General features: G+C 34.5%; 31 protein-coding genes, 1 long non-coding RNA gene, 3 other non-coding genes and 3 pseudogenes across 68 annotated transcripts; 22 read left to right on the top strand and 16 right to left on the bottom strand.

Annotated features, from left to right (window-relative positions):
* The first annotated feature begins 4,318 nt into the window (after positions 1 to 4,318).
* Positions 4,319 to 5,574, top strand: LOC105156473 (Adenine nucleotide alpha hydrolases-like superfamily protein). Of its 2 annotated transcripts, none has more exons than XM_020691336.2 (3): positions 4,319 to 4,819; positions 4,908 to 4,999; positions 5,080 to 5,574. In XM_020691336.2, the coding sequence occupies exons 1-3, from the start codon at positions 4,486 to 4,488 to the stop codon at positions 5,404 to 5,406; spliced, it is 753 nt and encodes a 250-aa protein (XP_020546995.1). In that variant the 5' UTR covers positions 4,319 to 4,485; the 3' UTR covers positions 5,407 to 5,574. The 2 variants fall into 2 exon arrangements, with proteins under 2 accessions (XP_020546995.1, XP_011070912.1); XM_011072610.3 differs by having other exon boundaries at positions 4,324 to 4,819; positions 5,119 to 5,574.
* A 760-nt stretch (positions 5,575 to 6,334) lies between these two features.
* On the top strand, positions 6,335 to 14,752 carry LOC105156472 (nucleolar-like protein). Its single transcript, XM_088877661.1, has 15 exons — positions 6,335 to 6,699; positions 7,772 to 7,906; positions 8,225 to 8,378; positions 8,891 to 8,970; positions 9,809 to 9,868; positions 9,957 to 10,169; positions 10,526 to 10,654; positions 10,968 to 11,648; positions 11,797 to 11,989; positions 12,121 to 12,314; positions 12,639 to 12,740; positions 12,883 to 13,022; positions 13,369 to 13,641; positions 13,861 to 14,192; positions 14,373 to 14,752. The coding sequence occupies exons 1-14, from the start codon at positions 6,469 to 6,471 to the stop codon at positions 14,123 to 14,125; spliced, it is 2,850 nt and encodes a 949-aa protein (XP_088733787.1). The 5' UTR covers positions 6,335 to 6,468; the 3' UTR covers positions 14,126 to 14,192; positions 14,373 to 14,752.
* Positions 14,753 to 16,722: 1,970 nt separating this feature from the next.
* LOC105156471 (cytochrome P450 CYP749A22) lies at positions 16,723 to 18,893 on the bottom strand. Its single transcript, XM_011072607.3, has 5 exons — positions 18,583 to 18,893; positions 18,231 to 18,454; positions 17,912 to 18,144; positions 17,473 to 17,833; positions 16,723 to 17,393 (listed from the first exon to the last, which is right to left on the bottom strand). The coding sequence occupies exons 1-5, from the start codon at positions 18,866 to 18,868 to the stop codon at positions 16,965 to 16,967; spliced, it is 1,533 nt and encodes a 510-aa protein (XP_011070909.1). The 5' UTR covers positions 18,869 to 18,893; the 3' UTR covers positions 16,723 to 16,964.
* A 1,085-nt stretch (positions 18,894 to 19,978) lies between these two features.
* On the bottom strand, positions 19,979 to 22,297 carry LOC105156470 (cytochrome P450 CYP749A22). The gene is made up of 5 exons (XM_011072606.3): positions 21,874 to 22,297; positions 21,561 to 21,784; positions 21,249 to 21,481; positions 20,796 to 21,174; positions 19,979 to 20,543 (listed from the first exon to the last, which is right to left on the bottom strand). Exons 1-5 carry the CDS (start codon positions 22,151 to 22,153, stop codon positions 20,115 to 20,117), a joined length of 1,545 nt encoding a protein of 514 aa, XP_011070908.1. The 5' UTR covers positions 22,154 to 22,297; the 3' UTR covers positions 19,979 to 20,114.
* A 2,150-nt stretch (positions 22,298 to 24,447) lies between these two features.
* LOC105156467 (cytochrome P450 CYP749A22) lies at positions 24,448 to 26,686 on the top strand. Its single transcript, XM_011072602.3, has 5 exons — positions 24,448 to 24,836; positions 24,932 to 25,155; positions 25,244 to 25,476; positions 25,635 to 26,013; positions 26,093 to 26,686. The coding sequence occupies exons 1-5, from the start codon at positions 24,566 to 24,568 to the stop codon at positions 26,519 to 26,521; spliced, it is 1,536 nt and encodes a 511-aa protein (XP_011070904.1). The 5' UTR covers positions 24,448 to 24,565; the 3' UTR covers positions 26,522 to 26,686.
* Positions 26,687 to 26,886: 200 nt separating this feature from the next.
* Positions 26,887 to 33,363, bottom strand: LOC105156468 (Chaperone DnaJ-domain superfamily protein). 7 transcript variants are annotated; one of them, XR_002288249.2, is made up of 7 exons: positions 33,168 to 33,363; positions 30,268 to 31,759; positions 29,368 to 29,490; positions 29,086 to 29,235; positions 27,954 to 28,100; positions 27,216 to 27,292; positions 26,887 to 27,138 (listed from the first exon to the last, which is right to left on the bottom strand). XR_002288249.2 is itself a non-coding variant. In XM_020698739.2 (6 exons), exons 2-5 carry the CDS (start codon positions 31,750 to 31,752, stop codon positions 27,960 to 27,962), a joined length of 1,899 nt encoding a protein of 632 aa, XP_020554398.1. In that variant the 5' UTR covers positions 31,753 to 31,759; positions 33,168 to 33,363; the 3' UTR covers positions 26,887 to 27,292; positions 27,954 to 27,959. The 7 variants fall into 7 exon arrangements, 6 of the variants coding, with proteins under 6 accessions (XP_020554398.1, XP_011070906.1, XP_088733620.1 ...); XM_020698739.2 differs by having other exon boundaries at positions 26,887 to 27,292; XM_011072604.3 differs by lacking the exons at positions 26,887 to 27,138; positions 27,216 to 27,292 and adding an exon at positions 32,406 to 32,458 and having other exon boundaries at positions 27,752 to 28,100.
* Positions 33,364 to 35,100: 1,737 nt separating this feature from the next.
* On the bottom strand, positions 35,101 to 36,875 carry LOC105156466 (cytosolic sulfotransferase 12). Its single transcript, XM_011072601.3, has one exon. It carries the CDS (start codon positions 36,348 to 36,350, stop codon positions 35,280 to 35,282), a length of 1,071 nt encoding a protein of 356 aa, XP_011070903.1. The 5' UTR covers positions 36,351 to 36,875; the 3' UTR covers positions 35,101 to 35,279.
* A 742-nt stretch (positions 36,876 to 37,617) lies between these two features.
* Positions 37,618 to 37,690, top strand: TRNAV-UAC (transfer RNA valine (anticodon UAC)). Its single transcript has one exon. It is a non-coding gene; the product is annotated as a tRNA-Val (tRNA).
* Positions 37,691 to 45,921: 8,231 nt separating this feature from the next.
* LOC105156465 (uncharacterized) lies at positions 45,922 to 51,433 on the top strand. Of its 5 annotated transcripts, none has more exons than XM_011072598.3 (6): positions 45,924 to 46,260; positions 46,540 to 46,586; positions 48,573 to 48,664; positions 49,048 to 50,101; positions 50,433 to 51,085; positions 51,191 to 51,433. In XM_011072598.3, exons 3-6 carry the CDS (start codon positions 48,600 to 48,602, stop codon positions 51,297 to 51,299), a joined length of 1,881 nt encoding a protein of 626 aa, XP_011070900.1. In that variant the 5' UTR covers positions 45,924 to 46,260; positions 46,540 to 46,586; positions 48,573 to 48,599; the 3' UTR covers positions 51,300 to 51,433. The 5 variants fall into 5 exon arrangements, with proteins under 5 accessions (XP_011070902.1, XP_020547818.1, XP_011070900.1 ...); XM_011072596.3 differs by having other exon boundaries at positions 46,540 to 46,596; XM_011072600.3 differs by lacking the exon at positions 46,540 to 46,586 and having other exon boundaries at positions 45,922 to 46,260; positions 50,436 to 51,085.
* Positions 51,434 to 51,922: 489 nt separating this feature from the next.
* LOC105156464 (uncharacterized) lies at positions 51,923 to 53,629 on the top strand. The gene is made up of 4 exons (XM_011072594.3): positions 51,923 to 52,416; positions 52,489 to 52,565; positions 52,690 to 52,756; positions 53,075 to 53,629. The coding sequence occupies exons 1-4, from the start codon at positions 52,302 to 52,304 to the stop codon at positions 53,254 to 53,256; spliced, it is 441 nt and encodes a 146-aa protein (XP_011070896.1). The 5' UTR covers positions 51,923 to 52,301; the 3' UTR covers positions 53,257 to 53,629.
* Positions 53,630 to 54,682: 1,053 nt separating this feature from the next.
* On the bottom strand, positions 54,683 to 58,818 carry BIM2 (BES1-interacting Myc-like protein 2). The gene is given in 9 exon segments (XM_088877531.1): positions 54,683 to 54,987; positions 55,092 to 55,221; positions 55,820 to 56,185; positions 56,187 to 56,241; positions 57,218 to 57,262; positions 57,265 to 57,313; positions 57,445 to 57,514; positions 58,126 to 58,210; positions 58,392 to 58,818. Coding segments are annotated over 9 exon segments (1,002 nt in total). The 5' UTR covers positions 58,489 to 58,818; the 3' UTR covers positions 54,683 to 54,882.
* Positions 58,819 to 69,772: 10,954 nt separating this feature from the next.
* On the top strand, positions 69,773 to 73,428 carry LOC105156461 (phosphatidylinositol 4-kinase gamma 5). The gene is made up of 2 exons (XM_011072592.3): positions 69,773 to 70,155; positions 70,852 to 73,428. Exon 2 carries the CDS (start codon positions 71,162 to 71,164, stop codon positions 73,079 to 73,081), a length of 1,920 nt encoding a protein of 639 aa, XP_011070894.1. The 5' UTR covers positions 69,773 to 70,155; positions 70,852 to 71,161; the 3' UTR covers positions 73,082 to 73,428.
* Positions 73,429 to 75,415: 1,987 nt separating this feature from the next.
* Positions 75,416 to 77,614, bottom strand: LOC105156460 (DNA glycosylase superfamily protein). Its single transcript, XM_088877789.1, has 5 exons — positions 77,180 to 77,614; positions 76,629 to 76,686; positions 76,451 to 76,534; positions 76,220 to 76,361; positions 75,416 to 75,909 (listed from the first exon to the last, which is right to left on the bottom strand). Exons 1-5 carry the CDS (start codon positions 77,544 to 77,546, stop codon positions 75,631 to 75,633), a joined length of 930 nt encoding a protein of 309 aa, XP_088733915.1. The 5' UTR covers positions 77,547 to 77,614; the 3' UTR covers positions 75,416 to 75,630.
* A 1,501-nt stretch (positions 77,615 to 79,115) lies between these two features.
* On the top strand, positions 79,116 to 83,338 carry LOC105156748 (Tetratricopeptide repeat (TPR)-like superfamily protein). Of its 5 annotated transcripts, XM_088875279.1 has the most exons (5): positions 79,116 to 79,671; positions 80,003 to 82,128; positions 82,357 to 82,519; positions 82,899 to 82,962; positions 83,061 to 83,214. In XM_088875279.1, exons 1-2 carry the CDS (start codon positions 79,251 to 79,253, stop codon positions 82,054 to 82,056), a joined length of 2,475 nt encoding a protein of 824 aa, XP_088731405.1. In that variant the 5' UTR covers positions 79,116 to 79,250; the 3' UTR covers positions 82,057 to 82,128; positions 82,357 to 82,519; positions 82,899 to 82,962; positions 83,061 to 83,214. The 5 variants fall into 5 exon arrangements, with proteins under 5 accessions (XP_088731405.1, XP_088731410.1, XP_088731408.1 ...); XM_088875284.1 differs by lacking the exons at positions 82,899 to 82,962; positions 83,061 to 83,214 and adding an exon at positions 83,257 to 83,338; XM_088875282.1 differs by lacking the exon at positions 82,899 to 82,962.
* LOC105156459 (UDP-glycosyltransferase 89A2) lies at positions 83,219 to 84,800 on the bottom strand. The gene has a single exon (XM_011072590.3). It carries the CDS (start codon positions 84,798 to 84,800, stop codon positions 83,370 to 83,372), a length of 1,431 nt encoding a protein of 476 aa, XP_011070892.1. The 3' UTR covers positions 83,219 to 83,369.
* Positions 84,801 to 86,355: 1,555 nt separating this feature from the next.
* Positions 86,356 to 89,158, bottom strand: LOC105156458 (amino acid transporter AVT6A). The gene is made up of 5 exons (XM_011072588.3): positions 88,551 to 89,158; positions 88,268 to 88,420; positions 87,891 to 88,094; positions 87,265 to 87,730; positions 86,356 to 86,933 (listed from the first exon to the last, which is right to left on the bottom strand). Exons 1-5 carry the CDS (start codon positions 88,999 to 89,001, stop codon positions 86,792 to 86,794), a joined length of 1,416 nt encoding a protein of 471 aa, XP_011070890.1. The 5' UTR covers positions 89,002 to 89,158; the 3' UTR covers positions 86,356 to 86,791.
* Positions 89,159 to 89,709: 551 nt separating this feature from the next.
* Positions 89,710 to 94,058, bottom strand: LOC105156457 (transcription factor bHLH49). Of its 5 annotated transcripts, none has more exons than XM_020691788.2 (9): positions 93,522 to 94,058; positions 92,041 to 92,983; positions 91,720 to 91,929; positions 91,513 to 91,578; positions 91,367 to 91,435; positions 90,938 to 91,009; positions 90,670 to 90,849; positions 90,441 to 90,528; positions 89,710 to 90,376 (listed from the first exon to the last, which is right to left on the bottom strand). In XM_020691788.2, the coding sequence occupies exons 2-9, from the start codon at positions 92,890 to 92,892 to the stop codon at positions 90,348 to 90,350; spliced, it is 1,566 nt and encodes a 521-aa protein (XP_020547447.1). In that variant the 5' UTR covers positions 92,893 to 92,983; positions 93,522 to 94,058; the 3' UTR covers positions 89,710 to 90,347. The 5 variants fall into 5 exon arrangements, with proteins under 5 accessions (XP_020547447.1, XP_011070889.1, XP_020547446.1 ...); XM_011072587.3 differs by having other exon boundaries at positions 89,809 to 90,362; positions 93,522 to 94,057; XM_020691787.2 differs by having other exon boundaries at positions 89,809 to 90,376; positions 90,441 to 90,537; positions 93,522 to 94,056.
* A 6,740-nt stretch (positions 94,059 to 100,798) lies between these two features.
* On the top strand, positions 100,799 to 105,080 carry LOC105156456 (WPP domain-interacting tail-anchored protein 2). Its single transcript, XM_088875754.1, has 5 exons — positions 100,799 to 100,955; positions 101,961 to 102,520; positions 102,603 to 103,735; positions 103,879 to 104,079; positions 104,576 to 105,080. The coding sequence occupies exons 2-5, from the start codon at positions 101,986 to 101,988 to the stop codon at positions 104,780 to 104,782; spliced, it is 2,076 nt and encodes a 691-aa protein (XP_088731880.1). The 5' UTR covers positions 100,799 to 100,955; positions 101,961 to 101,985; the 3' UTR covers positions 104,783 to 105,080.
* A 642-nt stretch (positions 105,081 to 105,722) lies between these two features.
* Positions 105,723 to 105,807, top strand: LOC148789270 (small nucleolar RNA R160). Its single transcript, XR_016064311.1, has one exon. It is a non-coding gene; the product is annotated as a small nucleolar RNA R160 (small nucleolar RNA).
* Positions 105,808 to 108,997: 3,190 nt separating this feature from the next.
* On the top strand, positions 108,998 to 110,058 carry LOC105156455 (uncharacterized). The gene is made up of 2 exons (XR_847355.2): positions 108,998 to 109,198; positions 109,746 to 110,058. It is a non-coding gene; the product is annotated as an uncharacterized LOC105156455 (long non-coding RNA).
* Positions 110,059 to 121,830: 11,772 nt separating this feature from the next.
* Positions 121,831 to 122,707, top strand: LOC148789269 (basic leucine zipper 43 pseudogene; annotated as a pseudogene).
* A 3,145-nt stretch (positions 122,708 to 125,852) lies between these two features.
* LOC105156451 (6-phosphogluconate dehydrogenase, decarboxylating 1-like) lies at positions 125,853 to 128,307 on the top strand (annotated as a pseudogene). The gene is made up of 3 exons (XR_016064079.1): positions 125,853 to 126,036; positions 126,550 to 126,835; positions 126,924 to 128,307. The product of XR_016064079.1 is annotated as a 6-phosphogluconate dehydrogenase, decarboxylating 1-like (transcript).
* Positions 128,308 to 130,361: 2,054 nt separating this feature from the next.
* On the bottom strand, positions 130,362 to 130,951 carry LOC105156452 (uncharacterized). The gene has a single exon (XM_011072581.3). It carries the CDS (start codon positions 130,929 to 130,931, stop codon positions 130,512 to 130,514), a length of 420 nt encoding a protein of 139 aa, XP_011070883.1. The 5' UTR covers positions 130,932 to 130,951; the 3' UTR covers positions 130,362 to 130,511.
* A 5,610-nt stretch (positions 130,952 to 136,561) lies between these two features.
* On the top strand, positions 136,562 to 142,677 carry LOC105156450 (ASC1-like protein). Its single transcript, XM_088877971.1, has 7 exons — positions 136,562 to 136,978; positions 138,444 to 138,673; positions 140,160 to 140,315; positions 140,554 to 140,739; positions 141,340 to 141,524; positions 142,083 to 142,165; positions 142,299 to 142,677. Exons 1-6 carry the CDS (start codon positions 136,841 to 136,843, stop codon positions 142,112 to 142,114), a joined length of 927 nt encoding a protein of 308 aa, XP_088734097.1. The 5' UTR covers positions 136,562 to 136,840; the 3' UTR covers positions 142,115 to 142,165; positions 142,299 to 142,677.
* Positions 142,678 to 146,884: 4,207 nt separating this feature from the next.
* On the top strand, positions 146,885 to 154,379 carry LOC105156449 (inorganic pyrophosphatase TTM2). Of its 6 annotated transcripts, none has more exons than XM_020691771.2 (12): positions 146,885 to 147,186; positions 148,439 to 148,794; positions 149,525 to 149,639; positions 150,114 to 150,309; positions 150,394 to 150,507; positions 150,745 to 150,918; positions 151,291 to 151,485; positions 152,325 to 152,447; positions 152,517 to 152,635; positions 153,363 to 153,465; positions 153,565 to 153,837; positions 153,935 to 154,379. In XM_020691771.2, exons 1-12 carry the CDS (start codon positions 147,110 to 147,112, stop codon positions 154,154 to 154,156), a joined length of 2,067 nt encoding a protein of 688 aa, XP_020547430.1. In that variant the 5' UTR covers positions 146,885 to 147,109; the 3' UTR covers positions 154,157 to 154,379. The 6 variants fall into 6 exon arrangements, with proteins under 6 accessions (XP_020547430.1, XP_011070877.1, XP_011070878.1 ...); XM_011072575.3 differs by having other exon boundaries at positions 148,436 to 148,794; XM_011072576.3 differs by having other exon boundaries at positions 146,886 to 147,191.
* Positions 154,380 to 154,688: 309 nt separating this feature from the next.
* On the bottom strand, positions 154,689 to 158,398 carry LOC105156448 (protein CLAVATA3 INSENSITIVE RECEPTOR KINASE 6). Its single transcript, XM_011072573.3, has 11 exons — positions 157,969 to 158,398; positions 157,711 to 157,840; positions 157,534 to 157,605; positions 157,305 to 157,448; positions 157,123 to 157,194; positions 156,968 to 157,027; positions 156,779 to 156,876; positions 156,436 to 156,585; positions 155,994 to 156,335; positions 155,526 to 155,905; positions 154,689 to 155,440 (listed from the first exon to the last, which is right to left on the bottom strand). The coding sequence occupies exons 1-11, from the start codon at positions 158,069 to 158,071 to the stop codon at positions 155,120 to 155,122; spliced, it is 1,872 nt and encodes a 623-aa protein (XP_011070875.1). The 5' UTR covers positions 158,072 to 158,398; the 3' UTR covers positions 154,689 to 155,119.
* Positions 158,399 to 167,122: 8,724 nt separating this feature from the next.
* Positions 167,123 to 170,078, bottom strand: LOC105156447 (S-adenosylmethionine decarboxylase proenzyme). 5 transcript variants are annotated; one of them, XM_088877962.1, is made up of 4 exons: positions 169,995 to 170,078; positions 169,688 to 169,751; positions 168,606 to 168,755; positions 167,123 to 168,521 (listed from the first exon to the last, which is right to left on the bottom strand). In XM_088877962.1, the coding sequence occupies exon 4, from the start codon at positions 168,344 to 168,346 to the stop codon at positions 167,270 to 167,272; it is 1,077 nt and encodes a 358-aa protein (XP_088734088.1). In that variant the 5' UTR covers positions 168,347 to 168,521; positions 168,606 to 168,755; positions 169,688 to 169,751; positions 169,995 to 170,078; the 3' UTR covers positions 167,123 to 167,269. The 5 variants fall into 5 exon arrangements, with proteins under 5 accessions (XP_088734088.1, XP_020547177.1, XP_088734087.1 ...); XM_020691518.2 differs by lacking the exon at positions 169,995 to 170,078 and adding an exon at positions 169,833 to 169,988; XM_088877961.1 differs by lacking the exon at positions 169,995 to 170,078 and adding an exon at positions 169,850 to 169,988.
* Positions 170,079 to 173,716: 3,638 nt separating this feature from the next.
* Positions 173,717 to 185,938, top strand: LOC105156445 (choline/ethanolaminephosphotransferase 1). 2 transcript variants are annotated; one of them, XM_011072569.3, is made up of 19 exons: positions 173,717 to 174,102; positions 175,192 to 175,201; positions 175,287 to 175,337; positions 175,779 to 175,856; positions 176,120 to 176,195; positions 176,307 to 176,329; positions 176,412 to 176,512; positions 176,967 to 177,061; positions 177,179 to 177,247; positions 177,562 to 177,631; positions 178,080 to 178,143; positions 178,229 to 178,269; positions 178,348 to 178,432; positions 178,798 to 178,860; positions 179,212 to 179,270; positions 179,402 to 179,454; positions 179,618 to 179,690; positions 185,364 to 185,412; positions 185,544 to 185,938. In XM_011072569.3, exons 1-18 carry the CDS (start codon positions 173,966 to 173,968, stop codon positions 185,383 to 185,385), a joined length of 1,170 nt encoding a protein of 389 aa, XP_011070871.1. In that variant the 5' UTR covers positions 173,717 to 173,965; the 3' UTR covers positions 185,386 to 185,412; positions 185,544 to 185,938. The 2 variants fall into 2 exon arrangements, with proteins under 2 accessions (XP_011070871.1, XP_011070873.2); XM_011072571.3 differs by lacking the exon at positions 173,717 to 174,102 and having other exon boundaries at positions 175,117 to 175,201; positions 185,364 to 185,424.
* A 1,174-nt stretch (positions 185,939 to 187,112) lies between these two features.
* On the bottom strand, positions 187,113 to 191,068 carry LOC105156747 (subtilisin-like protease SBT4.4). Its single transcript, XM_088877931.1, has 10 exons — positions 190,988 to 191,068; positions 190,376 to 190,467; positions 190,205 to 190,296; positions 189,785 to 190,031; positions 189,001 to 189,499; positions 188,605 to 188,702; positions 188,317 to 188,529; positions 188,129 to 188,240; positions 187,831 to 188,044; positions 187,113 to 187,657 (listed from the first exon to the last, which is right to left on the bottom strand). The coding sequence occupies exons 1-10, from the start codon at positions 191,066 to 191,068 to the stop codon at positions 187,113 to 187,115; spliced, it is 2,193 nt and encodes a 730-aa protein (XP_088734057.1).
* Positions 191,069 to 195,788: 4,720 nt separating this feature from the next.
* Positions 195,789 to 197,398, top strand: LOC105156444 (uncharacterized). The gene has a single exon (XM_011072568.3). It carries the CDS (start codon positions 196,215 to 196,217, stop codon positions 197,187 to 197,189), a length of 975 nt encoding a protein of 324 aa, XP_011070870.1. The 5' UTR covers positions 195,789 to 196,214; the 3' UTR covers positions 197,190 to 197,398.
* Positions 197,399 to 197,988: 590 nt separating this feature from the next.
* LOC105156443 (uncharacterized) lies at positions 197,989 to 199,866 on the top strand. The gene is made up of 2 exons (XM_011072567.3): positions 197,989 to 198,467; positions 198,835 to 199,866. The coding sequence occupies exons 1-2, from the start codon at positions 198,151 to 198,153 to the stop codon at positions 199,703 to 199,705; spliced, it is 1,188 nt and encodes a 395-aa protein (XP_011070869.1). The 5' UTR covers positions 197,989 to 198,150; the 3' UTR covers positions 199,706 to 199,866.
* Positions 199,867 to 200,007: 141 nt separating this feature from the next.
* Positions 200,008 to 202,364, top strand: LOC110011279 (uncharacterized; annotated as a pseudogene).
* An 889-nt stretch (positions 202,365 to 203,253) lies between these two features.
* Positions 203,254 to 203,685, bottom strand: LOC105156745 (E3 ubiquitin-protein ligase RHA2B). Its single transcript, XM_011072963.1, has one exon. It carries the CDS (start codon positions 203,683 to 203,685, stop codon positions 203,254 to 203,256), a length of 432 nt encoding a protein of 143 aa, XP_011071265.1.
* A 4,567-nt stretch (positions 203,686 to 208,252) lies between these two features.
* On the top strand, positions 208,253 to 213,069 carry LOC105156442 (5'-deoxynucleotidase hdd1). 3 transcript variants are annotated; one of them, XM_011072565.3, is made up of 8 exons: positions 208,255 to 208,657; positions 209,839 to 209,963; positions 210,189 to 210,226; positions 211,371 to 211,481; positions 211,567 to 211,646; positions 212,280 to 212,316; positions 212,660 to 212,701; positions 212,791 to 213,069. In XM_011072565.3, the coding sequence occupies exons 1-8, from the start codon at positions 208,373 to 208,375 to the stop codon at positions 212,874 to 212,876; spliced, it is 804 nt and encodes a 267-aa protein (XP_011070867.1). In that variant the 5' UTR covers positions 208,255 to 208,372; the 3' UTR covers positions 212,877 to 213,069. The 3 variants fall into 3 exon arrangements, with proteins under 3 accessions (XP_020547807.1, XP_088734109.1, XP_011070867.1); XM_020692148.2 differs by lacking the exon at positions 212,660 to 212,701 and having other exon boundaries at positions 208,253 to 208,657; XM_088877983.1 differs by lacking the exon at positions 212,660 to 212,701 and having other exon boundaries at positions 208,253 to 208,657; positions 212,702 to 212,814.
* TRNAR-UCU (transfer RNA arginine (anticodon UCU)) lies at positions 211,012 to 211,084 on the bottom strand. The gene has a single exon. It is a non-coding gene; the product is annotated as a tRNA-Arg (tRNA).
* A 1,958-nt stretch (positions 213,070 to 215,027) lies between the features above and the next one.
* On the top strand, positions 215,028 to 221,340 carry PERK9 (Protein kinase superfamily protein). Of its 2 annotated transcripts, none has more exons than XM_011072564.3 (8): positions 215,028 to 216,978; positions 217,075 to 217,428; positions 217,576 to 217,662; positions 218,299 to 218,369; positions 218,439 to 218,515; positions 218,625 to 218,772; positions 220,194 to 220,355; positions 220,716 to 221,340. In XM_011072564.3, exons 1-8 carry the CDS (start codon positions 216,177 to 216,179, stop codon positions 220,935 to 220,937), a joined length of 1,923 nt encoding a protein of 640 aa, XP_011070866.1. In that variant the 5' UTR covers positions 215,028 to 216,176; the 3' UTR covers positions 220,938 to 221,340. The 2 variants fall into 2 exon arrangements, with proteins under 2 accessions (XP_011070866.1, XP_011070865.1); XM_011072563.3 differs by having other exon boundaries at positions 217,075 to 217,485.
* Positions 221,341 to 223,517: 2,177 nt separating this feature from the next.
* Positions 223,518 to 224,909, top strand: LOC105156440 (putative calcium-binding protein CML15). The gene is made up of 2 exons (XM_011072562.3): positions 223,518 to 224,349; positions 224,565 to 224,909. Exon 1 carries the CDS (start codon positions 223,844 to 223,846, stop codon positions 224,327 to 224,329), a length of 486 nt encoding a protein of 161 aa, XP_011070864.1. The 5' UTR covers positions 223,518 to 223,843; the 3' UTR covers positions 224,330 to 224,349; positions 224,565 to 224,909.
* A 533-nt stretch (positions 224,910 to 225,442) lies between these two features.
* On the bottom strand, positions 225,443 to 232,581 carry LOC105156439 (ATPase E1-E2 type family protein / haloacid dehalogenase-like hydrolase family protein). Its single transcript, XM_011072560.3, has 11 exons — positions 231,062 to 232,581; positions 229,081 to 230,423; positions 228,616 to 228,726; positions 228,227 to 228,503; positions 228,046 to 228,134; positions 227,852 to 227,960; positions 227,378 to 227,581; positions 227,147 to 227,272; positions 226,950 to 227,048; positions 226,561 to 226,752; positions 225,443 to 226,375 (listed from the first exon to the last, which is right to left on the bottom strand). The coding sequence occupies exons 1-11, from the start codon at positions 231,452 to 231,454 to the stop codon at positions 225,746 to 225,748; spliced, it is 3,573 nt and encodes a 1,190-aa protein (XP_011070862.1). The 5' UTR covers positions 231,455 to 232,581; the 3' UTR covers positions 225,443 to 225,745.
* Positions 232,582 to 237,052: the final 4,471 nt, after the last annotated feature.

Genomic DNA, 237,052 nt, shown 5'->3' with positions numbered 1-237,052 from the left:
CTATCATCAAAATAATAGTATTAACCAATTATATTTTCAAAACAAATTGATAATAATTACTTTAATTGATAAAAATTTATAAGTTATATTTTATTAGAGTTCTCAAAATGATACGCATCCATTATATTATGGAAAAACTTATAATTTAAAATAATTATCTTATATTAATATTCAGATAAAATCAGTTAGTCGGAAGCCACTTGATTTAAATTTTTCAACAATATTTTTAATTTATTAAAATTGATTATATTTATTCTATATTATATTTTTATTCTTTTATGTTTGGATTAGTATTTCTCTGTTTTAAATTTTACTGTGCCCTCTAGTATATTATGATGAAAATCAAAACTACGTGAATTACAGTACAATTTCAAAATAAATTTCTACTTTTCATATTAAATAAAATCAAGGAAAAATCATATTTTTGGTCCATATGTTAGAGACTTTTTCAATATAGTCTCATTTGTTAATGACCTTCTGGGAAAATTGCATCTCATAAATCGAAAAGTTTGTCAATGTTAGTTTTCATGTGCATTTTCCATCCAATAATAAACTAAAAATGGATAGAAAATGTACGAAAAATGCTAAGATGACATTGAGATAGTTTTCAATTTATGAGATGCAATGTGAAAATATCGCGATAAATGGAACTAAATTGAAAATGCCTAATAATTTATGAAAAATGCTAATGACTCCTTTAATAATTGGTTGAAAATGCATGTGAGGTCTAAAATAGAAAAACTTTTAACTTACGCAATGCAATATAAAAAAATCGTAACAAATAGACTAAATTACAAAAACACCCTAACATATCGGGCCAAAAATGTATTTTTTTATAAAATTGACTAATTAGAAGCAACCCATTTTAAAATTTTCAATAGTATTTCTAGTTTAATAAGATTGATCATTTTTCTTTAATATTTCGTGATATTTATTCTTTCATATATATATATATTTTAATTTTTGAAGTTTTAAGTTAGTATTTTATATATTATTCTACTGCTATTCATTTTAAATTTTACTGTGCTTATATTCCATTAATTTTTATTTTTTTTTATGATAGATAAATTTATGTAAACATAAATCACCATTTTCCATGATCTTAATGTGTATAATAGCAATTAATTTTCATAGGAGGACTCTATATTTTGAGCAAAGCCCATAAAAAACAACGTTGAATCATACTCGTGTGCGCCTTTGCATATATTTTGATAATTGTCTGAAGATCACAAACCTCCAACCTGGAAAATTAATGCTTATTTGGCCTCAAGAAAGAAGATTAATAAAATGGTCAACAAGTACATCAAGAATTTGAAGTCTACAGCAGTCCTGGACAACGACTGTGATCTTAAGGCTATTGCAACAATGTTGAAAGAAACAGAGATCCTTACTTTTTCAGTTTTAAAGTCTGTATTGATACTCATGGCTAGGGAAAGGAAAGATCAAAGCAAAGAAGTTGGTCACTGTTTTCCAAGTTCACTCAAACTAGCCGTGTACATTCTAAGGTCCAACAGAAAGCTGGTGCAAAAAACTTGTGTTCGAACAAATTGCATAAAACTCCTCTGTGTTTTAAAAAGTTTGCAAAATAAACCCTCTTATTATGAGAATAAGCTAAAAGCCCCATGTGTTTTGTAAAACTCGACTCAATCACCCACTCTTCGTTAAATCTAACTAACAGTGTTAATTTTTTAAAAAATAACCATTATACCCTTACTTATTATATATTATTTATTGTACTAATGACCGTTGGATCTTCTTTGATCAAATACTGATCGTTAGATCTAATCAATTAATCTCAACCGTTACATTTTAAAAAATTAAAAGGTCTAGATTCAACAAATTATTTAACTTATATTATATATAAATAATTTAAAATTTTAAAATATATTATTATTATATTTATAAAAAAAACTAACTACCCACGCTAACCTCATAGCCCCCCCCCCCCCACATCCTCGGCTTCCCCCACCGTTCTCGTCGGCGGCGGTTAATATTTATTAAAATTGTCGTATCTCCATAAATTCTTTACCAAATTGAGTAAGACTGGTCTCTTTAGAATCCTCTTGAAGAGACGAGTCTGTGGTGGTGGTTTGAGACCGAGATTCGACCGAACAGAGACGAATCAATGGAAAAATATGTTTGGAGGTCGTGACTTGAGCCCACTCTCTATGATTGACAAAAGCTCAAATTGAAGGTATGAAAATATTCGTCTTGAAGAGAGGATTCGAATGGTACCATTGGCCGTCTAAAATTCGTCCGGATGGCGCCGAAAATTTATTTCTAAGTTTCAGGCGAAAATCGCCGTTTTTCCTTTTTTTAAAAAATTAATTTTAATTATATTAATTAAAATATATTTTAGTTAATTAAGAATATTTTAAATAATTATAATAATTAGATATTTTGGCTAATTAATAATAATTATTGTAATTAAATATATATTTGAATTTTAGTAAAAATAATAGTTAGATTTAATAATTAACAATTATAAAATTATTTGAATTTAAATATAATTTAATTTAATATGAAAAAATTTAATTTATTTTTTAAGGTGACAAATGACAAAAGGAACACACAAAACAAGCTAAAAAGCCATTTGTATGTTATATAGACCCATAGAGGGGTACTTTAGTCTAAAGTGTCATTAAATATGAATCTAAACCATAGAAAATGACTACCAAACACAGTAGACGCGCGTCTCCTCCACTTACTGTTAGTTGCTAACAGAATGGGGGTTTTTTGCTGACTAAAACAAAATATGAGGGAGGTTTTAGCCTATTCTGAAAATAGGAGAGTGTTTTTTGCATACTTTCTAAAATGCAGAGGGAGTTTATGCATTTTGTCCTAATTTAATGTGTTGTTTATTTGTGATTTTATTACCCTATATAGTATTTTGATTTGCAAATATATGATCTTTTGTGAATGAGTAAGCCATTTTCAGTTCATAACAATTATTTATAATTTCTTTTTTATGTATATAGTATATGATCTGTTACATTATTTAATACATTCAAATTTATAATTAATTCAATACATCAATAATTTAAGTTAACGAATACATTTTGATTAGACAAAAAATAAAGAAAACAACAATAAACTAGTATCAAAATAAACATACACACATCTATGTTTATATAGAAATTCAAACTCACTGTCTTTTGATTGTAATGTCTCAATTTTACAGTAGAGGATAATATAAGAAACTCGCGATTCTTCTGAGTTTGATGTAATTAGAAAAATACAAGGGGTTTCATCATTTCATCCATATGCTAATCACTTTGGTCTTTTTACCTATATATATGTACTAAGCAATTAAAGCTCCAAATGTAATAAATTCTAGAAAGCATATGTGTCACACGTTGATATGTTCTCTTAACTAATTAGCGGTCTTATTCTTTGATTGATGATTTATAATCATTATATTTTCTCTTATCATTACATATCACCTTCTTGCATCATTGTAATCTTTTGTTTTTGTTTCTCCATTCTTAACTAACCTCCCCATCAATTCCAAGTAACTTTGTCCCCTATGATTTGTGCTAAAGTCTATTCATCTTTCCAACTACTGTGACTTATTAAATGTACCTCACTACCACAAAAATGAGGTTTTTTTAAGAAAATCAATAAGGTTATTTAGGATTTCAAATTTATAATAATTGAATAAGTCGACATAAATCTTTTCACATTGCAACTATATATTTCTGCACAATAATTTTAGTGTAAGTTCAAAAAAAATTTAAACAAAAATGCGTTTTTAGAAAGGGCTTAAAAAATAAATGAAATAAATTTATAGAATCAAGTTATAACTCTGATTATAACTATATCCATACAAAAATATCTTCAAAATTAAAAAAAAGAAAATATAATCAAATATTTATTCCGTAATTAAATTCCAATATCTAAGTACCATACCCTAAAGCATATATAGTCGATGAAATCAAATAAAATTCCTCAAGAATACCATGCATGGCCCTACTGTTTTCATGACAAGCACGTTCAAAACAAACCCCACAACCTAAAGAATTAAAAGCACCAAAGGCGAAATGATTATTTTTACAAAAGAAGAAAAAAGAGAAACAAAGCATGTCCCACACCATCATTTCCATTTTTTTTTCTCTTGGTACAAAAAGAAATTGTATACTTTCGACTCTAATCACTAATCGACAAGATAAACCTCAAGATCACAACCTACTCATAAAAATATTCATAAATTATTTAAATAGATGAAGAATTCTGAGATAAAAAACAAAAAAGAAAAAAGAAAAACTCGTTCTTGTAATTAGTTGAGGCAACATGCGATTGACAGATTACAGTCATAAGGGATAGTTGACGTGGGCCAAAATCCCACAGGAAATGCCCAAATTTGCTGTCTTTTTCCTCACAAACTTTCTTCTTACATAAATAACAACCAACTCTAGCTATCCCCTCCTACTTGTACAGCAGCTTTGCCTATTTGTTCATAGGAGTTAGAATTCAGGTCCCAACCAAATGGGCAAAATTGCCACCAAAATGCCTAACTTTTGCCTGAACAGGATTAGACCCCTTGTTAGGGTTCGATCGCAACCACCTCTCCAGGCCCAAAACCAAGAACACTCAGCCAGCATTATTGATGAACAGAAGCAAGACGGTTTTGTCAGTGTTGATAAGAAGGATGACTCCGGCGGCGGTGCAGAGAAACCGGCTGCGGCGAGTGGCCGGAAAATCATGATCGTGGTTGATTCGAGCGTGGAAGCCAAGAACGCCGTGCAGTGGGCACTTAGTCACACAGTTCAGAATCAAGACACTGTTGTTCTTCTCTGGGTCACTAAGCCTTCCAAACAAGGTTGGTTTCTAGGTGTCTGCATTTCATATATACATATACATATACATATATATATATATTGATAACAGAAGATCTGAATTATTGATAGGTGATGAATCGTCGAGCAATAAGGATGTGAATCATAGAGTGCCTGAATTCCTGACATGTATGAAGAATTCTTGCCAGCTTAAAAGGCCTGAGGTCTGTACATTTTTTCGAATTAGAATGGAAGTATTTCTATTCCCATTTTAACTATAGGTGTGATATATTGTGATCCTAAGTGTGAAATGGTGAACATGTGTGGAATTTATGCAAGAAAGGTGCGTTTTGAGGTGGCGGTGGTGGAAGGAAAAGACAAAGGGTCGTCTATAGTGGAGGCGGCGAAGGTGGAAGGGGTGGCGCTGCTGGTGTTGGGCCAGAAGAAACGCTCAGTCACGTGGCGGCTTATGTTGATGTGGGCGGGGAACCGGGCACCGGCCGGCGGAGTGGCGGAGTACTGTGTCCAGAACGCTAGCTGTATGGCGATTGCAGTGAGGAGAAAGAGCAAGAAGCTTGGTGGATATCTCATCACTACTAAAAGACAGAAAGATTTCTGGCTCCTGGCTTGATGACATACATTTCAATTTAGTTATATTAATAGATAAGTTTGTTTTTTTGATTTGTGGTGGAGATGATATATATGAGTTGGATTTGTACACAAATTACTTAAACTTTTAACCTTCAATTAGTTGTAAATGAAACGATTACAGCAAATGACAGTACTCCCCGCCCTCTCACCACTTGAGTTGTTTGATTGAGCTTTTCTTGATTTTGTGTGGTGGCTGAAGTATGTAAGATGTATAGTTTGGCAGTTTGGCTGAATGAAATTGGACTACTTCCCAGAAAACTTAATGAGGGCCTCATGAACTCTACACTATGAAAGTGAAGAGAAGTTCTCTTGGGATGGCCTCATGCTTCGGACACAAAATTTGGAGATCTCGTGTGAGTGTCTTGCAACTATGACAGTGAAGAGAAATTACAAAATTAAAAAAAAAAAAAGAGGTGGAATTATCATGAAAATTGAAAATTCACTTTTGGATGGTCTCCTTCATGGACTATATTTTTTGTGGATATTTGATGGTATAATATAAAATTAACTTTGGTTTTTAGGAAAATAACATGTGGCATGAACTTATGAGATAAAACTTAATTTTCATAGTTCAAGAATTAAGTTGAACAATTTAAATTATTTTTTTATAGATCTAAAATTTGATATAATTATAAGTATTCCTTAATTATAGGATATTTGATAGACACTCATTAATTTTAAGAGTTATTTATAATTTTTTAAATGATAAAAAAATATTTATAATTATATCAAAATTTTTAAGAGTCATTTGTAATTTATGTATATAATTAATTATTTTCTTTTTAGATTTCGACGTTTGTGTCAAAATCTTTTATGGTCAAACCCATTAGTAAAGCCCATTAATTTCGAGATCCGTTTCCGATATCAAATCCATTAAATGAGCCCATAACTGTGCCCCAGCAAACTCCGCTTGCTCCGAACATCGTAAACCCTAATTAAATTTACCTAAAACCCTGGTCGAAAGCTCTCTTCTTCTTCTTCTTCTTCAGTATTCAGTTTCCCTCGAATTCGAAAAAATATTAGGTGCAGAGAATCTACGTTAATGGCGAAGAAGTCAAGCACAGAAAGTTCGAAGACGAAGAAAAATAAAAGTAAGAACAAGATAAAGAATAAGTTAAGCATTCTGAATTCAGAAGCAAAGAAAACCAAAGCACCCAAAGAAAATCCATTTGAGAGCATATGGTCGAGGCGGAAATTTGATATATTGGGCAAGAAACGCAAGGAAGATGAGCGACGCCGCATTGGCCTATCTCGCTCACTTGCCATCCAAAAGGTCCCGTTTTCCTGTCATCTATCTGACTCTTTTTAACTAACATATGTGCGTAAACGGTGGTTTCTGATGCTGTTGCTATCTCTTTGCTTTCTGGGTTCATGTCTTCTTTTGGTATGAAAAAGATGCCTTTTTGTTGAGTTGTTATACGTATCTAATTCTGTTTACAGCTATCAGTTTACGGTAGTTTAACTTCTATGGTCCCTGTTGACCTAGCATGTTCTCGGAGAAATCATTTTGTACATTTCCTGACAAAACGTTAATTCACCTACCATCAAAGTTCTGGACTTTTATTCTAAATTGTCAGTTGATTGCACGAATGTATCCTATAATTGAGTTTAGGTGCACCACACTGTATGCCATATAATTACTCAGTTTTTTGGCATTGGAAAGAACTCTTTTAGTGCCCATTGCGTACTTGTTACCTTGTGTGTGTGTGAGTTCTGGTACTGTAAGACATAGTATTAATGTATTATGCTAGTTACTTGGTTAGTTCATCTATGAATTGGTGCACAGAGAGAGGTGAATGCATATGCGTTTGTGTTATCTTAATTCTTGTTTGATTATCTTTTATTAAGAGGAACCTCTTATACATTGCATTGTGTAATGTCATCATGTGCATGAAAATTGCTGAATTTTGTATTCGGCCTCTGACTACTGACAATGTCATGCGCAGTATGTGTGTGTTTTTCTTACCTGTTGTATATTCATATAGATGCAACTGTGCAAGTACTCCATGGGGCCTGTGGGTAGTGTCTGGAAGATCTTTTTCCTAAAACTTGTAGCTCCTTTCCTTTCCTTTCCTTTCTCTCTCTCTCTCTCTCTATATATATATATATATTTGTTTTTTGGGATTGGGAAATCGGTATCAGTTTGTGCTAAGAACACATTATTTTACTTTGCTCACCCTCAGATTTGTATCACACTTTTTCTGAAAACATTAGGAGGAACATTCTTATATGCATTGCATGTACCATGAGTTTGTCATACATGGGTCTGACATGCCCATTTTTCTAAATTGGGGAACTGGTATTGGTTGGATTTGAATTGTGTGGATTTTTGGGTTGAAATGCAGAGGCAAAAGACACTGCTAAAGGAATATGAGCAGAGTACAAAGTCTTCTGTCTTTGTGGATAAGCGAATTGGAGAGCAGAATGAAGGACTTGGGGAGTTTGATAAGGCAATTTTAAGATCTCAGCGTGAACGACAGGTGAGGATTTTTTAAATTGACTGTTTTTTCAAGTACATTGACAGATTGACTGGAACCACTTGTAATTTTGAGAACATGTAGTTCTGAGTGATGTACCAGTTGGATGAATTAGAAGACATCAGCAAAATTTTTTGGTGGCTTTTTTAGAAGTATAGCAAATCCAGAAATCGAAGATACTCATAAAGAAGCTGGGGCAGCAAAAAAAATGACAGAAACTAATCATTGAAGCATCATTGCCTTTCTTTTTTTTGTCCCTGGTTATGTGGGTGTGAGAAATCTTTATTTAAATATCTTCTATTACTGTTGGCGCGTGATTAGTTAAAATTGAAGAAGAAAAGCAAGTACAATCTGTCTGATGGGGAGGAAGATGAATTTGAGATTCAAGACAGTGGTTACTTTCCGGAAAGAGATGATTTTGACGATGAGGAACCATTGGACGAGGACGAAGCTGACCAATCAGTTGGGAGTGACAGTAAGTGTTTATGTTGCAATGTGGTTGTTCTGCTTTCCTTTCACAACAAATGCTGTATTTCTGACATGGGTTGTGCGTGTATAGGTGTGGAAACAGAATATAATCTTACAATGGGATAATGATTCATGTTGCTTACATTTTATTGCTTGTTGTGAACTGAAAGTTTATAAAAATCCTCTTCCACTCATGTTTTTTCCTCATCACTTCAACTGTTGTACTTGTTCTATTCCTTGGTTTCCTGGTATCTCAAACAAATTGGTTTATATTTGGTGCTGGTTTTGTTTCACGTATTTGACTTGGACTGTCTTAAGTTGATTATGATTTTTAATATGATATTTCTTAGCTGGACCTGGATATAGATAAATGAACTTCTATGTTCAAGCTAGACCTTGCAGAGCAGTTATGCTTCAGATGTTTTTTATCTAATGGCTTGATAAGGAGCAATAAAACACATTGTTTGACTGATTTGGTTCCTCTATATCATTTTTATTGGCCTGTATATTGCTGTGCAGAAAAGTTGACGCTGGGACGAGTTAATCACCATGAGGCAGAACCTGATTTGGAGTTCAGATCAGCAGAAGGAAGGGAAAATGTGAGATTAATTTTATGCCACATGACAATTCCACCACCCTCCCCCAAATTCTCCAGACCCTTTTTCTTTTCTCTGACATCCAGTCATTATAATAGTCTCTGTTGGATCTTGCATTGTCTCTTGGCTAAAAGAATTGTCACTTACATTAGAGAGTTATTTTGGTCCATCCAAATACCTAAGCTATTCAACCATGAAATTCCTGCAAAATTTGATGGATAATTAGCCAGCTTCATCTACTCGTTTGATATTTTTAACCTGGTTTTATAGGTTCAAGTATTTTGTGGTATGATTATTTTTGAGTGTTATCATGTCAAAATGAGGATGCTGGACTCAATTGTTTACATGAACAAGGCAGTTCCTCCATTGTTCTTTTCATTCATTTGGTCCTGTGGAAGGGCTGTGGAATAACTAACTATGGTAAATTTCCCCATATCATCACTCAATATTCATGATATATGAAAGTAATGTTTTAATTATTTTCCCCTGACTTCTGGCACTTGCCTCAAATATCTAGCCTTGTTGAACATTCTTTTCTTTATTAGGTGTATAATTTTTCTCCTTTTTATTAGGGGAAACCAATTGCTCGTTTTTTGGATTTATCTTCTGGGAGTAGGTAGGACTATAGCCATCGTCCTTAAGTTTCCAAATTGGCTGGGTTTCTCTAGAATCCTTTTGGTTGTTCTGGGGTTTTGCTGAATTCATTCCCCTTATTTGAAATATCACCACAAGTCCTGCTAAAGTATGAAACTACAATATATCTAAGAAACTAACTTTATTTTCCTCAAAACAAGACCAGTCTAATTCAGCTTCTAATTGGGTTGCATCTTTCTTATTTCAGAGGCAGAAGAGCAAGAAAGAAGTGATGGAGGATATTATATTTAAAAGCAAGTTCTTCAAGGTTGTGAATTCTTTGTGATTTATAAAATATCATTTGCCTGTGATACTATCTGTATTTGTTCATGTCTTACCTGCTGGCATCCTGTCAGGCTCAAAAAGCAAAGGATAAGGAAGAAAATGAACAGTTTATCGAACAATTGGACAAAGATTTTGCATCATTAGTTCAGTCTGAGGCCCTCTTGTCACTGACACAACCAAACAAAATGAGAGCTCTCAAAGCTCTTGTAAACAACAGTATCTCAAATGACAATGCCAAGAAAGAGGAGACAAACATTGAACAGAACAAAGTTCCCCCTCAGCAGGTACATTTCTACTTTACAAAATTTTTCTCATACTGTGTTGAGTAGTATTCTTTGATAATGGCCTCAATAACTAATCCTCGCCGATTTTCCAGAAAAAGAAAAATGGGAATCTTTTCCTATTCACTTTGCTTCTTTCTTTCGTACTCTTTTATTTATGGTTGTACTAACTAGTTCTGGCTGGTTTTCCAGAAAGATAAAAATTTAGAACCCCATCCTCTACATTTTTCTTCTTCATTTGATAAGATTTCCAGCCGCTCGACTTAATGAGTTCATGCATGTAAATGCAATTGCTTTTTATGGTTCTTCTATTATTTTGACAGTTATTGATAATATCTGGGGTCAATTGGTCTTTACAGGAAAAACCTGATCATTATGACAAACTGGTTGGTGAAATGGCACTTGATATGCGGGCTCGGCCGTCTGACAGGACAAAGACACCGGAAGAGTTAGCTCAAGAGGAGAAAGAACGTCTAGAGCAATTGGAGGTATAATTCGGTTTGGACACCCAGATTTATCTTTATCTTAGTCACCTTGTATTTATCTTTATCTTAGTCACCTTGTATTTATCTTTATCAATTGGATAAGGTGGAAGTTATTGATTTTTTTACATATCCCAGATTTCACATGTCGACTTTCTTCCTCTATATACATATTCCCGAGACTTTGGTTTATATTGTAAATTTGTAATTATCATTAAATAATACTAATAAAGCTTAAACCTGGAAAAAAGGTAGATATTCAGTGGAAGAAATAATATAATAGCAGTAAAAGTAACATGCATACGTACCTATGGTTCAGGAAGAGCGTCAGAAGAGGATGGTTGCTGCTGATGATTCCAGCAATGAAGATGCCAATAGTTCTGGAGAAGATGATGATGAATCTTCTAAGCAGATTAGACATATATCTGGGGATGATCTTGGTGATTCCTTCTCTCATGAGGACAAACCAAGAACTAAAGTTGGTTGGATTGATGAGATCCTTAGAAGAAAGAATGATAGTGAGCTGGAGAGTGATGATGCTGCGAGTTCTGGGGAATCAGAAGATGATGAGGAGGATGCGGAAGAATCTGATGGGGACCATGATGAAGATGACAAGGCTCAATCTCTCAAGGACTGGGAACAGAGTGATGATGACAATATTGAAACTAATTTGGAGGACGAATATGATGATGAAGATGACGATGAAGGAGAGGGTGATGATGGTATTGAGAAACGGGTGGATATGGTAGACCAGAAGAAGATATCAGAAAGTAGGGGCAAACAAAAAGGCAATGCAGGTTTTTCCAAAGTAAAAGCAAATGTTGAAGAGGATTTGGATAAAAAAGGGGAGCTTCCCTATACAATTGAAGCTCCAAAAAGTTTCGAAGAATTTAGTGCATTGTTGGAGAATCGCTCCGATGATCAAATTCTGGAAGCTATAAGGCGAATTAGGGCATATAATGCAATCACTATCGCAGCAGAGAACAGGAAAAAAATGCAAGTATGTTCATTTCGGTTTTATGCCCCCCACCCCCCAACCCAAATTTGAATGTATAAGCATTTATCATTGATCTATGCATTGAATTTATCCCCCCTCAGGTTGAATGTATAAGCATCATCATTAATCTATGCATTGAATTTATTTGCAGCTATTTTATGGCATCTTATTGCAATACTTTGCTGTTTTGGCAAACAAAAGACCATTGAACTTCAAGTTGCTCAATATGCTTGTCAAGCCCTTGATGGAGATGAGTACAGAGATCCCATACTTTGCGGCCATATGCGCTCGTCAGCGATTGCTACGTACCCGTACTCATTTTTGTGAAGATGTCAGGCACACAGGTTAGCTGTAGACTGTATGGATCAAAATATTCCGTTTTTTAAAACTTTAAAGAGCCAGGGATCTTCAGCCAACACATGGGTCTCTCATTTCATTCTTTTTTATCTGCTCCCGAACTCTTCTCCCATGACAGGGAAAAGTTGTTGGCCTTCTCTGAAGACACTCTTTCTGTTGAGGCTGTGGTCCATGATCTTCCCCTGTTCTGATTTCCGGCATGCTGTCATGACTCCTGCTATCTTGTTGATGTCCGAATACCTCATGCGCTGTCCTATAACTTCTGGTCGAGATATTGCAATTGGTTCCTTCTTGTGTTCTATGGTGCTCTCTGTGAGTATTAATTTGCTTGACTCTTTCATCCTTTGGATTACAAAATATACTTAGCAGGAGACTAACTTTATGTTGCATAATGGTCAATAATCACAGTACACTGCAAAATATTTCCAAAAATCATTGTTATTAGCATTTTAGGTGCCTATCTAGCATAAATTTTGGGATAATGGCTACCAATTGAAAAATTCTGGCAGTCTCTGCATAATTATTTTTTAAGTGCACACATTCCTTTCCTCATGCCTGCCACGCCTGTGTTGACTGCAATTATATATACTTGAACAACTCTTCTTGATCTGCTACTGACTAGGGGAACTGTTGCAGGTCAGTAGACAATCCCAAAAGTTCTGCCCTGAAGCAATTACATTCATACAAACCATGCTAATGGCAGCTCTAAATAATAAGAAAAGATGCGAAGCTTCTCAGGTTTTCTTTACTAATTGTCAACTCATTTATTGCAGAAGCAGTACCTTCGTATAAAATCAACTTAATGAGTGGCTTGCTTACATTGAAGGCGGCTCTCATGCTTTTGGATAAAGAAATGACTCATTGATTGTTATTATGACAGTTATATCATCTCATGGAATTGAAAACATTAAGACCATTACTCTCTATTCAAGGACACGTTGAGAAGATCAATTCTTTAAACTTTCTAATGTTAATGGACTTGCCGGATGACTCTCCTTATTTTGCCTCCAACATGTTCAGGTTAGTAGGATTTCTTTTTAGAATTCATAAACTTCTGTTGTTAGTCCAATATATGTTCGCATGGATATAGGTTGATCTTAGGTATTACGTACTTGATTTACTAAACTTGATGTTTCTTCTCATTGTCCTCATGGTGTATATGAGAAGCTGGTTATAATTGTCAGTGCAGTGTTGCAATATGTTTAATGATTCTTTTAACTATATGATTGTAACTAGCATTTTGAACTCTGCTCGTGGGATTTTTAAATCGATAATAGTTGTATTATAATTTAGGTGTAATACTTTAAGAAAGAATCGCATCAAAACTCTCCATCTGGATGATAAGCTAACGCTTTTTTACCTGCAGGTCCAGCATACTCTTTTCAATCATTGGAAATCTTAAAGGATTTGTCAGCATTTATGAGGGATTAAAATCTTTCCCTGAGATATTTTTGCCAATTTCTGAAATATTACATGGACTGGTAGAAGAAGATCAGATACCAGATGCATTGAAGGTCGAAATCAGAGATGTAGCCGGACGTATTGAGAGTAAATCTCAGGAACACAACTTGCTGCGTCAACCACTACGACTCCGTAAGCAAAAGATTATCAAGACAGCAGTTCCAAAGTTTGAAGAGAAGTATGTCTTTATTCAACTTCATTTTTTGTAGCATCTAAGGCCTACTCAGAATATAAGCCTGCTGATAGTGAGGAAGCCATAATCTATCTATGAGATTGCCTATTTGTCAACTGATATTCTCGTCCTACTGCTTATCTTTCATGGACTTAATGGCACACATGTTCTAGTTCGAAGATCTCTAGACATTATTACTTATTGATCTTTTTATTAATGTTGCAGCTTCGTCAAGGGAAGAGATTATGATCCAGATCGTGAGCGAGCTGAGATGAAAAAATTAAAGAAACGTCTGAAACAGGAAGCTAAAGGTGCTGTTCGCGAACTGCGGAAAGATAATCACTTCTTGTTGGAGGTAAAGGAAAGGGATAAGGCACGAATGGACGAAGAAAAGGCTGAGAAGTACGGGAAATATAGAGCTTTCCTCCAAGAACAGGAGCATGCATTCAAGTCTGGGCAACTGGGTAAAGGCAGGAAGAGAAGGAGATGAGGTTCTCTCTCTATTTTCACTTTCTTGGACACGTTTCTCCTGAAGAAATGCTTGCCCCTTGTTTCTGGTAAGTAATATATTTTTTTGTTTGATTGCCATTCAAGTCTTATGTTGCTAAGTAAAACAATGTACAAACTGTTTGATGACTAAATACCTTATTATTTACTTGCATATTCTTTGAAAATTTAATAAAAAGAAATCATGGATCAGTTTAATTCTCTTAGATTGATGATGGCTGTTTGTGCAGTGCTCCTATGGATGTGGAAACCCAATTATGTGTGTAGCACGAGGCAGAATGAATGATTATAGAGCTCAAGCCCACACCCAAGACCAAAGTCTTTCTTTTGAGCTAAGTAAAAATTACTATGTGAAAGTAGTGGAAAACAAAGGTGGTGGTGGGGCTATCGTTAAAGAGGAAGACCAACAGAGTCAAGCAAATGAAGGTGCCTTAAAGCAAACAAGATTCGTCCTACTTTGTCCCTTTCAGCTGTACGGATCCAATACATCATTTTTGTTGTACTATAGATATATCTTGTCCCAGTGTGAATGAAAAATCATATCAACCAACTTTTACCTTGCCTGCAAATGTACATTTCTTGATAAATGACGTAAGTTTTCACCAAGCAAGCCATGATCATCATCAACTGTTTTCCTCTTATTGCTCAATTTACTCAGTAGATCTAACATTAAAATTTGTTCGAGCTTGATTCTCTATTTGCATGTCGAAGGAAGGAAAATCTGACGAGCAGGGAAGCAGTAGTGATATGATAAACCAACTTTAAAACATTCATTAGGGCTCATTATATGAGCTCAGCTGCCGAAGCAGCATGACAGAAATCAACTTCATCAAGGAGAGTTGACGGCGAAGACCACACCGATAGGCACATACTGTTGCTGCAGACGATCATATGTAGTTATATAGAACTCTAACAATCTCATAGAAATTAATAATTAACACACAAAAGCATAGTAAATGCAACATCCTATAGTAGAAAGCCCGGCAAAGATCACACTTTTATTCGTCCTGCTAGTTTTCGTGCTTTTTACTTTTTGCCACGGAGATCGCGGAAGTAGCCTGAAGGATTCTCCACAAAATCCTTCCTGGGCATGTAGTAATCTCGCCCTGGAGCTTTCATCATCTTCTCCTGGCGTGGTGGTTCTGATTCGGGTTCGGAGCTTCCAAACCACTTGGATATGCCCCATGCCGCCAGGGCCGCCACTCCTGCCGCTGCACCAACCGCCACAGCGGTTGCAGTTGCTCCGGTATCCTTGTCTTTCTCCTCCATGTCTGGTGTGGACGAATGATTTCCTCCACCTGGGCGGGATCCCATTTTCAGTAGCTCAGTGCGATGAAGGTGGTTATCTTGTTTTGTGATATGAGAAGACATGGGGAATGAGAAGGATATTTATAGGGGTGATGAATTGCATTTTTAAGTTTTTAGTTATGAATCAAGTTGAGTAATTATGCTACTATTCGAATTTGTTCAACTTTAAGTATATATTTGAAATTAGTTCATTTGTCAACAGTAGCTAAATATCAAATTTTAATTAAATCAAATACAAATTAAACTTAATTTGTTCTAAACATATTTTATTATTTCTTGATAGATTTATTAAAATTAAACTTACATAAATTGAAATAAACATAGTACATTGGTAGAGATTCAGTTTTATTACCTTAACCATTAAGTTGGAACGTTATTGGTGAAATGGGTCTGGACTGGGAAAAGGTATTAAAGAAGTTGGATGCGGTTGATTTGTTTAAGGGTGTGGATTATTGGAGCTTGGACAATAATTGTGGTGGGTGGTGACTTTTGTTGACTACAATTTTCCACAAGAAAGACTCGTTGCTTTTTCCCAGGATTTGAACCATTAGTTGAGGAGATGAAATTTAGGACACAAATTCAATATATTATCATATTTTATATGAAAAGATTAAAGGATGAAATTTACTTGAAAGATCAAATATGAATCTTAAATTGTTATTGATGATATATGAACTATCAATTTATACAAATTAAAATCCAAAGATTCTTAACCAAGGGCAAAAATATCAATTTCTAATTAAAAATTAAAGAAAAAAGATAAACCAGTTGCCACAGGAGTTTGGACTTTTATCAATTTTGTTTTTTCACGGGCGTTTTCTCAAAATATTTTCCATATCATGGGTTAAATCACAATTAATCCTTGTATAGAACAATGGAAAATAAAATTGTATAAATAAAATAAATACCCACGCGTTTGATAGAATTAAACTCTATAAACTCATGTTTGAGGAATCCCAAGATTTTGGTTTTAAACGTTAGATAAAGACTTCATTGACACATTACACAAATTTAAGTCTTGATGTTATTTAAGTTTGTTAATTTCTGCTTACTTAAAGTTTTATGTAATTTGTATGAAACTTAGGGTCTTATTTGATAAATGATCTGTTGTCACTCAAGAAATTAAATATTCATTGTTTTTTGAACGGCAATTTAACAATTTGGGCTCACGATCTTTTATAAGAGGTCTTGAGTTCAAACTTGGTTGGGTGAGAGTATGTTGATCATTCGTAATTTTCTGAATAATCTTAATCTTCTAGGTGGAAAACAATATTGATTTAATCTTGGATTTAGGATACAACATGCAAATTACGAGCATAAGTTATTACATAACTGATGATTATACTTAATCGAAACTTGCTCTCAAATAGTAAGATTTAGGCCTCACAATTGTTAGTTCCCAGCCCGATTTCTTACATGAAAAGTAAGAAAGATTATGATAAAAAATTATTCTTATTGGATGTACAACATTATTCACACTCCCACAATACAATTCCAAGACGAATTAAGCCCCGTCAAATCTTCTGGAGAATGACCTGAACTCCATGTTGTGGACGAACCATGAAAACCTGAACCGGAGAGTGAATATAAGTTGGTGAAAGGATCAACCTGTAGCGCTGCAGAATCATCGAAAGTGCTATTTTTGCTTCCGTCATTGCAAAGTTTAATCCGACACAAGTTCTTGGTCCGAACCCGAATGGCAAAAATGCGACAGGATTATTGTTAGTCGCCTTGACAATGCCTTGTTCGAACCTTTCCGGTCTGAAAAGATGAACATCTTCTCCCCATATATTGGGATCATGATGCAGCGCCAATTGCGAAATGTACAGCTCTGTTTGAGGTGGTAGAGTTAACTTTCCGAGTTTAACTTCCTTCTCGACCTTTCTTTTGATGGCTGGCACTGGACAGTAAAGTCTCAGAGATTCTTCGATGATCATGGTCAACTTCATGAACAACAGAACAATCCATCAATCAAGTTGTATTAACTAAGAAAGACGAGAGAATTTCATGTTTTTTTCTTACAATTTTTAGCCTTGCTATGCCATCAGGATTAGGTTTGGATTGGCCAAACAATTCAATCACCTCGTTCCTTGCTTTATCTTGCCATTCTTGATGCACAGATAGAAGAAGAATAGTCCATGCGAGCGATGATGTTGATGTTTCATGTCCCGCGAAGTAGAATGTTTTGCATTCATCGGTTATGTCTTCCACTGAAATCCTCTTTCTTTCATCTGTGTCCTGATTAGCTTCCAAGAGCTTTCCAAGAAAATCAGTTCTAAATGTTTCTCCCGTTTCCCTTTTCGTTATTATCTGCACGACACAATCCCGTATGCCTTGCCCGAGTTTCTCTGACTCGATTTCGTCTTTGCTCCTCAAGAATAGACTGCAAAGGAATCAGAACTACTATGTCAAGTTGAAAAACAAGAAAATATTACAAGCCCCTCCCAGTATACAACTGTACCTAATCCCAGGAAACTTAATTTTGTGAGCATTTCTGGATACTATCAACGTTAACTTCATCAACATATCAAATATGTTCTTCCCTTCCATGTAACTGCTGCCTAAAGCTGTCCTGGAAATGATTTCTGATGTCAGTATTCTGAACTCTTCAAATACCTCAATTTCTTTGTCTTCATATTCCTTCCACTTCTCTAGCATTGTCTCCACACTTGTGATCATTGCAGGAATCATATTCTGCATTTAATAAAATCTCAAGAAATTAGTGAAAAATGTGGTTCCAAGTTGTCTTAAGTTTGAGTTAGCAGATGCCTTTATCCTACTTTCAGGCTCTCTGCATGGAAAACACTGTTGGCGAGTTTTCTCATCCTTGCCCATTTCTGGCCTTTTGATGACGAGAGCCCGTCTCCCAGTAGCTTCTTTGCGTACCCTTCAAGGTCGATTTTTGGGTAATTTTCATCTTTATTATTTAGAATTTCTTTAACAAGTTCTGCTTCAGTGACAACCAGTTGAGCTTGAGGACCATACCAGTTGAGGAAATTTGCACCTACAAAGAAAGAAAAAAGAAAACAGGAGTCCCATTATTCATTTAATTTTAGGCATGTCAATCACAACAGAAACATTGATATGATGCGAAAATGTCTGGTCTAATGTGTGAAAAATTTTCAGAATTACCATATAACTTTGCCCATGAATGTACATGAGGCAGAACTCTTGGGAATATATCATGTGATATCTCATCCATGGCTTTTCCCATAGTCTCTCTCTTCATGCTGATGATCTCCTTTGTGTTTCCATGGAGAAACCTGTATGAAGGGCCATTGATTCCTTGTGACCTCATCAGGTGTTGTACTCGGATTGGATTCAACCATACTTTCTTAATCAATCCAATCAGAGTTAGCAGGATGTAAATGAACAAAGAGCTAGCAAGAAGGATCACTATGCTTACAAGAATAGTCATCTTACTTCAACTGATTACCTAGTATAGAACAAATCTTATATTCAGTCATCTAAGGATGTATTTTATCACTTTGTTATTGTCCGAAAGATACCTTCTTGTCATCAAATCTCCATTATCTATTAAATTTAAGGGTTAACAGAAAGAAATCAGCAATAATTGTACTTAAGGAACTACCGAGTCTTTTGGCCTCATCAATTGATCCAAAGCTCTCACAGTCTCAGACAATCAAATTTTTGTGGTCCATGAGCTCTTCGAAAGTCTGACATCACGTTGAAAGTGATAACGGGCAAACCATGCATGTAGATCATATTATAGGATTCTTGAGCTGATATGACATATAACCAGTTCAAATGATATATCATTGAGAAGGATGATGTATTCTATTAAGAAACATACGATGTAACTCTAATTATTTTCAATGTGTGGTGGTACAGTATGATAAGATAAAGAAAACTGGAACTTTGTTTTTATTTAACAAAAAAAAAGAAGATTATTTGTCTGAGAATGGACTTAGAGGGAATATCCTTTGTTTCTTGTCCTTCAGTTACTATCAGAATTCAATAAAAAAATTGTTGCTGATCATAATAACGTTGAAGGGTCACCTGCAACCAATCTGCTTGTCCTTCATAAACGGGATAAAACAAGAAACCTGAAATCAAACTATCATCACTATTGTCCTTAGCAAATTTTATTACTCCTCTGGCATGAAATAGGGGAAAACAGGATATGATATTCTGGTTAAAAGTGCCGATGTATGGACATGGAAAATGACTAAATAGGATTAGATCGATTTATATATTTATGCAGACCTTCATGAATTGCCACCTGAATTCTACACCATTGACCAAGCCACATGCAGCTGATGTACATGTAGTCTGTATCATTGGACCATCTTGGAAATATCATGCTTAGAAGTCAAATAAGGTAAGCAATTCATACAGACTAACTTTCTAGTCACCTATCTTGAGCTTTAGTTTTCTTTTACTGACTTCAGAGTTGGAGGGTTTTGCATTGGGAAACACTGTCAACCCTGAGGAGTTCCGGTCGTTAGTTTATGACCCCTATCATATCCCGGATGTACAATTCATCAAAAACGTTTATCATGCATAATTCCATGAACTGTTCATCAAACATTCATAAATCTTTGCACACGATTCAGCTTACATTTAAGAAAAACAACAGAAACAACTTATTTTGCAGCCATCTAGGAAAACATATTCATGAAGTGAACATCAACGTTTTGGTCTTAGATTGTTTCAAGGATCACTTGAACTCCATGTTTGGGAGTGAGGATAAAAACATCAGCTGGATGGTGCGCATAATTAGGTGACAGAACAAACTTGTACTTCTGCAGAATCATTGAAAGTGCAACCTTGGCTTCATTGGTGGTGAAATTTAAGCCTACACAAGTTCGAGGTCCCAAACCAAAGGGCAGAAATGCTGCAGTGTTGTTGTTGGTAGCTTTAGCAACTCCTTCCGCAAATCTTTCCGGTCTGAAAAGATGAACATCTTTGCCCCAGATTTCAGGGTTATGGTGCAGTGCTAAAATAGAGATGTAAATGTTGATCTTGGGAGGTATACGAAGCTCCCCTATTTTTGCTTCCTTGGCAACTTTCCTTGTCACCGTAAGGACAGGAGGATATAGCCTCAGACACTCATTGATTACCATGTTGATCTACATGAAAATTACAAAGATATACATGTTATAACAACAACCCTTTTTAAGCGCACACTACAGTCATGTTTTACATTACAAATTCTTGCAAATGAGTTTGTGTTCGGATGGGGAATATGCAACGGAAAACGTGATTGCAGCAGATGCAGTGTACTTATTTCAAAATTCAGATGTTTCGTTAAATGTACTTAAAATTTAGAGGGTGTCGCTGTAATTATCTTAACACGATTTCAGGAAAGATAGTCAGCTTACTATTTTTAATCTTGCAATTCCATCAGAATCAGGGCTTTTCCTGCCGAAAGTTCTGTTCACCTCCTCCCTTGCCCTGTCTTGCCACTCTGTGTTTGTAGCTAGAAGTAGTACACACCACCCGAGCAAGTTTGTCGTTGTGAGGTGTCCCGCGCCATACATTGCCTTGATCTCGTCAATCATTTGGTCTGTTGTAATCCGTTTTTTCACATCAGATTCATGAGTCATTTCCACAAGTTGTCCAAGATAATCACTTCCAAAACTCTGAAATTCTCCATCCTTCACATTAATCTCCCTCTTCTTTACAATCTCGAGAATGGAACTTTTGATTCTTTGTTGGAGTTTCTTTGCTTCAACCTCGTCGTCTGATTTTAGTACCATGCTGACAAACACACAGAGAGAATCAGAAGATAAACTATTGAAAAATGAACCGCAGTAGGGGTACTTAAAATAAACCTGATGCCAGGAAATCTGACTTTATAGATATTTCTAACAGTTAATGCTGTCAGTTTGGCGACCATCTCAAAGGTATGTTTCCCATCCACGTATCTATTTCCAAAGGCTGTCCTGGAAATCACTTCAGTTGTCAGCAGCCCGAATTCCTTAAACACATCAATCTCCTTCCCTTCATAGTTTTTCCACCTTCCCAGCATTTCCTCGATGCTTGAACTCATTTTTGGAACCATCCTCTGCAACATGAAAATGAAATTTTCTTTAAGGATGCTCCACCGTGGACGACAATTAAACAGCCTAATCTGTAACACTCACTTTGAGACTCTCTGCATGGAAAGTGTGATTAGCCAGTTTCCGTATTTTCGCCCATTTTTCGCCCTCGTTTGTGATGAGAGCTTCACCAAGCAGCTTCTTTGCATAGCCATCCATGTCCATTTTCGGAAACGCGCCATCTCTGTTCATCAGTATCTCTTTGATGAGCTCCGGTTCCGTGACAAATAACTGGCACTCTGAACCGTGCCAATTAAGAAAATTCTTCCCTGAAATCGGTAAAACACAAGAAACACACTCTATATCTGATCATGACTTATAAAAACGTAGATTGAAATAACCTTAAACTTGTACTTACCGTAAGCCTTGGTCCATGCATAGACATGGGGCTGTATTCTTGGAAATATGTCATGTGAAATAGCCATAGGTTTTTCCATGGATTGGGTTCTCATGTAAGAGATTTCTTTGGTGTTCCCATGGGGGAACCTGTATGGTGGACCTCTGATTCCCTGTGAACTCATTTTAGCTTGTAGTTGAACAGGTCCCCACCATACCTTATGCAAGAATTTGATGAGTGTTTGGAGCAAGTAGAGAAGCATAGTAGAAAAGAAAAGCAAGATCAGTCTGTCCACAGCCATGAACTTCCTTTGTGAGTTTTGTGTATGTCAATGGCCGGAACAGACAGCCTTTTTATTCGGAACCCAAGACAAGAATGTCCGATACCAGCTTTGTCTTTAGGTACGGTGCCGCTTTGTTGAAACGCATGATAAGTTATTGATTGAATAAAAGTATTGCTTCGATATAAATTAGTATAATTTATTTACCGATATTAGTAAACATGCCATACACCATTTGGTAACACTCAGTTCGCTCAACTTGGCAATAAATAACTTGATTGGATGTGTTTTTTAAAATGGTTGGAGTTGAAAATAGAGGAAGATTAGTTGATGATAAATGTTCTGTTTTATATTAAATTAAGTAAATCCAAAAGAGTGAGGAGAATGATGTCGATTGTATAGAAACTCACACACCAGGTACGTATGTTGATTGGCAAGTTCATTGGCTAATTGCAAATGTAAAACTCAATTTTGTGTTATTCATAATAATCGGTGTGGGATTGAATCGTGATGTGGATATAGGGGCCACACCTGATTTGTCCACCAAAGTTTTTCTCCATCTCTTTACTCCAATCTTATTTGTAGGACAAGATAGATCGAGAGCACTAAATGAAGATGTTTTGGTGTATTTGATTTTTAGTCTCAGCACCAAATTTCAGCCATGAAATTTACATTTCATTGTTTGTATGTAAATTTTTGGAGATTTAGAGTGAAATTGTGGATTTTTCTACGTTAGGGTTTTTCCATATTACCCTTTTGTGATACTCAAAATGTTCAAATAGATCCTTACAATGAAAAAAGTACCACATAACCCCCTATATTTTAGAAAGACACTGTCCCATGGTATATTTAAACATGAATTTGATGTTGCAATGACAAAAATACTCTTTTTAAATCAACGGACTATATTTAATCTGATCTAAATTTGTGGCTCAAATTTAATCATACTTACAAAAAAATAAAATATATTATTTTAATATATAGATAATTATATACTTTTTAATATATATATATATATAGATATGTATATATATTTTATCCATATATCCTAATTCTAGTTTTCTTCTCCTCCCATATCTCCACAGCCCAACCATCTCTCAACGCGAGCTTACCATCGTTGGAAATCCCGTTCAACAACAAGCATTTTGATGCCCCACTTGCCTTAGATATCCAATTTATTGGTAAGTTATCTCATTTTTTTGCTCAAAAAATCTTATTCCCCCCAATCTTCTATCCCTTTTTTCTCCACCGTCTGACCACCTCTTTATGCGAGTCTACCATCATTGAAAAACCCATCCAATAGCAAGCATTTTGACTCATCACTCACCACCAATCTCCCTTCCATCAGCGAGTTATCTTCATTTTTTTGTTTTACATTTTTTTAGATTTCCTTATATATACATATAACTTAAATTTTATTTTTTTTTACATTGAGTCAACTAAGGGCATTTGACCCGTTCCGTTAAATATTGACAAAAAATTTGAAAATGGGACCAACTTTACAACTATTTTTAATTTTTTTTGGGAGTAAAAATAAATTTCGGTAAATTATGGAATCGAAAAGGACACCAACCAATTTTTGTGGGACCAAGTATGCAATTTGGGTTGTACTATCAATTCATACAAATGGAATTAAAATTTGAAATTCCTTTTGTACAGATAAGACAAAAAATTATATCAAATATCACATCAAATTCATCTTCCTCTTTCTTTTAGACGTATAATTAAAATTTATTATATACATATAAATAAAATAATATAATTTATAAATACATAATCAAATATTTATATTATTATTATTTATATGTATTTTTAACAATTTTTCATCAATCAAAAATGATTTATCAACACCAAAAAAATTTGCCGCAATGATAATTTTTTTTCTATTTTTCCTACAAAAAAGAAAAGAAAAAAAAAACCCACAGAATTTTCATTATTGCCAAAACCTAATTGCATTACAGATTTATGACAGATAAATTACAACACCTTCTATAAGATATTTGGTATAATTACGAATATTTTTTTATTATTTGAAAATTATTAATGTAAAAATTTATGTAAACAGCCAATACTTAAAAAAAATTCAAAGAAATTAAAGAGTGTCTTGCAATTTCATAAAAGATGTGAAATCTTTAATAATTAAATTGAAGTATCGATATAAATTACATAGACGTAAATCCTACGTTTATTTGTAATTATATACGTATGCAACACGACCAGTACGTTCTAGATCATATTCTGGATGCGAGTGTGAGGTACCTTTCACCGACAACGTCAGTAGTTATAAAAGACGTGGGAACACAAAAGACAGTAGATGATAACTATTTCCTCATCCAGAGCTGCCATTTTCTGTGGTTTGGATCAATTCCAATCTTCTATATAAAACCAACTATAATGTGAGAGTCTCCTCAAGTTCTAATTCTGCTTGAAGCCATGATTGCTATCTGTGCAGTGTGCGTTTCCCTTCTACTATTGCTGCCTTTAACCATCGTTCTCTACAAGTTATGGTGGGCTCCGCTCCATTTTCAAAGCATAATGGAGTCTCAAGGAATCAAAGGCCCCTGTTACAACTTCTTCCATAACAACACAAAGGAAATCATCAAAATCAAGAACCAAACCAGCTATAATTCTCCCATAGATTTACCTGATCATGATATATTTCCAAGGTTTCAGCCTTACTGGTATTCCTGTATGAAGTTATACGGTAACTTCAACTTACTTCTGATTGATTATCACTGCATGAATCTACATATCTTTTGCTTTGACATATAATCCCAGTTTAATAATTCATTGATTCAGGCAATAATTTCCTTGTCTGGAATGGTACTCAGCCTCAAGTTGTAGTTACTGAACCCGAGTTGATTAAAGAAATACTTGTCAACAGAAATGGTGCATATCCAAAAACTAAGAGGGAAGGTTACTTGAAGAAATTGTTGGGAGATGGGATTACGGTAGCAGAAGGTGAGAAATGGTTGAAGCTTAGAAAATTGGCTAACCATGCTTTCCATGGCGAGTGCCTGAAGGTAGACACTGTTGGCAATTTGTTTCATCATTTATATATATATTCAAGAATCATGTATATGATTCTTAATTTGATATTCCTTTTGTCAGGATATGGTTCCAGCAATGGTTGCTAGTGTCCAAACAATGCTGGAGAAATGGAGACACTATGAAGGCAAAGAAATCGAGGTCTGTGGTGATTTTAGGATTCTTAGCTCAGAAGTGATTTCCAGGACAGCTTTCGGAAGCAGCTATGTAGAAGGGATAAAGATATTCAATATGCTGGGGAAGCTGTCCGCTTTGATTTCCGAAAACGCAAATAAGATGAACTTTCTTGGCCTAGTGTATGTTGTTTCTATATTTTCTACATTTATGGTTTGCCTATCTGAATATTTCTCAGTTTCTCTAGAATTGTCATTTCAGAGCTTGTCTGAAAAAGTTATTATTAACTGTTAACGTAAAATCTGAAGTAGTTAATTAATAGCTCCCAACAACATTGCAGAAAATTTGTAAGAACAAAGGCTGACAGTGAAGCAGACAAGATTGAGCAATTACTCCATGAATCTATCATGGAAATAGTAAGGAAGAGACAAGATGAGGTGATTACGGTCCGAGCAGACAGTTTTGGGAGTGACTTTCTAGGATCGCTCCTGAAAGCACGCCATGAGGGAAGTGAGAAAAAACAAATATCAGCAGCTGAAATCATTGATGAGTGCAAGACCTTCTATTTTGCTGGACAGTTGACAACTCACAGCTTGTTGTCATGGAGTGTGCTTCTCCTTGCAATTCACCCGGACTGGCAAGAGAAAGCACGAAACGAGGTTTTTCAACTCTTTGGTCGAGAGAATCCAAACTCAGAAGGCATTGCAAGACTGAAAACCGTATGCAAAAATCAAGAAACCTTGCAAATCTTTTCTCTGTCAGATGTTTAAATAAATGTAATTGTCTCGTCGTGTGTAGGTGAACCTGATTATACATGAAACCCTCAGGCTGTACAGCCCTGTGACTCTAATTACAAGAAGAACACAAGGCCAAGTGAAGTTGGGAAAATTCAAGTTTCCAGCAAACGTTGAGCTGGCTATTCCACCTCTAGCCCTGCACAGGGATCCTGATATATGGGGACAAGATGCTCATCTCTTCAAACCAGAGAGGTTTGCTGAAGGATTGGCAAAGGCAACGAAAGGCAATCCTATGGCTTTTCTTGCATTTGGATTTGGACCTCGTATATGTCCAGGCTTGAACTTTGCAAGTCATGAAGCAAAGATAGCGCTTTCAATGATCCTCCAACGATATAAGTTCACGCTCTCGCCAAACTATGTTCACTCACCTTTTATAGCCCTCACGGTTCAGCCTCAGCATGGAGTTCAAATCTTGCTCCAGCCATTGTAGACAAGGACTATCTTGGAGGAAAGACACGGTTGAGTTGAGTAATAATTAGCAGCTTTGAGATCTCATTTCAGCCATCTTAACATCTCATGATCAACAGCCGCTATGATAGATGATGTAAACAATCCAATATAGTTATAATTATTTTTATAAACTGCTTTTGTGTAATTCGTTTGAGAGATTGAATAATCCTTATTACATGTAGGCAGACAGACCAAAAAGGATAAATTTGCAGGTCATGCTCCCCAATATTGACAAAGTTAAATCACGTGCCATAATCCTGGACCTTCTCATACACTAACTAATTGAAGTCCAAACTTGCAAACTCGAATTTGATATAGAAAATTAAAATTAAATTATCCTAAATATGATATGGAAAACGCAGCTTTCTGATGCACTTATTATTTTCTCCATCAAAATTGAGCTAATGGCCAAAAGCCACATGCAGCGCATTGTCCTTTCTCATCCAAAATTGATAACACTACCGGCTTATACATAAAACATGATTTATACAACATAAGCTGCATTTTCTGAGTAGCAGCCGACCCCTCCGACGCAGTCTAAACATAGAATACCGCAGCGGGACTGAGAATCTCCTTTCTTCTATCTTTTTACAGACACTGTTTACAGCCAACCTCCTCTTAAGAAAGTTAACCCCGAAAGCGAACACAAAAGAAAATAGATGAAGATTTCACACCTTCAAGGAGCCAGTTGATATACCAAGAGAGTAGAACAGAGAATCACCAAAGCAAAAATGAGTTCCATTTAATGCAGCTGTTTCAACAATTGATTTCAACAGTCAGTTTTCCCAGTATATACATTCGGATGCAATATGACCATCGCCCTGAGACTATATCAAGGTAGAACATGGATATATCCAGGCATAGAGAAAGATAACCCGATCCTGGTAAACTCAGATTATTATTGATGAATAACCAAGATGATGAATCCCACAACTTTGGCTGTTAGAACAACACAACCATCAATTCAGTTATGAAGTGGCTACGGAGAAGTTATATTAATTACATTCCCAATTAGCCAAGAAACTATCAAATGGCAAGCGAAATTTGCACATCCAGAATCTTTCCCTTCAAGCAATATTTCTTTCTATTTCCCCAAATTGTTCTAAAAGTGTCCAAGAAAGGAGCAACCATCTGTGTGCCCCAAATAAATGTATTATGTGATATAAACAAAATAATAAATTTGGGGGCACTTAAAACATAAGGCAAAATATGAGCAGAAAATCACTTCAGCCAGTCAGAAGTAGATCAACTTATTTTACAAACAATAACGAGTGCAACCAGAATAGAGAAGAATAGGCTTCTAAAATTGGAAAACCCCTACCCGTTGAAATATACCTTATCCATTGAAGGCAGGTAGATGTTTACAGCTTGGAGCATAAGAGTTATGGTGAAGAGTACATCGCAAAACTCACCAACTGTCATAAAGAAGGTGAAAATTTCTCCTTCAGGCGATTAATAAGCTTAAATTTCTCCTCAGCTTCAACTTGCTGACGGATATCAGATCGTGAGGCTCGATCTGGGTGAAAAGTCAGCAAGGCTCGTTTGTAAGCTGCCTGTACCTACAAACATCACCAATTTCAAGTAATTAATCTAAATGAAAACCATGAGCCTCCTTGACATAGAAAACCATCTCTATTATTCTATGGACATGAGAGAAAAACAACAATAACCAGCAGAATGCTATCTTAAGACAAAGTAAACTTCCATGAAAACAAACTGCCTCAACCATGGATTTGGGAAATACAATTAATACTATCAAGTGCAAAAAGGTGGCACCCTTTTCCTAAGAAGCACAATGAAACCAGCATACACGAATATCTTGAAGAGTTCGCTCGACTCCAAAGAATGCATACAGGTAGAAATGGATACCTTAACCTCTGGGAAAAGCCATCAGTGGACTTCTGCCACCACTTTGTCCAAAAGAGAAATTAAAAAGGGAAAGAAATAAAACAGAAAAGAAAAAAAATCTCCAAGGGACTTTTCTGAAAGATATTCCCTTGTCTCCTGAGTTAGTGCACTTATCTTTACAACACATGCCTCTACCTTCCCAATTCTGTGACATACCCTGCAGCTCTTTTTCAGGTCAATGCTTAGTGCTTTGTTCTAGCTATAAGCCTAAAAGCTCTGCAGTGAGCAAGTGATTAAACTTTTCAAGCCCCTCAAGGGAAACCCTAATAACTTCACTAAGATTGTTACCTACATGATTTGTCAAACTGCAACTTCCAAGTCCAATTTTACTTGCCCCTATCACCAACTGTAGTAAATGCATTCAGTTATCCTATGCAGAACACCCCGAGTTCCTGCTTGATGAGCTAGATTTAGTGAGTAGATGACAGAAAGCACCAATGAGATGTTTGGTATGCCAGATCATGAGCAGCTAGCAGCCTATCAGAAGATTCAGAACATCCCACAAAGTGCTTCAATTTAGTTTGGAAGCTAAAAGCACAACTTAGGATTTGAAAACATGACATATTGCTCTATAATGCAAACAAAGAAGCAGTAAATCAAGAAATTCAAGAGCTTGGAGTGGTCAGCGCAACCAACCTCTTGTGGCAAGGGATGAGGCCAACCGCCCACACGAATTCCCAATAAATGCAAGAGAGAAGCCATACTGTGGCACGCAATTTCCAGTTGCTTGAGCTCCTTCCTAACTTCAGCACGAATTACCTCCTTCAAGTTCATATTTTCCTCATCCTGAAATAAATTAATCGATCATCCTCTTTACCAAAAGTAAATCTGTACGTAATGTGAATTGAACTCCTGAACTATCTTCAGCAGTTAAAAAGAGAATAATAGTAATGTCGAAAAGAATCAAATCCAACAGACCTTCTTTTGAGTAATCCTTATTTCCTCTACACGCTGTTTCTGTCTTCTTTCCATATCCAACAAACGCATGCTCTCAGCTTTTCTTCTCTTCCGCAACCGCCGGAGTCGTTGTGCTTCTTCAGCCTACAAGAGAAAGCCAGCAACTTATAAGCAAACGATCATTAGAAAAGAAACCATTCTCTTCAACAACTCCGATCAATTAGTTGAAAAGATAACATAAACAAAACCAAATTAAATAGTAGGAGATGGGATTTTAGAGAATAGCAACGCATTAAATGGGAGTTACTAGAAAAGATACCAAACATGATAATGTGCCTAGCAAAGGAAACTCCCTCTTTTGGTTTACCCAGGGAAGCAAGTAATTTTCTGATGAGTGATAAAAGTTACAAAGAAGGGAAGTATAAAGAGTTCAAGGGTGAAGTAAAGTGCATGACGCAACCAGCAAAGACAGAACTGTGCTTTTATTTGATATTCGAAATAAAGGCCGAGTAATTTCAAACTAAACCACTGACTCAAATTCCAGTACCAGAGTCTCCTGCACTTCCACCTCTTACTAGTGCTAGGAACACCAAGAACATACATTATAGCTTCTAACTTAGTTCTCATGTGAACCAGAAATGAGATTTTCAGTCAACAACAGGAACCTTCTACACACTATTAGCTGAAAGAGCCAAGTAAGATGAGAATAAGTCTCATCAAGAGGTGCCTGCTCATACCTAGCAAAGATGTAATCGCTGAAAAGAACAACAAACTCGTCCAAAGAGTTGTTTAAGTTGAAACATCACAAATCTAAATCCCCTAAACTTACAGCACTATTTTCCTCTTTTTCAGGAAAAACCTTATCCAACCTAACCAATGAATGCACACTAAATGGAGTAAGAAATAGTGAATATTGTAAACCTGGATTCGCAGCGCTTCTTGCCGTGAAGCCCATTCTTCCTCTATTGCTCTTTTATACTCATCTGTTTCCTTAAGCTTTTCTCGTTCACCAATTATACTGGTCACTGCTGAAGGCAAAATGTCTCCAACTTCGATAAGCAGTTGACCATCTTTATCCTCCTCCAATCGACAATTTGACAAAGAATTGTCCTCTTGAAGTCTGGCTTCATTAGGAGAGAGATTCCTAAATGATGGTATCTCAGTGACCGGATGCATGTTGTCCTGACGGTAAACTTGTTCGGTGTCATCTCCTGAGTCCTTTGGAGAAGATCTGCCTGGGATGACCCCATTTTCCAATGGACTTTTAGAATTTCTTCCATGACAGTAATCCTTATCAACACATGATCTAAACTTTGATGGACAAGGTTCTACTTTAGGAGCTTCCTCACCCTCGAAAGCAGGTGTTGGATCATTGGATTCCTTGGTTGACTGTTTCCTGAATCCAGAATTAGATGAAGCTGGATGCTCCCCTCTTCCCCCAATGTGATCGTTCAAACCTGATGGCTCACAATCCGGGTGATCAACCTGCTCAGCAGGAGAACCTTTGGCTTCAGAATTGGTTCTGCCACATGTACCAGACTGATGATAATGATGTGTTCTCGGCGCTGACTGCGAGATATCATGAACAGTAGGACAATCAAAAACAGAGGTGCAACCAAAATTAGTATCCTCTTTCGGTGTACAAGGAGATGAGGCATCATTTTTATTATTGGAATTTACTGTAGTAAAACAAAATGAGGCATCCTTATGCTGCCAAGTTGCATCTTTTGTTTCAGCATATTGGTGGTGTTGGCGATCCCCATTAACAACTTGCGAGGCCCTATCATAAACCCTCGTACCTTTAGGACCACTACGAATATCTTTCCTTCTCCTGGAGAAAGCTCTCTCCCACAGCTCTTGAACCTCTCCAGAAGAATCTTCCAATACCTCACAATCAGGACAATCACTATCAGATGAATCACTTTCGGAGTCGGAACTCAAACCATAGCGGTTTCTTGCCAAAGCTTTCCCAGAATAGGTACGCTTGCATTTCGACAATCTCACTGGAGTTGCATTATCTTGAACAAATTGACATTCTTCAGCAGTAGCATCTGAAGAATCCGCAAAGTTCTTAGAACCACGGCAGGATGCTCTATTAGAAGAGGTACCAGCAGAGGAACTGACATTGTTGACACCAATAGAATGGTTACTATCAGGGGTTTCATCATCATCAATGTATATTACATTCCTGAATGACCACTTCTTGTCTTTCCTGAGCATGTGCAAACCTTGCCTTTTCTTTGGTAAAGATTCAGGAATATCAATGATAATTACATTGTCGAATTTTTCTGAATCAGCATCTATCAGAATAACATTATCAGCTTCCTCATTATTCCTGCACCTTCTCAATGTTTTTTCCCCAGAACACGGTCTGGGATGGGAGTGACCTACGGATATTCCACTCATTTTGCTACTGCATGAAGAACAAAGTCAGCTCGCTCTTGATAAGATCGCCAAGAAACACAACATTAAAGAGTTAGGACATCAGTCGAAATAAATTCCAGGCAGCACTGATGCCAAAATTAGTAAATAATTTGTAATAGATGAAACTACTAGCATATTTACTCCCTCTACAAAATATTACTGTCAAGAATAGATCAAAATACGGCAAGAGCACATAAGATAAACTTATCACGGAAACTCAATACCACAATTACATGGGATGAAACCTAGTCAGATTTTGCTTAACATCAAATGAAAAGCCAAATCAAAACTTCCATTTCCACACAATTACATAGGAAGGCTAAACATATTCTCAAGATGGAGAAAATGACATGCATAAGTGCAATCGACAATTTACCAATCTATCTTCAATTAAAATTATTAAAAGAAAAGGGAATGACGCAAATAAATCAGAATACAACAACATAAAGCTCTGAGAAGAATAAATAGATAAAGCTCTGAAACATAAATAAAATTATAAAGGGGAATGAATTTTACTTAAGCAATTCGCAAATCCATTTCATAGCTCATAGACAAATCAATTAATAAAGCCCAATTAGCACATAAAAAAAACTATATAAGAAATTCATAACTTCATAAATATTTTAAACATTAACCTGCCAAAAGTAGCAATCCATCTGGAGACTAAAGACTCTGGGACATCAGGAATCTACAGAAACACAGAGAAGACAGGAAATGGAAGGAAAATTCAAGAAGAACAGTCCATCAGAAGAAGTAAATGAACGGCAATTGCTACATTAGTAACACAAATTGGTTGGTAGGTGGGTTCACGAAGCAATTAGCTCCCGGAATGACTACAAAAGGGCCAAGACTCAGTAAGATTCTCACGTGTAAATGCATCATGGCATTCATGAGGACTTGACTTTCTCTTTAAGCACCGCCAGATTTATATTTGCATTAAATTGGTTTAAATTAAGTTGATTAGCTATAAACTGATACTAAATTATTAAAAGAACAAAACCCCATTCAGCAACTAATAGTCCAAATGGGATTAACCCTAATCAGACACAGTTTAAGGGCAAAGAAACATCAAACATTAAGCATGTTCACAGAATACACAAGAGTGAGATATAAACTAAGAAGAATTGGGTTTCTACTCTAGCTTCGCACTAAATTTATCGTAAAATAAACAAAACCATACAACCAGATCACTAAATATCACACTATAAAGCTTTCGACCAAGATAAAACAAACAAAATTTCAAACCCTAGTCAGACCCACAAAGAAACCCGCATAGCCCGACTATATTCATGCAAATATCAAAAGGATCATGAACCCTAATCAAAAAATAGGACATCAACAAGAAAAGAGAATAAAAAAACACTATTTCATTCAAGAATTCAATTTGAAACTTTTACCTGAGAAAGAAGGCGGCCCTTGGAGGCTAAAGGAAAAGGGACATGGCAAAACTACACACAGATGTATGAGAGAGAAGAGAAAAGAGCTGCTCAACGGAAATTGTTCGCAGTACTAAAAATGGGAACTCGTATATAGGGATTTTGAATTTGGGAGAGAATTGCAAGAGTTGTGTGCGTGAGAATGTGACGGTATAGTGGGTGCGTGGACATTTTGCCTGGGTCCGGGAGTGGAGATAGTAAAAGACAGCGTCTGGCGATAGCTATTTTCCTTCCGCGCAACTCACGGCCCTTTTTCTTTTCTTTCTTTCTTTGGATAAATCTATCTCTTAATAAAGCACCAAAAGTCTTTTGGTGTGTTATAATAACTTTTACTAAAATATTAGTTTTAATATTTATTTATATTAATATAAAAAAATTATTTGTACTCACTACTCATAAATAGCTATTCATGACACTATTATACTGTTTTTTTTATTACATCAATAATACTTTAAGTTGATTTTATTTTAATTTTTTGATAAAAAAGCGTGATGTACTGGTATATACATTTTATTTTTGTACTCACTACTCATGACATTATTACACTATTTTTTTTATTTCATCAATAATATTTTAAATTTTTAAGAAAAAAACGTGATGTTTTGGTTTATATATTTTATTTTAATCAATTACAAAAATATTAATCTTGTTTTGTATTTCGCTCAAACATCGAATGTGATCACTACTACCAGTAATAATAATTTCAAATTAATCATTTGATTATACAAATTAAATTAATTCAATTCAATTAAATATATTTCTCATCCATAAATCTAAATGCCAAACACAAGTACATTATTTGTTTTGAATGTATTCTCTAATTATGTAAAGGAATTGGGTAATTATCCATGACTTTGAGGTCGTGTTGAGTGTAGAAGAAATGTAAGAAAGAAAGAGAGAAAAAGCAAAAAAGAAAATATACAACTTTAAATTTTTGATGATATCATATATAGAAACTTGTGGTGTTGGGTGTTTGATCAGATTCTTGTACGAGAAAAGACAGGTAAAGTAAAAAATACATATGATGACGAGGAAGATGCTATAAATATGAAAAACGATCCTCCATTGTTGGTGACGTGAACAACATGGGACTTCTTTATTTCAAGCTTTAAAAGAGTAAAAGATATTATAAATGTCAACTTGAATTGCAAATGAGGTATATTGTTGTCTTTTGATGTTTCTATAAAACTTTGAACCCATTAAAATTATGTGAACTTATTTTGGTATCAATTGTTATCATTATTTTAATAAATCATATTTATTAATTTTAATTTATATTATGTGAAAAATTTCTCTATTTTCTAAGAACGTATTAGAATAAAAAAAAATCTCTTTACCCAATTTACATTATAAAAATAAATAATATGATTTGATATTTTGAAACTTGACGTTCTATTTATTTACCTTTATTCAGTAAGTCGCATTGATATATATTTTATTTTTATCTAATATTAGAGACCGACAATCTTACTTTGTTAATGTAGTAATAAGTAATCTAGAATTTCTAGAACAAATGATACATTATAATTTTTACGGGTGTTTACTTTTGTAGGTAAGATAAATGGTTGATAAAGTTCAATGAAATAAAATATGTGATAAAATAAATTAATAATTTTTGTTGGTGCTTACCTAGTTGGATAAAATACGGAATAAAATTGAATTATACTCTCACACTCTCAATTTCGGTCAAATTATCAAGTCTTATTCAAAATTTAATGAATTATTACCGTGTCTATTTTTTACAGTAAACCATGGATTAATATGGATAATTAGGCCTCGAATCTTGTACCCACACCCTAATGAGATAAAGTTGATTGTAAATGTTTTTGTCAAATGAAACCTGTCTGCTAACAATTTTTCTTGAAATTTCGAGAAATTAATTTGGTAAGGAAAATGGAGTAAAAGTTAAATCTTGAATTCAAACATTAAAAAGATGAGAATGCATGTAATAAACAAGACATGTCCTTCCCCTTGTACACACAACAAGCCATAAAAATTAAAAATCATAACTAAAAAGCAAAGAACCACAGATAATCATGGCTTTGAATTCGTTATTATCCACGTGGATGAATATTACATCACTAATCCTGATCCCCTGAACTTCTCTTCAGTAATTCGATCAAGTTTTTCAATCATAACAGCGTCCAGGTAATTCTTCCAGTCCCCGATTTCACCCCGACGAAAGAACGCATTATTCTCCTCTCCGGACGACAATTTCCCTGTCTTGTTAACTTCCAGGCCGCTCAGATTATCAAAGCTGCACAACTTCAAGATTTCCTCCACCAGCCCAGATTCCTCTTCGTATCCCTCAAAAGGGCAGCCCAAAAACTCCGCGAGGCGCCGCAAATGAACGGCAGGTCGCTCTTTCATATCCTCAAACTTCAGGAACAGAATCCTGTCAGGATTTTCCAGGCTTTGTTTCCAGTACTCCTGGACATGATCCCAAAAGGGCCCGAACAGGCTGACTCCCTTAGAGTAGAGCTCAAAGACCTCTCCCATGGAGTTTGATCCCATTTCTTGGAGCCTTAACTTGTTTGTGAAGTGCCAAAGGGACACAAAAGTGTCCTTTGGGTTTCTGCAGAGGTAAACAAGCTTGCTCTTAGAGCTATTTTTAGCAGATTCTGGTAGAGAAACGTAAGGCAGATGAGTGGAGAAAAGCCTCGGAGACGGAGAGGAAACTATATCGGGGATTTGGTTATCAGCATAGAGCTTGATCTCCAAGAACGGGACAAGATCATGAGGATTGTGGCTGATCAGAGGGTGATTCTTGACAACAGGATATCGTTTCCGGTTCACTAAGGTGAATATGATTGCTTTCAACCAAGTGGTGCCTGATTTGGGAATGGTAACGAGGAATATGTCAGAATCTTGAGCCTGGAAGTGTTTTTGACATGAAATTACACCTTGGAGATGTCTGGCTGCATACCAGAAACCTTGATACTGGTACAGGTGAGATGCTAGCCATCCCTTTTCTTTGGGTAGAGTGGAGATCAGGTTCTTGCATTCTTCGGCTAGTGTTTCTTCCTGTTGCAAATATTTTGGAGGAAACACAGTGGTGCGATCAGATGGCATGTTTTGGCGAGAATGGCAGTCCTGAGTTTGTATTTGTACTTGCATGCACTCTTGCATGGAGTATCCATTCATGTGTGTATGTGTGTGTGTATTTATAGAAAACAGAGATGGGGTTAGGGGTAGTTTAAACTACTACTACCGAAGAGTCTTAAAACTTACAAAAACACCTCTAACCTTTAAAAGACATAAAACTGTAAAGGATTTTGAAATTTCGGACGTGCACATGTCCTGACAAAAGCTGTTAATTGGCATGTGCTTGCTAGCACTAGAATCAATCCCTTTTGTATCTTTCAGGTTACAATTATTCATCTAATTGCCAAGAACCGCATACTGACAGGTGAACGGGGCCGAAAAGGGCAGTGTAAAATCTCATCAATTTTCCATTGCTGAAAACCTTAGTCCCACATGATTTTCATGACCAACGAGACCTTTCTCAAGCAACAAAGTTAGGTCCTCGCAATTAAAATATTGTTGGGTTCAAGTTCTACGACCATAGATATATGATTTGAAAACTGACCATGCATGAATTATACAGAGTACCATGAGATAACTAATGAGTGCAGCAATGATGTGATTTGCATATAATATTCATGAGTTGGCACTGTCATAATCTACATAAATTTGTATCTCTAGATCTGCTCATCTCATGGTAGATGGTACAATCCAAAAGCCTAATTATATAGTATTTGTGTATCATTCAGCCACCAAATTCACAGTGCAATATTGACCACCAACAGGCATATATATCGGTCAGGTCATTGACTGCACGTATTTCACGCGAAACTCTTAGAAGCAGTCATATGCTATGGGGTTGGGTCGCAATCCGGAAATCGCCGGAGGATCTTGACAAATGTGACGGGTCAACTGGCATAAACCAGAAACCGGGACTTTAGTCTTTTGGGTGGGGAACTCCGGGCGATCCCATGAAGGAAACGGGCATAGAGGCGAGGGACCATACCTTGTCAGATCTACTCGTGCGGTCAGCCTATGACACATACTTTAGGACGAATTCTTGGTCATTCCTACCATTTGTTGTCATCATGCCATTTTTACCACCTTGCAAGGAGAATCTGCTTTCTATAAATAGCCCAGAGAGGCGCTTGTTCAATGCTACCTATCCAATCCCATTGTTGTAATTCACAAACACTTCACTCTTGTCCGCTGATATGCCAAAAATGGCGTCATATTCATTCAACTTCTTTTCTCCTTCGGAATATCGCGAAATTGGCAATATTTGTCTGATAAGTTTCATCGTAATAGAATTACCCCAATATTGGCACATAATGCTGGGTCACTGGAATTATTTGAATAAACTTATAAACGATTTTAGCGTTAAGTAGTTGCTGTGGTGTAGTGGTTATCACGTCAGTCTTACACACTGAAGGTCCCCAGTTCGATCCTGGGCAGCAACATATTTTCGGTAATGTTTTTATATATATATTTTCCCCCATAATTGATCTATTTATTTTATTTATTAAGATAAGATGTTAGAGTAATGGGCCCAGCCTATGTACTATTTCAGGAGACTATAAGTTGAATAAAATACTGTGTTGAAGTCTATTATAAGAGCCCAACCCATGCACACCCTTCCCAATCTGGGCCGTTAAAAGTTGACAAATTTTCATCTACTTTTCTTTTATTCCTCGTGTCAGAAAAAATAAATTATAATTGTGTGTTTGTATATAGAAGTTTATTTGAACAAGAAACGTAAAGAACTAAAGTGAGAGAAAAATACGAAGTAGTGGACGTGAGAAAAAAAAAATTATAATCGTGATATTATTAAAAAGAATACTGAAAATTATTGTTCTGATTATATATATATCATGCATGCATCAATTGGACATGCAGGCCATGAGAAATAAATAAACACACAAAAAAATAATCCTTGAGAATTAACGGACATTTTCGTATCTCAATGTTAAAATTTGAGTTCTCCTTCATTTATCCATAAATAAATATAATGTAATTGAACTAGAAATTAACAAACCTTGCAATTTATAACTTCATCCGATTTTAAGAATTGGTATGAATTTTTTAAGTTTATTTAGTCAACATTACCCTCAACTCACCCTATGTTGCCCATATGTTGATATGCAGAGTTTAAAGAATACATCTTTTACATTCTATTATTTTTTACTTCATAGATTTCATTAATTTATTTTCTCAAAATAAATAAAAAAATATGAATTGGCTACTAATGTGATATTAATAGTTAAACTCGGGTACTAATTAAATTCTTTATAATTACTAATATACGAAAGTGACATTAATAACCAAAACTCGAATACTAATTGAGTCATTGATAATTACCCATATCCCATAATAATATTAATGACAAAGTCAAGTACCAAAATCAATTTTGATCATTTTTTAATCTATTTATTAAAGTTAGTTCAACCACTGCCATTGAATCAAAACCTTGTCAGTGTTTAATCTCAAATCCTGCTGCATTCACCTCCTTTTGTAGCTAAATGATGTGCACAAAGATTGATACTACAAAAGGTAAGTTACAAATAAGTATTTGTTAAACGGTCATTAATTTGAGTATTAGTAATAATAACAAATTTTAGAGGAATCCATTAAAATTTATGATTCTGTGGATGAAGAAAATTTGGGATAATGGAGCAAGAAGCCAAACTGAAATTCAAACAACCTAATAATATTCAACCCAACCTAACACGTCTACCCTAACTTTATATTATCTCATTCACATTCCATAATATTGAATTCTTGCAAACTCACACATAAATACAAGAAATCATGTTGGGCACCACCTCTTCGCATTCGCATGCGATGCAACCATCACAAACAATGTCCAAAAACAATCGCACAACAATGATTAAGAACCTTCCTCGGAGGCGGATATATATATATATAATTATTGTCAGGCAAAATTATAAAATTGGGTCCAGTATATATGGGAGTGGCAAAATCAGTACATAACTATGAAACTTGCAATTTTTAGTCCTTATATATTAAATTTATAGTAATTTGGTCGTTTCGGTCGAAAGTGGCCGAAAATTACAAAATCAAATTGGGACTTAGGATTTCGACGTTCTACGTGAATGTTGATGTGGCAAAATCAAATTAAAATAATTTTTATCTAATAAATATTTAAGAAATTATAACTTAGTAATAAATTCTAATTTATTATTTTAAATTAACTAAATTTTATTATTAATTAAAAATAGAAAACCATAAAAATTCTAAGAAAGAAAAAATAAAAAAAACCACCCTCGCCACTGCCGCCTAGTTCCGTCTCTCTCTCGCCTCCCATTGCCGCTAGCTCTCAACCTCATCCTCGCCTCCACTAGCCCAGCCCCCTCCCTCGCCTACGGCCAATTCCCTATCTTCTCCGCCTTCCACTGCCACCAACCCTCAATCTAGAATTGTTTTCTTTCTCTTCTCGATTTGTTGCCATCCAATCTATCCACCATTTGAGACCAACACAAATCGTAGCCTATCCATTTTCGTCCATTATCTGGCCAGTTTTCTTTGTTTTTATTTTCTTCTCTTTTTCTCCACCGCCCACTATTTTTCTGCATATCTCCGCTGCCAGCGATCATCTCTCCGTCGGACCACCACTCATGTGTTCGCCTCCGCATGGTGCACACTTCACTCCATTTTCCTTCAGCGACACCATCTACATCATGGCCTCCTCATTGATCGATTTCCCCCATTTCTTCTTTATATGTGAACTATATGTGACTCAATTTTTGCCTACTAGGCCAACTAAACATCCATGTTGAGTGCCATGTATTTAGGTTGAGTCCAATTGGCAATTAGATACCTAAGTCCCAATTTGATTTTATAATTTCGATCACTTTTGAGTTTTGACCAAAAGAATCAAAATCACTATAAGTTTAATATATAAAGAACTAAAATTATGAGTGTAATACTTAAACAACTAATTTTGTCATTCTTATATATAGGACCAATTTTGTAATTTTGCTTGATCCTTAAAATTAGTTAATGTCATGAAGGGTTAATTTGGTTGCTCGCAAGAATTTCAGGCAAAATGGGAACCATTGGCCGACAATGTCACTTTCGTTGTATTCATTTAGGAATTCCATTTGTCCAAGATTTGTTCAATTGTGTGGCACAGAGAGACGACGAAACTGAGGGACAAAAGAATTATGTGTTGGAAAACTGTCGCCATTGTTGTCTATTAAGTAGCGCAAAACCAGTTGGCCCCAAACTCCAGTCAATCCGTTACAAACAAAGGTTTATATATTTCCATACTAGTTGTTACGTCAAGCCGTCTGGACGTGCATATCAAAAATAATATTTTATATTTTAAAATATATATATATATATATTTATATAAATCAATATATTATATTTTTAAAAGAAAAAATACATGTCACCCTCCTGCGATATACGAATGTGCAAAATATCCCCTATGTTAAAAAAAAAAATCAAATTAACCCTTGTATTTTTAAAAATAAAGTAATTTATCCTCTAGTCTTGAAAGTAATCTACATGCACGTTAAGTGTGATATTAATTGATTTTAAGAATAAAATATTTTATTATATTTAATATTATTTATAATATTTATAATGATATATATTTTTATTTAAAAAAACAAACAAACTCCCTCCCCCACCCTTTCTTCCTCATCGCCCCCTCCCCCCTCTCCAATCAACCATCCCCGTCACCTGACCCCCACCTTCCCCCTACCAATCGGCCGCCCCTGGTTATTGCTCCTCCCCCAACTTCCCCCCTTGCCCGTCACCCCCCTTCCCCCAAATCCACCATTCCCATCACATGACCCTCAACTTCCCCCACCAATTGCCTGCCCTAGCCCGCCCCCCGTTTCCCACCAACACATGAAAGTAGTAACTTTGAAGTTTGAGAAAAAAATAGAGGACGCCTATATATAAAATGATAAATATTTCATCCAATATTTTTAAAACAACAAAACATATTGTAAAAGACATCATGTCCTAATTATGTATAATTAAATTAATTAAAGAAGAAGGAGAAATTTTAGTGACTAAATGGTTGATATGGTCCATTCTGCTTTCCTTGTAACAAATGGTTTCCACACAGCCTATTCTGTGGTTCTAATCTAGTGAAAGCTCTGGCATAGGTATGAGGAATGACCATGTGCCACACATCTATACCTTGATGGATGAGTATAGCTCATCAGCATTGCCCAATCTATCAATTAATACCTCAAATATGATTACTTACTGAATTCTCTGCTCAACATCTGTGTTGTACTGTTGAAGTTGAGATCATATGACTATAAATATTGTCAATAACCTTTTTTTTTAAGTAGTTTTGGAGTTTTATCATCCTCAATATATATGTTTTTAATAATAAAGTATATAATACATACTATAAGTTGCATTTAGACCAAGAGATCGGACCCCAACACAAGCATGATGATTTTTATTTGGACAGTTTGGATCGATAGATTTGAATTTGAATGAAGAATTTGGGGAATAGATTTTAAATTATAAAAGAATATAATTATTAATATATTTAACAAAATATAGTTCAAAATTAAAGTTGAAAATTTTGAACTCCCTTCAAATTTAGAATTATCCAAATAAATATAAAGCATTTATATTACAAATTTGAAGCCAATTAATCCAAAAGTAGTTTAGAACAAACTCGAACGGAAATATGTATCTATGTACATATATATGTGTGTTGGATTTCATAGAGTAGTAAAAAAATTGAGAGAAAATTTCAATTTTAAACTCAAATTTAAATGAAATTATAAGAATCCAAACTCTCATCGATAACCTATGATGTTTTAGTTAAATGATTAAGGTTGAATTTTTATGAACAAATTTCACGTCATGGTGTTGAGTCCATCAAATGCATGAGTAATTATCATACGTTGTATAAATTATTATAATTTATTTATTATTTTAAATTATATTGATGTCTATATTTGAATTGATATATTATTACGTTTATTGAAGGTTTTGATATGTCTCAACGGTGGCATCTAGTTGGTGGTGCTGGTGCAGCGTAGCACAAAGTGTCGCCTCCACCCTAGCACCGCACACGTTTAATTAACACGTGCGGGACCAGTCAAAGCAAGGATCATGTGTACAAACACGGTCGGGTGGGGTCCTCGGACTCTGGCTGGCTATGATTCTCTGCACAATGATTTAAACCCATATGGTGGGGACCTGCACTCGATTAGGGTGTTTTTGGAGTTCTGATCATCATGATTAAATGATAATAATACCCCTGGGAGTTCAGTTAGGGATCCTAGCAGTTCACAACCTTCCATAAATAATTTAGGGTAAATTATATTTTGTAATTTGAATTATATTTTATTATTTATTTATTTTTTATTAATTTATCGGTAAAATTATAAAATTTATATTTTATCATATATCACTATACAAAAACCGTTTCAACATAAACTTATACCAACAAACAACAAAAATATTCTCATTAGCAATCAATTTCAAAATTTAGAACTTCAAAACATCATTAAAAAGAGAATAAAAACATCTAAAACTATTGGTAACATAAAACTATCCAAACAATTACAAAACAGCAATTATTATTACAAATGTAATTAAAATTCTCCACTTCGACACATTGTCCACTAAATGGAGTAGTACCACATGGATCTATGGTGGTTGATGGGTCGTGATGTTCTCACATCCGTGGTCCTTTTATTACCTACCAAAGAAACCATAGACCACTTATAATTATACATAAATTTATGATTGCTCATCTTTAGATAACTCGAAATGAAAGAATCCAAGAACTGTATATATAAATATATATTCAATTTGAAACCCATAAATTTTGAGATGGGGGGTTGGTAGCAAATATGTGTACAAATCAACCTACTTTCTATAGATGGAAATGTTATGTTCACCTCAATTATGGTGTTGAACCGGTGCACTGAGGACACATTAACTGGATTTATTATTAAATTTGTAGTTGGTGTGGCAATTTATTTGATGTCGGGAATATATATATATATTTAGTATGATGATTTTTAGGACAAAGATTCATGCTCTAATATATTACATTTTTATGGAAATTTTTGTTGGTCTCATTAGATTTTGAGGTACTAGACTCCTTCATAACGACAACTTTAACGTTGAGTAGGTTGTTTTTATGTGAAAAAAAGTGGTGTTTAATTTTTATAATATTTGATAAATTTGAAAAACATATGGGTATGTCTATTTTTGGTTAATCAATTAAAAATCAATTGAATTGAAATTCTTTCTTTCATCAAATACCGAACTGAAAATTCAGTTTGGTATTTAATTCTTTATTTTTTTTAAAATATTTCGGCATTAGATTCGATTTTGATTTTTTCTGCCAATTAATCAAATCAAACTTTAAAATATATATATATATTTAGTGACAACTTTAAAATTTTTATTTGCTAATTTGTCACTAAATCATATTGTTTTGGAGTGAAACAAATAGTTTATAACTAATAAATTAACATCACATTATAATTTATTTTTTTAATTTTTGATTAGTCCATACAAAATCGGATCGAACCGAAATAAGATCGATTTTTACGAACCAAATCGAACATTTCGCTTCGATGTTTAATACGTCATTTTGACATATCAAAGTTTTTAACTGAAGTTTCTGTTCGATTAAGCTAAATGAAGACTCCTAATTTAATAGGACGAAAAGAAAATCTATGATTAACACGTATTTTTATTAAATGAAAAATGATATTATATCTCATATTGTATTTGATATATATTGCATAGTTCATTTTTTTATAAGGCAAAAAATTTAGAATAATAATAATTATTATTATTATTTTAATGTATATATAGACATTTGCACATGCAACAAAATGAATGAAGTCATAATGAAGAGCGAGAGAATAAATAATAGCATGAAGTAATTTTCATTGACAAATTAATAAATCGTATATTTGAATGGTTTCTTAAATGGGGTTTATTGGGTGGTGGATCCATTCAAAAGTGTTTGCCAAGTTGAGTAACAAATAATTGCATAAAAATTTGCAATTTACTAATTAAAGAATGTGACCAATTGATGAAGTTTGTGGGTACTAACTTACCATTTAAGACAACCACACATTTGAACCGACAACAATTGAATTCATAGAATAACAACATCAACAACCAAGAACATGCAAAGCATGTTTAATATTAATATATTAGTGGTCCCAAATTCCCCAATTCTCAATTAAATCTTACCACATTGTATTATTATAATAAGTTTATTTTAATTCAGACAAGTATCTATAAATTTAGTGAAGTTCCAACATATTATTTTACACTTATTCATAAAATTTCAATTTTAATCATTAGATTAAAATATTATTGATATTTTATGATTAAACTTTGATAAATATTATTGATACTTTGATACGACTATTTACATTTAATGGCTAATGTTATATTTCCTCTAATGAAACCAACCCCACCAACTTCATTCGAGTAAAATGATTTATTTTCAAATCGAATTGCAATAGGATGTTTTACATAATAATTCATCAAATTGCAACTTCCAAAATGAAATTGAAAGGGCGATTTTACACAATTTTTTAGAAGATTTTGTAGTTTCAACACTTATAACAAAAAATAAGACATCGAAACTAACAAATAATAAGAATATTTATTATTAAAAAACTCTTTAATTGACAAAAAATAATAATCTATCAAAATAGATAAAATTAAATACATAATAGCTAAGAACATACATAAGTAAAAATCTTTAAGTGAAAAGAGTAATAATTTTAAAAAAAAATTAAAATCAAATACACAATAATTCAAGACATACTATGACTAAAAATCTTTAAAAATATTTTAGATCCAACTTCCAACTAACAAATATAGGATACACCAAATCAATATGCAAGTAACAAAAAAAAGTTTAACGTTAGTAAAATCAAAATAATAAAAAGAATATTTAATCACTAAAAATTTCTAAACAACTAGTTAATATTAAATTATTTAATATACATAATTTAAAAAATTAAATAATATATAGTTAACAACTCCGTTTTTTGTAATTTTTTTCTAAATCAAAATCAAACGAATAAATGTCGTGCTATTTTATTTTAAATTTAAAATTGTAATTCATTTGACAACTTATAAAAATAATTTGAGTCGAACAGTTTGAATTATTTCACTTTAAAAATTTGAATCATTTTAACATATTAATGCATGTAAAAAGATATATTTTTATGATCGTTAAACGACAAATGAAAAAGAAAAAAAAGAGGAAGAAAATGAAAGTCATTGCATTCTCTTCATATTTTAATATTCCGTTAACCGAATCCATTGTCAGAGTTTTCCCACATCCCATAGACCATCTTACTATATTATTATTATTGTGGGAGATGTAGGTGCAACAACTCATTATTTTAAGGCCCAAAACGGCACCGTGCTGAATGGTTGGCCATTGCTTTCCGGCGAACGGAATACGTTTACCTCTCCCAAACGGAAAACAGTTTCCCTCTGACACACCACCACTTATTAATGCCTCTCAACTATCTCTACCTCTTTCATTTATGACGGCCGTTTGTGGCAGTAATGTTCGAAATTCTTTTAATTATTGAATTAAATAAAATTGTTTCGAAATCATATGTTATTTATATATAGAGATACAAATATTCTGTGTATATGCTGAGAGAGAGAGAGAGAGTATGATATATTAGGAGAGAGAAAGGGAGAGTTGACTAATACATATATATATATATATAAATGTAAGTGGTGATAGGGGTGGCACTTTGCCTTCTCATACTTATATTCTGGCAACGCACACACACAAGACGTACGCTAAACTCTGTTTCTCTCTCTAGAAATCTCTCTTCTGAAGGGAGAGAGGGAGGCTGTATCTATCTGTATGTATAGTTCTCTGCCTATATGTTAAGTCAAACGGCGGTGTTTCCTCTGTCATTTTGCCGGCTGAGACCCCAAGTTCTCTCTTTTTTAAGAACATTTGAAATCTTTCCGATACTGTATCGTTTCTCAACACAACTGGAGCAGAACTAAGGTCTCTGTTCGCTCTCTCTCTCTCTCTCACACACACACACATACATGGTGTATGCTTAAGTATACTGTATTTGGTTGTTTACGAATGAAGCATTTACGTGCGTATTCGTTTTTTGTTTGGATCGTTGGTTGATCTTTTTTTGATGGGCGTATCACGTGATATGCTTTCTCTATTCGCCATGGATTGCGCTGTTATGATTCAATTTCGTTTTGCCAACTTTTGGATTTCTTTATTGGGCTTTGTTTGTTAAAGTTGTTTCATCCCTCTGGAATGTTGCAGTGGGGAGGAAAATTTTGCAGTCTTTTGTGGATTAATAAACGGAAGAGGTACGAATAGGTAATCAGGGTGATTTACGTTGCTGATATCTGGTATTAGGGATGATATATTGTGTTTTTCTTGTTCTTATTTTCAGGGGGTTTGATTTTTTTAGGAATCAGATGAAAATCAAATTTGTCAGTCAGGATTTCTGGAATTTTTTACACATAATTTACCCAATTCTCTGTGTAAGTGAGATTATGAAGAGATTACAAGTATTATATTAGTAAAGATGAAGGGGGTTGCTTCAGATCTGTGTGAGAGAGAGAGAGTTTTCGCGTGCGTGTCTGTGTGATAGAAAGATAGAGGACAAATGATTTTTGGGTTTTTGACTTTGAAGTGAGATATATAGGTTGAAAAAGTGAGTACATTTTAGCTGTTAAAGTTTTGTTGGGATGTTTGAAAAGTGGTGACCGTTCTTGTCTGCTTCTTTGCCTTTTCTTTTTCTTTGATAATTGTCTTCTTCTTTGCCTTTAGACAAAGGGAAGATTCTGAATCCCAAAGTCTGCTCTTTATGCTTATAGTAGTAATTAAACATATTTTCTCGTCCCTGGAAAAGTAATCAATTTACAGAGTACATTCCCCTGATTGCTTTTTAGATTCGCGAGCAAGCTTGATAATCCTTTTTCTTTGTTCGTCTGTGTTTGATACCATTGTAGTCAGGACCAACATGTAGCCAGTGGGGCACGGCGCACAATGGCGCCAAGGGCTCCTGGAGCCACGCCGCATGGTGCACGTTCGAAGGATGGCGCAGTATTAGTAATTATATATATTTTATTTATACTAAACTAAACAATACATATGGCCTTATAGTTGAATTACTGAAAGTCTGAAATTGAAATTTCATAGCATACTTATATAATTAAAACATATGAAAAACTGATAATTTTAATTTATATTTATACTTAATTAAAGAAGTAAATAACAGAGTCATAGACTACAAGTCTACAAACAATTACAAAATTTCAGAAATTAAAATTTAAATAAATCAAAACAGTAACAGTCTAAAGTTCTATAACAGAGAGAAAAAAAACACCAGAGTCCCACAAAGAATCACGCAGCAGCTGCTCAACAGTGGAAGTTGAACAGCAGCGGCAGCCAGCAGGAAGAGAAGAAGAAGAGGCAGGAAGATGAACAGTAGATGTGTTACTTGTGTAATATCATGCATGCAGATTATTTATTCTGCTGGACTTCCCTTAATTATTAGGGGTTTTTTTTTATTTGATGGGCCCGCCCAACCGCCCAGGCTCTTTTTCACAAAGGCGCACACGCCTGGGCAACAGCCCGAATGGCGCCCGCCATGGCCTCGCCATTGTGAAGGCGAGCGCCATAGGCCGCGAATGGCCCGAGGGCTGCGCCTCTTGCGCCTCGCGCCATGGCCCACGCCTTTGCGCACCATTGACTACAGGACCATGTTAGGCTGGCAGAGCAGATGACAGAGGATTATTATTTACTTACACATGCATGTAATCTTTTCTTGATTTGACTATCTTCTTATACAGTGCAGCTTTTATTGAATGTTCATATTTATGGTTGAAAAATGCTTATAGTTTAATTTACAGTTTTATATCCTGGGAGCGTGGGAGCATTTGTAGTTGGCATTTCAGCAATATGAGGGTGTGCTTTGATGCAACTGGACTTAGCTATATGAGATGGATAATTCAAAGAATCATCTAGCCCTTAGTATAATGATGATCATGACACGTAAAGAGGGGCACTAACTGCTTTTGATTTGAGAAAAAGTTTCCTTTGCTGAATTTATTATACAATTTATTGTTCTTTTCCCTCTCTACAGAGTTTGAGATTTCTATTGGTTCTAGGGCTAATGATTAATCATTTGTGTTAAGTAACTGGAACTATTTTATGACCTCTGGTTAGGGTATTTTGTTACTTTGGTGTGCTAGGAGTGCTTCGCTTTGTTTACTTTATCTGAAGCTATTTTGCATGGATTTGGGGGGACATGACCCAATTTAACCTTTCCTTTATCCTGATGACAGATTCTTCAGTTTGTGCCCGCCTAGTTAATGTTCGCTTCACAATTACTAAGAATTCTCCAGACCATCCCGAGTGATGTGAAGCATGAGACCAGGTAATATTCCTCTCTTTTAAGTTGATTTAAAAACACCATTAGCATGTCAGCCACTGCAGTTGTCTCAATCTTGCAAATTAAGAATACCCTGGCAAAACATCCTATCTGGAATTTTTTCAAAAACCTACAATATGCTGATAATAATTATCTGACAAACATCTTGAGGAATAACTTCAGCTATAAACACTTCCATGTCATTAATCCTTTGATTTCTTACTCTTAAATCCGTTCATCTATCTCTGAACTCTATCTTCCCCCGATTGGAATTTGTAAGTTTTCCAACCATGCATTGAGAAGTTAATTTGACAGCAGATTGCAACTGTTTAATCTTTTCTGATACTTGTTTCCAAGTATGATTTTGAACCATCTGAATGTAATGACAGTGTCTATGACCCAGCTGAACAAGACATGACCATGAAGGAAAATCTGGATGCAACATGTTACAATTCTAAAAGGTTTGGAAGAGACGCTGATCCCCTGGTTGTTGGAAGTAAAGAAACATACCATTTAAATGGTTCCACAGACACCCATCCTTTAGAGTTTGAGGTAAAAGGTAAGGATGAGTGTTGGGACCCTAAATTTTTGGATGACTTTTCCATGGATAATGAACATGGAACTAAGGCTTCTCCAGAGAGAGACGATCAAAATGCACTATTGGATCATTTGACTCTGGACGAGGATGCTGATTCATCATCTTCTGATGGAAATGATAAAGACAAAGTACATAGTAGTCCAGAGCATGACTATTCAATGACAGTTGAAGAGATTGCGCATACCAGTGAATATGAATCTACAGATTATAGGTCTCCATATATTGGTGCTTCAGATTTGTTCACGACAGATACTAACTGGAATGCTGATAAGAATGCATCAAAATGTGAACGGACAGAGGTAACCGTTTGCTACAAAGAGATTAGTTATCATGTTGTGAAGGAAATATGCATAGATGAGCGGATGCCCGTGAAAGGAAATCTTTTGATTGAAAGTAATATGGATGATAAGCCTGGACATTCTTTTCGCCAACCTCTTAATGATGATGCCCATTGCGATACCATGGAAGGGGATGTTGATATGGAAAGTTTTGTATCAGATGAATTGGCAGCTTCATCATTGGAAAGTGCTGAGGATGTTACCACTAATGAGCATGGCAACAAAGAAGAGAGCAATGGACAATTACTTGCTCAAGAAAGGCCAAACTCACGATTCGAAAGCTCTTCTGACAAGGATACTGCTGAGCATTGTGGTCTGGAGGATTCACAGTGGAAAGGTGAAACAAACACTGATGCAACTGGCGAGACTGTGACTGATGCTTCAGAAGAGGACTCTTTCATAGATAGTAAACTTCCAATTCAAGAATTTGGCACACGGAGTTTTCTCAGATCTTTTCTCAACTCTTTAGATGGTGAAAGCAATAAAGTTGCACAACTGCCAGATGAGGTTTGTGTAGCTTGCTTCCAATTGGTTCATTTACATAGCAGCAGTTGGTGTTATTCTCTGAGTTTTCTTTACTTGGTCTACTGCTTGAGTGATTATGTAAGACAGTTCCACAAAGTCATTGTTGAGACTTGTGATGATCTTTGTGTAATCTTATCGTTTAGGGAAAAAGAGCAAATGCTTACCTTTGCTACTGATCCTAGTATTTTGACACCGCCCCACAATTTAGTTTCCATGCCAATTTTTCCTTATCTCCACAGTAATATAGATAAACAATAGTAACTGGTTCCTGTCTTATTCTTGGAATTGATTTTGATTGCAATTCTGTTCTCAGAAGATTTCTTCCTCAAAAGCAGTTGGCGAGGCTGCACCACCAGCAGCAGGGCCAAAGGAAGATTTGCAAGCAAGCATATTGTACTACAATAGTGAAGTGGAAAATGGAAGCATTACTTTCAATTTCAACTCCCTGGCACCGGTGGTAGCTGGTGTTACAAATGGGAGAACTGACGTCTTCAAGGAACAATCTTTTGATTCTGGAGACTGTCTCAAGGACGCGAATTTGGACACAAGCATGGGGAAGGTCCATGAACTATCCCCTGCCATCAAGCACGGGTTTCCCAATGATATTTCTGCCACTAGCCACGCTCACTCTGCTAGCAGCAAGGACATCAGCAACAAAGATGTTCACGATCATTCCCCTGACCACAGGGAAAAAGATTTGGACGGACTGTCTACTGATAGTCAACTTCCGTTTGCCATAAATTCCAGCAAAAGTGATGGTCAAGCAGTTGAGTCGCATGTTTTGGAACACGAGCATAAGGACTTTGGTAATAGTTCAGTTGTCGGCCATGGGAAATATGAACAAGAAGAGTCGAGTTTCTCTGCAGCTGGTCTTATAACTTTCTCAGGGCCAATAGTGTATTCTGGAAGCCTCTCTGTCCGCTCTGATGGTAGTGCAGCTAGCGGCAGATCTTTTGCCTTTCCAATGTAAGTTCTGTCTCTCAATTGCTCATTCTTTTGTTTTCTCCCTTTGTTAGGACGAGGAGATTTCAAAACCTTCCTTTATTAATTTAAAACGCATTTCTCCCGCAGATTACAATCTGAATGGAATAGCAGTCCGGTGAGAATGGGAAAAGCAGATGGGACACATTTTCGGAAACACAAGGGTTGGAGATCAAGCATTCTTTGCTGTAGATTCTGAAGGCTTTCACTTCATACTAGGTTGTTAGTGCGCATATACAAGGTCGAAGTATAAGTTTAAAGATTGAGTATTGTAATTATACAAGTTGATGTTTCACAGGCTTGTTCTGCTATCACTTCTTAGAGTGATACTCAGCTCTGATCTCAACTCATGCACCTCTAGGTTACAACATATAATTATTCGCTAACCGAACTGCGGATTTAGATACATTAACATTTCCCTTATTGGAGAACACTAAGGACTTTAATAACTTACTAATGTTGTTCATGTGCAAGGAAAAAAAAAACAAACTTTTTGAAGTTCCCCCAAATGGGATTCAAACAGTGCGGTGGTTGTACCTACTCTCGAAACATCTTGCTAACTATCCATGAAGATTTACTTATTATCTTTGCAATTTATGTCACAAAAATCAGTCTCTACATATCCTCAACTTTCGTACGTTTAAATACGTCGGCCTATTACATTCTATCATATATATCCATTTTTCCTGCAAAAATGTCACATTCAGATTCTCTGACAATCATGTCTGATTCAGATCATGTACAAGAATATGTTCCAGGATCTCCCCAATGTCAGCTTCAAGAAATACTATATATTCTCATAGCTCACCCTACAACATACATAGGCTTTAAAAGGCGACTGACCCACTTAATTAAATTACTAATAAACGAAGTATTATAATAAGGGTAATTGATCATATTGACCAAAGCATGGGATTTCAGGCCAAAATATCATTAATCAAATATGAAGGAGAGTGGTTGTGGTCCCTACTATTGTAGCCGACAAAGAAATCAGCCCAAATGGTGTGAAGGTTCCTAAAAAGGTAAGTATATAAATAAGGGTTATCTGTCTACTTGTTTTGGAACTCTGAATTTTGTGCTTTGTGTATGTCTCAAAAACCCTTCTTTTTCTTCTCACTTCTGAGTGCTATAAATTTCAACTTTCCAGTAAGCAAAATCAGACATTAATTGAACATTACTAGTCTGTCTTTGTTAAGAATTAATGGAGTTGTTAAATCTGTTAGCTGCATTGGCTGTAGTTGTCTCGTTTCTGTTAGCACCCTGCAGCCGCACTGCTTCTGGTCAAGTAATTCGGCAGAAACCTCTCCAACAATATGGTAATAATATTACTGCTTTTCTCTGTGCAAATGTGTGATCACAAGTATATGTAATAATCTTCGTGTTTTCAGGTAATTCTGCAGTTCACCAAGAACATTTCACCCTCCCGTCACTGCCGAGGAAACTCAATCTCCAAGAAGAGGCAGCTGTAGGTTTTTGTTTTCTTTTATTTATCACACAACCATTACCTCAACGACGAATTATTGATTTCGTCTTTCTCCGACATTGTCTTTGTGCTAACATCATAGTATACATCTTCGTTCTGACCACAGGTGAAGAAGAGTTTTGCTGATGACGATGATCATCTGCTGCGCAAGAAGCTGATGGAAGCCTCATCAGGTACTTCAAGAAACTGATGGTCATACGGAATAAATTTGTAATCTCATAATAATTTACATGAGCCATAATATAAATAGTTGAAGACTGTTATCGTAATTCATCTAGTAAAAATAAATAGCAACCATATACGTTGAAGAATTTCCTAAACCACAAACTTTTTGTGTCTTGCATTTAATTTTTTTTAAAAATCTTTTGCTCGCGTTTAATAATAATCTATCAATCGTTCTTTTGAACAGCTCTGACTGATTCTTCCGTGTGCATATATATATACATTAATTCTTCTGATACAATATATATTTTATGTGACATGGTATCCAGGTAAGAAACGACACAACGAAAAGGAAGAAAACATGATGGTGCATGATGAGCAGGCAGCAGGAAGAGGGACTTGGAGAGAATGGGTTGAGAGCCCCAGAAGATCAGAATACTTCACTATGGATTACGCTTGGGTTCGACGGCGACGCCCCATACATAACAAGAAAATCCCATTTGTCCCATGAATCATGGCTTTCTGCTACCTAGCTGCCTTGTTATTACATCAAGTATACTAGTTTTCTAACACAAATTTTGGGGAAAGAAAACCAGGAAAAAAAAAAAAAGGGGTGGGTCTAAATATATGTATAATTAACTGATGTATGATTAAGTAGTGAAGTAGTAAAATGAGGAATGTGTCTGGTTTGATAGCTTTATGTGGCCGACACTTGGCCATCAAATGAAGAACCCTAACTTTTTGTAGCAAACTATGTTTTTTGATTTGGGAAATTTTCACTTTGTCCCATGGACTAATTTTGTTGTTTTACTTTGGTTTCCAATGCAGTCAAACCCAAATATCAAACTAATTCAAATGGGATATGTTGATATCACCATCACAAATTTATGTGCATTATTTACTCTCTTTATTTTTTATGGTAAATCACATTCATATATTTTTAGATTGGATCAAAAAATACACAATTTTTTTTTGTTTTTCGCAAAATTATAGCCATATTCTCTTAGGAGTGTTAGGTGTAATATTTTTTAGAAGGTTTGTTGGAAGCTTTTGCCTCTAAATATGAGGGTGTAGTTGGAGTTATAACTATAATCTCAATTGGTGTAATTGTAATTTTGTAAAATGCATGAAGTGGTTATATCTTGGCCTGACCTCAGGAGGTATTAATGTATTTTTTTTTATTTTCTAACATAAATATATTACTATTAATTTAAAAACTCCTATAAATTAAATTTCGAACTGCTAATGAAAATCAGTTTTTTCCTATGTTAATTAAGCACGTAGTTATGTTTAGTGGGTTAATTAATTATTAGTAAGCGATGGAATTAATTAAATTTTCATTAATTATTCCATTATTTTTTTTTCATAAAAACAATAATTGCATTAGTATTATTAAATCTATAAACATATCAATTGAAATGTAAACTCATTTTACAATAATTGAGATTATAATAATCTCATGTCAAACAAGGCAAATAACAAATATTCGTTACAGTAATAATAAACTTATATTAAGTGAGATAAATATCCATATATTTAATGAAATCTCGAACTCATGATCTCGGCAACATAGTAATTCTTACATGCCCTACATTTGGCGCATGAATGAACCAGTACCACATTGGTACAGCTGCTGCTGCTGCTGCCTCTTCGAGGTTTGAGTGAACATTTTGAACGATGAAATTTTGAGATATTGATGCATGCATAGGCAGAGCAGCCCGACCAAAAAGATTGCCTTAATTCACGCTAATTATAAATATTATATTGTATTAATCACCACCCCACCAGTCCTACCTATTATTATTGCAAAACAGTGTCTATCTGGACATTCAATCAAACACAAGACTTGGTTTATTGGAAAAAATTATATTTATTTATATTTAATTAATTAATAATGTCTGAAAAAGCAATCAGAAAATGAGAGAATATCATAAAAATATCAGCTAACAGAAACTCTGGTGCTAGATTTAACGAGCAGCCATCTGACGGACTGCGTATGTCCACCGAGCGGACTGTCAAAGGAGGATGTTATATATGTAAGAACATGAATTGACACTGGCGTACCAAGAACCGAATTTCTCAAGAAGTATAGCAATATACAAGCAATTATTAACTAGGTGCAAATGAACCTTATTTTTCAAGTCTTCAGCCTCTTCCGAGCTGGATCTAAGTCATCACTGTTGCTTGGATCTTGAAAGGGCCCGACATGTTGGTTTCTAGACGGCATGGGAATATCATGGTCCTAGGAGTTAATACAAAATGCTTGTAAGAGAAACAGGAATATAGTAGTTCATTGTATCTTAAGATAAGGAAATATCAAATTATTGTAGCAACAATACTACATACCTTGGCAATTGCTATGCCGGGAGTTGCTCCTCTATTTGCTCGTTTTCCAAGATTGATCTGGACGGAAATGGTGGCTTGAGACAGATCGACGCCAGTGCTTTGAAGAGCTTGTGTCAATGAATTCATTAACCTGATCGTAATTGAATATGTGTCATTAGCGAAATATATAATAATCATGAGTTCTTTGAAGATATTACGGAAGCAAGCATTACTTCAGCTACCAAAAGAGCTGGTGTAATAAAAGTCAGCAGGCAATCCAAGTTAAAACAGGGAATGAATTGTTAGGGAAACTAAGAAGACATAAAATGATCAAAGATTTCTGCTCTACTTTCTCTACCACTCTCTGACGTAACCAGAAAGTTAAACCTCATATCATATGGTTTCACTCAGTTTATACATCGAACTTACAGGAATCTTAAAACTTCAATCAACGGAAAGTTCATATGTGTTTTCTGCAGGTATTTATGCTCTTGAAGGACCAGAACAACTAAAGATGAAACGAACTTCTAGTCATATCCAGGGAGTAAATAATCGTTGCTTATCCCATACTAGTTTATCAATTTAAGAAGAACAAAGAAGAAACTAAACCACAGCTTGAAGAAAAGGAGAGTTGTAGGTTAAAATTATACGAGCACATCCCAAAACGTCAAAAAGAAATCCTGAAAGCAAGATATATACAAGAAACAGATGGTCAATGAGATATAATGTGATTATCAGTAATAACTCACCCTTCGGAGTAAACACTAGAGATGCTGATTGTTCCTCCCTCGATACTTAGCTCGTCCTGGCAGTTCAGGGCATGAGCAGTAGTAGGATATTCAGTCGACTGTGCATCTGAAGTGGATGGCCTGGGTAACGAGTGTGAAAATGCACCCTCATTGGCATTGGAAACTGGCAAGCTTGCTGGTAGAGGCATGGACAAGCCCATTGCTTTGTTTGGAAGCTCAGTTTGTGGATCAATTGATTGACAAGAAGTATCCCTAACAGGATCAGACTCGATAGGATTCTGTTGGCTCAGTTGTTGCATGGCTGCAGGGGTTGCAACATTATTTTCATTGAACCTGCCAGGAAATGTTGAACCAGGATCAGAACCATCCTTCGTGGTTTGCGGCTGACCAGCAAAGCTCTGAACACGCCAATGACTGTTTCTCTGCTATTCCAAAAAAGAAGAAACGAAAAGAGAGGAGATTAAAAGAACTTAAGCCACAAACTAAGAGAACTCTATAGTGCAGTACTATTATCCATATTTTCCTGTAAGATGAATCCCATTGTTAGGTAGTAAACATAATTTCTTTAATTTGCTTCCATGACTTGACAGATATTTCAAGAGTTTATATACACATTGTAGGGGACAGCATGGAGGCAAAGACCAATCTCAGTTATTTCAGGGGTTGAAATTAAAACAGGAGTCATTTACCAACAGTGAGAACCAACTCTACACAAGAAAATTAGAGAAAATGAAAGTTCGAACTGAGAATAGCTCCCCAGAGAAATATACATAATAAGATCAGATTACCAACAGAGTTTTGTTCAAATGAGTAATCAAAAAGTAACTTAGCAACCTCAACCAATCGAAAAGAGCAGCAAAATACAAGAACTCGGATAATGAGAAGCTGTTTCTGTTTATGGTTTTTGGGTAAAAGCTTTAAGCAGGACAAGTTTAGCACGGTACTTGAATCTTCTCACAGAAATACTTGTTCTACATGTATACATGCACCAGAGTAACACAGTCAAATGACATTGTTAAGTTAAAGTCAGAATGAAGTATTTAGCATTTGATATAGGACAAGTGATAACTTTAATATCCTCCATATGAATTTGAGGGGTGGTCTTCCCTTAACTAAAAAAACTGAAAAAGTTAATACAATGAAATCTAACTTGAGTATTACCAAAAGCAAAATCCACCAAATTTTTATCAACATAAACCAACCAATTAACGCACTCCAAAACTGAGATGAATTACCCTCCAGAAATGCCAAGGGGTCTCAAAGCAAATGGCTAAAATTTATCACTTTGGCTATCGTTTCATCCACAGTTCTATAGCACTATAGGTAAAACAACTATAAGCAATCAAGAATCAAGAACGCAAATTACATATGCCTTTTAGTTATGAATCAAGATTTTACCCATGGCATCAGTTTTGTGGGCTCTGAACTCCACGGTTGATATGACCCTTCATACTTTTGTACCTTTTCCTGTAGAAATTGTACATACTGAATAACCTGCACTGAGAAAAAATAATTAGCAAAGAAGGTTTAAAGCACAAACATCAAGTAACAACACATATTCTGTATTCTTCATACAATGGAATACCTCCAATAAAGATCATCAAAATAAAAACAGAAAACGATACCTCTAATAAAAATGATGCAGTATCTCGCTTCTGATCACTGCGGGGGATCAGTTCTCTTAATATTTGAAATCTGAATACAAAAGAAACTCCATAAGTTACAGAGAGGTGCTGCCATGGATGATAAACAATACCAACAAATAGAACTCGTAATCATAACCAATCTTGTATATTTCACAGCCATATTATGCAACAAGCATCCAGGATTCCATTTCACGTAAAATGCTTGTTGGTTTCCCTGTGCATAGTTAAAACAGCCCTCAAACTCCACAAGATTATCAAGCTTGCTCTATGCAACCCCAGTTCACAGTAAAACTGAAAACATAACGAGACTTCGTCTTTCAAATTGGCTTTGCTTCATCTAATCCTAACTGTTGAATAACTCAGCAATTTCCTTAACCAGGAAGTACTTGTTGAATTTCTTACTGCCAATCATGGCATACTTCCGTAACCAATTTAGGTAGTACTTCATAGATAGTATTAACTAAAAAACAGATACATTTCCCCTAAAAATAGGGATGACTACATCCATACATATCAATAAGTAGATGATCGTGTGTAAACAAATACTGTAGTAAAAAAGTGACTACATTTCACATACTCACACTTTTACATAATCAAATACTCCATAATATTAGCACCACCAAATGCTCATATCAACTCTTACTTAATTGAAATCTTCACCTTTCATTTATCTTGCTCCTTCGGCGCTGCTCCGTGACCGAATGCTTTGACCTCATAGCATTAGCTTTGTCACTGTTCTTCCCATCTTCTCCACAAAAATTCACACCAAACAGTTATAAGGATTTTAATAATTCCAATACATAGCACCCCACTGAAATGAGAAAAACCAAGAACCATTCATCCCCTCCCACCAGCACCACCCAAACAACAACAACAAAAATCGGAGCAGGGTATGAAATCAAGATTAGGACTGTGCAGGAGCGTACCTTTGGTATTATTATTGGACGGTGTGGCATGATTCTTGGTACCAAATTCTTCATCCTCCTCTTCTTCCTCTTCTTGATGGCTCTTTCCAGATTTCATTTTTCTTCTATTTTCAAGATTCAATATTTTTCACCGCAAAACAAATAACTGAACCGACCCACAAAATTTAACCCCAAGAACAAGCCTGAAATCGTTTCACCAAGAAGCGATCTACCTTAATAATTAAAAAAAAAAAAAAAAGAAGGATTGCAAGAAAGAAGGGAAAAATATCTTCAAAAGATTACAGCTTTCTTTTCTGGATGAGACTGGAATTCTTTTTGGGAACTTCAGATTATTGGGGTGGCAGCCAACAGCAAATCGCAGTACCTGCTGCTACACCAGCTTTATGGTTTGGTGATGGCCCTGACCTGATGATGATGATGAGCTGGTGTTTATTATTTTTCCCTCTTCATTAATTATTTAATTTATTAGTACACACTCAGTTAATATATTTTCTTTTTACTTTTTCATTTTACTGTTTTTTTTTTCACTTGCAAATATTAAATTGGTAAATTACTTTTTTTAAATAAATTAATTATAATTACATTATAAATTTTTAATCAATAATCAATATATATTAATTATCAAAATTAAATATATATATATATAATTAGTTAATAATTAATATTATAATAGATAAATAATTTATTATCATTAAAGTAAATTAATACTTAAATATTAATAGAATTCAATTCTCAATTATGAAACATCAACCTCGTTAATTAAATTAAGCTTGATTGATTTTATGGTACAAAATGTTGTTGTGAATCATGTGATGTAATTCATGTAAAAGTGAATGAACGAAAAGAGGGTGTCACGGGATGTACTTTCCTAGTCTCCTACACCTCTGTCTGATTTAGTTTTATTATGTCTATATTTTGTTTGTACAGTATATGTGAGATATTACTTTATTTTAGTACTAAATATTATTTTATTCTAATAATTAAATATAATTTATATAAAATGATTAGTATATACTTTTTATAATTGTAAATGGTCAATATTTAATAATTATAATTATAAACAAATAAAAAACAAACAAACAAACTTTTATTCGATGCGGTAAAGGAATTCATAAGGGAAGTAAAATGGAAATTCATAAAGTTGCTGACAGAGACAGAGTCCAAACCAACTAATGTACCATCTACCAAGGGTTGGGTACTATAATTGTAAGTTCACAGTCTAATCGATATTAAATATTTATAAATAATTAATAATTATTAGAAAATCAATAACAGCTTAATCATTATTAAAATAAAACGATACCAATATAAGGGTGAAATTTGAATAAATAATTTTATAATTATGAAATATCAATTTCGCTAACTATATATACGTATCTAACATTGTCGAGGCCCACTTAAGAGTAAATGTTAGAAGCCCTTTTGGGTTGGGGATTATTGGGCTCATACCCAAATCTATGTCCTGAAGAAGAGCATTGTAACATGCCACATTGAGCTTGTCTAAAATGGGCTTTTTAATAATGATTATATTTCCTTAAAAGTTTTTGCTTAGGTTGTTTTATTACATGGTCGTTCACACGATTTCATTTATTTTCCGCATATGCCTAATATATAAATTTTTCTGTATATATAAAATTACGTTTTACCATATATTAATATAGGTATCCGTCCCATATTAATTGTAATAGAGGAGTTTAGATAACTTATAAGTCTAAAGATCTCTAATCAGATGCCTCTCCACCAATACCGTGAAGTTTATATGAAATTAAAACGGAGAAATTTATCAATATACCGAACACCAATCAAGATACAATTTGTGTTGATCTGAATGTATGAAGCAAAGGCCAAGTAACAAGTGAAAATATGGCCATTGAAGAGCGCTATGGCCAGTTCAGAAATGACAAGGAAACGAAAAAGACTCTCTTTGGCCCCAAAGTGAGCTAGCAGACAACTGATCCTTAAGTATGATTTGCTTCCGGAAATGACACCACTGTCCTAACAAGCTTTACAGCAAATCCAATTTAGAAACACTTTAACACAAAAAGTGTTCGATCGCACCAAATATTATGTTATAATCATTATTATTTCTGTCACGTAATTAATTATTCTTGTTATTAAATTATATAATGCACTAATTACTGTAGAACTCATTTGAGTTTAATCAAAATTGCTTCGAACTAATTAATTTCTTTTACTTACATAATCATGTAATAATAAATATTTTTATGCTTTACTGTTTTATTCCTTCTATTGTCTAAACATGGTATCAGTTCTAGAGTGCTCATCCGTCTGCCTATGAACACTTAGTTTCAAAAAGAGTAAAACAACAATAACGTTTTTACTACGAAAAGTACAAAAATGAAAATATCAACAGCATTTATCATACCTAAAGTTCCATTTCTTAGAATATTTTGAAGGTATAAATCTATTTCACGTTATCATAATTTAGGAAATAAATAATTGAGTTTAGGGTGCAATTGATTTAGCAACTAATGTAAGCATGAGTTAGTTGAGCTCCCTTCAACCTAAAACACTAATAAGAGTTCAGCTTGTGAGCCAGCTTCTCACTTATTGGGCCGCACTGCAAGTTCAGACAATAATTGCTATTGGTCCATCTACTGCTACGACCAAAGTTTTTGTATTAGCCCTTGTAGCTTAGGCAGTCAGTGGTTTATGTCCGAGTTAGGACGGATGTATAATTTTAAGAAAATAATCAATTATATTTATAATATAATTGATTTAATATCATCACATATAATTTTTTAAAAAAACATTCCAACAAAATAAGAGGAATTGATCAATTGTGCCGCAATCTCTTCAATATGAAATCGAGTTTTTTTGCTTTTATGTCATTTTATTGTCGATGAGTTTCAAAAAGTGTTTATAAGTGTTGAAAATAAATTGAAATGGTGTTTTTATTTTTGTAGTTTGTGTTTTTGAACCGTTTAACTTAAATTAAATACATATATATATAAACAGCTATCTACCAACTTCTGCATCTTATTCGTAAATTATAAACAGTAAGTTGTTTTATTCGAATATTCAAACTCTAAATTTTTTTTTTCACTTTTAATATTTATTTTTGTATACTCTCCCAACTTTTACTACTACTTAACTAATAATTTTTATAACAATTTATTCTCATCATAAAAGTAGAAGCTATTGCAACACTTTATTCTAGTGAAAAATTTGAGGCATCAAGATTATACAATAATGTATACTTATTATTGATTAATTACAAATTACTGTTAGTTATTAAATATTAATTGACAAATGATATATAATCATCAATACTCTATATTAAATTATAATAATAATAAATTATAACAATTATAAATGGGTTCAAATCAAAATGTCCCCATTAGAGAAAATAAATGGTTTAGCTAGGGACATAATTAATCATAACAATTAAAATTTAAAAAAAAAAAGAAAAGGAAATAAAAAATCACACACACAGACATAGGTGTAGTTTGATTACGCCCATACCCTGTCCATGCCTACATCCTCAACTGCTACAACTTTTTCAGGCAGAACATGTAATGAGTTATACGCTTACTTTACTATTCAAAATTCATAATTAATTAGCATTGTGCTGTCACCAAATAAAAATAAATTTAAAATGAAATGAAGGTACTGGGAGCTCAAAATATCTCCATGCAGTAGCTAACCAGAATTCAGCACTTGGCCTCTACCCTAGACCACAGACCGTCATCACTATATTAATAAATAAAAGATTAATGATCCGTTTAAAATACAAAATTATATATATATATTTTTTATTAATTTAAATAATTTTCCATTCAAATTCTAACGTAAGAGGGTTAGATGTATATAATAAATTTTAAAAGAAATACAAATATAATTTTTAAATATTTTAAAAAATATATTTACATAATTTTATATTTTTAAAGAAGTCTAAAATATAATTAATCCTGTTCAAGATAATGGAAGGGAGGGGACAGACACGAAGGAATGATGGTATTGGTAAGTACTAAGAACAAACAAAATTCATTACTTCGAGAGAACTCAAACTCCATCAACTATATATACGTGCGTCCCTGAACCAGAACGACAACGACAAAACCCTAATTGTAGGCCGTTTATTATGCAACCATTATTTAATTCATCAATACATTAATTACTATTTTAATTAGATATAATTAACATTGACGTCGACTGCTCTTCTCTAATCTTGATTATCAGCGATGCTCATCTTATATTTATCTAATATATGGAAACTTTAATTGGAGTTCGGTACAATTATATAGCAAGTAAATTATTTATACTTTGTTTTTACCGAAGAGAGTTTTTATTGATGTCTATTTTTTTTATTTGATATTTTATTTTTCTTTTTATTTGATATCCAACTTCCCGCTCTTCCATTCTCTTTTGATAGTTATTTGTTTTTCTCTAAAATTATATCATTATTTTTTTTTTTTTGAGTAAAACATCGATTCAATCAACATATAATACAATTAATAACAATAACAATTACATTGATTTAATCAATATAAATGACTAAAAATAGTAACAAATTATAATAATTTACATAAAGTAAGACAAATACCTATACGTTCGATGAGATTCGAACCCCTAATTTCGAACTTGTTCATGGGACATCAATTATAATCGTAACCACGAGACTAAGATCATATAATTTTCTAATCTTTATCATCACTTCCTTGTAATTAAATTGTGCTTTCTTTTAATAGAAACAACCAATTAAATAGAATAATATTATCAGAATTTCAAATAATTGCATGGAGTATTGAAAAGACTTCAGCAAGAGTACTCTTTGGTAATCTTTAATTTAAAAGAATAAGTGTATTTAATATCCAACAACAGTTTGAATTGGGTTCTCTTTTCGTAGGATATATATATATAGGATTGGCAATTTAGCACACAGAAATTGGAAGGTTAACGTTAAAACGAGGGTTCAGAGCTGCAGCAAAATCCACGTGCTTGACCACCGCCCCCCGGAGAAAACATCTATCAAAAATATATATATATAATCACAATCATTGCGTTTCAAAAGTATATATTACCAAATATAGATATCATACAACGTTCTCGCCCACTGGAAACCTGGTGCAGGGGGATGGAATTCTTGCAGGGGAGACGAACCGGACGCTGGCGTGGCCGGACAGGATTGGACCACCTTTTGTCCTTTTCTTGCAGTCTTGTCTTAAGGTACAGTGAACCCGGTCCGACTGAATGGGTAGGTGTTGTAGAATGGTATGTGTCAGTGTAATGGGTGTGCCTGCACGTGTATTGGTGTTGCTCCGCACGTGCACTGTAGCATGGCCCCGGGCGGTTGATAAAGATAAAATAAAACCCTAGAATCATTGTCATGTGGAATATTTACGTGTAAAAGAGAAAAGGTAATAAAGTGTATGTATGTAATAGTAGGAGTACAAGAATGACGAGATCGGTAGTGATTTCTACCACGTTTTCATTCGCTCTTGAATTATTAGCCAGCGCTATGGAAATCTTCTGATCCTCATTATGATGCACATATGAGATTTGAATAACGTCTCTATCCTAATTCAACTCACTATATAATTCGTTCCGCATCAAGTTTTGTTCGTCTTAATTTCATAAAATATCATAATTTTATTCTGAAAATAAAAATTTTACGATTAATGAATTATATTTAGCCCATTATATAGCAATATATCATTCTCTTTGAAGAATCAAAATTTTATTCTCTCTCCGTATATATAGAGAGAAGAAGAAGGAGAAAAAAACATAAAAAAGGAAGAAGAAAAAGGGACCAAAATCGAGACCGTGCAACAATCAAGATAACATGGACAGACAAGATAAAAAATTTAAGGTGATATTTCTTTGAGTTATTATTAATAATATATAATTTTGTTTTGTGGACGTGGGGTTGCACTGGTCACCATCAGCTCATCATATTCCCACAATATATATTTGTCACCGGATAAATATTATCAAATTAATTAAGCAAACAGTATAATGATATATATTGGCCGGCACGTTAATTAATATATTATAATTATAACTCTTAAGAATCAACATTATATTATCAGAATATCATTATTAAGTAGCACAAAAGCACGACTCTGCTCAAACTAACGTTTCTATACCCACAGAATTTGCTATATACTCACCACCACATCATTAATATATATGATGCTTTCCTTACAAAAATAAAATCATAGGGAACAATGAGTGCAACTTGGTAGACAATCACTATAAGAAATATAGCATTTAATTACAATATATAATTATTCTTAAGTATAAAAATATTACCGTAGTAAATAGTTATTGACCACGGTCATTCAACGATTATTCATTGTATTTTTTTTTTTTATTGAAGTAGCTAAAACATTTGTAATGGCTTAAAGTCATGGTCAATGGTTTTGCCCGGGGTAAGAGCCAAGGCGAATATTTTTGCCATTATAAATAAAGTAAGTTTTTGTATCGATTTTATTTAACTATAATTAATAAAATCAATTACCACATCTTCTAGTCCGTATATATATATATAGCAATTGAAATGTAGGCAATAGTAACTTTTTGCTAGTGAAAAATGTATTTCGTGGAGGTAAGCTTACGAAAGTCGTTCCTAGACTTTACCACCCAGGCTCATCCATGATCTACAAACAAGCTCGGTAATTATATTATCTATTTAGGGTTTTTACAATCTAATCACTACCTCCACAATCTTAATATCTATGGAATCATCGTGATGGTCGGATCATATCGATGATCTCACTAATTAATTAAACTATGGGGATATCATTTTTTTATATAAACTTGCAATTTATTTATTTTTGATTAGATTTATGACAGCGACAAGCTTATCTGAAGAACATCATCAATTATGTAGGATTAGGCGAAAAAGTCAAGGTTAATTTGGAGGTGGAATCATGTACTACTGTACTTAGTCAAGAAGTGATGGTCGTGGTTCCCATAACAATATTTGACGAAACTCTCTCTCTTGATGAAACTTACAGTTGCAGCAGGTGGCATGCACCAATTAAACTGACTTGCTACGTCCATCGTGCTGGACTGGTAATAACGTGTGGGCGTATGTCTATGGCTATATCTATGGAAATTAATGTTCCTGTAAGAATAATTGAATTCTAAGAGCGGTGCGAAGGTTCCAACTTCCAAGTTTTGATTTGGAGCTAGGGTTATTCAACAGATTTTAAAGATATGTTTTACTAAAAAACAATATTATTATAATCAATTACTATAGTCGAAAAGTAAAAAATTATGATTGTACTAATTAATTTTGACTATACAACACCTATTGACCGTTATTTCGATAATTAAAGTGAAAATATTAGATATCACTAAAAATCATAACAAATATTGATTAATCGTCGTCACAACCTAGACTTTAGCATTGTTGTTTGTTTGTTTTTACTGTGGTAGAGTTTATTAATTTATCGTGATTTCTAAATCGTAGTATTTTATAATGTAAAAAAAATCAAATTTTTGGTAGTGTTTTTTAAACTTGTAAGATGTTAAATTTTATTGTAAGTTTTTTTTTTTTTTTTGAAGTGTTAAAATAAAATATGATTGTAGAGCTTGTAACGCGTTAATAACGATAATTTTGTAATTAATATGACTGGAACGAATGAGTTGCTAAGATATTAATAATAAGTTAAAAACTGCTTACTTTTCCTTAAGTAGCTTTTAGATTCATAATATATTATTTTTAAATTCTATAATGGTACATTTGCATTCATGAATTTAAAATTGGAATTTCATATCACTAATAATAAATCCTTTGCATGCATTTGGTTCATTTTAAATTAGAAGAATTTGAAATTCTTCAAATTATTTCAAACATATTATTGAACCACTTTTGTTAACTATGATGGACTTTAAATTATTTTCTGAAACCTTCCATCAAATCTAGATATAACCTCAGGTGAAAATAATCTTATCAAGGCGTTATAGGACACCCCTTGGTAATATTTTGGATTTCTAAAGAAGCTCTGGAAGTTAATGTTGAGTCAAGGTATTCATGATTAGACCTTTAAGGTCTAAAAAATTCTAATATGTAGGAATCTACTGTAACCATAAAATTATCTCGACGTCAATAACAAAATGAAGCATTTTTTTTATAAATATTGGATCTCCAGCTATCATGTATAAACTTTTTTATACCCATTTTATTTTATATACTCTTTAGTATGTTATTCCTAATTACATACTTTAACATCGAAGGGCCATTATTAAGACCATCCTCGATGGGTTGTTAATTGTGTCCATTTTGTTAGTATATGATTTGATTTTGAAAAACACTCATTTTGCTGTTGGAGTAGCAATTCCTATAAACTCACTAAAAAAGTACATTGTTCTATTTATTGGAACAACATATCCCATAAGATATTTTTTCAAAAAACTTATTAAACACTCTATAACATTTTATTAGATTGCAAATATTTTATAAAATATTTTATATAGTGTTTGGATTGAATCGGATCAGAGGATTTTCAAATCCATAATAACAAATTCATCAAATTTGTTTGGATAAATGTCCTAGAAAATTCTGAATTCTTGAACTATATTTTGTGGTAGTGTAATGGATTTTAAGTTCAGTTAATAAAAACTCATTTAAAATTTTTACTTCAAATATATCCTCCCATCAAATTCAAATCATTTCATCTAAATACAACCTCAGACTACATTTGGATTGACGGATTCGAAACACCATCTTAGATTATATTTGACCACTATTTTAAATTAGTCATAATAGGTTTCTCCAATTTGATAATCCAAACACTTTAAAATTTTATTTTTAAATAAAATTCTCACTTTATAAATTTGAAAAATAATTTGTAAAAATATCTTAATAAGTTCATCCCCCAAATATTCTCCACTCAATTACTACTTCACCAAGTGTACGTATTATTCATAATATATATATATATATATATGTATGTTCCATTAATTAAGATGCACAAGATCATGTTCCCTAAAGAATCCCTAAAATTATTGAACTTCCACTTCTACCATTGGACATCATATACTTTTGATCTGTTCTTCATATGTTTATCAATGTACTTTATTGGCATTGTAATTATCACACATAGACAAAGTCTTACAACCTAATTGTTTATTCTAGTTGTAATAAGTTGGTATGATCATCCAAACCTATCTTTGACCAATAAATTTAGGGGAAATGACTAGTTTATCCATGTTGTGTGTGTGATCAAAGCATAGTTCCCTTGAGGGATGTGCATGTCATTTTACCCTCACATTGCCAATAAAAGAATCACCTAACCCAAGAAAAATTAATCCACTGTCACTAAAGTTTAATTTAATAATTACATTGTCATGATAATGACATTTAAAGTAAGTTATGTGAGGATCTAATATTTTTATGTACCCACCATCAACACATATCCCCATGTCTATATTTAAATAGTAAAACAATAAATAGATATCTCAAGATTATGCTATTAAGAAAAGTTCTAATGTTGACATATCTGGTAATTGTATTATATTTTTTTTGTTTTACTTAATATATATACTTTATGTATATATAATGTTTCTAAATGTGTAAGGGTAGATTATATTTTTATTATCTAAATTAAATATAGTATTTTTTTTTTGAAATTTTTGTACTTTTTCATATAATTCTTTTTGTTTAACTTTATCATTTAAAATAGACGTACGAATCTAATACTTATCCATTTCAGGCCATTTTTTTCAGTGAAAAATTCAATAGGAATGGTGAATATCGTCTAAATGTTATATTTAAGGAAAAAGTATCACGTGCATGTCATGAAATGACGTTTTTTTTTTTATAAAAATGATATTTTTGTCCTTAAATTTAATATGTACATGATATGTGATTATTTTTAATAAATTTTTTCATCAAAAAGTGGTTTAAGATGGGTAAATTTTACATCTTTATACAAAATATTTTATAGTAAAAATTCAAGTTATTTTTTAGGGTCTACTAAACCTGTTGTATTGTCTGATTAACAATCGTGGGAACAAGTCATATCTCTTCTCCATTGTCAAGTCTTGATCAAGAACGCTTCGAGTCCAAAGTCCAAATGGCCCTTGACCAATAGAATTCATTTTTCACTTTCTTGAGATAATCAGACACTCCGGCCCCACCCCACCAAAAGTTTCATCCTATCCCATCATGCGGGTCCCACTACAACAATCCACAAGATCCACATATTCCTCCCTTGCACTCGCGACGCACCCTGTCAAAACCTCGTACATTAACCCATATTGTCATTATTCTTTTTACAAAATAAAATTTAAATGATTTTGGCTTCAGTTACCGTTATAAAAAGACAAACTCCAAAAATCATATATAACTTAAATTAATATTTATAAAAATTATTTATCCCTATAATTTTCACATTAACAGAGAAAATCCAGCATGCAAATTCTAATAGAAAAATAAAACCAAATCAAAATTGCGAGGTTTAACCTAATTTTTTTTTTTCACACATTGTTGTTTAATGTTTAGATTACAATGACTCATAAGTCCATTTGTGTTTTTCTTTCAATTATAAAATTGTAAAAAATAAAATTATTATCATAATTCTAATTAAAAAATTATATTTATAATTGTATTTAGTTTTTAATTTTTATACGAAATGCTCAAATACCAATTGATATATCTTGATACACGCACTTTTAGTACATTATATACTAAATTTCAAAATGTCGAATCTTATTATATCGAGTGTAGCATGAAATTAACCACGTGTACATCACCTTAACAACTATGAATTTGTTTGTTCCTTAGTACCAACAGTTTTCTAATTGTATCTCATGTCCCATAGATGTTACACGTAAATGCATAATACATTGAGTAGGTGAATAATTGATATATATATTAACTATTTTTTAAAAATAAAAAATATATCTTGAAATTAAGATAATTACATATATACAACTTCTAACATATGATCTGTTTATATAAACTACCACTGCTTTTAAAAATATTACATAATACCATTTACATAAACTATTTTTATTTTTAAAAAATTACATAAACTCTTAAAAATATTAATAATATTACAAAAATTATGGGAATATAATTTTTACAAAAAAATAAAAATAAGTTATATAAATCGACCGAGAATTATGTGTAGATATAATTATCCGACAAGGGCAAGGATGTACAATTGTACAATTCCTCGGTCAAATTGAGAACTGTGTGCACGGAAATTGTAAAAAAAGAAAAGCCCCCGGGATTCGCTGACCGTGACACGTCATTCCCCAATCCCTTATCTACACCTCACCAAACAGGGGGACGGTGAGGATCAATTCTACAATCCCCATCAGACGGCTGAGATCCCGAATTCTAGACACTTCCACATGAGGAGGCTATATAACTCGGGTTGGCTTAAACTAACCGCATCTCACGCGCAGCTTGGTCACTGCAGAGTTAAAGCAGAACATTCCAAGAAGAGGCAAAGGCAAAGGCACTGGCAAAAAAGGGAAATGAGCAAAATAAAAGAAATATAATTATACATGCATATGCATATATACATCCACATATAGATATAGAGAGAGAAAGGCAAAGCAGAGGAGCAAGAGAGAGAGAGAGAGTGAGCACAGAGCAAAGAGAGGGTTTTTGGGCGGAAAAGAGTACTTGGATCGAAACCTACCCGTTAACCTTCTGCTTGTGTGTTTTATTGAACCCTTGGGGTGTTGGACTTTGCCGACGTTGTTTATCTCAACGGTCTTGTAGCAGTGTACTGAAACAGGGGAAGGAAAGCGGGGATTCTTCAGATCTGGTTATCTGGTGAGTTGATTTTAACTTTATGTGGGTTTTGATTAATTTCATTTTCTTTTTCTTTTGGTTATTCTGTGTTTGAACAAATTTGATTTTTATCAACATGTTTTTTCCTTCTGAAAAGTCGCTATTTCGCGACCTTAAATTGACTTTTAGTAACAGGATAAAATTTCCAGTATTAAAATGCGGGAACGAGTGTATTGAATGTTAGTAATGTGAAGCATAGAATGTGGAATTGATTAATTTGCTGAGTCAGATCCGGTGAATTACGTGGGGTTTGCGTGTGTTAGCTGATTTACGTTTTCTTCAAAGAATTTATTGTTTCCTGACGTTTATTGTGAATGGTGTTGAAATAGTAGGTGGTCTCTACTTACTTGCTCAATACTTCATTCGGTGTAAATTGCTTTACTGTTTCTGATGTTCAGGCTTTTCTTTGCTGGTGGTAATTGAAGTAATCTATTAAATTAATCCGTGTAGTTCTCGTGGTTCTTGGTAGTGAGTGAGTTTGTTGTATGGGAATTGTCGAACGCCGTCTCCATTTTGAGCAAATCAGTTGTTTATATGTTTTGGCATGAGGAATCTGTACCTTTTTTTTTTTGTTTCCCTTTCTTTTGAGTTGTTTTTATTTCTTTTGGTGTTTTGAGTCTTTCAGAGGGAAATGATTTAGTAACATTTATTGTTTTACTTTGCCCCTTTACGATGCAGATTGTGGTCTGAGGCTTGATAAGAATCATCACATGGCTCTCTCGATGGACTGATCTCATAGTTTCTCTCTCTCTACTTGGGCTTCTTAGTTATCAGTGCTTGATTAGTTCGGGCTTTCAGTGGTTTTGGAGTTTAGGAGTTCAGCTATTGGTTTGCGAATTGATGATCCTTACTGGACTAAATATACTGGTTCAATCACAATCGGCATCTGAGTTTGGCATTCAACTGAGAGTGAGGGGAAATCTCTCTCCTGTTGCCATCTTGGTTGCTGGCTGTGACGAGAACCACCGTAGGTTATTGTCTTCTTTTTATGTCTCCTAAGTTGGACAGCCCAGTTCAGACAGAGATGGCTGTGGCAGTTTTCAAGAGTCCGCTTGGGGGTGGGGATTATCGTGGAACGAATAGGATGGAAAGCAAGCCAACCGGTAGGAGACGTGTTTTTGTACAGACCGAGACGGGTTGTGTGTTAGGGATGGAGCTGGACAGGAGCGACAGCGCGCATACTGTGAAGAGGAGGTTGCAGCTTGCTCTAAATTTTCCCATTGAGGAGAGTTCTTTGACATTTGGTGATATGGTTCTTAAGAATGACCTCACTGCCATTCGGAATGATTCCCCTCTCCTTTTGACAAGGAATTTCCTCCATAGAAGCTCTTCAACTCCCTGTTTGTCACCCACTGGTAGAGACATCCAACAGAGAGATCAGAGCGGGCCAATTGAGATTTTGGGACATTCAACTCGCTTCACCAAGTCAAAACAACTGGTTAAGGAAATTGTCAAGGCAGTTAAGAATGGGGTCGATCCAATACCTGTTCATAGCGGGCTTGGAGGAGCATATTATTTCAGGAATGTTAGAGGTGAAAGTGTTGCCATTGTGAAGCCCACGGATGAAGAACCATTTGCACCGAACAATCCGAAGGGCTTTGTTGGTAAAGCTCTTGGACAACCTGGCCTGAAACGATCTGTGAGGGTTGGGGAAACTGGGTTCAGAGAAGTGGCTGCTTATCTTCTTGACTATGATCATTTTGCAAATGTCCCACCTACTGCACTGGTGAAGATTACTCACTCAATCTTCAACGTTAATGATGGTGTGAGTGGAAACAAGCCCCAGACGAAGAAGCTCGTTAGCAAGATTGCCTCCTTTCAACAGTTCATCCCGCATGATTTTGATGCTAGTGACCACGGAACCTCGAGTTTCCCTGTTTCTGCTGTGCATCGCATTGGGATATTAGACATTAGGATCCTGAACACAGATAGGCATGCAGGTAATCTTTTAGTTAGGAAGCTTGATGGAGCTGGGCAATTTGGACAAGTGGAACTGATTCCCATTGATCATGGCCTCTGCTTGCCTGAGAGTTTGGAGGACCCATATTTTGAGTGGATTCATTGGCCGCAGGCTTCAATCCCATTCTCTGATGATGAACTTGAGTACATAGAAAATCTTGATCCTGTTCGTGACTCAGAGATGCTGCGGAGTGAGCTCCCCATGATTCGAGATGCTTGTCTGCGCGTGCTATCTCTTTGTACAATTTTCCTGAAGGAAGCAGCTTCATATGGGCTCTGTCTTGCTGAGATTGGGGAGATGATGAGTAGGGAGTTCCGCAGTGGTGAGGAGGAACCTAGTGAGCTTGAGGTTATATGCATTGAGGCAAGAAGACTTGTTGCTGAGGAAATGTTATCACCCAAGTCACAATCAGATTTTGATGAGTTCCAATTTGACATAGATTGCGAAGATGGTGGGTATGAGGTCACCCCAAAATTAACTTCTGAAGACTTTGGAATGGGAATGCCCTTCCATTTCGGATTTGGAAGTGTCAATGGCCGTGCTCCACTTTCCAAACTAGAGGAAAGTGTCGAGGAAGAGGGAAGTGAAGGAGAGGAAGAGAAGGGGTTAATTAGCATTCCGGCCCTAGCAAAGTGCCCATCTATCTCAAAGCTGTCAATGTCACTGAAAAATACTAGCTTAGGTGAGAAGAATCAGAAGTTCACAAAGTTTTCAGGAACAAAGCCTGATCATGGATATCTTGCTAGTTCATCATCTGGCCACAGGAGCGCGAATGAGCAGCTCCCTCCTAGTGCGAGCTTTGTGAAGCTAGCCGACATGAACGAGGTACAGTGGGGACTGTTTTTGGAGAAGTTCCAGGAGCTACTTAACCCTGCATTTGCCAAGCGAAAGTCGATAACCCTTGGTCAGAGGCAGAGACAGAGGCTTGGGACTTCTTGCAAGTTTTGAGAGTTGAGGTATGACTACCATATATGCTAAAAGAAAATAAGCTTGCAGGCTTGTTGAGCGAGCTATGTAGCGTAGATTTCTCTATGCTTTCTTCCAGAGCCACCTTAGATGTAAATATTCTTTGAAGGCAGCTGAATGAAAAGGCTGAGTAGAATTGGTTGAATTTTTTTTTCTTTCATTCGAAATTTTAATTTTTTCTTTAGGCCATCGATATTGTTGGATAAATAATTTGTAGAACGTCTTCTTGGAAAGGAGTATCTGTATTGTAAATAGTGAAATCCGTAGCTGTATGTGGTGTTTTGGTGTTTGAGGTAAAACTCAGAATGGTTTTCGTGTTTCTGTTTCCAGTTTCCAGTTTCCACACCTCTACCCGGCTTCCTTTTGTATTCTGCACTTATTCAAGTTCCCTAGATATTTAAAAGTAAACCAGATGTCCTGAGATTATAGATGCCAAAACGTGTTAATTTAACTGGCATTATTTTGTGGTTGATTCATTTACATGCATTGTTTACTTTTTGTGAGGCATGCGGTTCTTTGTGCCTTTCAACTTCACAAAATTCAGACACATACATAATACTAAGATTAGTTGCCACAAGGGATGAAATAATCTCGTCTGTAAAGGTTAAGGTCGCAAAGCTCACGAAGCTTCATCTTTTACTTTTTAGGTTGGACCCCATGCTCGCCGCTATCATCATGACATGATTCTTGATCAATACATCAATAATTAGGATTACTTGAGAACTCATGTAGGGACCTGAAAAAGTGCTAATTAGTGGGGAAAAGTTCATAAAGTTCCCAATTCGGTGGTAAATCCTTCTCTTTCAGTTGTTGTTTGTCGATCAAACAGGGCCGGAACTCAACGTAAAACTTAAAGCTGGCTAAGAAAAGGGGATAAGCATATGAAGTTTGGTGGAAGTCTCCATCCTCAGCTGTCAATTGTTTGGCAAACAGGACTTCTCCCATAGATTGAATGGCAATTCTGCAGAAAAAATTGACTGCAAATTGCGGGAAAAGGGAGTATAGAATGTTTAGTAGTGAAGTTGGGAGATGATATCAATGTAGTTTGGATGGGCTCAAACGTGGCAGCCTAATCAGTGGAGTGGCACTTGTTCTTGTATTCTAATGCAACTTGCTATTGATGTGGTGCTATCATGTGGGCATTTCTTGTATTTGTATGTATTGCAATTTAAGCTGTAATGATGTGGGGGGCAGAAAAGGTACCACCTGTAGGGCCAGAGAGTGTGTTGTGTGCTTGTTTTGTATATAAGTTATGACATGGAGTTGAGTCAAGGATTGGGTTTTATACCAATTTTCATTATTGTTGTGCTTTATTTGTATATTTTTTTGTTAAAATAAAATTAAGTGATTTCAATTTTGATCAACACCATGAGTAGTGTATGTCCCAGACTGCAAGTTACCCATAAAGGTATTTACAAGGGAAAATTGCATTTTTGGTTACAAACGATACGACGTGTGTATTTTTTATCTCATGGTTTGCGGGCTTAATACATTTAGTTTCATAAGATAAATATTATAGCAATTTTTGGTCCGACAGGATAAAAATTGTGGTACTTTAGTTCCATAGGATATAAAGTTGTTCATATCATGTGGGATCAAATGTAACGCAATTTTAATTTTATATTTATCCTAGAAACAAAAAATATATATATATATATCATATAAGAATAATATACTAAATTTATAAATTATGAAATCAAAAGTACAACATGCAACATCACGTGAGATTAAAAATATAATTTTTTTTATTTACAAATTATCCATGGACACAACTCTTACCTCCACATATCGAATTCATGCCTATTTGACTGGAAGTGATTAGTCTTTGTCAACTCAGCCAATCAATGCTGACAGTAATATCCCTTATCATCCATCATCTCGTATCAAGCAGGCGATCAAAATATTTATTTCAATGAATATGATTCAAAGTTCGAGATCAGTGTAATGGGCTTAGGTTTGAGTACGGGTACTCAGTATTATCTGCTGATTTACAAGTTTATGTAAACAAGAAATATAGGGCCCAACTGATCTGTTTGGTCCAATTCATCGCGCAAACACACATAGAAAAGAAAAAACAAATGAAAAGTTGGACTACTGAAAAGTTAATTGGAACAGGTAGGTTTTCAAGAAATCTTGGATAGGGTTGGGCCGAAACCTGCAACTTCTATATGGTTAGGGTCCTGTTCATGTTCATATTCACTTGTTGTTTCACTCCTCGTTGTTCTGTAAGAAGTCATCACAATACTATCAAATCACCTTGCCAAGTATGCCCTCTATTTGGGCCAACATAGGTTGCCAGACAGTTTGGTACAAAGATGGAGCAAAAGTGAGCCTAGTCCAATTTATTGCATAAACATTTCAGTAGATACATCACTTGAACAGTTGAACTTATATCTCATAAATTAAATATGTTACTATCTACCTAGGCAAATAACAGTTTCTTGCAATCCCCCACCACATAATCCTTAAAACACTTAAGTTAAAAGAATAATAATAATGATGTAACTTATATATAAGTTATATTGCCAGATTCAGACATGTCTCCATGGTCTTTCTGCAAGATTCACGCACTCATTATATCTGAAACAATCGACGAGATGATCGATCGTCATCCCAGCTGCTTGCATGAACGAGTACACGATAACGGGCCCCACGAACCGGAACCCTCGTCTCACCAGGTCCTTGCTTATGATCTCTGCCTTTGGACTCCTCAACGGAACGTTTCTTGGATATCGGAATTTGTTGATCACTGGTTTGTAGCTCACATATTCCCACATGTAGCTGCTGAATGATCCACATTCCCTTGCAACCTATACATTAGTACTTCCTTAGTTCTACAAAATTCCATGAACACCTCATAGGATTTGGACATATTACAAAACCCCCTCAATTTATAGTACAAATGTACAATAATATCCTTTTAGCCTATTTTTACATACATATTTTGATGCTCCTGTCTTTAGGGTGTTTTGTAATGTCATATCTGATTGTAAGAATTCAGTGTAATTTTTCAAAATTGAGGGACAACATCTGAGGCATTACTATAATTGTTTCTTAATTCTTTGTTGTAATAGCTTCCAATTCATCCAAATTATCAATGTGTTGCAGGCGAAAACTTGCCTTTATTATGCACTTTGCATTGTCCACAATGCATCTAACTCTGCTTTCTGCTAAGGTTAGTTCTTTGTTGGAGGCTATGTCAAGAATCTCTTTCTCACCCATTTTGCTAACGTTGTTGGGATCAAAACCAGCAAAAGCTTCTCTGTTTGATTGTCCGTAACGAAATCTCAGTAAGAAAAATCAGCTGATAAGTGTTCGGTTAGGAGAAAATCAAGAAACAGAAAAGCTAACCTCAGCAGTTCTCTTCTTTTCAGGATTTCAGTCCAGTTGAAATCCATAAGCATTCCACACATTGCTAGCAGCTCAAACAACTGACTGTTTGATGTAATTTGCAAAACTTCTTCTTATACATTTGTTATGAATTAGGACATGAATTTGAACTGTGTGCTGATAAGATAAGGCAACTTACTTGTCATCATAAACCGGAACTCCCCAGCACTCGTCGTGAAACTGTACATAAACCTTATCTGCAAACTAAATTCGATTAGCTTCCTAAAAGTAGCTCTGAACTTCATTAGAACAAGATTCTGGTTACTATGATTAGTCAAGTGTAGGCGCAGCGCCTTATATTATTGCAAGAATATAATCATTGATGCCGAGGTGACAACACTGTGGTTGTACCAGCTACATTAAAAAGGCAATGTCCAAAATAAAGGTTAGGACATAAAATGACCCCACTGAGGCATCTAATGAAAAGTTCAGCAATGATTTTCACCCCTTTAAGAATAAGCTTTCTTGTTATTTATATGATAAATTCCATTCACAACACTCTTCCTCAAACAACTTAGACGGGCTCGTTCTAAGTTGAACAAATTTGAACTTATGAAGTAATCTTGTAAATTTGACTTGAAAGCGGTACGAACATCATATATACAGGCCAAAAAAGCACAAAAAGTGTCGATACATGTGCAAAGAACCAAATTCAGACATTCTTGTGTGACAAATTTACCAAAAACTTACCACTATTTTTTGTAATCCAGTTGCACCTCCTTGTTCCTTCCTCACTAGGAACATTCGGACTAGGTTGCTGGACTATTTTCGGGAGAGGGGCCTCTCTTCGTTCAGCAGGAGCGATCAGGCGGAGGGCTAACGATATTTTCTGATCAATTGGGGTCGAAGAATCCGTTAACGAAGAATCAGTTGAATTCTGCGATAACGATAAAGATAAAGACGATAGCGAAAGAGCGGAGCAAGTTCTTTGCAGGCCTATGGGGTAAATTCTCTTCAGGTGCTTGGAAAATAAGTTAGTGTTGGACTTGTCTTTGTCCCTGGAAACTATGTTTCTGCTCTTCTCCAGGGCCTGTTTCTTGGCATATTGTTTGGACATACTGGAGAAGGCTCAGAAGTATCTGTACACTACTCTGCCTTAATCAGGACAGATGTGTGAAGTTTTATAGGATGAGATTCTCTTATGTCAAAGAGTTGGTAGGAGGAATGTGGATTTCTTAACTCATATTATAATAATGTTGGTACTTTGTTTTTTAAGCAAAAACTGATAAAAAGCATGTTGGACTTGTAAAATAGTTGTTTGGAAAGTGACACTTGAATTTCAACCATTATCAGCTCCACGAACAGCACAAAGATTCTTGTTCTCGTAACCACAATGTAATAAGCTTCTTGCTTCAGGTTGTATTAGAACCAATATATATATATTGATTCATCCAAACTCAAACACCTGCTGCACAGCAGTTGGTTAATAGTCCTTTTTTTTTTTGTGTGTGTGTGTGTGTTTAGGTCTGCTGCAACAATTGTTATATATTAGATCAGGTGATTAGCGAGGTTTAACAACTTATAATTAATAAATTTAGTCGTAGACTGTCCCCGTCGACCTAAATATATGTGGCTTGAAATAGTTGTCTAATTATCAATTTAATTGAAACACTATAATGACCGAAAACCGTTGTATAACCGTGGTCAATGACTATTTAGGTAATTTTATTTTTAATTATGATAATTAATCATGATTAAAATGTTGTATTTTTTGTATTGTAATAATATGAAGAATTTTTTACACATTTCATGTGAATAATAAATAATACTTATAGTAATAGTGTAATAAATGTAATATGATTAAAATTTGAAGAAATATTGTGGATGAGAAGTCTTAGTTGAAGTGTGCTGTCCGAATGAATAGGAAATTGGATCCAATGTTAAACTTAAGCCCCACTCATGTGGGATTGGGGGAATATGAGATGAGTGAGGCAAACCCATTGCCTGCAAAGACAAAGATATGTCATCTTTCTTTGACTGGAGTTTTTGTATAAATCAATAGTGATGGATTTATTACATATTAATAAACAACATCAAAACATGAATTAATATAGTACTATTCATATGTTAGAAGTTTTGTTTGTCAAGGAATATGTATATGTATTTCAAAAGGGTAGCTCAAATTACGATCAATTGGTTTTTAAAAAAATAAATGGGGATGGATTGTATTCAATCCGTACTAATTATTGTTTGACATTCCATAACTCTATATTACTTTACGTGGTTCAGATAAATGGATACATTTGACCCTATAAATATATTCAATTATTTCGTTTATTACTTTCATACCAACATTTAATATTTTTTTCTGACTTTGAACTGACTTAAATATTGAAAAATTTTTATTTGTGAACTACCTGACGAGATTAACGATTTATCCCTTTTCAGGCTCCCCAAATATTCAATCTAAATTGTCTAGGGGCGATTCGATCTCCGATCCAAATTAGTGTTGTATATTATAGTAAGGGTGTTTGAAAGAAATTTCTCAAAATAATAGAACAAAATAATATTTAAATATTGAATAATTTGTAATTAATGATTTATTTTCCTAAAGTGCGCAGCGTTTGAAAAATATATGATACAGAAATGAAAATGAAAAAGAAATGAGAAATAAATAAGCCGAGACAAGACGCCGTCGTACGGCTCTCCTCCGCAATGCACACGAAAACTGGCTCTCAAATCCTCCAGTCTAACGTCTATCTTAAACCCTAAACCCTAAACGCCTCACTGATTTCTCCTCTCTTCTCAGTCAGAATGCTCAATGTTCCGACCACCCACCGTACGACACCGTTTGGTTATCCCACTCTTCTTCGCCAAATCTTCCACTTTTGCCTCCACCAGCGTCTGCGCCGCCGCGGATTTCCCGCAAAGCGACACCGTCTCACGGATCCTTGGTCACTTCAACTCTTTCCCCCTTCCTTACAGTCTTAAACTCTTATTGAGTTCCCTAAGAAAGAATATTTGGTTCAAGAATGAAGTTTTGAAATTGGGGCATTCTGAAATAGACACCATTATCGAGAAACTCGACTCCGAGAATGCACTTGGATTCTTCTTTTTGTTGCAAAATCAATTCGGAGTCAAGCACTCACGTAATCTGCAGTTTGTTATTGCCCATATCTTGGCGGAAAAGAAGAGGTCCCGCGCACTGCGGTGTCATCTGCAACGGGTTCTGCAAGATGAAGGTAACTCATGTTTCTCTTAATGATTGCTATTTGTTTTATGTAACAAATATGGAAAGCATACGATATATATTTAGTTGTGAAACCATGACCTTTGTTGTGTGCACGAATGAATTGCAAGAGATGAACTGAGAGTTGGTGAAAAGGGTGGGGACTGCATGGAACGTCATCTGGTTGGAAAGACTAAATTATTTATCTAAGTCGAGTTACATTAGATGTTTTATCTTCTCCTATATGATATCTTACTCTTGTTGGGTCGGATGATAGAATCATCCTGGATTGCTTGGAGAATGCTAATTCTTCCTTTTATAGATGATTTTATGATTTCTACCAGGCTGTGGATCCGCACCCTCATTGTGTGAGCTGCTTTATAAGAGCTTCAGGGGCTGGGACTCAAACCATATGGTGTGGGATATGCTGGCATTTGTTTATTGTAGAGCTGGTATGGTCCATGATGCCCTTATTGTCCTGTCTAACATGAAGGACTTGTATATTCGGCCATCAATTATGACATACAATAGTTTGTTGCACAACCTGAGGCACACTGATATCATGTGGGATGTTTATACTGATATCGAAGCTAATGGGATTCGTCCGACTGAGTACACGAATTCAATTTTCCTTGATGGTCTATGTAGGCAGTCCTTGATTCATGAAGCAATTGCATTTTTGCGGGAAATAGAAGAAAAACAGGCTGAGCCTTGTGTTGTTTGGTTTAATACTCTGATGTCAGGATTCTGTAGAATGGGTTTTGTAGATATTGCAAAATCATTCTTTTGCATGATGTTTAAATATGGATTAATTCCAGATGCATATAGTTATAATACTCTCATTCATGGGCTCTGTATTAGTGGTTCGCTGGAAGAAGCATTAGACTTTACAAATGACATGGTAAAACAAGGATTAGAGCCTGATGAAGTTACTTATAACATTCTTGCGAAAGGATTTCGTCTACTTGGTATGATGAATGGAACTTGGGAGGTTACTGAGAGAATGCTACATAGAGAGCAAAACCCTGATCTTCTAACCTACACCATACTAATTTGTGGGCATTGCCAGGCAGGTAATGTTGAAGAGGGCTTTAGGCTGCGAGATGAGATGCTATCTAAAGGTTTTCAGTTAAATGTTATGTCATACCGTGTGCTGCTCAGCAGTTTGTGTAAAAGTGGACGGATAAATGAAGCTCTGAGTTTGCTTTCTGAGGTAGAAAATGTTGGTTTAAAACCAGATCGTTTTATGTATTCTATGATAATTCATGGGCTTTGCAAGCTGGGAGAAGTACCAAAAGCCATCCAACTTTTCAAGGAGATGTGTACAAAGAGAATCATCCACAATTCTTTTCCACACAGATCTGTTTTATTAGGATTATGTGAGAAAAGACCAATATCTGAAGCAAGAAGTTATTTTAATATGTTGACAAATAGTGACTGCATACAGGATGTTGTTTTGTACAATATTATGATCGATAGATATATTAAACATGGCAAGGTGGGAGAGGCTGAAGAATTGTACAAACAGTTACTGGAAAAAGGGATTGCCCCAACTATAATTACATTCAATTCCCTAATAAATGGTTCATGCAAAGCTGGTAAACTAGCTGATGCTAGAAAGTGGTTAGATGGCATCAAGGTGCATAATTTAGTGCCATCAGTTGTTACATATACTACCCTTATGAATGCATTCTGTGAAGCCGGAAATTTAGAGGCCACAGTTGAGCTGCTTGAAGAAATGGAAGCAAATGGTCTGGAGCCAAATCAATTAACCTACTCTGTGGTTATGAAAGGACTATGTAATCAAGGGAAGCTGGAAGAATCTGTTGCGGTTCTCAAGGGTATGTTAGCCAAGGGTCTCTCTCCAGATCAAGCTTCTTATAATGCTCTGATCCAATGTTTTTGTGAAGCTCGAGATCTCAACAGGGCATTTCAGTTACATGACGAGATGGTTAAACTGAACATTCGCCCGAATCGTGGCACTTATACCATTCTTATAAATGGTTTGTGTGTATATGGAGACCTTGATGATGCTGAACGATTATTTTCCTTTCTCCAGGACCAACATATCAGATTTTCAAAAGTTGTGTATACCACTCTCATCAAAGCAAATTGTGCAAAGGGAGATGTTCAGAAGGCTATGGTACTCTTTCGTCAGATGGCTGAAACTGGGTTTGAAATTTCGGTGAAAGATTATAGTGCTGTCGTTAATAGACTGTGCAAAAGATCTTTACTGAAGGATGCTATTGATTTTTTTCGAATGATGCTGGTTGGTGGTGTTGCTCCTGACAAGCAATTATGTTCTGTTATGCTTGACTCTATTAACCGAGGCAGTGATTTCACTTTGAAGTTTCAATTTTATGTTTTAATGATCAAATTTGGTTTTGGTCCTGGTTGAATCAATTGGGATGAGTTTTTTCGCTGTGCTTCTCATCGCCGTACATCCTCGACTGACAAATGCTATGATAAGGTATGGAGCACCATTATGTCAACATGCACATTTCAGTATCACCAAGGATTTTGCCTTATTGGCAATTCAATTTTTTTCCCATTTCTCTTTTACATTGCTAATGATATTAATTATATTATTAATTGGTTATCAATTTGAACTTTTTGCCAATTTTCTTTGAGGTGTAGTGCTTTTATCTCAATCTATGCCACTTGAGAAAGTGCTGACATCTTGTTTCATACTGTCCAGGATTTAAGAGAACCTTGTCAAATCAGTTCCTCTATATTGAATTTCATTGAGAAAGTCCTCGTCCGGAAACTTGATTGTACATAGGACAGTTCCCAGGTCTTTGTAGATATCAGGCAGACAGATTCCTTCTCATCACAGCTTTCTACCACTTATGCTGTATCAGGTATGATCTTTACTGATGTTTTCATTATTGGGGTGTAATAACAATTTTTTTTGGTGTAAAAAAGTAATATTATGAATATAAAAATGTGCACTGGCATTTTACTCCTTTTGACATAATATTTGCTTGAAATGGAGTAATAAAAAATTTGCAACGTTTTTCCTGGAAGTTCAATGACTTCTACAAATGCACACCTGTTGCAGCTGGACACAAATAGGTGACAGTTCTGAGCTTTACATTATCCATCTTAAGTTCTCTAGCGAGAGATGTGGACTATGTTCTCTAGGTTATAGACTATCTATGATGTTAACTAATATGAAAACTTTCTCTAGCCAGCTTATTTTCGCTTTACTTGTGTATATACATGTTCGCGATCTGCAAGTTCATGATATTGCTGCAGCACAAAGTTCAATTAGTGAGCCCCAGAGCTGCAATACCTCTAATGGGTACAACCACTGTGTGTCTTTGCTCATGTAGATTTCCTGCTGTTGTTCTTTTCAAGCATGAGAATGCTACTGGCATTTCACTTACTCTCTCTGTGCAGGAGGAAGAGTTTTTCAAGATGCAAGATTTTTTAGTTATTGTTGCACATGAAACTTACACCACACTTTGGCAGCCTTTCGCTTTCTCAGTGACGCTACCTAATGATAAAATGTCACCCTTAGTTTTTGTAAATATGATGTTTTCCTCTGTTTCAAGTGGTTGTTTACATCGGGTAATAGTTTATTTGCTCTGTGCAGAAACTTTTGATTTTAGGAATGGCGCAATACAATACCAACATGCTTAAATTTCACATGAATTGGTTCCCCATGAAGTGGGGTGTCTATTGCAGTCTTGCCTGGATTTGTTATGATCAAGCATTTGTCACTTGAAGTTTGGCTAGTTCTTGAACAAACCCATCCAAACCTCTGGTGGAACTCCCACCAACCTTAATTGCTTCCAAGGCCTTGTTTCTCAGTTCCTTTGCTCTGACTCTCTCTACTGTATCTCCATTCATTGATTCTGCGATCTTTCGAGCCAGCTCAGTTGTGTCGGGGACTGTATCCCTGCCCTCACACACTTGAACTGCAGCACCCTTGTAATCCACCAGCAGCTTAGCATTCAGAAATTGGTCTGCTTCCATAGGCCAACCCAATATCATTACACCGGCTGCTGTTGCTTCCAACACTGAGTTCCATCCACAGTGGCTCAGGAATCCACATACTGCTTGATGACTTAGTATCAATGTTTGTGGCGCCCATCCCTTTATAACAAAACCTCGGTCCATAACCCGACCCTCGAACCCATCGGGTACTGATCCATACCCATCCTCCACTTGTTGTGCCGTCAAAGGCTTCACGACCCAAATGAATCGGACACCACTCCTCTCAAGCCCAATAGCCAGGGCCTCCATTTGAGCCTTCTTGAGAAACTTTTGGCTCCCAAAACAGACATACAAAACAGACCCACCCGCGCATTGATCAAGCCAACGGAAAACACCATCATTAGAGTCGCACTTCTCATCACTTACCTGCAACTTCTCGGACCCATCCACCATATTGAGCGGGCCAACACTGTAAACACAGGGATGACCCGTTTTCCTTCTCAAGTATTCCATGAACTCATTCTCCAAGGCCTCAAAATTGTTGAACACAGAGGCCCAACTCAAACCATTGGCTATCATTGAAGTCTTGATCAAGTCAGCACTTGTTTTCTCATTCTGATATACTAATTCCATGTAGCGTCGGAACAGGGATGGAAGCTGGCCCCAAGCAAAACTCGGCGACCCCGGTAAATCTTGAAACTTCATCTCAGTCCCAGGTTTGATAGCCTCAGAGTTTGCCCAAAGATGTTCAAAAACAGCACATGCCAAGGCTCCATGAGAGTAAAAAGCAATCCTTGGAATTCCAAGCTGCTTAGCCAAGTGATGAGTCCATCCAAGAAACGAATCAGAGAGAAGGGCCACTGGAGGGTTGCTGTGTGACTTAAACCACTGAATTATAGGATCTTGAAGTCTGCTGAGGGCAGCTATGAAGGGCATATTTCCATGGTTGCCAAGATCCTTGAGATTCTCCACGTCTGGAGGGATTGAAGGGTCGGATGGAAAGGGGAAAACAAGTGTTTGGATGGAAGAATTGGCAGAGAGAAGTGGGTTCAAGATTGGGAGGTTTCGTGGAGTGACCAAGACTGTAATGGTCAAACCACGGAGAGAGAGCTGGTGAGCTAGATCTAGAAGGGCAAGCATGTGGCCTTGTGCTGGAAAAGGGAAAACTAGTACATGGACTCCATTGTTGTTGCTCGACATGGTTTCCAGTTCCAAGAAAGCAACCGCGGGGGGTGGGGGTGGGGGGGGAGGGATGGAACGAGAGTTGTAATGGAGAGGCAAATTTAAGGCTGTGGATTGTGGGAAAACACTTTTACCTAGATCAGCCTTGTTTGTATCCAACCAAATTTAAAGTACTGTTATATTTATGTGTAATAAATTTAGGTTTGATCGGATTTAATATGAACAGGAATTTCTTGTACATTGCACGTAAGAGAAGTTGCCTTAAGCAAAGTATAGAGAAGGGCTATTTTATTTTGTGGACAATTGTTAATTCTTGTTAAAGTTTAGAAAAAAAATTTAAAAAACAAAGATGATGAATGTTTCTAAAATTTGTCACTTCTCCTTGTTTTGTTTGGGTGGCTTGAAAAATATGGGATTTTTGTCAAGTAAAAACCTATATGAAATCAAGAAAACAAATCGTTGAATTGTTGGATGGAGAAATAGTATTTATTTATTTAACCATTTTTTTTAACAAAGATGAAATATATCTGCATTTATCTATACCTTTAATTGGTGTCTTCAATTTATAGGATTATCAATTTCTTTTAATATATTTTAATTTTTCTCTCTCTTCTTAACTTTTCATTTTCTTTCTTCTCAACTTCTACACCCCTTTTTCTTCTCTCATTTAATTCATTATTTTCTATATTTTTAAATATTTTATTAATCTAGTTAATATATTTTTTAAATAATAAATATTTTTTAAAATTTAAATTTATTATATACAAACATTTGAGTGTGCCACATATACTCCAACTATATATCAAGGAATAGCATCTTTTTGGTTTATTCCTTTTTTAATTTGATTTTTGTAATGTTAATTTAATTTTTTTATTTATTCATTTAACTTCTCACTGCCTTACTATAAGTAATATGATCTAATTAGTGAAAAGAAAAAAGAAAGGGAATTTCATTGGAGAAACTATTTGTAAACATCCATATATAAATTAGTAATAAATCAATTGGAGTCGAATAATTATGAATTTGCATTCAATATTTTGTTAGTTTCAGCAATATTTCGATAAATTTTGACTGACGGAGATATTTATTTATTATACCAAAATAAATATCAGGGGCACTAAATATAATTTTTCAAATTATAGGTGTTCAAGTAATTATGTCAAACTTTATGAAAGACCTGCATCATTATCCCTAATATTTTTTATGCTTTAACTAATGAACTACTCAAAAGATCTGATAATTCTACGAATGACTTTCATGGGAAAATTGCCCTGTTAGACTGGACACTTGCATCAGGGGTAAATTTTTAGTTCTCTTTTAATATCATTTTCTAACACAGATAGATTTTACTTTCTTGCAGCATCAGCATCTTCTTGCTAAAGAGAAACACACATCGCATGTCGCAGCGCAAGAAATTTCATTACATGCAAAATGTGGCAGTTTGCACCGATTGCCCAAATGCCCATATGACAAAAAGTTGCAGGGGATCGAAATTTGACCAAGTCTTTCCCTGATGTCAATTATCATAATAGATGTGGCAGAAAATTTAGCCAAAATGAGGGATGCGACAGACTTAGTAGCGGTTGTACGAGGATACAACTGGCGAAGGGAATTTTAATTCCTTAGTAATCTGCCCAGCATAGGACAGATTACAATCGACCAAGTACAATAAAAACCATGAACAGTAGCGGCCTTTCCTGTCAATCAGGGGCTGGACTGTTAGGAAGTAATCACACAATTCCTGAATGTAAATGGGGTCTTAAGAGATTGTTTATATCAGCTATCCAAGTTTAAGATAATATACTTACGTCCTGCAGAAACAACATTGAATATTGAAAACTAACTAAACCAGCACTTCAATGGTAGAGTGCACGCAGAGATCCTCAAAAGACACAGTGCAATAACATTTTCAGCCATTTTTCTCATACAACTCGCGTCCATGGGACAAGAGTTAGGCCTGAGCCTTTTACGGGAGCTGCTGCTGCTGCTGCTGGCAACACCCTGTGAAATCATTCACGCGAAGGGGATGCATTTTTCTTGAAGATGGCATAGGCATCACTGTATATAGCCACCAGACTCGCAAATACGGCTAGACCAACCATGAAAACAGCCAAAGTTTTGTCCTTCCAAGAAGTTATACCGTGTGCGTCCCTGAAGCAAGGAGAGCAGATGTCAGACGAGATCAAGATTACAATTAACCCAATAATTAGAACTGCAGATGTTTCCATGCTACCTGTATGGGAACCATTAGTTCATAATATGATTATGAGTAGAATGCTGATGCATTCATATATGATATGACGGTTTACACCTGATTTGATTAGTAGCTAATGTGGGTAGCATTTTAAATTCTTCAGAATAACGAACCATGTCGAACGTAATTGAAACTTGAAAGAGTTGTCTAGTTTGATGTTTCAGGCAAGAAAACAGAGAATCATCGGCAAAACTGCAGCGTGCATAGTAGTGATACAAAGGTATATACCTTAGAGCAATTGCAGCAGGAAAGATGAATCCAATGCAAACTGCTGTTGTTGCACCGGTGAACTGGAAGGCATCCCAAATGCTGGGAATGAAATTTGCACCTAAGAAGGCTACAGCAATGAGTCCAGCTGTGAGCAAGCTAAACCGAATGTTATCAGTGACCAGAGGAATGGAAGACGGAAACAGAAAGCCGTCCAAGTTCAGGCGAAGTGGATAGAATATGACTGGAAAAACAAGCATGAGATGAAGAGCGTAGCTGACACGAACGATATCATTAAGCTGGGAACTAAAAGGGATGCCAAGATCAGAGTCGAAGTTGGACAGCACATCATCAAGAGTCGAATCACCAAACAGGAGGAACCCAAAGAAGCTCGTCATGATGTATATGATTGAGCATAGTGCCAATGATGTTCGGACAACTGAATTTATCCGTGAACGATCTTCAAGCTCGTTTTCAATACTGTGAACTGCAGCAAATTGAAATACACAAGCTTAAATCTGACTATATGGGAATTCCTAAACAAGAATAAGCTTTCAACAGAAAGAATTAAAATTGCAGTAAAGATATCAAACCAAACATTATATACTTCTTCAGAGTATGTAAGACATCTTTCTTGGGAATTTTACCATTGAAATGGCAGACATATGCCGTCACGAGAACAGGAACAACAGTGAAAAGCGCCCAGACTGAATTAATGTCAGTGACATCAGGGAGAAATCTTGGAATTGTAGTGGTTCCTTGAAGCCATTTAACCACAGCAATGGTTGCCGTAATCAAAAGAAAAACAAATGCCAGAAAAACTGCCAATGCAGAGGTGTGTCTTAAAGAATCTGCAGGAACAAATTCCAGGGAATCAGTTTTGAACAATACTATCTGAAATCAGTAGAGATCCAAGAACAATAAGAAAATTGAATTCCAAAATCTACAATCTCTGGATCATATCTTCTCCTTTCCATCAGTTTATAAATTCTAGTTTGGTAACAACCAATTTTTAGTTACCTACCAATGCGCTTGAAACATGCCAATGGAGTAAACACACCAAGAGTGGTCACAACAAGAACAAAGAATCGCCCGTTCCACCAGTGCTCCCCAAACCAGCCCTCTAAAATGCCAGCGTGATGAACCCCACTTGAAGATGATCCAGATAGCACATCACCTTCAAAATTTCAAAATCAAAAACCAATCACAATTACACAAAGATCATTCAGTGGAGCAAACATTTCCATGATGATGCAGACATAAGGGAAAGAAAACGAAAAATTTATTTAGAATCATCCAACACTTACCAATAATGATCATGTACACAATTAGCACTCCGATATTATTGATTACCACACAAACTTGCAAAATTCTCCGGCCCACATCTCCAAATGCATCTCCCATAACTCCGGCATAAGAAGCCGACCCGCCGGCTTTACTAAACCGCAGCAACAAACCCACAGAAAACTCTGTGAGGACGGCAACAAACACAATGAGAGCAATACCAAGTCCAAGGCCGAGGACTTTCATGGTGGCTGGCAGAGCCATGATACCAGCACCAATTATGGTGGTTGACAAGTTAAAAACTGCTCCTGTAAATGAAGCCCCGTTGAAATCTTGATGACTAAAGCTACTGCTTTCTATCTTCTTGGGCATCAACAGAGGGGTTTCTTTTTCATCGTTGATGCTGACAGAAACTGCTTCTTTCTTGGGCTTCCGTGGTGAATTCTTGGATTTCTTGTGTGCTCTGATCGTCATGGTTCAAATTCTTAACTGCTGTTGCAACTGAAAATCTTTGCAATGATGTGTATCATCTGGGAGGAAAATTCTGAAACAAAAGCTACTATATCTCCACTTGTGTGTCGCGCGCCGGTTCTAGCAAGTACCTATAGGCTATAACAAGTTGGATGCAATAATCATGAACTAGAATGTTAGGTGGACAAAAGAGACACGTCTTTGGTAGTAAGCATTCTTATCAAAATGGTGATGTGATCGAAACCAAGAAAAACAACTGCTGGGTCCAAACATGTTTGTTACCTTGTTCCTTTTTCAACATAGCTTCAATAAATTATCGTGCATTGTTGGGGTATGTGGCGACTGGTATATGTCTTTCCTATCATGATGAGTAGGTACTCTTTTGGCAGCAGTCAAGAAAAGAAGATGCTGCTACAGCTGATGAAGTAGAGGTCTTGAAATGGGCTTTGACAACGATGTTTAGAGATTGGGGTGCTGCAGGTTTAAGGCCCATGTATTTCCCCCATAGCCTAACACTGACAGCTTCCATACGCATTTTGTTCAAGAAAATATCTATTTGGAAAAATCTATTAGTTTCTTGGATTTAGACCGCTCTAGACAATTACTATGAGAGGCTGGGATTAAAGTTATATAATTCATTTTAATGAAATTAGACAAATGACCCTGGTAGAACATTCAAATCCAGTTGAGTATTGTCGAAAGATCAGAACGTACAAACAAGTAAACACAACATTCCAGTAGTGTTAAGTATAAGGTGCGGAGGTGAGAAATGTCTAGTTTTGATGAGGTCCGACTGGAGTGAATCAGTAGTAAATAGAACTAGTGGACCTTCATATACCTTTGAATTCGGTAAGCCCAATTTGCTTTACATTGCCTTGGGTTAAAAAGATAAATTATTAACCAAGAATACTTCAAGAGTCCTAGAAGAAGCAGTTGATCAGATGGTTTAATCTTGTTCCTCTGCTTCTCCATGGTATAATTTGCATGAACCCTTCATTTCTTCCGTCAACTGCAGCTACTTATCTCTGATAAAGAACTATTAGCTTCAAATTCATTGAGCATGGCATGTGATTCCAGGGTGCATGTCATAGGATATGGCAAATTGTAGCAGTCATGGTTCATTACTACGCCTTGGCCCCTCCAAACTCCAACACCAGAATGGCAAATGGTGACTTCTCAGGAAGGGATAAGGCCCCGGATAAGGACTAGGTGTATTCCCGTCTTTGTCAGCCTCATAATAAAGGCAAATATTGAAGTGCATTGTTATCCCCATGAATATGATCTTCTGGCGAGGCGGAAGAACAAAGTTAAAACTACGACGAACATTTATGGTTCAGCTTTCGTGTGACCTAGTGGTAAGGAAACTGCAAAAGAAACACTACTGCAGTTTAGGTTATATGGCTAGAAAATGTGTTTTCATGAGAAGCTATCTACTAATATACCTGTTGTTTCTTGGCCATTAGGAGGAGGACTGGAGTTGAAACCACTGTGAACGACGTTATGAAGTTCGTCCTCCCACAGACGAGATGCCTGCATATGCTGATTCAGAATTATATCAATTCCAGTCAGTATAAGAATTTGTGGAAGAAGCTTATTTCCAAGAGAAGATCCTACTTTTGGAAATTAAACTACGCAAGTGATGTAAAAAGAAAGATGTTTCATGAAGCTTACTTGAGAGGTCGGATCTCTAAACCCCCCGCCGGCAGGAGTTGATTGGAGTGTGTCTGAAGAGTTTCCAGGAAGACCACCCTGGACTAGTCCAGGTTGCGGAGGGTGCAGTGGAGGAAAAGGCATAGGCATATCCGGTGGAAAAACCAGCGAAGATAAGAGACCAGCTCTAGGTTGTAGGACCTGTTGTCAATTAATATTACTTTAAATAGAGAAGCATGGAATTTTGATACCAAATGGCTACAGATGTGTGAGGCATAAATAGACTTACATCTTTAGCTAGTAATCCTTCCATATTTAAGTCCATCCGTGGATTCACGGTTGCAAGCTTCATTGATAGGAACTGAATGCAGTGGAAATGCACTTATATCAATGATCTTGTAAATTAATTGAAATTGCAGAAAGTTCAAATTCATAACTGAAGAAAATGAAACGGTTTTGAAAATTACAAAGACCTCAGTGATTTTCATGATGATTTCACATAGTAATGAAAATTCTCAGCAAGGAAAGCCCCTTCTCAGAAACTCATAACTATTTTCCTTTTCCATTTTAAATATTTTTCAAGACTGTCATTCCAACAGCCCAAGCTCCATATCAGAACTTTTCACTATTAAAGAGGTTGTCGTGGGCTAAAAAACATGTCATGCTACCATACAACTCTAATAAGAATGAACGAAACTATGGAATACTTATCACATACCTCGACCTGACGTTGTAGGGATTGCACATAATTGATGATCTCGTCCAACATAACAGCTTTACCAGTGACCTGCTAAAAAAAACATATGAGAGGAGTGACTACAAGAATATTATTAATGGTAACATGCATTAACTAACACTATTTACCTTGCTGCAACCAGGGACAAGATCCTGAAGGAATTTCATCCTTTCACTAATCTTCTCTCTCCTTACCTACATTATAAATGCACAATCAAAATTCATGACCAAACAAAACACTCCTCACCGTTGAGGTATATAGCCTATAAATAGATTTCGACAATATTCTAAGTGATATTTTTGCATCAAACAAAAACTCTTTCGCAATATCCTCACCCTTTCAGCAAGACTGTGGCTGTTAGTTGCCTGGCCTCTGCGTGCTCTAACGTGTATGTATTCTTCCTTGGGCGGGTCAGACCCTTGCGATGCCTGCTTACCATGCTTGGCCCCAGGGTTACTGGTTGACGCTGGGTTTTGATCACCCTTTTGTCTAATTTCAGCAGCTGTTTCAATAGATGGTTGTGGGGCTTCATTATTTTCAGTTTTCTGACACGCCAAAACAATTGAGATCAATAACAGAAAAATGACTATAGAAGAAAAGATAACTGGAAGGCTTTGGTTTCCATCAAATTAACAGAACAATAAACATTGTTCCACCTGTTCAGTTCTCTTCCTCTTTTTCAAGTCAAGCCCTTTACCAGAAGACTCCTGATCCAACTCCTCTTGAGCACCACCTCCACTAAATTCAGCCTCATCACACTGATTACCAAAGACATCAATGCCGTTTTTCGCTTCTTCATGAGACGCCATAAAACTTTCACTTTTCTTCTCATTCTTGAATGGACTCCCTTCAGTCTGACGCTCTCCAGATATCAAAGCCTCATTGGAAACTTCAGCCATGTGCAATTGATGACGCTGTGATTGCATCCCAAGCAGTGCCTTTGATCCATTACCTCCAAGAACCTCATCTGGCCCTCGCATTGGCCGCAATCCCCAAGAATGAGGATTGAGAGGGTGAGGAGCCGGAAAATGGTTCACAACTTCACTAAAATTCCCTCCATTGAAGCACGAAAATCTGGCTGCTCGCTCTATAAAAGCTGAATCAGCTGGAAAGTGAGGCAAGCTCTGAGGAACTCCCCCAGGAACAGTTGGTAGAATCATACCCTCACTTAACATGGCATTTGGCGTCCAACCCATACCAGCTTTTACAGCACCAAGGCTACTCGAAGTGCTAGCAACATTCTGAACATTCATATTACAATAGCCTGAATTCTGTCCATTAATAGGCTGGTCCCAAATGGGAGGGCCAAACGAATCTATCATAGGGGCAGAGGCACAGGCTGAGGGCTCCGCCATTGAATTGCACATTGTGACCAATCCAATGGATACAGTTGTTATCTTATTTCCATGTACATGCCAGTCTGAAGACATATTAGGTTCATGAAAGTTTACAGGATTCTCACTACCCTTAGCTGGCTCAACATTAGCATCATTTCCAGCCCTTTCCATCTTATATGTTTACAAAAGTTGAGGCAAAACACAAGCAGAGAACGAACTACTACACCTCCTTACAGTTTCTTCTACAAATCCAAGAAACACCCTGAAAATCAACTCCTCCAAAATCAGAGAGGAACAAAGTAAAAAATGAATGTTAAGAAATAAGGTTTACTGGGCATTTTCTTGCATATGTTGAGAAAATTAGTTCAACAGCCAGAAGTACCCTCTCAGAGAAAAACAAAAGAAAAATGGTGAATCAGTTCCATTTTATGAATCAAGAATTGAAGAGAAGCAGGATTCTGAGCCAAAAAAAAAACATGTATCAGGCAGCCACCAGAAACACTACTGCCACAACTATTCTCAAAGCTTTTCGCTGAAACTAAAGCTGCCCTTCAAAAGATTAAAGCACCAAAGGGCCATTAATGCCCAGAACACACAGTCCAGTCTATTAAAAGAGTTCAAGAAATTGGTCAGAAACGAGTCAATTGAAGCATAAAAACATTATTTCGTCGTCATAAATACAAGTATACATTCATTCAAAACCCTTGGTCAGAGAGGAAATGAAAAGAGGCATCCAAGTAAGCAAGTACTCTGAAGAAACAGAACTAAAAGTGGGTAAAGAAAAAAGAGAAGAAAGATACCATTTTCAGATTGTCTGCTGCCTTTAAGAACTCCTGTACTACTGTGAACAACCCTCCAAGAAAAAAGAGTTCTTTTTTCTTGAAATTTTTTTGAATTTTCAGTCCCCTTATTATCGTTCAAACTTGAGGGCAGTTGTAATAATGCACAGTTTCAGAGAGCATTCAAGAAAAACAATAAATATGGAGAGAGAAAGTGGGAAAACAAGATCAGGAGAGTAAATGCTTTGGAGAGAGAAGACAATGCGTTGTTTGAAAGAAGAAGTGAAAAGGAAATCTTATTAGGAAATATGCTGCACTTATACCCACTCCCCGCATAAAAAAAAGAGAGCTCTTGATGATTAAACCAGTAACCACCGCCACTGCCACTCATTAAAATTTGTGAAATATCTCACATTCTTGATCACACAGACGGAGAAAACTGCCTTGTTTACTATGGTAATGGTAATAAAAGAAGAAAACCTATACAAGTGCTTTCCTAGTTTGAATGAATGTCTGAGTTGAATTTCTTTTTCTTATGTGTTGGTCTTGATCTTCAAACAATCGAAATAATAATAAATCATAGGAGTTATAACTTGGGCATAGAGTGTGCTTAACCAATCATTTGCTCCCACTAAAGAATCTTGCAAGTGGCTATTCTCATCATTAAAACAGAATATTAGTGCTCCTTCCGGTTATATTTATGTGTTTAACTTCGTTATATCAAAATTTGGTTAAGAGTCTAAGAGAAAATTAATACCCCATCCAGCTCCCCTCATATTTAATGTATTTATAGATATGGATTACCCTAATTTTATTGTTTGACCAACAATTTACTTATTTCGTGATTTTATATTTAGATGATCTAAAATACTCTTTTAAACATGAATTGTAATTTTATATATTTTTAAATTTATTGTACTAAACTGCTATTTTTAAAATACGCAAAGGTATAAACACATGAGACCACATTGGGCATTTGTACAACATCAGATTTTTCAGTATTTTCTAGAGTAAATTACAACGAGCTCCCTTAAAGATTATTATCGTTACAAATATTCTCTCGTTGTTGAAAAAATTACTAATACTTTAACGAATTATGTAATTCTTGGAGGAGGTCTAAAACTGTCAACTTTGCTTTGACTGTATTTTTTTATGAAAAATTATAAAAAAGCCTGACAATGTGGATGAAAAAATTGCAAAAATATTTTTCACTTGGTCCATAAAAAATATTATTTTTTAAAAATTAAGTAAAATTTTAATTCATAGTCCAAGGGCAATTTGGCCAGTTCATTCAAAAAATGAATGAAAGCATAATGGAGAATTGGACTAGTTGTTGGATGACTGTTAAAATTGGGGAGATATTGATTAATTTTTAAGAAAATAAGGAAGAATTTGTAATTATATCAAATATCAAGAAAACTCATGATGATTTAAACTATTTTTTAATGTTAAAAGAAATATAATTTTTTTAAAGGTTGAAGTTAACATTTTCACCTTTTTCAGGGAGTACCTTTAATTTTCAAACAATAAATGGTATTTCTAATTGTATCAAGCCATATATACTACGAGAAAGTATGATATTGACAATGAAATATCAAGGATAATTTTAAAATTATCACTAAAAATATATATTAAGTGACAATAATTTTTTATCTTGTCATTATATAATTTTTAGTGACAAAAAAATTATGTATAAAATTGTCACTAAATACAATTTCTACAGCTTACTAGTAAAATCATAAGTATTAAATTATTTTTTCAAACACCCTAACTTCAACTTTTTTTCATTTTTAATTCTTGTTTTGAAACACTCTTAATTTTGATTAATTAAAAATAAAAAAAAAAGAAATTATTGCCAACACCCCCAGAAATGTAATTGAAGTCCATTATTATAGTTAGTTTTATTTATTTTAGTGTGCTTATGATTATGATTTGTAGGTGAAGGCTCAACCTATTTGCAGCTTTATGTATTTAACTTACCTTTTGTTTCTTTACTTTCTGCCTCAGTATTTTAGTGATAAAGATGAGAGTTTGAGCCACCATCTCACAATCCCAACTCTTTCCTATATTTCATTTACTATTTATATATATATATATATATATATTATATAAAAAAAATTCATTCACTCACAAATAATAATTAATTTACACGTAAATTATCAAAAATATCATTATGTATTTTCAACCACCTCTACTCGAATTCTTTTTTTAATCTATATATCTATACTAATATGAAAATATCACTTACAAATATTAGTTTGTAGAAATATAACGTGTTGGTTTCTATATTTTATTTTTATTTATAATATATTTTAAAATATAAATAATTACTTATTATGTAGACGTACGAATAATATGTTATAATGATTATTTTTTTTTTAAAAAAAAAGTTGAAGACATTGTCGTCTGCAACGTACTACTTTACTACCTGGGAAACAGAGCTTATAATCTTTTCTTTCTTAACGCCTTGTTTGGTCAAAACCCCTAGCTTATGCAGCTTGCTTTCACACACTTCATCATTATTCCTGCCCCTCTTGCCCTTGCTTCCCTCCCCTTCCCCTTCCCCTTCTCGCCCTATATTTTTTTCTTTTTTTCTGGGATATTTTAAATATTTTTTATAAAATATAAAATTTAATTAATTTTTACTTTTTTATTTAATTATAAATACTCTTTTATTATTTTAAAATTATAAATACACCAACAAATTAAATAACCCCTACAATAAATATTTATAATTTTTAAATAATAAAAAATAATTTATAATTATAAAAAATTACAAATTTCCCTAAATTTTAATATATTTGATTTACCTCAATTTGTAAATATATTTTTTTAAAAAAAAGTAAAATACACACACTGATATATATTTCTATATTTTATGTTTCTGATATGGCATGATTGGTTGGCGTTGGGAGTTGCAGCGTCAAGTGTCGTAGAATAGTGGAATCTGCTCTGCTCTGCTTTACAAATACCTAATACTAAAACGCAGACTCCCAGGCCTGTAGCCTTATATATTATTAGTCAAACATGTCATCTAGGGACCAATATATCTTTTTTATTCATCCACTGGGTTCCTTTTACCAGGACACCTTTTTTCTTTTAGACCAAATCAACACTTACCCCAAATATTCATTTCAAATAATTAGGCAGCCATTGCTTATCAATTTTTTTCAAAAAATTACGTGTTACATTAAGTATAATTTTGCATTTTCTTTAAATTTTATCTAATAGTATATTTTAAATATAACATCACGTCATATAAAGAAATAAAAAACATCGAAAGTAAACTGATCATTCCATCTTTTTTGGTTTTTTTTTTCTTTGAGATGAAATTACAAGCAATTGCAGTCTTACATATGCGTTTTTGTCAAAAAAAAAAAAAAACCTTAAATTGAATTTTGTCAAGAAAATATGTATAAATTAATCAGAATACAAGTGATTATACTTCATTCATTTGATTAGTTGGATCCAATCAAATTAGATTTCGACTATCTTTTTAGGTATTTAGATTATATGAAAAATAATATATATTATATGCAGAGGGAAATAAATAAGAAGAAAGGAAATCATGGGAAAAGATTCAAATTAAAGAAGATGGTAGGAAGAAGAAGACGAGGAGGAACAAAATCATACCTACCATCTTTTCATAAAAGAAAAATAAAGATTGATTAGATTCCTTAGGGCCCTTTGATATATATATGTCCAAATTCCAATTGCAATTATGTGTTCAATGTAAAGAAGTGAAGATCCTCGCTAATGGGGCGTCGCCACGTGGAAATTATGTCCTTTCTATTTGATTATTGTCGTTCTTGGTTGGCATTGCCACTTCCTTTCTCTTTGTCTCTCTCTCATCTTTACACAGTTGTGTGTGTGCTGTATGGAAATTGTAATAAAGTGAAGTTGGTCATGAGAGATTTAATCAATTATAGGAAGCACGTTTTTGGAGTTTGAATATATACACACACACACAGATACAGTGTGTGTGGGTGAAATCATAATAAAGGCGAAGTTGGTAATGAAGCTTAATCAATTAGATGGAAGCACGTTTCCGGAGTTTGAATCATGAAAAAGCAATTGTCTTACTGTTAATTAAAGGCTTAGAAATACACAAAATGATTTTTGGCATACTCATCAATCATTTCACACACTTTTGCTGCTTTCATTTCATCAAAAGATGGCGAGAGCTTCTTGAAAATGTGCGTTACCACAAACTTTATTGCATTCGGACCAATCGCAGAGGTTGATTGTGTTGGGTGCTGCCTAACATTGTAATATCTGTTCCCTCTCATGATCTAACTTTATTTTTTAGGATAATTACACTCTGAGTTTTTGTGTAATTACACATAAATTTTCTATAATTTGAGAATTTACATCTAGCACTTTTGAGATTTGCTTTCCATCTAACAAATAAGTCACACCATTAGAAAAAATTCATCGAATTTACTTATGTTAACAAAAAAATTGAAAAAAAATCTATATTTACCCTTAATTGACTTATTACTGACTTATCATATATCAAATCAATCTTTTTTACGACTAAATTACCCTCATATATCTTCACTAGTTAATACATGTGAGGAGGTATATTTCATTGTTATAAGAGTAGTTTAGTCTAAAACAAAATTATTTGACCTACAATAAATCAGTAATAAGTCAATCGATGGTAAATATATTTAGTGAACTTTGACTAACGGAGAAATTTATTTATTAGACGAAAACAAACTTCATAGAGTGTTAGATGTAATATCTCAAATTACAAAAAACAATCTTTGTATAATTACACCAAACCTCATGAGAGATGAGTATAATTATCCCTTATTTTTTTTTGTTAGTCGGCAAAAGATCTTTCCACACCCACATTTGTTAATACGTCAACATTCTGCGCAACTCTTAGTACTAAATTTATGACATGTCGCGTATTTCCAAATCCACATTTGTTAGGACGTCAACGTTTTACGCAAGTTTTATGGTAGGAGATACATTGAAGATTTGAATTGGAGACATTTTGTAAGAAAGTGTTGTAAAGACGAAGCAGTGGTCCGGAGGATGTTGTTGTAGGAAGTTTGGCAAGTTGGTGAGTGGAAATGTAGGTAGTTTAATGCAATATTGGGAGTTGTAGTTTTGCATGGTGTTAAATGTGCAAGTGTGTGTAAGGTCAAAATGCGTTGGGTCTTAGTAACATCAATGTGGTAGTCCTCAACAGTGGGTTTGAAAAATTGACAAGGACTATTTGTTTGTATTTGCCTTCCATCTTTTTTATTTTCGGACAAGAGGTGTCCTTGCTGTCTCTATTACAACATATATATTTCATCTGTAACATAATTTTTTATATATTAATATGTTTATTTAGGTATTAATGTAATAATATAATTATTATTTTTATAATATATATATATATATACACACGTTAGTTTGGATGTCGGATCAATCTTTTGAGTACGGTTTTCTGTGTGCATTGGTATGATAGCTGTCCTTGACTTTGCAATTTACGTAAATTTCAATTCTGAATATTTATATCATAAGATGATAATTAATTCCTAAAATAATTCATTATTTTCTCTAACGTTTATGTATCATGGGCCTTGTTTTGAGACGGCCCATGGAGTAACGAATTGTCTTGAATGCATGCGGGCTGATGAGGCCCATTTGAGATGAATCTACTTAAAGCCCACTAAGTTTATGAACTAGTGTTGGGCCATAGGAAGTAGGCCCAGTCAGCCTCAGGCCTCTCAAGTTGCATTTCCACCCCTACTATTTTAGCCTTATTATTTTAAATAGCTTTATTCATAACTAAGAATGTGAAAAATCACGTGAGCGCATTTACTACTTACATTTTGGTGATGTGTGCAAATATCCGAAATTGATCACTCCTATGTCGCAGTCGTATTTTATCCAGTCTGTATCTCCTCATAGATAGATCATTGATTTATAATTTTATTTTTATTTAAAATATAATTTGTTTTTATTACTTATACGCAAAATTAACATCTCATGATGGTTAGTAAATCTACACTAATATAAAAAGAAAAACCCCTCCACGCTCACAAGCAGCAGTTAACGACACAACCACATCAAATTTTTGGTGAGGTAAAAAACATTTTTTATGATTAAATAACTAACATATTAAATTTTTTAAAATTTACATTAATTGATAAATTATTATTATTTTTAATTAATGCAATGTATTAATTTATATTTTTTACTTTTATTTATAATATATTTTAAAATGTGAAAGATTTATTATATACGTATAGAAAGAACGTACTACAACAACTGATTTATAATATTTTTTAAATTATAAAAAATATTTATTATATACGCACACAAAAATAATATGCCGCAACGATTAATATATATAAAAAATGATGCATCACAAACCACTAATAATTTATTAAAGGGGTGTGGGAGAGGAGCGTGTGGTGCTGTGCATCCACTAACATTCGTTATTGGTACTTTGTTGTGAAGTTGTCGTTTAGTCTGAATAATAATTGGGCGCGCAGCCCACTAATCTCTAATTCCTTCTCACAAAATACATTATTTGTTTGGGGTTGCAGCAGAGTTTAAGGTAGGGACTCGTACACCTTTTTGCTGTCGGCTTTATTAAAGTATCTTTCTACCCTTGCCCCCCTTCTTCTCTACCACATCAAATTTCACAAACCTCTCACAAAATGTTATTAAATAAGAGGGTAAATTATCGGGTAATTTTTCAAAATTTATCATAATTATAAATATTTTTTTTTATTTTTAAAATTATAAATATTCTTTTGAAATTGAAAATCATTTAGCAAATACCTTTTATAATTGACTGTCATAAAGAAAGATTTATTAATATAAAAAAGTATTTAATTTTTTTTTAAATAATAATAAATATTTGTAATTATGATATATTTTAAAAAAATCCGTTACGTTTTGTGTTAAAGGATGTATTTCTTTAAGTGAATTGACATATATATAAATTATAATTTCTAATGAATTCACTCGTAGCAGAAAATTCATGATTTGATTATAACAAAATAGTTTTTGACTACTTTGACGAGTTTTTCTTTAAATAATAATTATTAATCAAATTGAACGTTTCATAGACGAAGACTATTGATGTAACAACTAAAGAATTCTAATAAATTGGTTTCCATATATGACTAAATTTCTAAAAAAGATGTACAAAATGTATATATATATTTAATATTTACCATAATAACTTAACTTTTTACTATAACCGATCAAGAAAATACAGTGAAAAATTAGTCTCAAACCCATCCGCCAACTCTCTGAAGTTGACCTGTTTTGTTGTGTAATATATACCAAGGCTCACGTTACCATTTCATCTCTCTTCTGTCGAAAATCTCAACTCTCGATAGTTCAAGAATGGCAGCACGTACCTCTAATCAACGGTAATGATGAGACCCATGATTTGGTAGGGGAATCCAAGAAGATCCGAAAAGTTCTTTTCCCCAGGTATGAAATTTAGCCTTCGTTTAAGTCTTGAATTCTGCTAAAGAAATGAGTCCAGGACGGAGAGTCTCTTCTGATGTGTACTGTTGTTTGAGCTGCTCCAAGATTTTCGCTTTGATTAGGAATGTTATTTCTTGCTCAATTTTGCTGGTAAGTAGGAAGAATTTCGAAACTTGAGGCAATTCTTGGATTAAACTCTTGATTTTGGCGCCTTTCCTTAATTACTTTTGTCGTTCTTCCTCGTTTGGGTCACAAGATTGCTGTTTTTAAGTATGGAGTTCCTTTGGTCCAATTTTCAGTATGTAGTTTCCTTCTTGCTGGAAGATAGAGGAGGAACAATGCCTGGTTTGCGTATTATGTATTTGTGCAACCACGAAGAATTTGTAACTACCATTAGAGCTAAAACTGTCTGATTCTTGTAGTATATTTGTGTCTTTTTTTGTGATTTAGAAACTGGGATGATTCTGGGCTTCTTTTCTTGGTTCTTAAGTAGGATCGTACATGGTGTTTTCTCACATTCCCAGGCTTTTTTGGTTTAACATTGTTCAAGATCTTTTCTTTTCTCTTGCTATCAGATTACATCTGTTAATTAAGACCAATGGTGCAACTTCGTTTCCTTTGTGATCGGACTTAAGTGCGCGAGTGCTTGGTTTTTATATTGTTATGGAAGGCAACCACGTTTGGATTTACACCCTAAACAGTAAACACAGAGTAGCTGCTTTGCTAAGAAACACAATCAGTTTTAGTTTGTCGTTGATGTAGGATCGCATATTCTTAGAGGCACAATTCTCCGATCTTGTCTATACTACTCTAGGTATCATTTGTAATATGGTAAGATAGATTATTGCTTAGAATGTATCAGATAGATGCATCTGCCTTTCCTATGTGATCTTGTTTTTCAGGTACTAAATCTTGTCTTGATAGCTGGTGGTATAACTAGTTGAGGAATTTCATTGGATGCCTGATTTTGAAATTTTTTTTTGATAATGCTTTTTCGTCTATTCGCAGCATCCAATCAAGACTATCAGTAGTAATGGGTGCAAATGACATGACTGCGATGCCATCTGATATTTTGGATTCAGACATGCAAAAACCTCTGAATGCAGATGCATACAACTCCAATGATGTTGGAGAGATACAGAATGCCTTGGAAGTGTCATCTGAAGCAAATATAGCTTTAGAGTGCTCTTCTGAGAAGTTGGCAAATTTAGAGAATCTCTTATTGCATATCTTGGCTGGCAAAATCGATATCGGAGCAATTGATGTTGAAAATAATGACATATCAGCAGAATTGATTGAAAAGGCTTTCACATTCGATCTACTCTATGCGCTGCTAAGTTTTGAGTTGAGAGAGCTGGACAATTTGATGGGTGATCTTCAAGAACTAATTGTTGATGCCCTTCGTAAGATATCTGCTTGTGATCATTCGACGGAACTGCTCATTGGGCCGGTAAGTAAATTGCATGACTCTGAAGAATTAGTAAAACAGTCACAAGAGCGTATTTTGGAGATGAAAATTCAATTAGCCAAGTTGCAGATGACCTCGTTTTCTTCTAAAAAATATGAATGTAAGTCTTCCCGTATAATCATCATAATGCACATATCTACTGATTTTTGTCATTTTTCGCTAATGGGGGCTCTTTTTAACAGGGGAAAATGGCTTGGTTGTGGGGGTAAATGAAGAACTTCATTTAGCAAGCACAGAATGGAAGCCTGCAACACGGACAATTGAACAAAGACGTACCCTCCGAATGTTGGAAAAATCTCTTGCACGAGAGCTGGAACTTGAAAAGAAGTTAACTGAGCTCAAACAGAATGAAGAAGATCTGAAGTTAAAGAAACGGTTAACTGAACAAGTTGCCATCTGCATGGAAGAGGCAGCGGAGGTTGCTTGGGGTAGGTTCTTAGAGGCCGATAATAGAGCAGAAGTACTGATGGGGATAACAAAAGAAATGGTGGGAAAGGTACAGATTGTTCACTTGAATTTTAGCAATTCAACCAAGAGGGAACACGAGTTAAACAGTAAATTGCAGGATTGCATAAATCAGTTAAATGTAAAAGAAACTTCAATCGAGAAACTCAACTGCAGAATTACAGAGCTTGTCGCTGATAATGCTGAAGTAACAGGTTTAAGAGAAAAGGTTCAGATGCTAGAAGAAAAGCTTAAAATAACTGAATCCAAGCTTGAGGAGGCAAATAGTTCGAACGAGATGAGTCAACATCAACTTAAAGAAATGGAAGCTGAAATCGAGTCTTTAAGGGAGAAGAGAGACACAGCAGAGAGTAGGGCTGAAAGTGCTGAGCAGAAAGCTACACAATTAACCGACTCAAACCTTGAACTGACAGAAGAGCTCGACTTTCTGAAAAATAGTAATGAAAGCCATACGAAAAAGGTCAGCGTACTTGAGAAGCAGTTGAGGGAGTTAGATATCCAACTCCAACATTCTAGGGCGTCCTCCGAGGCAAGCCAAGAGCAACAGAGTATGTTATATACTGCAATATGGGACATGGAAACATTAATTGATGAACTGAAACAAAAGGTAGCAATAGCTGAAAGTAAGACCGAAAGTGCGGAGGAGCAATGCATTATTTTGTCCGAGAAAAACTCAGAAATTAACAAAGAACTTGAGTTTCTAAGATCTAGAATGGAATTCATGGAGAAATCTTTGGATGAATCTACTCTTGAAAAACAATCATGCGCAAAAGACATCAGCATAAAAACAAGTTTGATTATGGATACAGTTATGCAACTAGCAATGGAGAGGGAACGTGTGCAGAAACAGGTGCATTATTTACGTTTTTGACTTATTGTTCCTTCCTAAAATATTGTTGCATTTCTCATTAAAAGTTGGTCTTCTCGAAATTTAAGAGTCTGAAGTTAATGCATTTGAAATTTGAAACACTGAGTGGACCTAATTTACTGCAGTTAATCTCCTTGACAAAGGAAAATAAAGTATTGATAGAGAAATTACGTAAAGAACGGCAGAATGCATCTGTAATTCTGCAAGACAGCAGGAGCTGTGATGGGAAAGAGGTGCTGTTATCTGCGCTCGATTCAGCTGATTTTGAGTCTGGAAAAACTTCACCAGTGAATAACACAGATATCTCCTATTCAGAAAGTTTCCAGGTAGGTCTCAATTTTCATCCCTTAAATCGCTATTTGATTATGCAAATCCTGATGACGTGGTGATAAACCCCAGTTCTGAAGTGAAGAATGACCTCTGGTAAAAAACAAAGGTTTGCCTCAGTTTCAAGATCTAAAAGTACAAAAAATGTAACATTGTTGAGTCCATACTTGAAAGTTGAAACCCTTCTTCAGCATAGTGTCTCTTGGGACAAACTTCAACTTTTTTGCATGATCATTTGCAAAATCATTTCTTCAAACATTTCTCGTCTTGGCATCTACGATTCTTGTCAATTTCTCTCTAATAACACTTGGATTTTCATAACGTACAAATGCTAGATTCTTGCCCATTTCTCCTAGACATATTTGACATTAAGTTGCTCTCCGTACCATATGTTCAACTTGAAAGGATCAAACCTCATCTCTTTCAAGAAAAGTAATGTTTAAGGGTAGGACATGATTCTGTGATCAGAATGTGACCTTGGTGTATGTGAATTAGGTCGATCAATCAACCAAGAATGCTCTCCCAGATGAGAATGAAACAGGGTCCTCCAGTTCCGAAAACGTCGAGGATGAGAGGCTGGATGAGACTAGGAACTACCGCAGAACATTTATATTCATGGCTGTTCTTGTTCTGTTGCTATCAGTATTAGCTGGACATTTGTTTCCGAAAAAATTCGCCATCCTTAAACCTGCTGAAAGTTGACTCTTTGTACAACATACCACAAGAATTCGTTCTTACGTTTTTTTTTTAATTTCTATGTACATAATTCTTGGAGGTGTTGTTTGTAGTCTGTAAAACTATTAGTCTTTGTTTGTTGGTGTTTGAATTCTTGAGTCCTGGAAGGGACTCTACATTCTTGTAAATTGTCTGTAGGATTTATCTGATTCCAAGTTTTGATTGAACGTTGGATCAGAGGGTAGAAAACGCTATAAACTTGTGTATGTATTGATCTAATGTTTGTCAACTTGTGGCAAGATAATTTTGGTTGAAATTCAGATAAGATCATGCGGCATACTTTCTTTTGTCTGGAAAATTCTAATTCGAACTGGGCTTGAATATTAGAATTGATTATATACGCTTCTCATATGATGGCTATAGGATTGATTTGGTTTCATGATACTTAATTTGGGCAAAGACCAAATTCATACGTCCCCTAACCCGACTTTTAGAAATCGTGGCTACTCTAAAGCGACTCATGCCACAGAACATGCGCTTCATACCTCGACGTCCTCCGACGTCGTATGTATCATACTAGAGCAACCATTCCAACTCTTTAAATCTCAATCCCGTTTCTTTAAAAGGGCAACCGACGGGACTCCCTCTCAAAAACCCTAGCCGTAATTTTCAGCCTTATACGAAATATTTCACTCTTAGATCTTCTTGGCGATCGGTTTCAGAATCTCGCCATGAAAATTCGTTTTTTCTTTTTATTGGTCGAAAGACACATGCACCAGATGGCCCTTCGCAGCTGTAAGCAAGAAGTTGCGAAGAAAAATCCGAGTTTAGGTACCTCCGGTGCTAAAAAAATCATATTTTGGTAGAACATTCTTGGTTGGAATTTTTTTGAAATTTAAATTCTACTTCGTTTTGCCAATACAAGAATTCGTTTTCTGATTCTGAATTTTAGTTCGTCGGAAGGCGCAGCAAAATGATGAGAATTTTCATAATCCGAATTCCCGTGTGGAATCTTCTTATCAGATTATGGTCTTCAAAGTTCTCTGATTGCTGTTGCTTGCTTGATTTCTTCCCATTTTGTTATCCTGATATAATTTGTTCTTCCTTTTCATAAACTTCTTTCTGTGATTTGATTCAAATCCGGGCTTTTAATTTGTATAATTTCCTGTCTATTTGGGTCCACATTCAAATCTTTCTCCTCTTTGAACTTGTGCATTTCCCACTTTCTTCTTCCGTCCCGTAATGCTTTGCTGTGGTTGTTTAGAAGAGCAAGGAAGTTTCTGCACCATAATACATAGTCTGTGATGAACTTGTGTGCAGACTATACGAGCATGGTGCCACATTGATTTCTTTCTTCGGTAATGGCCAGTTGATGTGTTTGTGAGGAGTGGCTGTTTTCTTATAACTATGAAGAAAGACATCTCCACATTAAAGTATTGTTTAGACATTTCTCTTGGTTATTTACATATAAAATAATCATCAAACCGGGTTGATGTCAATATGGTACCAAGAAGTGGATTTATTTATGGTTTAATCACATCCATAACCCTCTTGAGTTAGTTTTAATTACACAATACTCAAACCATTAAGCGATGTTAGTGTAATACATAGCAGGCGATATGTCTAAATTCTTTTTTTTTTTAATTGAAAATGGAATGTTATTGCAAGTAAAACTATAACTTTATAGTGTATTCATAATTTTCAAACAATAGGCAGTGTAAGTATAATTTAGACCTCTGTTTACTTAACTTCGTATTTATGGGTCAAGGTATGTTTGATTGTTGGCTGTAAAAGAGCAGCAAATGCGTCCATAGTATGGGCGGCTGCCATTTCGCCTTGCTTGGAATTTTGAGGCACTGAAAACTACCCTCATGAACTTAGATTCGGCTGATGAGGGGGATGACTATACAGAGCGCAGAGGAGAATAGGTTATGTCTTGTCTTTAATCATGTTGTTGATTTGAAGCTTATTATGGATTTGCGCCCTTGGACTTTCGATTAGAATCTTCTCATCCTTCGGCCCATGACCTTGGAGGACACACAGCTTGTTGATTTGAATTGGTGTCTGTTTGTTGTTTGTCGTCCATATTTGAGAAGTGTTGTTTGGACATTTTTCTCGGGTATTCGCATATGTGATAACCATCAAGCTGGGTCGATGTTGAGAGCCGAATCTGAAAGTGGTCGAAAGAAATTCACTAAAAACTGAGCATGGCGATGAAGAACTGGATTTCTTTACTCAATTTCCTGTTTGTTGGTCAAGAATTGTGATACGTATCGAAGGTAAGTGGTGCTACATAAGTCGAAGATTTTCTGCATATCTTAAAATAATCGCAAGACTAACTTATACTATAGGGCTTAACATTCTTTCATTGTTAAGTTAGTAATTTACTTAAAAGGAATAAAATAGGAAATTCTAAGTAAAAACATAAATGGTAAACCACATTTATATTTTCTGAAATAAAGTCAAAATATATAAACATAATTGTATTTTATAATATTACAACTACATTTTTTTTGAAGTTATAGTTGTAATTACAAATGTATTCTATATTTAGAGGCAAAGCATAAACAATTACAATAAAATCTCTTAGGAGTAGTTGTAATTTTATAAAAGATAAAAAAAGATTTGGGTCGTAAAATGCAATCTCTTTGGGGTAGATTTCAAGCTCGTAATACTCCTTGCACATGTCCAAATGGTCTATGGGAAAAAACACGAATGTAATGTAAGGCTAGTCGGGTGCGTCCTCGCATAAAAGTTAAGACTTGTTGATGCTCAAGTGAGTTTGAGTTTGAGTTCGAGATGAAAGGTAAGCGACCTCAAGCAATAAATGTCATACCATAAATATTATGAAAGGACGGTATTTACAGGTTCAAACGTACTTCACCATATTAGCCACGCGTCATTATCTTAAGATATTTGTTGTTAGAGATTGCACGGTGTGAAGACAAACACGTTAGTTGGGTTTGGATGTCGGGTTGTTGGAGAGAGTCGGATATTGTGATCCAGCCTGACTATATATGAGCAAATCTTATGACATTTTTTATATTTTTATTTAAAGAAGGATCCTTTCTTCTGATAAATGGGTTATATTCCCATAAAAAATGTTTGCATATTTCGACGTAGTATCATAAGTTGGATCATATTAGTCGACACATTTATATGATTCTTTTTATAATCTAAAATATTAAATTTTATTTTAGAAATAAGTTATTGATTGTTTTTGGATAAATACGTTTATGAATTTATAAGATATTCTTTATCATCAATTTAGAATTAATATGTAAAATATCTAAAATACTTTATTGACAATCCCATTAACAAGTTAGATTCTTGAGAAAAGCTTATAAATTCTGGCACTTTATTTAAATTTTATATTTTCCGTATCTTAAAAGGAATTATAAAATATTTTTCAGTGGCTTATTAATTTTTAAATATTTATATTTTTTTAAAACCATAATTGTGACTAATTCACATTTTTTTTCTTTTTTTGATAAGGACCGTACACCCTTTTAAATTCAGATGCTCGCCATTTAAATATGAAATAAACGTCCTTTATTTTTATCACATTTATATCATATATATATTAAGTGACAATAAATTTTTATATTTAATTCTAATAATGGTTATGCTTAATTGATTATATTGTATAATTGAGGACATACATCTCGTGGCCTCTATATATTTGTTACCAATCATGGTTTATTATACACAATCAATTCGTCAATAATTTAATGTATTGACCACTTGTAAGCAATTTTTAAATTTGTGCAATGATTGTTTTAAAAATTTTCCCCATTAAACATTCATATAATTAAAGATAATCACCATATATACATATTTGTATAATTAACATTGTTGACGTGCTACATGTAGCATGCATGACAGTCAGAAGCAAAATTGTTTTAATTAATTTCCATTGTATTTATGAACTTTCCTTTTCCAGTCTTCAGTCAAGAAATATGGAAGGTTCAAGGACTGATTAATCCTGTCAGCACAGCTTTCCAAACTTCAAGAAACAAAAAAGATACTTGCAAAATTCCCACCCAAATTAGATCTGACACAAATTAATCACACAATAAATATGATACATTTATAGTATGATTTGTCACTTGTTTTGAATTATATATAAATAAAATAATAAGTATATTACACTTACCATACAATTGGTTCAAATTTGACCAAACCCTATTTAAATTAGAATTTTCCTTGGTCCACAGTGTCACTATGACAAAATATGAAATCCACACTTTCTATATTCACAAATTAACGTAATTTCTTGATTTTGTTTGACTGATCAGAATCACTTTTCAAACCCTTTTTTTTTCTTATATATAACAAACATCCCAGGAAAGAATTTCCCAACAATTCAAGAGACTTAAACAGTAATGAAGAAAGTTCAGTTGCTGTTGCTTCTCTTAGTCGCTCTCATTGCTTCAATATCTGGTAATTTGTATTTTTGATACCCCTTTCCATCATATATATATATATATATATATCTTCTATCTATTTATTTTTAATTGTGATCATACTTTATATTTTTTTGATGGTCAATGAGGTCAATTTAATTGACAAAAATTTTAATATGTGGGTATTAAATTACTCTAACATTGTGTTTATTTGGATCAAACCACATTATAAATGATTTTAAATCCTTCAACTTTCATTTTGGACTATTCTTCTTTAATATTGATGAATTTCAAAAGGTCTTACCACAAATTCATTTCAAATTATATTTGTTTAATATTAATGGATTTCAAATTTTTTCGAATTCATTCGAACCCATTTCTCTAAATTTTTATTACAATTTAAATCATCCTGTCCAAGTACAGCATAATAGTAATTGTTTGTCTGTTTTAATATCAGTTATTACTTTATTTCACTCAAGAAACCGTTTTTTATTTTTTGGTTTCTTTTCGACAAGTCAACATTTGAAAACAATATATGGTATTACAAAAAAATATTAATTAGTGCATGATTGAATTGGGTGCAGGTCCGTGGATGGTGGGGGTAGAAGCACAACTGCCGCGCTGCAGACAGAATCCGGATTGCAAACCGCTATGCGGAGATCGGTGCGCGTTTTGTGCTTGTATTAGTGGAATCTGCTATCGGGGCTGTAGCCGCCCGCCCGCCGCTCATACACCTCTCTTCCAAAATAGCCCAATTAATGTATAAATATCGTATTGGATATTTGTCGGAAAAAAAATGTTACCAACAGAATAAATAAATATGTGAGTCAGTCTGTTTCTTTCAAATTTAATATTCAAAACAAAATAAATTTCTTCCCTATTAATTAGGGATGGTAATTAATTTGCCATTTTGTCCGTTCTTATGCTATATTCTCGAATGCTACTATGCTACATTTACAGTTTTTTTTTTGGTATAAAATTCGAGTATAAATAAAAAGAAAAGAAATAAAAAAATACAAATCATTAAAATAAAACAAAGTGCCGAATCCATATATATATATATGATATGTATGTACATTTAAACAAAGTATCGAGTTCAATATTTTTAGTGATGTTTATGATAAAATGCCACGTCAATATAAAACAATCAATAAAGTGAGAAATCCTAATTTGTAATTAATGCACGTGTTATTTCCCTGCCGATTTTAACATTTTTGGCCAAATTTGTTCTTAAATCAAGAAATATAAGAAGATATGGGACTATTTGCAATCCCAACAAAATAAAAGATTAAAAATGCCAAAAAGATGCAATTAGAGGACTTTTAGTCCTATTAGGGATTTTGAAAGATTTTCAAATAACAAAAGAAAATTTGGAATTGTATCAAGTATTAGGGAAACTTGATGTAATTTATTTTTAAAATAAAAAGAATAAGGAGAACCAATTTATAAAACACATACGAAACATAAATTAGCGAGCTCTCCTTTTCCAATGATGTCGATTAAAAATTCAAAAATATACATGTGAAAATATTCATATATGATCACGTTTGGATGAATGTGAATATTAATTATTAGCATGAAATATTTTCAGGTAATGCACTTAAATACAAATACCGTTTCTTGACCACAAAAAGGGTTTTGCAATCTTATTTCAAAGGAATTTGGCATTTACATATGAGCAACATAATTAGACAAGAACCAAAGTACTCATGATCATCACCCCTATATATAAATCGTACCTCATGTTCAATCCTGCAACACCATATTCCAACTATGTCGAATCCTTCATTTAAAATGGACATCCTCGTAATCTTCTTGTTCATCACCTTATGTTAGTTCCTTCTCCCTTTTCTTCATGCACACAAATTCATTATATATAATGATTGTGATTGAGTCTAACTATGTGAAGTTTTGCGCAGGTCCGTCTGAATATCAGAACGTGCCACGAGCTGAGGCAGCATGGCCGTACTGCCGTAGGGACGTTGAGTGCAAGGGGTGGTGTGGAGAAGCTGATCCGGCATATTGCGTTAATTTGAAATGCCGGTGTGTACCTCCCATAGAAACTAATAAAGATCGACTGCCTTGATTCTGCTTATGTTGAGCTTTGTGATTCATGCAACTAAGGATGCCTGAAATATTTACTAGTAAAATAGGGTTTTCTATAATAAATCAAGGTAAAAGATTTCTTACAATCAAAAAGTCATGATCTTGAACCACCCACGTACCACATACCGAAATAACTTCCCATCAACTCCATCATCATATGTCATATGAGAAAAAGCATGTGCCAAATACATAAACATCTTTTAATTGAAAATTTTGATTTTATTTAGGGAAATTCTACTTATTAATCAATGTAACAATGAATTTAATGTATAATAGTCAATAATTTACTAATAATAAATGTAATAACTCGATTGATACTAGAATTTTACTAGCTTGGACATGACTAGCTATTGAGCCCAAATATTAATAAAAGCTTCGTGTGAATGTACTTAATTATTATACCTTTATCAATTCTGATTGAAAATTAAAGTTGTTCCATCAATTATAATGAGTGATCATATATATATATTTAACTATTAATTCTAATACATTAAAAACTCAAATCAATAAATATATTTTACTTATAAGTTCTTCTCAGAGTTTATTATAAGATAGTAATATTTCATTGTCAATATTATATATGAAATTTATCTGGAAAAATAAAAATTATTGTCGCCCGTACTAATTTTCTTTTAATTATTCCCTTTTTCTTTACAATCTTATATAAAAACTTCTTAACTTTTTTTTATTACATAATTTACATCAATAAACTGATCAGAAATACATTGATCTACTTAAAAAGTTTATATTATAATAAATTTAATAAATTCGCATTACAATAAACTTATATCAAATGAGAAAAATCTCGTTACAATAAATTACTCATATTAAAGTGAGACAAATATTCACATATATCATGAAATCTCAACATTAATCACTGAACTAAAATATTATTGATAGATACTTGTTATTTTAAGAACTTAAACAATCACATCAGCTTTCTCTTATTAGATTATTGTAGTGCGACAATTATGATTAATTATGTTAATCAATCAAATTTCTCTAAAGTTGGGGTCCAATTATATTTGACCTTTTGGAAGGCCGAAGGAGTAGAAACAAATGGAGTAAATAATTGGTCTCGCAAGGGTCCAATAACCTTTTTAAGTTGCTATTTATATATTAGCAACTTCTCAACACATGATCATGTTGATTTCTTTTGTCTTGTTGAATCAATTTGTACCTGCCAATTAGTGATAGCGACTCTCAAATAACTTGCTGTAAATCGTCAATTGTCTTTTGCATAAGACACTTGTCGCGTTTGTATGAAAGCATTTTCACAACGAATTAAAGTATAATTCCATACCACCTATTTAATCTCTCTCTCTCTCTCTATATATATATATATATATATATATATATTCTATAATAAATAGTTTGTGATAATATCATAAAGTGAACGTCTGCTGATTAATGGATTGATAGGGCAAGATTGTAATAGCACCACCATTGCAAATATTGCCAACGAACTCTTAATCGAATGTGGCTTTAAAAATATATATAATCAATTTATTTTAAAATGTACATAATAATTTTTTTTTAATATTTCTAAAAAAAAATTTCAACAGGCATGTCCGTGGCGTGTCCAACATCTTAATTCATATATATTATGTAATGTAACATAAGCTTTACTTTTATATACAATTTCTATTATCAAATTGGCATGTCATAAAGGCGCAAACCCTATATTTCTTTAATTTGAATTATAAAAATTGTCTCCAAACCCACTAAATATATATATTTTAAAATTCAATTACAGTCAATTCTTCGACCAAAATTTGTAAAAATATATTTTATTTTATCAGTTCTTAATTCATATATATTATATAATGTAACATCACACAAATTATATTATTACTGAATGCTCAACTTCCATTATTCGCATAAATTGAAGGATCAATCGAAGATAAATAAATAAAAAAAAATACCAAAATGGAAGAGAAATCAAGAAAGTGGGATTATAAAGAGTTAGTGGTACATGGATAATATATATATGCACCAAGAGAAGGATGTGAAATTGACAAGTTTGTGCTAACCTTTTTCATGTTAGGTTCAAAGATGACTATAAGTATAGAGAGCACTAAGCACAAATTTGAGCATGTAGTATGTGTACTGTGTTTTTTTTTATCTTTTGCATACTTATATTTGTGATTAAAGAAGTTGCCAAAGTGCAGGTAGGTAGGAGGCATGTGGTTGTAAGCATCCAACTTGTCATTCTCTACCTGAATAATTGAATTTACATATAAATATATATGTATTATTATAACACTATTTACCCCCCTCTTTTGAGTTTAATATCTTGGCATTATTTATTATTACTTTTAATAGTTATATCTTATCACGGCAACATGAAGAGTGACTGCTAATTAATTAATGAAAATTTATATAAATTGATTATTAATTAATTAATTACGATAAAAATGGACATGCATAGGTCAGCAAACTTTCTGTTGAATTTTAACATCCCATTTTTACTACCTTAATTTATCCTTGTAATAAGTAATTCTTGGCGACGATTGGTGTCGACATTTCTAATTATGTCTATCTAGACATGGTTATTAGGATGTTGATGTGTTTTATAGTCAATGATGTTGAGAGAAATTGACTCTAAACTTACATTTTTACTTACAAAAGTTGTGTTGAATTTGTGATTGAGATAGACATTGAAAACTAATCATTTTAGTTGACGAAGCTTGATGTTCTTGAACGCGACTTTGTTGTGTGGTACTATTTCATCGTCAAAAGATTTTTTGAAGATCAACTCAAGTTTATGGTTCCATTTTTACCACGTTGATTTCATGTTAATATCGATATATAAGTCGCACAAGGCTATAGATAATACTTTTTAAGAAAAATGTCTAATTTTATATTTGCGTATCTCATATTCGTTTCCGACATTACAGATTAAATTAGGCAATTAAATACCTAAAAATAGATAAAAATAATAATAATAAATGATAACTAATTAATAAGACCTTGCTTGATTGGTAAAATTGAGGTTCAAAGTCAAAAAATTATGAGTTTGAGTCGGTTGTCCCAATGTGGGGGTGTATGCCTACTTTTTTAATAATTTGTTGTTTTTTTATCTCTTCTCAATCTATTCATTAATTTAAATTATTAATTTGAATTTGAATATATTGAATGACGTAATGAATTATATATTGTAAAAAAATAATTTGAAATTTTAACTCAAAAGTTTTAAACCCTCAACATGCGAAATCAGCATCGTACAATCACGAATATCTTAACGACACATTTCGATTAGTTTAAACGCACACGAACTACTTTATTATCCACATTGTAAGTGGATTAAGAAGACCTTAATTAGTGATCAAACATATATATAAGAACGGATAAAATATACGCTCAACTTACGTAAATTCCAATACACCATTATTACCAACCAATTATAAAGTAGTACAAACATTACTAAATAACAATATTCGATCCGACAAGAATATATTAATGTTGTAATAAGCCAATTAAGATTAATATTATATACTCATTCGAAGAAATTTATAAAGTAGCTGAATAGAGTAGTGCAAATTGATGAGCTTATCCTGTTTGAACCAATCAGATTATCAGAAGTTGATGACATCAAGTGAGGTAGAAGAGGCAGAACAAAAGCAATTGTATTCTTTGAGTGGGGGGAATACAAAGTAGAGACAAACTGATCGTGATGGTGAAATTTCATGACACTACTATTTTAGCGACATGAATGTCCAAGTTTTCCAAATTATATTTATATAATGTTTGGGATTAATTGTTAAAAAGGATATTTTTCTTTTACTAACTATTGAAGCGCACTCAATGTGTGTATATAATTTAAAATTTTCCCTTTTTCCAAAATAAAAAATCATATTTGAGCCCATAGTAATTTCAAAATATAATTCCCACCTGAGAGACTAAAAATTGTTTTGAGAGATCCATGCAAGCAGACACAATTGTCATTAATTTGACCTACCCTGGTACAGACAGTGAGAAGTTGAGTTACACAACGCTGCCTATATAAACATATACTGTTCATAGGAGCGTCACTTCACATCCCATTAGACAGCAAAGAAATAATAATAATAATATAGTATGAGGGTGGTGATGAAAAGTCATTATCTTTCCTACGTCTGTTTTGTTGTTTCCAGCGGCGTAGGACCTACGACCTTCCCTTCAAGAGGACCATGATCTACACTTTTCTATAATGTAAGAACTGCCAAGCAATTTGCTTGTAACGAGGACAGTGTGTTCTCTATTTTTAATTTTTTATTTTATAATATATTAAAATTGAGAAAATTCAATACATTTAATTTTATATTAATGGATTTATCAATTGTCATAGATTATTTATGAGGATATTAAAGTTATTTTGCATACAAGCCATATAATAAATATATACATCCTACCATACTGTAAAATTCTGAATACCACTATAAATACTCCATATATTATTTTTTTAAGGAGACCTGACTATTCATGATTTGACAAGACATCACATAAAAATTCTCTATCCATAACAAACTAAATTTAGGACGTCTTAGTATTGTCGAGGATATAAGGTGGAAATATTATTTGTATATATTTTGTTCTTTTTGAAATTTATAGTTACATCTCTATTGCTCTGAAATTAATAATTTTTCTCATTTCATATTGAGAATTGTTACATAATCAGAATTACTATCACTTAAATTATATTTGGGATAATTATATTTACATCCCTTATTTATTATCTTTTTACATAAATCATTCCTATCTTTTTAAAAGTTACATAAACCACAACCTTTAAAACCTCAAAAATGTTCCTGTTGACTAGCAGATTGGCTGGGTGGAAACGAAAATGTTTATCATTCGCAGCGAGAGTTACTCTCATTCAATCAGTCACTCGTTTAAGTTTTAATTTAATTTTTCAATAATAGAAATGCCCTTTGGGTGTTTTGTAATTACCAAAAGGTAGAGGAGGTGTCAAAGTAATATTTATGGGGATGAATAATATGACTCCATATATTTTTTCTATTATTTATGCTAATTTTTTAAATTCAAATTATTTATTAACTCTTTTGTATTGAATTTGTATATAAATTTACATCTCTTAATAAATTAAAATATTAAATTATTTAATTGATATATTAATAAAAATTAGTTACTAGCTTATAAATTCAAACTAAAAAATTATCATACTTGTATAAATATTTTAAATTCTTAAATTAAAAGATTTATTTTTATAACAAAGTTTTATTAAAATTAATAAATTATACATATTTGTGTGTATATTTATACAATATAAATATATAAATATGTATATAATTGGGCATATATATATATATTTATACATTTATACATACATATTTTGATGGTCAATGATGGCAGAGGATGAAGGGCTTGGCGCAAGTGAGGCCGCAAGCCGCAAGGGGCAATGGGAACGAGGGCACAGGCAGAAGTTGAGGATCATATGGGCATAGGATTGGAAAGAAGGAATAATTTAACAATTTAAAATATTTTTTTATCAACAAAGACATTTTTGGGTTTCAATAGCTACGAGAGGTGGTTTCTATAATTTTTGAAAATACATGGATAGTTTGTGTAAAAGGACAATAATGAGAGGATGTAAATATAATTATCCCGTTATATTTTTACTATCAATTTTGATGTGAGGATATATTTTATGAAAGTCCATCTCAAAGAGTATCTACGAGCTCAGAACTTATATTAATTTAAAATCTTCACGATTCGGCCTCGATACATTCAAAAAACTATAATATGTATGAACTCACCATAATCATCGAATCATTTTAGTGTCTGTAGTTCACATAAAATCATACAATTAGAAAAAAAAATATAAATAATCACCCTCCATGCAGCAAGTACAACTTTTACTATCTTAATATATTCGTAAAACCTTTCTTATTACTTTTCTTACGATCTACTGATTTAAAAATCAGAGGATTCTCACTCAAACAGACCTTGTCCCAATCGAATTTTCGATACAATAAATTTAATTTAAAACTATTTAATATATAATTTATTATAATAATAATATAATGTAGTGGTATAACTGTTGCATGGAACTTGTCCCAATTCTCATCCCAATGAACTTTTATATATGCAATAAGAAAATGTTTGATAGTGGGGAATCACCTAAACTGTTGCTACCGCTGCGATTTGCACATACTTTTTTGATACAGCTGCTGCTGCACCATTTCTTTTAATGCCCACCATAATCCCTAAAAGTGATCATTCAGAATATATAATTAAAAATCAGTTCATACATAATTAGCTGTTGATCTCTTAATATCCTTAAATCAGACACTATGTACTTTGTCAAATGTATCAAGAATTTTTTGTCGAATAATCATCATCCAAGATGTTTTAACTGAAAACCCTATTGGGATTGTATATATGAAAGCTTTAATTATTGTAATGATGAAATTTGAATTGGACTCGAAGGAAGGAATATGGAATACAAACATATATATTTTTTATAATATTTAGTATTTGTCGTCATGTAATTTATGTGATGGATTGAAAACATTGTTAATGTTGATGGATGCTCCATGAGTTGGTGAAATCACAAGACATCACTAACGGGGAATTTTCTTTAATTGGATTCCCACCCGATTCCATTTCCATGTTTGAAAAGACATGAACATAGACTTTGGCGGGTTTAGGATATTCCATTATCCACTCTCTATTACCACTTTAATCCTCTGACAAAACAATTAGAGCAAGAACAAATATGGGAATCAATTCACATGTGAGTATCAACTAAAACAAAAAATATATTTGAATTAGACGGGTGTAAATTCAAAACGTATTTATAATTTTTCACACAATGAAAAGTATTTGTAATTATGTCAGAATCTTAGCCCTATTTGTTAACATGTGGGGTGAATAGTTTTTTTACGATTAATAAATAAATTATTCTTCCCCGAAAGTCTTCCTAACCTCGTTATTCCCTGCAAACCTTTCTAATTTTATATTCTACAATAAATCCAACTTTTCTCTAAGAATTAATTATGATTTACCAGCTAAGAACACTTGGGTTTATAGAGCATGCATGTATTGATGAATTAATGCACAAGTACACACGTTGTAAGGAATATTATCCACATAATATATATAGTTTAATTATCTGGATATAGATACACACAGTTATTATGCACCAAATATATTCTGCATCATTTCTACTGGGAGTTTTCAAGAAAAGGGGAAATTCTATTGCCTGGTGGGAACTTCTGCCTACCGTCGCATCTAATCCTTCTGGAACCAAAAAGAAGACGAAAATCAATTTTGTGAATTTCCCGAATTTAAACAACTTTTATTTTGTATGTTAGTCTGATGCTAAAGGTTTAACATGTGATTATGAAAAAGAAACATCCTATGGAAGGACAGCCAATGTAATTTGGAAACAACATAAGAAAGTAGACATACACATTCCATAATGTCCCTTTGGCTGCCTAAAAGACCACACTGCATGCATTTACCTATATAGATATTATATCACTTTAATCAAATTCTATATTTCTTATATATTTTTCGTAAAAGAAAGATTGAGCCCTTATACATATAATAACACGAGCTGGTCCCAACAAATTTTGAAGGGAAAAAACAAAAAAACATTTCCACAGCCGCAAATTAGGAGTACTTACAAGAATTTCGACAACATTAGTTGTAATATTCCATTCCACATGAATTAAGAATTGATAAGATAATTAAATGCGTATCATATAAGCATTTGATTGAAGAATTCAGGTATATATATATATATTGGATATATTTTTTTTTCGGCGAGTTGTTCATAATTGAATTTTGTAATACACTTGATGTATTTGGAGGCAATTCTTTCATCCAACAGACTGGCTAGCCTAGGACATGACATTATTTATGTTCCATTTTTGCAAAATTCTGCCCGTCTCATCACCCCACTCTCAAATGCTCAATCACTATAAGAAACGGATTATTCCCTGTACTGTAAATCACTACGATTTAAAATTTATGGTAAATTAACAGTCAAAACAAAATCGGTGCAACAATTTAAATTTTAACCACTATTAGTGAACATACGTCATGGTATTAACTATATATGACTAAAACATTTGTCATATTTTTAGTTGTAGCTAATGTTTTTGTCTCGCTCATAGAAACAACAGTTAACAACTATTGCACAACTATTGTTAATTATTATTCACCATGATTTTTTTTACTTCTAATCATAATAATAACTATAATGAAAAGTGGTATTTCTTTTAGTGAATAAAGAACCACTACAAAAAAACTAATTTTCTCCTACATTATAATTAAATGACCACTACTCAAAAATCATAGTAAATTAATGACATTAACTATGGTCAAAGAAAATCAATGCAAAAATTTAAATTTTTACCACAATTAATTAATATTTATTATGATTTTTAGCTATGATTTATCATAGTTTTTGCTATAGCTAATGTTTTAACTCACTTGCAAAAATAATGATTAATAGTCGTTGCGGAACTGTGATTAATTTGTATCTATCATATTTTTTTTCTTTTTTTTTTTATTCATAATAATTAACTATAATAAAAAATTATATTTATTGCAATGAGTTGAATGCTATAATATTAAGCTAACGTGGGCTTAATTTCGGTATGAGACGCAAAAGATATGCAGCATAGGAATTTTAAATTTGAGGCCTCTTTTATCTGAAGTGAAGTGCCCTTTGAGTCATCAAATTATGATAATTAATTAAAATTGACATCTCACGTCTTTGAAAAATTGGTCGCCTTTTTAATTGATCTAGATTTCGTCATCAATCACAAATAGTGCCCCATCGGGCATTATATTTCGATAATTCTGGATTTCGCTGTCGTTTTATACAAACAGAGATCATGGCTATTTTATTTTTTTTATAAAATTTGATTTATTACTATAGTATATTTAAATTCAAAAATTAATTATTCAATACATCAACAACAACAACAACAAAAAATATTAATTACATTCCATCATTGCAAACTCTCGATCCGTCTGTAAAACATGCCATCCCTGTGGTTATCAAAACTCAATTAAAATTTTGTACTTTAATTTTTGAGGTAAGAGTAATGAACTATTATAGTAGACAACAAGTTCTACTATGCAGTAGACCAATTCCTGCTATACAACAGACAACATCCCACGCACTTGACGGAGTTTAAATCCAACCTTAGTTTTGCCGATTGAACTATGTTTCGTTGGTAAAAAAATTTTGTACTTTAATTATTTTTTTAAAATTAATTCAATTAATGTGCTTCTTTTAGCCCCTCTTTAGATTTAATAATATTAACTTTATATATGGAAAGCTAGAAATTAAGTCATGCAATTAAGTATTCTATATATATATATATATTTCATCTTATACTGTGGTACAAATATGTCACAACATTATTAATAAAAAGTTTATATAACTTCATTAAAAATTTCACATATGTATAATTATTAATTTGGGGAAAAAGAAAATTTTCGTCCTATAACTTTGGTTTGAATTCATTTTGATCCTTTATCTTTGGCAATATTATATTTAGTTTTTTATTTATCAATTTTGCGTAGATTTGGCCCTTTTGATCTAATTTATGTCACTTTTGGCCTTTTGATGATAAAGGCTAATAATAGTCCATTCTAATACTCTAAGTGTAATATAAATAAATATTTTTTCAATAAATCTAAACTCTTATGTCATTCTAAATGAGCATTAATTACTGGATACAAAATGAATGAATGTATATGGTTTAAAATTGCTCTTGAAAAGCTGTGTAATTAGATCAAATGATTAAAATTAAGCAATTTTAAAAGTTACTGAACTAAAATTAATAACAGACAACTTAAAGAGCTAAACAAATAATTTTCTCTATTAATTGTTATGGAGAAGAAAAATATACAAATACATATTTTCTTAAAAAATAATATGTAATATTTATGAGGACGAAGAGAGTAATATATATATATATTTAAGACAACAGAGAAACGCAACCTAAGAAATTTAGACAATAAGAAAGAAGAAGGATAGCACCAATCATTACATGCAGTGCATACCTCACCCCACTCTCCTGATGGAAGTTTCTATCAGGACTCCGACGTCGTCACTCTTTTTTTCTTGCGGACTTCTTTTTTTTCTTTCCTCTTACATAAAAAAAGGTATATATTTAACCTTCCTTTCCTCAAATTTAGTATAACATAAATAAATATTTAATTTTTATAATGCAATACAGACATGTGTCCCATATTGATTATAAACGAGAAGTTTGAACGAATTGAGTTTCTCAGATCTATATTAATTATATGACAAATGTATTACATTTGCCGTGTGATTGGTGAACAATTTAAAAAAAATAGTTAATTATATAATAAATATATCACACTTACTTTGTGATTAATTTGATTCAACCGAACCTGATTTGGATAAAAAAAATCATTAATTCCTAATGACATATTGTTTTTAGAATAAAATCATAAGACTCGTATAAACCTAAAATAAATTAATACATCATTTGATGGGACATCAATCCAATGGTAAGACATGTCAAAATATATAATTAATTAATGAAATCAGTCCGGCCAATAATACAAGTCATTCTCCTCCTATAAATTCTCCGGGAATTCCACGCAGAACGCTCCTACAACCTCAGTAACGTATTATTGAAATCATGATTCCGTCCGAGACACAGGCAATGAACATGAACAACTACTTCTCCCAAGACAACCCCTCCATCTTTCCAGCCAACTTCCGCTTCATCCACACCAACCTCCCACCTTTTCACTTCAGCACATTCTTCACCAACTTGCCTAATAATCTTCAGACATCTCTCTCAATCCCCGATCTCGCTCCAAACTCTTCATGCATCAGCAACAACTCAACCTCCGACGAAGCCGAGGAGCATCAGGTGAGCATCATCGACGAGCGAAAGCAGAGGCGAATGATTTCCAACAGGGAATCCGCACGGCGGTCGAGGATGCGGAAGCAGAGGCACCTGGACGAGCTCTGGTCCCAGCTTCTTCGTCTTAGGACGGAGAACCATAATCTCATCGACAGGTTGAACCACGTTTTGGAGAGCCACGATAAAGTTGTTCAGGAGAATGTGCGGCTCAAGGAAGAAGCTTCTGATCTTCGCCGGATGCTGACGGATCTCCAAGTTAACAGTTCTTACACAAGTATTTTGAGAGATCTTGAACAGCTTCCAGGCGACACAGCTCGTCTCCCGGCTGAATCCTCGGACCCGTCTGTTACTATATAGATAAACCTGCTTAACTGAGCATGACCGTTTTAGTTCTACCAACTAACTCTGGGGGGGTGTGAGAGAGAGAGTTATCGACTTACTTTTGTGTCATGAGTACTACTGTTCTCGAGTTGAGGCTAATTAATGTTTTTGACAGATTTTGATCAGCATGATCAAAACCAACGTAGGATGTACCTTTAATAAAGATGAATCTCCGATGTCATGAATGATCTGATCACTTCATCTCGCCGCATAAGTAATTGTCCGATGTTGGTAATGAAAATCTTATGTCCAAATCAAGGAATTTGTATAGATGATGCATATAATTAGTAATCAGGGCAGGCAATCACACAACGCCCTCATAAGATTTTTCAAAATTTGTTTAATTGGATAATTCTAAATATGAAAGATCTCAAATTCTTCACTTATAAAATTTAAATTATATTTTATTAAATATTTATAAATTTTAAATTCTTTTGCTACGTACCTATTTGAATTTTTTTTTTCAAATCCAAACAAAGCCTTAAGAAATTAATCATCATAACTCAAAAACCAAGATATATATATATATATAATAATACGACAAATTTATAAAGGAGTAATTCATCTCCGAGACACATAAAAACTTCTATATTAATTATTTAAGTTTCTTTCTAACATATTTGATAATTCATCCTTAAAAATGACAAGTTTGGAAGAACACATGAGCAGAGACAATGGGGCAAAGGGCAGTGGAGATAGTGGCTGGCTGATATTATCAATTATGACGAAGCTACCATAAGAAGCAAACACATTTTGGAAAAGTGAATCCACTATCCATCAATCCACTACTGTTTTTATCTTTTTTCTGAGGCTGAGGCGGGCGACGACATCTAAGTAGCTTCGACGTCACACAGACACACACGGACACTGTTTTTATTACAAAAGAAGCTACTATTCAGGTGTTCCCCATCAGTGCGTCTCACTATTGCTGCCCCACATTTCCTACCCCATTTTTATCAAATATCTCTTTCCAACTTTTTTTGCACAAACTTTGTGTTTGAAAAGACTGCAGCTAAGAACAACGGCCATTTGCACCGGATCAGCTGCTCTATAATCCAATTATTTTACCGATAATTATATTTATATTTTGTTGATCATAATTTATTTACATAAATTATTTTTATTTTATTTTTTATATAATTACAAAAATTGTATCCTTAACAGCCAAAAAGTACAGGTAGTTCTGCAGTGTTGTGGACGTTGTTGGGGTGTATATGTAATTTTCTAAAAAATAAAGACAATTTATGTAAATATTGAGAAGAATGATCAATTTAGCAACTTTAATTTAACGTGATTATATAATTCCCAACTACTGAAAAGATTATGTTAAATAATTGAGGAGTTGTAGTAGTCATGATCTGACTTGAAGAAACACACGTCTTCAGTTACCTTATCAAGAACCCAACGGCCACTTCGTGAATGACACACAATACAAAAATCAGTGTTAGCGACGTCGTCGGCTCACTAATTCAGACATGTTGGTCTTCAGTCTTGTTTCACTTTCACTCACCATTGAAAACTACATTTGAGAAAATGAACCATAAAACCCATTTATCGACCAATAGATATCAATCAAGCAACTGTTTATCTGAGTCTCGTTCATTGAATTTCATCTATTTGCATTGCAATCCAATCGCAAGGAACCCAACTTTAGTTTCTTTGGTCAAAAGCCAAAATAATTGTGTCGAAAAGTTCTTTTTTGAGTAATATTGGCTCGATAGTATTTTCTATTATGATTAATATATAAATTCATGTCTATAAAAATTAGGGTATTTATTTATTCACTCTGGCCAAAAATGCATCTCTTATAATGCTTTTAAAATTAGGTTAAATGCATTATTGGTATCGTATTTAATATTTTTTTGTCTTATAACTTTTTTATTCTACGCTTTTGCATTGGAGTTCACCTCCTTTCTAAGAAGGGTGAACTCCGATGAAAAACCGAACTGAAATTGTAAAAATTAAAAAAGATATAGGATCAAAATATTATTTTAAAAAAGTTAAAGGACAAAAATACTAATAAAAATGAGCTAATAGGAATAGTAGTCTTAATTTTAAAAATTCACACGAGAGGGGTATGCATTTTTTTAAAAATTAAAATTATATAAGACCAAAATACTATCATAAAAAATTAAAAATTAAATAATTTAAATTACGAACCAAAAATATAATTTAAGCTGTATACCGAAATTATCTCAACCTTATAATGAATTGGGCTCTGCTAATAACAGGCCTTGTTAAATAAAAAAGTCCATAGATTAGCTAAGGCCCAATTAGCTTAAATTATTTACCTATACTATGTGTATACTAAGATAAGGCATTTTTCTCTTACAAACGGCAGTTATGATATAATGACACCAATTTTATTGTTATGCCGTAATGCTCTTATTTTTTTTTTCTTTCTTTCTTTCTTTTATTTTATTTTTTTAAAATATGATGTGTTTATTTATATATATATTTTCTTATTCACAATATATTTTAAAATATGAAATATTATTTATTATATACAAGAGGGGAGGGCATGCCATGATCGCTATATATTAAAGGAGAACACTTTTTAGTGTCTTCATTTTTCTATCTGCATTCTCTCTTTGCTTTTTTTTTTTTCCACCCACTGACTTTCACATTTTTTCCACTTTTTACAAGTTGGTTTTTCAAATAGTTTAGTTAATATTTTCTTTCCTCTTTCTCCTATTTCAAATATTCTCTTTCAAAATTATTTAAATTAATTACATTTAGACCTCTTCTAAGAATACAAAATTACATATTTCTCAAAAAATTTTAAAATTATACTTACACTCCCTTCGAAAATTCATTGTTTACACCTAACCCCATTTCGTTAAAGGTTTGGATGAAAAATATTGACTTTAACAAGAAAATTATATAAAATTTTAATTTTACCATTTATTTAATATTATTATGTAATAATTTTGTACTTATAAAGAAAAATTATAATAATGTTAACTTCGCTCCACACACACACATATATATATATATATATTGCATTTAGCTATTTATAAGTATAAAAATATACATAACAGTATTAAATGAGCAGTAAAATTAAAATTTATTGTAATTCTTTTTTATTGATGTTACTATTTTTATTTAAATCCAAAAGAAAGACTGTATAAATATAATTTTACTACTTTTTTAAAGAAAAGTATAGTTTTACTTTTTCAGAAGAAGTTTAAGTATAATTAACTCTAATTATTCCTATACTATCATTTCTCCTAAAAATAATTAGAAAATAATATTAAATTATTTATACTTTTTATACTCATATATAAAATGTACCATGTACAATTAGTATTAACTAAAGGATTACCCGTTTTTTACACTCTACGTCATCACTCCCGAGGCAAGCATGCCCTGGCGGTGGTTGGTGCAGCAGACACTGACCGTAGCATATATATATATATATATATATATATGTACTCTTCATTCACAGCATGTAGTTGCAATCTTCCTGGCCTGCGTATTTGGAGCCTTTTCCATATAATCTGACTTCTTTGAGGTAAATTAGGATTTATTCCCCCTTTAACTTGTCTATCTCATCAAGAAAGATTTTTTACTGTTGAATCCTAGAATTTGATGCCTTTTTGTTGCATTTGAGAGAATAATTGAACAGCTGTTATATGTGTGTTGTCTTGATATGTTGGAAGGATGAATTTGATTTTATCAATAATTCAACATTGTCGTTTCAGTTAGGTTACAAAGCTTGATATTAGTTCTTGAATGGAATTCCTTCTATGCCTTTCTGGAGCTGCTGGACATGAGTTGACGTTAGATCAAGAAATGCAACTAAGCTTCTAGTAGATCACTTTCCAGCTTTATTTAGCGATTAGGATTATCAGGCCCTTTCTGGTTAGGAAGTGAAACATTGCCAATAAGAATTGATTTTTCTGTAATGGTTATTGTTAATAAGAATTAGGAGCTTACAAATTTCACATCTTCAAGTTTTAATCCAATTCAAATGTGATTTCTGAAGTTGAATTAAGCATTCTACATTTGACTTCGAACTGGATAGGAAATGGCTACCCCAACAAGAATCGGCCTTGCTGGTCTAGCTGTGATGGGCCGAAATCTTGCCCTTAACAATGCTGAAAAAGGATTTCCCATCTCTGTTTATAACAGAACTACTTCAAAATTTGATGAGACTATATAGAAAGAGCTAAACAGGAAGGAAACCTTCCGGTGTATGTTTTTCATGATCCTGAGTCCTTTGTGCATTCAGTCTAAAAACCTCATGTTGTTATTATGCTTGTCAAGCTGGTGCACCAGTTGATCAAACCATCAAAAAGCTTTCTGTCTACATGGAAAAAGGGAACTGCGGAACTGCATAATTGATGGTGGCAGTGAGTGGTATGAGAATACTGATGGGAGACAGAAAGAAATGGCTACATGGAAAAAGGGAACTGCATAATTGATGGTGGCAGTGAGTGGTATGAGAATACTGAGAGGAGACAGAAAGAAATGGCTAAATTGGGCTTGTTATATCTTCGGATGGGAGTGTCTGGTGGGGAAGAGGGTGCTCGCCGTGGTCCCTCTTTGATGTCTAGAGGTTCTTTTGAAGCAACACAAGTACATTGAAGATATTCTTCTTAAGGTGGCTGCTCAAGTTCCTGATAGTGGCCCCTGCGTTGCCTATATCGGTGAGTGAGGATCTGGGAACTTTGTAAAGATGGTACACAATGGGATTGAGTATGGTGATATGCAGCTGATTGCAGAAGCCTATGATGTCCTGAAATATGTCGGCAAGCTCTCCAATGATGAACTTCAACAAGTTTTCTCAGAGAGAAACAAAGGCGACCTCCTTAGCTTTTTAATTGAGATCACGGCTGATATATTTGGCATAAAGGACGATAAGGGAAGTGGGTATCTAGTAGACAAAGTTCTTGACAAAACGGGAATCAAGGGTACTGGAAAATGGACATTTCAGCAAGCTGCTGAGCTGTCCATTTCAGCTCCAACCATAGCTTCATCACTAGTTTCAAGATTCCTCAGTGGGTTAAAGGAAGAAAGGGTCCAAGCAGCCACAGTTTTCAAGTCGAATGGGATTGGTGATATCATCACTGAACAAGCAGTACATAAGCAAAAGTTGATTGATGATGTCAGACAAGCACTTGATGCATCCAAAATATGTAGTTATGCCCAAGGAATAATCTAATCCGAGCTAAGAGCATTGGAAAGGGATGGGATTTAAACTTGGAGAACTTGCTAGGATTTGGAAGGGTGGATGCATCATCTGGTGCTGTGATTTTAGATCGTATCAAGAAGGCTTATGATAGAAACCCAGATCTTCCAAATTTACTTGTGGATCCAGAGTTTGCAGAAGAGATAACTGATCGGCAGTTTGCTTGGCGATTAACTCCTGGTATGTCTTCAAGTCTTGCCTACTTTGACACATACAGGAGGGAAAGGTTGCCTGCTAATTTGGTTCAAGCTCAAGGGATTACTTTGGTGCTCACACTTATGAGAGAATTGATATGCTGGGTTCATTCCATACTGAATGGTTTAAGCCGGCCAAGCTGTCGAAGATGTGATTCCCTGGCTCTTTTAGGGGGTGAGGTTGGTGGAGAAGGGGAATCAAATAAATCTAGATTTGACCATTATGGCAACCCTTAATAATGGTTGTCTTGACAGGAACTAAGTATATAATTCTGCTGTAACATTGCCTGCCATATTGTGAAGCTAAATTCTATGTTGTATGTGGTAATTTGAGGTCTGTCTATTGATAGATATAACCTATCAATAGAGCTTAATTATTAACTATCGTTATTACAAACCTCTCTTCAATTTTGTGCTTGAACTAAGTAGGCCTGAGTCTTTGTGTTTATTGCTTTTTGGCTGCTTGTCTTCCCATTCTGTCACACCTTGGATCCCAGTGAAATTTGGTGCTGGAGCATTTGTGTTGTTTTGTATATCTTACTCTGACTATCCAGATGCAAGAGCCTCAGCAGGCACATCAGATTTGCATATGTTATCTTTGTGGTGCATTTATACTGTTCCCACCTACTTTCAAAATCTGATGTGGGGCTTCCTTTATACAATTCCTGTTTCTTTTATTTTTCTTTTGCTCTATTTGAACCTTTATACAAGTAATTTGTAGCAAAAACAACTTTCATCATCTTCACTCTGTTGATACACTCTAGGTTTGACAAGCACCCCCCCTCTGGCCCTCTCCCAAACAGTAAATTAATAGATAACATTAGTATTTACAATCCTTCCTCTGATGATATCATTAGGTCAATATGTACATTAACAGAAGAGACTGACCTTATATTCAGCCATCTTTTATGATTTTCGGCAAGTTGTTCTATTAAAGGATCATAGGGTCCACCGAGTTGGTTCCATGTTTGATGAAATGAAATAGGTATTTTGTGAAATTACATTTCTTTATTTCCTTTTTTCTTAAAGATATTTGCTTTCAACCTTTTATCAGCTAAATTCGGCTGACAAGACACCACAGGAAGGCAAGACAGAAAAACACATGAATCAAAATTTTGGAAGTTTTAGGCGAAGTTCTTTTCTAACTATACTAATACCTCTGAATAGTATGTTTCATTTGATTTTATTATTCCGCAATTCTCAGTCCACTCAATTTATCATTATTAGGCTATTTGTCGTCGTAAGGCCTTGTAATAGTGTCTTGCTCTCCAAATTACACACACATTCTTATTCCCAGACCTTGATACCTCACATGGACTTGTATATATATAGTGGAGGAAATGTCCATTATCTAGCTGTCTGTGGAGCCTGGTGTTGATTACTTGTTTCAAGTTGCAATAACTCCGTGCGTCTGGAGCATGCAGCAGTAACAAAGGCAAGTGAAAATTTACTCCAGTACTGATATGACATACGTTTTAACATAGTAAACAGCTCTGCATAATTGTCCAAGAATTTTTGCTTAGCAGTGTTCTTGTATTACGTTGTTCACTATGTCCGCTGTTTCCAAGTATGCCTTCTTCTATTGCGACAATTATTATAATGTATAGTTCTGTTTGCTCCATGGCTTTTTAGTGCCTGTCCAGTGTCCAGGAGGATGTATTTTCCTGATGTCCAGACATTCTTTCCATGATTAATTTTGAGAGGTTGGTGTGGTCATTCACATGTAGCTTTGAATGCTTTGACTGATACATACGTCATAGTAAATGGCTCCTTCAAATTCTACTAGGCACCAACTACCTCAAAGCTTGCTGAAATAGAGAAATCATAGTCACTAGTGCTGAAGTCTGTTGGCGTTCTCTCATTGCCTGGACTGAACTCTTACACTGCAAATAGTCTTAATTAAAGTGTGCGGTAATTTGTTTAGGGGTTAATATAACAATCTTTCTATAGGAGTTAGTGTAATTAATGATGATATTCCCCTTCCTTTTGAAATTACGAAACTTTAATTCTTAGTGTCTACATTGTGAGGGAGAAAAAGAACTTATAGTTAGCTTTATCTAATAATTAGATTCGGAACAGCTAAACCGCTAGGCTTTTGAGATAAAACATTGACATCCAAACAAATATCTGACTTACAACATTAACGCGTAAAAATAAAAGAAATATCTTGGTAATTTCGTAGAAAGATCAAGATGTAATCAATGATCATACGAACTTAACTGATAGGTTATTGTAAATTAATGTTATGTATCTAATGCACGTCAATCTGGGATGAAGTGAGATATTGAAAAGCTTTTCTGCAGTTCTTTTAAGACCTGAAAATTTTTAGATGCCCTGAAATCTGGTTGCTCTCTCTCTCAACCACGTTCATGTACTTGACAGGAATTTAAGTGAAATCATCTTATGAAATCCAAAAAACCACGGTGGTATTTTGGCAAGAAAAACTGAAGAAGCTGCTTAAATTGCGGACATTTTCCATATTTAAGATTTCATTATACATGGAAAAGAAGACCTACAAAATCTATATACCAGCTTTATGCCTTCCGGGGATAAACACACCTTACTTGGAAAGGTTCCGCATGTTGTCCTGAAAAGACATGTTCATGTTTTCTTGGACCTTCCAGCACTGTTTGCCCTGTTCCCGGACTTGTCTTTTTCTGCCTTTATCTGCTCATGATGTTTTTTCTTCTCTTCTTGTTGGTTATGTTTCTTGCCAACATACTTACTTTCAGCTCTGTTCCCTGCATGGCCGAAACCACAACTTCTGCCTAATAAATGCCCTTGATCACTCGGACCAGATGATGCATCAGAAGCCATTGAGTCATCGCTATCGACGTTGTCAACGTCTTCCTGGGCAACTTTCTTGTAGGCTTTTTCGCCTAAGCTGCCATTGTCATCGTCATCGTCGTCATCATAGTCAGTATGATCATGTTCGTCGACCGGTGAAGCTATATACGTCGTCCACCCGGATTCGGTGCTGCTACATTCTCCGGTACCCTCAAGGATCTTAGAAGAATCCATGGTAGAGAAACAGGAAGAAGTGGTGATGCTATATTTATGGAAGAAAAATAAGCAGTTGTGTGTGGAATAGTGATTGGCTATTGGGCAAGCTGCAATGCAATCTTCTTGACTGGAGGTAAATGGCCTTTATCTATTTGACTCTTTCATGCACAATAACAATAAAAAAACATGCATCATTGAAAGAGAAAGTACTGCTTAGCTGTCTCTGCACAATAACTTCTCTGGCCTTTATTACCAGGAGGCACCTTTACAGGTGAACTAAACTTAGTTATATAAGCAGAGTTTTAGGCCCTTTTAAGTTGTAAGAAAGATACTCTCATACAACAGATAACAACATCTCATGACTTGGAAACCTCCTAATTCCTTTTACTTACTCCCCTGTCTGCTTCATAAATGTAAAGCTGCTTTTGAAATGGGGTGGGGATACAGATGAGGCCCACTCTACAAATGGCAAAGAATGTATAAGACCAATGATTTCAAATGGCTAGAAGAGGCCCTTTTTTTTTTTAGTACCCCTTTTCTATTTATGAAGACCTTTAATTCTCTGTCTTGTCATCAACTAAGAGCAGCCTTTCATGTGAATTATGCAGTGAATCCAACTGTGTTTTTGGCTTCTTGTATGTAGGGTTAAATTGGATGAGAGAATCATGTTTATGCCTCAGATTATTGTTTTTGTTTTAAGCTTTAAAAATGGAAGAACAAACAGCATGGATGCTCATGATGCCATACTTGGCAGTTTGTTTGCTTATATATCATTAACAGATCATAGGGCACTAATCGTTAATTAATCAATGGATTAGCGACAACGCAGCGATGAGCTGCTATTATTAATCAGCTCTTATGTTCATTTTTTCGTATTAATTACAAGATTAATGGATTTTAGGAGAGAGTGTTTCTATGTTTTTTATGTAAAATGTTGCCTCCAAAAGGCTTATCTGGTGGCCTGATTGCGTTGCCATCCGCCCACCTTTCCCTACTAGAGTTTTCATCCCTTTGGCTTATTCTCTGTTTGGACCTTAGACAAACCAGCCCCCCTTGCATTCTTCTTGCCTGTTAAATAATATAAAAAGACGCAAGATTTTGCATGGCAAAGATTAGTTTACTAAAGATCCCTACGAGTTAAAACCCTTTATGCTTCTATTATAGAGACCTCGACTGCTGCATAAACTTAGGCCCAAGGGATCAACGCCTCGGTTCTTGGCAGGCTTATAGTGTAATACCTCAAAGTTTTACAACCTGTTTGACAGGAAGCCAAAATGTGACGCCTGCTTTTCCATTTTTTTACACAGAGTACATAACGAGTAGCTTTCAAGAAAAGGGCTCTTGATCTTGGACTTGGGAAATTTAAACATGTAATAACACAATCTCCCTCTTCTCATCTGAGTTCATGGGCTACATCTTAAGATGATTTCTTGGAACTCCTTCTTTCCCATTTAATCTGACAACATTCCCTTAGCTATGGATTTGACTCTAACATCATGTTGGGCTGCATACCTGCTTTATATATGGTCACTTAAATTATGGAAGCTTTAGGCATTTTTGGGAGGATGCCGACACTTTGGTGCTTCCTCTTCATCAACATCTTCACGTGGTGGACTGTACAATCCTCTGTCGCACTCCGCCAAAAATACCAAAGCTCTGAAGTTTTTGGTCCAACACAGACGGAGAGATGAGTTTTCAGACATTCATTTAGACCTCTTTTTCGTGTACAATAACTTCCAATCAATTATTTTCTTGCAATTAGACTAAGTTGTGATTGTCCATTTTCGTAAATTTAGAAAATTTTCCACTTTTTTGCATAAAATAATTGAAGTCATCTAAATAATTAAACAACTGCACACATGTTGCCAGTGTTTTATAGGTCAAAGTCTTTTGAAATTTTTAATAATTTGAAAAATCATATATAGTACTTCTGATATTTGTTTTCGTCTAATAAATAGATCTCTTCATTAGTTAAAATTCACTGAATATTTTTATGTTGGCAAAAAAATTGAATGAAAAATTATATTTACTCCCAATTGATTTATTATTGACTTATTAGCAAAAAACTGAATGAAAATTCATATATGATTAGAAAAATATTTATTTGACCTACAATAAGTCAATTATTGAGGCAAAATATGAATTTTTATTCAATTTTTTTTGTTAATTTGAGTAAATTTGATGAATTTTGACTGGCGAATAAATTTATTTATTAGAGAAAAATAAATATTAAAATTATTATATGTAATTTCTTAAATTATAAAAAAAATTATGTATAATTATGCATGGGAGGGTGTATTTGTCCCTTAACATAGAAACCACATGGAAATATCTTCTCTTAATTGCAGTGTTTTCAGGCATAGGAAGGCCTGCAACATTATTATATCTAAATAGGTGGTCTGTAGGTGTGATCATACAACTCCTAGTACTCTACAAATTGCACATCCATCTCCCTCCCTCAACAATATTTTACAATCTATCTCTGCTCTGCTCCTATCCTGTGTCCTAACCTATCATCAATTAATTACTTCCTGCCACAAACACTTCAGTCTATTTACTCCAAACCTGTTGTCAAAATTTATTTTATTTAAAAATATAATTAATTTGTTAGATATTTACATATATCTTGTCCAAGTTTGCACTACTTTAATTTTTCAGAACATCCCTTTCGGGTTTGTAGTAATGTTAGCGATCCTGAAAATTGATGTGTCATAGAATTGGGCTATTAGCAAAATTTGTCGGCCCACAAAATAAAACTTTCGATGATGGGTTCATTGTTAATGTTCTGTACATAAATTAATAAAAATATTAAATTTTATTATTAAATTAAAATAATTTATTATTAAAAATAATTATTTTTAATATCGTTGTTTCAAGTAAAACCACACAATATAATTGTTGTTATATTTTTGCACACAATATTAATAAACATGCAATAATAGTTTTTTTAATTGTTTGCACATAATATTAATAAAAATATTAAATTAAAATTATTTGGTGCCCGTTACTTCGAATAAATTTTTTTCACATGAGAAGAACGAGAATGAAGCGGAATATTAGAATATACATAAAAAACCATGATAAAATTTAATAAAACTTTACGTGCATAAAAAATTGTTCGTATGGTTGCCGCGGAAGAACCTGTTTCTCTCATTGTGGTTCCGACTTCTTGTCGGAACACTGCCTCAAGTCAGACCAAGCGGGTGCTTGGCCACTTTAATGTTTTTTTTCTTTCTAAAAGAAAAGGTAATAACCTGCCTAGATTTGTAAAAAATTTAAAATCACACCATTTTTTGACAACTTTTTATTTTTCTTGCATTATTAAAATAATTGTCCCCAAAATATGTGTGTGTGTGTGTGTGTGGTGTGGGGAGCACATTTTGATTCTAAAACATGTTGAAACTATGAAAGAAACCCTCCAATAATTGGCGCATTTTGTACTGGGACCATTAGATTCAAACTTGGCCTTCTCATTCAACAACTGTCCAATCATTCATCTTAAAGTTGTAAGACCCGAACGTGAAGTCAGAGTACCAAAATTTCAACCTCTAATCAATATGGTTTTTAATCAACTTAGCACAACATGGAGTACTATATTTCGGTTGTTCTAAAGTTATTCCTTCACTTGATACAATGCAAAGTCTAATTGCCTTAAACTAATTCATCAAATCATTATTTTCCCAGAAAATTTCAATATTGTCAAGGTTTCAAATCTCAAGAAATATTAGAATATCTATTCACACAAATTTTGGCTCTACAAAAAAGAATTAAGATACTAGAGAAATATAGATAAAATAAATTTTTCTAAGTTTAAATTGAAGGTGTTATGATATCTAAAATAAAAATTACTGTGTATTATTCTCTTTAAATGTCGATTTAATAACTGATACTTGTTCTTGAATTATACGTGCAATCTCCGCATAATTTTCTAAAGAGTATTTAAATATTATTAACCATAGAAATAGAGTATTTACAATTGGGAACTATCAACAATTATATAATTTTTTTGAGTAAATTGATTTCCCTCCATAAAGACTCAATCAATTAATTAGGATCAGTTATTTTGCGTTTGATTGTACAATCAATCAACATAATTGCTAAAAGATATTCGATTCTAATCAATAACTTTCACATGGTAAATTCGAATTTCAGTAAATATGTGTAAGTTTGTTATAATTTATTTTATCATTCTTCCTTATATTAATATATTAATCGAATTGATATATTGCTCAGTTTATTAAATATTGATATAATTATGTAACTATTGATTTTATTAGAAAAAAATATTTATAAAAGAGTTCAATAATAGAAAAACAAAAATTATGAGTTCTGATGGAGAAAAAAATATAAAATTTTTATATGCATCATCATGCCCATAATTAAAAATATATATATAATCTCTATACGCATCACCCATAAAATTTAATTGGTCCAAAAAGTTTCAAGTAACCCAAAAAGAATAAAGAAATTATGAGAATTTAAAGGAATATAAGGCCTCAAAAATCTTAAAAAGATTAAGAAGTCTAATTCAAACAACAACCTAGGTGGCACCAGGGAGTTAGGCAGGAGGTGCGTCCAAAAGTAAACTAGCTCAATGACGTCCAGAGTCAAGAAGAAGAACATGCACGGTGGGGGAAAGCCTAAGGGCTTGTGACCATCCCCAACCAATAGACGTCGAGACACAATTAAACCCATATGGAATACTAGGGGTCAAGAATCCCCCAATTAAAATAGGGCCGGGTACAACCAAGCCTACATTATAAGGCTCCCACGGATGACCCGAGTGGCACCCACATAGGACCCCTCCAACCATGTCAATAGTGCCCACAAGAATTAGATAACACTAGTCTGGGTGTGGTAGCATAGAAGAAAGCTTGAAAACATCTTCATTCCTAAGGTAACCTCCAACAAGATAAACTAACAGGAAGAGTATGTCCACTCAAACACCTCTCAAAATCCAAGAACCACATCCACATTAGACTCTTTTATCCTTCCTTCTAAAATCAAGGGATTTCAATCACCTAGAGATAACCCCCACACGAATCTGCAAGAGATTCAACCTTATTTAACTAACTGAAGAGTACCTATAAATTACAAGCTTCCAACTTCAACTTCAATCTCCCACATGTACAAAGAAAGAAAAAAAATTCAACTCATTTGTACTTTGTTATTTTTATCACTTTATATATTATTTTATACTCCAACTGAAATCAACATATCTTTTTTGCTCGTATCACATCAAATATGAAATATTAAAAGGTGATCATGTCATATTAATTGTTAAGTGTATTATATAAATGGGACGAGATTCACATTATTTGATACTTTTATATTTTGTTCATATGATAATATTCCAATAATCAACTCATTGAGTTTGGTCCCTATAATGTACCTATAAAAACATTCTTTTATGTGTTTATTAAGAATTGGGACCTTAATTTAATTGAAAGATGAGCCTATGTAATTAAATGAGATAATATTCGGTCCTTGATCACTAAAAAATTCCAAGATTGTGCCGACATGATTATGGGGTTGTACAATTTGACTCTATAGCTATTTCTATTTGTATTATACATAAAGATATAGCTGTAATACTACACGACCTTCGCTCCACTCCCAATGATGAACGACTCGTTGGAGAGTCCAAGTCACACGAGAGGATGGCACTGTAGTAATTAAATACAAAGGAGAGGTTGATTTTAGGCGTTTACAACCAATTCAAAATTATTATTGACTCATCGCAAAGATCCAATCTTTTTTCAGCCGAAGGAAAAAAATAGGTAAAAGGCAGCAGCTTCGGAAAGGCTTCATCTAACAGAGAAACAGAAACCAACGAATCTTTCATCCATCATCTATGATTCTATGCCTGTATGCATCATAATTTCACGGAAGTAGGGAAAGAAGCTCATATTTAAAAGTTATTGGAGATGGGTTTTCTTGAATTGATGAATTCCGAGGCCTGGGAGCAGGAATCCTACCCACACTATCAAGATTTGGTTGTACTTCCTTTTTTCGCTCTATTTTTCCCCACAGTTCGATTTTTGCTCGACAGATTCGTCTTCCAGGTATTTCTTCCCAAGCATATTGTGCTGTTTCTTGAATTTGATGGCTTTTCGTATCTCGTAATACATCGCCTGATGCGTTTTTCTTGAACTTCTTAAGTGGCCCCTTTTGGATTTCATGCTTTTCTGTGATGGGTTTGTGTTACTTTCATGACTTTGTGCATTGTATGTGTAATTGAAGCAAGTGAAAGTTTTCAGCTTTTATAAGAACGTGGGATATTGGATTTTAGTCTCTGCTGAATGTTCTTTGCTGGTCAACAAGCTTCAGCTAATTGTGGGATTAGGTGCCCGCGAGGCCCCCCACCCAAAAAAGAAAAAGAAAAAGGAACAAAGATTTTCAAAAGTGATGCTGGAAGTGTAGGTTCAGATGTTGGGTGTATCTTGATGTTAAGGTTTAGTGACTATGGAGTTTCCAAAGTTTAAAGTTTAGAGGTTCTAGAGCTTCCATGGTCGGAATTAGATTATTGGTTATACTAGAGAGTAAGGAGGAATGAAGGTAATATTATATGTGGTATAGAGGGAAGCCTCTGCCTCGAAAGTGGAGAGATAGGCGAAATTTGAAGTCTTCTATGATTCATTATGTTGAGATTCTTAAACATAGTAGAGATGAACTATTATCTGCATCAAGTTTCGTGATATAGCGTTATGGAAGCTTACTTAAGCAGTTTTGGTGCTTGAAATGTCTCATGAAGCTTGCTCTCTTCATTTCTTTATGAGAGGCTAAAGAGTCTTTACTTAGATTCTAATGATCCTCCTTACGCATCTACTTGTCTTCCGTGTCATTTTGCAGCATTCGATTTTTCTAACAAACTTGTCTATCTTCATTTGTTTTGTTAATTAGCAGTGTAAATGATCTCCTGTAGCCTCATGCGGTGTTCATTTCTTTGGCTTAGTTCTAGATTGCTGCATGCATGTCATAGGTGAAATGACATCATGCCTATGTGCCCACTGTTATTTGAAATTGTTGCTTACATCTCCAATCTTTTTAAACACTCTGGAGTAGCTTGAAGCAGACTTGCATAGAATCAAGGCACAACGCCACTTGTTGGACAAGTTTTAGTGAATGTTCAGTAAACTATTATGTCAGTCTACCAAGTTTAAGAAAACAAATGCATTTTCCCATTGATCCTCTGCTGTTTCTCATTTGTTAATGACACAACCCCACCCAGACCTTAAAAGTGACAATCTTCAATGAAATTTACATAGTATGTCCAGTTGAAATTTATTAAATTGGTAACCCTTTTTTAATAACTAAACACCAACAATTATGAGCATGTGTTTCTTATTTATCTGCCTGAGTAAAATCATTGACTAAACTTCTGTTTCCATTCTCAGAATTATTTCTCATGTTATCATACAACTGAAAAGTATTTCTGATCCTAAAATACTCTATAAGTTAAACTTTGGAATTTTTTCTCCCTTGTTTTCAAGAACTTCTGCTCAATTTAGATGGATTTATATTTTGCAGAGAGCTGGAAGGCGATTAATATTTGGAAAGGGAACGCATGTGGTGGCAAATGAGACTGAAGAGCAGAAAAAGAAGTTGGGCAAGTTCAAGGAGTCAGCATGGAAATGCATTTACTATCTTTCAGCTGAGGTATTGGCACTTGCTGTGACTTACAATGAGCCTTGGTTCACAAAAACAAAGTACTTTTGGGTGGGGCCTGGGGACCAGGTCTGGCCTGATCAAACATATAAGTAAGATTCCCTTCCTTTTACTTTTCAGTTTAGGTATCATCTCAGCTTTGTAGAAAGAGGAATGCTTTGAAGTCATGACCTGTAGGTGGTTGCATAACCCAGTACAGGGTAGGGGTGCAAGATGAGCCGAGCCGGCTCAACTCGAGCCAAGTGTTAGTGTTCGAAATCCCGTGAGCCGGCTCGCAAGCTTTTTTTTCTATTTTTTTATTTTTATATATTTAATTACATGTTCAATATTACATCAAGTTCATATGCAAAGTTCCTTGTATATTAGAATTATATTTAATCAATATCTCATATTTTTGTTTTAGATAATAATAAATAATTTATATTTATTTATATTATCTAATATCTATCTGAAAATAAGTTTAATCAACAATTGAGTATCTTTTGATTTTTTTCTGTAAATAATAATTTAATATAATGCATATAGATTCTATTGTATATTTCAAATCTATTTGTAATCTCTTGTACTTTTGTAAATTAACAAGTTCTAATAATTAACTTATAATTTTTTATATTTATTCATGAGTATATTTAATTATACCAAGATACATTATGTAATATTTCCATATTATTGCTTATAAGCCTATTTTGGAATTTTGTGATCCCCATGGATTAATGTAGAGATAATAATAACAGTAGTGGTTGAACAATTTTACTTACTATTTTCAATATTAATGCATTATGTATATGTCTAAAATGAGATCAATTACTGCTGGATTTAAGAAATTCTTCTTTTTATTTTTGTACAGTTGAAAGACATAAAATTTAAATGCCATCATCATATTTTAAAAATGTTTTTTCATGACCATTCTCATTTGACTTTTAGAAAATAATTTATGTTTTTCTATTTTATTAAAAATTAATATATTATATAATTCAATAAAAAAAATTATCTGGAGAAATATATTTCCAAAAAGGTGTACTATATGCATCATTGAATTCTTTTTATAATTTATTAAACTTTTTATTGGGTAAATATATAACTGTACAAAATTATGTGTAAATATTTAGATAATTTGATGTATTTTTTCTATACTTTTACTAATTAAGTGACTACTAAACTAATATTGGATATATACTAAAGATATCATGAAATCATGTATTCATAACATTAGATTAACTTATTTTAGCATATAGTTTTAAGACTTTTTATAATTATGTTTAATATTATTATTTATAATTATATATTTTTATTAAAAAATAAAAAGTTAAAAAAAAATGAGCAACGAGCTCCAGCGCGAGCTTGAAATAGTTGCTCGAGGCTGAAATTTTTGTCGAGCTCGGCTCGAGCTCGCCTTGTCTACACCTCTAGACTACAGGCCTATCTTTTGGTCTTGTTTGTAATATGTCATGCTAATGATTGTTTAATTCAGGCTATAACTTTTACATTTCCTGATAGAACTTGCTCAAGTTTTGATTGAAAATATTTGGTATTTTGTATATATTTTACATTAGTTCACAACTGTCCTTCCGTATCCAGGCTGAAACTGAAGGGCCTCTATATGTATACTGGCGGGTTCTATACATACTCAATATTTGCTCTGATATTCTGGGAAACAAGGCGCTCTGACTTTGGGGTTTCTATGGGTCATCATGTTGCAACCCTCATTCTCATTGTGTTGTCCTATGTATTAAGGTGTGTTTCTAAAGAGGTGAGGTTGTGATATTATTTTAAATACGGAAGCTCATGAATAAGCAGGTTAAGGAGAAGGAAATCAGTTATATCTTGAAAACTTATTTGAATTTTGTGTTGTTCAGGCATATTAGCAACAGACAGGACCAACTGCCACAATATAGCATCTAGAGGAACTATGCAAATATAGTATTCTGCTTCTAACAAACTTCATTTGCCCAAATTTCTGGTTTTGTTGCAGGTTTGCACGTGTTGGTTCAGTTGTTTTAGCTCTTCATGATGCTAGTGATGTATTTCTTGAAATTGGAAAGATGTCCAAGTACAGTGGCGGAGAAGCACTTGCTAGCTTCTCATTTGTCCTTTTTGTGTTATCTTGGGTCATACTTCGTCTGATATACTATCCATTCTGGATTTTATGGAGCACAAGGTCTGTTATGATGTTCTTCATTCTTCCCCTTATCCCATTTTTTGAAATTCTTTGGACACCCCCACAAAATTGTTCTGTATATAATTTACACATAAGTTGGGTTATCTGATGGCATCTTATGCTCTGTAATTCATGCTTTAAAATCTGTTGATATTAGTTATTTGTAGTCTTATGCTGATGTTGGTTAAGCTCTAATGCGTGTACTAAGCTAGACTACTGATCCTGGTAATCATATGTATTTTGCCTTGTGCTTATCTCCGAGTGCAACAATAAACCCATAAAATTGGTGTGTTTTATTTGCTCTCTTCCCTGAATGTCAAACCAACTTATGACTTACCCCTGCTTTTTTCGCCATAATTTCCATGGAATGCAAAATGCAAACATCTTTTTTGCAAGATGTATGTGCTCTGAGAATTCCTCAACTGCTGGATGTTGATACAGTTATCAGTAATGCTGCATTATTGTGATTTCATTAGCAAGTTTTCAGTTGTTACTTTGCTTTCATTTCTTCTTTATTTCGTTCCTAGTAAGGCTTGTTTCCATGAAAAAGAGATATATATGAGACTACCATGTGTAATATACTGCTCTTAACATGTGCAGTTATGAAGTTATCCAGACCTTGGATAAGGAGAAGCACAAAACCGATGGACCAATCTATTACTATGTTTTCAATTTCCTTCTTTTCTCCTTGCTTGTTCTTCATATTTATTGGTGGCTGTTGATGTTCCGAATGCTTGTCAAGCAAATCCAAGCAAGGGGCCGTGTCAGCGAAGATGTTAGGTCTGGTAAGTGAGAATTGAATACCATTTATCCATTTTTCAGGGCTCGAATGTTGCAGTTGACTCTACAACACTTAAGTTTCAGTTTTCCATGTTGATAGCTGTTAGGAGAATACTCATCTTTCAGCATTACATGCTGATAGAACATTTAAGCTGAACTGCCCAATCCCTTAACATGAGGCATAAGGGCCCTAAAACTGCAAATATCGAAGTTTATCTTGACAACTGCAAAACTAGTCGGGATATTACCTGTTCAAGTCTATTCTAGACATGTTATATTCGTCATTAGACTATCAACCTACGATCCTTCCGTTAAAAGATTAGAATTTCAGGGAAGTTTATCAGGCATCTTGACTTTGCTTCCACTACAACATAGACATGGGGCATGTTCTAGTGCTGTGGTGATGGTGAAATATAACTGGTAGTCTGCTAGTTATCTCCCACTGAAACTTTGATGTCTTCTTTTCCATTTTACTACCTCCAAGTAAAGAGATCTATTCACCGATATAACATCAAAGAATGTGAATGGGAATTGATAAACTATATGCCTTGTTCCTTGTGCAGATTCTGAAGATGAAAATGAGCACGAAGATTGATAGTGGAAATTTTCATCACCGCCTCAGTCGAATGAAGGTGCCTCATAAATTGTAAGAAAACATCGGAATGGCCAAAGCGGGAATGCTTGAAAACCCACATCCATTTAGATGGTTGTGTTCCTGTTATGATAATAATAGATATACTTTCTGAAACAATTTGGCTTTTTGGTGTTTCCCATTGCAGATTCAAAGAGCAGGTATATTTACACAACACGAATTTTAAGTCAGTTAGTAACGACGAGAAGATTTACTTTCAAGTCCAGAAACTTGTATAAACTGGAAATTAGTGCAAAGAGGCTGATCGAAGAGGGCAGAAGGAAAAGGATGGACAGACAGATGATTCTTCACTGAGAATTTACGTGATTCACTATGTTAGAACACATGTGTTTTGCTTTGAACTGTTTTCCCTTTATTAACTACGTTGATCCCATGAACTGTACCAGGATTTCTGACATTCTGAATACGTATGCCTTGAGACTATTACTCGAAGAGTGCAGCAAAGATTACTTTGTACAAACTTTTCCAACTTTGAGAAACTAATACTAAGTTACTTCCATAAGTAATTTCCATGTTCTTGGATTTGCTGGTGCATGAATTTGTGATGAAGATTACGCATGTCAAGTTCATCGATGAGGATAACTTCGTTCGTACATACATTCGTTCGTTCGCATTTCTATCATCTTTTTGCCTAACTTTATCTGTTGTGGATATGCATTTGCATTTTATGGAGGAAAAGAAGAATAATTAAAACGGAAAGTTCTTGTCGAGAGAATGTTTGACAAAGAAGTTGAGGCTTCAAGAACAAACAAGTCGCTTGTTGAATTTCTTTTCCAGAATATCTTACAACATGTCTCATTTTTTTCCCCTTTTCCTGGTAAACTCGGGGAAAAAAAACATATGATATGAATCGAAATTATTAGGTTCTTTCCACAATCACTTTTTATCGGAATTTGTTCTCAAATTATTATTATTTCACTTTTATTTCAAACATATAATCATCGAGACGAAATAACTAATAATGTTCAGATTTTCAAGTGTCATTTTTGGGCATTATATCGATTCAAGTGTTAACATATAATAATAACTCACACAAAATCAGATAAATATCCACACGTCCGATGGAACTTGAAACAATGACCTCAATCTTGTTCATGGAACTTCAACTTTAGCCTCAACTATTAGGTTAAGACATCAATGGTAGGTTTTCAAGTGTCGTTGAAATTATGAAATGTACGGACCCTTTACTTGAATCATTTTTTACCGACAGACATAATTACAACAAATCCCTATAATGATGTGATTTTAATTCAAAATTTTATACATATCTATAAAATCTTTCTTCTTTAAAAAAAAAAATAAAAACAAAAAGTATATATCCATATTTCAAAATCGACCAACATACTATTACAACATTCACTGAGTAATACATTATTATTTCTAAATGAATCAACAACTTAAAAATAAATAAATATTATTATTAAGAATAGATTAAATGGGACCTCACACCCTGTATCAACGTAGGTAGAAGCAATAAAAGTGGGAGAAAAAGAATAGGAATGAATGGTCCACATATAATTGAGAAAGCATAAAAAACTAAAGAAAGTAGACTGATCGATCCCATCACGCTGCATATATTCTGCCAATGTAGCAACAAACCTGTGGCTCATTGTGTTGGACCCTCCAAATACCATCTCTATTTAACACTTGTCTCTCAATCATGAAAACAACAATCACATGATTACATTAATCTTAATATATTAGATTTATGCACCAATATAATAAATAATAATTAAACTTATATAGAATCTTGACATAATTAGTAGGACCGAAATCGTGATTTCAAACTTGTTCTTCCCAAGGTTGGGACAGTTGGGGTAGCTGTGGGTTAGTGAATTTTTCGAGAAGGATAAGGTGTCAAGTGTCGGTAACTACACTTTGAATAATGATGGATGACAGGGTGATCGGATTGGAGAGAAAAGGAGAGGGTTCGTCCCATCAAATAACAGAGAGATGGTTGACTGTACTGATCCTTGTACATGATATTGGCAATGCATGCATTTGCCATGCTGAGTTGTCCCATGTTCATTCATTACAGGAAAAAAAGGAATAAAAATGTTGTTCCATGTTCCATCAACTGCTTTCTGATATAACATCATAAATTTGTCCTAAACTTGTCAATTGGCTTCACCATAGATCTCTCCAAGTTCATGACTTTGTCATCTAGGGAAATTTTGGAATATTATTCTCCTCGTATTTCTGTGAATATGTCCTAATTGCTAATGATGCTTATTTTAAATTGCAAAATATCATAATTTCACCTAACAAATGTTGAATACTCTTGATTTAGGCAAGAGATAAAAGATTATTATATTTGTTAATATCAATCTAAGTAAGAGATATTAAAACTTATTTTCTTTCCTTTCAAAAGTTTCTCTTAAATTGTCTCAAATGTTGGAAATTTTATTTGCCTCTCTGAATCTTTGTTAGTTGGACTCGAGTCTTATTACAATTAATTGAAATTTTATTTATTATTATGTGTTAATTCTGTTATTGCATTCTAGTCCTTCTTGACGCACATTGGGCCACAAGATCGCTCCTTCAAGCTAATCAGCAATTTTTGCTGACAAATGCAGGACTTCGCAGTCTTAGAGTTTTAGACAAAAGTGTTTGCTCATGTAAATTTTTATGTTTGCTAATGGAAAACTTTGTGCCTACTGAGATGCGATTTTCAACTTATCAGTATGTAGTGATTTTGTTAAAATGTATCTTTTTAAGACTATTATAGGAGGAGTGAGTAATTGAAATTTGGTATAGTGTAGTGTGCTAATGTCCCCTTCAAGGCGATCCTTTGTGTTAGCATCGTTATACAATGTCTATTGCTTCACTTATTAATACAATCTAAATTCTGAATTTGTTCAATTTACTGCTTCCGTGCTACTCCTTATTTGCTTGTGTTGCTATTCTTGTCGATACCATGTGTGGGTATCAGTGAGAATTCAATTAATATTGATATCATACAGAAATAATCATTTATAGTTGAATTATTGACTATGCGGTATTAAAATCGATCGAAATCGAACCGAAACCGAATTGAATTAAATTTTCGATTCGATTAATCGAATTGAACATCCTAAATTCAACTCATAATCTATGCACGTATTAATAGGATGTTGAGTTTTTAAGTGTGACTAATAACTTCATTACTAATTAATATATGACTTGACTTTTTCCGAGTAGAAAAATCATCGTAATTTCCTTTTGACTATTATGCTTAGACAGTTTCATGGGTTGACTTTCATTTTGATATCATTCATTAGTTTACCTTTCTTCTTATGACCACATTGTTCTGAATTGAATTAATCTCAAGTGGTTTTTCAAATTATATGTGAATTGGGTTTGAGATATATTGTAGAAAAATATGGTAGTTTAATGTATATTTCTCTATAAAAAATATTTAGGACAAATCTGATTTTAAAAATTTTAAAGATTTGAATGTGTCTTGATTAAACTTCTAGAAAAAATGACGTAATTGTCAAGTCTCTTTCATTCATTTTTCTACGATGATATCAATAAATTATGTCGGTAGAATTTGAGTATATCTGTTTCATATCAATAAACATTAAAAGTACGTACTAAAACAAACAGAATCACAACAAACTGAATGAATGAAATTATTATGAAATGAGTTAATCAAGATACACGTATTTGACGTTCACAAGGAATTGGCCACTATGGACCAACGGGACTTTATCTGAGTGGGTATATAATCTACTTTTATAGCAGTCGTTTGTCATTTATTTCATTTAAATATTTTTATTAATTTAAAAATATCAATGTATTGAATCTTTATGTATAAATATATATATATATATATATATATATTAAATGATTACACAAATCGAATTCTATGAATAAAAAAAAAGGAATTGGCAATTATGGATTCTCATCAATTTGGTCTCAATATTTCCAATCATTTGAGTTGCTGGTTTTCAAAATGTTCAATTTACTATAAAGTGAGAGAGAGAAAAAAGAAATTCATAATAGAAACAAACAATTTAAACGGAAAAAACGTTTGTATCAAATCCTTCAGTTCCCTCATTTTCGGCGCAAGTGGAGTGAGTCATCTGACTCGTGTCAATTTCCCAACAGTTCCCAATTACCATGAAAGATCCACCAACAGATATTTTCAGAGGTCGTGTTTGGTTTAGTACTTATGTTGTTACACGATCTTATGCTGAAAAGATTAATGATTGTCACATTTTTCTAACGTTGGGGAGTAGTTATTATTTGCTTAATCTTATCAATTTGGTTCAAATATCTATCAATTATTTGCGGCTACCAAAATGATTATCACATTTTTTCGATATTGAACTAACTAAATAGACGTTTCGGGCTCACATTTATTAATAAAACTTTGGCCTAACAGTAGAGATTGGAAATTTATGATTTGGTATCATTTACATAAAAAATAAATAAATAATAAGGTTTGTGCTTTTTTTTTCTTCCGGAAATTTTGACATTTAAATGTTTACTTTTAAATTTATAGAGTAGTGTTTTTTTGTGTAAGAGCACATAATTGTATGAACTCAGACTATTCATACAGAACAACATTTTTTTTTTTCCCAGAAAGAAACCTTAAATAAAACAAAGATAGATGATATTAGTATGTGTATTTTGAAAAATAAAAAATAAAAATTAATATATCATTAAAAGAAAAGAGGAAATGAGGCATGAGAATGAAAGTGAGAGTGCGGTGGTCTGGTCTAGTTTCAGCAGATTATATATAAATAATGGTGGAGATTTGTGAAGAATTCGCAGTTTCCCAAAATCAAAAATCCCAGAAAGAAAACAATTATTAAAATTAAGAAAAGAAAACACGCAAAACAAGAGAGAGAGAGAGAGAATAGCAGAAATCAAGAATGGAAAGCAAAATGCACACGTAGTGTGTATACAAACAAACGGATATCGCATTCGCACCTCCCCATTAAGGAGTTGATGCCCGAAAGCTTCTACGCTTTTCTTTTGCTGAACCACACTTGTAACAGAAAAACAGAGTATCAGCACGGGAAGAGGTCAGGTCAGTCTTATTTCAATATTTTTATATTTTTCTTGATTATATATATAGATATATATTTATCCAGACCCACTTTTCTTTTTTTTTTTTTAATTTAATTTTCTCCCGTCTCTGTTCTCTTGATTTTTTGCGTCTCTAAGTGAACTGGGACTTTCTTGTTTATTTTTATGTTGCAAGAAGGTTACCTTTGTTCTATAAGCTTTAGTTTCTAGATCCAAGAAAATATCAAGAACTTGATTCTTAGCCTGAATTTGTGACTTTTCTTGGCTCAGAGTTGATTTTCCGCTTATTTTTTCATCTGGGTATGTGTTTGTTTGCCCTTTTTGTATGTTCTTGTAATGCTGATCGTGTTTTGTTCTTCTTGTGTGCAATGGGTATTGATTTGATTGAATATTGGGTCAGTGAAATGGTGAGGGTTGTGTTAAAAGATGTGTTTCTTGATACTGTTTTGGTGCATATTTTGTATGAATTGATTTGTTCTTTGTGGAGAATGGGGTTACTTGTTGGAGGAGTTGGCAGTGTATTAGCATGTGGGTTGGTACTAAACATGTTAGGGGATGCCAAATGGTTGAATTGCTAAGCTGAAACGACATAACTTGGCATGGTGATTTGACGTGGTACCAATAGGATGTTGGGCACATCGTTTGAGATTTGGTTCTATAGTGTACCATTTTTCTATTTCTTCTGCTATTAGTTTACTCCTTTCATCTAAGCTTTTGTCGTAATTGTGGATTTTGGCTGCAACAAGCTACTTTTGTTGCTAATGATCCTGGTTGTTAGGGCGATTCTGCCCCGTCAAACACATCAGAAGCTCTTGTATGTATGTACTGTAGTGACATTATGACTGAGCTCCACCTTTCATGTTGATGGGATGAAGTTTTGCTGTGTCCTGACATGGAACTAACTGCAGCTTAGGATGTCAATATCTACAACGTATTATAGTATATGATCTTTTTAACTAAGTCGTAGAATCTTTCTGTACTTAGCCAATATTTGTTTGCGGCATTGGATTATGAGAATATTTGAGCATCTTTTGTTTGCATTTCAGCTTTATTGTTGTATGATTGAATAATGATGATGTTTTAGAACACACAGAATACATGCAAGTGATTTAGCTAGACTCTGCTAGTTTGAGTGAAGAAGTAGAGAATACCATAATTATCTGTCTCCGAACTAATTTCTTGCAGTTAACTTTTTCTCTACGTTTTCATATTATCAATGTCATAATACCGTCCTTTCCTTTTCAGCAGAAAATCAATTATAATATCAATGGCTAAAGATACTTCTAACGTTGATTTAGCTCATCGGAAACCTGGTCTCTTGAAAGATCAAGTTCGGTTGATTAAAAGGAAGGACTCTGACCGCTATGAGATCGCTCCTATTCCTGATAATTTGTCTTTTGAGAAAGGTTTCTTTGTTGTAGTCCGTGCATGCCAGTTATTGGCACAGAAGAACGATGGACTTATACTGATAGGTGTAGCTGGCCCCTCCGGGGCTGGTAAGACTGCGTTCACTGAGAAGATACTAAACTTTATGCCAAGCATAGCTGTCATTTCAATGGACAATTACAATGATGCAAGTCGGATTATCGATGGGAACTTTGATGGTACGATATGTTCATTGATATTTCTTTTCCTCAAAGACCTCTTTTTGCACTACTGACTTTTTTTAGGTTAAGATTTATATATGCTGATTTGGCGATCGGAGCTTTTCTCTTTCTTCTGGAAAGCTGTTTTCTGAAATGGAGATAGATGTACTGCTTTTTTGCTGAAGCATTCTTTTCTTTCCCTTTTCATCTTCAGGATCTTCATTTAGTTTGGATAATACAACAATTGATGATGAATTATTTGCATTTGTGTAGACAACAATGTAGAGGACTGACCTTTTCTCCAGAAAGTTTGTACCAGAATGTTTTCATAGCATAGTTATGTGTTTTGAGTGAAGTGGGAAGACAAAAAATTATGAAAATGGTGCAGTGTCGCGAGTAATTACCTGCATTAATAATTTGTAGGCATAATGATAATATGAAAATTGTGTCAAATACACAATTTTCATGAAAAAGAGCTGAATCTAATCCTGCAAATGGCCTTCTTTCAGACCCAAAATTTTCTTTATACGTGATTTTTAACTACTATTTTTCGACCATTTTTTCTTTTAGAACATGTTTTGAACTCATTGGAACTTGCTGAAGTTTGTATACACTTACATTTTACCCTAAACCTACCCAGATTGAGGCCCTGGAGTGATTAATAGTTCTTTGCCATGAACTGTTAACACCTTTTCTGATGCACCAAGTACAAATAGGTGATATGTCTCTTGTCTGTATCATGTAACAGATCCACGCTTGACAGACTATGACACTTTGCTGAAAAACATTCAAGATCTGAAGACAGGGAAGCCTGTTGATGTCCCAGTATATGATTTCAAATCTAGCTCTCGCACAGGATACAGGTCCCAAACATTACTGTTGTGTCACCTTAGCTCTTATAATTAAGTCAAGTTTATTTGGGAGCTGTTATGCCTGTTCTTAGATAGCTGTGATGTGGTTATCCTTTAGCCTGCGCCCTGTCCGGTTACCTATGGATGTTAGTAAGTGCCCGTCAATCTTGGTTTCAATATTGACGATAAAAAAAGTTTCTTGGATATAAGTGGCACCCTATTGGGTTGGTGGATTTTAAAACCTTGGCCATCTTAAACTAATATGTTGTTCATAATCATCATATAATTCTCATTCTTTTCAAGTTCTTCCCATGTTCTTGGCATTTCTAGTTGTAATGTTTTTTTGGTCATGTTTGTTTTATGTGAGTGAAAAAGCACTTTATCGGTGCTTGGAATACAGAGCTGATGTTATATGTATCTTGCTTCATTTCTCCCTCTAGAATCTATTTTTTCAGACCTCATGAATTTATATGCTGATAATGGCAGGACACTTGAAGTCCCAAGCTCCCGTATTGTGGTTATCGAGGGCATCTATGCTTTAAGTGAAAAGTTGCGTCCTTTTCTGGATCTTCGAGTTTCTGTGACAGGTGGTGTTCACTTTGATCTTGTTAAACGGGTTTTACGGGACATACAACGTGCTGGACAGGAACCAGAAGAAATAATACACCAAATATCTGAAACAGTTTGTACTCCTAATCTCTGCGCTACATATATAGTTAAATACCTAATGTCCCTTCTGCAAGTTCTGAGTTAGACTTCTCTGCAGGTGTATCCTATGTATAAGGCTTTTATTGAGCCTGACCTCCGCACTGCACATATAAAAATTATCAACAAATTTAACCCATTTACTGGATTCCAGTCTCCTACTTATATACTTAAGGTAACCTTCTGACCTATAAGTTTCAGCCTTAACCAATTATGTGAATGATGCTTCAGTCAAAATTATGCTGATTGATGCTTCAGTCAAAACTATGCTAATTGATGCTTCAGTCAAAACTATGCTAATTGATGCTTCAGTCAAAACTATGCTAATTGATGCTTCAGTCAAAAGGTTTTCTTGATAATAGCTGATAATTGTAATTACGGCAGATATAACTGTTTGATACATGTTCTTTAGTCTATGAGGGATGTAACTGTCGAGCAAGTCAAATCCGTCATGTCTGAAGAACATGCCGAAAGTACAGAACAAACTTATGACATATATCTTCTACCGCCTGGTGAAGATCCGGAGACCTGCCAATCTTATTTGCGGATGCGTAATAAAGATGGAAAGTACAATCTCATGTTTGAGGTCTGCTTCTAATATTTCAGTCCTTAGAAGTATATGTTTACACTTTTTGCCACTTATTTATGCCAAAACACACATAATCATGTCTGAATTCAACAAACATCATAGAACTGCTTTAACATTTGCAAGAAGCTTTACTTTTGTTTCTTCCCCTGCTCATTTATCTATTTTTTGTCTCTCTTTAACACACATACTCCAGCCTAACATGCACAAATTATGCTCTAAGGATCTCATCCTGATCTGCTGAAAGCTTTCTAGGAAAATCTGGAAGCCTCTCTTTATATCAATTTGATGACAGTATTCTTAAAAAAATATAACATCAAAAGCAATTGTTTTCTAATTTTTCTAAAGAATACATATGCTTCTGAATTTTAGGAATGGGTCACCGATCATCCATTTGTCATATCTCCAAGAATAACTTTTGAAGTTAGCGTGCGGCTTCTTGGTGGACTAATGGCCTTGGGATACACAATAGCAGCCATACTCAAAAGAAGCAGCCATGTCTTTTCTGATGAAAGGGTCTGCGTGAAAATTGATTGGCTGGAGCAGTTAAACCGTCATTATGTTCAGGTAGTGCATTAATTCTCTGTCTGTCACTCCTTCCTCCTAAAATTTACTTACCCTCTATTATGGCGATGTTTTTCTTCTCTTCTATACTTGTGCCTTCTATATATCACATCATCTGCTTCTTGTATTCACAAATTACGTGGTGTAGCTGCTGTAGCAAGTCTGAAGTCTTCAAGTTGTTGACTACTGCACATAGTATATGTTTTCTTATTCTTGATAAATTATGTACTGGCTGGAAAACTGACAGCTCTCCTCAAGTTATGCATCTCTTTTCGAGGCTTAAGAATTATTCATTCCCTAGTTTGATAATCAGATATGTAGTTACTGGTAAATGGATTCTTTGTTACTGTTTGATTAATAGTTTCAACTGACTGACCTAACTAGACAAATTATTGCTTTTAGGATGAATAATGTGCAATTTTTGCTTAATTCGTATTCTCAGCATACTTTCTTTGAAGCACTGCTGCATCCTTCTCTACATCGAGGTTATGTACAAAATTTTCTTGTTTGCAAGCATATTGTAGAACACATCAAGCTGGAGAACCTCTTGGAATATGATATTCTTTTCTTTTAGAAAAATAAAAGGCTTTATGGTATCTGATTATTAGGATCCATCAATCTCGTGGACAGACATCAACTCGTGACAGACGTTCCAATTCCTAGATTATTGTGACTTATCCTAAAGGTTGCAAGATTGCATGTTCTTAAAGAGGACGCGGTTAGCAATTATACATCTGTATAGTGACCCTTGGTCTTTTGTTTGTCGAGTGTATTATCTGCTGGCTTGTTTTGTTTCTGTGATTCATTAAAGAAAAAGGTTGATACCTTTTTGTTTGAGACAGGTACAAGGTAGAGATCGCATTGTCGTAAAATGTGTAGCAGAACAACTGGGATTGGAAGGTTCATATGTTCCAAGAACTTACATTGAACAAATACAGTTGGAGAAACTCGTCAATGAGGTTATGGTATGTTAACTAGTCTAGTCTCCGTTGTTGCCTTCTTCCAGTTGTAGCTCTAACCAGAGATTTTGACAGGCACTGCCAGATGATTTGAAAACCAAGCTTAGCATAGATGAGGACTCTGTTTCAAGCCCAAAGGAAGCACTTTCCCGAGCCTCAGCAGAGAGGGCGGCAAGAATCAAGAATCTTAGAAGGTACACTTGCTATCTTGTACATTTTAAGCCTTGGATTGTGCCATTAGATTAATTCATCTTTTATGGCTTATGAGAATTTACTTTCATAACCAATTTTTTAAAATTAATTGGTGTTGAGTGGGATGGGTTTCACATAAACTTGGTATGAGATATGGTACATACCGAATGTATATGAATTTGTAGGTGAATATATGTTACTCGTTTGAAACATCATATACTGTAATCATTAGTCCCCTGTTTTTAAATGTGTTGAAAAATACGGTCTATTTAAGTGCTGGTATTTCCTCTTTTGGTGGTTTCTCTGCAATTAGAAGAAAGGAGCATTTACCCCTCAGAAAGCACTTCAACAGGATGATTTAGGGGAAAAGAGTTTATATTATCCTACTGAAACTTATCCATGCAACTGTCTTAAAGCATATAGAGAACTACATATGCATGTAACTGTCTGAAAGCCAGAGTATCAAACTGAAAGAGCTTGATGATAGGACTGGATGTTTCTTTAATCTTTTTCTTTGCCTGCTTTTGTTTATACTTAGCATATGGAGTATGCCTGTATAAAGTATTTGGATCTTAACGAGAATTCCACAAAATTTCTGAGTCAGAGGTAGCCTCCATATCTGCTTCTTTTACAACAATGTGATATTTGTGCTATCATCTGTCTTTTCACTTAATCAATTGTTGGTCTTTCATATCCTTGAACTTGTATGTAATGATTTGTTTATGACAGTGGCATGTCACACTCATATTCAACAAACAGAGATAAGAACCTGTCCAAGAACAGGAGGTTTGAGGATAGGACTGCGGACTCTTCAGCAACATTAGCGAATCAGGTACAGTTTGACCAGTTACGGTGAAAACGTTGTCTATCCTCTCATACATACTTGAATATCTTGTTTAGTCTTTGATCTTTATGTGCATATATTTGACAGGGGGCTGTCACACATCTTTCGGAACAGATTTCTACCCTAAATGACAGGATGGATGATTTCACGTCTCGCATTGAAGAGCTAAATTCGAAGTTAACAAGCACAAAATCTTCTCCTAGCTCACAAAATATAGCATTGCAAGCTGAAACCTATAATGGGTCGGCTCCAACTTCTTACTTCATATCAGGTTTGGGGAATGGATCTTTAACTGGACCTATGATGCCAAATTCATCATCTTCTTCCCAGCTAGCAAAAGAGTCATCTTTGTTTGACGAGGTATCTTTTCTAGTCTCTTGCATTGATTGCTTTATACCTGGCTTTGCTGTCTGATTTATCCCCCTTGATAACCTGTCTTATTCTCTTCCTTTTATAGCTATCGAGTATAGCAAGAGGTCAGCGCCAAGTTATGCATCAGCTGGACAACCTTAGCAATCTTTTACGTGAAAAATTGGAGGAAAGATCAGAACGTGACAGAAGACATAATACAAATGTAACTCCTGAAAATGATTTAACAAGAATTTCCATAATCTTAGCATCATTGGCAGTCAGCAGTTTGGGAATCTTTTGGTTCAAGGGTCTTCTATCCCGAAACTGAGCTCACGCCAGAACAAGTATCAGCTGACATGTAAATTAAAGTTTCTCTTGTCTCTCATTATAGATGATCTTTTATTGGGTTCCCCACCCCTATTATTTTGCAGCACTGCCCTTCTTGTTCGGGAATATAGACTTTGCATGGATCAACTGATGTGTGCTTTTGAGGCAAATCACCTCTTTTTCTTGTTTAAAGAGTTGTGAAGTGAAGGGCGTAATTTAGCAAATTTTGTAGCTTTGTGGGGTTTTCCTTTGGATCTTTTGCATTTCCTGAAATTCATAGGAGATAACACATAAGAGACATCTTATGAAATTATACATTGAAGGCGAAAATTGTGACATTTAACCAGAAAATTGCTCTGTTGTGGTCTCTGTCCGTGCTCGTAGTGTATGATTAGTTATATAACCTGTATTTCATGTATGTCAGGTTGAAGTATCTTGAAACATGATTATAGCTGTGCATATACCTTAGCTTTTGTCACTAGGACTGCTGTCAAGGGGAACTAAAATTCATTGCCCTCCTCAATACACTGTAATAGTTGTAAATTTGCAAGGTGTTCATATTTCAAAGGCATAGTTACAGACACTCATTGAGGTCGGGATATATTACAACAAACAACCTCATTTTGTCACAAAATGAAGTTGTTGGATGTCGGGGTTGGTGGGATGGTGAAGAAGTGGAAAAGCTTGCTTCTATGCAGATGTATGTGTATAATCAACCTCAACTTATTTTCTAGGACATTATTGGTTTGTACTCAACCTGTATTCACCTCTGAAAATTCTCACTCAAAACAGAGCACAAAAAACTTTCTGCTACATGTCAGGTCCTCAATACTGATACTATACATGCAAGTCTAAGTTTTCACTCAGGTGTTTCCACATCAATCTATGCACAGACTGTTTTAGCCAACTTAAGCTATTAACTTTCTGTTCATCTTTCTTTTCTTCCCCCTTTCAAAATTTGTTATCACCTGGGACCTGAGAGTTCCATGGCCTGAACCAGCAAGGATGAGTCATCTGTAAGATCAGAATATCTCTCCGAAGAGGAGAATTCATTGGCCCGACATCGAGTAACCTCAGCTCTTTGAGAAGCTTCCCATTTTTCAGCAAGCCCGTCTCCTTCAAGCATTCTAACCACTTCAGACATTTTTGGTCTATGGTTGGGTAGATACTGAGTGCATAACAAAGCTACCTGCACCATTTCTTCGAGCTCAATCCGGTCGTAGTTGTTCCTAAGGTCCTTGTCCACCAGCATGTCAAGCTTCTTTTCTTGATGAATTTTCTTCACCTGAATCCACAATTCTATTCAGAGAACAAGAAACTTGAATCCACTGCTTTTAAAAAAAATACCAAGTGCGGTTCTTTGTGCTTACCCAGTCAAGCATAGCTCCTTTCTGGTTGGCAGCTTTGCCAAATTCGAGAGCCCTCTGACCAGTGATCAGTTCTAGCAGCAGAATTCCAAATCCAAAAACGTCGGTTTTCTCTGAGGACTGGCCCGTTGACAAATATTCAGGAGCTATATGCCCAACTGTGCCACGGACAGCTGTTGTAACATGTGAATCCCGGTGATCAAGAAGCTTTGCCAGCCCAAAATCTCCAACCACGGCCTCATAATACTCATCAAGCAGAATATTTGCTGCCTTTACATCCCGGTGAATGATCTTTGGATCACATTGCTCATGCAGGTATAACAAACCCCTTGCTGCTCCCAATGCTATTCTCTTCCTAGTACCCCAATCCAGGGGTGGTTTGGCTGCACAGAACAGGCACAGACACAATTGAAAATCTGTGCTTATAAGCACAAAAATGGACTGTTAGAACTATACAGATCGAACTTTTACCTTTGAGACGCGAAGCAACATTTCCATTGGCCATATAGGGATAAACGAGAAGCCTTTCAGTTGGAGTGATGCAGAATCCATATAGGCGAAGGAGGTTTCTGTGAACCGCAAGACTGATCATCTCAACTTCAGTCTGGAACTGAATCTCTCCACCGACGTTACTTCCATCTTTGAGCCTTTTTACAGCTACAACTGTTCCATCTCGGAGGTAACCTTTGTAGACATTACCAAAGCCTCCTTTCCCAATGATGTTCTTGCTGCTGAAGTTGTGGGTGGCAATCTGAAGTTCTCTGAACTGGAACCTTCTCAAGTTTCCAAGGCAGACTTCTTCACGATGTTGTTCTGGGATTCAAGAGAAGCAGAATATTTTTTGGGATACATGAGCAGGTGAATGACTGTTAGAATTGCCAAACATTAGGAAGGATTATAGCACGATGTTTACCATGGACATCGAAAAATATCTGCTTGTTGTGCTTATGTCTCCACCAGATTAGAAAACCGAATCCAAGAATCAGTATGCAAATGCAACCGAGGCTCGAACCAAACGCCAGAGCAAATTTGTGACTGTTTGTTCTTCCTGATGGCTGAGGATCTTCAAAAGTAAAAACACAACTGTAGCATTTTAGCCAACTCCTAATCTAATGGGAATAGAACATTTAGTTTTTTGCTGTTGAAAACGAAAATTGTGACCAAGATAATGTAAGTACACAGATAGTAGAGGTTCAGAAGCACATATTGACACATGATTCGAAATTCACAAGGCATGTATAACTAAAAGCTCTTACTTTGTGCATTATTCAGAGAGAAGGATAGAGGTAATGGTGCAGTTCCATTGCAGTCCGGCTCTTTGCCCGTTGCACATATCATAGGATTTCCCAAAACACTATCATCGGGTAGAATATGATATAACTTAGTACATATTAAAGGAAAAATGGAAAAGAAAAATAAAAGTGCAAAGTTCCAGAAAATATTACTTGAATGTTTTGGCAAGAAGCTTCGGAACCGGCCCGCTCAAATTATTATATGACAAATCCCTCAAACATGAGACAAAACAGTAAAAGTCCTTCAGACAAAGAATCTTGCACTAACAATACAGAGTAACAAGAGTAAAATGGGGTAAGAATGTTACAGAAAGGTAAGCTGAGTCAAGTTGCCCAAAGCCAAAGGGATAGCTCCAGTAAGACTATTATTGTTCAACCTCCTAAGAAAGAGGAAAAAGCCAAAACTCATTATGGGATTTTAACCAAAAACAGCTGGAAATTCTTACATTTTAAGCACTGTTTTTCTGCTACAGAACATGTTGTTACTTACAGGTACTGGAGACTTTTCAGTTGGGCTAAAGAAGAGGGTATTTCTCCTGTAAGCAAGTTTTCGGAAAGATCAAGTTCTTGAAGTTTTGGGAGCTTTCCTAATTCAGGAGGAATAGGCCCTGATATATTATTATCCTGCAAGAGCCTGTAAAACAAGATTTCCCAGTTAAACCAGTTAAAGATCTCTGATATTATGTACCTTTCCGCAGCTTGATTGTTCAGATACTTACACACTAGTGAGATGAGTCAAATTCCCAATACTTGGGGATATCGTGCCGGATAAACTTTGACTTGGAATTGCTCTGCAAGATTATCATTCAAACTCCATCAGACAAAAATCATGCAAGAATCTGATAGATATCTTCGGCTTTTCTCTGACAAAATTTGTAAGTTTTTGATCAGCTTACAGAGTCATGACTAGATTATCCTTGGAACAACCAACCATAGTCCAGCCACATGGATCAACAGCATTTTCATCCCAATTAAGCACTCCATGAGGATCATTCAGTGATTTCTTGATATCCATCAAAGCTAGCACTGGAAACATGTTCAAAGACAATCAATTTCAGAAATTCTTGGAAAGTTAAAAGTTCCTGATGAATATATGTATATATAGGTAGAAGTAGAACTACACAGATTATAATCAACTGCATTAATTAGCTTACCTTCAAAGTTGACACCATTAGGGGTAAGCATAGCAGCAGCATAAGCCCAGAAGCTGCAAAAAGCTACCCCCCAGAAAATAGCTTCTTCACTCATCATTTTCATTGATTCAGAAGCTGAGAAGGAGAAACTGAGCAGCCCAGAAAGCAAGAAAGATGAAAAAGAAAGAGTTTTGGGCAGTGGAAAGAAACTCTGATCAAAAAAGCTGTTAGGAGTTAAGTTGTAGTTTGAAGAATTCAACACAAGTCTTCAACCAAACAGGGAACACAAAGACATCACATGAGAATTAGTACAAGTGGTGATGCCCGCCGTACCAGAACAGCACTGGCTCACAGCTTCTGTCAGGTCTCAAGAAAAAACAGAAGGTTCTTGGTTTGGCAGTAAAAGTAAGAAAAAAACATGCCTGCCACTTGCCCAGCAAAGTTGTAAGAAAAAGAATATATAGAAAAAAAAAAAGTAAAAAATAAATTCAAAATTAACCCCTACAAGATAAATTCCAAAGGTGGTGGGGAAAGAAAATTCCTTCAATCATGCTCTGGTTTTGAGGGCTGTTATTGGCTTCTTTCCTTTTTATTCCTCATTCCACAACTTTAAATGTAAAGCAATTGGCTTGCTGGCTGTTAACCACTATCAATATTATGTCAAAAAATTCTTATACAAATTAAATTTAACTGAATCAAACTAATCATAAAATAAATGAGATACATTTATAATGTGATTTATCACTTTACAATAACTATACACCAATCACAATACAAGTATATTATACATATCATATAATTTATTCAGGCTCGACCAAATTCAATTTAAATTAAAATATCTCTATTATACTACTAATTAATAAATAACAAATCATGTCAAAAGTTTCTTCTTTTATAATTTTTCCCTCGAACATCAACTTTTCAGTATTCATACATCTTTATTGATATTAATTAATACAACCCTGTATCATAAATCGATATTATATCTCATATTTTATTTAATATACACGCATTACGGGTATATAACAAATTTTATTTAAGTTGCATGTAAATATTAAATTCGAGCTGTCAAAATTCTGATTTTATTCTTATTTATACCGGCAAAAGTATTTGATGTATTTCGGACGCATAAACTACTAAATTAAGATACAAAAGTTACATAAATAAATTTAAATATTACTCATATAAAACAGAAAAATGATTTTTTGTAAATATTTATCCAATTGAAAGAGAAATAGCAGTGGAATGAAATACATGCATGCACACACAAGTCAAGAAATATCACAACAGTAGTATGTTGGGGTTTGCTGCTCAAGTATGGACTTTGCGTATTGGGATTTGGCGAGTTTCAATTAAGATTTTCAGAATCAGAGACCAAACATTCCCTGTTTCTGTCATCTACGTACTTAAATTAAATTGGCTGTTGATAGTGCCAGAGCAGAATCCATAACGCCGGACCAACTGGGCTTCGATTCTCATATTTGCCCTTATAAACTTTCAATTCAAAAAAGAAAATCAGATTTGCTTTCATCCCATTGGACCAAGTTTTAGTAATAACAAAATTATCAGAAAAATTCTAATATAACATGGTAATTACGTAATGATTACATTATCATCTTAATAAATTGAGCAATATAACAATATGACAAAATAACAGTTTGATTTTATAATAGAATTTATAAATAAATAGAGTAATATTATTGGAACGGAGTGATTAGTACTGCTAATAAAATTTTAAAAAATTATAAAATTTATAGATATTTTAAAATTTAAATCCACTGGTGATATGTAATTATTTATCAAGTCTTCATTATTCATTTTTACTTTTTTTTTTTTTCAATTATTGTTGTTAGTCTAGACTCTTACTTCCATATTATTAGCCAATGAGGTGTCGAAATTTCGCAATTTTATATCCACAACCTTTTCATTACAATGTTAATATATAGGTGAATTGTAAGAGAAGTTGGTCAAGATTTCGACCTAATTAGTATTCCTAAAGAGTAGGGTTAGGATCCCTAGAAATAGGTAATGTATTGGTTCCTCATGATATTCTCAGTTCTTTCTTCACATTTCATAATTATGTCACTTGGTCTTCCTATATTACATGATCAATGGACAGTGGAAACAGCGCCCCCCCCCCCACCCCCACACCCCAAAAAAAAAATTAAAATTGATTAGAAGCATTTTAGTCACAAAAGATAGTAAAATATCACTTGAAATTATAACAAAATGCACTTCTATAAGTGCAAAAGTTAGAATTATACTATATATAACTAAAGAGTACTTTATGGATGTCTTCAATTTATTGATATGTTATTTTTTTATTTTTTAATTAAATAATTATTTTTTAACTTCTCCACTCATCATGATTTTCATAATTACCTTCTGGTGGTTTTTTTTCTATCATTCCTTTTTAGCTTTTATATATATGTTTTAGGTAATTTTAACTATATACAAAATAAATAATATAATTTTTTTTAAAAATATTTTATCTTACATATTATATGAAATTATACACATGCATAAAATGTGTCACACATACTAATTTACAATAACTCATACAGTGATGATGCCGATCGCTATGCATGGCACCAATTGTAGGAACATTAATCACTATAAGAAAAAATGTTTCTAACTATCAAAACATTTACTAAAAGAAGAAATCATAGTAAAAAGCAATTATTAGCTACAAAAATGAACATGTAGTAAAAAATTAACCAAAACAACATCGTTTAATGTTCTTGTTATGTGTAATTATTGTAACAAAAAGTATGTATTCGTTTTTTGTGAATTGTAAAAACCTAAAACAATGCCGTTTCTGACTTATTTGGAGCCTGATAATGTTGGTCACGTTCAAGCACCTTTTTTGAAAAATGATAATACTAATTACTTTCTATGTCTATTGCAAACAAGAAATTTATGTAACTTATAAATCATAATAATCCCTTTCTTATTTCGATCAACCCCTCGCTTCAAGGACTAATGATGATGGCACACCAGTCATGGAAGACTGACCAAGAATTTACATATGATACAATCATAAAACTTGAAAAATCAAACCAAAATCAAAAAGAAACACAAAGAAAGTACAGAAACAAAGCAATGATTAAAGTGATAGCTAGGAAGATGATGCAGGTGAGGTAGTGGAAGGATCCCAACAAACAGTGACTTATGTAATGATGCATGGGAGCCAAGTGCTTGTGATGAGAAGAGACAGATCGAAACAGCCATGACGCTCTTAAAATAGATTATTATGGGGGTGGGTGGTGTAGTCAGTACCCCCAAACTGCACGTGCACAGTGGACATCATCATCATGGGGTTGACCGTTCTTCGGATCCCACTGCCTATCATATATATATATATGCTGTTCATCGATCACCACTCACCACACTCGAGCAGCGTACGTGGGATCCCAACTTTTCCATGCATGATTCTTCATTTCTTAATTGTCCAATTATAACTTGTTAATGATTGATTAGCCATCTATTGCCAATTTAGCTTTGCATATATGGCAACCATTACCGTTGCACTACAGCACCACCAATCATTGTCATCATCCCTTTTTCATATTTTAAGTCGAGATTTAAATATTCTTGTACGTATCTTATCGACTTTTTCTAAAACAAAATATAAACGTACGTATTCAAGACACTAGCTTGTTTGGTTTTTGTTTTTACTTTTATTTTCAGTCTTTAGCATTTTTAATGAAACGAAAATACTATATTGGATTTTTGTGCGAGAAATAAAAATATTTAGATTTATAAATGTGAGAAATGAGAATCATTATATTTGTTTTACTTTTTCTTTATCTTCGAGATGAGTCGTAACATGCTCAATATTGGGACTCATCGCGAGACACTTATCTTGATGTTTTTAGCTCATTGGCCCGTTCCCAAATGCAAGCCAATCACTCATAATATATAAATAATTCAATCCACCTACAAATTATATACACAATATATATGTACATATATATAATTATATATAAATACAAAAGAAGCATAATTTAATAATAAACAGTGAATTTTGTCTCTCTAACAAATGTTTTAGCCATCCTCGCAGATACTACGATCAATAATCGTTGCATGATGGTGGTCAATGATTATTTGCTACGGCTATTTTATTATTAACCATGGCAATTAGCCATGATTAAATATTATATCTTTTGTAGTGACTTTTTGTACTGTTTAACTTACAAATTTTTTTATAATTTATTTTTAACACAAAAACAGAAATTATTGCAAACACCCCTTGAATTTGAAGTAGATTGTATAAATATTTGTTTTTTCACCCACACAGACCTACTTATACACGCTCTCAATAAATTTTGGACTCGATATCTCCGTAATAAATTATGGAGCGATTTATGAGGTATTGATGGGGTGAATGAGCATCAGGTCCTTCAATTTGTTGTTGACAAGTACATATGCTTCTATCATACCAATCACTTGTTGGCTTTTGGCTGTTGGAAGGAATTTGCTGTACGGGAATATAAATTTAATTCTTCTTTTTATTTTTCTATTTGGAATTAAATGAATTTCCTACTCTGATTGGTCGGATCATATATATTCAAAGCCTCTTGCAATTACTCAACTAATTATTTAAGTAATATTTTGTCCGGTAGTTATGACTTAAATGAGATACTCTACACCTATATCACAATTGTATAACCTTCAATAATAATAATAATAATATTCCAGTGGCTTTTATTATAAAATAGTGATAAAATTTGTATTTTATTTAAAAAAAATATGAAATATAAAATGTAACACAGTATGAATTCAATTTGCTTGCTTGCTAATATAGGTAAAAGTGTCGTGTTTTTCTTTTTACTCCAAGAAAGCTAAAAATTATCTACGATAGAGAGGATTCGCCTCTTTTTTTAGATGACTCAATTTGAGTCAACCCAAGCAACCTAACGGCCTACAATTTGGGCCCTCCATGGCCTAACACGTGGCACCATATGGGAGAATCCCCGTTGTCGTTCGTACATTGGATGAAAGTTATAAATAGTTTTTAAAATTGAATATCCAAATACAAAAAATAGTGATTTTAGCTTTTAGCTCCGACCGTTGTGACGATATCCAATTTGACCGTCGAAGTGTTTTCATTCAGAAGATCTCAACACCTTTAACATTTATTGTTGATCACATGTCCTTCTCCAACTTTAATTATCAAAAAGAAAAGGAAATAAATTTGTTAAAAGCCTCAAAGAAGTAAACGTGATCCAAGAATGTCCTCGTTTGGTGAAATTCCGGATAATTGAAGCACTATAGGCGTAGGAGTAGTCGCTATTCCTATATACCGTTCTTTCATCTTTGTGGAAGCATGCAAAGATAGTGGTTTCTTTTCTATCAATCTCCCCTTCCCTTTATCCCCCACCTACATCTCTTCTCCTCTTTCCTTACTACTCATGAAACTTACTTAGTAAAATTCTTTTTTTTTTTAATTAAAAAATATACTATGATTTGTATTTTTCAAGAATAATTACACGTGAATTCTCTAATATTTTGTGCATATTATAAACAAATTTCTTAATTCTAAAAAATTACGTCAAATTCGTTGGACTATGTTTTATAGTATAAACTCTCATTGACGTAGAATATAACTATATTTTTTTAAAATTGAGGAGCTTTTTATAATATACCTAAATTAAAAGGGTGTAAGTGAAATTATTCTCATTTTTATGCATGATATCCTTGAACGCACACATAAAACATGGGATTGGAGCCAAAAAGTAGTCAAACAAATGTGGTGGGACAAGTGACAATAAACCTAAACAAGATTTTGGTCTGAGTGGGTGGTGGCCGAATGAGTAGGATTATTGTTTTCTTCACACAACATGGGTTTGGTCTGAATAGAAACTAAGAGCTGCCCATTCCTTACAACATTTACTACTACCAACTCCAAATGATTTATGTTTTTTGGCTCCAAACTTTTGTCCATTTAGTAAAAACACATTGAAGAGCATCCAAAATGAATGCTACACATCTCAACCCCACCATGTCTCATAACCAGTCCAACTTTCTTGTCAAATAAACTGGTTCCTACATAAAGAAAATATAGTATGATTGCTCAGTCTCTAATTTTTCACTATCTTCTTTCCTTTTCATCTTCAACCTTTTACCCCACACTAGCTTGGAACCATCAAAGGTTTTGGATGTCTTAGAAATGCTTCAAAGGTTGTAAAATTGAGGTTGTTTGTTGTTATCCACTAACATCTTAGGCCCATTGAGGTAGCTCTGCAGTGGCAGTCACCCAACGCTAAAAGTAGATCATCAAGTCCTAAATTCTTGAATATGTTCAATTGATAGCTGCTCATTAGTTTTTCTTGAGAGTTCTTGAATTTGGGTCATTTTGATGAATTGGATATATCCCTTTAAATAGATTCAGATTCTTATCTTATTCGGACATTTTTTTACTTAAATAGTGTGAAATGCCGTGACAAGTCTGTAATTTAATCGAATAATATTGTAAAACTTGAGTTTCACTTTCCCAACTCTTGAGGAGTGGAAAAGACAAGACAAATGGAATCAATCTCAAGTATAAAAAGATTTGCTTTATTTGGGAGTTTTGGCATCTAATTGGGCACCTAATTGAAAGGGATGGCTGCCCACCTCCAAAATATTTCTTACAAACATAGAATTTATTCCCAATTTAACTTTTGGAGAGTTGCCCTTTTTAGGATGCCTTAATGCCATTCCCATGCTTCCCATTCCTTTTTGTAGTGCATTTATAACCTTTCCTACCAAAAATATTCCTAAAGTATGTAAGGAAAAGGATGTAAATGTGGAAGCCTTAGATACCCATACACAAATGTTTATACTTCTTTCCTTCATAAAATGTTGCCTTATGGAATACCAAATATAGTAACTTAGAGAGAATCAAAATTAAAATATTGCTGTTTGAAATCTTTTACTTGTAAATATATGGTAATAATTAATTTTGTAGTATAACATACATTCTTATATATATTTGTCATATGAATTTTCAAATACAACACTATTTCGTAATAAAAGATTCGAATTGCTGCATTTCAAAGCTGAATAGCCTTTTTCCTTTTATTCTACTTTATTTGGTTTCTTGAAGAGAATTTTTGCCCTACTGAGACCTACACATGACGCAAACTTTAATAAAGACCATTCAACGAATGTTGTTCATATAGAATTTTATTGAACGGGTCCAAATTGAATTGAGAAAGGATTAATGTATCTTGCTCTAATTTTTGGACAGTATTTTATAGATGGGTTCAAACTAAACATGAATCAACTCAATATCTAATAAGAAATATTTACATACAAACTAAGATAAATAAATAAAAATTGTTAGATTTATTACACAAAAGTACTGTTATTTTAACTGAAAGGTTCAAATAATGCAGAGCCATCAAATCACAAACTTATATAAAACTATATATAAAATGATTAGACCAAGCCATTAACTTGATTGAACATTTATGGAACCATTGCCAAGAAAAATGCGAGGTAGAGGAAAATAGTACATCTTTAGAGGAAAGAAACAAACAATCTTTTCCATGTTGGATCACAGTTCTTAGTACACATAGTAAATCAGTCTTGTCAGATTTTCATCATATTGGTATGGTTTGGCATCCGTGGACTGGCCAAATACCATGTAAACAAGACCCCCAAATTATGGCGAATGTTAGGGTTTCTTTAACTGCATGTAAATTATCATAATTGTCACAAAATAGGGGTCATGGCTAGAAAATTAGGTCTACAACTGCAAAATTCTCATTGATTTAGATATCGGGTGGAATTGAATTAAAGCTATATTAATTTTCTTTCTAAGATTGGTAGGCGCAGTGGAATTTTTTCATAGTCTTTCAACGAAAAGTAAAACGCTAATTAATTAGGAGAGAGAAGCTAAGAGGGACGACTCACTTTTAGCCCTCGTCTAAAACCTAGCAAAAAAATCATTGTTAATCAGATGAATCAGAGTGAACGAGAGATTTTTGTTATTTACGATCAAGATCTGAGTTGGGTGAGTTGGAGTGTGATTGATTTATAAGTGAGAGCTAAAAGTTTTTTTTTTTTTGGAACACAAGAGATAAAAGATTGACATAGTAAGGTTTGTCTGGTTTTCTATGCCTGGTGCATACTATCAGATAGTTTAATAATGGTATAATGATAATTTTCTTTTTACTATTTCTAAATATCTATTCAAGTTCATTACATGATAGTATATAAATACCCATTTAAACATTTTAACAATTTTTTTTTATCCCATATAAGTTTATTTTTTTATTTTATAAATACCTACTTAAAAATTTCGTCATTTTTAAGTGGATCTCAAAAATGATAAAAAAAATATACATTTTAAGTTCATTTCATTATGTTATAAAGACCCATTTAAAAAAATTTCTCATTTTTTAATTGGATATTAAAGAATTAAAAGGATAATATAGTTACAAAAATTGAAATGGGTTCTAAAAAATGATGAAATTTTTAATAGGTCATTATGAAATATTGAAATGAACTTAAATCGATATTTAAAATTGTACAAAAAAATTAAATTGGTCTTTATTGATTTATGTAATGAAATTGAATTGCTATTTAGAAATAGTAAAATAATTAGTTTTTATACCACTATTTCCCTACTTGGTACTATACACCAAGCCTAGGATGGAGATCGGTTTGTCCTTTCATTTATGAATATTCACACTCCAAGAAATAAAAATGAGAATAAATAAAATATGTACAATATGTTTGGTAATAAATAAAAGTGTTTTATTACGGTTTGAGAAGGAAATTTTTTAGAAAATTATTTTAAGAGATTTCTCATTACACCAACAAAAGAACAATATCTTTCGGGGGAAATTTAACACGTTCGGCTACGTCATCGACCCGGTGGCCCATTCAAGATTGGTTCTGCTTTGTGGTTATTTTCTAATGCACATATGAAGTTGGTTTCTCTTCTGTTGTTAGTTGCTTCTGACAAAATATAATCAAAATAAGAATATTCACAATGTTTAATTGCACTTAAAAGCAACATGGTCTGATCCTTGTTAACAAACTTAAACATTTTATTCAGTAGATCAGCAGAATAATCGCATAAGAAATCAATCCATGAGCGAATAGCAGGTAGATACTCACAAAGCGGAGAAAAAAAAATGCACAAAAAAGTACTCATATAACGCGAATAACTGTAGCACCATGATTTTACTTTTTTTTATTTATTTATTTGGAATTTCAAACCGTTACAAATTCTTGGGTTGGGCCTGATTTGCCAAATCCTTTTGATTTCTAGAACATAAAGTCCAGCACCATGATTTTACTTGAAGAAGATAATAAACTCTGAATGCTACTCCTTTTCTACTTCATCCTCTTCTCTGCAACATCTGAGAATGGAACTAGGTGACCCACAGGTTGTAGTTCTAACAAATTTCTGGTACATGATCGATCCACCCATTCCAAGCTCTTTACAGCTTTTTTCGTTTAGAGAATAACCTTTCATATCAAAGGCATGAATGTCGTCAAGTAACTTAGCACCAAAATCAGCATGCACAGCTAAACAGAACTCCATGGGTTGGAAACACGCCAAAACCCTCTCACTCAGCAGGCCTAGATTAACTACTTTGAAGTCATACCCAGCAGCTTCAAAGCTTGCATAACTAAAACCATCTTCTGGTGTAACATGAATAGTTGATAGTGCAGCTCCTTCAACGGAATTCATGGAATAACCACAAGGCTCAAACTCAAAGTCGCATATGCATGATTCTGGCAGAATGTTTCTTATACCAGATTTGTTGGTCATGAGAGAAGCAGAGCTTGATTCATTCTTGTAGAAAACAGAAGCCTTCTCCCTATCCAAACCAGTCATACACATTTCCAATGTGTAAACAGGATTGAAAGCTTCAACAGAAGCTGCAGATGCTGAATAAACATGCCATTTCTGTCGTTTATCAGAACCGCCCATTACATAAGCCTTCGTGCTGCCTGGCCCCAGATTCCCGAAATATTTATCAAGAACAGCCACTTCTTCAGAGAAGCTGCGATGAGGATATGACTGAGCCCCTGGGAAAATAAAGCTTCCACGGGTATATCTCACAGTTCCAACTGAAAGAGAAAGACACCCAGCCAACTTCAGTATGGAGGGGATAGATAGAAGTAATTTTGTTGTCCCACAAGTTTTGATGATAATCTTGTACGGATACACAAAGAGGCTCGATTCCGAGAGGACATATGAGTCAACATGTTCATTCGATAATGATCCAACTATGGTGCATTCAGCAGGTTCTAAGATTTCATCTAGCTTTGCTTTGGAGAGAGATCGAAGTCCCTTCCCTTCAGGATCAGAAAAAATGCTTGGCTGAAAAAAGGAGATTTCAAGCCTTTTCTCAAAACCTTCAAACACAATAGAAGAGATAGACAGAGCCATTTCAATGTAGAATCCTCACAACCATGAAGAGAGTAGAGGATAAGGCAGTTGGAAAATGAATAAGAGGAGTGCAGGTAGAAAACTAAAAACTAAATAACTAAACAGTTGGTTTCAGACACGTCAAAGACGTAATTAGGACACCAGCAAACGAGTGTCAGGATGGTCTGCGCACACACTGCACAAGGAAGAACGGGACTTAGTGCCAGCATTATACAATAGAAAGCAAGTATATCATCAAAACCAGGGATAGTAGTCTTACATTGGAGTATGCAGCTGATCTGAACTTCTTAATGTCTCCATTTGGTCGGATGTCCTCAATGCTGTATCCAAGGGGAGCTTCATAGAATAAGGAGTTACTACTAGACTTCTTTTTCCCGCCTTTGGACTCCATTAGAACATCAAATCTTGGCTGCACAAGTACCATACAAAGTTATAGGACCAGATCTGAAAATAAGATGATTGGCACTTGGCACCGTAGATCAATCACGATACAACAGAAAATATCCACCAAGGACAAATGTCTTAATAGCAGCATAGCAGGGATATACTGCCAAACAGATTCTCCCAAAATAGAGCAGACTGGATTCTCAATTTTCACAAAATAAAAGTGAAAGCATGAAGGAAAACAAGGATGCATATCAGACTAGCAAAGTGCACGAGAAGAAAGAGAACACACAATGTGTAGGAAAAGCAGAAGTAATTCTGAAAACTATTGAAGTCATCATAAAACTACATTCACTTCATCTAGGAGTCACCAAGAGAATATGTTGATGAAAATCATCAGCTTTTTATTATCACCAAAGATTTGCTCCAGCTAGAGCAAAAACCATTGAATTTGTGGATAATTTTTGGTCAACTAACACTGATTCTGCTAAAAGAACTATATACTGAAATTCATGACCAACTAAACTGTTTATGTGATCCAAAACCAAATCAGACAAAAAACATAATGTCATAAGGCACATCCAGATTCATAATTACTATATGTAAAAACAAAAGTTCATTAATCAATAAATACTTGAATAGTATTACCTTTTCAAAAAGTGAGATGGGGAACATCAAAACAACATTCGAAACTAAACATGCATGGGACTATATACATAGACGTACACAAAAACCCAACAAATATGAATCAATGCATGGAAACATACATGAAAGCCAGAGTATATATGCTGTGTATTTTACTTCTCGAGGTCGACCAAATATAAACTATATTAGTACAAAATCATTTCCAACATTGAAAACTCATTAACTTTCAATTCAAAGACACAAAAACGATATAAAAAAACCTACATTCCTGATCACACAAATCAAAAGCCAGAACGAAAAGATCATACTTACAACAAAATAAATTCGGTTTACAAATAAATCCAAGGAAATATATAGAATTGACGTCCAAAAATTCCTGCAAACAGAACAGACAACAAAATCAGAAACAACAGACTAAAAACAGACTAGCTCATCACACAATACCGAAAATAATTACAGAAAAACTATCACTACGGATGCTGAAGAATTCGATGGAACCCTAAAGTACGTAGAGCCCGTTCGAATCTGATGGAGAATTCGACGTGAAAGTTGGGATGAGGATGAGGGGCGACAGGGTTGTATTTATGTAGCTCTGTGCCGTTGAGTAGTTACTACTTACCTTGTTGCCGCGATACTCTCGGGATTTTCTTCCCTATTTTATTTGTTTGATTTAAAGTTTGACAAAGGCCGAATTACTTGCCAAATTTCGGGGAATTTGCGCTTTTAGTCCCTGTATAATTACTATTTATATTTTTGATCCATAAACTTGCTCTTTTTTTCTTTTAAATATTTTGATCATATTAATTGATTGGCTGTTAAATCAAATAAAAAAATCACGTGCCACGAACGTTAAAACTGGGAAGGAATCATGAAAAATTTTAAATAATATAGTCCCCCTCCCATCCTCCAAACCGTAGCCCACAAATACACGATTTTGTATGTGTATCTTTCTTAGGTACAATTGACAGCCCAAATGGCAGTAAGTAGTACGCATGTCATAAGATTGAACGAATAGATAGAGGAGCATTTGTGTCTGAGCTGTGCATTTTCTTGTTCGAATTATTCTCTTTAGAAAATCGTTCTTTTCATTACAACCTAACAAACCAAAGATTCCTTGATTCCCAAATGCAATATTTGTGTAGGTAATCAGTTTCTAACCTCAACTATAGTTGTCCAATTTCTGGCCACTCGTTTTCTGAATTTTTGAGGCTTTATTATGCCCTTCTTCTCTTTAGATTTTGACTTTAATTAATTTGATGGTTGATAAGAGCAAATGAAGGTATAAAGGGTGTTTGCAAGGGTTTGAATTAAACGATTATCAACTTATTATAAAAAAATATTTTTTAAAAAAAAACAGCTTTTTTTTAATTGTTTAAATTAAAAATAATTTAAATCAAAAGTTATAAACACCTTTCTATCGGTTTTTACAACTTATTAAAAAAATTATAAATATTAAGTTGTTTTTTTAAATAATTTAATTTTATATATTTTTATTCCAAAATTTTATTTTCAAATACTCCCAATCATTACCATTGTTTTAACTTATAATCTTTTTTACAATTTATTTCAAGAAAAAATAAATAAAAAACTATTGCAGACGCGCTGTTTTGATTTTGTGTGGTATGGATGTGTCCAAACTCCAAAGTGCTAATTCTGTCTTTGTTTGTTCAGACAAGAGGGGGTCTGATGGGCCAAGTTACCGACAGAATGGGCTGCACTAGTATCTACATGAGACGCCTCAATGATGGAGTCCATAAAACCCTTTTCTCCACAAGTTTGTAAGAAATGTCGACACTACTTTCAAATTGTTCTGACTCAGGACATCAATGTCTATTTGCATGTTTTTTCGTCCTCAAAAGCCCCTTTGACTGATTTAGTTTCATTTATTGTTACAATAATAATAAAAAAAGTGAAGAGAGAAAGAAGAAAACATTAACTGTGTGGGTTTATTCACATCACCTATATATTTATGAGATGAAAAATATTGATATTTCATAGACGCCCAAGTTATAATAACCTTATAAAGAGAAAGGATGAAATGTAATTTATCTCGTGATATATGAAATGAACAAATACTTCATATGAGAAAAGAAATTAACTAATTATTCTTTTGTGTTTTAAAAAATGAAGCAAATTACCTCCAATTTAAATCATTAATAAAAGAATAATTTATTTTATTTTTTAAAATATAGGGATAAGTTGCTAAAAATGTTGAGTTGGGGGAGACAAAGGGCCGAAGATAGATGCAGATTGTTGGGTGTGCATGCATGCCCACATGTAATGTAATCTATCTACACTATATATAATCATATAATAATATTGTGAGTAAACAACATATCGACATGCACGTCCGTACATAAACAAGTGGCAACATGCGACACCACTCGCCAGACACACATTTCTTGTAAAGAAACTGTATCAGTTCAGTATTATTGAGTATTGGTGTTTTGAATGTATTATCATTCATGCAAATTTACGAGAATTGAAGTTTCGATGATCCAATTTGAAAGATATAAGTGAGATACTCAACAATAACATAATAATAAATCAATAATTAACTCTTATATTTCTCAGTTATTACATTAACAACAAATAATTAAAAAAAAGTACAAGGACGTTAATCTAATTAAAAACATCCCTTTCATATTTATATCCGAGTGCGAAACGTGTAACAACATTAACTAATGATTTTATTGATGATGGTAAATCATGAATCAATATATATATATATAGAAAAATGTAAGCAACTTCATTATAATTTCACAAATAGGCAAATTACCTCCTTATAAAAAAATAAATAGCGATTTACATTCCTATATTTTTTAAAATACAACAATTTACCTTCCAATGATTTTTAAAATAAAACAATTTACCTTCTTGAATAAATTGCTAATTTTTTTTATACGAGAGTAATGTGCTCATTTTCAATATCATATAGGATGAATTATATACAGATAATCATCATCTTATTACAAAAGACACTTTCTTATAAAGTAAGAAAATACGTTAGAGTTGCTTAAGCATTAAGAAGAGCCTGCGCGCACTAAAACGTATAGTACAAAAGATAATATTCATTAACAAAACTCAGCAAAATTTCAGTGTTCATTGCACGCAACCCAATGTTTTTGGACCCAATCAAAAGAATGTTCATTTGCTGCTAAAGTTCCATATAATAAACCTATTTCATAATTAACTTATTTAATTTATATGATATGAAATATATATATATATGCCGACATAAATAAATTAAAAATCATTTTAATTTGGAGGGCATCCACTTGAGAAAAGAAAAAGAGATGCCAGAATCCCAGCATATATATATATATATGTGTGTGTGCCACTTAAAAGGTTAGTGGTCATCAAAAGTCAGCAAATTAAATAATTTTGACTAATGTGCGTTGGAGTTTCTTGTCAATTTTCATTAAGCCTAAAAGACAGGTGGCGGTCTAATAAAAGTTAGCTACTTGTGCACTTATCATTCAGTCTTAATTGCATTTGACCATTTTGGGTTTGATTCAGACTAATTTATGTTTCGTGACATGGCAACTATATCAGGTTTTCTTTCCTAAAACCAGCTTTAAAATTATATCTATATTTTTATGTATGAATATTAAGCTTTTTTCCGTACATATATATTGATACATTATCCAATTTGATTGCCACAATTTTTAATAAAATATCCGATCATTGTTTGAAAACTTACAAACACCTTCTAAAATTAATAGTTGTCTAATAAATGTCTCATTATGATAACCTATTGTTGGAGATATTTGTTAAACGACCTTTACTTTCAAATAAATATTTGTAATTTTTTAAATAATGAAAAAATATTTATAATTATGACAAATTAATTCAAGTATTATAGTCCATCTACTTTTATGTATAGTAAAATATGATACCAAGAATTGAATTTAAATTGCATGATTATTTACAATGAATTGATTATATCAAAATTAATTATTGAAACGTAATCCTTACATTTCTTGGATAAAAGAAAGAAAGAATTATTGCTTTCAAGTATTTCAATTTCGCTGCTGATCGGGCAACTAAACAAAAAGCGTGTGCACTTTCTTTAGTTATAAGAGCGCCTTTGATGAACCGAGCGGGAGCGGAGGAAAAGACCATTTTCTTTTGTTTTTCTCGTTAGGAAATATATATATTAATAAGAACTTAGGACTCTCTTTCCTCTCTCCACAGATCACTCTGCAATTCAACCGAAGGTGAAATTGCAGAATCTCTCTCCTTTTTGTCGTTATGGTTTCCCTTTTAAGCCAGAAAAATCGGACCCTCTTGAATTAATACACATAAATGTTTAATAGTATGTATTGTATGTATACATAATGAATTCCCATTCCTGTCTCTCTATGCGCTCCTTACAAGATTCGTTATTCGATCTACGGCTCCGTATTCTTGTTTTCTTGGTTTTGAAATTTCGTATTTAGGTTTTCCCAGAATATAATCTCGTTTTCTTGGTGCAGGATATTCAGATTACAGGATTTTCAAGAATTACGCTTTGAAGTGGAATCTTATACTACAGTTTATAGAGATTCTTGGGGGGGAAAGAGAGCGAAAGGGAGAGGGAGAGAGAGAATGGGATACATAGGGGCGCATGGGGTTGCGGCTCTGCATAGGTACAAGTACAGTGGAGTGGATCACTCTTATTTGGCCAAATATGTGCTGCAGCCCTTCTGGACTCGCTGTGTTAACTTCTTCCCACTATGGATGCCGTAAGTTTTCCTTTTTCATTCCGTTTTCCTAGTTTTGTTTTGATACTTCGGTTTTATGCTTTTGTTTTTCTGAATTTTTAATGGTTCTTGTTTGCGGTTCTTTTTTAGTGAAAGCCGTTTTTTTTTTCTTGTGTGTGTGTGTGTGTGTAAATGTATGTTGGCTGGTTTGCGTTTTACACGATATGGTTTCTTGAGTTGATTGGATGGATGGGGCGTGTTAGTGTTGTTATTGCCAATGTTATTTATGACTATTTATATACCCAAAAGAAAGGTGGTACAGTTTGCTGCTAAGTTCTGAGAAAATTGAAGTTAAAGTTGTGTAATTGGACCAGGACGTGATTTTTGCAGACAACTAATTTTGGTTTCCAAAGCTTCTTTGCTAGACTGCCATTGATTGAGAACAATCAAACCATTAAATGGTTAACAGTCATAAAATTTTAGGGATGAAACAGTCATAAAATTACCTGGTGTCTGGAAGCTGCAAGAGAGATGTTTAGCATCAATCATTTAATTGCTTTATAACATGATTATCAGAACATTAAATTTTTTAGAAAAGTCAGAAACTTGAGTTAGCATACTGTCCATCTTGTTTGAGAGTTTGTGATCAGCATCCTGCGGAATCTCCTGACGTCGGCAAATGATGCAAATAGTCGTTAACAAGATCAAAACCAAGCATATACAAAGGAAGCATATGTGTTGATTGGGTCTTGATGCAATTCTATACCAGTAGCCCATGGTCATTTTATGCCTATTAGTTGATTCCATCCTTAATGTAACAGATCTCTTCCTTGCAAGTTGCACCAAAATGAGAGGACTAAATTAATTCTATCCACTTCTCTTGATTCATTTTGAAGCAGTGCAGCAAAAACGTAGTAGTGACATTTTCTATTGATGCTGGATATAAGATGAGATTAGGAGGCTGCTACAGGGTTGTGTTGCATTTATTTAATAGTTGTTAAATCAAGAGAGAGTTTATGTACCGGCATGTGTGCCAGATTACTCTCTTGAATGCCTTTCCTATGTGATATTTTTGTTCCGTTGGCGGGCACTAATTATTTTTGTTTCGCTTTGTGCATGGACTGGATACAGGCCAAACATGGTAAGCTTTCTCTGAATAATTTTCTCTTTTATTTTTTTCAGCCTACTTGCATCATTGCTTATGCTGCATTTGTTTCCATTTTCAGATTACACTTATGGGATTTATGTTCTTGGTTATGTCTGCATTACTTGGATATGTGAGTGAACTGTCTATCTCTCTCTCTTGAGATATTGCTCCCACCCTCCCTCCCTTTCCGTTTCGTAACTTAGGTGTGGCAGGGTGCTTGCTAATATTGAAACTGCAAATGGGATTTAACCTACTGAGTTTTAAGTATAGGGTAACATAAAAGGAGCCCAAGACTGAATAAAGTATCTGTTCCATGATAACACCAATCAAAAGCTTGACTATAAACGTGTCCAATATTATCTTGTGTGCGAACTTATGCACTCAGTTAAGCTTGAAATGCTTCGTTACTTTGGCACATACATAAGCCTCTGAAGCCTTGAACAAATAAGTGTATGGAAGCTTATAAGAGTTTCTCTAGTCCGCTTGCCAACTTTGGAAATCTTCTCTTGATCGTCATCTGTTTTTAGATATTTATCTTCTTTATATCTGACTGTCTGGACTCCTGCTCCAGATATATTCACCTCACTTGGACTCGCCTCCGCCAAGATGGGTTAGCTTTGCCCATGGATTGTTGCTCTTCTTATATCAAGTATGCTCAAGTTTGCTTAATTCTGATTCAATATCTATTTAGGGTTCTAGCACTGGTATTCTTGAGATGCTTTCTGTTTTGGAATTAAAACATATAAAACAGGATAGGGCAATTTATGTTTTTCTTTTCTCCTCTAGGTTTTAAGTTGGGTTCTGTTTTAAACTCTTTGCTCTGCCAATTAAGAGTTCCTCTCAGAAATATTTGATCGTGAGTTTCCTGACTATTTTTCTTATTTCTGTTTTCCTTCTGAAAATTCACACTAGACATTTGATGCTGTTGATGGAAAACAAGCAAGAAGAACAAGTTCCTCCAGTCCATTGGGAGAACTTTTTGATCATGGTGAGGCTTATGCATTCTCTTTTCTCTTGTTTCTTCTATTAACACTCTTTTGCGCTTTTACTTATCCTGACCACAATCTTCTCAAATTTCATTGCCCCAACAAAATTACAGGATGTGATGCTCTTGCCTGTGCAGTAAGTTTTTGAATTTTTCGTTGTTTCTTTTTCTAGATTTTGTAATGGCAATGCTTGGAGTTTTATTCTGAACTGTTTCTAGTTCGAGGCGTTGGCCTTTGGGAGCACTGCTATGTGTGGTCGGCATACTTTTTGGTTCTGGTTTATATCAGCGGTTCCTTTCTACTTGGCCACATGGGAACAGTAAGTGGATTTGCTGCTTAGTGAAACTAGTATTTTGCATGAATTTAAGCATCTCATTTTTAAATTGATTACGGGGATGGCTTTGTTTTATATGTGGCTCTATGGGCCTTTGTTTTGCTAGGAAAATACTGCTGGTGGTGATATTCTTTTCTCTTTCTCCTTTGCCCTGAAAAAGCTTCCCCTGTTAAATTGCCATGGATGAAGTTCGTTTTCTTTGATGTTCCTTATTATTGTGCTATTGGATGATTAAATAGATTGGATATCCCTGATAGAGATCTCCTTGGCTCATGATATAACAGCAACTATATTTTTATTGTACTATTTTCTTTTTCTTTTTCTTTCTTTTGGTTTTTGTAATATTTCAGGGTGGGAGAGTTTTTCTCATCCTGTGAAGCCGCTCTCCAATTGCTATATTTTCTTGTCTTTCATATTTGCTTTTATGTTTCTTGTACAGCTACTTTACCAATACTCTCATTCTCCCGGTTATAAATGGACCGACAGAAGGGCTTTTGTTGATATATGTGATGCATTTCATCACAGCTCTTGTTGGTATCATTCTCTGACTTTTCTTCTCTATCTCAACTTTCTTCGTCATTTGAATGTTTGTATGTGTACAAATCTGCAGCTAGATGCAGTGAGGGTTGAACTGAATGGTTTTATTTTCAGGTCCTGAGTGGTGGGCTCAACCCTTTGGGAAATCTGTTCCATTCTTGAGTTGGATTCCATTTATAAATGGTAAGTATTGCAAAACGAAGAAATAGGAGGAAATTGATGGTTGGTAATATTTAACAGGCCAAAATAGGTTTATCATTGAAGTGTTGTCAGTTTCCAGGTTAATGTAACACGTTCTACCAAATGTGGTTGCCCTTGGCATATGACGATTGCAATTTTTCAACATCTGTAGCTTGGCTTCTGTTTTTGGTTTTTTAGCCTTTCTTAACTAGTTTACGAACATGATTCTCGTGGTTTAAATTATTGTTACCTCATCTATTCCTATATATCTGTTTGGTTTCTCATAAGCTTCTTATTGTTTCATCCCTTGCATACAGAAATCACGATGTACAAAGCTGTCTTGTTGATTATGGTAGTCTTTGCTGTCATACCAACAGTCTCAAGCAAGTGAGTACGCTTCTGTTCTGAATGGTTGAACTTTTTCCCTCTTTTCCTTTAAGAAATTAACAAGTTTCATGCTTAATATATCTTAAGGGTTCTACTTTTTGTGGAACTGTTAACATGACTCTAAGATTTCACACAAACAACGGCATGTGTGCTACCAGGAACTTATGAAATATTGTTTGAAAATTAGAAAGTTGACTCTGTCGTTGTTGCTGAAGTAATATTTTTTTATAGCAGAAACATGATATCTAGTGATTGAATCGTGTTCAGTTAAACATCTCTATGTCTAATGATTGAATCTTGTTCAGTTAAACAGCATTTGTTTTTTATCTGTAATAATTACTTAAGTATATCTTAGAAGGTTGTCCCTGCTCTAGATTGCAGCTGCTTCCACCTTAATCTTTTGATGTGAAATCGTATAGGAATTAAAATATTCATTGCTTGTGTGCAGTGTGCACAATGTTCTTAAAGTTGTTCGAGCAAGAAGAGGAAGCATGCTACTAGCTTTGGCAATGGTAACATGATTGATACATGATACTAGCTCTTGTATTGTTTTTCCCAATATTTTAAATTAATATATCTCTCTTATTTTTCTGGCAGCTTTTTCCTTTTGTTGTGCTAGTGGGTGGAGTTACCATCTGGTATATTTCAATTTGCCATAATTTAAATGTGTTGGTTCAAATTTTATTTATGGTCAATTACTTAGTATAAGTGCACAGGGCTTACTTATCTCCCGCCGATATAATTGGCAACTACCCACATCTGCTCGTAGTGGGTACCGGGCTTGCTTTCGGGTTTCTTGTGGTAAGATCTCTATGTTGTGTGATGTACGTTTTCAATATAACATAATTTAACTGCAGTTGTAGGTTTAGTTTCTGCAAAAATCTTACTCATAGTCCTAGTTAAACCTCCACTCCTTTTGAAAGATTCGTGTTGTCGAATTATCATATATGTAAAAATTGAAAGTTCTGTTACATATTCTGCACTTTGTGCAAGTGTTCAATTTCTCTTCCTTGCAAGAGCTGATTGTGGGCTTTTGTATTTGGTGAAATTCTATGGCTTAGACATGCTTCACCATGGTTCATGCTATAAACTACCTGTCTAGGTGATCTTGTTGTAGCTTATGCTGAAAGAGGTTAAATGTTTTTGACCTTGAATTTGTTTGGCAGGGAAGGATGATTCTCGCTCACCTATGTGATGAACCTAGGGGCTTGAAAACAAACATGTGCATGGTATGAACTTCGCTTTTATCAAATCATTCCTACTGAGCATTATGAAACTGAAGATCATATCACTATATTTGTTTGTAGAAAATTTGTTCCATTAATGATCAAAACATATTATGGTTTTGTTTGATGGACTTGGATTTCATACAATATAGCATTCCTTGTATATGCCTGAATTTGCATGTGTTTTGTATGGGTTGCTTCTTACATTCTATAATGATAGCTTCATCCTATATTTTGCAATTAATGGAAAAGTTTAGGTTCTGTTTGTTTTGGCCCCATGATGTTTATACAATGTAAATTGCCAAAGCCATCTAAAGTCAGAGCAAGTTATGATTTTATTGTTGGCAATTGCAGTCCTTGTTTTATCTGCCTTTTGCCATTGCAAATGCTCTCACAGCCCGGCTGAATGATGGGTACGTGGTGACTTTGATAAGTTGTTGGTCATTTACTTTACTGCTATACTTGCCCATAGAATGTGAATTATGGAAGTATCATTTTTCTAACGTCGAGCTTTAATACTTATGAGATCCTCGTATCATGGCAGAGTTCCTTTAGTTGATGAGTTTTGGGTTCTTCTTGGTTACTTTGCATATACAGGTATGCATTTTTATGTTTTATAATACAGTTCATGCATGCTGGTTTACTACTTGGTTCTAAATCAACTAATCACTGAGATTGTATTCTTTTATATTCATTGTCCATTTTCTGATGAATCTTATTTATAACGCATTGGGATTCACTTTTACTTTGGTGTATGCAGTGGTGCTCTATCTGCATTTTGCCACATCGGTCATTAATGAAATAACATCAGCCCTGGGAATCTACTGTTTCAGGTAAAGAAGTTAGCCACTTTGTACATGCCAATTTGTTATAGGGCTAATGTTGTGAAATTTGACAAGGTGTATGAGTTAGTAAAATTTGACACTGCTAACATCACATTGTTTTTTTTTTTTTTGGGTCAAATGTAAGTTTTCATTCATTCAAGAACATTTACAGTGTACTCTGGGCATACCCGGAGAGATACAAAAAACCCACGCTATGGATTAAGGTACATTAGAACCGTGTGGGAAAAGTGTCAAAAGAAACCTATACAATGTGATCTTGATTGAAATAATAAGCCCCCCGGGACAGGGCATTGAGCCCTAAAAAATGACTTCATTACGGTGCCTCGAAGGTTGTAGACCGTGCATGCCAAAGCGAGGTGCCGGTTGATGCCAAGTCATTGTCCGATATGAGACCAAACGAAGTCGCTGAAGGGATATTCAAAGAAAAGGTGCTTGGCTGATTCCTTGGTGTTGATTCACAAGGAGCACAAATCTTCCTCCTGGAGGAACACAAGTCGGTCACGTGTAGCCAGTCTGACATAAATGAGTACTTCGGCGGAATGAATGCCTTCCAGATAACCGCTTTTCAAGGCTGCCTTGTGAGTTTCAGCCTGAAGTACTCATAGACTTTCGATGTTAGGAGTCCCTTTGTGGTAGACTATCCTGCCATTTGTTGGATTGCTGCATGGGATGACCCAAATGCGGTGACCACTCTGTTGCGAATTTCAGCAAGCCGTTGAAGGAGTGGAGAATCCCCCTTCTTCGGTTGCCAGTCCCAAACTGAAGCGCCTTTAAGGTAGATATTGTTGACCTACTGTAGCCAGTATGTGTTTGCCTTGCGATGGATGTTCCATAAAACTCGGGCAAGGAGTGCAACGTTCCATGATTGATGTGTCGGATACCAAGATCGTCTTCTTCTTTAGGATGACAGATTTTCTCCCAAACAACTGGTGCTCTCCTAGAGTTCAAGAGAAAATTCTTGCAAAGTCGGTGAATTTTCTCGATGACCGCCGTTGGAAGTGGGAAAACTTGGAGCCAAAAATACTCCACCCCCTGAATAATTGAGCGAATAAGTTCCAGTCGGCCTACGAATGATAGGGATTTAGCCGTCCATTTGGATATACAGTTGCAATCTGGTTCACAAGTGGTGAGTAGTTGGTGATTGAAAGTCGTTGTGCCGCTAGGTGAATGCCAAGATACCGGACATGCATCTCTCTTCTTGCAAATTCTGTCCGAACAAGAATCCCGTCAAACTCCTCATTTTGGATGCCTGCTGTGAATATGCATGATTTGGAAGTATTGACGGTGAGGCCAGAGCCATCCCTGAACTCTTGGAGGCATCCTATCAAGATGTGAATAGATGGAAGGTCACCTCGGGATAAAGTATAAGATCATCGACAAAGAGGTGTGTAATCTTCAGCTTCTCGCACTTCGGGTGGAAGTTGAAGTCGGAAATGGACGTTTTCCTCTTGATCAGCCAAGAAAAGTACTCCATACTAAGAAGGAAGAGGGTCGGCGACATTGGGTCTCTTTGCCTTAGGCCTTTCTTCCTCGAAAAAAACCTATGGAGGGGAGCCATTCAAAGCCATTGGAAAAGATGAAATGCAGACGCATTTCTTTATCCATGATATTAAAAGTGGAGGAAAGTCATACCCGTGAAGCACTCGGGGGAGAAAAGTCTATGAGACCGAGTTAAATGCTTTGCATAGGTTGACGTTAATAGTACATCGAGGTGACATCTACTTCCTCAAGTACTACCCCTCCATTTATTGGGTCAAGAAATTATTGTGTTTGATGTTGCGGCTCCAAACAAAGGCAGTTTGGCAGCGGTCAATAAGGTGCTCCAACGTGGGGGTGAGCCGGTTTGAGATAATTTTAGTGATGGCTTTGTAGATGACGTTACAGCATGAAATCGGCCAGTAATCCGCTACAAAGGTGGAGTGATCTGATTTGGGCACAAGGGCTATAATAGTGTGGATGAGTTGTCGTAGCATTCGCTCACTCCTAAAGAAATCCATGAAGGCCTTGTAGACTTGATCTCCCACAACATTCCATGCTTTCTTGAAAAAGCATGATGGATATTTGTCTGGGCCCGGTGCCTTGTTGTCACGAATCTGGAAGATGGCTTCTTTGACCTTAAGTGGCGTGACTGCCCTACAGAGGTCCAAGGTATGCTTGGAAGAGAGTTTAGGGCCCCATTCTAACACACCATCATCGATCGAGAGGGTGTGAACCTCGGTACCTAAGAGTGATATGTAGTAAGCAACGAACTCTTGGGCAATATCCTTGGCAGCAGTGATAATAGACAGGTCCTCTTTAGTGACTTATTTAGTGACTGCCAAGATGGAGTTCCCAGCAACGTTCATCTTCACTATATCATGGAAGAATTTGGTGTTTTGGTCCACCTCTTTAAGAAAATAAATGTTTGCTTTCTGATAAAACAAGTGTCTTTCAGCCTCGGCAAGGAAGAATGCCTTCTTCCTGAGGTCCCTTAATGAGTCCCGAAGCGCTACATCCCTAAGGTTAGATTCAAGCTGACGCTGCGCATCTTGCAGAGCGAGATCCGCTTCTTTGGCCCTGATGGAGATGTGGCTGTAGTGTTGGTTGTTAAATGCTTTGAGTGTGCCCTTGAGTGCCTTCAGTTTCCTACAAAGACTGAATTGTGGCGTTCCCTCCACATTCACAGTCCATCCCTTCTCAACGGTTGCCAAGAAATCCAGGTGATCTACCCACATATTGAAAATCGAAAGGGTTTGGGCTTAGGGGGCGGAAGATCAAAGATAGAGACAATATCCAGAGAGTAGTCAAAGAGGGATCTTGGTGGGCTGAAATGGGCACCACAATGCAATTCGGCCTCAAACCATTCATTGTTGTAGAGAACTCAATCAAGCTTGCACCAAACGGGGTTGCTTTCATTGTTGGAATACCAGGTGTAATAACAGCCTGTTGTGGGAGCGTCAAGCAGTCTAAGTGTGAGGCAGCAATACACGAAGTCTTTAAGTTCATACCATGTTGGGCCAACACTAAGTTGCTTCTCCTCGGGAGATTTCACACAATTAAAATCGCCCATTATGAGCTATGGTATGCTCACGATTGCCCCAATTCAACGAGTTTCTCCCACATGCTCCTTCTATTCACAACAGAGTAAAACCCATAAGTAAACCAGATATAAAAGGAGAGTTGAGAAGACTTATTCGTGGCACGACAGTGGATTACTTGCGGCGAGGGTGTCAAAGTTGTTAGTTTGGTACCATTCTGGGAATGAGTTTTTGAGAATCTTAGGAATTGGCGATGCTGCAAGCTTTGTCTCCAAAATGCCAAAGAGGCAAAGCTGATTATTTTTGGTGAGGTGGGCCACCCCATTATATTTAAGAGGCCAGTTAGAGCCCCTCACGTTCCAAAAGCCGATCTTCATGGGGATTGAGGGAGGGTCTCCCCTCTTACTGGGTGCTTCACTTTTTGGCTTTTTGGAGTAATGACGGCTGTCTTAGGCCCCGACATAGCATGTTGAGTAGATGTTGGGGAATTCAAATCGGTAGATGAACCCAATGAGTCTGTCGGCAAGTGAGCCTCCTTTTCAGTCTATTGGTGTGGTATGGTTTGACCTTGCCCTTTTAGGCTTGGCTGCAGGGTCGATGTACCCAGCCGTCCCTTATTGTCCGTACCGACCATTGGAGAAGTCGACTGCTGCACGCCCATTGCCGGCTTAGGAAGACTGTCGGATGATGGTTGGTTCTTATGATCACCTTTATTCCATCGTTGGACCACCGTCTACCCAGTAGGTTGTACCTTCTTCATTGCAGTCGGTTTAACAGTTGCAGCAGGGGTGGCAAGAACGGCCAGCGGGTGGTTGCCTTGGCAGGATTTCTATAGGTGGCCGAAACGGTTGCAGTTGGTGCCGAATTTTGGTGTGAATTCATACACGATCGGCTGTTCGAGGCATTAATTTCAACCAAAATTCTGGCATACGATGGAAGGTTTAGCATAACAAACTCAACTTGGTCCACCAGCTTCTTCGAGGCATTAATTTCAACCAAAATTCTGGCATACGAGACCCTCTTCATCTTCATCGTCAATGAGTCCATGGCGATGGGTGTGCCTAGTCTCGAGCTAATCTTGCCTAGAGCGTTCGGGTGCCAACAATCAAGTGGCAGCGATGGAAGGGTGGCCCAAATCGGAGTAAAGTTGATGTTGTCCTCCTTGAATTCGAAACAGTTCCGGCATGTTCTTTAGTAGGAAGGGACGTTCGTAGATGAAATACGGTCCACCGGCCAAAATATGTTGCCTATCTTCCTCCCGAGTGAACCTGATAATAAGCTAGCCACTTTCATTTTGTTGGAAGCTGGTGCCCGATGATTGAGATAGTGCACGTATTGCTTTAAGCCCCGAGAACTTGCCGGCGATGTAGCCGACAAGGCAGTATCCAAGTTTACTTCGGACATCTATCAAGTGCTTGACCCTAGCATATGAGAGGGCCATCATTAAGCGCGAATTTTATGAGCTTGTTGTCCTCTGTGAGTTTGTGGTTGCTGCTGAATAAAGCCGCGAATGAAACCTTTTTCATGCCGGCAGTTTCAGGTTTAGCGTCCTTGGCCGACAACGTTTCCTCCGATTGGGGGCTGGTTGTGTTGGGGGAGGCTTCCAAATCAGAAATAAATCCATTAAAATCAGGTTGACCAACCTTGGTAGTGCCGGCGACGTTAGGCGGCTGGGTGGCTGGTTGTTGCAATCCCTTTGCCGGTAGTAGGTGCAGCAAGCTGCTGGCCGGCGGCCTTGGTGATCTGGTTAGCAACAGGTGCAGCTGCAGGCTTACTTTTCTTTGTCTTTGCCATGGCAGCTTGTAAGAAGCTTGCAGGTTGCTAGAGGGATTGGTGCAACAACAGGTCAAACAGGGCTACAGGCTGGCTATGCAGATTGTGCAGTAAAGACAGACTGTGTAGCTGATAATGCAGACTTTTGCTGACCCAAAAACGGAAATATCCCACCTACCTCCGGCAGCTGAAGGTGGCCGGAAAAAATAGAGGAAACACGCCACCAGTAGCAAGATGAGCATCCAGCAAGCTTCAGGCTGCGAACTGGACTCCTGCTTGCAGCAAAACGTCCACCAAACAGCAAGGAAATTGCTGCAGCAGGCTGAAAGAGGGAAAACTTGCAGAATGTGTTTCTCACCTTTGGTAGAGGTTTAACAGTTGGCAAATCACCCTCAAAACCACAAAAACAATCGGTAGAAACGTAGAGAAGCACTAGGAGACGCGTTTAATCGGACCAAAACTTGAAGGAAAATCATTAAAGAGCAAATCTATGTTGAGGCACTCTAGAGAGAAAGGGAGAGCATTCTTTCTAGAGAGAGAAATCTCTTGACCTCACTGAGAGCTCTTTCTTCTAACATCACATTGTTGTGCAGACAAATGGTGGTTTCTTGCTTGCCTTTAGTTCACTTGTGTTTTCAGTAGAACAATTTTCCACTATTTATTTCTATCTTATCTGTTTTTGAGATTTTGATCACTTCTGATTGCAATATGTGAATTCCATATAGTTTCTCTTTCGTCAGATTGAAGTTTTTCAAGCAAAGCATGAACATGGTTTTATCTTTCTGTATTGAAAGCTAACAATGTGATTTCCAGCAACTGTTTCTTAGTATTACATCTGTCGAAGAAGTGATTCCTGCTAACATTAATGCAGGATAACAAGGAAAGAAGCTTGAGCTATGACCAGTGTGTGTCTGCACCAGGTACCTTGAGAGGTCAACTTCCCCTACACAAAAGATGGGACAATTGTTATTTCTTTCAATTTCTTTGTACTCCATTATAATATCTTTTGTATTGTTTCATGTCTGTCGTCTGATCTTATTATTATTTCTAGATAGCTGATTCATCTTTGGCGAAACAATTCCTACCTGCCACTTTGCGAATACGCCCAATATCGGTGACCCCTAGCAACAATTTTTGGGACTGAACATTTATATAGGGTTTAGTTTTATAGCCTGCGACTAGGTCTAATTAATACTTATTCACTGTAATTATCTAAGTTGTATTCAGGAAACTTGTTGCCTTTCATTTTGTCCAAATTGCTGTGTGGGAGCTATTCAAATGCTAGAGACGACAGTGGCTCGTTTACAGTTTGCATACTGTAGCGTTTAATGGGATGCAATTGATTTGAGCAGCATCAGATTTTGTAGGCTGATGACAAATCCTACCCTTTGTTCCCTTGAACGTCAAACTGTGTTTTTGGCCTGATACATCAACTCTTTTGTTGCTGATTGCTGCTTTGATGTTGCTGGTGAGCAGATAGCATTCATCTTGAGTTGGCATCGATTAGTAGTTACAGGTGTCATTTACTAGGTCTGATGATATTATAGTGTGATAGGATGATGAATAATAATATAATGGGTTAGATAAACATAGTATCTATTTATTTGATTAGGTTAATTGTTGTGTTATTTTAGAATTGTTTTATGCAGTGGCAATTAGAAATTGTGATAAAATATGAAAATGGCCAAATGCCATGAATAAGGCAAAACTGATGCTGTTAGGCGTTAGCAATGGTCAAGTTGTGGCACGTGCATAAAGGAAATCATGTTGTCCGGCACACCTTTTCGTGGAAATATGAAGGCATTGCGGATCAAGACGTGGATTGGGCTTCTTGATATTAAAATATCATCCAAGATGTGGTACTGTAATCCACTCTACAATCATAGTTCGGGCTTCATCATTTTATTGAGGGCCCTCCAATTTAAAGTAAACGTTCGACCATTTCCTGTCCAATTTGACACCCAATCAACAAGGTCTTGCATTCCCTTATGAAAATCTTCCCCCAACAACTAGTTAAAATAAATCTTACATATACTGTCAATCCCTCCACCCTTTTCCTTTCCTTCTAATCATAATGTGCATCTCCTTATCTCAAGAGCCTTGTTTTCCCCCTAATGAAAAGCTTTGTTTTTATTTAATTTTCGTAACTGTTGTTTGACCAGACAGTACTGCCTAACTTTTTAAAACTTTAAAAACCACGGTACTTTCATAAATTTTTAGTTTTCTAACATTATTTAAATTCCATAAATGCTAATTTGTGTAGAGCAATTTGTTGTGAAACTTGGTGAGGTTTATGAGTTAGTAAGACTATTTCTGCCTTTTAACACTACTCCAGAATCAGATTTACATCTGTTGTTGCTAACATTTAAGTTCATGTTCAAATTTGGCTTGTCACTCGAGTTTTTAGAACAATTTGATGAGCCTTCGACCACTTCTGGTTGCATCAATTAAAATGGTTTTAGAATGCTGTATTGAAAGCTAAAGAATGTGGTTTTCATGGCTGTCACTGTTTCTACTTTTTTGCAAATACGGACAGCATGCATCTTCGTCATGTTTAGTTTTGAATGATATAGGGTGCTAAACTACATGCATGGAACCAATAACCAGGTACACAAGTGTTCTAACTTATCTTGGGTGACTTTGTATATATGACTATAGGACTTCTAACATTATGGTTGCCATCATTCCACTCCAATGAAGCTGATAACACCCTTACTGCCACTTTTCCTCCAACCTTCACAACAAAAGACTTCTTCTCGTTCAATTTCTTTAAGGGGAGTTCCGGCGGCTGCACAATCACTTTCAGCCCTGGCGGTGCACTGATATTAGCACGATACGTTGAACTTGCATCACCAACATTTGTGACGGTTCTTGAAAAGATAACGGTAAAAGACTCGTTTCTACGGACAAGAGAAGCCATGGCAGGGTAATTTAAATCCTTGGGACTCCAGTTACGGTGTTTGAGGCGAGAGCAGTTGCTTCTCTTGTTGCCAAATAGCTTCCTGATAGTAGGCGTTGAGTATCCTTTGTAGCACAGCAGTTTCACGTACTCCTCCTCAATCGTTTCGTATACTAGTCCTGGATTTGCAGCTTTTACAGGGTTTATGTGCCCAGCTCCATAGGAAAATTCTGTATGTTTACCTTTCGCTGAAGCCATAGGTCTTGCTGAAATTAAAGATTCGCAGGAAAACAGGTTTATTGATACTGGTATTTGATTTTGGGATTAGTGGAAAGAATGGTAATAGTTTTGCCACTGTTAGCCATGCCACAGAGCCAAAATCGTCTTAACATACTATAAATCTCTTTTTTTCTTTTTTCTGTGATTATGAGCTGATTACCTGTGGTCATAAGAGCAGATTTGATTACTGAGGGTGACCAGTTGGGGTGCATGGATTTAACATAAGCAGCTGCGCCTGCAACGTGTGGGCAAGCCATGGACGTGCCAGAAACTATAGTGTATTTAACTGATCTATCATCAAAATGGTAATTTGAAGGGCTCTCTTTAGGAGAATATGCAGCCAAGATTTCCACCCCTGGCGCCGTTACATCAGGCTGTATATCGACAATTCTTGTTATTTTTGCGTCAATATGACATCAAATTATGAAAAAGCATAGATGATTTGAAGAAGTAGATACCTTCATAATTTCTGGAATCAACAGATTTGGCCCTCTAGAAGAAAATCTGGCAACTATAGGAGCATCGGATTGTTTTGTGGATTCACTGGTTAATATATTTGCTACGGCCATTCTGCATCGATAAATAATTAGTTCAAGAAAGAGACATATACATACATATATAATGAAGTAATTAGAATAAGTATTACATGGTATTCTTGGCATAGTCCTGAATCTGTCTTATGTTTTGGAGACTTAAATCTGATGCAGGCAAAGCAGTAACAGATGAGAATTCATCGTCTGCCATTTCTATAACTCCGTAGGCACCAGCATCCATAGCCTGACGCTGTCGGTTGGCATCTTCGCAAATTAAAATATTTCCCTTCACTAGACGGCTATTTAAACACCCATCTTCGCACAACCTGCATATCATGCTATTGTTTTTACTTGTTCTCTGTGTTATTAGAAATAGACAAACGGGAATGTGGTTAACTTACTTGGCCGCTTTTTCGGTACATTTGCTTGCTGTTGCATTCTTTCCATGAATCAAAGTAAATTTCTTACTGTTCTGTTTGAAGGAATTTACTCCCTTCCCCTGTTACATTACATGTGAAGGTAAAACAGGAAACATGAAACAGGTAAAAGACACTAGTTTTGAGAAATTATATGATACCGGCTGCAGTCATGTTTTACATTATAACTTCCTCGTTAAAGACCAGAAGGCCGGAAGGAATCTGTAATGTAAAACAGGGCAACAGAGTTGTCACGGTAATTGTTCAAAATTTTGAAGCTTTCTTGTTAATATGTCCAAATCTTTTTGGTGTCTATGTTATTATCTCTACTTATTACCTTACTATCAGTTATGATTAGGAGAAAGACTCGACGTAACATACTATAATCGTGGCCCCGTTTCCTAGAGCAACCTTGGTGACAATACGACGATCAGTAGTACTAGCTGCAACAGAGAACAGCCATGGAGCCACACTTGCTGTAATTGATTTACGACCACTACCATGACCGGAATTTCCACCTGCATTCACGGTCAGTATACCCTTCTGCATAGCATGAAGCGCGCCAATGGCCACAACATCATCTTTTATGTCAAGTATGCCTCCGCCTAATGATAATGAAATGATGTCCACTCCATCAGCTATAGCATCATTGAACGCGGATAGTAGGTCCACACTTTCGCAGCCAATACCACCACAAGCTTTGTATGCTGCAATTCTTGCTGCAGGGACCCCTCCCCTGGCAGTGCCTTGTGCAATTCCATAAAAGCTTGCATTGTTCACATAATTACCAGCTGCAATTGAAGCACATATAGTTCCATGGCCACTTCCATCCTTGACAGAAGCGTCAAGCGCTGTGTACCATCGAGCTCCAATTATCTTGCTGAAAATAAGCATTTAGGTCAATGTACATGAGACAAGATTCCATTAGTTTTATGAGGAGGTAGTGATCATGTTCAAATCTTGGACGGTTTTGTGGGACGACGAATTACCAGGCTGTCAGAATTCAAGCGCTAATTTTAGAGCATATGATTAGAAAGAGATGCATTTATTTGGTTTTACTAAAATCGGGCTACTGAATACTTTAGTACAGGAATAACATACTGACACGATCACCATAGCCTAGATATTGTTCCATTAAACATATAACCAATGTGTAAAAGCTTACTTGTTGCAGGTGAAGTCTTCGCCGCCATTACAAGCTCCTTTCCATTTTTTCGGAACAGGGCCAAAACCTCTGTCGCTGAAACTTTCTGATTCAGGCCAAATGCCATCGTCTATGACGCCTATTATAATATCACTCTCAACAGCAGGATTTCGGCGTACATTTTGGTGAAACCCCATGAAGTCCCAGGATCTTGTAGTTTGACGTTGGAGAGTTGTGCTTGGGAATACAGACACAACATCATCATGGCCTGCACATTGGTGAGAATGGTCCATCATCATATCTTATAATCTTGAAATACTTAAACATAAGAGTTAAGCCGGTTCTTGAAATCTAACTTTCAGTTTATGTCTTTTGATCGATCATTCATCGGCAGAAGATAAATTTACTTGATTCACATATTCCTAAGAATAGTGAACTCACTGGCTAACTTCTTTTGCTCTTGGTCTGTGAGGTTGGCTGCGAAGGCGTTGAAACTCCTTGTGTAACTTCTAACTAGTGATTTCGTAGGGAAACTTGAGAGAAATTAAGACAAAAACATCTGAGTACTGAGTTTTAGTAAATTCGTCAGTAAATCAGGTGCGCAGATTCTACCTGTCACTAACAACTTCTTGCAGTATTTTTGCATGGTGTGATACCGGCGCGTAGTCTCCCTGTGGAAGGGCTCCGAGGTATACGATATAAACCTATGCCATGGGAAAAGTAAACATACATGTAACAACGTTCTTACATATGTAAAACATCTATGTTTGGCAGCTCAGCAAATGACAACTGGTGGACGCTTGATACAGTTCACCAATTACAAGTTTGATACATACTTTAATTCAATCACCAATTGCAAGACGAGTTATCATGTTTGTTGTGTAATTGGTCGATATGCACCAGTTTTCGAAATTATAATATTATGTTTCTCCCAATACCTGCATATATTTACATGAATGGTTGTACCTAACTCAATTTTTTAACCTGACAAGAACTCAAGTTTCTCAACTCATTACGACCTCGTGCGACCCAAAATCTCGATTAAGTAACACTCATCTGATCGATTCAAGCGACAACTATGTCATAGACATCCTCGTATCTCATTTCTAGAAATCTGAATTGCCTTCATAAGTGACAATTTCATAGAATTGTGACATACTTTTGTTATTACATAACATGCAGTTAGTATTAAAATGAAATAGAAACAAACAAAAAGCAACTTGCCTGCCTTTCTTCCTCGTTAGCATAACTCAAACTCACACAGTTCATGTCCAAGAAAAACAAAAGTAACCAGAGTACAGCCATCGTTTGCTGTTCAATCTAAACTCAAACTTTGGTCTGAAACTACATCCTCATCTTATTTCATCCTTAAAAAAAGTGTCCAAGTTTGAATAAATTTTCTTTCCTTCGTTTTCTGGAGGGGCAGAAATTAATTGAACCTTCTCTATGATCCTTTTTGGTGCTTCGCAGTGAATGCTTTTTTCTCACTATATGTCAATCTCTTTTTAGTACAAAAATATGTTGTTCTTACCACTAAGCAATTTTACTTTATAAATTAGTAAAGTATAGATAGGGATGTATTCATGTCAATTGGTTCACTTCTCAAAAGTGCACAACTTTTTGTATTAATTATATTTACAACCTCTTATTTATGATTTATTTGTGCAAATCTTTTATATTATTTCCGTAATAATAGAAACTACCCATCCTGACAGTCAGTAGTTTGTATATTGATATTGACGTTTTTTTATAATGTATATACGATTTTTTAAAAAACAATAATAATTTTTGTAAATAATGATAATATTTCTGTGTTGCTTATGTGAATTTTTAAAAATTAAGAGTAATTTTGTATAAGAAGATCACATATTAGAGGTAAAGATATAATTACTCCTAATATTTTTTTTTTGAGTGACTTACAATGCACATGATGTGAAAGTTCATGTCCCGTGATTTGAAATAAAACTTAGGGATAATTCTATTTACACCCCCTCACCTATAATTTTTTTATACAAATTATTTTTATCTTTTCAAAAATTATGAAAATTACCCCTGATAGTCTTTGAAATTTCAAAATGCCCCTATTGACTCAGTCAAATTTTAATTTAATTTTTCAAGACAGAAATGCCCTCAGCGTTGTTTTGTAATTACCAAAATGTAGAGGGGGTGTCAAATTAATGTTTATGTGGATGAATAATATGATTCGATATTTTTTTTATTATTTATAGTAATTTTTAGTTTAAATTTAAATTATTTTATTTTAACTTTTTTATTGATTTCTATATAAATTTACACCTCTTAAAAATTAATATATTAACTTATTTAATTATAATAAAAATTAGTTATTAGCTTATAATTCAAATTTAAAAAATTATCACACTTTTATAAATTATTTTAAATTATTAAAATTAAAAGATTTAATTTTTATTTTTGTTTATATAACTAAATTTTATTAAAATTAATAAATTATAATCCAAAATAATTTATCAGTTTATACAAATTATACTCGAATTAATAAAATAAATAATTTATTTATTAAAATTTTAAATTATTAAATTGTTTTTTTTTAAAAAAATATTCCTTCTTCATAATTCTATCGATATGTTCACCCTCAACTTTTGCCTGTGCCCTCATTCCTATCGCCCCATTACAGCCTACGGCCTCGCCACACTTGCGCCTAGCCTTTCACCCTCCTCCGCCATTACTGGCCATCAAAATACGTATGTCTAAATGTATAATATCTCTAATTATATATATATTTATATATTTATATTGCATAAACATATATACGTATATATGTATAATTTATTGATTTTAATAAAATTTAGTTATAAACAAAAATAAAAAATAATTTTTTTAATTTTAAGAATTTTAAATAATTTTATAAAAGTTTGATAATTTTTAATTTGAATTTATAAGCTAGTAACTAATTTTTATTAATATATTAATTATAATATTTAAGTATTAAAAGGTATAAATTTATATACAAATTCAATTAAGAAAAGCTTATAAAATAATTTAAATTAAAATTAAAAGATAGTATAAATAATAATAAAAAATATATGGGGTGTAAACATTAGTTTAATATAGCTTCTATCTTTTGATAATTACAAAATACCCAAAGGGCATTTCTATCATTTAAAAATTAAATTAAAATTTGACCAAATCAATAGCGGTATTTTAAGATTTTAAAGACTGTCAAAAATAATTTTTTTAAAAATAAAAATAATTTATATAAAAAAATAATAGATGAGGAGTGTAAATATAATTATCCTTAAATTTAGTATCATGTATGGTGTGGAGCAGTGGAGCCCACTAACCTAACATAGGTTTTAAAAGTTTTCTGGGACAAAGCCTCCAAAACAGGCAATATTTGTACGGCAGATCAACTAAAACAGTGAATCAAAGGTGTCGGTAGACGTAAATTAATGGTAACCCTGACTTGAGTCCTATCAAAGTGTTGTGAGTAAATGTCATAATAATGGTAAGAACATGTGCAAGAAATTATAGGCCATGATGTATGAATATAGATACCATGATACCAAGAAGATAAGTTATTATATTGAGATGATTATAATTTTTTATAAAAGTAAACTATATAATATCATAAAAAAAATTGAAATTCAATATTAAAATATAAATAAAATTAGCACTTTTTATATCCAAATTCTTAATCAATATATATTCATTTAAAAATATGCATGATCGATTCATTTTTTTAAAGTAGTAAATAATTATCAATCTTCAATTGAAATACGCAATGATAATTTTATAATTATCCTATGATTCTTCAGTAACTTCATTCATACCAGCTGTATTTGTATTTTTATTTGAGTTAATTAATAAATATCTTGTTATTATTTAAAAAAATTAATAATATTTCTGAAATAGGATATGGAGTGTGTGTGGAGGCGTGGGTTTGGCCATCTTGTCTTAAATTGGGACATGACGAGTCCCCATAGGTTGTCGGTCCTATAAACTGCCCCTTCAACTAATCATAGTACGAATGATTTATTAATTTGCTTTAATGATAATAATAAAGGAATTGATCTATGAATTATGTCGTTAATCATTAATGTTGATGGAAGAGTTATGAAAAGATTGTATAAATATTACTTAAATTTTGAGCTTTACAAGTTCTTTTGTTTATAGTAAACTATGATTATATGTTGAGTAATTGTATATGCATCAAATTCAAATTATTAAAGTTTTTAATTGTAAAATGTATTTGAGTTTCACTCTTAATCACAATTCGTCTGCCCAGATCTGTACTTTTTCGTGTTGATTGATAGATTTGAAATTTACTTCACATAAAACGCCACCTCAATGGTTGAAAATTCAATATTATTATTATATAAAAAAGAATGTGTAGTCTGTTGTCGTCATCCTGAACTCACCTTTTCATATTACATCAAAACACGAAGACATATCAACTACTCCCACACACGTTTCATGTCATGTAATGTCATTTCAAAATCAAATGCATGCATCTCTCCCCTTCTTCCAAATGCCTACACACCAAACATCTCACTCTAAAAACACTACAAAAATAAATATATTTCGATTCAGGGGTATTTATGTAAAAGTTTATCATTAAATAGGAATGCACTTGTAATTACGATTATATTTGCTGATAAAGTCTAATTCAATTGGCGAAATCGAGACCTCATAATTTTAAAATCAGAGTTCGAATCCCACCAACATGTGTGATATTATTATACTTTAATAGTAGATGTTGATTAAATATAATTATGTGATATTGATGATTAATATATAATTATTATAATTGTCGATAGTTGTTGATATAAATATTTAATATTGATGATTGTAATCGAATTATTCAAAAAAAAAATAATAGCATTAGTTCATGCTTTCACTTTTAATTGATTGATAGGAAATACGAAAGAAACATAGTTTAATTAATATATATATATATATATGTATGTATATTCTAGCTAATTAAAGATTATTAGAATAATGTATAACTCTCAGGGAAAAAAGGGGGGAGAAATTAAATACTAATTCTCGACATCTTAATAACTTTTTTTTTTTAATTTTAAGTATATTAATTACACAACATTGTTATTAACCAGTTCTATATTTCTTTTCCCAAATTATTGAATAAACTTATTTTTATAAGCTATAAATTATTATGTAAAATTATTCAAAGGTAAAAGTTCAATTAAATTTAACCAAAATACCCTTGTAATTATTCAGTGATAAAAAGTTTCTTATAAGTTCATGCCAGTTCAATATCTATATATACTAAAAATTTTAATTCGGACTCGATTCGATCGAATCGGAACCAATTATATAGAAAGTACAATTCACTTACTGTGTGATTGATGTACAATTTAAAAAAAATAATTAATTACAGAATAAGTATAGATTAGTTTGGTTTGTACAAACCTGATCTGAAAAAAAAATATTAATAAATCTTGAAGTAACAACCATGGCTCGCAAAATATGGGTTGTCTAAATATCCTTAATTATACATATCTTTTCACAAATGATCATATTATTTAATTAATTAGTTTTATTAATAATATTCTTTTCATATACATTTAAAATTCATTGATTTTGATCAAATATTCTTTTATTTAATTAAATAAAAATAATAAAAGATTTTGTATTACGTAAAAATCATATTCTATTGCTAATTTAAATTATATACGGGAAGACTTTGTATCGAGGGAAAATTTTACCCAAATCAGATTTAGTCATATTAGGTTAATCACAAAATAAGTGTAATATATTTATTATATAATTAATTATTTTTTTTAAATTATACACTAATTATATGTAAATATATTGTATTTATAGTATAATTAATCTCAATATAATTAAAATCCAATTTAAATTAAAATTTCTAGTATCCCTGACTAGATTTGACCCCAATCTCTTAGGAAAGAGACGTTTGTGGATGGTAAGTAGATGGATGGTTCATTCTAGGTTAACAAATCGAAGACAACAATGATATATCAAAGAGGAGAATGAATGTTAATTACTTGCACGATTGTGTCAAGAAAGTGGCAAAAGAAAATCTTGCAAAATTTCAACGAGATGACTAATGAAAGACTGATTGATGCGCCCCCACAGCTACGTACGTACTGAGACTCATAAACAGCAGAAATTCATATGACAGTTACTTGGATCCATTGCTTTACTCAACTGCACCCACAAATCCCCAATGATAGCTGCAGAAAGGTAGAAATACTCATCACTCTTGCTTAGTGATCAACACTGTGTTCTTGAAAAGAAAACGTAAAGCTCACGCCACTTTTTGCCACCACCCTTCCCTCTGCATGCCACCCTTGAGTTTTTATGATTGAAACTCGATTATATTCTCTCTGGTAGAATCCCATCAAGAACCTACTTTCTTTTCCTCGAATCCCTTTTTTGCAATTCTTGTATTCTTAGCTCAACTGTGCAAAAACAAAGTTTCCAAGGCATGAATGAGAGAGGGAAAGCTATGGAAACATACAGTAATTTCCCAGATTTCAACTACTCTGCATCAGAAATGCCCTGCAAGAAACACCCCAATTCATCTTCCGTCGGCGTATGTGCTTACTGCCTGAAAGACAGGTTGGAGAAATTGGTTTGCTCGGAGTGCGGAGAACAGCGCATTTTTTCATGCTCTTGCTCTGATCGCATTTCCTCCTCATATCGCAATTCTTGCAGTACGGTGGAGGTCGGAAGGATCTCATTCTTGATACCCCAACAAGGTCATCCACATTCCAAGTCCAGAAGAAAAGATGAGGGTTCAGAGCAAGTTGTTTTTCTCAGAAGCAGCAGCAGCAGCTGTGTGGAAGTCAAGAAAAGCAATGGGTTTTGGAGGATAAAGCGGCTATTCAGGAAGAAAACACACAAAAAGGGGTGTGGAAAAAACAGTGAATTTCCTGATGACGAAAGTGAGATTGTGGTTTCTGACATAATGGGGTGGTCGAGGTCTAGGTCCCTCTGCAGTTTCCGGGGTGGCAAGAACAATGATCTCGATCAAGGAAGTGATCACGCCTTCTCTAGCGCCAAGATTTCTGATGTTACAAATGGGATCTTCTTCGATTCTGATAAACAATATGGCTTTCTCCAAGAATCTGAACCAAGAAAATGTGGATTCAGAAGGGGAACAAATCAAATGGAGCTTGATAGAGTTTATAACAGGAGTATATATCCAGTCAAGGAAAGTGATTTCAGTGCCATGGACGACTCAGCTTTCATCGATCTAAAGTTCGATTTTTCATCCGATTGCAAGCAAGATTTCTCTGCTGGTACCATCAGCGGAGCTTCTGATCATGGAGAGAGTCCTGCAAGTTCGAAACGTGATAGGATTTGGGGGGATAGGGGATCTTGCAGGATCACAGTGAATGAAAGAGGAATGAAAAGGGAAAGCAGAAGCCAAAAGGTCTGGAAATGGATTTTTAAGTAGTAAATAATAGCATTTTGAGTTCTGCTGATAATTTCTACAAGCAATTAAGTGGTGTCCACTTTAATTACCAGTACACAATAACCTTTTTTTTCAGTTTCAACTCTCTACAGGTTTCATTGCAGAAACTGTTGTCCTGCTTTTACCTGATTGGTGATTATGAATTGATGTACGAGCAAGAATTTAGTACACAATATTTCTCTTCTTTCTTACTCTACTGTCATAAATCAGGGTTTGGTTTCCTAGTTAAGCCCGAAAATTGAAATGTTAGTTCCATCTACTGATCACAATCCTAAAGGTGCTGTACAGCCATAACTAATGAAAACATGGTTTATACCGATCCAACTACTGACTGAAATAACTGAAGTCGGGCTTCTGTTTCAATTTTCAACAGTCATCCGTCCTGATCTACAAGAAAACTGCCAAAAGACAAAAAAAACATGAACAATATGAATGACATTAAATTTCTTTTATTATCTTCATATTCATATTCCCTCCACAGGAAAAAATTTAGTCTTACGTTGCCGATTGTCCAAGACCAAGACCCTTGAATTGTGGGGTCACATATCTTGATCTAAGACTTAGAAATTTTCATACTATTTTAAAATGTGGAAAGTCAAATAACATTAGTTACATTACCATATCATCAGTGATTTACAAATTCATTTGAATATTAATATTAAAACAAATAGTCCAACATGATATCAGCTCTCTTGATCACCACATCAGTCGCATACATATTTGTATATAGCCTAAGCATCTAAAACTAGAATAGTCAACCTTTTAGGGAACATGAATTTCCACGATATTACATTACATAAACACTTGCACGTTTCCATCTATATCCTCGACTGAGCTATCAAGAAATGTCTGAGAAATTACCTACGAACTCAGTCATACAGTGTCTATCTATTTCGTTGAGCAAAGAAATCCTGGGGGATAAGGTTTTGAGTTTGAGGAGAAGATGTACGTCACTAGGCCTCTTTCTCAGCTGCTAAAATTCCCCGAATCTCTTGCAGCGCCTCCTGAGGGTCCGAATTCTGGATTCCTGGTAATCCAGGATCAAGAATCCGAGACATACTCGTGTTTCGGGTGCTGCAAGAACCGGACCCTTAAGGATTTGCCTTTCCCTCAGAACAAGGAGTTGACTGTCAAATACACAACAAGCTCAGGAGATAGCACCCATGTTTCCCTCGATCCAGTTTTCTTAATCCCCGTTCTCAATCAGCCATTGTCGTCTAATCGCTACTACGCTATTGTTCCACACCGGAAGCACAAAGGGTATGTGCATTTGTACTACGTCATGCATCAAGCATTTTCTTCGTTGAAGCAGATTTCACATGTTCATGAGTTTATGGATCACCTGATCTTGGGAACTTGGTATTGCAGCTATGTATAATTCATTAACTTGCTGTCAGAATAAGATGAACAAGAATCCAACCTTAGTTCTGGTTCTGGAAGATAAAAGATGAAAATAACTGTTGAAATTACTTGGTACTAATACAAAGTGTCAGGTTGATTTAGCAGAAACATAATCGAACCTCAAGAATTTACTTCTGATGTTACATCATAGATTTCAGATATTAATCAGCAACAGGTATATATGTAGATGAGCTTTGCATAAATGTGGTTGAATTGGATTTTTCAGGGAAGCATTCACCTGCTCCAGGGAAGAAGATAAGGCCACCTGCTGTTTCTGTCGTTGCGTTAAAGACGTAAAACCAAGGCTGTTAGACCCTCACAATATATATCAGCAACTTGAGATAGTTCCATACGAAGCACTCTGCAGCACAAGGGGGAGCTTCTTTGCCAAATCTGTAGCACCAGATGGTTTCCCCCCTTACTTCTTCCGACGAAAAGGGTGGACGATCTACACCAAGACTCCTGACAATTTCAGTCTAGATACAGCACAAGGGCTCGACTTCAACCTTCGTGCTCGTTGTCCAGGATTTGACTTCCCTCCATCACAAGAAAGTTCAGAAACGTTAGTCGTGGGAAAATGGTATTGTCCCTTCATGTTTGTCAAGGAGGGAACGGTAAGAGATCAGGTGAAAAGATCAATGTACTATGAGATGACAATGGAGCAAAGATGGGAGCGGATTTTCGCTTGTCAGAAGAATACTTATGGCAATCAGGGGAATTCTGTGGTGATTGATGCTTTAGTCGATAACGAAGAAGTGTTTGTTGGTGGGAGCAAAGCTGTGTGGAACGAAAGAAGTGCGCAAGATGGGGTGATCTGGTTTACGAGCTATGGACTGGGGGGAGAGCAAATGAGTGTGGGATTGAGAGTTGAAGTAATCGAAAGAATGAAGTGGGAGCAAGCCAGAGGTGGTTGGGTGGGCGGGGGAGAAAGGCAAGCAAGGATTAATAAAGTTGAGGAATTGAAAGAAGGCGCTGAATGGAGTGAGTTTGGATGCTATGTTTTGGTTGAGAGGTTCAATATGAAGAGAATAGATGGAAGTTTGTTATTGTCTTACGATTTTAAACACTTTCATCAGATGAAGACCAAATGGGGATAGATCAATGCTTAGTTTTGTTTCTTATAAGCTTTTGCCTGTTTGTATGTGGAGTTTTGCTTTGTCGTGTTGGTTTTTTTTTTCTCTTCCTAAGTTTGATGATTATGTAATTGAGTGAATCAGTTTTCATTTGACATAAACAAAGTATATGTTTTAATGTTTTACAGACTCCCATATTGGTGGAAAGAGGGTGCTGGTTTATGTTTACTCTGATATCAACAATAACATATGATTATAGGCAGGAGCGACGCACAAAAAATTGAACCAGCACATATGTAACACAAAGCTCTTTGTCTTTATTGATTGAATAACACAATACACTCTGAACCTCTTTTTCCTGATAATTACTCTGACCTTATTATTTAAACCAGTACTGGGTGGTCTAAACATAGAAGGTGAAACATTCTAGGCATAATCACAAATATTTTGGTTAGTTACAGATTATTCTGTTACATGTTCGATGAAAGCTAAAATATAGGGAAAATGTTTGAAAAGCATTATCGATTATTCTCATGCATTATTGCTACCAATCTAATCAGCTTCTGACGTATTATAATACCTGAAACTCTTTGTAGGGAACACATAAAATCTAATCCAGTTGTTTGAGAATTTAGCAAGTTTGATCAGGTTTAAAAGATTTCTGTACCTTTACTATATAGAATAATTTATACTAGTACTGATATAGGAGAAGCGTGAAGAAAGAAATCCAGGGGATTTTGAAAAAAAATGTATGTGACGAGGCCTCTTTCTCAGTTGCTAAAATCTCCGGAATCTCTTGCAAGACCACCTGAGCATCCAAATTCTGGATTCCTAGTAATCCAGGACGAAGAATATGAGAAATATTCATGTCTGGGGTGCTCCGAGAACACGATCCTTAAACACTACTTGCCTTTTCCTCAGGACAAGGAGTTGACTGTGCAATATACAACAGGCTCAGCGGACATTGCTGTTACTCCAGTTTTCTTAATTCCTGTTCTCAATCATCCCTCGTCTCCAAACCGCTACTACCTACTGTCCCACGTGGAATGTGCACAAAGGTATGTTTTGCTTTCTACTATCTCTTGTTAAACTATTATGGATTTTTTTTATCCCTTTATGATGGTTTTATGCCAAGAGTTTGATATTGCAGCTATGTTTACTTCATTTAACTTGCCAGGTCAAGAATAAGATGAAATATGATTTCAACATTTGTAATTTCTACAATTGATGCGTTTTTAGACGCAAAATGCCCAAACAAGACAAGGATCTGCAACCTTTTGTATTGGTTCAGGTCATACCAACCCGCCTGATCAGGTTAACTTGGAATACAGGCCCTTACAGGACACATGGCATAATCTAGCAAGGCCTGGTGTAGTGTCTGAGAAACTGAGTAACATTCATGAGATACCCATCAACCAATGTTCGACTACAGAACGACCAGCTAGCTGAATGACCGTCTAGGTTTGACCATTAGACTTAGAGCTCGAGCGTTAGCAAAATGCATCAGATCAGGGAAGATCTGATGACTCGATCAGATACAACAGTCAAAATATTGTAGTACTGACATGCTTAGCAAAATAAGAGTCCTAAGATACTGCTAGTTAAGTTAAACATATTATCAGTAGATATATGATTGAGATGAGCTTTGTATAAACCTTGTTGAATTGGATTTTTCAGGGAAGAAGACAAGGCACCTGCTGTTTCTGTCACTAGTTAGAGACGTAAGACCAAGGCCGTTAGACCCGCACAACATGTATCAACAATTTGAGATATGTCCATGTCAAGCACGTTCCAGCACAAGGTGGAGATTCTTTGCCAACTCTCTAGCACCAGATGGTTTCTCTCCTTATTTCTTCCAACAAATCGGGTGGGTAATCTACGCCAGGCCTTGTAAATTCAAACTAAGTATAGCAAACGGCCTCAACTCCAAACATCGTGCTAGCCTTCCAGAGTTTGACTTCTCTCCATCACAGAAAGGTTCTGAATCATTAGTCGTGGGGAAATGGTATTGTCCCTTATGTTTGTCAAGGAAGGAACGGTTAAGGATCAGGGGAAACGATCATTGTACTATGAGATGACGATGGAGCAAAGATGGGGGAGGATATTCGCCCGTCGGAAGAATACTTATGGTGATCAGGGGAATTCCGTGGTGATTGATGCTTTAGTGGATAACGAAGAAGTGTTTGGTGGTGGGATCAAAGCAGTGTGGAATGAGAGAAGTGTGCAAGATGGGGTGATCTGGTTTACGAGCTATGGGCCGGGCGGAGAGCAAACGAGTGTGGGATTGAGAGCGAAAGTAGTCGAAAGAATGAAGCGGGAGCAAGCGAGAGGTGGTTGGGTAGGCGGGGGAGATCGGCAGGTAAGGATTAATAGAGCGGACGAATTGAAAGAACATGAGGAGGGTGAGTTTGGATGCTATGTTTTGGTGGAGAGATTCAATTTGAAAATAATGGCATGGAAGTTTGGTGATGAGTTATGATTTCATGCACTTTCATCGGACCAAGACCAAATGGTAATAATGGACCAAAGCTTAGTTTTGTTTATTTACGAGTTTTTCCTTGTAATAACTACACTTTAGTTTTGTTTGTGTTGGTTTTTTCTTCTCTTTCTCTTCTCTCTCTCATGTACTGGCCGGTCTGCTTATGAACAAAGTGGGTTCAATGTTGTAGTAAATACCCTACGTTTGGTCGAAAGAGAGGGCTGGTCTCAGTCTAACATCAAAATTGGCATTTGGCTGTATGCAAGAGAGAGACACAAAAATTTGAATAGTTGGTAAATCAGAACATGGGATTTCTTAAAAGTCGGGAATGAACGTAGGATGATGACCTCATAACTAAATTTTGAAACAAACACATTTTTATTTTAATCGAATCAAATCAGTCATAAATTTTAAATTAAAAAAATATATAATTACAGAGTCACGTACCCTGTTGAGGTGCATTTCAGCTTAAGTTTGGATTTTGGATTTATAAAACTGAATCAAATTCTAGATGAATTTTGAATTTTGTCCTTGTCCTGAACGTGCCACTTCAAAAAATATTGGAAAGTATGATCACATATTAAAATATTTTAATATTTTTTTTAATATATGTATTTACAAAATAAATTGTATTTAACGTAATATTAATAATTTGTTCAACATTGATAAATGACATGCCTATATTTTATTCTAATTATATAAATTAATTTTTATTGTTTGTTCGTTTTATATTTTTATGTAGTCAATCAAATTAACTTTGAAACGGTGGATATGTTGTGAATTGTATTTCTAAAAGAATCAATAAGAAATAGAATGAAATTGGGATGAATAAATTTGTAATATATGGACATGCTTTCTCAATAATCATTTTATTTCTCAAGATATTCTTTGCGTTCCTTTCATTAAGATTTAAGTTCCAAACATATATAAAATTAGAGAATCATTTAATTATAGAATTATGTTATTGCACAACATTTCATCCTTAATTACATCAAGAAATACATAATTGAACACTACCCAAAAGAAAAAAAAAATTAAAAAAAATGAAGAAATGATGAGTTAATCACTTTATAAACAGCACCACCAACCAACTTCACCGCAGCCACCACGTGTAGCGCTCACCACCCGATCTAACGGTGCAGAAGTCGAACACAATCAACTCCCGGTGTAGCTCCGCCACGAACTTAGGCTGCTTCAGATTACTCCGGCACAACGGGCACGTCCCGTGCCCACATCCGATCCACCTATCCAAACAAACCCTATGGAACAAATGGCCACACCTCAGTTCTCTAACCTCATCTCCTTCATCAATCTTGCACAGACAAACAGCACATTCTATTACATGATCTTCAGGATTCTTGCTCTCAAACTCCCTTATCGACAGTTCATCCACGTATTCAGGCAACCTAGTTGCATGGTGCTGGAAGAAGGACTGATGGAGAAGATAATCCCATGCCCATTTAAGCTGTGTAGCGATCAAAACTACGTAGTTTAGCAGGGTTGATTGTGGTACAATCCGAAGCATTTTCGTGGAGATTAGGATGCTCTGAAGCTGCAGGATTGTGTAATTAGGACAATCGTGTTTCTGGGATCTCCGAAATTAAAAGCGTATATTTATAGGCATATTTGGAGGTTTTGAGAAGAAAAATTGCATGTTGAGGTGACGAATTTTCTTGTCTTGTATTAGACCAAACAGAATTTTCCGTTGATGAGTGCACGGATTTTCCAGTTCAAAGGCCGTCACCTGACTTCTAACTATAAAAATTGCAGTCAATTAGCAGTATATGATTTCTGGGCTTGTCATTTTTGGATAGGTTGGTGGGGTTTCTTTTCTATATATGAGTTTTATTACAATCTTGTTGATTTGCTTAATACTAATTAAGGAATGGAGTGTGTTAAGAAGAATACTAGAAAGTTCAATCCAACGCTATCGTACGTCAAATAGTTAGTCCAAGTTTCACTAATTGTTATTAGGGTCAATAGTTTTTAATAGGAGTCATAGCACGCAATATATACCTGTCTTTTTACCTTCACATCATCCCTTAATATTTAATGATAAGTTAAAATTATTGACATAGTAAATCATATCAAATGTATTTTAAATCTTATATATATCATATATATACAATAAAATCATCTTGACAATTTTAGTCATTTTTTAATCAAATTAATCAGAAAATTGCATGTGGCTTTTACATGATCTAATTGAGTTGGGGACTAGATCTGGCAGAAAAAATGACTAAAAATTTTTGTCATTTTTGCATAGATTTTGTTTGACATGGTTCACAATAGTTATTCATTTACAAATGATTCTTAGTCATAACTATTAATATTGTAATCAATAGTTATTTTTTTTAATGTGTGGAGAATTAATTATCATTTCTCTTTTTAATTAATTAAAAATGAATTTATTGGGGGTAACAAGATTAGCATATTTATGTAGTGCAGGCTTTAATATTCTATTTGGCTTTCAAAATAAAACCTATCATATTGAGCACTTTCGTGGATGCTGAGGAAGAACTCTAGAGACATATTCAGGTATGACGACAACTTGGCTACAAAAGAAATGGGGAAATTAAGACTGTCTATATGTAAACATCAATTGAATTATGTCATAATAAAATGACACAAAAGTTTTAAAATTCCACCTCTATATGTCTGCGAATTGATGAACTAAATTAAATGATGGAAAAAGAAAAGTATGCAACTGAAAAAGCATTTTATATACATACATAAATATATATATGCAGCTCAAATGAGTTCTAAAGAAGAAAAAGGGGAAATCGTGATAGTGACTTGAGTATTTTTATTGCTTCGAGATAAATTGATTGGTATTTACATTATGTATACTTGATTCGGAACAGAAAGTCAAGGTGTTCTCAATGATAGTCTAATTTCGAAATACTTGAGAATCTGATAAGAAGGATGGACAGATTGTTAGGTTTAGTAGAAGGTTATCAACAAAGACTATTTGATGTCTAAATCAGTTGATGTGAGATCAAATGAAAAATAAAGAGTGGTTTGTTCAAAATATTATTGATGTACCTTAATTCAAAATAGCTGTGAATATCAATATTTACAGGATCAAATATTTGTAATTGCATGAATCCATGTAATATGATCTTAAACTTTTAAGCACATGATTATCGATGATGATAGTCTTGGGTGAACTCAGGCAACTTGATCGACCCAAAAGAAGGGATTCTATACATAAAACATGCACACGGAGTTTCAAATCCAAAACTCTCAGCCACAATGAAGTATCACAACTGCAAGATTTCACATCTTCCATGGCTACAAACCTTTGGGATCTTGATACTGAATTTCAAAATAATACATAACTTGTTCCCACAAATTCAAAAAAAATTACACATTTGAATCGAAAAACACCCTTTCAGTCCTTAAATCACAATTTGAATAAAAGAATTGAGAAATAATTTTTACTTTCAAAGATTATAATTTTTTATTTAAATTTATACAACATTTATCTATCTGTATATTTTAATCTTGTAAATATTATTCTTACACAGTCAAAATTTGTACGAAGCCATATAACAATTCAAAGTTCAAACTAATTATGATGAAATATTAAAACAAGATAATATATATATATTAATTATAAGAGATAGATATGGAGAAATTGGAGGTGGTGGAATGTGTTAGAGAATGCAACTTTCCTTGTCCAGCTTTGAACATTTGAAGGGAAGAAAATGTACATACTTGGGTGTCATAAAATTGATCTAGAAGGACATATGTTAAACATGGTTTATTTAGACTTTGACTAGGAGAGGAGGGCTACAGCCTCAAATCAGACACATTTACACATCTCCCACTAGAGATTTTCTTTCTCATTGGTCTTCACTGTCATCAATTTTTATGAAGTTTTGGTCCATCGCATGTTGCTCAAATCACATGTCCTTAACTGTTAGCTTCATTATGGGCTAAGAGTTTTGGTCCACTGCATGTCTTGGTAGTCTCATGGTCTCTCACTATACGTTTTATCTTTTTTGTTAATAATAATAATTCATTAATCGTTGGTTGTTTTTAAATATAAAAAGTTGATCAATCGTATTAATAATTTTAAATTAAAAATTGTATTCAAATAAATATAATAATAAATTATTATAAAACAGACAATAATTCAAAACTAGAACCTACAAATTTTTAGATTATAATGCCTCAATTTTATCGATATGCACAAAAATGGATTAATTCGTATCTTTAGCTTGATACTTAAATTGACTCGTGCCCAACTAAAATTATTTCAACTTATATAATGATGGAGGAAAAATAAATCGTATTACTGAAAGAAAAGAAGAATATCTCCTTAAAAGGAAAGCTTGTAGTCAAATCTATCAAATCATTGTAATAAGGTAGATTACTAAAATAGCCTTGGTAGACAAACTGTAACCATGTAATAAGTAAGGGACGAAATGGTACTTCACCCATACATGTTCAAAATAACGTAACTTTGTAGTAGTGTAAATACCCCATTCATTTATAAAAAGGGGGGAATGAAATCACTTATATCAAACTCTAGCGAAAGCATGTTGAATAATACCCCTTTAGTCGATATCGTTATTTTAACAATATCATATAGTAAAAAAATTACAATTTAAATTTGAAAATTAACTAAAACTTAAATATTCACACCCATGGACACATTAAGTGCAACTTTTCCAGTTAATATTGCTTTTTCCTTTTTCAATACATCCCATTTCTAAAGTAGATTCTTGAATTAAGATTATCAATTGGTTTTTTTTTTTTTAAAAAAAAATAAGTATATAATTATGTGAATATGTCAATAATTTAAGTAATACGTCAATTTGATACAAGTACTTAAAAATTCGAATTTGTTTATGAAATTTTAACTTTAACAGTTAAACCAAAATATTATTTGTATTATTTTTAAGAGTTGACTACACTAAAATAAACATTTTCTAAAGGGTTAATTGCACTTTGCACTCCTTAACTATGCATAAAATGCATTTACACTCCTAAACTATATATAACAAATAGCCCCTCATGATATATATATTATTTTGTTTACGGAAATGTCCTTATTATTTACACTCCTAAAATATATCTATTACAATCATTCTCATAAATATAATCTAAATTTATTATAATTTTTATTTAAAATAAACACTATCCAAAATTTATAATTTTATATTGAGTATAGAATCTGTATAAGATCCATAAATTTATAATTCTTATATTTTTTTTACAGAATTGATAAAATATTTACCTAATTTTTGCATGTGTTGTTATATATATTGAACTTTTTTTAAAAATAAATTATCAATACAAATTTAAAATATTACATTGAACATATATATACTGTAAAGTATATAAATCTATAATATAATTAATACATAATATTTTATATTTTTTTAAGCAAGGATATGATATATTTTTATTATGTAGACATGTAATTGAATAAAAATTAAATTATATAACATACTTTTTTATAATATTATATGCATTATGTATCAACACATCTTTTAAATAACATAATTTATTTGTAAAATATATTTACATTATATTGAGTTTATAAATATTTTTTGTATTTCATAATTTATAAAAAATTATAAATTATAAATGTTATTTTTAAATAAAATATGAATAAAATTTTAAATCACTAAAAATAATTTGGAGGAGATATTTAAATAATACATATTTTAGGGAGTAGAATAAAAAGTATAGAGGTAAGTGAGAAGGGTATTTTTATCTTATAAATGCCGAATTATATTTTATCAGGGGTGTTTTGTTATTTTTATATTTTGGGATGTAAATGAGACAAAATATATAATTTAGGAGTGCAAAGTGTATTTGACCCTTTTCTAAGATATTATTTTTAGAAAACAATATAGTATAAGAATTATGTTGTTTTTTTTGGAATATAGTATTTATGGAGTAGTAAAAGTTATGTTGTCGTAACAATATTTATAATTTGTAATAAACTATTTCATATGCATAAAGAAATAATAAATCTGCCCTTGTTCTTGTGTCTTACTCTGTTTTTTTTTTTTTTAAAGAAAAATGATAAAAAAAATAAAAAATAACGAGAGAATGATATATTGGCATTGTTGATGGTAGAAAAGGAAGAAGAAACAAGAAACCAGAAAGAAAAAGCAGCAAAATAGGGGAAGCTGTTTCGTACTTTTTCTTTGTACAACAAAAATTGTGTTCTATTCTCAAAGCTAACAACAATGGCATCTGCTGCGGCAGCTAGAGCAAACTCATCTTCACTCTCTCACACGAACTTCCAAAGATTAAATTCTTCCCACAAATTCTCTATCAAAATCCCATTTTTCTCAGACCCGCCAAGCCCAAGAATCGTTTCCCTTCATTCCAACAACCCCAGCCTCGATTCCATGAAAATGGATCGAGCTGTATCCGGGTTCGGATCGGGTAGCGGAAGTTCGGCCCATGCGCACTCATCTTCATCCCCTGCTTCCGCCATTGATTTTCTCACATTGTGCCACCGTTTGAAGGTACGTGGGAATTTCTCTATTTGCGTGTTCTTGCTTTTTTTCCGGTAAATGAATCTTGTGTTGTTTCGGTGATGTATATGATGAATTTGTTTTGTTTAGTGTTTACTTCTAATGGTTCTTCGCTTGTGATTGGCGGAAAGGGGTTGAATTTGAGAAGGTTTTGACGTTTGAGTAACTTTTTATCGTGGTCAGTGATCTTAGAGTAGGTGATATCTTTGGTGAAGTATCACTTTTCCATGTTGGCATGTTCAATTGTAGGTTTTTACTACAGAGCCTAACTAAATTGAGGAAAAGGGTATAGGAAATGATGGCAGAGGGTTGTACGCTGGACAATTATATGATAAAAAGTAGATCCGAAGTTGGAACCCTTTTTTTGCTTGGGGGGGGAGGGGGAAGTCTTTTCTGGATATAAAGGAGAGATGATGTTGTAGTGTTAGTATAATTTATTGCGGGTTTGCATTTATAGGAACATTATGTAACCACCTTGGTTAGAATTTGTTTTGTCAATTAAAACACTTCAAAGATTGTATGTATTCTTGTTGTGTAAGCGAACAGTAAGAATGAACTATGCAAATGTCTTCTGTCTAGCATATTTAATGTTGCATATGGGTGGCCGGGTGGGGATCTACTGTAGGATGATATGTGTAAAGATAAGAAATATATGAGGGCAAAGGAATTTGCTTTTCTCAAAGTAACTGTGTACTTAGTTTCTGCCCTTACTTGGAGTTTTCACTGTTGAATCTGGCGGCATTGAGAAGTTTCAAAATTCATATGTCATATGATAAGAGGTGTATGGTTTTTGCTTAGTATTCTTTGGTGCCTTTAGATTGCAAACATTTCTAAAAACTAAGATTTGTTATTGTTGGAAAAATCATTATCAATATAAATTCATCTGGTGGATGTATAACCTATGAACTTGGTGTCGAAGTGCTTAGCACGAAAATAAGGAAATTAAACGGGAAAGAAAAAGAAGGAAAAGGGTCAATTTTCTGTTTCTTTACATGTATCAATGTCTACTTAGAACTTCTTGTAAGTTCCAAGGTATCAGCCACTGAGATACCGTAGTTACTTTTTTAATGGTTTATATCTTGAGAGATTGAAACAGTTAGCTGTCAAGTTATTTGTGTTTCAGTAGGGATGGCTTTAGCCTTGCTCTCTCTCTCTCTCTCTCTCTCTTGCAGTCTACAAAACGAAAAGGATGGATCAATCATGGCATAAAGGGTCCTGAATCAATAGCTGATCATATGTACCGTATGGCATTGATGGCTTTGATTGCTGATGACCTTCCTGGTGTTAACAGGGAAAGGTTAGACTTGTATTGATTTTTGGGGTCATTTCATTTGCTGCTTTTGTAGTAATGTATAATTTGAGATTATGTTAACTATTATTTAGGGGCTGATAAATGTAGCATGTTGCATACAAGGAAGCCCCAATATATGTACCTATTTTCTAGTCGAACGCATCAAAATTACTTTATTCATGTTCAGCTTGTGGTATGACTTATAAACTTTGTTATTAATATATGAAACAGGTGTGTCAAGATAGCAATTGTTCATGACATTGCAGAAGGTATTTCATAGTTCAATTGTATTCTTGGCCATATATTCCTATCGTTGCAAAATATCACTGCCCTTTTTCCCTTTTAAAAGGATAACTTTATCCATCTTTTCTCCTTCCTACACCCCCTCCCCACTTATCGACATATAACCTTCTTGCCTTGTGATAATCATTCAGCATTTTTCAGCACATTTATTTATTTATTTAGTCTTGCTCCAGCTTTCTGTTCTGTCAACATATGTTCTAGCAGTTGACAACATGCGGTTGCTTTTATAATTTTCTTGATCAAAATGCTTCCTGTTGGAACCCAAATATGGTTAGATTAGAAAATTCTTTCTGAACGGATATCATTAGGCTGGGATTGGATTTGTTCTTAAAAGTCCATAATATGTCATTATTCAGTAAGATAATATTACGGCTGGAAGACATACGAGTATTAATTACTTTTTGATTATGAGAAAATGATCGTCGTAAAAGAAATACTGTATGGAGGAGAGTGGTTGGAAGAGATCGAACTTGAATTTGGTCCAGCTGCTGGAGGATGTGTTAAAAAAAGAAGAGGAGGTTATGGCCACGTCCAGTGGGACTTGAAGTTTACTGTATGGAAGACATACACTAATATTACGTCTGGAAGACATATGAGTCTTCATTACTTTTTGATTATGAGAAATGATCATCTGGAAACTTTACTATATGGAGGGGAGTGGTTGGAAGACATACGAGTCTTGAATTTGGTCCAGCTGCTGGAGGATGTGTTCTAAAGGGAAAAAAAGAAAAGAAACAAAGAAGGTTATGGTCATGCCCAGTGGGACTCGAACCCACAATCGCCTGATTAGAAGTCAGACGCCTTATCCATTAGGCCATGGGCACTTCGATGAGAACTTTATTTATCAATTTTTTATTTTCCTTTGTTATCTTTTTGACAATTAAAGAAATCACATAATAGATTAACAAAGGGAGGATAGTGTTTACGGCAACCATAGGGGCAATGTTTTTGTTAACCATATCAATAATACAATTGAACTAATACAACCATTCTAGTTTGCATGAAAAAATTCATTGTATCAATTCATAAGAAGTGGTGTTAGCTTGTTTTGAACGCAAGTACTGTGGCAGTTCTACAATGTTGACATACACGTCATATTCTATTTTGCAGCTATTGTTGGAGATATAACTCCATCTGATGGTGTGCCCAAGGAGAAAAAGAGTAGAATGGAGCAAGAAGCGTTGGATGAAATGTGCAAGGTTCTTGGTGGGGGAATGAGAGGTTTGACTAAGGTTTAAGGTCCATCAATAATGTGAATTCCATGTTCTTCTTGTTGTATCAGTTGGAAAATTTGTCCTTTTGGCAGCTGAAGAAATCAAAGAACTGTGGCTAGAGTATGAAAACAACTCATCTTTAGAGGCCAATCTTGTGAAAGATTTCGACAAAGTATGTAATGCTGCATTTGTTTTCCAATCTTTAACTTGATTCAATTCCTAAAGCGGTTTGTTCTAATTCCATTAGGATTCAAATCTATGTGTCCTCGTGTTCAAGTTCCTCAACACATACCTGTTAACCTTTCAGCAATTTTCTGATAATTTTGTACATTTTACCATGAGTTTAACTGAAATATGCCTTTTTGTGTCGCTTTTACAAGTTCTGGTTTATCCTGCTCGGCACCCTAAATAAGTTTTCTTCAACCCTTTGGAACATGTCACTGCAATTGCAGTCACCTTCAAGAAATGTAACTCCTATCTCGCATCGATTCGCTGGCAACTAATTGTACTTCAAGGATAGTATATAAAGTAAAATTTGCATCATTATCTGTTCTTGTGGTCTCTATTTAATCCTTTGAAGCAGAGGAAAGATCTTAAATGTTCAAAATAGCAATAGCCTTTCTTTTTTCTGTTTGATGTGTAGAAGATAAATGTTCATTAGCCTAACCTGCTTTCACTTCTACCTTGCCATTGTTGAATGCTGCTCCTGTGTGGTGTGAATAAGACTGCATGTGCATTGATCTTAAAGATTCCTGACTTTGATTAACATTCAAATGGTATACTAAACAACTCTATGCGTCTTCAGGTTGAAATGATTCTGCAAGCATTAGAGTATGAAACGGGTAAGTTCAAGCCCTGAAATATTACTTTGGACTAGTAATAATAAGAAATCGTTTGTGAGATTTACAGTGATACCTTATTTATATTGTTTTGTCTTTTATCACTGTACGTTTGCTGTTTATGTTTGTTGTCTCGACAATGTTATTAACGAGACAATTTAATATGACTATAAGCTCAAGTCGGTTCGTTGGATTTGTTATAGTAAATGCATGTTGCTCGTCTTTTCATATGAACATCTCTAATCGATATTCTCTGTGCACCATGTAAATATTTGGTGAAATAAGCGTACAATTTCTCTATAGCTTAAAGCCAATTCTAAATTGTGTTATTGAAACTCTCCGGCAGAGCACGGGAAGGTCTTGGATGAATTCTTTTTGTCAACTGCAGGTAAACTGATGAATTATTGACTCTGAGACTGAACTACAAAGTGTATTGAATTCGTCAGTGACTTGTGTTTACGTCTTTGTTTGATGAAGGGAAAATTCAAACCGAAATTGGCAAAAAGTGGGCAGCAGAAATCACTTCAAGGAGAAATTCAAGATCAGCGAACCGGCCTAACTAGTTGAGTTTTAATGACATGTAATCGAGTAATTAGTCGAGGGCTGTCTCCATTTTGACGTAATCCCTGGTCGTTTACCGTATTTCAATGTCCGAGTAATGCTAGGAACGGGGACTAAAAAAATCATACTGTAATGAAAGCAAACGTACATCACTATTTCCAGAATACTGGACCTTACACTCTCCTGTTTTTTTTACCTTGTTTTTGTTTTTGCTAATTCCATCTTCGTACACGTTCGTAAGTTGTTGTGAGAAACTCTGTATCTTATCCAGATCATCTCGCAGGAGCAGTTGTTGCCAAACTTGGTTATAGATATACAGTTGTAATAATCTTGCAGGAGAGTAAGATTAATTCTTATGTGTTATAGACAAACTTGTTCCGCAACTTTTGAATTTGTTCTTGTTGTGAATTCAATCAACGCAACAATTGAAAATTATTATGGTTGAAAGAGTGAACAAGGGATTCTAGTCGGACAAAAAACTCAAGTACAAATATTGTTGCAATCTTTAAAATAAGTAAAAGGACCTCCTTTTCAATGGACTGATTTCTTACTGTAGCGTTTGAAATTTTGACCATCTTGAGATGTTTCGGACATCATCCACGAACACAATGCAACATCTTCCACGTCAGATCATCTTTTTGGCTCCAAAAAAGTTTTACTACTGGGCAGTGGCACATGCCAGCCACGTGTATTTTCTATCAGTTTTTAATATTTGAGTTGACACATACTCAAAATTATTCAAATATTTTTATTTTGGTACCTACCTAAATTATGAAGAACTGACTATGCATATTCATATTGTGAGATTAAAAGTGGAACTTTGTCATGATTGTTGTTAACCACGGTTGAACTAGGACATGTTTGTCCAAGGTTTTGGGATCCCTTTCATTTTAGAATTAGATTATTTAATAGAAAAATATAATATCTAAGTCATAACCCCAACTTGTATTAATGTCCACCACTTCTTTTTTTGGTTAAATGTAGGTTTCGTTAATAAAATAATATCATACAGTACAACAGTGCTCAACTGATGTTTTCTCCCTCGACAAGCCAAGGAATGCGGTAATGTCCTCCACTTCACTAATTAAGTTCTTGAACAACAGGGTATCAGGACTTTATTTTAAAAATACAGCCATTTTAGCAAGCCCTTTAAGTGCATATAATAAGTAATTTTTTATATTTTAAAATTATATATATACATATAAGTGAATATATTATATTTTAAAAAAATAGAAAGAAAGAAAGAGAAAGAGAAGAAAATCAATTTAAGTTATTATCAACATAATAAAACAGTTGTTGTAGTGGTCTTAAAATGACGTGGAGTCATTTTTATTAAAAATATATCTATATATATAATTTTTAAAATTATCTAAATATGAGTATAATTATTATATTTAAAAATTGGTGAAGCAATATCATTTATCATAGTTTGTTGGTGTAAAGGGCTTTTTTTTTTTTTATATTAGTATGAAAAAGAAAATCCCGACATTTAGTTTAAGAATAAGAAAAAGAATATAAAAAATTCTTGAAATAAACTGTTATATCTAAAAGATCTCAATTAAATACTTTCATTCAAGAAATTCATTCCATCAACTTTTCATTTAGAAGAATTTAATTACTTCTTTTCCTTACATCATGAGTTATTTTGTTTATTGATCTTCAATTTTAAAAATAGGTCTCCTATTAATTGCATTCATTTATTTTAATAATTTCTTTTAGTTTAATCTTTGAACATCATATAATTTGTTTTCCAAAATATTCCATCAAATAATTTTCTATAAACTTTCGCAATATTTAGCTCCAATCACTAAATTACAACAATCGATGAATTCATTTATTGTTCGAAAACGAGCAATTTTGATAAAAGTATTCGAAGCATTAAATGTCTCACAAACTCAAAATAAGACTGTTTTTTTATTTAAATCTTTTCTCCTTGTTATTTTCAAATTTCTGTTACATCCTCGTAACATTCAAAAAAATAATTTAATTTAATTTTAGGGAGTAGGATCACAAACATTAGACTTTGAAGATGATAATGAATAAAATAATATATGGTGAATTATTAAAATTGTGTAGTAAAACTTGTTGAAAACTGAGATAATAATGAGAGTAGAAGAAAGATAGAAATAAGATGAGTGAAGCGGGTATTTGTCGCTGAGTTTGATGGAATGATCACACTTTAAATTTGACGTTCAACTCAAGCAATAATGCTCTCCACAGGCGCAAATTCTCATAACGACCAACATTCTATTATTCCTCCAATCTCACACACATACACATACTATGAAAATTCCAAAAATTATTCGCATTCCAACAATTGATTGCGATCAGTTTTCATTCGCATTGCTGCAAACCTCAACGTCACTGCTCCTCTGCTGCCGCCTTTCTCATTCGTTTTCTGTTTTTCACCGACCCCATTTTCCGTGTGTCGCCCTTGATCTTCCAACAATTCGGAGAGGAAAGGAATTAAAAATCAAGGAAGAAAATCCTCGTCTGCGTCCTTCACTAGAAACTAGCTGCACCCGTGTTGCGGAGGTTGTTGGTGGAAAATGAAAGGTGAAATTGTGCGCCTTGTGTCCGGTATATGTCCCTCCCGAACGTGATTCCTTTTGCTTGATGCGATTTGGATATTTGAAGGCTTTTGTTTGAAGAATTATAGAAATAAAAAAAAAAAATATGGGTTCCTGGTTTCTGGTGCCAAAGTTGTGATTTTGCTGCTACCTATAGTGATTGTGGGATTCTTGGGTTGTGCGTATTTTTTGTGTTTAATGATTGGAATTCAGTGCGTGATCGAGATTTTTCTTCGCGATGGAGGTTAAGCGAGATGTGGGCGGCTGGTATTTGTTTTGGGTTGGGAATTGATTACTGGGTTCGGTTGCAAGAATTGATTTCTGGAAAGTTTCTTGGCGTTCTTCAGTGGATTTCATTAAAGATCGAATATTATTGGCAATTTCGATGATTTTTAGTTCTGTTAATTGAAAAGTAAAATTTGCTCATGCATGATTATTGATGTACCGCGTAAGATGTGTTTTAGTTTGGACGGAATTGTATCCTTGTGAATATTTTTGGTTGCCGGAGAGCTCAATTTGTGCCAGTACACCACTTTTCATAGGATTGTCAATGCTAGGATAGAAATGGTGAAAGTAGATTAAGAGGATGGTTAGACATATCCCTTCCCAAATTCTCCATCAGCTTCCTCACTCTCCACCTCCTAGTGCACATATAATTATTATCTCTCCGCTCTGACAATCCCCTCCTCCATCAGTGTAAGCCCATATTCTCCATCTTTGGCCAGACCTACCATGGGTGCTGCATCCCCAGCATCATCGCCACCCGCAACTGCAAACTCTCCACCATCTTCAACCAATACAACATCTGCATCAGTAAGTCCACCATCACCTCCACATTCTAGTCCACCGCCACAAGCTTCTAGTCCTACTCCAACTTCACATCCGCCCTCCAAGTCTGCATCAACCGATCCACCAGATAATTCAGCACCGCCTCCAAAGGCTTCTCCTAATTCACCACCTCCACCTCCACTTCCGTCATCTAAATCCCCTGGAAGTCCACCTCCATCCTCCCCTCAGCCGCTGAATAATGCTCCACCTCCGCCTGCTAAAATGTCCCCAGAAAGCTCCTCTCCACCACCACCTAAGTCCCCAGGAAGCTCCCCTCCACCACCAACATTTGTGCCTCCCCCTAACTCGGCCGCAACTCCACCCCCTTCACTTTCTCCGCCACCATCTTCAAATTCAGCTCCAACATCACCATCTCCACCATCTTCAGATTCTCCTCCAGCATCACCAGCACCACCTGGGGTACCATCTCCTCCCTCTATTGTGTCAGCACCATCCAAAACAACTCCTTCACCAGGTACTCCAAGCACCCAAAATTCCATTGGTGATGCATCACAAAATTCAGAACCCACAGATGGTGGACACATTACTACTGGAGGCACAGTGGCAATTAGCTTTGTGCTTGGCCTCATGCTCCTTGGTGTCTTAGGATGTGTAGCATTCTGTTTCTGGAAGCGAAAGAGGAAAGATACACGACATAATGGTGGTTACATAGTGCCAACCCCTGTTGGTTATTCTCAAGAGTCAGGTGAAATTTCTAGCACTATTATCAGATTTTCAGCAGTACACATATCTCTTTATGTATGGAAAAAAAATTTAGGAAGTTTTATGGACATGTTCGCAGACTCTGCCTTACTGAAGGTGCAAATGGGAGCAACCGCACCTAGAAATGGAAGCTCTGGCAAGGGTATGGGCCATTCACCCGGCGACCCTGGTGGATTCAGCAGTTCTAAGTCATGTTTCACCTATGAAGAACTAGTTGAGGCCACTAATGGATTTTCTTCCCAGAATCTCTTGGGTGAAGGTGGATTTGGGTACGTGTACAAAGGAATCCTTGCAGATGGTAGAGATGTAGCAGTTAAGCAGTTAAAGATTGGTGGAGGACAGGGGGAGCGGGAATTCAGATCTGAAGTCGAGATAATAAGTCGTATACACCATCGTCATTTGGTAGCACTTGTCGGTTATTGCATTTACGAAAGTAGGCTGCTTGTGTATGACTATGTCCCTAATAATAACCTTTACTTTCATCTTCATGGTAAATTTACTGCTCCATATTGAAGGAAGAAGTGTGATGAAATGGTTCTTGATATCTCTATAACTCATTGTCACAACTCACATGTTTCAGCTGAAGATAGGCCTCTTTTGGATTGGACTACACGCATAAAGATTGCCGTTGGTGCGGCTCGTGGAATCGCTTACCTTCATGAAGATTGTAAGCTGATTAAGTTCTTCTTTCCCATTTTACATCTTTAAATGTATCATCTTTGATAGAACGAGTTTTTATTTTCTTTTCTTCCTTTCTCTTGGATCATGATAGGTTACCTATTCGCGTTGACTGCCTTCTATTCTGTCAGAATATGTTAGGCGGTTGCATATTTGATGTATGATTGAATATGAACCCAAAATAAATGGTAGACCCATGCAAGAAAAGACCATTTCCAAAACACTGAGAAGAACGAGACATGTAGTACTGATAATGATATTTGTCTAATTATGAAGCAATTTATGTCTTGGTTGCTGCCTTGTGTACTCTTGGTGATAAGAACTTACAGGGAGCCTACTTTATTTGGTCAATATTTCTCTTCTATTAATTCCTTAGTTACTTCTCCTTTTTGGAAGAGATGCCAAAGACACTTGAGGCGTGTTAGGAATTAATGACACAGAATATGATCCATCATTCTAATAAGCGATCAATTTGTAACGTTAGAAAATTCTGAATTTTTGCACTGTTGCATTTCCGATCTCCAATTTATTCTGGTATTCTGATCTTTTAGATGTTGATGACATTATGTGTTATTTGCTTGAGAGAAGGAAATTAGTTTTCTCTAACATATTGGTTAATCTTCAGGCCACCCTCGTATTATCCACAGAGATATCAAGTCATCAAATATCCTTTTAGATAACAACTTTGAAGCGCGGGTATACCTCACTTACAGCAAATTCTATATTTTTGTCTTTTGGAATATATATGTAATATCTACTTTTCAGGTGTCTGATTTTGGACTTGCTAAATTAGCTATGGATGTAAATACACATGTTACGACACGCGTAATAGGAACTTTTGGGTAAGTAGTTGTCGACGACTTGTCTTAATTTAAAATGCAAGCAAGTTGAAGCATCAAAGGACTTTAGTAGTTAGCTTGTCCTTATTTCTAACGCTATTTTGGATTTCAGATACATGGCTCCTGAATATGCATCCAGTGGCAAGTTGACTGAAAAGTCTGATGTATTTTCCTATGGAGTTGTGCTCTTGGAGTTAATTACTGGACGCAAGCCTATAGACTCATCTCAACCCCAAGGGGAGGAGAGCCTTGTTGAGTGGGTAAGTTAATCATACATAATTCTATTTATGATTGCAGAGCCTAGTCATCAAATGACCTATTGATACCTTAAAATGCATGACTGGATTGGCCATTTCTGAGATTAATTGATTGAGCCATTCTCATGCATATGTCTCGTAGCATGAGTTTGATTATCCTTTAACTTTGGCGCTCTTTCTTCGTTCCTGCCACTTAGTTATTGCTAGTGAATGTTATTTTTTCAGCAGTTGGACTAAGGTGTTTCTGTTGTAATAATTAGCGGTCTAAACTTTCTGATAGTTTTTCATCTGAAACAGTTTCTATATATGGACTTGGTTGTACATTAGGTGAAGTCAAGATTCAAACATAGAATCAATAAAGATGTGTAATCTGGATTCATCAATGGGATGGTCACCCTATCACATCTTCAAGCTTAACATGCAAGTTGATAGCCTAATATGTCAGCTGTGAATAAGGGAAGGCTTCTTGAATTGAATGTTAGTGATGATCTTAAAAACCTAAAGAAATAAGGAGAAGTGAGAGTGTCTTGCCTGCTAAACTTTCAGCCTTCACTGAGATCCAAAATGATTATTAGACTTCTGACCCCCAAGCAGAAGCTAGGAAACAATCCTTATGAAAGGTTCTGGACTTCTGTCTTATGGAAATAAATGTTCGAAATCTTCAGCTTAGTGACTATGCATAAATAATAACTACTCAGATGTAAATTACCTTTTTCAGGGTGTAACATCTCCATCATCAGTACAAACCACCGTTTCCTGTATTTTTCCTGTAATTGCTAACCACAGTGTATTCCCAAGATCAGAAAAATCAAGAATGTAGGTTTTTCAATCTTTGTCAAACTGGGATCTCCTTTGAGGCTTTTTCTTTGTTTCAGCAATTATGACAAGTTACCTGAACGAACATATGTTTCCTATTATAATTGAGACGAAGATCTAGAATATACAGTAGACCTGACTATGGAAAAATCTGTATCAGTGTGTCCTATCTCCCAACACAAGTCAGACACACAACACATAGAGTTTTAAAGTTTACATCATTTTAACACTTTAATATGCAGAATGAAAGAATGCACTTCCGTTGGTTTGGATTGTATATTGGATTTTATTGCTAAATAAACGTGTTCACCGTAGTGCTTTTCTGGTACTGGTCTTCTCAGCCCTGAAGCTGCATGATTGTCCATGTCAATTTCATGGATTTTGGTACGTTCAATCATGAAGAAGTCCTACCTGCTTTTCTCATCCTCTTTTAATGTGATGATAAGTAGCTAAGTTATAAAATCTTGTGCTTGGTGGTTGTTATTTTCATCCTAATCACCACCTAGCCTTAAGTTGCTCTTTACTGTCACACAGCTGCAGATTGGGAGCAAGTCATAATATAGTGCTAGAAATACAAATATTAGCCGTCTAAGTTCTTTCTCTTTCAGGCTCGACCTTTGCTAAAACATGCTCTCAAGAGACAGCAATTTGGGGGGTTGGCAGATCCAAGGCTTCAAGGACAGTATGCTGATGCTGAGATGTTCCGGATGGTTGAAGCCGCAGCAGCGTCTGTGCGCCGTTCATCTGTAAAGAGACCCAAGATGGGACAGGTAAAACAACGTTTTTGGTTGATCAGAGTGATCCCCTGGGAGATTAGTGTCATTATTACTGATTATATCCTACCTTGAAATTACAGAGGTCTCCCTTTTCAAATGAAAACCTTATAATTTACCTTCACTTGAAATTAGACAAAAAATAATTTGAATAATTAGACCCCTTTATCTTCTAAATAGAATATCAACATCTCACCAAATTTCAAAAAATTACCACTTGTTCAACAAAGCCTTCAAGCTTGGATGGCTGTTGTAATGTAAATAACCCTGTTGCTCTCCAATTTATATTTTTGTACACTTGGTTTTTTTCGGTTATATGCACTGACAGAGTTTTGCCACTTTGTCGACACTTTCCAGATTGTGAGGGCTTTAGAAAGCATGGTTACCTCGGATTTAATAAACGGGATGAACATTGGGGAAAGTGAAATGTTCAGCCTTGGAGAACAGTCGGCAGAAATTAGATGGTTTAGGAGGATGGCATTCGGTAGTAGAGATAATAGTCCAGGTTTTTACAGTCCAGATAGCTGGAGTAGCGGGAGCAGTCATCGTAGCGGGAGCAGTCATCAGCACAGCAGTTGAACAGAATAAAGTCCAATGAAGCTGAATATGTCGATGCGGATGAGTAGATTCAACGGCAATGCATGTGGGAAGTGTCGTCTCACTCAATTCTGGGGTATCTAATTTTGGAGATTCGAGTTAGGTGTTATGGGGGGAGGGTTGGTGATTGTGTGTCATGTATCATGCGAAGTATGTGGTTTCTTTTTTTCTTTTTTCGGGGGGAATATTTTGGGTGTACATAGTAGAAAAATTTTGATCTTGTGTGGTAGTAGTGTGTATGTATTTGATGAAGTTTGTCCAGTTTTGCTCTCAATCAGCTTCAGCTCTCAACTCATTGTCTGTTGGAAAGCCTTTGTATTACAATAACCCCGACTCTCATTAATTACTAATACATCCATTAATACCACGTATTAGCCTGCCTAAATTGTCTCTACAACTCTGCCTTACTACTGTTAATGGATAACCATAATACATGTTAATTTTTGAATTATAAATACCTTTTTTGAATTAACAATTGACTAACAAAAATTCGCTCCTGACAATCCATCATAGAGTATTTATATTAATTTTTAAAAAATATTTATAATTATAATTTACTCTTACTTTCAAGTTATAGTTTCCATGATATTGTCCTTGATGCGATGCACATGCATAGTCGGCTCCTCAGATCTAATGCCTACATTCTGCTTCTCCTTTTCTTTTTATTTTTATTTCAAAATTTAAAAGCAGTCACACCCCTCACTATACTCTAGTTAAAGGAGGGGGTGGGGGTGGGGGGGTAGGTGCGGTGCAAAAATAATAATGAGTGCATGAAGTAATAGTGGGTGGCGTGGGAACGAAAGGGGGTCATGAACTTGGTAGGAACCTTCTTACCACTGCCGCTGCTCACACACTTCTAATTTTAATTCTTTATTATAAAAAAGATTCTCTTTTACTTTTAAAACCTTTGAATTTTAATTAATATCATATTGATGTTTTCTCATATATTTATTTGAGCTTCACTAAAATAAAACTATCATATTATTTACTTATTTAAGTTGGAATATTAATTTTTTATTATACAGTGGTAAAAAATGCTATATAACCTATAATAAGAAGTATAGCGAAAAGTGAATTTATTCTTTTTTATGTTAAAGCATAAACTATTAAAGAAAAAAAAAAAAGAGTCTATTTTCGTACATGTAGGTAGAATTTTCAAAATCAAAAGAATAACTTTTACAGATTTTAGAATGAAATATTTTTATTATCAATCTTATAGGGGTTAATTAACTAAGAACGAACCATTTAATGGTGCAATTAATGCATTAATTTTCTTACCTAATTGTTCACATTAAATTGGTTGTTTTCTTACATAATAAACGTAGGAAGTAACTGTAATAATGTATACATTTGATGATTTACTTCAGAACATTTAAAAGCGCTTTTCAAATGTTTTAAGAATTCAAAAGAATTATATAAACAAAATATACCGAATAATAATGAGAATAACAGAAAAAAAAATAATTTGCTTATTTGATTTTAGCATCCACCACGATTTTTTATACTATTTTCAATTTTCAGTAAATAGCACGAAATACACTTTAAAACAACATTATCAATTATATTAAATAAAATACTTACAATAGTACGCGACTATTGATTGTATATTTTTTATTTTATGCCATAAAGTGTCCTAAAATGTATTGAATTTTAGACCAATCCTGCTTTCAACTTGTGATTGCCGGTAGCTTGGAAAAATTTTGCATACAGTAGGATTTTGAAAACAGAATTTTTCATTAAATAGATTGTTCCTATTCATGTGAATAGAATGGGGCCTCACTTCCATCAAACTTTCAAGTTATTATTTGAAACGGGTGTATCACACCCATTAATAAAAAGACCTAAATATCTCTTTTAGTAGGCAAAAATAGTCCAGGATCCGCGTCTCTGGCTGGGGTCACCCTTCTCGACCGAATGATGACTTGCTCGGTGACCCGACCCAAGAATATAAGATCTTGACTGCAGGATGTCTGATAATTTGAACTTTACAATGACGTCACATAAACCAAGCATGTATGGATATGGTCTATAAATTGCCCTATACTACCATATTTATGATAAGATATTTTTATTGTTCACAACCTCATTTACTACTTGAAATCGTTATTCGCCATCTCAAACAAGAACCGACTTAAACATTCGAGAGTTGTTGCTTTGGACACTCCCGACAAACCTAACGTGCTTCCCACTTCTTAAGAACCAAAAATCATCTGGGATACTCATTTCAGGTCATGGGATACCACCTTCAGGGAGATCGCGTATCTGATCCCGGATCATTATTGATTGTATCACGATGTGTCTTTTTATTTTACTAGTAACGGATAATAAATTACAATAATTTAATTTCAATAGCAATACGTCAATTAAATCAAAGTATTAATATGATTCACCAAGACAAATAAGCTGCAACAATTTAGATAAAATGAGATAAACACTTACATAAAATGAAATAAATATCTATATGTCTAATAGAATTCGAATTTATAACTATGAACTTGTTCATGAAATTTTCATTTTTAGTCATAACCACTAGGTAAAATATCATTAGCAATTGTCGATTTTAAGTTAATATTATATTTTTGAGTATTAAAATTTTACCAAGAATAGGTAAGAGGAGACAACCTTAAGATTGGGTTGATAATTGGGGAAGACTATAAATTTGAGTGAGTAAAAAGAACGTCCTTTCCTTCTCCTTTCATCTCATCACATGTCGATGCTACGCGCTTTCTGTTTTCCTTCCTTCATTCATCATCGTCGTCCTATTCCTCTCCAAACCTAAAACCAAGCACAACCCCACAACCTCACACGCTCCAAATACCCATTTGAACCAACAAAAATCTATTCTTGTCGCTTTATTCATCTCTCCCTCATCCCTTTCTCAAATCACTATGATGGCTAAGGTCCAATCCGATCAGCTCAAACAGCTCAAAGACATCTTTAACCGCTTCGACATGGACCGTGACGGCAGCATCACCCAGCTCGAGCTCGCCGCCCTCCTCCGCTCCCTCGGTGTCAAGCCCACCGGCGACCAAATCCACGTCCTCTTGGCTAATATGGATGCCAATGGTAATGGGTCCATCGAATTTGAGGAGTTGGTGGATGCCATGTTGCCTGATATAAATGAGCAAGTTTTGATGAACCAAGATCAGCTGATGGAGGTTTTCCGGACCTTCGACCGCGACGGAAATGGCTACATCACGGCGGCGGAGCTAGCCGGACGGATGGCTAAGATGGGACATCCGCTTACGTACCACGAGCTGAGTGAGATGATGCGAGAGGCTGACACAAATGGGGATGGAGTTATCAGCTTTAATGAGTTTGCTAATATCTTGGGGAAGTCGGCGGTTGATTACTTCGGACTGTCAATCGCCTAGGCTTTGATTTCCATGCTAAGGTTGATCTCTTTTTTAACTCTTTAACGTTGTACATGTTTGTGCTGATTCGATCAATCTTGCCTGGAAAAATATTTGGCAATGGTTGATGGATGATAATGATGGACAAGGGATGATATGTTGACAAATTTCTTTAATCTGTTATTCCTAATGTAAGATTTTAGTAGTTTGTTTTTGTTTGTTAACATGATAGGCTTTGGTGTAAATGTCTTTTCAGGGAAAATTTGCCGGGATAGCAAGTTGTACCATATTATATTATGGCAAGTTGTTGGTATGAATTTACATGACTGATTCAGAAGGGCAAGAAAAAACTGAATTGTCTTTTGCCATCCTTAATTCCGATTTTTTAATGACATTAAAATGACATTTCGCCTGTCGGCTGATCAGACAGAATATGATGTATTACAGTGATGATTCTTCCTTGTTTCTTCACATAATGGTCCTCTTTTTTTTAGCAGCCCACTTGGCTGTTTTAACAAGTCAGAAGAATTGTTTTGTTTTTCTTTAAGAATCATCAGTGTTTCCCTTATTAGCTGTTATAAGATGTTTGTGTTTCAGTGGAGATTCTCTGTTGGGACATTTTTCTGCTGTTTTGTCTCTAATCTTATACTTGTACATAGTTTTACAAGGTATTTGATGAAAGAAACAAACAAGCAGGTTTATTTCTTTGTCTGTTATTATGATCAACTCTATGTTTGGGTTGATATTTGTCGATGGAAATGTCATTGGAAACATTCCTCCTTGCCATGACACTTTACTGGGACAAATCTGTTACTTTTTTCCTTTTCTTATGAATTGATTAATAGATCTGAGTTGGAACTGCACATGGACAAAATTGTCCAAAAGTTGTTGATCTTATCCGACGACATTAATCCAATCAAAATCAGCTTCACCTCAGCCCATAAACACTGTCATTTCATAGGAGAATTTTGTGTATAAATGATAAATCTGACATTTTTTCACAGGTTGACCTGGTTGTCTGAGTCAACATTGATATGATGATGTTGGTTTGTAACTTTGTCTGTAGCATTTCATTAGCAGTGGACTTGTTCCTTGAACTTTGTAAGCAGTTTCACACCTCCTGAAGCTGAATAGTAACAGAGAAAACCCTCGTCTCTTTCTCATACTTATTCCATAAATCACAACATATCTTATCTATTACATAGATGTCTAATTGTACAAGGTAAAAAACTAAATGAATATCCTTCCAATGCTAATGAATATCAAAATTTACAAACTAGTAGGGCCAAGACAAAGTACGGTGCAACAGAATACATCAGAATCATGCTTCTGTAAAGACCTTGCGGTCCTAAGTGCATCTTCAAAAAAAGGACGAGCCCAACGATCATGTACAAAAGGGGCAAAGCTCCGAATTTACACTTTTAACACCTGCAGATGTTATCTGTGATTCTGTATTCCATCTAAAGGGTTCGTTCGCGCCAACGAACGTGCAGTATAACCGACAGTTGTGGGCCGTATAGATCTCTGCCTCACCATGTTGCAGTATTCAGGGTCCTCGGAAAAACCCTCATACCTTATCCACTGTATGATTCCATGGTACATTGGGAAGAACCTCATCTGAATAGCTTTGTAGACAAAGTAAGGTACCAGGGCCGAAATAACAACAAAGATTGTCACTATATAGAAAGAGGGCGTTGGGGCAAGAGACTCGACAAACACTTTGTATGCAGTTGTGGAAATAGACTGAGGCATAGCCCCATATGCCAAGAGGAAAAGATACCATAAAGCGATTCCACCCCAGATGAAAATATGCTGGATTAACGTGAAGTAACTGATGGCAATGGCCATCTGGCAGTTCACGACCCAGACGACGCAGGTGTACATTGTCGCTCCAAGAATTTGGTACTCGGCAATCTTCCCATCCTTATTGAACCCCTGAAGATTTAGCGCTCGTACGCAGAAGAAGAAGATTATAGCAGCACTACAAACTCCGTTGAGCATCCAACCAATTATACGACGCCAACGGAAGAGGACGTTCTGCACTCCTTCTTGGTACAGCAAAGGGAACTGCCATGTGAAGTCAGAGCGAAATATAAAAAATTAGTGAGACATTCTTGTAAGTGGAGGGTGTATAGCCAAACATCGGCTTCCGCAATGGAGCCTCCAGGTTGGTTGGTAATGGAGGGGAAAAAACATTCTCCGCTCATTTAAACAAGGTTTCTTAATAAACATGATAGTATATAACGGCATACCTTTAGACAAAATCTAGCTGATACATCCTGGTCGAAGACTCCCATAGCAATAACTGGTAATGACGTGAAGAATACATTGTAAAGGGACAAAAACCAATCATTATACGCAGGTTGTCCGGAAAATGATGCATAAGCCTCATACAAGAAGACGGTGAAGCCAAAGGTGACATTCTTATAGAAAAAGTAGCAAATCTGCACAAAAAGTATATAGAAAATCAAAAGATGCCCATGAAGTTGTTCCATTGTATGTAATATAAATGTTGCCACAGCAATGCAATGACCAAGCTCAGTGTCACTAATCTAGTATAATCATTCGTATTTTCCAAGGATGAAGATAAAACTTTCAACTGTGATTTGAAGTCCGATGAATTCAAGAATGAAGTTATTACCATTGAAGAGATCCTTCTGTAACACCAATGTCCATGCACCAGAAGCAAGCGCTCCAAAAATCTGAACTGAGCAATTGCGATATCACTTGACATGACAGCCTGGTAAATTTGCAAAAAAATAATACAAGATATGAGGCAAAACTTGTTTTCTGTCAAACATTACGAATAAATGATAAATAATCCATAATTTGTTCCACCTGCATTCCTTCCACACCACTGATTCCGATTCCAATATCAGCTTCTTGAAGCATACCCACGTCATTGGCTCCATCACCAATTGCCAGAGTCGTCTTCTTCGTTCCTTCTTTCACCAGTCTAGTTACCTGTATGAATTTTAAAAGCAATTTTACCTCTTGCATAGAAAGTCAAAAAAGTTCTATGAAGGAATGGAAATCATCTAAGAATGTTTCTGCAGTCAATAAACTCACCAGTGCCTTCTGTTTCGGTGACGAGCGGCAGCATATTACAGATGCACAGCCAATTGCAAGTTCAAGAAACAATTTTTTCACATCATCTTCTAATGCATACGCAAGGGATTTCCCATCAATGATCAACGCAAAGGCCTCAGTGCTTGTTTTGGCAACCTGGTTCTTCCCTTCAGTTATCTGTCTGAGAACACTTTGCTTTGAAGCCTAGTAAAATAATAAATAGACATAATCTCAGTTTCTCAATTACACATATTGCTTAAGGAGTGTTTAAACTATACTAATATCCAGGATACCAAGAAAACAGTTCATGCCACCCAGGAAATCAGATCAAAATGCTTTGTCAGGGTTTACAGTTGACAGTAAACAATGATCCAGCACTCCAAGTTGTTCATAATATAACAACCTACTAGGTTCTTAAGTTCATCGGCATTTCAGTTTCCAATTAAAATGGCAGGGGACCGTAATTCCTTTTACCTTGGCAATTGCATCCTTTTCTCCCATTTTCTCCAAAGCTATGATCTCTGGAGCATCCAAGGTAATAGTAATTTGCTTCATTCCTTGTCTGAGTAAGCTACAGGCATAGCTGCAAAGTTGATTCATACTGTCAGAATCTATGGATGTCCAATGTTGTTTCAGATAAATTTACAAGAGTTGGACTCAGAAAATACCCAATATTGATGGCAGTTTCCATCTTATCCCCAGTCAAAACCCATATCTTTATTGCCGCTTGTGCAAGCTTGTCAATGCATTCAGGAACCTGCTCGGAACAGCAGCAGTAAAGTAAATTCAGCATTTATTAAATTTGGAGACAGGTGCGTGACTGATGTACATGATTGCTCCCTAACTCACCCCTTGTTGAAGCTTGTCCTCAACGGCTGTTGCTCCTAGAAGAATCATATCTTGTTCAATTTCTTCAGTCACTTCATCAATCAGTGCCTCTCGATCAGCGCTAACTGAGTTTTTAGCCTCTGAAAATTTTTCGTTGAACACCTTGTATTCTTCTTCACTAAGTTCCCGATAAGCAAGTATCAAGGTCCTCAAGCCTGCATCAGCATACTCATGCACATGTTCTCTGGTTTCCTCTTCATATTCCCTTCCAGTTTTAGCAAGCCTCTCAAACATAACGCTGCAGTCAGGATTAAAAAAATATGAGCAAATTCAATTGCTTAAATCAGAGGAAAAGAACAGAGAAAAAATTGCCCAATAGCAAAACTCAATGTGTTACAAAAGCAACCGACCTGTCAGCACCCTTACTGAGCAATAGTAGCTTCCCCTCCTCATCCCTTACTATTACTGACATTCGCTTTCTTGAACTGTTAAATTCTAAAACATTTAGCAGCTTGTATGACCTGGATCACCAGAAAATCTTTCAGAATGTGAGGATTATGCTTGATCAAATATAACGATATAATATGACATGTCTGTTTATCCATACAGACCATGTTCCCACACAGAATACTATCTAATAATACAAGTTTTTTGTCAATTATCGTATGGAAGTGATCAAAGGGTACAAGATATAAACAATAGCTGGAAGAATATTCCTACTTCACTGGACCAGTCAGATGATAGATCGTCGTGATATTAAGTGCAGGTGCATGATTGATTGGGAGCATCTTGCACATATGGAATGAGTGTAAAAGAACTGGTGAAAGTAAAAAGGGGGGGAGGAAAAACAAGGTAGGGAAATTAAAGATACTGACCTTTCAATGAATTTTCCGGAAACAGGATCCAACTCCTTCACATAAACACTTGTTTGTGTTCTTTTGAAGAATTCAAAGCCGAGCTCCCTGGCTGCAATGACAAAGGCAGCCTCATCTGGTGATTCAGCTTCATATGTGACCTTCCCTGTATTTTCATCAATATCAGGTATTGCTGTATGACAGATTGCGAGCAAACGGAAGAATTTCTGGATAACATCGGAATGGGGCTCGTGGACCCAATTCCCATTCATGATCCTATCATCATCAAAATTGAACCCTTTAATGGATGAGTTTTTAGGGCTACCAACGTGATGCTCAATATCATCTTTTCCTTTTACTATCAAAGGAGACCCTTTTCTTTTGGCCATAGCCTTTTCAACTTCTGTGACACCATATCCATAAGCAGTACCAGCCACAGAGCACTTGATGAACTCCATGGAATTACAAGTCAATGTTCCCGTCTTGTCTGAAAGTATTGTATCAACTTGGCCTAGTTCCTCATTCAGATTCGAGGTGCGGGCGTGAGCTGGTTTGTCAGCTTCCTCATAGTACATATGAACATCTTGATTGATAAAAATGCTTTGAAGGACTTTGACGATTTCTATCGACACATATAAAGAAATTGGAATCAAGTAGCTGTACAGCAACAAGGCTGTCAAAAAGTGATATATAGCAGCAACTGGGGCTCTTTTCGGATCAAAAAAGATTGTAGCATCATCTGGTCTGAGATACCACCTTTTGTGTCCACCTTCTAAGTCATCTTTGGTTACAATGCCAAAGTAAACTGACCCAATAAATGCCATCAAGAACAGAACACCAAATAGAAAGTAAACAATCTTATCCATTTTCTTCTCAATCTTGCTTCTCTTGGATGGAGGATCTGTCGAGTTCTGAATAACCTTAGTGTCATGACCTGTGAAGATAACAGCTCCATATATGTGGTCCGTGTTCCGCAGTTTAGAGTCTCTTAGTAGCAATTGTTGAGGAGAAAGAGGATAGTGCTGCCCTTCAAATTCCATACTTCCAACAAAACTGTACAAATTAGCATTCGGATCTTCACATCTAACAACAGCCCTGAAATCATTGAGGTCCTCCTCGTTTAATGATGAAGTGGCTTCTAATGCTTGTTTGAGTTTCAAATTTGTCTCCCCGTCAAGGTTCATGGTCTCAACGTAGCAGACAGAGTCTTCATAACTGGATGAAAGCAAAACTAAATCTGCAGGAAAAAATTCATCCTTTTCCACCTTTACTATATCCCCCACTTTCAGATTTTTCCATTCAGTTTGCTTAAACTTTCCACCTCCTTCATGTACCTTGACCAGTCTATTGTTCATCTCAATATCCTAAAAGTCACATATCAACCAGAGCATTAGGATCAGAAAACAATAACAATAAGCATGCAGCATAGAACCACCAGGAAAATTTTTTCTGGAAACAAGAATTCATATAAAATATGCATCTCATGTGCTTAAAAAACTAAATACTCAATTTTTAGAGGTTTAAGCATTTCTCAGGAAACACAATCACAAAACTTGAATCTATCTCATCAAACTCGTTTCATTCCCTGATGACGCAAAACTTATAACATGTCCCAGATTCCGGATGCCAAAAACCAGTCAAATTATTTATATTGCTTGAATAGCCTCTGACAGTAACTTATGACTAAAACCCATTTTAGCACATAAGAACGATTAAAGCAGCTTCCAGAATTCATGTTCTTGGTTATCTCAACTGCGAAAAAAGGCAAAAAATGTCATACTCTACTCATCATTTTGCTATTTTCTGGAAAAATCTGAGAACATCCCAACTTCCTGAAACAATTTACAATTACATCAAAAAAGTATAAAACTAAATATCAACTTTCCACACTCTCAATAAATCCAAGCCAAGAAAACAACAGTTATATACGCTTTAATAAAGCAAAAAAGCAACAGGAAAACGGAAAGCAAAACATGTATGTATAGATCAATGTTAAGAGTACCTGTTGCTTTCGACGCCAGTCTTCAATACCTTCTTTAACCATAGTTGCTCCAATAACTATAATCAATGGAACGATGGCGCTGACTGCAGAATAAGGTGCAAGGGAAGTGAAAGACAGAATACCAGTGACAAGAAAGTAGAAATTAGCCACTCTCCTAAACTGCTCAAACAGAGACTTGGGCAAGAAAGTTGCAGCAGTGTACTTAGTTGTCCTAACGTAATTCGTAGCATAATTCCTAAGACTGGCTTCCAGACCATCTGGCTCATTGCAATAAACCACTCTTGAAAAACCTGGTCCCCCAATCTGTGAGTGGTCATCTCTGGATGATCCTTTCCCACATTTGAATGAGTAGATCTTGCTGAAATTAAACTTCTTTTTTCTGCCAGTTCTCATTCTATTTCACCCTCCGAAAATCTTAAATCTCCAAACACCGACACAGATACAAATCTCGGCTTTCTTACAGCAAAATGTACTCTGATGAAGGGAAAGCTGCTTCTATCAAACACCCAGAACCGAGAAGAGACTTACTTGAAATGAGGCCTTTCTCCCACCCACCACACAATAAACAAATATTTCCAGACAAACAACCCAGGTAGCAGTCCTCAACCCCAATAACTCTAAAACACAGTTGTCAAAAGAACTATTATAAAAACCTTAAAGATTCAGAGCACAGGGTGAAGAAGAATTTCACCAAATATAGCTTGGAGAAGGAAGAAGCAGAGGCTCAAAGACAGAAAGAGTGACATATATAAGGATGTAAGGAATGAGAACCCCTCAGAAGATTCAGACAAGAAAGACCAAAAGACAGGCAGAACCCACAAAGTCCCGTTGGGACAGTCCACCTCTAAATCTCAAAAAGATTCAATCTTTGTAATGCCCCTGAACCTAAATATGATCTAAGCCCACTTAATTCAGCTGAACCAAATGAAAAATAAAATACAAAGACCAAAAATAATTATAACTTAGATATATATAAGAACATATATGCTGCATATAAGCACATATGAAGGAAGAGAAGGAGATGTTTGTGTAGGAATGATCCAGGTTTTTGCTTTTTTCCATGGCACAAAACCTTTGAACATTGACTTGGATCTCTCACTTTCTAAGGTTTGACTTTAACAACCCCTGGATTTGGATAGACGCGCAATGTAAGAACGAAACTTTCAAAGCCCAACTACTACTATTCCTTAAGAAACTAGAAACGGTAAACAGAACACTCCCTACAACAATTTCAACGACCATGAAAACAGCGGTGCATTAGTTATTACCAAGAAAATGGTATGGAGACTGCAAAATTAAAGAAAACGCGAGGAAAAGATTGAAAAGGGTTGGAAATTTTCGCGGGAAGACGATTTCTCCCAAGAATGTCTGTAGTTTTTTTCCCTGTATCTGGGGTGGTCGTCTCTCACTCTCTCTCTCTCTCTCTCTCTCTCTCTCTCAGTGAAAACCAGCTTTACGGAAGAACAGACAAAACAGGAATGAACTGTTGTAGTAAAAACCTGTGCATGCAAGTATTTACTCCGAGATTAAACTGGTTCAGGGAAAATCATCAAGAAAAGTAATTTCTTGGAATAACTAAAAACAATACCCCCAAAAATTTAGAACGTTAGAAATCATAAAAAGAAAATAACCAAGTAGTTTTTTTCTTTTTGGGGTTGAGACAATTTATACTTCTTTAAAAAGTGAAATTTACTAGGGCAGGAATTAGGACAGGGTGGGGTGGGAAGGGGGGGGGGGACGTATGAGCTGACATAACTACAGTCCATGTCTTATTGTAGTTCCAACTGCTCGATTAATGTGATCTTTTTCAAATAGCCCCACTCTCGGGGTGGAAAAATATTTAAGTGGATATTATAAAAGGTTAAGTACACCTTGCCCCTTAAATTATTTTTTATATAGTATTTATTTCTAAATTAATAAATTTAATACTTGCCCACTAAAATTAAATTATGGACACTATTGCCCTTTAATTATATATATGTATATTTTAGTTCAAAAAATTTCTTTTTTAATAATTTTGTATTTTAAGTTTAACTAAAAAAAATCAATTGAAAAAAATATCTTTTAATTATAACAAAATAAAATATAATTAGTGAATTAAATAGTTGAATTTTTACTATATTTTACAGGTTCAAAATTAAGTAATGAATGAGTACAATAACTACACAAAAAAAATCATAAAAAGTTTTCATTAATTTGGTTATAAAATTAAGTTATTAACTATTTATTCTTTAAATAAAAATAAGTAATTATATATCAAATTTTTAATATAATTTTTTTAAATATGATAAAATTTATATTTATTTTTTTCTACACTATGGAACTCTTAATTAAGTGTTATATTTTTTAATTTCTTTTAAGAAAAGCATACATGATTGTTGATTACATTATATTTATCATGTATCTACTATATATATATATATGTTAATTTATACTCTATTTTTAATTTAAATTCTTCATTTATTAAAAAAATTTAGTTAGATTGTAATTTTATAATAATTGAATATGCAAAATATTAAGATATATAAAAAATCTTACCCTATTATAAATTTTCTTTTTCTTTTTTGGTTTAAGATCTTTACCGTGTAATTTCTGATATGGCAAGATTTAGAATATTCTTATATATAAATTCTTTAATACAACTCATGTCAAAAATAGAAATAAAAGCGGTTAATTTTTCTATTAAGGCGCCTTGTTGTGCAAGAAAATTACTTTTATTTAGGGAGTAAAAGGGCAAATAAAAATTTTTTATTTTAAATTTTATTTTATTTAATATATGCACAAATTATGCATACAAAGATTCCATTACTTATTCTATTTCAAGATATTTTATATATAATATGTATAAACTGATTAAAATAAAAATACAGTATTATTTAGGCCAGAAAATTCAATTAAAAAAGAAGGGTCCCACAAGCAAAAGTATTTAATTGCGGGTACTAAAAATGTGCAGATTTTGTGTGGATTGGGGCATACAGTGTCACAGGGTGGCAGCATACTTTTTAATTCATTTTTTCTTAAGTAAAAAAATTGATCTGATTTGGTAGGGTTTGTTTCTAGAAACATCCCAAAGTGATTTCATTCTCGTGAAATTTTATCCACAGTCAATTACTTCTTTTCGTAATATCTGGACTTTGCAAATTGATCTGCATTAAGATTGTTGTTCGGTGTAATTTGGATTCAAATAAAACACACACAAATTTTGATCTTATTTGGATATTTTTTTAATGAATAATTACACTTTTCTCTCGTAAAATTTGGTATAATTACACATAAATTTCTGTAATTTGAGAAATTACATTTAGCACTTATTGGGCTTGCTTCCGTCTAACAAATAAATCATCTCATTAGTTAAAATTCGCTGAACTTATTGATAGTAATGAAAAAAGTTGAATGAAAATTGATATTTACTTTTGATTGACTTAAAACTAACTTATTGTAGGTCAAATAATTTATTTCGGACTAAATTACCCTTATAGCAATTAAAATATACCGTCTCACATCCATTAACGCGTGGTATGAGGGTAATTTAATCATAAAAATATTTATTTGACCTGCTATAAATCAGTAATAAGTGAATCAGGAGTAAATATAAAATTTTTTCGATTGTTTTGTTAATATCAGCAAATTTTGTCTACTAATGAATGAATTTATTTATTAAAGGGAAGCAAACATCAGGAGTGTTATATGTAATTTTTCAAATTATAAAAAATCTACGTTGAATTCCACCAAACCTCACGAAGAAGAGTATAATTATCCCTTCTTCTTTTTTATTCCTTATGAGATATCAAACGAGTTTTTGTCTTTTTTCATGAGAGTCAAGGGGACTTGTTAGTTTGAAATTTGTAAAATAATGATAATAATAATAATAATAGTTTTAGATTGAATTTCTAAAAAATTGTAAAATTTAAATAACAATTTTTAAATTTTTAATAAACCCACGCGAAAGCGATTTCAAGGTATAATTACCCAACTCAACAAATAACTAAATTGTTTCCATACATTTGTTTACAAAATACTAACATTCATTTCACATTTGAATCAAGCATACGAATTTGGACGAACATAGGCATCTTCTGCATGGCAACTATTAACTAGCAAGGTACAATCACGCCAAGCTTCATCAAATTTGATCCCGGTTGCGTTTCTGGATAGCAGTTACAAATAAGTGTTGGGGTTTGAGAAAATAAGTAAATATTACGCTTGGAGGATATTTCCAACTAAAACTTTTTAATATTTAAATTGGTTTGGATACGAAGAAAAAAGTAAGAATATTCTCTTAATAATTACGTACATTAGCCTCAAATGACTATAAAATATTATACAAAAATCCACGTGTCGATATACATCTCCATCTTCCAAGTGTGAAATAATCGACAGTGGTCATGAAGAGTTGCCTGGACCGACCAAAATAAAAATACATGAATTATTGATCATGTTTAGACATTTAAAATCCTACAATCGTAAATTTTATCCTTTGAATAGCTACCCCTACTAGACCCCATCAAAATTGCACCTGAAGTTCTAAAATGATGATAATAAAGTTCTATCCAAGTTGTAAAATTGACTAAAGACTTGTGGATATATATTCCTTAATAATTAATCTAATTTGTAATAATATTTTATATTCATTCATTTCTTTATTAAATGTACATTTTAAATTGAAACTGTTAACATAATTAAAGAATTTTAATATCTTGATATAAGCTGTTCCCTATATAAAATAAAAATAAATAAATAAAATGATGAACACAATAATTGCATGGTAGATTATGAGATAACCAGGACACGAAAGTCCGCGAGAGAAAGTTGACTTTTTCAGCGTCATGAAGAAGACAGCTTTAATTGTTTTGTTTAATTAATTGAATAATGACATTTTAACTGTACTAATTACGTGGTTGAATAGGAGGAGTTGGTCATTTCGTGAAGACAAAACACGAAGAATCTTCCTAATATATAAATGCAAGCAACCCGGTTTAAAATTAAGTATATTCTTCATTAATTAGTCAACAAAAATAATTTATTCACTCCATTTCTGATATTAAATTTAATTAGCACCAAGTTTTCTCTAGTATTTTTAATTTTATTTAATTCCATAAACTCAACAAATGACAGCTTTTGTATTTTTTTTTTTTTTTTGAAAATTTGATTACAATTATATTTGCAAACTAATAACACTAACAAAAATTATTCAAATAAGAAGAAATCATATATTCATAAATTTTTATGTATGCAATCATTGTGCGAGAGAATTCCCAAGGTCGCGATCATGAGGTAATAAAATTGTCTGTCCACGTTTCGAAATAATTTTTTAGAAAAATTATCTGCTGATTAATTTTTCTTTTTTCTTTTCTTGGCTTTCAAAAAATTAAATGAGCTCCACCCCAGTGAGGCTTTTTGAAAATTTTGTTTTTGCTTTAGATAGTCACAACTCTATATTTTTTTTAAATAATACATTCGTTCAACTAATATATAAATATAATTAAAATTAATAAATAAATTATATAAATTCAACAATAACCAAGAATCCATGTAACTCGGAAAAATATATTGGAATTGATTATACAATAATACCAAACAAAACCAAATGTGTGTTGTGAACATATTTGAAATTATGGGTTTGAGTCTCACCAAGTATTTGAATATTTATATCATTTTATATGAGTTGTTGTAATTTATTTATTATTTTTAATAATCGATAGGAATATATCATAGTTATTTATCAAAAGACAATAAATACCCCATTTCAAAAGACAAAATGCCTCATTTGTGCAAGGATGCACGCCTTTTCAACTTGAGCCAGCCCGCTCCCGACTAACCCGCCATATAGATTACCTGATAGCTTTTAGAAGAGATTTCGCCACGTCGCTCTGCCAAGTGGACATATTCGGTCCTATAAATATATTCATTATGGATATATATATTTATGGCAAGACATATTTATTACTATCAACCACATAAATATCATTTTCTGATCTTGATTTCGAGTCG

The sequence above is a fragment of the Sesamum indicum genome, linkage group LG2, assembly GCF_026168435.1.
Source record: "Sesamum indicum cultivar Baizhima isolate 11 linkage group LG2, ASM2616843v1, whole genome shotgun sequence".
NCBI classification, from domain to species: Eukaryota; Viridiplantae; Streptophyta; class Magnoliopsida; order Lamiales; family Pedaliaceae; genus Sesamum; species Sesamum indicum.
The sequence above is the reverse complement of the archived record's forward strand: the minus strand, read 5'-3'. Positions and strand labels throughout refer to the sequence as shown.

Bases quoted from the DNA above. Each gene is read 5' to 3' on its own strand.
- LOC105156470 (XM_011072606.3), bottom strand. From the start codon at position 22,153: ATGGCTGTGGACAGACTGATCTTGCTTTTCTTTTCTACTATGCTTCTC. The intron at 21,785-21,873 runs GTAAGTACAAGT...TACCGATTTCAG, and splicing joins TGCATGGACCAAGGCTTACG to GGAAGAATTTTCTTAATTGG. The intron at 21,175-21,248 runs GTTTATTTTAAG...TGTGTTTGTCAG, and splicing joins GTCAGATTTCCTGGCATCAG to CATGGTACTAAAATCAGACG.
- LOC105156440 (XM_011072562.3), top strand. From the start codon at position 223,844: ATGATGGCTAAGGTCCAATCCGATCAGCTCAAACAGCTCAAAGACATC.
- LOC105156461 (XM_011072592.3), top strand. From the start codon at position 71,162: ATGTCTCCTAAGTTGGACAGCCCAGTTCAGACAGAGATGGCTGTGGCA.
- LOC105156439 (XM_011072560.3), bottom strand. From the start codon at position 231,454: ATGAGAACTGGCAGAAAAAAGAAGTTTAATTTCAGCAAGATCTACTCA. The intron at 228,135-228,226 runs GTGAGTTAGGGA...TGTTCCGAGCAG, and splicing joins AGGACAAGCTTCAACAAGGG to GTTCCTGAATGCATTGACAA. The intron at 226,753-226,949 runs GTAATAACTTCA...CTTTTTGTGCAG, and splicing joins ACAGAAGGATCTCTTCAATG to ATTTGCTACTTTTTCTATAA.
- LOC105156448 (XM_011072573.3), bottom strand. From the start codon at position 158,071: ATGAAAATGATGAGTGAAGAAGCTATTTTCTGGGGGGTAGCTTTTTGC. The intron at 157,841-157,968 runs GTAAGCTAATTA...ACATGTTTCCAG, and splicing joins TAATGGTGTCAACTTTGAAG to TGCTAGCTTTGATGGATATC. The intron at 156,586-156,778 runs GTAAGAGCTTTT...TTACTTTTGAAG, and splicing joins CTCTCTGAATAATGCACAAA to ATCCTCAGCCATCAGGAAGA.
- LOC105156466 (XM_011072601.3), bottom strand. From the start codon at position 36,350: ATGAATGGATACTCCATGCAAGAGTGCATGCAAGTACAAATACAAACT.
- LOC105156442 (XM_011072565.3), top strand. From the start codon at position 208,373: ATGGCATCTGCTGCGGCAGCTAGAGCAAACTCATCTTCACTCTCTCAC. The intron at 210,227-211,370 runs GTATTTCATAGT...TCTATTTTGCAG, and splicing joins TGTTCATGACATTGCAGAAG to CTATTGTTGGAGATATAACT. The intron at 212,317-212,659 runs GTAAGTTCAAGC...ACTCTCCGGCAG, and splicing joins AGCATTAGAGTATGAAACGG to AGCACGGGAAGGTCTTGGAT.
- LOC105156458 (XM_011072588.3), bottom strand. From the start codon at position 89,001: ATGACGATCAGAGCACACAAGAAATCCAAGAATTCACCACGGAAGCCC. The intron at 88,095-88,267 runs GTAGGTAACTAA...TTGTTCCTGCAG, and splicing joins GGCATGTTTCAAGCGCATTG to ATTCTTTAAGACACACCTCT. The intron at 87,731-87,890 runs GTAAAATTCCCA...AATTTGCTGCAG, and splicing joins ATATGTCTGCCATTTCAATG to TTCACAGTATTGAAAACGAG.
- LOC105156449 (XM_011072575.3), top strand. From the start codon at position 147,110: ATGCCCGAAAGCTTCTACGCTTTTCTTTTGCTGAACCACACTTGTAAC. The intron at 149,640-150,113 runs GTCCCAAACATT...TGATAATGGCAG, and splicing joins AGCTCTCGCACAGGATACAG to GACACTTGAAGTCCCAAGCT. The intron at 150,919-151,290 runs GTCTGCTTCTAA...TCTGAATTTTAG, and splicing joins AGTACAATCTCATGTTTGAG to GAATGGGTCACCGATCATCC.
- LOC105156748 (XM_088875284.1), top strand. From the start codon at position 79,251: ATGTTCCGACCACCCACCGTACGACACCGTTTGGTTATCCCACTCTTC. The intron at 79,672-80,002 runs GTAACTCATGTT...GATTTCTACCAG, and splicing joins ACGGGTTCTGCAAGATGAAG to GCTGTGGATCCGCACCCTCA.
- LOC105156460 (XM_088877789.1), bottom strand. From the start codon at position 77,546: ATGTCCAAACAATATGCCAAGAAACAGGCCCTGGAGAAGAGCAGAAAC. The intron at 76,687-77,179 runs GTAAGTTTTTGG...TTTAGTTTGCAG, and splicing joins CTGGATTACAAAAAATAGTG to ATAAGGTTTATGTACAGTTT. The intron at 76,362-76,450 runs GTTAGCTTTTCT...ACAATCAAACAG, and splicing joins AAAAGAAGAGAACTGCTGAG to AGAAGCTTTTGCTGGTTTTG.
- LOC105156443 (XM_011072567.3), top strand. From the start codon at position 198,151: ATGTACGTCACTAGGCCTCTTTCTCAGCTGCTAAAATTCCCCGAATCT. The intron at 198,468-198,834 runs GTATGTGCATTT...TGGATTTTTCAG, and splicing joins CCACACCGGAAGCACAAAGG to GGAAGCATTCACCTGCTCCA.
- LOC105156445 (XM_011072569.3), top strand. From the start codon at position 173,966: ATGGGATACATAGGGGCGCATGGGGTTGCGGCTCTGCATAGGTACAAG. The intron at 178,144-178,228 runs GTAACATGATTG...TTTTTCTGGCAG, and splicing joins TGCTACTAGCTTTGGCAATG to CTTTTTCCTTTTGTTGTGCT. The intron at 179,691-185,363 runs GTAAAGAAGTTA...ACATTAATGCAG, and splicing joins CTGGGAATCTACTGTTTCAG to GATAACAAGGAAAGAAGCTT.
- LOC105156456 (XM_088875754.1), top strand. From the start codon at position 101,986: ATGGGTGCAAATGACATGACTGCGATGCCATCTGATATTTTGGATTCA. The intron at 102,521-102,602 runs GTAAGTCTTCCC...TCTTTTTAACAG, and splicing joins TTCTTCTAAAAAATATGAAT to GGGAAAATGGCTTGGTTGTG. The intron at 104,080-104,575 runs GTAGGTCTCAAT...TATGTGAATTAG, and splicing joins CCTATTCAGAAAGTTTCCAG to GTCGATCAATCAACCAAGAA.
- LOC105156444 (XM_011072568.3), top strand. From the start codon at position 196,215: ATGAATGAGAGAGGGAAAGCTATGGAAACATACAGTAATTTCCCAGAT.
- LOC105156457 (XM_020691786.2), bottom strand. From the start codon at position 92,892: ATGGAAAGGGCTGGAAATGATGCTAATGTTGAGCCAGCTAAGGGTAGT. The intron at 91,579-91,719 runs GTGAGGATATTG...TTTATAATGTAG, and splicing joins GCCACAGTCTTGCTGAAAGG to GTAAGGAGAGAGAAGATTAG. The intron at 90,850-90,937 runs GTAAGTCTATTT...AATTGACAACAG, and splicing joins AAGGATTACTAGCTAAAGAT to GTCCTACAACCTAGAGCTGG.
- LOC105156745 (XM_011072963.1), bottom strand. From the start codon at position 203,685: ATGCTTCGGATTGTACCACAATCAACCCTGCTAAACTACGTAGTTTTG.
- LOC105156471 (XM_011072607.3), bottom strand. From the start codon at position 18,868: ATGACTATTCTTGTAAGCATAGTGATCCTTCTTGCTAGCTCTTTGTTC. The intron at 18,455-18,582 runs GTAATTCTGAAA...CTTTCTTTGTAG, and splicing joins TTCATGGGCAAAGTTATATG to GTGCAAATTTCCTCAACTGG. The intron at 17,394-17,472 runs GTAAGAAAAAAA...TTGTTCATGAAG, and splicing joins GCATAGCAAGGCTAAAAATT to TTGACCATGATCATCGAAGA.
- LOC105156452 (XM_011072581.3), bottom strand. From the start codon at position 130,931: ATGGATTCTTCTAAGATCCTTGAGGGTACCGGAGAATGTAGCAGCACC.
- LOC105156468 (XM_020698739.2), bottom strand. From the start codon at position 31,752: ATGAGTGGAATATCCGTAGGTCACTCCCATCCCAGACCGTGTTCTGGG. The intron at 29,491-30,267 runs GTTTACAATATT...TTTCTCTTGTAG, and splicing joins AAGAAGCGCTGCGAATCCAG to GCTGAAGAAGCACAACGACT. The intron at 29,236-29,367 runs GTCTGTTGGATT...AATTTATTTCAG, and splicing joins TAAGGATTACTCAAAAGAAG to GATGAGGAAAATATGAACTT.
- LOC105156467 (XM_011072602.3), top strand. From the start codon at position 24,566: ATGATTGCTATCTGTGCAGTGTGCGTTTCCCTTCTACTATTGCTGCCT. The intron at 24,837-24,931 runs GTAACTTCAACT...TCATTGATTCAG, and splicing joins TTCCTGTATGAAGTTATACG to GCAATAATTTCCTTGTCTGG. The intron at 26,014-26,092 runs GTATGCAAAAAT...CGTCGTGTGTAG, and splicing joins GCATTGCAAGACTGAAAACC to GTGAACCTGATTATACATGA.
- LOC105156473 (XM_020691336.2), top strand. From the start codon at position 4,486: ATGGGCAAAATTGCCACCAAAATGCCTAACTTTTGCCTGAACAGGATT. The intron at 4,820-4,907 runs GTTGGTTTCTAG...AATTATTGATAG, and splicing joins CACTAAGCCTTCCAAACAAG to GTGATGAATCGTCGAGCAAT. The intron at 5,000-5,079 runs GTCTGTACATTT...TGTGATCCTAAG, and splicing joins GCCAGCTTAAAAGGCCTGAG to TGTGAAATGGTGAACATGTG.
- LOC105156464 (XM_011072594.3), top strand. From the start codon at position 52,302: ATGGAGTTGTTAAATCTGTTAGCTGCATTGGCTGTAGTTGTCTCGTTT. The intron at 52,417-52,488 runs GTAATAATATTA...TCGTGTTTTCAG, and splicing joins GAAACCTCTCCAACAATATG to GTAATTCTGCAGTTCACCAA. The intron at 52,566-52,689 runs GTAGGTTTTTGT...TTCTGACCACAG, and splicing joins ATCTCCAAGAAGAGGCAGCT to GTGAAGAAGAGTTTTGCTGA.
- LOC105156472 (XM_088877661.1), top strand. From the start codon at position 6,469: ATGGCGAAGAAGTCAAGCACAGAAAGTTCGAAGACGAAGAAAAATAAA. The intron at 10,655-10,967 runs GTATAATTCGGT...CCTATGGTTCAG, and splicing joins AACGTCTAGAGCAATTGGAG to GAAGAGCGTCAGAAGAGGAT. The intron at 11,649-11,796 runs GTATGTTCATTT...ATTTATTTGCAG, and splicing joins AGAACAGGAAAAAAATGCAA to CTATTTTATGGCATCTTATT.
- LOC105156447 (XM_088877962.1), bottom strand. From the start codon at position 168,346: ATGGCTCTGTCTATCTCTTCTATTGTGTTTGAAGGTTTTGAGAAAAGG.
- LOC105156747 (XM_088877931.1), bottom strand. From the start codon at position 191,068: ATGGCTGTACTCTGGTTACTTTTGTTTTTCTTGGACATGAACTGTGTG. The intron at 188,703-189,000 runs GTATGTTACGTC...GTAATGTAACAG, and splicing joins GAAACGGGGCCACGATTATA to GGGAAGGGAGTAAATTCCTT. The intron at 188,045-188,128 runs GTATCTACTTCT...GTCGATATACAG, and splicing joins TGATTCCAGAAATTATGAAG to CCTGATGTAACGGCGCCAGG.
- PERK9 (XM_011072563.3), top strand. From the start codon at position 216,177: ATGGGTGCTGCATCCCCAGCATCATCGCCACCCGCAACTGCAAACTCT. The intron at 217,663-218,298 runs GTAAGCTGATTA...GTTAATCTTCAG, and splicing joins CGCTTACCTTCATGAAGATT to GCCACCCTCGTATTATCCAC. The intron at 220,356-220,715 runs GTAAAACAACGT...GACACTTTCCAG, and splicing joins AGAGACCCAAGATGGGACAG to ATTGTGAGGGCTTTAGAAAG.
- LOC105156450 (XM_088877971.1), top strand. From the start codon at position 136,841: ATGGGTTTTCTTGAATTGATGAATTCCGAGGCCTGGGAGCAGGAATCC. The intron at 136,979-138,443 runs GTATTTCTTCCC...TATATTTTGCAG, and splicing joins TCGACAGATTCGTCTTCCAG to AGAGCTGGAAGGCGATTAAT. The intron at 138,674-140,159 runs GTAAGATTCCCT...TTCCGTATCCAG, and splicing joins TGGCCTGATCAAACATATAA to GCTGAAACTGAAGGGCCTCT.
- LOC105156465 (XM_011072598.3), top strand. From the start codon at position 48,600: ATGTTCGCTTCACAATTACTAAGAATTCTCCAGACCATCCCGAGTGAT. The intron at 48,665-49,047 runs GTAATATTCCTC...ATGTAATGACAG, and splicing joins GATGTGAAGCATGAGACCAG to TGTCTATGACCCAGCTGAAC. The intron at 51,086-51,190 runs GTAAGTTCTGTC...TTTCTCCCGCAG, and splicing joins AGATCTTTTGCCTTTCCAAT to ATTACAATCTGAATGGAATA.
- LOC105156459 (XM_011072590.3), bottom strand. From the start codon at position 84,800: ATGTCGAGCAACAACAATGGAGTCCATGTACTAGTTTTCCCTTTTCCA.